This window comes from Lepisma saccharinum, chromosome 20 (assembly GCF_977018435.1).
Source record: "Lepisma saccharinum chromosome 20, izLepSacc3.1, whole genome shotgun sequence".
In the NCBI taxonomy this organism is placed as follows: Eukaryota; Metazoa; Arthropoda; class Insecta; order Zygentoma; family Lepismatidae; genus Lepisma; species Lepisma saccharinum.
This window is the reverse complement of record NC_139248.1, coordinates 1,811,884-2,100,241: the sequence shown is the minus strand read 5'-3', so window position 1 is coordinate 2,100,241 and position 288,358 is coordinate 1,811,884. Positions and strand designations below refer to the sequence as shown.

The 288,358-nt window shown below is 38.7% G+C and overlaps 3 protein-coding genes across 4 annotated transcripts; all 3 read left to right on the top strand.

Moving 5' to 3' along the window:
* The first annotated feature begins 10,453 nt into the window (after positions 1–10,453).
* Positions 10,454–45,266, top strand: LOC146003628 (uncharacterized). The gene is made up of 4 exons (XM_083141950.1): positions 10,454–10,643; positions 25,720–25,893; positions 30,792–31,321; positions 39,555–45,266. Exons 1-4 carry the CDS (start codon positions 10,497–10,499, stop codon positions 40,534–40,536), a joined length of 1,833 nt encoding a protein of 610 aa, XP_082998076.1. The 5' UTR covers positions 10,454–10,496; the 3' UTR covers positions 40,537–45,266.
* A 37,259-nt stretch (positions 45,267–82,525) lies between these two features.
* On the top strand, positions 82,526–206,324 carry LOC146003667 (uncharacterized). 2 transcript variants are annotated; one of them, XM_083142024.1, is made up of 9 exons: positions 82,526–82,622; positions 179,303–179,415; positions 180,314–180,415; positions 185,533–185,623; positions 192,313–192,438; positions 195,760–195,902; positions 196,277–196,488; positions 199,955–200,069; positions 206,160–206,324. In XM_083142024.1, the coding sequence occupies exons 2-9, from the start codon at positions 179,305–179,307 to the stop codon at positions 206,175–206,177; spliced, it is 918 nt and encodes a 305-aa protein (XP_082998150.1). In that variant the 5' UTR covers positions 82,526–82,622; positions 179,303–179,304; the 3' UTR covers positions 206,178–206,324. The 2 variants fall into 2 exon arrangements, with proteins under 2 accessions (XP_082998150.1, XP_082998149.1); XM_083142023.1 differs by lacking the exon at positions 82,526–82,622 and adding an exon at positions 173,324–173,461.
* LOC146003775 (uncharacterized) lies at positions 87,684–88,520 on the top strand. Its single transcript, XM_083142187.1, has one exon. It carries the CDS (start codon positions 87,684–87,686, stop codon positions 88,518–88,520), a length of 837 nt encoding a protein of 278 aa, XP_082998313.1.
* Positions 206,325–288,358: the final 82,034 nt, after the last annotated feature.

The window sequence follows — 288,358 nt, the reverse complement described above, 5'->3', positions numbered from 1 at the left end:
TCCTCGATGAGGTACGTGTCGGGGTGTTTTGTTTTAGAGAGTTCCTCTTCGTAAAATCTTCCTTTCAAAATCTCGTCGCTACTATCTTTTATTATATACGTGTGTCGGTTTCCGGGTAAAACTCGAACCACCGTAAAAAGTTCCGTGCTCCAATTTTTTGTGAACCCCTTCTCGAAGGTGCGTTTGAATTTGCTGATCCTCACCTGGTCTCCAATTTTGAATTTTGATTTCTTGGTAGTCGTGTGAGTGTACTTTGGACAGTAAACTGTAGAAATTAAACGCTGCTCGTCAGATTTCGTAACGTCAGCCGGCTTCATGCCTATCGTTCTGTGTACTGTATTATTATAGGTGTCGACGAGTTCCGGCAGTATGTCGACCCATTTGTAATTTCCTCGAAGCGTGAATCGTTTCCACATGTGTGTTTTCAAGGTTCGATTAAATCTTTCCACGATGCTGGCTTTGATGTGACTGAAGGTTGAATAATGTCGAATGTTATGTTTTTGAATAAACTTTTGGAATACGGCATTGTAAAATTCCTTCCCCTTGTCCGTTTGCAAAAACCGAGGTCGTCTGTCGCTTTCGCGAAAAATTGTCTTGAATGCTTCCGTGACGCACGTTCCTGTTTTGGCTTTCAAAGGTAGAGCCCATGCGAATTTCGAAAACGTGTCTATGACGGTGAGGAGGTACTTGTTGCCCTTGTTCAATTTATGCACATTTTTTAGATTGCCGCTACTCATCTCCACGAGGTCACTTTGCCAGAGGTCATCGATTCCCTTGGTTACCACAGCTAAACGTTTGTAGTTGCGGCGTGCAGGTTTATGCAATTCTTCGACGATGGCTTGCCTAGACATTTTTAGAGATTACGTTTGAAGAGAAGCACCAGCGTGATTGGATTCAAAGAGGGTGGCACTTCGCTCGTGTTTTGAATGATCAGCTTATCGCCGGCACTCACGTCAAAAACGGTGAGATCTTCGTCTTCGTGTATTTCATATATGTTGCGCGTTTCGTTCCAACGTGCCAAAGGAATGTTTCCTGCTTTCTGGACACCGCGATTCGATATCAAGGTCATGGTGGGAACGCTAGCTTTTCTACCGTGAGACCAGTACGAAAATTCGTTTATCTGAATTGTGCCATCGAGGAGAAACTTGTAGTACGGATGATAAGGATGTAACATGTACAGTTTGTTACCTTCGACGAACGTGGAGATTCTCTGTTGATTGGGTACGCTGTTGATTTCGATGGCTTGCAGAGAATGCAGTTTAGCGAATTTAGTATCGACGCTAACGAGGTTGCTGTGAAGCTGTCCCAGCGTATTTTGTACGGGCAACAAATGTTCGACGATGGTATCCGTTACTGTAGAAAATGACGGTTTGATTTTCACTTCCACGTTCAACTGCTTGAAGTTTTCGTTGAGTTCTTGTAATTTGGCACCGAAAGAGGCCAGCGTCGATTCCTGCGTGGATTCCAGCACTCCAACTTGATCTCTGATGTTGACGACGATACTCTGAAGGTTCTCGACTTGATTCAATTTCGAACTTTTCTCGGTAAGATCGTTCACGATGCTTCGCATCTCGGTAAACTGCGTGTGAAGGTCGGCGACGCTCTGCGAAGTGGGCAGCGTCGACACCAGCGAAGCAAGTTCGTCTCGAATCTGTTCCACGTTCGCCGTTTCCGTTTCCAGTCGTTTCAGCATACGTGATATGCTCCTTTTCAAAGCGTGCAATTCTTTGGAGGTGGGGAGATTGGCAACCCTACTCTCGAGATCGCTCAACGAACTTTTGATGTCGCTCGAATCGGATAGCGCCGTCACCGCCGTTTTCAATTTTTCCAAATCTTCGCTCGAAGGTACGCTCGTCCGTAACGATTCCAAGTCACCCTGTATGTTGTCCAGTACGTGATGAAAATGAGCAAGGTTCGATTCGACGTTCAAATTTTCTAAATATTCGATCTTCTGCTGAACCGTGCTCAACGTGTCTTGTATGCTCGTCAACGCACTTGCTTCAGCGTGAATATTTTTAATTTCTTCGTTGATCAACTCCAGAGACGCCTGAAGCGTAGCGATGGTGGTTTGAATGTGTTCGAAATCTTGATAAGCCTCCAATTGAATTTTTATGTTCGCGACGCTTTTGCCGATGACCTGCAGCTCGTCTGACGATGGTAGGTTCGTCATGGTATCTTCCAAAGTCTGTAACTTGGATTTAATTTCTTCCAACGTGCTGGCGAATTCTTCTTGTAATTTGGAAACAACAACATGCAAGCGTTCTACATCAATATCCTTCACGACGGTTTGAAGTTCAGAGAAATTTTTTTCGATTGCGGAAGTTCGTTCTTCGATTTCGAGTTTCAATTTTTCCAAATCTTCATTTTTCGATTGAAATTGTTGTAATTTGGCCAAATCATTTTGAAGCTTATCCACGCTCAACTGTATATTTTGAACGTTGTCGTAAGAAGGTACGTCGACATAATTTTTTATGAGCGTTTTCAGTTCGGAATCGATTTTCAGAATGGGGTCCAGACATTGCGTTTGGAGCGTAGCAATCTCCGACTCTAAACTTTTGTTTAAGGTCTCCTGCAAAGCGATCAAATCGCTCCTCAACTTTTTAATTCTGACGTCCAACATGAGAATCTCTTCTGCGTGGTCTACACGTTTGGTGTGGCCGAAAATATCGTTAGGCATTTTGGTTAACGGTTATTTATAATAGGATAGACGATTCGTAATTCTACGAAGAGAGGAATGAGTTTGTCGTAATCTCCTAGGAGTTCAACGTATAAACAATCTCCTGCAGAAACATCGTACGTAATGTTAGAAAGCATCTTGTCGTGCTTGATTCGAAAAATGTTCTTGCCGGTAGATATTTTGATTTCGCCTACGTTTTCCGGATTCACGGTGATTTGAAGTTTTCCATCGATCGGAATTTTGTAAAAATGTAAATTGTTGTTGAAGACGTAAAACATCTTGCCCACATCGTCATCCAATTTCGTCCAAATGCTGTTAAGGTGAACAATCAGTAGACCGTTGAGTTTAGTTAACATGGAAGGTAGAAATTCATGATCTGTCGTCGCGCGGTGTACAGTCTCCATGTTGGTTTGTTTTCGGAAACCAAAAAGATTCATATTATGCTGGTTATTTAAAATACGGTCAAAGTTTTTTTTTGTAATAACAGTCAGTGTTGTTTTTTTTTTGTAATGACTAACAAAATGATTTTTTTTTGTTTTTTTTGTTTTGTTTTATGAATCTTCTGTTGAAGATGGGCATATGTTGCAGGTTTTGCTTTCTGCTAAGCGATAGTGCCCCCACGGCAGTGTGTGGATTCCACATTGAAGAACGCACCTCTTGTCGTCGTTGGGATCCAGAGCAATCTTCCTCACTTTGTTGGTGGTCAACACATGGTCGACGCTCTGGATGCGCTGTTCTGCTCTTAGAACCGACGACCTGGTCTTGAGGCAATCCACAAAGTCCTCGAATGCGAGATGCTCCCGAACCACCTGTCTGCCGACACCCTTGGCCTTCTTGGTAACGCTACCCTCGGCTTTGATGGTATAGGCCTTGGCGCGAAGGCCTGCAAACTCAAGAATCACGTCTCCGTCCTTCTCGTCTTTGAGTTTGCCAGGCACCTTCTTGTTGCGAGCCAGGATGTCGTACTGGTTCGGCTGGGGATAGCCCGAGGTGTCGAAGAGCTCAACCAAAGATGGAACTGTGGCTATATCCCCGTATGCGTCGGCTGTGCGAACGTGGTACACCAAGCTGTCCGTGTCCGTATAGAGAAGCGAGATGTTGTGGCCGTAGTGTGGACGTAATATGTCGTAGTATGTCTCGAACATGTGGAGCTTGCTCAGATCCAGAACAGTGGCTCCAACGTAGATGGGCTTGGTGAGTTTCACCACACCTTGCCTCATGTGAATCAGAGCCAGCTGCTCGTTATAGATTGTTCGAGACTTGAACAATGGACTCGCGACAAGCTGACGACATTGCTCTTTCCTCGTCACCAATTTTATGTCCACGCGATTCCGTACATTCTCCATGGTCTTGCCAAACACCGCATTATTCATGAGCTTGAAGAAATCCTTATCAAGCTCGGACGTGGCTGCGGTGCGGTGTTTAGTGTTGACTTTGATATATGGACGCAACCATGAAGAATGCTCGAACTTGAGGATGCGGTGAACTACGTGGACTGTGACCCCTCGCTGCATCAACCACCGGAGATTCCGGTAGTGAAGGACGTAATTCTTCTTGGGTTCGAAATCCATGACGAGCTTCTTCTGGTTGGAATCGGGTGGACACTTGAACTCGGGTGCAGGGGGAAGATCGCAGAACAAATCCTGCAGCTTCTCGGAGAACTCAAGGTCCACCTCGGCGAAGAACCCATGTTCCGAATCGTCGAAACCTTCAACGTCGAAGTTGGAAGGGTCAACCCACTCGAACCCTCTAAAGGGGAGTGGCTGCATCATGGAGTGCCCATACAAGTTATTCACGTCCGTGTGCATGATGTAGCTGGACGGTTGTGAGGGGTCGTAGCCGGTGGCCATGTGATGGTTGTTGGCGCACGCGTGCCGTTGCGACACCTGGACCATTCCACCCCGCTTGGCATGTTCCACAAATAGCATCATGTCCACGTCCGAAAGAAGCTCCAGCTTGATTTTCGTCACCAGAAACATGGCTGACCATGCCAATCCGGGGAGACTATAGAAGTAGGCGGGGTCCAGGTGGTAGATGTTCATTGCGGTCGCCCGGAACGTCTGGAACACGTCGGCGAGGAGCGTCACATCAAGTCTGAGGTACGCATCGTGGTAGTCCCCGAGATTTTGGCAATCCAGCTCGCGCCACATGGACTGAGCATGGTTATAGTCATCCTCAGAGATGCCCGAGCCTCGCAGCTTGCTATAGAAGTTTGCTCGAGGAGGAAGCGACGTCTCCGCAAACTTGGTAGAGTCGGTGACGTATTCGTAGGGGTAGACCCCCTTACGCCTGAAGAGACTGGCGTCCAAGTTTGGAAAATTCGCAGAGGTAATGAGCATTTGCCCGTCACGGAGCTTTTTCGCCAGGGCATCGAGGCTAGCCGAGAGGAACCTCAGGGAGTCGAGGAAGCGAAGCTCGATGCTCCTGCTTTTTGAGTTGGGGATCGGCACCCACTTGCTGACGCTAATATAACGCTCCTCGTTTTGTGCCAGGACATTGATTCTTGCATTGTCGTATCCAAGATGCTTGATCAGGTGGTGAAAGTCGTACCCCGAGCCATTGTGAAAAAACACAGGGATGAAGCGCGGGTCCCGGGCCAAGCGATTGCAGTCGTTGCACCAAGGGCCAACGTACCTACCGTTAAAGTGATCGTGGTGTCGGACTTTATAGTTGTTGGCGGTGTACTCCTCAACGCAGACAGGGCAAGTGATGGCCTCGTCGTGTCTACGTTGATCATCGGGGGACAGTGGGAGCATAGACTTGGGGGTCAACAATACCTTCCCTATCTCGTTGGCTTCCACAACCATCCTCTCGAGGAAGTGTTTGGCAGCGTCGGGACCGCGGTACACGTAGGGCTCGGGGGCGATGTGTTTATCTCGTCGCACCACAACATATACAAAACTGGATGCCTCGTGGAGTTGGTAAGGGGTGGTGGAAGAAACTTCAGGATCGGGATCGCAAGTGGACAGGGGTTTGAGGAAGGCCTCAAAATCCGCGATGATGATAACAGGGTGCTCCACCATAGCACCGTGCATGTGGAAACGCTCCACGGTACCAGGTTTGGGCAAGTCTGCCACCCCCGGTTCGTTGGCTTTGCAGTAGAGCTTGTGGTTAGCGAGCTTCTCGGCAGCAATGTTGGGACCTCTGATGCGCTGGTAATCCTGCTGTTTTTGATTACGAAATTTAGACAAGCACCTGGGACAAACTTCTATGTGGGTTTTGTCTTTGCTCAGCTGGCTCGAAACAAGCCGAGAGAGGGAGCGAATGAGGGTGTAATGGTGATGGGTTTCGTCCTTGATAAGCAGAAGGTGAATTTTCTGCGCACCGTCGTCGTCTACGTCGCTCACCCGGATAGGGAAAACCACATTTTTGTTTTCGGTGAGGCCATAAACGTTGATGGCCAACCGAGGGTTGTGTGTACGGGCCTCGAACTTGCGAATATCCGAGACCTCCACCGGGTAGTTGATCCCAGCAATGGCATCTTCCAGCTCTGGCTCGTAGGGTAGGTAGTGGTTAACTCGGTGTGGATGGTTTTTCCAGTCGACAGGGTGCAACGCCGCAAGCACCGACCAGAGAAAGCACTTGGCGTCACTGTTCTGAATGTTCAGGACGGCCTTCTTATCCACAATGGCAGATGGTAAGGGTACGTAGCTGGAGGCAGAGAGAGGTACAAACTTTGAAAGTTTGACGCGCAGTTCGTGACGCTCACCACACAGCGAACCCCCCGAGCCCTTAGCTTCATGTTCTTCTTGCTTTGCCAGCAGCTCCTCGACAAACTTGTTGTAGATGTCCTCGAGGTTGTTGACATCCGCCAGATGCAGCGTCTTCGCCTTGGTGTTGTGGCAGAAGCTGTAAATTTCATCAGACGGCCTTTTGTACCAGCAACGAAGCGATGCGTAGAATTTAGTGGAGGAGTGCGTAGCCAGTGCATTACTAAGAATAGAAACTATCTCTGCTCGCTTCTCCTCTAAAAAGCTACGAACATCGCAAGAGTCATCCGACAATCGGACGTAATCTCCTAATATTCCTCCGAAAGCAGACCGGTCTGCTTTTATCGCAGGCTTGACGCGTTTGGCGAGTGGTGCATTGATGGAGGCTGCTTCTGCCTTCCTCTTGGTTGAGCTGGTCGACGGTTGAGCCCCAGATGTATTTTTGCTTAAACAAGTAAGCTTATGTTTTTTTGCATACGCAATTGTGATGTGTTTATTGCATCCAGAACATAATTCGGTGGCAGCCAAATGCTTGCCTGGCGCGCAGGTGCGACAATGTCTTGCAAAATGTTCGCTTGATATAGTTTTTTCGCACACAGGGCAACTTTTCATGGAGCGCATTTTTTCGGGGTATGTTTATTTATATATGATCTGTTGGTGGTAGAGTGTTTACAAAACAAAAATGCCTTATGAGAAAAATTTTGTAAGATAATTCTAATTAGTGTTAATTCGAGGGGTTTATTTATATATGGGTGGCGTTGTCCTCCTCAAATATGTGCTTTAATCAACTCTATAAAAAAAATTAAAAAAATATATAAGAAAAATATGATTGTAGATAGAAAAAACACAATAAATATTGTATGCAATACGAAAATAATAAAGGCGCCAACGCGCGCGTGTGTGGCACATCGTTCCCCCGAGAGAGGTTTACAAAAGTCACGATATACAAATATTTGGTGTCCCCGGGACTTGGAAGATTACGATAAGGTGTATTCGTACTTCAATGAGAAAGTGCATTATTTACTCATCACGCTGTGTCAGCACAACAAATAAATGCACGGAACGTGATCTACCGATAGATAGGCGCGCGCGTATGCATGTGCAGCACATCGTTCCCGAGAGAGGTTTACAAAAGCCGTGTCCGGATTGGCAAGCGCTCCATCCTGTTCTCTCCCGTTGCTCTCGCGTGCACTCGAAGTCACGTCCAAGTCGTCCGAATCTGCATGTCCCCTTGTAGTACGCCTGTCACCTTTCCCGCCAGGTGTCAGCCCCGAACTTCACCCACCGCGTGGGGCGCAAACAAACATGACAATGATTTCCACCTAACTACTCACATTAAAAATATAACACGCTATTTCATCATTTACAATTTTTCTGCATTCATTATCGATAAAATATTAAAATATAACTGAGTTTTACATCCTCTAATCAGTAAATGTTGCCTGTACAAAATAAAAATTAGAATATGGCTGCCAAGCGCAGCATCACAGCAAGTTCAAGCGTGCATCTGTCGCGCCTCTCTGCTCTTCCCTCCGACTCCACGTCTACCGCAAATTCGGACAACAGAGATTGGCTGAGTCCCGGATAGAACAGCGCTCTAGGTGACATCTGCTGCTGATTCGGACGCAGCCCTGGCCACTTCTATTAGTCAGTGTTGCCAACTCCCATTTGTAGGTTAGCTTCGCCTGTAAAATATCACATGATGAAATATTCTTCAGGTAAGTTGGCAACATTGAACCGCAATTGATGTTACCAGTGTTGTCAACTTCTATTTGTAGGTTAGCTTCGCCTGTAAAATATCACATGGTGAAATATTCTTCAGGTGAGTTGGCAACATTGAACCGCAATTGATGTTACCAGTGTTGTCAACTTCTATTTGTAGGTTAGCTTCGCCTGTAAAATATCACATGGTGAAATATTCTTGAGGTGAGTTGGCAACACTGAACCGCAATTGATGTTGCCAGTGTTGCCAACTCCCATTCGTAGGTTAGCTTCGCCTGTAAAATAACATGTGGTGAAATATTCTTGGGGTGAGTTGGCAACACTGAATCGCAAATAATAGCTCAGAACCCGTGCACCTCCACTAGTCAGTGTTGCCAACTCCCATTTGTAGGTTAGCTTCGCCTGTGAAATATCACATGGTGAAATTTTCTTGGGGTGAGTTGGCCACACTGCGAGAAAAGCCTCAAGCAGTGTTGCCAGCTCCTTGCTTGAGGTTAGGTTAGACCCAAAAACAAAAACCTTGGTGATTTTTTCAAGTGAGGAGCTGGCAACACTGCGAGCCCCACGGAGCCCCATTTTCGGGCGTGGAACCCGTGCCACTGCTCTACTCTCATTGTAGGTTAGTTTAGTGCATAAAACATCGTAAAATAAAAAATAGGTCAAGAACAAGTTGGCAACACTGTTTGAGGCTTGCTTTGCAGTGTTGCCAACTCTTTGCCTTAGGTTAGGTTAGACCCAAAAACCTTGGTGATTTTTTCAAGTGAGGAGTTGGTAACACTGCGAGCGCCACCGAGCGCCATTTTCGGGCGTTGAACCCGTGCACCTACTCTACTGTTATTCACAAAGCACTTCTTCAACATTATTTAATGATGCATAACTTGGGAGTTCACAAGGGGATGTGAAATCAGTACTGGGAAGAACGTTTGCAATAAGGTCGGCACACTGCGACGAAGCAAGGAATTTTTACAATTCTCGCGAGAGTCACTGCGCGACTTTGCAAAAAAATTGCAAAATTGAACTTTGCGTCCGATTAGATTGTGTTTCGAATATTGTGTTTTTCTTCATGCTGCATGGGAATAATAATTCAAATTATTATTATTATTATTACTGTCGCAGATCTTTGACTGTGATAAATTAGCCATTTTTAATTTTTTTCTACAACATTTTCCATAATATTTCAAAAGCTCAAGGGGGGTTTAAACCCGGTAACCCCCCTTGCGTACGCCACTGGTCTGAGAGATGTTTCACCAGCAGTCAGCTTCCTCAGGACGTCACGTTCCTGTCGGGGCGTCAATTTCCGCAACCTTACCGGTGCTTTCTTCTTCCATACCTGTCTCCAAGTTTTAGGAAATTTTTCACCACACAGGCGCTGCGACAAATTCGGCGTGCAATCTCATTCGAAGACACTTCCTCTTCCTTATATACCAATATCTGCACCTTTCCACGTTCCGACAATCCTGCTCGACGGCCCATTCTGCACCTTCATCAATGCTGTCGTACTCCTCGACAGGGCATGAATACCTCGCGATCTGCACGCTAGCTGCAACAGCGCCCTCTGTAGCCACTGGCAACGACATCTACTGGGATAACCGCACTCAGTTCTTATCATTTTGCAACGTTCTTTTGACTTCGACCTTGCCTGCTGTTACACATATACACGTCTCCCCGAACAGTACCACGTTTCTCATAACATGCTTTCCTCTCTCTCTCAGTTTGCATCACTTTTGTTTCCTGTTTCCTTTTCGTTCCCACGATTTGTTCTTATCATTTTGCAACGCACCTTACGATATACATATTTATAATGTTATTAAGAGTACAAATAAATTACTAAATTAAAAATATATTATTATTATTATTATTAATTACACAAGTAGCAAACTACTTCCTTTCTGGTTAAAGATGTTAATTATGAAATATTTGAATGCTTTATTATGTGCAAGTTTTTATTTAGTTTGTGCTTTATGTTAATATAAATCAATTAGATTTAATAGTTATTTCTTTTTTTCATTCTTGTTGCACATTTATTGTGCGTATTGATGTTGTTAATGATCTCTTGAGAGAAAAAGCATTGAACCCTCACAGCTGTAATTTGTGTATGTTGTCGATATTATTCTTAGTACAGTATATTTGAAATTAAGAGTAATTGCTTATCTTTTGTTTGTTGTAACAAAAACTCTCCCCCCTGAAATTTTGGGTGGCGGGATTTTTGAGGCCTAGTTTGTTGGTGAGGAAAATCCCCCCAGGATTTCGCACCCTGTGCACAACTACAGAGCTCTCTGGCACAGCTGGCATGCAAAAGACTTTTCTGCATTCTATTTGACGTTTCTTAAAAGTCTGTTGGCAACACTGACTATGGTAGTGATCTGTGATGAGTGAAGGTGAAACCTATGATGTGGGGAGAAGCAGAATCAACTTTTGCACCAAATGTGTGTCGTTTGTGTGCTAATGTCGGCGACTTCGTTATTCCTATGTTTGGAAAAGAAGGTGAAAGAGTCAGATTGGATCTGAAGATTAACAAGTGCTTACCGATAGTGGTAAGTGTAATTTTTTTTTTGTCGTATGCAAAAGACTGTCTACCATTTTTCTGACAGTATATGCGGTGCGTCTTCGTATTTGGCCGTAGTAGAGGGAGAAAGAAATTCCAAGACGTCACAGTTATTTAATTTTATTGTTGTCATTTATTAGTATATAATGATTTGTTGTAAAATGTTAATCAATTAGTTCTTTCAAGAAGGCTGCGTGTTGCTATACTCCACCACTCGTTTCTGTGCTAATGCAAATACTCGATGCAATTCTTCCGAACATCAGCTTTTCTGTAAATGTGCATTCGAACTAGACTGCTGTTTTTGTAGAAGGGTGAGGATAAAACAAATGTTTCAGTAACCTAACGCAATTATACACTACAGTAAAAACAAAAAAAGGTAAATGTCTGTTATATCGGAGACACATTAAAATCGGATATCTTGTGTTTCGGATGGTTCGTACGTACCAATTGTGTATTGCGGAACATAGTTGAAGGTGCCATTATGCTTTTTACACGAAAATAACTTCGATTTTTCGCATTACAAGTAATTCTTTTGGTTCCTTTCCTCCGTTGCGGAACATACAATATGGCGCGCACAGCTGTGGATCATCGCGCGTCGTGCTTGTGTTTTGTCGATTTGGAGTGGGTGTGCAGTGTTTCCAACTTTCTTAACCGAAAAATACATACTTTTGTGTTCATTATGTCATCACAAACCATTCATGGATAGCCCCAAAAAGCATTCACAATAGCCCCACGAACCATTGTCAGATAGCCCCAAAAACCATTCACAATAGCCCCACGAACCATTGTCTGATAGCCCCAAAAACCATTCATGATAGCCACACAGACCATTTCTGGCAAGGTTAGGTTAGGTAAGCATAGTTAAAACAAGGCATGTTTGGAAACACTGGCGAGACCGCATGACTTTCAACGCTCGCGCCATTTGCAGGTACTTAATTGAAACAATGGCATTGCACAAAATGTAAGTTTATTATATCAAAAGTGCTTATTTCTTGTTGTGCGCATTCTACGGTGAGAAAATACCTCCACGAACTTTCAAAATTCTACAGAAACTCATATCGGTTAGTAAATTCTTCTGTAAAAATGAAGAAATGTGTCTCCGATATAACAGACAGTTACCAAAAAAAGAAATGCTGTTATGGAATCATTACACCATGCTGTAAAATTCCCACAATTTATACCCCCTAAGTATCTACGATGGAGCTTGGGATTTTGATGTTAATACATAAATGCATAGTGGTACTGAGACATCACAAAGAGGGACAACTCTGGTATTTGCCCTCATGTTAATGCCTGACACCAGTTATGTATGAATTACCTACTTATTATAGGATGCATACATGGGAAACAGATCGTTAATGGTCCCGATTGTTTTATGATTTTTTTTTTTCAATTTCTCCTATCAGAAAGACTAATATCATAGAATTTTGGCAATCCTTGAACCTTCCTTAACCATAACCTTCCGGTATGCACGTTTATTTCATGTTGTGCTTTTGCAACATATTCAAATTAGCTGCTTTTACATGTTTAATATATAATGTATTTCTTGACTTTTTTGTTTTTACATAAATATTATATTTTTTTATTATTAATTTTTTTAATTAATTTTGCTGGGTGAGATTATTTTATTAATTTTAGAGGCACAGTACACAGTGGTTCTGATCCCACTTTAAACTATTGGTTCAGTCCCGATCAGCCTATGTGTGCATAAAGTGGACTTAAGGTGATCTCCTACCCCGGCGAAGGTTTGAGCAATTTTCCATGTAAGCTTATGGGCGTAACTTTAGTCACGATTATCTCGAGAACCAGTAGACAGATAATTTTCAAATTTTAACTGAACGCTGAGAAAGGATGTTTCTAGAGAACCACTGATCGATATTTTCATTTTCTGCATCAACGTCCCCATAATTAATTAATTCATTTTATTTGTGAAATATCAGACTTTTTTTTCACTTTTCTTGACAGGGCAACCCTGTTGCCGGCCGGCAGGTTCACTGCATCTGCTCGCGGTCGCCTAATGACCTTGTAGAAAGAGGGTTTGGAACACGGCGGGTGGTTTCGCCCCAACACACAACAGGTTTAGAAGATGAAAAGAAAGCAACATGTATTTTGGCTTTTAACTGGGTAGCTTTTAAATTATGGACTGGAAGTGGTGGCATGAAATTGGTGAAGTGTGTTCAGGACCAAGAAAAATATGAAGTTGGAATTTGGTCCGAGAGTTTGAGTCTGAGAGACAAATATGTTTCTAAAGCAGTGGCGTTTCCGTAACAGGGCTGGTTACTACATTATTTTTATTATTGTAAAACACACTATTCTTCCATTATAAATGTAGATAACGGACCATACTATATATGCATAAATAAATGTAGAGTTTGTTTTTAAATTTGTTTTATGCACAGAAAGGCTAGCCAGGGCTGGACCTACAGTTTAAAGTGGAGTCCGAACCACAATGTGCCTGCACCGGGTATCGACCTCGGGATTCCTTGATTACAAGACGACAACGTAACCACTACGGCATCGGGAAGATCCGCGTATAAATAATACATGATTACATACGTATATACTAGAGATGGCAAACAATATAAAGTTCGGATTAACCGGAACCGGGTACCTGGATCTGATCCTAGAACCGAGTGTCCGTTGATTGACTGATTAATTTTGTTATTATTCGTCGCTTTCTGATACTTGGATAATTGCAACAATAATGAAGAATGCGTATTAGATGAAATTGTTGAACGGCAACTCACAAAAAAAACTTCTACGCCGTGGCCGGGATTCGAACCCAGGACACCCGGCGTTTTAGCATGCTATGCTAATCACTTCGCACGCAGGTCGGCCCGACTGTCCGGATTTCGGGTTGTGGATGTATGAATTTTACATAATGGCTACATTAGAACCAATTAACTATTAAATCAATCATTTTGAAAGCTCTTATCACTAATGCAATGAAACATTTCATGCACAAAATACAAGTAGCCTATTTATGCCAGTATAATATTTTAATATTTCAATTCCATTGCAAACACTATAAAAAGATAAAGTTACCTGTGCGTACCACTGTGGCATGAAGGCACATTTAGAGGATGTGGGGATAGGACCCCACACATTCTCGGACTGGACCATTTTGGAGGTGGTGATCAGCCCCATACTACTGCAGCTTTTAGCCCCCCCCCCCCCAGGTACCCATTGATTTGAGGCTGGGGCAGCCCCAGAGCCGCTTTATATGGGTACAAGGCCGGAAAAACTCCAACCTTAGATCACCTACCCGGAAATCAAACCCGGGTCTTTCGCATGGCAGTCAGATCCTTTTTTATTTTATTTTTATTAAAGTGAAGCCCCTAAGGGGCAGCTTTCCTCACACAAAACTCATCTCAATTGATGTCAAATCTTGACTTGTTCATTGAGGACAAACAATCACAAACATCCATGTCCGAACTGGGATTTGAACCCGGGACTCTGGCGTCACAGCACGCTGCATTCACAGGTTCGCGACGGGGGTAGACAAAATAGACCACGTCGGCTCTTGCAAGCCTGTAAAACATCAGAAATCCTTTTTCTCAACCTCGATCTGTTTTCTGCAGCTATTATTGTTTACTTCTGGCATTTTCCCTCCTACCACCAGATCGCCGGTTTCCAGCGGTGGAGAAACTGGAAGGGCCTGCCAGCTGGGGTCAAATTCTGAGAATCACCACCGAAGTATCATGTTTCTCCCGTCGAGTGCTTTCCAAAGGTTTGGAAGATGAATAAACATAATCCGACACACACACAGAAACTAAAACTACAGGCATATGTAAACTCGATGGTGCGACAGCTATGGGCCAGGGCCTGCCACATTGCCTTTTTAATTGGGTGACGCATGATCAGCCAGACCATCAAATTCATTGCCTCTGTTTTCTGGTTCCGACACCCATAAATATGTGTGTGTGTCACAGCCTACATGACATAGTTCGGTTGGAATTGAACAGTTTGTGTAATCTATAAAATTCATTTTCAATTATTTACTTCATATAAATGTTCGTAAAATGGCAAAGGACAGTTTCATGGCTCTTTCCATACAATTCATTACACACTATAATACACAAATAAACACAAACAAACACAATATACATATTGCAGACTACATGTCATAGTTCTGAGGGAACGAGTTTGTGTAGTCTATAGAATTAATTTAATTCAGATAAAGGTTCGTAAAATGGCAAGAGTCAGTTTCATGGCTCTATTTGAATAATTCATTACATACTATAACACAAATAAACACAAGCAAACACAAATATACATATTGCAGACTACATGTCATAGTTCTGATGGAATTTAACAGTTTGTGTAAACTATAAAATTCATTTTAAATTATTTACTTCATATAGCTAAATGTTCGTAAAATGGCAATAGGCAGTTTCATGGCCCTTTCCGAACAATTCATTACACACTATAACACACAAATAATCACAAATATACATATTGAAGACTATATGTCCTAGTTCTGATGGAATTTAACACTTTGTGTAGTCTATAAAATTCATTTTAAATTATTTACTTCATATAAATGTTCGTGAAATGGCAATAGGCAGTTCCGTGGCTCTTTCCGAATAATTCATTACACACTATAAAACACAAACAAACACAAATATACATATTGAAGACTACATGTCATAGTTCTGATGAAATTTAACAGTTTGTGTAGTCTATAGAATTCATTTAATTCATATAAATATTCGTAAAATGGAAAAGAGGGAGTTTCATGGCTCTTTTTGAACAATTCAGTACACACTATAACACACAAATAAACACAAATATACATATTGCAGACTACATGTCATAGTTCTGATGGAATTTAACAGTTTGTGTAGTCTATAAAATTCATTTAAATTATTTACTTCATATAAATATTCGTAAAATGGCAAGGGGCACTTTAATGGCTCTTTCCGAACAATTCATTACACACTATAACATGAAATAAACACAAATATACATATTGAAGACTAGATGTCATAGTTCTGATGGAATTTAACAGTTTGTGTAGTCTATAAAATTCATTTTGAATTATTCACTTGACATAAAGGTTCCTAAAATAGGAAGAACTGAAAACTTGCAAGGTTCAGCTATTTTCTTGTCTCTTCTCAGTTTGTACTACATTCGTTTTTAGTTCGCGGATTTGTAATCCTCATTCTACACGAGAATCTACAATTTCCGGCAGCAAGCATTCATTGTAGAATCTTTGCAACTTGTCCATAATCTGTCGCATGAAATCTCTATCTCTAGTTATGGTCAGAACTTTCAAATCACTAGGGATATACATCACTAAATCACATCTTTCCATGTTGCAACACTGTAACTGTGTTTGAATTTGGTAAAAATATTGATGGTTTCTGGGAAGATATAAATCACCACTGTTGCTAACAGATAGTGGAAAACTCTTGATGTTTTGGGTGGCCTCAGCAATGGTCTTACAATAACGGGCTGCATATGGACATTTTATTTCTATGAGATAGGAATTTTGATTGCATGTGACTACTCCATCGGGGGATGCTGCAAGAAATGGATGGAATTCGTCGATGCATAGGCCACAATTTTTTATGGAGACTGAAAACTTTTGTTCATATTGCTCTTTGGCAATTGGTTCGTTGGCTTTACCCCAAGCTATAGCGTTACCAGGGAGGAATGGTGGATATAATAAATTTCTGACGAGTGGCGATGTTGAAGTGCCTGCTCGTCTACAAGCTATTTTCTTTACGTTTGAGGCAGTTACTCTGATCCGTCTTTCTGCTTTCCATTGTTTGCAAGTTGATTGTTCTCTGGTAAGTCGTTCAATATCCGTAATCTTGTCCTTTCCAATGTCAACCTTATTATTGTAATATTCTTCGCAAAGATTCCGTAACTGTTGTTCTGTAATGTCCGAGGCACCGTAATCTAAATCTCTCTCTGTGTTCTTTTTTTGCAAATTTTGTCTTGCACTAAAGTTACTGACAATGTCACTGGTGCCCTTCTGAAATAATGATCTTCTTGATGTGAAATGTTCCTTATTTCTCAAGAGCTTTTTGCTTCTTTTAATAATAAGTCTCGCCATTGGAGATGAAGGGTTTTTCTTGTGCATTCTCTTGTACTGTTTTCTTTGCCATTCATTGCCCGGTGAACTGTGGGATAAGACAGCTGCCGATACTCTTCTGGTGTAGCTTTGACCTCGAGAAAAGTCAATTCTCTTTCCCCCGGTAAATTTTATAACTGTTGACATGAAGTTTTCGGCCGCATTGTTTGTGTTGTTATATATTAGCGAATCACTTAATGCAATAAGTCAGATTATTGCTTCTTCAATTATTGTAAACATCCCAGCCTTCTCCAAAACTGGCACTGTGTTATCGTCGGATGAAGACGGGCAATTTTCAGGGCATTCACAGAATTATTGAAATTTTGCTGAATTTCATCCTCAGTCTTTTCTCCTTTCAGAACTTCTGAACCGGACTCGGTGATGATTTGACGTGCCTGAGATGATAAGTGTTCTATTTTTGATTTCAGTAACTTCCTTCCCTTCAAGCCCTCTTTCCCCGGAAACATTTTCGTGTTGTCTGCAAATGCGTGCAACTTCCTTCGAAAATTTCTAATAGCATGATTTGAACACTCTATTTTCCTCAAATTTTCCAGTCTGGCGTATGGAACATTTTCTTGTATTTTAGTCATTACAGACGAATCTCCGTCTCCAATGATTCTATCGCATATTATGCCATGCTCCTTATGCAACCACGTCAAGCCTTCAACAATAATATCAGCTTCCATTGCTGACGAGGAAGAACTCCAATTAGCATTGCATGCGTGTTCCCTTGGCGACTCATTTTTCATTTTTGCCAATTGGCAAATAACACAGTATTTGTTCCGTACGCTGGCAAAGAGCACTTTCTTCGTCTTCGCTCCAATCACCACAGCTACACCGCTCCGAGCATCGAATCCATGACCATAAGATCGTTTAGACCAACCACCATCAACAATAACGCTAATTTTTGGTTCACCTAACTCTGTGATGTCTTGACTCATTTTTGCTGCATTCTTTTCATGTTCAATGTTTTTTATTATAGTTTCTAGTTTTAAATCACATATGAAATCACCTACTCGTTTTTCATATTTTTGATATGTTGCATTGGACATGTAGGGTGACTGCAGTACGGCGAAAAATTCTTCTGTTTGAGAAAATCCCATTCCCACACTAAGGCCTGCCCACACGGCGTCCATATTTACATCTATTGGTTGTGCTGTAAAAATGATCGTACTTGCGGGACACTCTTTCTTTTTACAAACAAATTTGAGCTCACTTGCCAGCCCCAAACTTTTCGTTGCACCCTGGCCATAACGGTTAGATACGTTACGTACATCGCTGTTATATATGTATTTCATGTGCAATAGGACATTCTGCTTGTCTTGGCAGGACAGAAAGCGCAATAAAAACAAATGGTACGACTTTTGGCGAGTAAAAATCATGTTGTACGACAGTTTGTTCGGACATAGTGAGATGTGTAAGAAGATTTAAATGTACGTACTCCAGATTAGCTACTCGATGGAAGAACAGTGCTTCACGGAAAAACAACAACATGAAAACCCAATTTTACATCTTCTGAGAGAAGAAAATCTCGTAAATAATGATATTTCCTTGGGGTATATTGTATAATGCCTTACGTAATAAATAGAATTGTCGTATTCGTAGATAAACGTATTCTTGCATAGACATGGACTAGGGCAAAAAAACTTCCAGGGGGTGAAAAATGAAGGTTACCAGTACGTCCTGAAGCATGAAACATATTTACGGATCATTTTGATTTCTTGTTATTTCGCGTCGCTTTTAATCCAGTTTTGGCTAATCGCGAAAATGAGGATGAGTGATGATATTGTGAAATTGATGAAGGCACAATCACAAAGAACATCCATGCTCAGGCAGGGATTCGAACCTAGGACCCATGGCGTCGTAGAGCGCTGTGCCAACCACTCCACCACGGTTGCAGGCCAATAACAGAAATATAAGTTAACACAGACATGCAGATACATAATACATAACACACTTATGGAGGTGCATGTATGTATGTGGAGTTAAAATAAATACAATTTTCGTATTTTATTTTCCACTTTACTGCTATTGTGTGATTATGCATACACGCGTATGTAATATTATTGTTAGTACGATATTTGGGGCATGAAAATCTGCTTTTAAACAAATTTTTCAGTGTTCCTCTTTTGAGAGTAATTTTTTTTAATTTAGTAAAACTATTTAGGTTTTGGCCTAAAGTTGGAATGTGTAACGAAACCATGCATATGCCATTTCTATTTAAATGCTTTGAGAAGGTAACATTGTTAATTCAAGCTAAATGTTATATTTTATGTGACTCAGATGTTTTACACTCTTGCGACCATGAAACATTGATTTAATTGCATTTTATGCATAGTAAAGCTAATCGGGACTGGGCCTACAGCTTAAAGTGGGATCCGAACTACTATGTGTCTCCACCGGTTATTAAACCAGGGACGCCTTGATTACAAGGCGATGAAGCTAACAATGTGCCATCGGGGAGAATCCTCCACCACGGTACAAAACAATATATTGGTCGTTGTTGAAATATTTTTGAAATTGAAATTGATTTAGCGCAATTGATCTGTATTCTTGGGAATATGCCGCCGCCCGCAGCCCCTCCTTGCCGGAAGCACTGTTTGCAGCACAGTAATTTCATATTCCACACTAAACGAATATACACTATCTGCGATTATTCTGTTTCTATTCATCAAACGTTTGCTCCGAAACTTCCCGTCCACAATTTAGAAAAAGAAATACCAAGATTGATCTTGAGGGGTCTTTCCCCTGTTACATATACCCGAAACCGGTTGCATGCAGGTCGAGTGCATCTGGGTTTTATTCTCTTGGGTCTCCCCCTCCTCCCGGATTATTAGGCGCTTCGCGCGTGAGGGGATAATGACGCAGACCGCCCCATCTAAATTCTTGGCGAGGAATATTTTTCCTTTCACTATCATAAAATTCAATATATTTTTCTAAAATATATGTATAAAAAGGACATCGTTGTGCAATGTGTGCGATGAGGCGGAGAGGAACATACTTGATTAGTAATTAATTCAACTCACTATAATTGGTTCCAAGATGAAGAAAAGGAATAATTTGGAGAAGGGGCAGATCAAGTAAATTATTCAGTAAATCTTAAAAAATGACTTTCAGTAATAGGAGAGTGTCGCAATAAAATACTTTATGGGAATTATGGCATGATCTATGGGGGGGACGCGCTATTGGTCATGGATGGGGTGGGAGACTGATCTATACAATTGTTAGAAGTTCATTATCCAGATATTCATGAACTACTTAACCTGCGCTTTATTTTTGCCGAAATATTCTTGAAATGGACATTGTGTAATTTATTTCTCTTCTTGACATCTGAGATACTGGGGAATATGCTGCCCTCAACCCCTCCTTGAGAACAGCAATGCTTTACAGCATACTTTCGCCATCCCGGTACTTCGAGAAATTTCATACTCAGGACTAAGTGAATATATATCTGTGCTGATTCTATTCGCATTCCTGAACACTTTCTTTTGTCCATTTTCAAGTTAGCCCTATAATTTCAAAAATACTCAGTTAAATCTTCCGAGAGCTTTCCTCCCTGGATATTTATACCTGAAGCAGATTTCTACAGCTCGAAAATATCTGGTGAGTTATCCTCGGGCCTCCCTCCCTTCTCCTCCCAGCTCATTAGTCAGGAACGAGGGTCCGTGAGGAACCAGCCGACTGGGCTCTGCAGGGTTGCTGTGTCAAGAAAAGTGGAAATAGAGTAAAATGAATTAATTAATTTTCAGGACGTTGATGCAAAAAATGAAAATATTAATCAGTGGGTCTCTAGAAACATCCTTTCTCAGTGTTCAATCAAAATTTGGAAAATTTTTGTTGACTGGTTCTCGAGATAATCGTGACCAAAATACCGAAAACATCCCATAAGCTTACATTGAAAATGCTCAGACCTTCACCGGGGTAGGAGATCGCCTTAAAACACCAATTCTACTATTATATTTTTTTATGTTTGTTGGCGACAATGTTTTTTAAAGAATACAAGAGAATTTACCATCCACACACTCTTAACAAATGTTTTATTTCTGGGCAGGCTGCTTCTTGAGAATGTTACACCCAGTATTTTCTTCACTCAGGACACTTTCAACTTCATCTAAGTCACTAATTAAACCTACACCGTTCTCCTCGTTCGAAGATTCTTGAAGAAATCGATCAATTTCACTTGTATCTAATCCATGTGACATGTAGAATAAAACAAATTCGCTCGCAAAAAGTACAACCACCAAATATTAAATACTACACGAGAAGGTGCATGTTGTAAAGGTACAACATTCACTGACATTCATTGTTCGAAACCTTTGCCACTGACAAACCTTTAGTGGAATTACTTGAACTTATGGTGGTGGAGGAGAGTCAAAGCAAGGAATAGACATTGGCACCACATTGCATCAATAACAAATGCCATCCCGAAAGGTTAAAGTAATGAGCACTGTTTGGTTTTCCAAAGAAAGTTATTTGTGCTGAAAAGAAAACAACTTAAAAATCACCTTACCATGTCCAAGGCATTCTCCGTTGATAGAAGCGACAGCAAATATCTTAGCATAGTGGGAATGAACGTAGAAGGTATTTGGAACCTTCCTGAAGCTAAACAACATAGTTTAAATTTCGAAAAAGTCCAATTTATGGGTAAAATAAGATGACCGGACTCCTCTCAGATTTTCTTCATATTTGGCATACTCACTAATTGAGGCTTCCTAATCACGAATCTGAAGTTAAAAGTTGTCGGAAACGTCTAGAAATTGCAAAATAAACTAAAATAAGCCGTCAGTTTTTGGAATGGAAACTGTCGATTTTCGCGAAATTTTTTGTTTCACAAGCAAATATATATATTCCTGATACTACCATGACACGAAATTTTAACTATGTTTGCCTAACCTAACCACACGTCAATGGTTCATGGGTTTAGCGTCAATGGTTCACAATTATTTTGCAATTTCTAGATCCTGATACTACCACGACACAAAATTTTAACTATGTTTGCCTAACCTAACCACACGTCAATGGTTTGCAATTATTTTGCAATTTCTGGACGTTTCCGACAAATTTTAACTTCAGATTCGTCATTAGCAGGCCTCAATTAAATAATTTTGGGGGTCATCAACCCACTGTCTGTACTCCATCAGGAATTATGTTGATTTTTTCTTTTAATTGACAGATTTTGATGTTTGCGTAAAAAAAATTGATTTCAGCACATGGAAAACACAAATGACTGAGATAATTGATCCAAAAATATGGCATGTGTAAGTGAAAACCTACCATCTTGGAGTACTTTTGCCGTTTTACATTGTTGTGGAAAAGATTCCAAGCTTTCGAGAGCTGGGATGAGAAGTGGTGTTAGCTCTCGAAAGCTTGGAATCTTTTCATCATTCATTGCCAGGAAAGCTTCAAGACTTACTTAAATCATCGTGTTTGCAAATTAATTTGCATAATGAAGTAGTAACTCATTGCTTAAATTTTTATATTGCGGTTATGAACCAAGAACAAGGCAAATATGTGCAACTTGAGATGTACAGTCACTGACACTTGTGGGTTGTAACAATTCCATTAACTTTCAGTGCACTCATTACAACCCAAGAGTGTCCATGACTGTACAACAAGGCAGATTGCCTCATTCATGAAATGAGCTAAGTGTTACCATCCCTCGGAAAGGAAAGGTAAAGATACGAAAAGTGATCAAAATGCGAGAAAAACATTGCACAGATGCTCAGACATGTCAATTCTTCTAATTATTGAGCAATCCAGTGGGATGGGAAAGTGGTCAAGTCCTTCATAATTAGTTATATTACAATCAGTGGCGTAGCGTTATAGTATGCCCGGCGTTCCCAGATTTAAAATTTCAAAAATGCTTAAATGCTGCGATTATAAAGTAAAACGTGACTAATTTCATATATGTTTGACCTTCATGGCATTATAATGGCTATTTTTCGCGATCCGCTTGCAACGCTCCACTCTCAACACTCGTTCTAGCATCTCTTTTCAATGCCTTTCCCGGCCGGATGCCAAGCAGGTTCGGCGTACAGGACTCCTATATTCCTTGCTGCCTTTATGGAGGGAAAGCTTCCATTTCTACAGCACGCCCGTAAATATGCTCTCTTACGCCGGCGTACGAGAGGTCTACCGTGATTGGTTCATGTGACCCTTCCTGCCTTCTGAAGCAGACCACAGCGGCAGAATTCCTACCCGGTTCTTCGCGCTCATGCAACTCGTGCTGTGTGATGCTACAATACCCAATATTGACTGACGTAACTTTACCAATCTCAAATATACTGCTTCTTAATGGCCCCTGCATTGTATAATTTATCGCACGAACAGCGATGTGTATTAGAAACTAAAAGATCGACACAGTTTTTGTCAAATAAGTTGGTGAAGTCGTCGTGATAGAAATTCAGCCTGTGGCTGCTCTACCACTTAACCCACAAAACTATTATTTTTTTATTGTATTTTTTTGTTATTATCTAACTACTTAATATTGTATGAATGGAAATGTTTAGCATTCATTTGAAAACTCTTAACATCGAATGGTCTCTGGAGAAAATTATTTTAAAATGTTTATCAGCATTCTCAAGATGTAATAAACAGTGGTCTGAATTTCCAATCGGCACTGTTACGTCAGTAGAGTGTACAATATTTGGATCATCCACTCTGCTTTCACAGTGCGCCAAGACTACAGAGGTCCCTGGTTCGAATCCCGGCGTGAGCACGGGTCTTCTTTGTCAGTGTCCCTTCATCAATATCATCACTCATATTCATATTCGCAATTAACCAAAAGTGGTAGAAAAGTGAAGTAAAATAAACCAAATCAATCAGTAGTTGGATCACCCACAACAATGACGTCTACTGTTGTGCAGAGGCGCTTGTGATTCAGGTAGGTTTTTAATGACTTGCGTCATGCAGAAAGATATAAAAAAAGGTATAGAACACCAGAGTTTAAAACATCTGTGGCATAGTGAGGCATCTAATTTTCTAGCTAAAACATGCAATGATGATGTTTTATTGAAAACCCAGCTTACTTCAGGCAAATAATACCTGTGGTGACTAATACCATAAGTAAATTATTAAGCAAGAAAGGGCCGACTCTTCCTTCGGACTTGGCGTTCCCACCCGAAATGTCCATGCTACGCCACTGATTACAATCAGAATCATACACATTGATCATACTTTATTCTCATGAAAATAACGTAATTGAGCCAAGTATTGTCCTTTGCAATGTGATTTCTGGTGAACAATTGTGGCAAACCGTGTTGGTAGCCTGCAGTACTAAAGAGGGCGCTGGAGTTTGGCGAAGGTTGCCATGAAAAGCGCTTAAATTTAACATGGGCTTTTTTGCTTGTTGTTGAATATAACGTATTAGGACAAAAATTTGTCAGAAAACATGATGTGAACTTGCTTTGTGAAACTTTGAGTACATGGCATATTTATGCAATTGCAGTTTGACAAATGTGCACAAAATTGCATATATTTTTTTCAATTTCCCATAAGGAAATGCGTAAATAACCAGAGACTGGTTTTGCGATTTGTGGGTAGCACAAACGAAAATGGCCATTATAATGCATACTAACGTAATGTTCAATTCTTTTATGACCAATCTACGAGGCTTGTCAGGAAAGTAAAGATACAAACTAAATATATACTAAGATATACAAGAAATGTATTGCACGCAACTGAAGCTACACTGGATACACTGGTACAGAGGTTATTTCTCCACATAAGTGCCACCATTGTCCAAACATTTGTTCAAACGCGGAACAGGATTTTGTATCCCAGAATCGTAACAATCCGTCGCCTTCATCTGGAACCAAGATGTTTCTTTAGGTACAGGAACAGATGGGTGTGAGGTCGGGGCTGTATGGCGGATGTTCAAGGATGTCCCATTGAAAGTGTGCAAGCAGATCCTAGGTGACATTCACTGAATGGGGTCGGGCGTTGTCATGAATAAAGTGGATTCCATGTGACAACATGTCCCTCCATTTCTTTTGAATTGCACGTCGAAGATGTTTCAAAGTCTGGCAGTAGGTTTCAGCATTAATCGTTATTCCTGGAGGCATGAATTGCACCAGTAGGATGCAAAAACCTGATGCATCTGCATGAATTACATTGAAACAGCTGCCTTAGACTGCAGGTGCAGTCTCACTGTTTCAGCGGAAACATGGAACCTTTCTGCAAGTTCATCACACTTTAGACCACTGTCCTCCTCGATGGCTGCTTTCAGGCCCTCGTCATCCAACAAATGTGGTCGTCCACTGCGAGGTTCATCCGAAAGGCTCACATCTCACGAACGGAACTACCTGGCAGTGTGTTCGTTCACGGCATTCTCCCCAAATGCCTGGCAAATGCGGCAGCTGACAGGCCCAATTTAAAGTCATACAACAAACACATGCGAACAAGCTGCTTCGATACCTCCATTTCTCTTCGACACTGGATGAGCTATGACTGCTGTGTGTGCGCAACGTGCCTGTAGTACTGACTGTCAATGGTCAGACTAACTCCCGATCACTTGCAGGCACGTGCATCATTTCGTTTCATGTCTGTGAGCGCATGATTATTGGGACGTCAAAAACAGCAAGGACTTTTTTGGTTACCTTGTACATAAGGCTTAAGGTGCTCTTGGTTAAATATTACACGTAATGATTTTTTTTATTGTTCTTTTAAGCCGGTCATGCTGTATTTTAAATGTGGGTCAAGTTTGTTGTAAGTGTTCATGAACCACACTGATTTAGTCTAGAAACTTGGAGAAGCCATGGCATTCTGTTTTTACAAAATTGTAGACACCAGAAACTGTAGGTCCAGCATGAAGTGGACTAGAGTTAACTTTTGTGGTAATGCTGTTGTGCTTTTACATGAAATAAGCTTAATAATTATGCCTTTACCAGCACACGTAGATTTTTTTTTTTATCTGTTGTAATTCATGAAGTAGCAAAATTGTGGTAAGAGTTAAAGGAGAGAGAAATGTTTCGTTTTCTGACAGGTCCGCAAGGAGGACGAGAAACCTAAACAGCTGTGCCTGCCGTGCGTATCCAAACTGGAGGTGTGCAACGAACTGCTGGAGCTGTGCCTAGCAGCGGAGTTCAAGTTTGAGAGCATTCTCCAAGGGAGGTTCCCCACTGACAAGGGCATGGGCACAGATGCAACAGAAGTGCAGGTACTGAAAGTTAGATTGATTCATCTGCTTTATTTTACTTCGCTTTTTGTGCCACTTTTGCGTAACTTGCGAAGATTGAGATGAGTGACGATATGATGAATGGACTCTCAAAAACATCCATGGCCAGGCCTAGATTTGAACCCAGGACCCTGAAGTTTCCCTGTCGCAACAGTCCACCACTGTTCCACCCCTTTTGCTAGTTGTCAGGGAGTACTGTTTGTAATTATTATGATGGGTCTGATTTACAACTCTGCACTGTAATTCAATTCAATTCAATTCAATTCAATGGTCTTTATTCTTGGGCGAGGTTCAGCAAATGCTGATCTACCACCTAACCCGACAAAGAAAAATGTAGCAAAGTACCTAGCTACATTATTATACATTAAGATTATAAGACACTACATAAGTAAAATAACATAAAAGAAACTATAAAGAAAAACTACTACTACACAAAGAAAATCACAAAAAGAAAACAGATGACAAAATATATACAGTGCGTGTGTTCTAATAAATGAAAAGATAATAATATACATGTATTAACTTAGTTTCGGTCCAGTTTTTTCAATAATTCACAGGAAACAGTTTTTAATCATATGTAGTCTTACTTTGCTTCTGATCATCAATCAGTGAATCATATACGGCCCTACGAAAGTGTTTGTAGTTCAGTTGCTTTATTTCGTTCGGGAGTGCATTCCAGATTTTAGGTGCCATGTAACTGAATGAAGATTGCGAAAGAGAAGTTCTGCAGCGAGGTATATGGAGGTTAGCGGCGTTTCTGGTGGAGTATGAGTGCGTTTCACTCCTGGCTTTAAGCTTTACACTCAGATAATCCGGGATGTTTTTATTTATAACATTGCAAGTAGTGCATGCCATGTGCATGCACTACTTGCATGTGCAAGACATGGCAAGAAATAGCAATATAAGGCCATGGATGTTCCCAAGGTAAAATATTCCGGAGGTAAAATCGTCCCCCCATTCAGATCTCCGGGTGGGGACTACTTTGGGAGGTCCCTGGACTAAGGATAAGATCTACGTTAGGAATAAGGATATTAAATTAGGCACCTGGAATGTTCTGAGCCTTTACCGGCCTGGGGCATTTCAGTGTACAGTTAATGAGATAGTTAAATATAAATTAGATGTAGTAGCTGTCCAGGAAGTTAGGTGGCCAGGAGAAGGGAATTGTAAAACTAAAAATATACTTTTTTCTATGGTGGTATTGAAAATCATAATTTTGGAACAGGCTTTTTCATAAATAATAGAATTATCTCGGCTCTTAAAACAGTAGAATTTATTAATGATAGGATATCATATGCAGTTTTACAGGGTAGGTGGTGTAAAATTATTTTAATAAACATACATTCTCCAACGGAAGATAAAGATGATTTTTATGCAGAGTTAGAACAAGTCTTTGATAAATTTTCTCAGTATGATATGAAAATTCTGTTAGGTGACTAATGCACAGATTGGCAAAGAAGAGACATTTAAACCCACGATTGGTAAAGAAAGACTTCACGAATTAAGTAATGATAATGGTATAAGATTGATTACTTTTGCAACCTCAAAGAATTTAATTGTGAAAAGTACCACTTTTAAACATAAAGATCTCCATAAATATACCTGGTCTTCTCCAGATGGTAAAACTCATAATCAGATAGATCATATTCGCATTGATAAGAGAAGGCATACTAGTATAATTGACGTTTGTACACATAGAGGTGCTGACTGTGCCAGTGACCATTATTTAGTAATTGCTAAATTAAGAGAAAGACTCGCAGTGATAAATCATTAGCAAAAAAATCTAAAAGTTCTAAAATTTAATACAGGAAAATTTGCTGATGAAAGAATTCAGAAAGATTACCAAATTAAACTGTCAAATAGATTTGATGTTTTGCAGGATTTAAATGATGATGAAAATATAAATGAAACAGATGTAAATAAGAATTGGGAGCACATACGTAATGCAATAGAATCAGCAGCTAAAGAAAGTATAGGATACCATAAACCAAGAAAAAGTAAGCCATGGTTTAATAATGAATGTCATAACCTAATAGAAATAAGGAATCAGGCTAGACTTAGGTGGTTAAATAACTCTGATGATACAAATCTAAGCAATTATAATAGAATAAAGCGAGAAGTTAACAGCACGTTTAGAAGTAAAAAAAGAGATGACTTGAAAAGTAAAATTACCGAAATTGAAACAAACAGCATAAATAAAAATATCAAGAGATTTATAGAAAGGTGTAGATGAGTTTAGAAAGGGGTGGCAACCTAAAGTAAACTTCATAAAAGATAAAGACGGCGATTTTCTAGCTGACCCAAGCGATATTCTAAATAGATGGAAGAACTACTTTAATGACCTTTTAAATGTTCATGTAGGATATAAATCAGAAGTAAATGAAGTACACACAGCAGAACCTTTAGTTCCAGAACCTAACTTGACTGAAGTTAAAGATGCTGTTAAAAGGCTAAAGAATAACAAAGCACCTGGCATTGATTTAATACCAGCTGAGTTAATTAAATATGGTGGAAATTTGTTAATATGTCAAATTCATAAATTAATTTGTTTAATATGGAATAAAGAAGAAATCCCTCAACAGTGGAAAGAATCCATAATTGTTCCTGTGTTTAAAAAAGGTGATAAAATGAACTGCAATAATTGCCGTGGAATTTCTCTACTCTCAACAACATATAAAATATTATCTAACATTATTTTAACAAGATTAACCCCATATGCTAATGAAATTATAGGTGATTATCAATGTGGATTTAAACGTAACAGATCAACTACAGATCAAATTTTTCACATCAGACAGACACTTGAAAAAAAGTGGGAATATAATCAAAATGTCCATCAGCTATTCATTGATTTCAAAAAAGCATATGATTCGGTCAAAAGAGATAAATTATATAATATATTAGTAGAGTTTGGAATACCTAAGAAGCTTGTTAGTATGATAAAAGTATGCACCAGTGAGTGAAACAGAAAGCAAAATTCGTGTGGGTATTAATATGTCTGACAAATTTTCAATTCATGATGGGTTAAAACAAAGAAGATTCATTATCTCCATTGCTCTTTAATTTTGCCTTAGAATATGCTGTTAGGAAGGTAAAAGAAACTAAAGAAGGACTAAAATTAAATGGTATGACTCAGTTGTTAGCATATGCAGATGATGTAGACTTACTGGGGGATGATATAAATACAATTAAGAATAATGCTAAAATATTTTTCAAAACTGCTAAAGAGATAGGTTTGGAAGTTAACAAGGAGAAAACTAAATATATGCTTACAGGCCGAAACCAATTGTTAGGTAATAATCAAAATCTAATTATTGATAACAACTCGTTTGAACCAGTTTCGAAATTCAAATACTTAGGAGTAATATTAACAAATGAAAATTATATTAAAGAGGAAATAAAAAGTAGGCTTAATTCAGGAAATGCATGTTACTTCTCTTTTCATAAACTTTTGTCTTCTCATTTAATATCTAAGAAATTAAAAGTTAAAATATACAAAACAGTAATTGTGCCTGTAGTATTATATGGATGTGAAACTTGGTCCCTTACATTGAAAGAGGAACATAAATTGAGAGTATTTGAAAACAAGATTCTTAGGAAAATCTTTGAACCTAAAAGGGATGAGGAGACAGGTGAGTGGAGAAGGTTACATAATTTAGAACTACATAATTTGTATTCATGTCCAGATATTATTAGAATAATTAAATCAAGACGACTTAGGTGGGCAGGCCATGTGGCACGAATGGGAGAGGAAAGAGGAGTTCACAGGATTCTTGTTGGGAAACCTGATGGTAAGAGACCTATAGGAAGGCCAAGACGAAGATGGAGGGACAACGTGGAGATGGACCTAAAGGAAATCGGTAGAGATGGAAAAGAGTATATAGATCTTGCTCAAGATAGGGACAGATGGAAGGCCTGTGTTGCTGCAGCCATGAACCTTCGGGTTTAAGAAGGCTAGAGAGTTAGTTAGTTATGATGGGTCTGTTTGAGTGAGAGCAAGATCTTGAAGGGAAGTATGTGTTTATTGATCCACCAACATATTTTAAGCTATGCCATGGAAGCAGTGGAATCCTTTATGGACGAGTGAGAGGCGTAGCCCATCATGCAATATTTGTCCAGTAAGGTGGTAACAGGAATCCTATCGTTCCCTATAAAATTCTAATGTGAATTAACAACTGGCTATAATTGGACTTCATTTCATGTGCATGTGTGTTGTAGCCACTTCTTTCAAATTCCAACTACTAGATGCCATGTTTTCTTCGTTCCTAAATATTACCTGAACTCTTGTCGAATTAGGTAACACTTTGTTTATGCTCTTGAAAATAGCATTCAGTAATTTATGTGCACATTATGTAATATATATTTTTTTTTACAAACATTCCACTTCATATTTCACATTTAGTGACAATTTCAATACCATGAAGTTTTATGATAATTTTTCATTAAATATTTTTGTAGCATGTATTGAAAATCTGTTTTCAGGAACTTTTAATTTTTAATTTTTTTTTTTACTTTAAAAAATTATTTCAGAAAAATGTTCATAAATGCGAGAAAAAATTTCTAAAATGTTACCTATTATATATCTGTGGAAAGAGCAGATGATTTAAATTACAGGAAAGATATGTTAAATAACATACTTTCTTTGATTGTTTTAAAAACAGCAAGAATTAAATTTAAACTCCTGGGAAAAACTGTATCTTCAGGCTCGCCCAGAAAGAGTTAACCAATAACAGCAGGAGGGGTGAACACGGGGAGGAGGAAGCCTGTAGTTTCCTATTTTCTGAGGTACAATTACTTTGTGGCTTCACCATATTGCGATAATACAGTAGTCTACATAACTCAAATTTTAATTTTCTTACACAGTAAACTTCTCTTCTTTACAGACACAAGCACCACCTGATGACCAAACAGATAAAACTGGTCTTACGGTAGATGATCCATTAACAGTCGTTCCCATGTTAGGACCCAGGCCGACACGTGTGTGGCCGACGGAGGATCCAGATAAACCAGAACAAGGGATTGTTCAAACTCGTGAGCTCACCCAGGTCCCTACCACGGTGACCGTCGAGCACAGCACGCTGGCCGTTCACACAGGCCAGCTGGCAGGGGAGGGGGTGATAGTCCTTGGGAAGGCCGATCCCAGACGACGTGTGATCGACACTGGCCAGGAGAGGCTCACCGAATTTGGCGGAAGAGCCGAAATCCACACCACAAACGGAGCAGAAGTACAGTGCGATGATGATTGCCAAGATATATTGCTGATGGTGGAATTGAAGTACAAGGATGACCTCATACAGCCTGATGGAACTCCTAAAGCCACGGCAGTTGCTTATACAACTCAAGCTGAGCCTGCACCGGCCACCTTAGACACCAGATTGGCTGCACAGAGTACTGTTGTGTTGGATCCAACCAAGTAAGCATCATTTTCTACATCATTGAACTTTAAGATAAGTGTAAATACAGTATTGGACAAATTATTGGACTCATTGTAAAAAAGAAGCACATTTCCTTGTTTTGAAAGTGTTCTAATTAAATATATTTGACGATTGTTATAACTTTTGATGGGATTAAACTGTTTGTCTGCTTCGATATAATCTTGTTTCCCACAATCCTTTCTTTTACTACAAGATAGGTGGCAACGCGATTCTTTGCATGTTTGCAAAAATGCCTAAAACAATACGTACATTGTTTACCATGTTACTTATGCTATTTTTTGGTTATAGCAAAGGAAATAATATTAATTCTGGTTGTCGTAAGGGTATTCTTTATTTGTATCTTTGGAGCAACATGTAATTTCATAAACCACGTGGTTTAAAGTTTAGAAAGAAGAGTGAAAAGGAATTGTACACAAACAATGATTAAAATGGGCTCAAAAAGAGCCAAAGGTGGTCATATGAAGTACTGACAGCTTGTGGAGTGTGTAACAATTAGGGTGACCATAATATTTTGACCCAAAATTCTCAAGGAAGTCCATTTACCCCCACCTGAAAAATTGCAATCAATAAACTATTATTATTATTAGATAAAGTATGGATCACATAAATGATACATTATAAACAACAAATAAAATATGATCTCCCATTATCAAAATAATAAAATGTGAGCTCACTGATCAGCCTTTGATGTTAGGCCTAGGCTAAAATTGAAGAATGAGAGAAATGTTCATAATCTGCCTTCCTCCCCCTTCTCCAACTCACGCTCAACGGGATTGGATACAGTCACGGACACTTCTGGATTGTAAGGATGCAATTGGCTTTCAGTTGAATCGTTACAACCCAGAAGTGTTCATAACTATACTAGGCAAGCACAACACAATTCCCATCACATTCAGAAGGACGTCATACTTTGCGATCCACTTCTAACTTACCAAATAATCTACCCATTTATTGGACAAGCACACCTTATTTTTATTTTCTTTCCAGACTTTTTGAAGTTGCATCACGACTCCTCTTGCAAGTTGCCACTGATCGAACGGTTTTGTTTTGTCTTCTTCTGAATTAGAAAATATATTAGAATTCACGCATTCATTAGGAATTGTCTTCGATTTTCTGTCGAGACGCAGGAATTTAAATTCTTCGTGCAGGCCCGCATTGAAACTACATGTACGCTTCTTCTTCCATCGACTTCTTTTCAGCATGAAATGTTACAAATTTAGATTTAATTTTCGAGCTAACTTTTAGATTTTTATAAAACAGGACATATTGAGGATTTTTAAAATATGGACACTTCTCCTAAATGGGACTGTCCCAGTCAAAATGGGACATATGGTCACCCTAGTAACAATGCAATGTGTATCACAAAACATTAAATCTGTCAAATTTCTCTACATAAAGTGAGTTAATCTGTGTTTCATTTTTTCAACTAATGAGTCCAATAATATGGCGAATATTGTATGCATGCATATTTCATTAAAAATGCCACAAACAATTGTCCTTGGTCTCTGCTGCCAGTGGTTAAAAAAGTCAGGTTTTTCATGTATAGGCATAACCCTGATTTACCTGCTATTAGTTCCAAATTTGAAGGTGGTTTGCAAGTGAAAGTACAAAGTTTTGTGTACTTCCACTGCTATTTATCAAAATGTCTTGTATAAAGTAGACAAATATACAAATTTACTTACTCATGTAACGAGCAGAATTTTTAAATACCATGTAGCCCTGTGCCTAATCCTCCCCCCCCTCTCTCTCTCTCTCTCCCTATTTCAGTTTTCTCTCTTTTCCGATAGAGAACGAGCAAGTTATCAGTCATAAGATTATTTTATATTTATAATGCAATAGTATTCAGGTGTTATGTGTATGACATTCACACATAAAATGTAAGGTTCTAGACATGTGATTTGTTTAAAATATTCATAATGAACTGATTTCATAGATGTAGCAGTGTCTGCTAACAAATGAAGAAGAAGAAACCCTCGAGTATGATGACATAGCCTGAATGCATGAAATGAATTAACAAAAGTCTGTTGTGTGTCTGACACTTTAACCCTTAGTACGCCGCACGGTCTGACGAAAGTAAGCCCAGTGTCGCCGAGGCTTTGAGCGGGAAATTTGAATTCGTATACATAATGGAGAAAAATCGTAATAACTCTGGCACTATGGGACCAATCTACTTCGGATAACTTTTGTTTTGCAGGCAATACATCGGTGCATGCAACCATGTAAAATTTGGATGCCCCAACCGCGGGGGGGTTACGAGCGAGGGCTGCATCCCCCCAATTTCAATGAAAAAAAAAATAAAAATGTGGAGTTTGCCCCCTCTTCTCCAGCTACTTTGGGGAGAAAACCGGAACTTTTGCTTTTTTTTCAAAGAATGGACCTTCAGCAACAGAATGAAACTTGATTCATGTTCGTGGGTGCAATACAATTTGAATAATAAGGCAAAACGTAAAACTCTAGCGAATTTTAGCCAATTTGCACATTATTCATAAAATTGTTATAACTGACACTATGGGACCAATCTACTTCGGATAACTTTTGTTTTGCAGGCAGAACATCAGTGCATGCAACCATGTAAAATTTGGATGCCCCAACCGCAGGGGGCTTACGGGCCGGGGCTGCATCCCCCCAATTTCAATGAAAAAAATCATAAAAATATGGAGTTTGCCCCCTCTTCTCCAGCTATTTTGGGGAGAAAACCGAAACTTTTGCTTTTTTTTCAAAGAATGGACCTTCAGCAACAGAATGAAACTTGATTCATGTTCGTGGGTGCAATACAATTTGAATAATAAGGCAAAACGTAATACTCTAGCGAATTTTAGCCAATTTGCATATTATTCATAAAATTGTTATAACTGACACTATGGGACCAATCTACTTCGGATAACTTTTGTTTTGCAGGCAGAACATCAGTGCATGCAACCATGTAAAATTTGGATGCCCCAACCGCGGGGGGTTACGGGCGGGGGCTGCATCCCCCGAATTTCAATGAAAAAATCATAATAATTTGGAGTTTGCCCCCTCTTCTCCAGCTACTTTGGGGAGAAAACCCGAACTTTTGCTTTTTTCGTTCGCACTTGCATATTGTGTAGCTACTGTGAATCTATTTCTCCCTTTTGACATGGCTCTTTGTGGAAATATGTCCGGAAGGAAACGTTTGTGCGTTAGGGAAATCGATGAGATGTTATATGATACGAAGTGTTTATGGTGAGGCCTTTGTTAGTCCTAACAGAGGAGGGAGGGAGCCTTTGCAATCCTTTCTTTTGTCTATACTTGTGGATAGACACACGCTTTAGACTCATGCTTTTGGCCTCTGGCTATCGTCAAGCTTCATTGCATTTCTAACATAGAGCCGACAGAAAGCTGACACTGCCAAACCTCATCCAATCCCCTCTCTCCTTGCCCTACCCCCCCACCCCTGCCACTACTTCAGCTCGATCACCAGGTCTAAACACAAAGAAGAATGTGTGCCTTATCAGTACTAAATCACAGCGTTGGAAGCTTGGAGGGAAACAGCATCGTAAATACCAAGCATTTATTGTGTCTGTCAACTGAAGAGCGAACGCGTGTTTGGGTGAGCCCAAACACGTGACATATTCCGAGAAAGGAGGGGGTGGGGGGATTTGGAATTTTCGAAACACGATTGCAAATTATGTTCCCGAACGAACTGTCAGTGTTTCAACTTCAATATACAAATATAAGTGTGGCAAACCCTCGATAATTGTATCTAAAGCTGTTTGTAACATATGTGTTACAGCGGCTACAAGGGACATACTTTTTTTGTAACATATGTGTTACGGCGGCGAACTAAGGGTTAAAAATTGTAATGTATTAGGTGGGCAATTTCATTTAGCAAAGGAAAAGACTTGCAAAGAGGCTGTGGACAAAATGTACCTTATCCTAATCTCAAGTTTCTTTTTTTGGGAAGCACTTGACACATTTTTTGTGTGTCGCTTCAGTCTTGCAAGACAACCCTACCCAGGAGGAAACCCCCAAGTCAAAATTGTGCACGTACGCTGTCAATTAGCAAAGAACAATCAATATCTTAAAAGGCACCAAACACATCACTTAATCAAATATGCCCAAATCCTCAGTCGAAAAATGCTGCAAGAAAACATTACCCTAGGATCATTCTTCTTCCTCTATAACAAGAAGTCCTAATTAACACCGTGATATTGAGTCCTATTCCAAAATTACATTAATATTAGTTTAGGCGTTCAAAATGCTTGCAGGGTAAAATGAACAACAACAATTCTCAGATAATTTTTACCAACAGGTTTATTATAATAACTCTCGCAAGGTAGTGAAGATTCTTTTCAACAATACAATAATTGGGCTAACAATAACTTGACGATCCAGTGTCAATTTTCATGTTTACAAAAGGAGCATCCAAGTAATAAATTAATTATATGAATACAAATCCTAACAGCAGACAACATGCGTTCAAATAGAACTTGATTAATCACGCCTTAATTTTTTGCAACAGCAAATATTCATGTTACCTGTAAACCGCCTTCAATTTAATCAACTGGTGCTCTTAAAATTCATCAAAGTATGTTTTTAGACATATAAGGGAGGTTTTGGGTTTTATTGTTTTTTCTCTTGTTACACGCAAACGTAACACTTCCTCCTTCTAACGTTTTATACAGGAGAAATACAACTTTGTGGTAAGGTAAAGTGTTCCCCTGTGCTTAGCACCACGCCATGAAGGCGTATAGGGGGTGTGGGGGTAACGCCCCACACTTTCTTGATCCGGTCGTGACTGGGGGTGATGTGATCAGCATCACGCCCCTGACCGCCTTTACCCCCCAGGGTTTCCCCCTCAGGTACCCATGTTATTCGACGCTGGGTGGGCGCCGGGGCTGCTTCCATCGTTAGAAAAGTTCCCGGATTTGAACCGGCCGGGGATCGAACCCGGGACCTTTAGCATGGTAGTCAGACGCGTTACCGACTGAGCCACCGCGGCCACTTTGTGATATTAGTTTAAAACACTAGATGTCATCATGCAAATTTGAAAAGGCCAAAGAAACCTCCACTGTTTGTTCATTTCTGTAGTTTCTTACACGACTATCGCCTTACAAACCTGAAAACTACAACAAGCTACATTGGCCATTCATTCCCTTTTTATAACCAAGCAATTAAACATTTGTTCACGGTGCCAATTCGTCGTCATCCTCTAAAGTCGTATTATGTACAACACTATGGGTTCACTAGTTGAAAACTTACATACCTCGGTCACATTAAGACCCACTGACAAAAACTCTTGGAGAGCGTGAACAGTTTTCTGAGATTCTTGTCTGGTGACGTCTTCTTAACTTCATTGTACTTGATTCCATAGTTGAATGTTCCCGTACTTCTTGGAAGATCAGGGTGAACAAATTTGACGATCCAATCCAAGCTTGAGTAGACTCTTCCGTTCTGTCGAAAGTTGGATTCTTCAAACGGCGTAATAACCAAACCACGGCGATGGTTCTTTTTAGAAATGAAAATTATTCCTAACATTTTCTTCTCGTAACTAGCAATTCAAGTAGATGAACAAACATGCCAAAACAGTTCCAAACTTGCCTATGTATCCCTTCCACTCTTCAATCTGGTACATGCAGTATTCCTTGAGACGCAGCGCAACTAAAACTCCAAACAGTCTGAAACACACACGACAAAATCGTAATATTGCACTTCTGTCAGAAACATCCAAGCATGCATCGTTTCCTCGATTCCGCTATCACTGCAGTAGTCTCTTTGTAACTTGCGTGACTATATTCGTAGAGGCAACGTGTCTCGACCACTTGTTTATCACGAAACATAGTCTTGTGGCTTCTCTTCTAAGCACCAGCGAAAAGGTAGCGAGTGCTTCTTTCTGTTGCGTCAGAGAGAAGGGAGAATGCATTGCCTGTTAGTACACGAGTGTGTTTTGTTTCAAGAGGCGAAGTGGAGAACTCGAATCACACACTGCCTCCCTCTAGGGAACAATTCTACAAACAATACCAAAAACAAAATAAGGACGCAAGGCATACCGAATTGAGATGAGAGGACTTGTGGGATATTTCCCACGGTAATAAAATGATAGTTTATACATTCTTTAAAGGCCACGGAGAAATATGTTACAAAATGTAGCAAATTTTGACTTCATTTGTCTGTGAAGAATATGGGCTACACATGCTAATAATTTTTTTTGTATGTACACATTGCTTGCATTGTAGAATTATTTTTGCTGTTAAAATATGCATTCACAAACATTTAAACTTTAATTCAATTAAAAATAATAATAATTTTCAGATTGATTAATTTTTGTTATTTACAAGGAGTAGGACCACTTTCTGTGAAATGCCCCAATAAAATAAACCTAGCCTGGTGTAAAGCAATTCTCGTGTTCAGACATTGATGGAACCACAATTTTCACACCCTTGTTATAAATCTTCATAAAGCGATGTCAGCATAAATGAAAGTTATAATCCTAATCCCCGCGTCAGGTTAAGTTTGCAGCAGGTTTTATGTATCAATCCGCATGAGGTCTGAGCTCAGACTCTTCTGTGCCAGTCTTGACTCAACTGCTGAGCTGTTTATATCGCAGACACTGAGAAAATCCGCAGTATTGCCAAGCACACAACATATCAAAACCCTCGCATGCATGTAAAGCAGAATGTATTTTTCCTCTTTTTGTCTCCTGAACCATACAGTTTTAAAAGTACTTTCTGCGCATAGATTATGCAATAAATGTGTCCTTACTTAATGTAAATCGTGAAATATCTTCGAAACACGAGGGCATGTGTGTATATTTCGAGCATGCAGAAAAGAAAAACACAAAGGTAAAAGTAAACGACAGACCCCTTTTGAATTTAATGACGAGTTATTGTTCTTGGTTTTCGAAAGAAATAAATCTATCAAAAACTTAGTTGCTTGTTTCGCAATAGATCTGTTTTTATAAGACACACACACTTCAAGTTTATACCATCAAAAAGAGCATGATTTGTTATGATGGAGTCTACTACTATTACTCTGTTTGGTTTCAATTTATGAATCACTTCACTAAACCAGGATTCAAATCTTGGTCTGTCCATTTCTTGGTGATAATCTAATCACCCTTCCCTTTCTTTGCATGGAGCAGTAAACATGCGTCTTCAACAAAGCCGCCAGTGGGTGAAACAATAAGCCTCCCCCTCCCCCTTTCCAGTCGGTTGCTTTCAGCCCTGGCGGTGGTTTGCAAGGTGGTATCATCTCATGCTTGATTTCTTCTCACGGCGATATCTTTGATTACCATGGAAATCCTTTGTCGTCAAACAACAAACAATCGTTTCCTCCTCCTAAACTCACACTGCAAATCAATCAACACCCGAGACACAGTTCGTGTGCACATTGGCGGCAAATCACCTCACGCCCTGTTTTATTTTAGTCTTGTTGCCATAAGGAGGAATATGCATTTAAAACAACTTGCTTGACTTTGAAGAGCTTTTGCCTTCGGATGATGCCCAAAATAACACTCGGGCAAAACCGTGTCCTGAACAGGAGACCTCGATTCAGCCATTCACGCCGCTAGCAATGAATCACGGTAAAAGGGTTAAAATAGTGGGATGTGCAACACTGGTATCACCGATTCAACGCATTCAGTCTTGCTAGACTCGCTCTGGAGTTTCCGTGTCTTTTCAACGCAATAGACATCCCAGTTGGCAGATCTGCGGTTCCAAATTTGTCTGCACAGTGATTGCAACCCATCAAGTTCATACCTGGTAATGGATGTATTATTTTGTTTCTTGCAAGTATGCAGTCGTGTTGGAATAGAACCCGTCTCAGTGGAACTATATTCTGCGCGAACGTTTGGATCTACATGTGCGAAAACTTGCTGCAAAGTTAACTTGACGCATAGCTTACATTGTATCACATTAACTTCAATCAAGAGATTCAGGGCAGATCTATTTGCACTCTGGTCTGACAGTTGCGACTCAAATCCATTTACAGTACTTATAATTTGCTCATTGCTTGTCTCAGGACTCTAGAGTATGCCTCCCTAATGGCTTAGTAGTAATACTTTTGCCTTGTAATACAGATGCCCCAGTTTAGATTCTCAGTGAATGGGTTGGTTAGTACTTTGCACTCAGGGCAGGGATATCTGTATGAAATTATGAAAATAACAATAAGAAATATTTAGTTAATATGATATATTTATGAAAATGAAAATTACAGTGCATTGTGGTTTACATGTACCGATATTTGTTTCAGGTACAAACGTGTACGAGAAGATGTGATCCAGCCACCACAAGAGACTGCAGTGCCGAGAATTGAGAAGCCGTTCTCCTGTGAGGTGTGCGGAAAGTCTTTCATGAGGCGAACAAACCTGAATGCTCACATTGGTGTTCACACCCAAGTCAAACCTTACAGCTGCGACTTGTGTGGGAAACGGTTTTGTGTGAGGTGGGACCTTACGTTGCACCAGCGCATTCACAGCGGGCTGTTCACGTGCGAGTTCTGTGGGAAAGCTTTCAGTGTGAAGGGAAAGCTCGAACGACACCGGCGCGTTCACACAGGTGAAAAGCCTTTCGCTTGTGATATTTGTGCAAAAGCGTTCAGCGACAAGCGTAACTTGGAAGCACACCGCCGTTGTCACACTGGCGAAAAACCTTACAGCTGTAAAATTTGCGGGCGGAGTTTCCGTGTCAAATCGCACCTGTCGGACCATCGTCGCGTGCACAGCCAAGAGAAGCCATACACCTGCCACATCTGTGGAAAGAGCTTCAAGTGGAAGACCAACTTGAATATCCACCTGAAGCTGCATAGAGGGGAGCACTTCACTTGCGATCTTTGCGGGCGACGGTTTGCTCGGAAGGGCGACTTGGTCAAGCACCACCAGGGACACAGTGGCGAAAAGCCTTATGCTTGTGAGGAGTGCGAAAAGAGATTCGCCGACCGAGCGACGCTTCAGAAACACTTGAAGTGCCACAGTGACGACAAGCCGTACAGTTGTGATCTCTGCGGAAAGAATTTCCACTTCCACTGGTACTTGAACACCCACAAAAAGATCCACAGCGAGGAGAAGCCGTATACTTGTGACCTGTGCGGGAAGACTTTCAACAAGAAAGGCAACCTCTTGAGTCACAAGAAATTTCACAATGGAGACAAGCCGTATCCTTGTGAAATTTGTAATAAAACCTTCTTCGATATTCAGACTTTAACAAAACATAAGGAACTCCATATTGCTACGTGAGCGGAATTAATGTGAATGTATATAATGGAATACATAGTGACATGATATTTCTACCAATTTCAGGTTCATTGTCACCCACCATTCTGCAAGGTGCATTTGAGCCACCTCAATTGCATAATGGCTAACACTGTCACCTTGTAATCAAGGGGTCTCTTTGCTCCTGAATAACTGTACCATAACTATGGTAAGGTATGTTCCCATGCTCATTCACCATGCCAGGGGAGATGTGGGAGTATGGCCCCACACTTTATTAACGATCTGTTTTTTTTTTTTGAGGTTGTGTGATATGCACCTTGCTCTGGCTGCTTTTATCCCTCAGGTACCTATTTATTCGAGACTTCATGCAGGGACAACATTGTGGAAATTCTGATCTTAGATCACCCACACCAGGAATCGAACCTATATCTCTCGAGTGGCAGTTAAGGTGGAATGACACGAAACTGGATTTCCAGTTTGCACTAGACTGGCTACCTGAGCAGAAATGATGGCTGCCTGCTTGACTAGTTTTGATGACTACACCGTGTTCTAATTGCAACTGGCTTTCTCGACTGGATTCTGTGCAACAGCCAATCAGAGCAAAGTGTGTCCATGTGAAGATTATCTCTGAGTTTGCCAAAGGAAAGTTTTTTTGTCTGTGGGTTCCGAGTGTTGGTTGTTTTTGTTCGCTTCTTGATAAAAGAGAAAGTAACATAGATGACATGCATTCGTGTTTAGTTCATTAATATTTAGGTATTTATGCAAAGCGATGAGATTCGTACGTGACAAATATGATTAGCCGATAATAGGAAAATCCCTGTTACAAGTGTATTAAATGTTTGACATATTTAGTTGAACAAGATATTTTTTTTGTGAATGAATCCTGCAAATCTCATGTATGAATATGCATACCAGAGTTCATTAAAAAGCTTGTTCAGTATGCAGTGATTACCATATTTTCTTTCGAGCCAATTTCTAGTCCATACTTTTCTTTAATTTTTAATAACAGGAGTAATTCTCCTACGACGTTCTTCAAATTGCTTGTCCATCTTTTTAGATTGTTAGCTCTGCACAATGTCTTATGGGAATAAAAGTATACAGAAACTAGCAGATGGGTAGCCAGACCAGTGCCAAATAAGGCATTCCTACTGGAAATCCAGTTCCATGTGATTCGGCCTTTAGACACCCTACTGACTATTCCAAACAACCCGTAGTCTGGACTTAGAAACTAACTTTGAGTGCATGTAGTATCTTAAGTAAATTATTTGATTGTTCTTCAAAATACGAAACTCCTGTTCACTTATTTTAATTTTATTCTGAGTGGTTAGAAAAGTAGGAAAATTTATGCAACAGATTGTCAGTAAGCTGGTTTTGTCCATACTCAAGCACTCAAGATGTCTTGTATGGTTAAATTTTTTTTAAATTTGCATATTTACTCCCAATTTCTTCTTTAAAGTCGCACACTCTGTTTTTCTTTTTTGCCCTAAAATATCACACTAATTGCGGTCATTTTTGAAAATCATGTTACTTAACTGTTTTTACTTCCATTTAGAACTGAAGTTTATCATTTCTAATAATTATTCAGTGTATACAGATGAGTGAATCTTACTATTGAAAGAGAGAATTTCAGGTTTATATCTTTTATCAGTAATAAAGTATTGTTAGGTAGTATATACCTATATCTGTCCTTGTATCTATTACAAACAAAATATTTCGTATGTGACATGATGGCAAAGGAATCTTCTGTGCACACTCAAAATAGTTCTGGTCATTTCATGAAATGGATTTGTACTTTTACTTTGTCTATTGTGCCACTTTCTGCTAATCATGATGAAGAGATGAAAATGATGAGGGACAAGGGAATAACCATCCCTACTATCGAATTAAAAATTGTGGAGACTTGAGTTTGTACTCCCAATTAAAAATTAACCAGTTGACCTACATAAAAACGAGTTATATCAAAATTTAGCTTATTCAATTCTGCATTAAACTATTGTATATACAGCGGTTCTTCAACTGCGGTCCACGGGACCCTGTCAGGGGGTCCGCAAAGGTTCGGAAAAATACTAAGACAAGAGTATTTACTCTTTAATGATGCAAATTCCGGGCTTAAATCTTTGAGTTAATTCTTATGGGTCCACGAGGGCGAGTGATCTCTGAAGGGGGTCCGCGGTCTAGGAAAGTTCAGGAACCGCTGTTTTTTTTAGTTTTTTTTTTTAAGTATGCCTTCGAATTTTAATCGTTGTGAGAACAAAAAAAAGTTCTTGTTGTTTGGTGTTTTTCAAATGACCACTCTCTTTGAAATTCTATAAACAGAAAACTTCTGGCTTGATCACGATGAAATTTAAATACAGTGCAGGTAGAATGGTTTTCAATAGGATTCTTAATTTTCAGTTTTTTTTAATGACCCAAAAAGAAAAGGTTTTTGTCAATTTTGTGAAAACTTAGTATTGGGTGGGTAGTTCTACAAATACGATCTTGGTCTTGTTTTTAAGCTCTCTGCAGCTGTTTTAAAAAAAACATTCTTGTCAATTCACATTGCAAAATTTCTACAGCTATATAAAGATGTCAGTAATTATGATAGAGGTAGGCAACCTCCGTTATCGCAAATAATAGTTATTTCGCAGTAAATAGTGGACCTCTTAGGGCCAAATGCCTGTTTTGTTCAGTTTTGTACCACACAGGCTGTATTGAAGGCCCTATATGGCTTTTTAAGTGGGTCCCCTATTGTCATAATGACTCAACATCAAAACTTAGCTACTTTATTAGCCAATGGAATTACAATCTCGCCAGACCTGAACTGTGACTCTTTCATCAATTTCATCTAATCTACATCATAATTAGCCTATAGAGGCAGAAAAGCAATCGAAAGGACAAAAGTATTAAGCACTAGGCTATGCTACGATGACACACAACTAGCTTAATGGTTAACCAAGATTCTTTGAAATTTAAGATTCACTGATTGAGAGTTGGTGGGAATAATGATATGAAAAATTTGATGAGAATCTGCTCTTGTCTCGATATGAGTAAAAATGAGTGTGCTCTCCATAAACAGTGTAGCTGTTAAGAATTTTATTATTCTTTTCAAAACAGTTTAATGTTGTTAGGTGGCAAAACCAGCTAGTAAACACAAATTACCGTATTCGCCATAAAGATGCATTTTTTTCTCTTTAATGAAAGACAGGGTCTGTCTTGTATGCCGATACTTAGTTTTTTATTACCTCCATTTCTGGAAATTTTCTCTTCTGAGTTAGACTATTTCTTTCTTGCTTCCTTGCAGTGTATACGATTAAAATATATTATTTCGTGGTTAGATAAGGGGAGTTATTTGTTCAGAGTATACCTATATATTACTTTATATTTGAAATATTGTAAAGTAATTATAAAATCAATGCAGAAGCTTGTTCCACAAAAATGTGTACAAAAAAGGGTATATACGTTGGTGTCTCTTATGAGCCAGCAAATACGGTATATTAAATTGCCAATGAACAGATCTGCTTCCCACTGAGTGCCAAATGTTAATGGTTGAATTTCATGAATTTCCATGGTGGGGTGGTTTGTAAAATGTGTTATGAAATCACGGGTTCTGATGTGTGAATGGGGTAAAGCATGGATGTTTTTTTTTTTGTGTGCTTGTTCAACTGACCATTCATCCACACTGTCATAACAATTCTAGGGTGTTCAAGAAAAGACACACAAACTGCAATTTTCTGTTTGTCATCTAAGTCACACTGAATCAATTAAAGAAAATGGAAGTATAATTTTACATTGGACATGTGTGAAGATTCTAAACAGTACATCATGTCTATATGGTTTGCTATTAAAATAATATGTCTGCTGTAAAATTGCATGTTTTGATTTCGTTCTTTTTCCTGAACAGCCTAGAATTATGGACGTAGAATCTAGAGCTAAAATAAACATAAAGGAATTATAAAAATATGGTGAATTAAATGAAATCCCGAAATTTGCAAAATATAGGAAAATCATGTGTGTATGTATTTTGAACTCTTGGTTGTCTCATGAAATCTCATACTATTGTTAAAAAGAGGAATATATTCCTTCCTTCCTTGGATATTCTCAGACCAAGCTGAGTTATTGTTCATATATCTGTGCTAGTTTCAGCAAGACATTAATTATGATTTAATGTTCTATCATAATTTCTGAAAATAATGTCTTTAAATTTTTCTACTGTACAGAAGCAGCTATATATTCGAGATGTTATTGTAATGCTTTTAATAATGTGTGGCATAGATGCATTCACTGCGTTGTAGTTAAAATTTTGTAAATACTTCATTCTTTAGAGTATTTCTTCTTTCTCTGCAATAGTTCTCTTGCTTAGGTGTGTTCAAAATCAGTATTATATTACTTCTCAGCCATCTGAAAACAGTTACATGCTCACCTGTGATAATATGGATACGTATACCAAGTGATGTGTGAAGATCTTACTGGAGCAGAAGCCATAATTTTAATTATTACTGTTTCTTACATTGCAGTTAGTGCATTGAACATTTCTGTGTGAAGACATTTAATTATATGTAAATAATGATTTCATTTTAAATTGTGTAAATCCTGCTGTTGGTTAGTGTTAGCTTTATTTTACTCCAAAACATTTTCCCAGTTTGTATGAAATATATGCACTAGGGAAGTGTACGTGTGGAATAACAAGAAAATATTTTATGTAGGAAATGATTTCTCTCACATCTGTATAAAATTGACCTATAGTGTACATTGTGCAAAAATAAATATAAATTGAGAAACAGTCCACACAGATATTGCAAGGTTAATTCAATTAATTAATTAATTTTTTCTTGCATGTATGCATTGTAGAATTATTTATTTTGTAGTCTACGGTTATTACATGCATAAAAACAGTTTTTCATTGTGACGTTTCAGGAGAACATATGCTCCCTTCAACAGACATTTATTTGTAGTTTGATCAAAAAAATTTAACCATTCTTATAACTGTATCTTTAATCAAACTAAAAATAAATGTCTGATGAAGGGAGTGTGTGTTCTCTTGAAACGTCACAACGAAAAACTGTTTTTATCCTTGTAATAACTGTAGACTACAAGAGAAATAATTCGAAGTTAGTCTTGAAGCTTTGCTGATGACGAATGATAAACAGATTCTCTGGTTATCGACCAGGGAGTTTTGGAAAGGTATCAGAGCTTTCAAGAGCTAACCATACTCCCATCTTCAGAATAGAAATGCAGTGCTGACGTCAACCTGGTTGTGTGTGTTTGGAAATGGAGGGTTCTGGTGAAGATGGCAGAACAGTTGGGAGCCATGTCTACTGGGTCCGCACTGCTAGTTGAGTATTGCTAGCAGGCCAGATCTAGTTCGAGCCCCGTGGATCCGGTGTGCAACTGACTTTAGGCTTCTTGAAAATTGCACAGATTTATTACAGGCAGAATCCTTGCACCAACTTTAAGACATTTGTCATACTGGCATATAAGCACTGGCATCTCGTTGGCTGAACACTGTTTTGTTGTATCTGTACTTTTCATTGGGAGTGAGTTGATGACATTACTGTGTTCCGTACATGTTAATGTGTCACGTTCCAAACCATCTAGCCCTCAAGTAGTGTGAATTATCACCATTAATAAAATGTTTGTGCAAATCATAATGTATTCAAGATTCATATAAATCCAAATTTAGTCAGCTCTCCTGAAGAGTTATTGCAGATGGACATATCAACAAAACTGTATTCAGCAGAAGATCTCTTGCCTGGCATATCATATATCTCTTGAAGATCCTCGCAGGTTGATGATGAACTGAAAAGAAGAAGTACTGAAGGTGCTTTACATCCATGTCAGATGTCTTCAGTGGGGTTTACAAAACCTTGTGTTCCTGTAAGAAAAGTGCCTCAACAATGTTGGAGACTATGAAGGTGGTACAAGGAATGTGCCAATACTTAGCCTTGCATCCATAGCTGATGTAGTGTGTGAGAGACTTTGTCACCTCAAATTTCTGTGTAAGTAGGTGCATTCCAATTGACAGGTCACGGAATATGTTTTTCATCAGGAAGCAATTTTGTATCCACATCGCTAGCCATTTATAATGTGAAGGTAAACTTCATACATGCAGTGAGCAGAGGCGTGTCTGGTCATCAGGAGATGCCGTGATTACAAAGCAAAATAATAAAAATGTTGCTTGTTATGTATTTTAGAGAAGAGGTAAAACAAATGTCAGAATATTTGCGTATTTGAGCGAAATTATTCAAGAGAGACCATGAAAGAGCTAGAAATATGAAAGAGATTCGTTAAGATCATGCACTCCTTACGAAAAAAAAAATGATTTGGCCATCTCTACTTCACACGTCATGTAGGAACACTGTTATCATTATCAATGTAGGAATTTTTTGTCAAGTCTTGCGATGACTAAAAAATGTCACACACTGCCACGGGCACTGAGGTATATTTTCAGTATAACTATGGAAAATAATGGTTTCCGAACACCTTCTATGAATAACTGCTTTTCCAGGTTTATCTTGAATATTCATTGAATTGTAATTAGAGTATTTTTAGTATAGTGATCTAACCATTTGGAGGAGGATCCCATTGTGGGGCTGCAATACTAAGAATGCAATTGTTTATGAAAGATAACATTGGAAGATCAACACTTTACACATTAAAAATGACTTCACATGTAAGGTTGGACCATTGAAGACATGACTGTGAATTGGAGATTATAGACAAGATCGAAGAAAATACTTGATAAGCCCACTAAACGTATCCTTCCTAACCTACTCTGAGACAATATTACCGCTGGAAAATTATGAATGCAAGTAGTTAAATCTAGTGAGGTTTGGTTTTCTTAGCTTAAAAGGTGTGGCTGCTGGTCATTCAAAAAAGAAGGAAATTCGCCAAACGTGGGTAAAATTAGAAAACTTTGCAAGTCAAATATAAATTGATTCAATATGTCTTTTTTTTCTTTCAAAAGGAGAATAAAGTGCATTGCAATATGTCCAGCTGCTATTTATGGCAATTATTCCAATATGGCTGCTCCTTCAGTTTGCAAAGAAGGATAAAATCCACCATGTTTTTTATTTTATTCTCATGGACAAGGGGAGATGGTGCACCCGGCCATCTTCACTCAAACCGACACTTAACAAAGTGCTGGATAATGACAGGCGGAGGAAAGACGAAGATGGTTGAGAAGTGTTTTGAAATCTTATGTGATGGCTGCTTTACTGGTTTGGAGGAATAGGACATGTTGTAATTGCTACTAGCTTTCCTCGACTTGATTCTGTGGAACAGCCAATCGGAGCAAAGTTTGGCCATGTGAAGATAATCAGAGTTTGCAAAGGAGAGTTTTTGTCTGTGGTTTCCTAGTGTTGGCTCTTTAACTCGATGCAGTGCATTCGTGTTCAGTTCCTTTAATATTTAGGTATTTATGCAAAATGATGAGATGTGTATGTGACAAATATGATTAGTTAAAAATGAATATCCTTATGATTTTTTTTTTAAATCCTGCGAATCTCATGTATGAATATCAGAGTTCATAAAAAAGCTTGTTAGGTATGCATTGATTACCATATTTTTCGAGCTATTTTCTAGTTTATACTTTTCTCTCTTAATTTTTAATAAAAGCACGAAGCAGTACTTCTCCTTTCAACATTCTTCAAATTGCTAGTCTCTCTTTGCAGATTGTGTGCTCAGTGCAATATTTTGTGGGAACAAAAGTCTCAAGGTTATTTAAAAGTCTATCGACAAGTACGGTAAGAAGCATCGTGCGAGATGAAAACTAGGAAATGGGTAGCCAGTCCAGCGCAAATTAGGGCATTCCTACTGGAAATTCAGTTTCATGTGATTAAGCTTTAACCTCAGAAATTATGTCTGAACATGATGGATCAATTATCAATGCTGTGAAACTAAGGATTTTAATAAGACGATCGTCGAGAAGAAAAAAACAAAACAAAAAAGATATCGGAACAGAAAAAAGCCTAAAATTTGCACAGCACTTGTTTAAGTCACTTGCAATTTTCACAATTTAAGTGCTTTATTCTTGTGAATCTGGTAAATAATACGTGTATATTTGAGATAGTTTAGAGATAATGTGGTTCCTTGGAGAAGTATGCTTAAATAAACAGTGCACGGTTGCCAGGCACGTATCCAGAGGGGGGGCTTAGGGGGCTCGAGCCCCCCCCCCCGAAAGTTTTAGGTTTACACTAGATAAAATGAGGTTTTTGGTTTCTTGTGGTGTGAAATAAAATAATGTGACAATAATTTAAGGAGAGAAATAATTATCGAGGCAAGACGGAGCATGTTTTATTCGCCTGTTATTGTTAATAGCACGTATCCAAGGTGGGGATGAGGTGGCTCGAGCCCCCCCCCCCTCAGGAAATTTTTCAATTTACACTAGATAAAATTAAATTTCTGGCATCTTGAATAATGTGAAGATAATAAATATATAAATCTGAGAGAGATAATTATCGAGACAAGACTGAGAGTGTTCTATAACCTTATTATTGTCAATAGCACGTATCCAAGGTGGGAATCAGGAGGCTCGAGCCCCCCTTCAGGATTTTTTTCTGTTTACACTAGATAAAATTAGGATTTTGGCTTCTTGAATAATGTGATGATAATTTGGGAGAAATAATTATTGAGACAAGACGGAGAATGTTCTATAACCCTGTTATTGTTAATAGCACGTATCCAAGGTGGGTTTGAGGTGGCTCGAGCCCCCCCCCCCCCCCAGGAAATATTTTATTTTACACTAGATAGAATTAGGTTTTTGGCTTTTTGAATAATGTGACGATGATTTAAGGAGATAGACATTATCGAGGAAAGATGGAGAGTGTTCTTATAACCCTGTTGTTGTTAATATTGCACGTAAACTTTTCTTGCGCTTTCGGTGTTGTCGCAGCGCACTTGAGCTCTATGTAGAGACTTGTCAGCATTTGGAAGCTGCACAACAAAGGTAGCGCCACACGTAGGGCGATCGTTGTAATTTCTAATCTCTGGAAGGCGGGAGAGGGTACGTTCTTGAATGAGAGAGGGAGTCAACTACTGGCAATATTAACGAATCGTTTTATCTGCGGAACGTTCTAAAATATAATGAGGATATAAATACGTGGATTAAATTTTTCGGTTGATCTGTACAAAGAATCGGTTAATGAGATTTCAGAAGTAAGTGTCACAATTCATACAGTCGATTGGTGATCAGATAGTCAGCATCCTCTGGTTGCTTCATAAGATATAGTAATTTCGAAAATGTAGACATTGACGACAGCAGAACTTCCAGTTCCTCAGTGTAGTACTAGTTCGGTTCAAGGGCCGAAGAGATTAATGCCTGCCTCCCTCTCTCTCTCTCTCCATCTCTCTCGTGAATATTTCAGCAGTACCGGATATTGGAGTGGTTTATTAAAACAGAAATAAGCTGCATGGATCAACTGAAAATCAAAGTTTTGAGTGATGATTTGCCAGAACTAAATTTCGTATATGCAGTCCGAGAATTTCATGGTATAAAAAATGCTTTTGTTTAAGCCTACTGGGTTCGAAACACATTCAAACACTTAACTAACATAAAGAGACAGCCGAAAATTTTATGAATGTCGAGTAGAGAAAGCAAGAAGATGTTGCATATGTAGACATTTTAGGCGGAAATTGCAGGCTCTACCAGGATCCGAATCAGGGCTCTACCAACTGAGCCACCTAGCCATCCTTGACTTAACCGATTTTTCGTTAAAATGTCTACATAGTACATACATATATCAAATCGTAAGGTGTTGCCTGTATAGTGAACAAGCACGAAAATATAGGAGAGAGAAGAAAACTGAGGAGCATTCCCACCGGTTGAGGAGAATTTTATTCTTCTGTGGTCAACAAGATTAGGTTTGTGCGGCCTTTTGTGTCGCTACGGTGTGAAACGTTGCTGTTGATTGGCCCATTCCAATCGACATGTATCGCATGCCCCTTCGGTCTGAAACCTTCCTAAGCCTTGAAAATCCAAGTCACAAGGATGGAAAATTAGGGGTTTGTAAAGGTTAAGTTTGAAGGCAGGCAGACGACAGCACCCTAAAGGATCATATCCAAACCTGCAGGAAGAACGCATCTTACTTCAATCTCCAATACGGAATGATAAAAACTTCTGGTGAGTTGATTTTAAAAAAAATATGTCCGAGATAAAGAGAGGCGTGCCCACGATTTTCGGAAGGGAGAGGGGTTACGCATACTATTTTTGGTGGTCAGTCCTGATTTTGCAATTTTTTCCCTGTCTTTGACGTTCCTCTTTTTTTCTTTCTTCTTTTTTTTTTATAAAAGGAATACTGGGTCAAATGGGGTTATCACCTCACCAACCCTCGCTTGGGCTCGTCACTGGAGATAAATGAGTAAGCATTTGATCATACTGGGAGACGAAACATTAGATGTGTTGGGAACGGAAGGGTTTTCACTGTGCATTAATTCCACCTGTTTTCGAGAAGACTTCCTTTGTTTCGTGCCGATATATGACAAGACAGCGGAAACTGTGACAGGCATTTTTGAATACTTGTGAGTGCTAAGGCCTGAATCTGAACAATTTGATGGGTTTCGGCTTTTATAAGAGCTGCAAACATGGGAGGACAAGACACGTTAGTGGTGTTCAGGCTCGAATCAGAGAGAAATATTCGAGAGCTGTCTGCGTCCAGTTCGCAGCACACAATTTGAATCTCGCGTTGTCGAGTGAATTGTCCATCCCGTGTATGTGTAACAGCTTCGAAAAAACACTCAAAGACACCATAGATGTTTTTATGCCTGATGAGAAGAAATGGACAAACACACATACTGAGATCGTTCCGGCACACAATGTTAATGCATGGAAACAGAGGAGTCGAGTCACGTTCTTATTAAAATGACAGCCTTACAGTGGCGACGATAGTTGCTCCCCATTTTTTATTTTCTTGCCTCAACATTATGGCCTCTTAATGTTAAGCCTTGCTTACCAAGAGAAAGTAAACTTGCAACGCCCTCCACCCCCCCCCCCCTCATTTTGGAACCTGATTGAATTCCTGGATACGTGCCTGACGGTTGCTACTGAATGTTCAGAAAAACAATTACAATCCCAGCTCAGAAATTACTTCCCGATTTTCTAGATCCGGAAATGTCAGGATATATGTATAAAAATGCTTGCCTTGTGAAGTTTTATCGATACTATAAGTGTCGGTAATTTGTTCGAAGTAAAGTTTAATTCCAGAAATTACATAAACAGTCCTTATTGCAGAAATTCGCGATTAAAGTTAACAGACATGCCATCTGGTGGGATTTCCAGGAAGTACTCTAAGTAGGATACGTTGTGTTGAAGTCGTTTAAAACATGGTGAATATGCGAGAAAGTAAGGTCTACTGTTCAGGGTTTTTTTTTTTTTTGCTCTAAATCGTTTTATGGGTCAGAACAAATTAAAAGTTTTCACGTGTTTCCACCCCGTTGGAATCAACAAAATGAAATTTGTTAATAAATCAGGGAAAACGTAATTGACAGAAGATTGGTGTGGGGATATATATTCGGCAAGGAAATTACGAAGAATGCACAAGTCTGCTTACTTTCTTTTTCGAGAGATAAATATGTATTACCATGAAAGTAAAGTTTTAAAGTGCACTTTATAAATAAAGCTTTTTTTTTTTTTTCGAAAAATCATGAAGCGTCTTACCCAATACGTCCATGTATTACCGGTGTTACGTATGTGTGAAATTTGGAACAGGTGCTAGTCGATTAAGAGAGAAGATGAAAATAGTTTGAGAATGAATTAATGTCAAATGTAAAGGGTGGACATGCTAATGTTACGGTTTCATTAAGTACGATGTCCTTTTTCAGTGAGTATAGCCTGGTCATGAAATCGTGAATATTTTTATTAAACCATCCTTTCTCTTTCGAGAAAGAACTGCAACGATATGTTTGCAATTTTCTCCTGTCCCAGATTTTCAAGTACAGGCCAATTTCAATTCCTTTCCAGTTACAACATGACGTGCAGATGATACAGCACTGCTTTGGACAACCAGTGCGTATACATAGTTTCGTCTGCATTTTCCGTGTTATTTTTGCCTATCATAATTAAATGCTTCGCTCTCAGTAGTAGAGGCGGCGAATGTGGAATGGTCGGCAAAAGTGGAATACCATGATATTTACAACTACATACGTCTACCATCTAACGGGGTAGTTTAGAACGATTAGACGGTATGTACAGATGGCAGCACTGAAGCAACGCCCGCCATCCACTGTGAATGTTTGCTGACAGAGCACATAAAGCTGTTTTGGAGGGAGCGGACTTTTTTTCGTTACCGTCGTTTTGTACACACAAAGCAAACACAAGGTAAGATTTCTGCAAGTGTTCTATGTGACATTGTTCACCAATGTTGTAGCTAAATAAGCATTGTTAATTAGGTGTCCTGGAAGTTTCCGTTATTATCTAATTTAAGATTAAAAAAGAAAAGTAGTTAGCGGGTAATGTGGAATACGTGAGGGTGGTTAATGTGGAATACTATTCCACATTACCCTCTCTTTTTCAGGCCTTGATACAATTTGTTAAAATCAGATTTTTATAGTTTTATGACTTCCTGCATGCAGTTATAAGGTACAGCTAAATGGCAGAGAATGTTTATCATGTTGTAGGGGGTTCAAGACACCCTCAAAATTTCTGCAACTTGTTAATGAGAACATTTTTGGCAAATATTCCCTCGACATTGATCTTATTATGCGGCAGCCATTCCTTCTTCAGCCCTTATTACTGCTCTTATTACGAAATTAGATTTTCCTAAACCCTTGCAGAAAAAAAAAAAATGTGCCCATGTTAAGATAGAATAATTACCGTAAATGTATTATGACAAAAAATACTATATTTAATCTGCATATTTAATGTTCAAAATGGTCTCTTTATATTTTGTAGATTCACAGACCCTCCCAGAATGCCGAAAGGAGGAGTACAGCAGAAGAAGTGCAACCCAGAGAAAATGACGCAGGCAGTGACAGCAGTCAGGCAAAAAGAAATGGGATTTCTGCGTGCCAGCAAAACATATGATGTTCCACAGACCACATTATTTCGATTAGTTAGAGAACATTCTGACAAATCTGCGGATGACGCTGCAAGAATACGTGTAGGTCGAAAGCCAATCTTCTTCTCTCCAGCCATGAAAAATGATCTTGTCAGTTATGTCTTAGAAATGGAATCTCATTACTATGGACTCACAAACGTGACATTTGTTCAGTTGCTTATCAATTAGCTGTTCGAAATAATGTGAAGCACCCATTCTCTATGGTAAGAGAATGTGCTGGTAAAGACTGGTTTAGATTGTTTATGCAAAGACATAAAGATGTAGTGACTCTTCGAAATCCCACTGGAACCTCATTTGCGAGAGTAAATGGCTTCAGTCACAAAAACGTGGCTAAATTTTTCAACAAATTGAAAGATGCCTACAAGAAGTTCAATTTCCCCCCTGACCGTGTGTATAACGTAGATGAGAGTGGACTTACTGTGGTGCAAACCAACAGGACAAAATCATTGCATTAAAGGGGAAAAGACATGTGGGTACTCTGACATCCGCTGAGCGAGGATCACTAATAACTGTAGTAACATGTATGAGTGCGGGTGGTTCATTTGTCCCTCCCATGTTAATTTTTCCAAGGAAAAATGAAAATGTTCAACTGATGAAATATGCACCTCCAGGTTCCATCGCAGCGTACCATCCCTCAGGCTGGATTCAACTCTCAATATTCACTAACTGGTTTCGTCACTTCATCAGTAAAGTGAAGCCAAGCAAAGATGACCCAGTACTCCTCATACTTGATGGCTACTACAGCCACACCAGGAATATTGAGCTTATTGACCTAGTTCGGTCAATGTTATAATTTCTTTGCCACCACACTCGACACATAAGCTACAACCTCTTGATAGAACATTCTTGGGCCCTCTGAAGAGATATTACAACGAGGAGTTGAGTTTGTCTCTCCGCAACCATGGGAGAAGGGCAACTCATTTTGACGTAGGAGAACTCTTTTCCAGAGCTTACCTACGTGCTCAGTCGGGCGAGATTTCTGTTAATGGATTCAAATGCACAGGGATTCATCCCCTGAATCCAAACGTTTTTAGGAATAGTGATTTCATTGGAGCTACCAACACAGCCAGTAATGACGTCTCTCTACCTCCTGATAGTGTTAATCCACAACCATCCACATCTTCGCCAACTGAAAATCTCACACCGCCTGTACAGGAAACAACTTCACCAAGTGAAAACTCTACAAATGCTGTCTACACTCGCCGATCAACTCAACCCAACCATGCAGTAACACCATGGGATATATCTCCAGTTACAACTACAAGTAATGCACAATCCAAGAGGGGAAGCAGAACCACTTCCGTCAACTGTACTCACAGGAACACCTTATAAACATTCTCTACAACACTCTCTTCATGAATTAGAAGAGAAGAAGTCAAAGAAAAGCAACTCGTGCAAGAGATGTATCTTCAAAGAATCAAATCAGTGTGAAGGGAAAGGAAAAGATGAAATGGCAAAATCCAGAACGCAGCGTGGCAAGAAGCAGGAAGACATTGCAAGTACAACAAGTGAATCGACCATTGAAAGTGATGGAATCACCTCTGATCATTGTAGTGTGATGGTGAAAGTGTAGGTCCGAGGAACCCAGACACTGAGTGCTTGTTCTGTGGAGAGAATTGGTCGACTGATGTTCCAGGCAGTAAGTGGATCCAGTGTTTATTGTGTGAATTGTGGGCTCATGAGCTCTGTAGTGCATCAGAGGGAGATGTGTTTATTTGCGATTTTTGCAAGTAAATTTGTAGTTTTTCATTTAACTGCATAACTAATGTCGAATTAACATAAATGAACAGAACAATAAGGCTAAGTGTCAAAGTTGTGTAATCTCTAATTATGAGGGTAATGTGGAATACTGTATTCCACATTAGCCCCCACTTTCATTTTGTTGACATTTCGCACTTTATTCACTAATGTTTTTTCTTCAAAAGCACATTAATTATTTCAAATATGCTGAGTGTTTTTTTGAAAAAGGAATGTGTTTTGTATTTTTTTGTTGAATTTTCATATCAAAATGTGCACAAATAAAGTAATTATAGTTCAAAACAAAAACGGTATTCCACATTTGCCGCCTCTACTCTACAGCTTCACGTTTGTTAGAGTACCTGGAATTCACATCCCATTCGTAATATTTAAAAATAATGCGTAATTTAAACGTTTTCTACCATACCAGTCATGACAACACGCTGCTATTTTGTACTACTGCTGAATGTTAAGCCCCTATCACACGGAACTGGATTTCTATTTGGAATGCTCTAGTTGACGCTGGACTAGCTACCCATTTGCTAGTTTTCGCCTCACACGGTACTTGTTATACCGTACTTGTCGATAGTCTTTCGTTCCCATAATGGCGGCCGCGCGAGATGTAAACAACGTATCACTTCACACTTTTAAAATACGATAACTATTCAACCGAGAGGAATATCGCATCGCATTAAATGGTTTTAGGTAGAGAAGAACGGCGCTGATAAAATACATACTTTACAACGTTTACTATACACGTATGGAAGTATATTTTAGCTTTTTCAATTGTAAACATGCCTTTCGTGCTGTATGCACTCGGAAACCACAGACAAAAAAGGCTACTTTGCAAACTCACAGATTAGCTTCACATGGCCAAACTTTGTTCTGATTGGCTGTTCCACAGAATCTAGTCGAAGAAGTTAGTAGCAATTAGAACATGTCCTATTCCTCAAAACCAGTCAAGCAGTCAGCCAGGCGGCCATAATTACTACCTAGAAAGTCAGTTCATCGCCAACTAGGGCATTCCAGCTAGAAATCCAGTTCCGTGTGATAGGGGCTTTAAACAAAGATTTATCCTACTAGGAGCGGCCATATTGGAAGCGACACTAGCGCTCAGGTGGAAATTTTAATCGCGAATAAGGCACTCAATTCTGTTTTTTTCCCAGTGTAGAGTAGTCTTTTACATTTCAATAAACAAGAACTTCCAGACTTTGTTTACGAAATTGTGAACTTTTTTCTTCCCGAATTCATGGATTGTTTTCCCTTCCTGGCCCCGTCTCGACGATAAACGTTGTCTTGCATGCACAAGTTGAAATCACATACGGCCATGCTATTAATTAGCAGTTGAGGAATTTTGAACTCAACCGTTCACTTCAACTTTCATTTTTGAGCTGAAGATGTGTCATATTCTCGTTATATGCTAAGATGTCCTAGTAACCTATTATATTTACTGCTAATGCGTTCGTGTCCAACGTTTTGAGACAATTTGTCCTACTTTCCGCCAAAGAGTGATCTGATAGTCATATGTGTGATGAAAACTGTTTTTACTCAAATTCTAATATAATTTATTCCAGCATTTCCTACAACTTCTATTACCTTGTTATTACCTCCAATGCTTACACGACTTTCCTTCGTGCTCGATCTTTGGATTCAGAAATGTTTACAACAACCCCATCTCCCACGTGCAAATAGCAGGCAACAATACTCTGGAAGATGATAATGTATACAACTTGTTTACTACATATTTTACGAAAATATTAGAATGTTAGCTTTATATAACTGTAGATTGTAACGAACGAAATAAAATACCTGTTTTATACGCACACTGGAACGAGGGCATGATTGCTGTGTGTCACTCTGGCAGTGAAGGTCACTGATCGAAGCAGTTGGTGCTTGCTTGCTACAAGCAGGCGCCTTATCTCTGCTCAAGGAAACATGGAACTCTTCGTTACTTTTTTTTCGCCAGACTAATGGTGAACACTTACAGGAACGTAAGTAGTAGTAGCGTATTTTATTGGAATTAGATTTCGTGACGTTTAAAAGATATCATAACAATATGTAAATCTCTTTTGTGACCTACACTGAACTTATGTTAAAATTTCATTGACATGTGAAAGCGGAAATTTAGAGATCCTTCTTCCTTACGATTTCTAAACAGTGGAAGAGTGTGGTGAACGTGAAACTACTTATTGTTCACAAGAACGATATGTTTTATACAAATGGACTCGAATCAAAAACCCTATTAGACCACAAGAAGTGATTTTTAAGACAATTCTACCACGTATCTAACGTAACCAATATTCAGATTGATTCCAAGCTTCTGTTTGGGTTATTTTGTGTCGCATTTTTACTTCTTGCGATAATCGCGACGATAAAGATGATGGGTAATGATACGAATGCAATGCTACATCTAAGCTTCAATAGGTTTAGAACCTGGATCCTCTGGCTTTGTAGAGAGTTACGGTGATTTTTAGTTTCATTTGGTATTTTAAGTCCACTTTATGCACAGTAAGGCTAATCGGGACTGCATCTACAGTTTAAAGTGGGATCCGAACCACTATATGTCTCCACCGGGTATCGAACCCGGGACTCCTTGATTAAAAGCGACGCCGCTACTACTGCGCCATCGAGAAGGCTAAGAGAAGAAGATACGGTGACTACGCTAATGAAGAATTGAAAGTAGCAGAACAACTAAGATATTCTTTAGTCAATATTTTGATTGTTAATGAATATTATGAATGTCAGTTCAAATAGGAAAAAAACTACGAAATTTCCAGAGTGCAGTTACAAATCGTTAATTTTTCTCTTTCCGCACATTACTTTGCATGCTAAGATGTAGAAAGTGCTACATTTTCAGTGTGTGGAATTGACATTTATTTCTGATTTGATTTTAATTTGATTTGATGTTTTAAGTTCACTTTATGCACAGTAAGGCTAATCGGGACTGGACCTACAGTTTAAAGTGGGATCCGAACCACTTGTGCCTCCACCGGGTATCTAACCCGGAACCAAGACGAAGACCACTGCGCCATCGGGGAGGCCCAGATTTATTTCTGAGAATGGAGGAGTGGGAAAAGGATCAGCACACATGTTTGGATTATACCCCCCCCCCCACCCCACACACACACACAAAGGACATCGGCTCTTGTTCTTATAACGAAATATAAACATGCATGAATTGTGTCATGTGTCAAGAAAAATTGGAGCCTATTCACATCCCTATGGAACTTGGAAGAAATCCCACGTAGCGATTGGGAAGTTCTGTTCCGACAAAATCGGGATGTGTATAGTAAATTAAAAGGCAAAGTGTTACTTTGTGCTTTGCACCAAGCGATGGAGGCGTGTAGGGGGTGTGGAGATAAGGATCCAAGCTTTCTTGATCAGGTCTAAGGTGGGGATGATATGATCAGCACCACGCCCCTGGCCGCCTTACCCCGCTCCCCCAGAGTTTCCTCCAGGTACCCACTTTATACGACATTGGGTGGACACCGGACCGCTTGAACACGTGGACAAGATCCCGATTCTCCGCCGTCGGTGATCGAACCCAGATCTATCGCATGGTAATAAAACGCCCTAACGACTGAGCTACTGCCGCACATATAGTATAGTAGCCTATGTAATTAAGGCTAGAATTGTTTCAGCGTTTCGTTCAACGTTTTTAGGCGAATCATTTTCGGGGATATAACGTGTAGCTCTTGTCGGTTCTGCGACCTGCCTTGAGAACAGGCGATTTTCTGACTAACAACATTCCTCCACCTGACAAGTCGAGTGACTTTCCTACATTTCCTGTGCCTGTTCGCTATTGCATGAAAGACGAGTTGCTCTTGAGACAGACAGAATCACCAGATCACCTAAACGTGCAATGTGTGTTGCCTACCCTTCCGGCATTATTTACTGCCAATAAAGTCTTACAGGGAGGAACTTTTTTCCACCACTGGACACCAGAATGCGAGACTGCTAAACAGAATCGTAAACATGATGAGGAAACCTTTGCTAGCAGACCCACAATTACCCACAAAATTGCCTGGAAGAGAAGTCAGGCTCTTGCCAAAAAAGCTTTCAAAAAAGCCCCCCCCCAAAAAAAAGCCTGGATAAATTATTGTAACTCTCTAGGAAATGCTGAACCTATAAAACTCGTTTGGAAGGAATTTAATTCCTTAAGACACCCGAAACTAAGCAGGAAACAGACAATTGATGTAACCTGGCAAAATGAATTTCTCTCCATGATTGCGCCTCCTTCAGTAAATATAGAATATCAACCTCCTCTGGTTCCACAACAAACTTTTACAAGAGAGTTTCCAGCTGTGACTGTCATAGAATTACATAATATACTACATAGAGTTAAAAATTCAGCACCAGGAATGGATGGAATTCCATACCAAGCTATAAAGAGCTTGTCTAAAAGGGGATTTGATATTTTAGTCGCTATATACAATAAAACATATACCGGGGGTAGTATACCTTCAGAATGGAAAACACATGTAGTAATTCCTATATTAAAGTCGAATAAACCACCATCAAATGTCTGTTCCTACAGACCAATAGTCCTAATTTCAGTATTGGAAAAAAATATTCGAACGCATGCTACAAAAACGTCTTAAGTGGACTTTAGAAAAACAACGATTCTTTCCCCCTGCACAAATTGGTTTCAGACTACAACATAGTAGTCAAGATGCCATTGCAATTCTCAACGCTGTAATTCAAAATAACATTGTTAAGAATTCCTATTGTTATCGATGTGGAAAAAGCCTATGATGCTGTACCACTGATGCAACTTTGTCAATTACTAGAAAGAATAGATATATCTCCTATGATTCCCAGATTAATTTGGAATTTATATGCTGATCGAAATTTTTTTGTCTGGTTTCAAAATTCTATCCAGGGGCCTAGATTCACAACTACAGGAATTCCACAAGGAGCTCCACTCAGCCCTATATTATTTAATATATATTGTGGAACGATTCAAGGGAGACTCTGTAAAAAAGGTAAAATCTCTCGCCAGACATCAGTGCTCGGTCAAGCGACAATTTACAACACAACATAGCATTCCACAAATAGCGGAAACACATGACGTCAGGAGACACGGCATTATTCGATACTACCGGGTTCAAGCCCGCCATCGGCTGGCAAATACGGAAGTGCTGTCCAAGCAGCTAGGAAGTATTTGCCAGCAGCTTAAAAGACCTAAGCACCAGAATTCGACTCTCAGTGGGCTCAGTCGTCTCAGTCAAGTCTCAGAATTCAAGGACCTCCAGAAGAAGCCCAGGCGAAGACCTCGACACCTTCCAGGTCTCAGCCCGGCTCGGGAAACCGAGACGAAGCTTTCGCCTAAGGCAACCGCAGTACATTCGCGAGTTGACTATCTTCGGCACCATGGCCTGCAACTTGTAGCCGTCGGTCAGACCATCGTCCCGGCGCCTTTTCTAGGGCCGATACTCCAAGACCAGCGTGTGCTTCGTCGCCAGCCACGGGCAAGAAGACCGTGGGCCGCCGAACTCGGGACTCCGTGCTCTGTCCCCTGACGTCCTCACTCAACCACTTGGCCGAGAGGTAAGATGTACGTCGTCTACATCCCTTGACATCATTCCACTCCCTGCCAGAAGCCTGTCAGTGAGATTGGGGACCATAAACGTAACCTAGCTCTACCATCTGACCCCTAAAGCGTTCACAGTAACGATCCCCGTAGTTTTAGTAATTGAAACCAGTGAACGCATCAATATACACACAGTCTCCACACGATGAACAATTGGAGGATTTTGAACTTATTCAGTATGCAGATGATTTCTGTTTTTACAGAATTACTCCTTAAGCAACACAAGGACTAATAGACATGACACGTTTAATATACAGAGTGTCCGAAAAGTCACGGAACCCGGTGTTTACGACCGTATAACGGAATAGCGTAACGGAATGAGAAAAAACGTTTTCTGCCAAGAGAATGCCCTGTATATTGGGAAAATTTAGAGACAAACATATGTAAGAACATGCATGTTTTAATAACAAATAAGCCCAGTGTTGCCAAAGGCGATTTTTTTGTTGCAAATCGTGTGTATTGATGCACAGAACTCACTGAGGTAAATTATTGCAACATTTCACAATTCCAAAGAACAATTTGGATGGCCATCTATTGAATTTGACAGAAAAAGAACTTTGACGAAGTTTCAAAAACATTGCACAAGGGAATAAATGGACTGTTCCAAAAATCGATGTTCTCACAATATTACGAGGGACACTGGCAACACTGTTGCTGTCACGTGTCACTAACAGACGTGTTTCACCAAGAGGTGGTCACCCTCCGGAGGGCGACCCTCATGAGGGCAGACCTCACCCTGAACCTCCGAAGACTTGTGAGGGTGTGTGAGGGTGAGGGCGAGATCGATCCGTGAGGGTGAGGGCGAAGCCGAGCCGTGAGGGTGCGGGCGTGTGAGGGTGAGGGCGACTGGTGAGTCGTGAGGGTGAGGGCGTGTGAGGGTGAGGGCGAAAGACAAATCGTGAGGGCGTGTGAGGGTGAAGGCGAAGCCGAGCCGTGAGGGTGTGTAAGGGTGAGGGCGACCTGTGAGTCGTGAGGGTGAGGGCGTGTGAGGGTGACGGCGAAAGGCGAGTCGTGAGGGTCGAGGGCGTGTGAGGGTGAGGGTTATGTCAATCCGTGAGGGTGAGGGCGTGTGAGGGTGAGGGCGAAAAGCAAATCGTGAGGGTGAGGGCGTGTGAGGGTGAGGGCGAAAGGCGAGTCGTGAGGGTGAGGGCGTGTGAGGATGAGGGCCATGTCAATCCATGAGGGCGAGGGCGTTTGAGGGTGAGGATGAAGTCGAGTCGTGAGGGTGAGGGTGTGTGAGGGCGGAAGGCGAGTCAGGGCGTGTGAGAGTGAGGGCGAGGGCAAGGAAAATCCGTGAGGGTGAAAGGCGAGTCGTGAGGGCATGTGAGGGTGAGGGCGAGGCATGAAGGTGAGGGAGATTGAACGAAAATGACCACCTCTTGTTTAAAGTTGGATCCGAACTACAATGTGCCTCCACCGGGTCTAGTAAGAAATAGGCTTTAATATTTTTAATTCGTTTCATGGTGTTTCTAGTCCAAAAACGCATTTTTATATTGCCTATAAATGCCTATTAGGTGAGTGCCTATTTTGCTTAATCGTCCCTAAAATGCCTATTTTGCAATTTTTGCTTACTTTATCTTTGTTATGCGCCTTTGGCTTTCCCTATGTTGAATGTAAGCCTTCGTTGACGTTGAACTGACTGAAAGCCTCAATCGGGGTAAGCAAACTGGACAACCTGTTAGTGACTCATCATATATGTGGACGTAACGACGCCAGCTCTCCCCTTCTTTTTTTCCCCCTGAAAGATTTGTGGGAATCAATCAGTACTCATTTGCTTTGTTGTACCTGTGAAAAAATGTGGTTGTATGAGGAGGTATCATGTGTTTCAAAATGACAAGGGATATGACAGCCAGAAATGTATTAATCAGTGGCGTGCCAAGAGGGGATCCGTGGGGTTCATAACCCCTCCCTTTTGCTCCAGTATTATTTTAAAAAAGTGAAAGGCAGTAAATGATAGAAATTACTGCGAAAATCCTGGACACGCCACTGGTATTAATTAATAATTCATCTTCGCAGGAAATTGTGAATTAAAGTAATTCTGATATAAAGAACTTGCACTAACCATTTGGCCAATTTGAACAAATACCCTTCAACCGTTTAGTAAAATACCTCAAACTCCAGACCTGATATATACATTTCAAATTTCTTTATGCAAAATAACACTGCTAGACATTCTAATTCAGTAATGCTGTAATTTTGTTCAGCTCTAGTCAATTTTCTACTTACATAGTGTATCACCTTCTTACATTCACCCTCCATTTGAAACAAATAACCACCAATAGCGACTGAAGATGCATCACAACTAATATAGAATTTTTTGTTAAAGTTAGGGTGACATAACATGGTTTCATTAGCAATCACCTCTTTCATTTTATCGAAACTTGCTTGTTCTATGGCTCCCCATTGCCATTTCTTATTTTTATGCAGCAAATCAGCTATAGGAGCTATAATATTGGAAAAATTAGGTACAAATCTCTTCAACCATGTGAAACTTCCCAGTAACTTCTGTATCTCCTTTTTATTTCTAGGTTCTTGCAATTCTAAAATGCTTTTTACTTTTTCAGGATTGGCCCTCACACCAGAACCAGATATAAGGTGTCCTAAGAACATAACTTCCTTCTTACAAAATTCTGTTTTTCTTAACTTAACTGTCATTCCAGCTTCGTGCAATTTTTTCAATACAATTTGCAAATGTTTTACATGATCTTCAAAAGTACTATCAAAAATTAATAAATCGTCAACATATATTATACAAAATTCTGACACATTTCCCAAAACATGATTCAAAGCACTAGTAAAGGCAGAAACGCCTGTCGTAATTCCAAAAGGTAATTTCCTAAATTTGTACATTTTCCCCTCAAAAATAAATGCCGTACATGCCTTACTATTTTCTGTAAGTGGTATCTGAAAATAATCTGCCGACAGATCAAGAGAGGTAAAATACGTCTTTCCATTGAAATTTAACAAAATCTCATCTAATTTAACTACTCTGTTTTGTTCTAGTCTTATCTTTTGATTGGTTGCACGAAAATCTACCACAACTCTTTTTTCATCACTTCGAGGCTTAGGCACTACCAAAGTGGATTTAAATATGGTGAGTGACCCAATTCTATAATATCATCTTTCTGCCACTGCTCAATTTGTCCTCTCACTTCATTTTTCAATGCAAAAGGTACAGAACAGAATTTTCCCACAACTGGTTCATCGTCTATTAACTTGATGTCATATGTAAACTTATTACAAATTCTCTCATTGCTAGTTCATTCCAATGCACTAAGTCTTGTCGATAATTATAACCATTTCCCATCGTCTTCTCATATTTATCTAAGTTAATTTCTCCGTTATCCTTCAAAAACAAACTATCTAGCTGAGCACTTGAACCTTTTCTCTTTTTCCCCAACTCTTTAATCACTCTGTTAAAGAATGTAAGTTTTTTCCAATGATCATAACTGCTATCATCCGCCACTGCAGGCACAGGAGGAACCGTACACAAAACAATCTCTTCACTCTTATTCTCCAATAAGTCTACTAACTCTACGTAGGATTTCTTAAAATCTTCCTTTTTTCCTCTTTTTAAGACATCATTTGTACCTATTAAAACTAACACTTTATCGAACTTGATGCTATGTTCTATTTTCCTTAATTTTTGTAACAAGTCACCAACTTTACACCCACTCTCACAGAAACCGACATATCTTCTTCCTTCTCCGTTACATTTCACTGACCTGTTTAACACAACGTTCGCAAATCTCACTAATTGACTGTCTCCCATCCATTCATAATCTTCAAGTACACAATTTTTCTCAACTTTCTCCACTGCTGTTCTTTGTATACTATCCTTGCACTGATTAGCACTAAAACCCACTTTATTATCTTCTTCTTGAAACTTATTCAGCGTTTCATCTTCCACTGATTTATTTGATTCGAAGTCAACTATAGTTGGTGAGGTGCATTCCATTTTCCAGTTTATTTAGTAAAATACGAAGACTATTCCCGACTTTCTCAAAATTAGGAACACATTCACTACACAAATCACTAGGAGACAATTCCTTATTGTTAACTTTCTCCAAAAATGTTTTCAACTCGCCTATTTTAGTTACTAACTTCTCGTTTTGTTTTTCAAATTTCGCATCCATTTTCTCGGAGTTCACTAACAACCGTCGGAGCATTTCCATCACATTTGCATTACTCATATCATCCCTTTTCTGATCTTCCGACACTACATCCTCCCCCACGGATTCATTTTCCTCCTCGCCATTGCACTTTGCACATCTAAACACTTTTTCCTTCTCATTCACAAAAGACTCGAACTCAACATCAGTCATACTTTCACATGATTTGTGCTTCCTAAGTTTACACTCGCTACATTCTATGCTTCCATCTTCACTCAGCATCTTGCCACAACACTCTTAAAGTAATGTCCCAGTTAACTTCAGGGGCGTCGTCTCTTAATTTAGGGGCAACAGACTTTCTTCTAGCCATTTCTTTTTAATTGAAACCCAGCACCACAACACGCAGGACAAAAAACATATCGCTCTCCTAGCTAGTCGATGCACAACGTCACGTTTCCTCCAGCTGTGATCGAGCACAACAAGGTCAACAGATATAAACAATCAAAACTATTTGCCTCCTCTCAAACACTACACAGTTTATCCAACTCGCTAGGAAATGTAAGGCTCTTACCCGATAAATTTAGAAAATTTAGAAGTAAATTTAGGATAATTTAGAATTTAGAAATTTAGTGAGATTAAAACTAACTATCCCGGGTTTAAAACGCACCAATTTCAACCGTTTTTCACTTTTGTGATTGCTTACTTGCTTTCTGATTTTACTCTTGCTTTGACTGTAGTAGTACCCTGATTCGGCTTGTGAGCTCTGGGTTTATGGCACCAGACCGACCAGTCACTCGCAAGTCTTAAGTTAGCTAATTTGTGTACTATAAAAAGATTAACACAAAAGGAAATAAACCACTAATATCTAATTTTTACCTTGTATTTGAAAATAAACCTTAAACTCCAATATTCACTACATTTTACACTATAAACAGTGGTATCACCTTTTCTTCTTATGCTGTTCTTATGCCAGAGAATGTGATGTGGGATTATAAAAGTATTTTCGCGACGCCCGGATAAAGTTTGATCAATCGCGGGGAACTTGCAACGCGACGTCCGAATGCACTACTCCTAACCGAGGAAATTTTTCTACGCCGAGAAAGTTGATGTTACGCCTTTTCTGTTCCCAAACGCACTGTTCTCGTTCATTTTGCATCACTCACCCCATTGCAACTCTAAGGCTGTGATTAGTCTTTGCATAATCACACCATGCAATGTTAACCAATAGCATTCAAGCTCTTAACTGCCTAGCGACAGCTTCTATTGCGCCACTATGCAAAACACGTTCACTGTAATCCAACACTCTTCCTACGCACTATTTCTGTTCCTTGAAATCACCCTTTCGTCCTACGTGTGCGTTATTTTACGTGACCCAAAGTAATCGGTCACAACCCCAATTTCGGATGTCATCCCATTTCGCCTAACCGCCTAAACCGGCCGGAAGGGGGAATGAGGGAAATTTTGATCCAAGTAAACACCAAACAATTCCCAACATGTGCCCATGCCAAATAGTCAGGTGTTGCTCCGAAAAAGGAGCATTGTCACACAATCCAGCAGCCGGGGGTGTTTGTTATATTTTCTATAAGATAAAGGAAAATAGGACTCTATTTCTTGGTCGATCTTTTAGTAGGCAAAAGCAATCCTCCTTCAATCTCTGACTTTAGTCGGATTAGAAACTCTAAGCTGCTTCACTGATGCTTAATGTTCTGCTTGTTCTTGTTTTATCTAACCTAACCAGGTGTGTGATATGAAGGATAACTAAGAATGACTTTCATAACTTGCACCGGAGTTCGGGCATTTATTTTGGTTAGAATAGGCAGAAAAAAAGGCATTTATAATGTGGAAAATAGGCACCAAATTAAAAAATAGGCACAATAAACAAAAATAAAGTGGGAAAGTTCCAAATAATTTATCTCTATAATTTCATTTTAAAATCAACATGTAAACAACATATTTACTTTCATTTGTTGCCTTGATTACACACAACCACTAGTTTTGTTTTTGTTTTTTGCTTTCTTGAACATTCATTGATAGCCGTCTGTCAGAAAGAATGATTTTCATAACGAGAATGATCTCATTTGACCACCCATGAAATAGGCTATTGTAAGAACTGGATTCATATCGTGAATAAAATATTTTTTCTCGTTTAAGAATTTCACAAATCGTTTTCAAGTTTTCCAGTTCTACATTTTTACTCATTAAACCTTTGCACTTTTCTGCAACAGCTAACTTTTTCTCCTGACACTTCAATTAGTAGCTGCACCGATTCCTCCAAGACTTTAATGGATAAGAGTTACCATGCTAAAGGTCCCGGGTTCGATCCCCGGCCGGTTCAAATCCGGGAACTTTTCTAACGGTGGAAGCGGCCCCGGCGCCTACCCAGCGTCGAATAACATGGGTACCTGGGGGAAACCCTGGAGGGTAAAGGCGGTCAGGGGGGTGATGCTGATCACATCACCCCCACTCACGACCGGATCAAGAAAGTGTGGGGCTTTACTCCCACACCCCCTATACGCCTTCATGGCGTGGTGCTATGCACAGGGGAACACTTTACCTTTTTTTACCTTTTTTACCTCTTTTTCATAGCTTCGTAATTGTTTCTGGCAACTGGCAACATCGTAATGTGCTAATAAATAATATTTTTGAAAGAAAACTAAGCTATGTACAATTTTTTAAAAACACATTCTAAAAATGTCATTGAAAATTAAAAAAACAGGCGTAAAAAGTAAAGATATAGGCAGTAGGGTATAAAGTATGTAAAACGAGCAGGTTAACCGAATGGGCATAAAGGTGTAACATTTCTCAAATAGGGCAAGTAAAATATGCTGCAAAATTCCCTTCTGGTGGAACTGTATATTGTTTGTAAAAGAATAAATACAAATGACGTATTAAGTACAAAAATGTGTTGAATTTAATTGTACAGGGTGGCTCAAAAAGTCGCTTAACACCCCCGGTACAAGGCCACTGCAGCGCGCAACATGGAAATGGTGATGACCAATCGTTATCAGGCCAAGGGGGAACCACATTGACGCCACCCGCGTGGTCGACGGCCATCTTCAATTCAACTTCAGAATTTTAAATGGGAAGGGGGTGATATGATATATCAAATCAGGCTAGAATTTCACGAGAAATGCAATGGTGAAGGTTTTTTCGATGTATCTTTAACCAGTAAAAAGTTATGACTGAATTCTTGTACCAATTTGCTCCTTTTCGAGGTGTTAGAAAAATGTATTAAAATTTGTTTAACGCATCGAGATCAATGTGATGTCTAGGGAGAGAAGTTCGCATGCCATTGCACACGATTTTAAAAAGAGATGCGCATTATGAATGGTTGTTGCGAACAATTTACAGTGTGACGCTTCCATTGAATTAGAAGTCCTTCACAGTGACAAGGTCGTTTCGTTTGTACCTGGAACTGGTGATGGTGAGTGGCGAGGCGGTGGAAAAACGTATGTCAAGTGGAAATCGCCACATATTAATAAATTATGAAATTATATTTATTTATTTATTTATTCAAAGTTTCAGCACTTTTAAGGCCATTTTACACTGAAAACTCTAACAAATAACAAGAACAAGTCAAGATGGTTTAAGGTAGAAACAAGAAAAGTTAAATATAAACATAAGGCATAAACAAGGAAACAAACAAAGATTTACATATTCATTTTTAGGGAAGATCGGAAAATGCTTTCAGGGGCAAAAATGTCTATGTTTGTGGGTAGATTATTGTAGAACTGGGGCAGCCTGTGGAATAGAGCGCGCTGTATAAGGGAAAACCTTGCTGTGGAGGTGTGGAACAATTCAGTGTTTCGGGTCGATCGAGAGGGAACTCTGAAGTTGAATTCTGTAAGAAGAAATTCAGATCTTAATTTCCCATTGATGATTTTATAGAAAAAATTCATATCGGCCATATCGCGTCGGGTCTGCAGTAACTGAATGTTCAAAGTAGTCATTATGTCAGGTTTCTGAAGATGCCGCAAAGAAGGAATTCTATGACGAACAATGGCGGTAAAGAAGCTGAGGACGGAATCCATGCTAGAAAGATTTGTATTGGAAGCCATGGCCCAGACTGGAGAACAGTATTCGAGAATCGGAGAAATGAATGACTTGAAAAACAGGCTAAGAGAAGTTGGAGTATCAATTTCAGTGAATCTGTATAGGAGGCCTAAGAGGCGCATTGCACTTTTATTTGTAGCTGCGATGTGTTCCTTAAAGTTCAGTTTTTCATCTATGATAACACCTAGATCTTTTTGGGTCGCAACTGTAGTAGTATAATTGTATTCAAGAACATAATGAGAATGTATTTTTTTCTTTTTTAAAGAGACTGTGAGGGAGGAACATTTCTGTGGGTTAAGTTGTAGATTCCACTGCTTACACCATGTGACAAGTTCGGAAAAGAGCATTCTGGAGAATCACAGCATCTTGCGTGGTTGAGATTTCTTTGAAAAGTTTACAGTCGTCAGCAAACATGAGTATCTTGACAGGAAGTGAGGAAAGTCTTTGAGGGAGATCGTCCATGTATAGGATGAACAAGAGAGGACCCAAGACGCTCCCTTGTGGTACCCCAGACAGGACAGGAAGAAAATCAGAAGAGGCGCCTGAAAGGGTGACACGCTGTGTCCGTGAGTGTAGATAATCCTGGATTAAGGAGAGAAATTTGCCATGTATGTTAAATCTAGTTCGTAATTTGTGAATAAGAAGAGCATGGTTTATTTTGTCAAAGGCTTTGAAATATCCAAGTATATCACATCTAGCTGGGAATTTTTGGAAATAGCCCTAGTGGCATGTGAAAGGAGAACTGAAAGATTAGTCAAGCAAGAGCTACCTGGAAGAAACCCGTGTTGGGCAGTACTGATATGCGGAGATGTAAATCTGAATAATCTGTCCTTAATGATTTTTTCACAGATTATAGAGAGAGGTGACAGGAGTGATATTGGTCTGTATGATGTAGCACTATTTTTGTCTCCAGATTTGTGAATGGGTACAACGTTGGCTTTCTTGAACATCTGAGGAAACACGCCTTCAGAAAAGCACCTATTTAGCAAGAGAGAGAGAGGATGAGCCAAGATGTCGGCAGTGTTACGGAGGAAAATTGTGGGAATTTCATCTGGTTCTAAAGAGCGGTGTATGGGTAATGAGGCAAGGAGAGATTTAACTTCATGAGAAGAGGTTTTGATAGTGGACAGAGAGTGTGAACAGACAGACTGCACGTCGGGGAGTGGGTTGGTTGAAGCATGCGAGGTGAAGTTTTCGTGAAAGAAACTGTTGAATAAGTGCACTCTTTTATCTCCACAGGCTGATTCCGATTTGTACTTGATTTCCATGGGGACGCGTGGTTTTTGCTTTCTTGAATGTAACAAAGTAAAGAATTTCTTTGGATTGGTAAGGCACTGTGCTGTTACGTTGTCTACGTAGTCCTTATATTTTTTCTTAAGTAAATACTTGGAGTGACGTCTAATACTACAGAAGGTTTGGTGTGTATGCACATTGGGGCATTGTTTCCACAGGTTCCAGGATTCTTTTTTATTTTTTAACACCAAACGTTTGCACATAGTTAGCACATGAATGCACACTATGTACTTTTATAAGCACACGAATATTAATCAAGATATTAATGAGTTTATTGTGGCGATTCTGGCTTGATATCATGATAAAATCGCCACAAATCAAAAAAATATTTTTCAGCAACAAAATTGTACTATCTTTTAGGCATTCGTGTAGCACACGGAAGCACACTATTCATTGCCAACTGATCTCACCGAGGAACGAGAAGCATGTGAAAGAAAAGTGTTGTATGTGAACTGTGGCTTCAACAGGACAATAAATATTGTGATTTGAAAATTAGATATGTGAGATTGATTAATCTATCTCTGCTAGACTAGCTACTCCTCAGTGCACGTCACTCCGTATTTTACTTGATCCGGAAAGAAGGTTCTACCTCACTCAAATATTATGAGATTTCAATCGAAGTTGTACCGATTACAACGGAATGTAGTCAGTTCAGTGCCATGAATCTAACCTTTAGTGATCAGAGTGAGATTAAATTTGGTCGGATCATAGAATGCATCACCGTAAATCAATTTCGGTGCAGTGGCGGCGATTGGATTCCAAAACCGGCAGGGGCAATGTGCCAAAACTAGGGGGGGGGGGGGCAAAGGCGCAAAGGCAGTATATTTTCATTTGTAGATAAGGTTTAGCAAAGTACGAGGGCAAAAGTGGCGAAAAGTTGGGGGGCAATTGCCCCCTCGCCCTCTAATCGCCGCCACTGCCTCGCTGTTGTATTTCCTTTTTCATGACATAGGAGCTCCAATAATTATTTTAAACTTTCGTTTCAGAAGTAACTCAAAGAAAAAAATGGTTGCTGGAGGGTAATTTAAAGGGAAGTTTTCCCAACTTCTTTAGATTTTCTTATTGTCAAGAAATTTCGGGGAGGGGTTGTAGCCTCTTATCCCCCCCTCCTCCGCGTATGCCAGTGGGGTAAGCAAATTGTGTGTCTGCTAGTAGTGGATTCCCGAGATCCATGGATTTCAAAGCGACAGCGTGGGCAATACATTATATGGGAGATAACCAAAGGGAACCCCACGATACAATTAACCATAGAAAATAAATGTAGAAATTGACTGACATATTTAAAATTATAACACAGTACTATTGCACTTGTACTTTGATTGTTGTTCTGTCTCATTCATTTTCTCTTGTCAAAAACTTCCACCCAGTACATTATATTTCCATGTCCACTCTGTCTTCAAAACTCTTCATTCACCAAGCTATAGTAAATGCTCCTGTTCCTTCTGTGAGATTACCATCATGGTTTCCAAGAATGAATGTCTTTCTTCAAATCGAATCTGTCCCTCTTACAACAAAGGATGGGGTGGAGGTAGGGGTTTGAACACCTGCGGGGCAAGTCTTCCTTTTCCATGGAATTCTAGTAATTGTCAAGTAGTGAGATCAAGTTCAACATATTTGTGCAGAGGATGAAGTGATCCCACAACTTAGATGTTTACATATTATCAATAGCTTGCAGATTTTTTGCGTATTTGCCTTTTTCATTTTTTCGTAGTAAAACATAAGCTTTAATATTTTTAATTCGTTTCATGGTGTTTCTTGTCCAAAAACGAATTTTTATATTGCCTATAAATGCCTATTAGGTGAGTGCCTATTTTTCTTAATCGTGCTTAAAATGCCTATTCTGCCCTTTTTGCTTATTTCAGCTTTGTTATGCGCCTTTGGCTTTCCCTATGTTGAATGTAAGCCTTCGTTGACGTTGAACTGACAAAGCCTCAATCGGGGTAAGCAAACTGGACAACCTGTTGGTGACTCATCAGTCATCACCGTGGACATAACGACACCTACCGCCTAACTACCCTTTCTTTTTTCCACCTGAAAACTTGTAGCAGTCAATCCGTACCCATTTGCTTTGTTGTGTGTGTGTGTGAAAGGAAGTAGACAGCTATCTGTGGAGATATCATGTTCATATTTTTAAAAATGCCAAAAGCACAAGACTGCCAGATGTGTATTGATTTAAAAATGGATTTCTGCAAAAGTTTGTTTAACCACCGACGGAAAATTTGATTTTTGTTATTCAGCATCGCTTTTCTTCCACTTTTGGCTAATCGCGAGGATTCGGATGAGGGATGACATGATGACATTTATGAAGGAACACTCGCAAAGAACATCCATGCCCAGGCCAGGATTCGAACCTGGAACCCCTGCTGTGCTATCCACTTCCCCACGGATATCGGCCCCACTGACAGAAAAGTAATTTTCTGTCAAGCTTGTGTTAAATTACTATACAAATAAATATTCTATCCCACATACACATACCTATATAGTTTTACAAAATATCCTTGTTCAAAACTCAGGTTCTCTGTACGTGATTTTAGGCTCCTCTGAAAATGTTTTTCTACCTATCGCGTTATTAGGAAACAAGAATGAATGGTGAACAATGCACACCGAGATGAACCCTCTTACATTGCCTCAGTTCTGAATGAAACAATGCTAAGTTATGTGAAAAACTTAGTGTAGTGCCTTTGTGTTGCATAAGTCAAACGATGCTATTTATTCTAAAATGTAATGCCGTACAAATTAACAGCTCACGTATTGGTGTAATGTGCGCAATCAGCGCAATGAGTAACGCAAGTTCATTTCTTCAGATACATTTTATTGGGAACATCCACAATTTATTTTAAGGGTGCAATTTTTTTTTCATAACTTGCAAACATTTAGGCATTAAACTGGGGTAATTTACGTAAAAATGGCAAAGGCAATAGTGGCAACGGAAAAAGTGGCAAATTGAAAATGGCAAGCGGATAAAATGGCAACGATAAAAATGGTGAGAATAAAAGTGGCAAATACAATTATTATGATTTTACTTGAAAATTGAGAAATTTCTCGCATTTCACAGTTTGAAATTAAAATTTAATATAATGGTATCTTTTTGCAGATATATTTACAAGAAGTATAACTTGCACATGTAGCTCAATATCGGACACACTGGACGGAGCAGAACTAAGCCTGAAATCTTCTTCATTAAGTTTTAGCCGAATGTACGAATTTCCATTGATTGATTTGTTTATTTTACTTAAATTTTCTTGGGTGATCGCGAAGATGAGGATGTGTGATGATTAGGGTGCGGATTTATAGGCACTAAAACCCTCTGAAATAGGCAGGCAATAGGCACCAAAATGATGCAAATAGGCACTTAAAAAGGGGCTCTAAAATAGGCAACCAAAATAAAAATACATTAAAATAGGCATTTTTTACTTCCAATGCACATGCATACTGTATTAGCATTCCAGTTTACATATAAAAGTGGACTAACAATTCACAAATTTCAGAGAATCGTCAGTTCAAGTAATTCTCGCAGAAATAACTTGAGCTAACGATTGTTACGTGAATAATTGTTCTGAAGTGATGAAAAAACGATTTGCACCATTTTAACAAAAAAATATTTTAAAGGATGTTCCGATTAAAATTTCTCCGGAGAAATGAATTTCTGTTACCCACTGTACTAATTGCGCACATATGTTTCACAAACAATTGACAATAGTTTGAATGAAATGATCATTTGCAGGGAAGCTAGGATAACACAACCTGGTTAATTTATTTATTTGAATGTATTTTACTTGCACTTTTGCACGAGTAGATGAGCTGTTAATCTGTGTATGCGCAAAACATTTTAGAATAAATAATATCGTTTGACTTAGTGTCAGTGCTCGAAGTGAGTCGGCATGCGAGCGGATAGTATCCTCGTAACTAGCGCCAAGACACGCTATTAGTGTAATTCTCCATATTCAACACAAAGCCACTAAACGAAGTTTGTCACATAACATAGCATTGTTACATTTAGAACTGAGGTAATGTAAGCTGAAGGCTCGCCACAGTGTGCATTGTTCACCATTTATCCTTGTTCCCAAACAACGCGAGAGGTAGAAAAATATTTTCTGAGGAGTGGGAATTTATACGTGAGCAGCTCAGAGTTCTGAACAAGTGCAATACATAAAACTATACATATGTAGTACCTAGGTACATGTGATATTTCCCATGTGAAAGAAAATGTTTATTTGGAAGTAATTTAACAGTTAAAGATGTCTGCTTCATACAAGCTTGACAGAAAATTACTTTTCCGTGTGGGGACGACCTCCGTGGCGGAGTTGTTAGTACAACAAGGCTACAACTCAGGGGTCCCGGGTTGGAATCCCGGCCTGTGCATGGGTGTTCCTTGTGAGCAGTGTCGTGCCCAGGATTTTCGAAAGGGAGAAGTTATGTATATTTTTTCTTGGTATTCAGCCCTCATTTTGTCATATTTTCCTACCTTTGACGTTCTTTTTTTTAGGAATACTGGGCGAAAGAGGGTTATAACCCCCATCAAGTCCACCTTGTGCACGCCACTGCTTCTGAGTGTCTCTTCATCAGTTTCATCATATCACTCATCCTCCTCGATGCGATTAGCCAAACTTGGAGAAAAGCGGCGCTAAATAACAAAAATCAAGTTTTCAACCGTAAAACAACCTTCTGCATCAATCCATTTTTGATTAATATACTTCTGGCTGCCTTGTGCTTAGGCATTTTTAAACATATGAACACGATATCTCCACACATAACTGCCTATCTCCTATCACACGCTCAACAAAGCAGATGAGTACTGGTTGACACTAGAGGATTTCAGGTGAAAAAAAAGAAGTAGTGGGTTCAAATTTGGCGAATACCATATTTCAGTTAGTTCAATGTAACCAATGGCTTACCTTCTTCAATGTAGGGAAAGCCAAAGACGCATAAAAAAGCTGAAGTTATCAAAAAAGGCAGAATAGGCATGTTTAGGCACGATTAAGCAAAATAGACACTAACCCTCAAAATAGGCATTTATACGCACTAAATGCGTTTTCGGACTATAAACACCATGAAACGAACATTAAAAATTAAAGCCTATGTTTTTCTGCAAAGGAATAAAGAAGGCAAATAAGCAAAAATCCGCACCCTAGTGATGATACTTTAAAACTGAAGAAGGGACACTCACAAAGAACACCTATCCAGGCCAGGATTCCAACCCAAGACCTGTGCCATCGTAGCGCGCAGTACTAACTACTCCGCCGCGGAGCAGTTATCTTAGAAGAAGAAGATGAAAAACGGTTGTAGCAGCAATACCGACCTAGTTTAACTTTAATGTGGTGACATAATAACAGTGTGGCAGCGGGGGGATGATCTGTGAAAATGTTGCTAACTCGGGGAAACCATGCCCCTCACTTCGAGCACTGCTTATCCTCTTTTTTTTAAAGTGATAGGTAGAAAAACAAACCCTTTCCTGGATACGTTTTCGGAGTAGCCGAAAATCACGTAACCAGCTGATAGTTTTAAACAAGGCCATTACATAAAATTACATATTTTTCCCATGTGGGAAATAAATATTAATCTGTCTTTTGATTTTAGGGTGTTTTTTGAAGTGCTTATTATTTTTATTTTTGTGCCCATTTGTCTGCCTATTTGAGGGCTTTTTAGTGCTTTTAAATTTGCACCCTCAGTGTTAGACATTATACACGTACACATTAATATCTACTGTTTTCCGGGCTCGGTTTAAAAACTGAAAAGTGGAGTTTGATCTTTCCAATTTCCCTTCAATTATGTCCATGGAATGATAACTACCAATTTTATTGTATTGTCTTCACACATGCATATTTCTCAACATTTATCCCTTAATAATCAAGTAATGTAATTTTATCATAAATCGATTGTGTTTTAAATAAAAATGAGAACTTAGCAATATTCCAGTGGTTTCGAGGCCAAATATCTGACGCATACATAAAACATAAAAACTTTCACTGTCAAACGGGAGGAAAGCAAAGTAACAAGAGGATAAAAAATAACGGATCCTAGTGTGTCTTACAGTACCAAGTTTAGTTTTAAAGAACATATGTATCCACTTGATGTGATGAATAAAGATAGAACTCTAAAAGTAGTCTGCCAATGTTTTCGACATTGTGAAACGAAACATCGCAGTGTCTGCATGCCAATCGTATATTTCTTTAATTTTCCTATTGTTTTTTTGGCACTTGACAATTAATTAATTAAATATTTCCTCAATTATAGTATCAGTTACATTTCATATATATATATATATATATATATATATATATATATATATATATATATATATATATATATGTGTGTGTGTGTGTGTGTGTGTGTGTGTGTGTGTGTGTGTGTGTGTGTGTGTGTGTGTATTTGCATGCATTTTTAACAACATACTTGTTTCTCTTAACATATTGCCCTCTCACCCCACATCAGTCCTTTTTATTCCTCTTCTTATCTATGTTCCTCGTTTTTTAATTTACTTGTTGTTGCTATCCCCTCATACTACCCAGGTCTTGTGAAATATATGCCGTCAAATATTTCTCAGTGTTCACATTATGTATAGATATGTAGACAGAGGCAAAAGAATTGAGAATGGGAAAGAAATAATTTAATAATTCCCATTCAGTATCGATGCCTCATATGCAACCAGGTAGGAGCAAGCGAGTACTCGACTGTTTCCCCTATTGAGAATGACGTTACTGTAACCACATTCGTTAAAAGAACAGCATTCATATCATGACGATCAGATTTCCATTTACCTGGTAGAGGTTAAATCAACAAATTTTCTTGACGGAAAATAAACTAAACTAAATGTTTGGTAATTGCAACGTTCTCTTCAAATCAAGACGAATTACATGGGGTGTAGGCAGCAGTAGCATATGATATTCGTAGTATCTTTGCCATAACCCACTCTGTTAAACGCATGTGATTATTATGTAATTATTTATTAATCGAAACACTGACCGTGTATTATGACGGATTTCTTCCGAAAAAAAATGAAGTGAAATAGTTTTTTGGGGAGAGAAAATGAAATGAAAAGTTTCATGTGCCCAGATATGGGTTTTTCTTTGTGTTCCCTCGCCTATTTCTTATTCATGTATCTTTATCGTTGCTATTCTAGAGAAGTATAATTGGAACGTGAAGAAACCAAAATACGATTTGATTGATTGATTGATTTGCTTTATTGTACTCCGCTTTTGTGCCAATTTTGGCTAATTGCGAAGATGGGATGCGTGATGAGATGATATGATGAAATTAATGAATGGTGACTCACCAACATACATGCACAAGCCGACAGTCGAACCCAGGACCCCTTGCGTCGTAACGCGATGTGCTAACCACTCCGCATCAGGGGCCGGTTCAAAATAAGAAGAGAAAGAAACAATGTACAGTGGGATCCTTGAGTATTACAGTGCAAATTGTCCATCACCATATTCGTGCACTTTATTTGACCCAGTAAGAGCTCCAAGAAGTAAAAGAAAGCTCAAAACAAACTGTTGACAATTTCTGCACCAGCATACATAAAAATCCACCCCTTAAAAACACATAGGATGTAAGAGAAAAATTAATGAAAATAGTCATGGACAATTTGCACGGTAATACTCATGGATCCCACTGTACAATGCCCATCAACAAGGTAGTAATATTTTATATTCGTTATCAAGGGATGTAGTTTGTTAGACGTAAACTTTATGCTCAAATAAGCTAATATCTACTGCACCTACAATTACAATGGGAGAAGTACTAAATTGTACACCAGCTAGAAGTGGAATCCTTGGATTCCAAAACGCAGAGGTGCAACAACGAATTTTTGTCGGGGGGGGGGGAAGTACCAGGGTAAAAGTACCAATAGTAGTAGTAGTAGTAGTAGTAAAAATGACATTATTATTATTATTATTATTATTATTAGTAGTAGTAGTAGTAGTAGTAGTAGTAGTAGTAGCAGCAGCATCAAAAACGTTATTATCCTGTTAAATTACGCAAAAGGGGGTAGACGTCGGTGCTAAAGTATTTGTTTGGTCAAACGATTTGAAATATCTTTTCAACACGTTCAATTTCACATTAGCTAATAATGGAAAACAATCACACAAACTGTATTTTTGAATGGCAGAAAATGCACGATAAATGCATTCTGATTATAATTCTTTTCGTACACATGACATGTATAACTTTCATCTACATCATATGTTGAACACATATGCAACATGGAGCGACATAAAATAAGAAAATACATATGCAACATGCTGACACTAAATTGTGTACAAATTCAAAATTTATTCAATACATATATGTACAACAGATGTATATTGCCTAAATATATTACATTACGGAAAACAATTGTATGGCGAGCAAAGCGTATATGAAAATTTTTAGATCCAATTTTTCCGAACTGAAAAGAATATTGATTTAATATGACGCAAATAATTTCACGGGGTGCCATGGCATTCTTTCTTTTATAGCTTTTTTTAAAATTTCGATCGCTCAGCGTCCATGGTCGACTCCCGCCGCCCCCTAACTACGGCTCTGAACTTGACGAGATTGAGAAAACCAGACAGTGCGAGCGAAGCGTGCAAGAAAATTTTACGAAATGTATTTTTATTTGCACAAAATTTGAAATCAAGGGGGGGGGGCAATTGCTCCTATGTGCCCCCTGGAAATGCCCTTGGCCGTCAACGTTTGCCCCTTTAGAATTGACTTCCGTCGAAGCTTTGGGGGGCAATGCCTCCCTGCTCCCCTGTAGTTGCGCCACTGTCAAAACGACAGCGTGGGCACTAGTCTGTTTGACAAAGGAAAGTTTATTACAACCACGACACGATACATCAGCGATTCACGAATCAATGAAAAATATTTTTTGAAATTGACTTACATATTCAAAATTGTAGCACAGTACTATTGTACTTTGTTCTGTCTTCATAATCACGAAATTTATGCCTCGTCAATATATTTCCCCCTTTTAAAAGCTTCTACCTTCTATTTAGTGAACATATTTCCATTTCCAAGCTGACTTCAAGCTACTCTAAATATTCCTGTTCGCGGTGCAGATTTCCATCACGGTTTCCAAGAAGATCAGTGAATGGAATGTAGTTTTCCAAATCCAAACTGTCCTTGCAGACAAGAGGGTGGGGTAGGGGCTTTGAACGCCTGCGGGGCAAGTCTTTCTCATCTATGGAATTCCGGTAATTGTGACGTAGTGAGATCGAGTCCAACATCTCTGGGCAGAGAATGAATTGATACAACTCAGATGCTTGTTTTATCATTGTTATAGTGTGATAAACAACAATAAATAAAGACGGAGCAGTTGCATCTTCCATTGATAAGGTGTTTATAAAGTGAACGCTACTGTCAGTGGCCCACCCACAATACTGTATATGACACGATTTTTGTGACAACGTATAGTTAAAAATAATAAATATATTAAAAATAATAATTATATTTGATGTAAATTAATTATCCAATATATAACTCAAATAATCTTAGTCCAAAATGATACTCATTGTTAAACCTTATTGCTTAATAAAGAAAATTTATTATTATTATCATTATTATTAACTTCCATCACATGAATGAGTTAACAATTTCGTGTCATTTCAATGTATGAAATGCACGTGGTAAAGGAACCAGTTATTTCTTCAAACATCGCTAACTCTCTACGGAGGGCAACCCTCATGAGGGCAGACCTCACCCTCACCCTCACCCTCCGAAGACTTGTGAGGGTGAGGGTGTGTGAGGGTGAGGGCGAGATCGATCCGTGAGGGTGAGGGCGTGTGAGGGTGAGGGCGAAAGGAGAGTTGTGAGGGTGAGGGCGTGTGAGGACGAGGGCGAAAGGCAAATCGTGAGGGTGAGGGCGACTTGTGAGCCGTGAGGGCGTGTGAGGGTGAGGGCGAGAGGCAAGTCGTGAGGGTGAGGGCGAAGGGCGAGTCGTGAGGGTGAGGGCGTGTGAGGGTGAGGGCGAAAGGCAAATCGTGAGGGTGAGGGTGTGTGAGGGTGAGGGCGACTTGTGAGCCGTGAGGGTGAGGGCGTGTGAGGGTGAGGGCGAGAGGCAAGTCGTGAGGGTGAGGGCGTGTGAGGGTAAGGGAGAAAGGCGAGTCGTGAGGGTGAGGGCGTGTGAGGGTGAGGGCGAAAGGCAAATCGTGAGGGTGAGGGCGTGTGAGGGTGAGGGCGAAAGGAGAGTTGTGAGGGTGAGGGCGTGTGAGGGTGAGGGCGACTGGTGAGTCGTGAGGGTGAGGGCGTGTGAGGGTGAGGGCGAAACGCAAATCGTGAGGGTGAGGGCGTGTGAGGGTGAGGGCGAAACCGAGCCGTGAGGGTGAGGGTGAGGGAGGTTGAACGAAAATGACCACCTCTGGTATGCACAAGGTAGCAAAACTGTTGTGCGACAAGATAGACCCGTGCTTTACCGTAGAAATCGAAACTTCCCAGTTCTTTGTTTCCTACCGTCCTGGAAGTTTGAGACTGGCGGAAGCTGGAAACTAACTAATATCTGAATACACAATGCGTGATTTTTATTTCTCTTGCGATACTTTTGGTAACATAATTTTGTACTTGGAAAGATAAATTGATCTGGAGAATCTATTATGACACTGCAGTTTGTTTTCTGCTATATAAACTGTTCAGGCAGCAGGAAATATTTCACCTTGATTTTTCCAGGACGAGGATAGTAATTCTATAATATTTAGTTTCTTGAAATTTAGATGAATATGAATCCTAACCTACTTCAGCAGTGACGGAAAAAGGGGGGCTATTACCCCCAACCTTTGTCCCTGCAGTAGAGGTGTGCGGGATCCCGAAAAGTGGGGACCGGGATCGGGAAAAAAATTCCCGTTCCGATCGCGACTTCGGGAAATGAATTCCCGACTTTTCGGGATCCCAATCAGTCGGGAAATACCAAATGGTCATTTAAAAAAGTCGTCAATTCTCGACATTTCCTGCATTGTAAATGTCTGGCACTTACCGGAAATTGTTAGTTTTTGTATCAGAAGTGCATAAACAAGCACTTAAGATGGAAATTACGTGTAGAATTCGAGATTTCAAGAGCTTTGGGAAATTTCGAACATATCCCGTCCCGAAAATTTCCCGACTTTGTCGGAAAATTGAGAATTTTCCCCGTCCCGAATGTCGGGATTTAAATATTCCCCGTCCCGACCCAAGAAATTTTGTCCCGCACACCCCTACCCTGGAGTATGGTAAATCTTATCTCCAAAGGTAAATAAACTGTCCTTGCCGTTACTGTACTCATAAAAATGGTATTTTTTCTTTAACGACTTTAACTATAATTTACTGGGAAAAGGTTAACTTTCTTTTGTTTAAAACACGTTTTTTTAACTCATGTTTAAAACTGTGTTTAAAACAAAGAAAACATGTTTTCAACAAAAAGAACAGTTTGTTTTGTTCTTTTTTAAAAAAAACACAAATTTTGCCAACCCTGTTTACATGCATGTAATCGATAAATATCTGTTGAGAAAATAGACATCGAACGTTATTATTGACTTGAATCATCAACTCAAATGAGATAGTCATCATTTTTGGACATTTAGAGATAAAAAGAAAATGACTTAGTGAAAGATGACAACTTAACGAGCATCAATATTTTTTTTAACGTGAGAAAAAAACATGAATTTACTATGTAATATTTGTATACACGAATTGCAAATGGTCTAAGTATAATATTACTGGCAGATGCATCTGAGAACAACAGGCCTATAGTGTTACACTACAATTATAGCATTTGGTTTAAGACGAAGTGGTAATGGTCAAGATTATAAATTTTTGTTTAGAATGAGAGTGCACTGAATTCTCACCACAAAATCACTACGTCGTGTGCTACCAATTGTGTGACCAAGCAGATTGAACTCGCATAGTGGGCGAGATTCTTTTGCGGGTAAAGTTACTTTTTGTAACGGCCTTGTCAATAATCCTGACAGTATGACGCATTTCTGAACATTTGTGGTTGACGACCAACCTTTATGTTAACCTCTAAGAAAAAGTTCTTCATAATGAAGATATTGGTTTATTGAAAAAAAAAGTAATATTGAATGTAACAATTTATAAGTTACATACTAAGTATTTTTCAGTGCTTTTATGCGATTAACTTTGATAAATCTTAATATTTGTGGAAGTGTGTAGGTTTCTTAAGATCGAGGAAGATAAGAATTGAAACATATCTGGATTTTGTTATTTGTGCGTACAGGTTAGTGTAATCCAAGCAGTTGTGGTGCCTCCTTGCCGTGTTAAGCAAAGCATGAGAAGTCCTATGGTGGGAAATTAGCTAACTTAGGACATTTACACTCAAGTCTAAAGGTGCGTGTCAATTTTCTATATTTTAAAAGTAGTTCTCTTCAGTAAGCTAGTACGTCTCAGTACACTTCTCCAAATGTTGCCTGACCGCCCTGAAATGTTTCTAAGTTCAGAAATTGTTCGGCTCCGGTATCCCTTTCTACACCCTCGATTTCAGGCACATTTCAAAAAATTTCGTGAAAATATTTAGTTCCTCATAACAAACAGTGTTTGCAAATAGCGCGGAAGTAGAATGGGATACCGGATGAGCACCAGCAGAGAGTAGCCAACTTTACACAGGTCGCTTTACTAGTCGAGAAACAAAGAGGCGAATGATTTACCTTCATGCGTATAACATGAAGCCACGAACATTTTATTGGAGGACAAAACTGAAAACTCAAGAATGAGGAATAATGGTATAGAGAATATTTGCACATCTTCATGTTGAATTGAATAACAGAAAAACTTTTGTGAGGTTGGAAACACTGTACTCGGTAGTGGCAATCTCTGCTAAGCCCGAACGCGGAGAGTCAATATTCCGATTAGGTAACAGTAGTATAAGCCGGAGACACATTAAACTCGTTTGTTTTCAAATAAAAATCATTGCTACTTACCTCATATGCATAGCGGAAGATTTTTCAAGCTGGGGATCACTTTTTTCCCCATGAAAAAAGCGTTATTTTTAACATTATAATCATTTATTGGTCGTTGCTAATTCGGCGCGCAAATTTTGACTCACGTTGTCTATCGTCAGCTGATGTACAGTGTTTCCAAACTTATGAACCGATAAATGCCACACAAACTATTCACGAAAGGTTTTTAAGCGAAAATTGAGGCTAGACTCTACATCCTTATCTGCATGGTGATTGCTTCTTTGTGTTCGCGGTGCGCGATCGTGGTGCGGCACCCGGCATCTCTTCGGGTAAGTACCTGTTGGAGATTTATCTATAAAAGTAACCATGTTTATTCTTTCTTTATATATTTTATATTGCATATAGCTTCAATTGTTTATTTGTGTATTTTAAATGCCTTAAGTAACCTGCACTCCCATTGGCTAATTCAATCTTAGCGCGGTGTCTAGTTGCCGCCATTTTAGCGCGGTAGTTACTTCCAGCCAGTGTGCGTAGAGAGGCCACTCGGGACACAGCCAGAAACCGTCGCGGACAATTATGGATACCGTAAGCCCAACGTGGCTACGTTTCATTAGTGGCGCGTTGTTGTAACACCAGATGCAACTTCATGTAAACAGTTTTCCCTAGACAGGAGTGCATGGGAAGTGTAATCAAGTGTTATGTGCATATACCTTATAATACATATAGTTATCAGTGTGTGTGCCTGTGTTTTCTTTACAACTACCAAGAGGATCGCGGTGAACTTTGCCCTGTAGCGACACAATCCATACCAGAGAGATGTAAGTGGTACCTACAATTTCACTTACATTTAGATCCTACCGGTTTGGATCATCATTCATTTCTGGTCCTTCACAGCCGGACAGGTTCTACATTCAGTTTTGGTCCTGTACGGTCCGGAACGCAAACATTTTTGGTCCTCCGCAGGCCGCGATCTCCTTTGTATTGAGCATGAGGTACGTTATCATCAGTGATTTTAGTGACATTGTGTTGTGCAAACTTTATTTTCAAGTACAGTAACTACAAGTTATTGAAAGCATTACGTCATTCGTTGTAGCGCGCGAGATATTTTCCACGTGGCTGAAGGACACGCCCGGGACTTCCCCGACCGAGAGCGCTCTCGTTGTTCGCTTGTCAGTGACGTTTCACACTCCGCTCCCTTCTCCCCTCCTGCTGTGTGAGGAACAGTCGGCGACCAGTGACATGACGTCATACACCGGTGGTGTGTCCCTGAGTTATTTTTAGACTGCAGTTTTCTGTTCCTTCACGGGACTGGCTTTTCGTTTGTTTTCGTGCGGGAGCGAGGAGAAACGTATCGCGGAGAGTTGCACCAAGCAGCCCACGCGTGCAGACGTGACATCACCATGGCGACCGTGCATCAGCTGTTCCAGTACTCGTCAGTGTCAACGACTACCTGCAGTGTTGCAGCCTAACCAGGATTTCAGATGCCCAGATGGTCCAGTGAATGCCAGATCGGTGAGTACAACAGTGTTTGGTTCAATATTTCCTCATTTTTTTCCTTTCATTTCAATACGCATTGCTTGTCCCTCCCACCTTGAGGCATGGCAGACTTAGCACATCTTCTAAAGCAACGTGCCGCCTACAGGGGGCAAATAACGAGATTGCAGTCGTACATTAGCAGTGTTGATCCAGAGGCGCCGAACGTTCAACAGATCAAGGTTCGGCTGGAGCAACTGAACACATTATGGCCCAAGATAGAAGAAATTCAGGATTGCATTGAATTTGAAGCCACAGACGATGAACACACGGCAGTTCGAGAGACAATCGAACTTTCATATTTCGATCTCAAGTCGCAGATGCTAACATTAATTGAGGGAAATCATTCAAATACAGACGGCGCGGAAAATGAACACAGGGCTTCGTGCAAGTCTCAAGTCAAGTTGCCATTAATAGAGCTTCCGCATTTCAGTGGAAATTACACTCAGTGGGTATCGTTCAAAGACACATTTTCTTCGCTCATACATGATAATTCGGATATTTCAGATATTCAGAAATTCCAGTATTTACGTGTCGCATTGAAGGGTGAGGCATTGCAAATCATTGAAAGCATACCAATTACAGCATCCAACTACGGTGTAGCGTGGAAACAACTCCAAGAGCGTTTTGACAACAAGCGTCTCATAGCTGCTTCACACGTCAATGATATTTTGCATATAAAACCAGTGTCGAGAGAAAACGCAGAAGAGTTGCGAGCGTTCACAAACACAGCTATCAGTTCCATCTCAGCGTTAAAATTATTAGCAGGAGATAGTTCACTATCAGATATAGTGTTAGTTCAACATCTTACCTCTCAGCTTGATGCCACCACACGAAAAGCTTTTGAATTAGAAGTTAATGATTCTGAATTCACCACTCTTGACAGTTTGTTTCAATTTCTAGAGCACAGAACCAAGGCTTTAGAGAAATTCAAACCAATTTCCAATGAAAAATTAACATTCAAACCACAGTTTAGTGGCAACACCAAACAACAAAGTTACAAACCTGCGCATCCTTCTCCTTCAAGATCGTATGTTTCTACTGTATCTCCTTCATGCCTGTGTTGCAAGGATACTATGAAGAATAATAAGCATCCGCTGTTTGCGTGCAGTTTTTTCAAAGCAGCTACTATAGCTCAGAAGTACAAATTTCTTCGAGAAAACCAGATCTGTTTCAATTGTCTTGGACAGTCAGATCACCAGGGATTTAGGTCAGGATGCAAGGCAGGATCTTGCAAGTATTGCGGCGAGAAACATAATTCCCTTCTTCATGAAGATAAGAACAGCAGAGAACGTCAAACACAGAAGCAGCCCAGTAAATCCAGAAGTAAATCGGCAGTAGGCGATGATACTCGTTTTCAGGATAATGATGTCCAGACTAAAGCAACATATTGTTCTGTCAAGAACAGAGAAACTTCGCAAGTTCTCCTAGCCACAGCAGTCATAAAAATCAAGAACGCATACGGCGAGTGGCTCCCATGTCGTGCACTTTTGGAGCCTCGCAGAGTAACATTATGACAGAGCATCTTGCTCAGCAGCTACGTATCAAGAAACAAAAACGCCGAATTCCAATCCAAGGGATAAATGAAGCTACAGTGCAAGCCTTTCACACCATGGAGACGCAGATTAAATCCAGCATAAGTGGATTCACCATGGATATATCTTGTTCCATCTTGCCAAACATCACAGGTTCGATGCCAGCGCAGAGGCTCGAAACTTCCACATGGGGAATTCCGAGTGACATACATTTAGCAGATCCTAGCTTCCATACACCTGGCAACATTGACCTACTTCTGTCTGCAGATGTGTTCTACACGATTCTCAAGCCAGAAAAACTTTCAAGAACAGGAAACTATCCAGCGTTGCAAAACACTGAATTTGGGTGGATTGTAGCAGGAAGGATTCCCAATGCACCATCTACGAACGGACCTTCGAAGTCATTCTTTGTTCGCACAGAAGATACAGTCAATTTCCATTTACAGAGATTTTGGGATTTGGAGGAATTCCATGATAAGTTGCCTTCGCCAGAAGAAATCGCCTGTGAAAAACATTTCCAGGAAACTACATCTCGTGATCGAGAAGGTCGATACACAGTCAAACTACCCTTGAAGAAGGACAGATCCGTTCTTGGGGATTCTCTGCAAACAGCGATTTCACGATTTAACCAATTAGAAAGAAGACTTGATCGGAACATGGAATTGAAAAGAGAGTACACAGAATTCATGGTCGAGTACCAACAACTCAAACACATGCAACCAATTGGGACATTGGAAGATGTATCCAGAGACAAGGAGACAAGGTACTACATTCCACATCACTGTGTGATCAAGGAATCAAGCAAACCTACACGTTTAAGAGTGGTTTTTGATGGAAGCTCGCCCACAACTACGGGGGAATCGTTGAACAGTATACAAATGATTGGTCCCACGATACAAGAAGAATTGTTTTCAATCCTGCTCAGATTTCGTAGTCACAAAATCGCACTGACTGCAGACACGGCTAAAATGTATAGGCAAATTAACATGCATTCAGAAGACAGACCACTTCAATGCATCTTATGGAGAGCATCACGTGACGAACCAATCCATGTTTACAGTTTGAACACAGTCACTTATGGATTAACTTCAAGTTCATTCTTGGCCACAAGATGCCTCAAGCAGTTGGCAGAAGATGAATCATCAAATTTCACAGTAGCCACTCATGTCTTGACACATGACTTCTACGTTGACGATTTTCTGGGAGGAAATCATTGCATTGAAGGTGCAATAAAGCTGCGTGAAAGTCTCACAGAATTACTCCAGAAGGGAGGATTCAATCTACGTAAATGGTGCTCCAATAGCAAGGCAGTGTTGCAATCTATTCCAGAAGAATTGAAGGCAGTACAGGATCTAGTGCAATTCGACACAGAAGGCACAAAAACATTGGGAATTTCATGGCGCCCATCCACGGACGAATTTCTTATGGACAGCAAGGTCGCCACAACAGTGGATGTAGGCTCGTTGAAGATCTTCTCAAAGCGCCAAGTTGCCAGCATAATTGCACAAGTGTTCGATCCAATCGGACTAATATCGCCAGTGGTGATAACATACAAGTCATTCCTGCAGCAGTTATGGCTCCACAATGTAGGATGGGATGATCCGCTTCCTATAGATTTGCAGAAAACATGGCTTCGTCTTCATTCGCAGCTCACATGTATTAACGAAGTAAAAGTACCACGCTTCGTTTTGGCTCCAGGAGACATCCATAAAGTTCAAATTCACGGTTTCTCTGATGCATCAGAGAGAAACTATGGCAGTGTTCTCTTCGTAAGATCAATTGATTCAGAGGGTCACATAAGTGTGAACTTATTGTGTTCAAAGTCCAAGGTGGCTCCGGTGAAGAGAACCACTCTTCCACGTTTGGAATTATGTGCGGCAGTTCTACTAGCCAAACTGGTACACAAAGCATTGTCCATACTGCGTCTATGTATAGACACCATTCACCTATGGACCGACTCAAAAATCGTCCTAGCTTGGCTGGCGTCACCAGCCAGTAAATGGAAACCTTTTGTTGCCAACCGGGTTGCTATGGTACAGGAACTCACACAAGTCAGTGATTGGAAGCACGTTCCGTCAAAAGACAATCCTGCAGATCTGATCTCACGAGGAGTCGATGCAAAAACTATCAGATCACTTCAGCTTTGGTGGCACGGACCCACCTGGCTCCAACAAGACGAGACACAGTGGCCATCCTCGATTTTAGCATTCAGTCCAGACGACAACACTATTCCAGAGCAGCGTAAGGTAGCAGCTACCTAATTGGTCACTCATGTAACAACTGAAGAAGAAATTATATGTAGATATTCAAGTTTATCCAAGCTACTGAGAGTAGTGTCACTCTGCAAAAGGTTCATCAGCAATTGCAGAAACTCAAGAGAGAAAAGGAGTGAAGAGCTTACCACCTTTGAAATTCAAGGCGCCACACTTGCCTGCATCAAGATAACACAACGTGCATTCTTCTCTCAGGAAATCAAGGATTTGTCTGACAAGCAGCAAGTACACAACAAAAGCATTTTGAGGAACCTTCATCCATTTCTCGACAATGAAAAAGTAATTCGTGTCGGAGGAAGATTGGAAAACAGTGAATTGGAGTTTCAAAGCAAACATCAAATTATTCTTCATCCGAAGAGTCATTTCGCGAAAATTCTGATAGCATCAGAACACAAGAGACTTATACATGCTGGTCCACAGCTTCTCATATCATCACTTCGTGAGAAATACTGGATACCTCGCATACGACAGGTGGTCAAACAGATCATTCACCAGTGCAACATATGCTATCGTTTGAAGGCTTCAGCCGCCCAGCAGCTGATGGGGCAGTTACCCTCCAGTAGAGTGAGACCCAGCAAGGCATTCCATCACGTAGGCGTTGATTACGCAGGGCCATACCACATCAAGACCGGAGCCGCAAGAAGCAGATCCACAAGAAAATGCTACATTGCAGTTTCACTTGTCTTGCCACAAGGGCAATTCATCTAGAGATTGTCTCAGACTCGACATCACAAGCCTTCATCGCAGCTCTACTACGCTTCACCGCGAGAAGAGGAAAGTGTGCAAGTATTTTTAGCGACAATGCTACGACGTTCCATGGTGCTAAAAATGAATTGCAGGAATTACGTAAACTCTTTCAATCACAAGAGTTCAGCAAGGACATCAACAGATTTGCAGCAGAAGAGAATTTCCAATGGAAGTATTCTCCACCACGCAGTCCATCATTCGGCGGGATTTTTGAAAGTGCAGTGAAGTCTATGAAATACCATCTTCGCAGAGTAGCAGGAAACGCCGTGCTAACATACGAAGAACTAGTAACTCTGCTATGCCAAATAGAGGCCTGCCTCAACTCCCGTCCTCTTTCCACACTCCCTGATTCTCATGATGAATTCAGCTACATTACCCCTGGTCATTTTCTTATTGGAGGTCCTCTAACCTCATTTCCTGAACCAAACATTACAGATCTGGCTGCCAACAGATTATCCAGATGGCAGCGCATACAGCAGTTCCAGCAGCGAGTATGGAGGAAGTGGTCTCAGGACTACCTGCATAGTCTGCAGCAGCGACAGAAATGGACAGCCGTTCAGTCGAATTTGAAGCCTGGCACACCAGTGCTATTGAAGGAGGACAATATTCCACCACTCTCGTGGAGAGTCGGCGTCGTCCAAGAAGTGTTTCCGGGAAGGGATAACCTAGTGCGCGTAGTCACCGTTCGTACTAGAGACGGAGTCTACAAGAGAGCATTAAACAAAATTGTGCCTTTACCACATTGGGAAGAAGACGCTCCATGAGCTAAAACATTGACAATGTATCCCCTAGTGTTAGGTTGGATGTGAACATTCCAACGGGGGGGAGTATGTTGGAGATTTATCTATAAAAGTAACCATGTTTATTCTTTCTTTATATATTTTATATTGCATATAGCTTCAATTGTTTATTTGTGTATTTTAAATGCCTTAAGTAACCTGCACTCCCATTGGCTAATTCAATCTTAGCGCGGTGTCTAGTTGCCGCCATTTTAGCGCGGTAGTTACTTCCAGCCAGTGTGCGTAGAGAGGCCACTCGGGACACAGCCAGAAACCGTCGCGGACAATTATGGATACCGTAAGCCCAACGTGGCTACGTTTCATTAGTGGCGCGTTGTTGTAACACCAGATGCAACTTCGTGTAAACAGTTTTCCCTAGACAGGAGTGCATGGGAAGTGTAATCAAGTGTTATGTGCATATACCTTATAATACATATAGTTATCAGTGTGTGTGCCTGTGTTTTCTTTACAACTACCAAGAGGATCGCGGTGAACTTTGCCCTGTAGCGACACAATCCATACCAGAGAGATGTAAGTGGTACCTACAATTTCACTTACATTTAGATCCTACCGGTTTGAATCATCATTCATTTCTGGTCCTTCACAGCCGGACAGGTTCTACATTCAGTTTTGGTCCTGTACGGTCCGGAACGCAAACAGTACCTTTTTCTTTTTACACTTTCTGTTCACGATAGCCCCACTATCCATTCACGGGGTCGAGGTATGCCTACGATGTTAGGTTAGGCCTGTTAGGTTAGGTTCCATTAGTACTCATTTCACCCCTAAATATGTGCTTCATCATCTAAAAAATCCTCAGTACGTTCAATTGCGCATATCCGGACAACATCGGTTTTTCGCGAGTTACTCCTTCAGGAAATTTTTGCTCGCTTTGGGATTTACTTTGTTGAATTCCTTATAAAATACACTTTCCAACGATATATGACACGTATTCCTTAGGAAAAGGACGTAAACTAGAGTCTTACCTTACATTGGAAAAAAACCCGCTCACACGTCATCTTGTCAAACTTCCGCGTGGTTGCTACACTGTGAGGGGGTTACATAACCGAACGCACGGAACATTTGATTCACGTAGTCGACGGTAATGGCGGCACGAGCTATCGTACAACGGAGATGCATGATTGACGAAAAATACCTTATTTACAGGCAAAATACGTTGCACGATTCTAAAAAACAATTTCCCCGGCTTCAGAACGTCCTCAAGAACGCAATTCCGTAAGTACTTTCTCGTCTTTTCTCCTGTAAATTTTAAGAAATCCGTCTCCGGCTTATACTATCGTTACTTTACGATTAGTTTAGGCTAAATATATTTAATAAAACTTTGTAATGAACTGTGCAATGGGCAAAAATTAATATTTCCCAGAATCTGCAGCGAAAATCTGATCGTAACGCAAGAAAGGGGGAAGCTTGCACAATCATCTACCTACATGATTCAAGAGATTTGCTCCCAGCGACGTTGTAGAGCAGTTGGTAGTTAAAATGCTCATGAATTAACTTCTTTTTTACCCCTAAAGAATAGGACGTCGCGGGTACGAATCCAACTCCTTACAGTTTCTTTTTAGTGTGGCAATTATATTAGTAACATGAACTGTAGTAATTAAATGAAATAATTTTGTTTCAAAATCATTGTAAAATAAATTAAATGTGAAGTTCGATTAATGTTCTTATCTGCTCAGCTGTTCAACTTTTCCTTTCACGCTGGCGTTTCAAGGTATGCGATTAAAATATGAGATTTATTTCACAGCCTACTATGACTGATTAACAATTTAAAGTACGAATGTTCCACTCAAGTCAGTAAGTAGCCTACTCTCTGCTTGTGCTCAAGAGCAATGTTATCACATTAACGACTTATGGACTTAGAGAATCTTTTCAGGGCGGTCAGGTAATATGTGGAGAAGTGTACAAAACTCCATCGGAGCCTGTATTGTCTTTCTGCAAGTCAGCATAGCATTAAGAACCTTACAAAATACACGAGTGATAAAAGAAATGAAATTAACAGATTCCATGTGTCAAAACTCTAATAAGGAACTTTTTATTGGCTTCATTTAAGATATAACAGAACAGTATCCTCTTCTCAAACCATGCTTTAAAGCAACGATTCTAGCATACTACAAACGTGACAGCTTTTCCTTCCATGTTTCAAATTTCACCTGGAGCACGTCTTTCTTCTACTAATCTAACACTACGCTTCTGCTGAACCAGCAACCCTACAGTAAGATCCAAAATGCATGCAAAAGAAGTCACTACACAAATTGAGCACTCGAATATACACCGTGCATCTGAAGCTTGATTCACATCTACGCTCAAGTAACGCTCAGATCACCCTCCCCTCACGGTGCGGTCAAATATTGTTGAATGATTTTTAAATAGAAGCATTCACATCTGACAGTCCGGTCAAGATTCGCTTCGATCATGCTCAGCTCGCACTTCGGTCACGATCAGGTGGAATGAATATTTGACTGGAGCGTGAAGAGGCGCAGCTTGACTTTCCGAAGCTTCATCGTTCATGTGAACGTGTGTAACGCTCAACCCATCGTTAAGTAGCAGTCTTCAAGCCGTTGCAGAGGATACGTAACCCAGTTTTGTGCATAGAAGATGATCGGGCTGAAGTCAAAGACCTATTGAAACACAGAGAAAGGCGAGTATTGATTAAATTGATTGACGCAAAAAAATCCCAAAATATTTTCCTCTCAATTCTGTTTGTAAAACATCGGTCAAAATATGTGCGTAACAACCGGGTCCTTGAAATTAGGCTTAGAACCTGATGTTTATCTGTCACATGTTGTATCGGAAATTTTCTGATAAAATAAATGGTCAACAATGTCGATATGAAACAATGAGGCCGAAAATGTTCATGTCAAACCTAGACCGACAAAGTAGTGTTTACCACTGTTGACATTTACAGTTTTGCACATTGTAGCTACAAATAAACGTTTGCCGATTTCAAACCGAGAGTATATCAATAAACAGTATTATATTTTAATAGCCGACCTCCGTGGCTGAATGGTCCCGGGTTCGAATCCCGGATTGGGCACGAGTGTTTGTGAGTATCCATTCATCAATTTCATGATATCATTACTCATCCCCATCTTCGCAAATTAGCCAAAAGTGGAACAAAAAGAGAGTAAAATAAACTAAATCCGTGGCCGAGTGGTTAGCACAACGCGCTACGACGCCAGGTGCTCCGAATTCGAATCCCGGCCTGGGCATGGCTGATCTCTGAGATGTCCCTTCATCCATTTCGTCATATCTCAACGCATCCTCAACCTCGCAATTAGTCAAAACTGACAGAAAAGCGAAGTAAATCAACCAAATCAATCAATTCCCATTTTCGCAATTTTTTTCTTGTTTATTTTCTTCGAATTAATGGCAGTGCTGTTACAGAAAAGCTCGTCGTTGAAAATCCCTGTAAACAATGTAGTTAGCACAATCGGCAGGCTTTGTATACAGACCAGACTCACGTTGATCCTACCTTGACCGCAGTGAAGCTTGACCGCTAGTGTGGATACCCTTTGAACGTGTGCGGAGCTTGAGGGGGCAGTAACCTGAGCGTTGCTTGAGCGTAACCAATCTGCTTCCATTCTCGTACGTTCCTTTTTTTTTTTTTTTTTTTTTGCAACTGGGATGCATATTCCACTTCATCTTGGCGTTGGATTTATCCGTGGCAATGTTAAGAAAATGAATTAACATAAATCTGTAATTTGGTCGAGGACTAAGAAATAACAGAGATTTTTTAGTGGAAACGAATGTTCCGTTGCGATGATTCTGTACGCGTACTAATTGCTGCTTACGTCCCGCAAGCAGCAGCAAAAGCTCCGCAACCTGGAAAAAACGGCCTTTCCTTTTGGGTCTCCAGCCTCTGGGATCGCAGGAAGCACATACGTACAAGAATCGGCAAGGAAATGTCTCCTGCAGGGAGGGAGAAATCAAGTGGTTGAATGGATTGCAGGTTGTTCGAGATCCAAGGAATACACATTGAAGAGCTCTGATCTCAGCGAGCCGGTTCTCTGTTGATGATAACTACATCTGTAGGGATTGGTGGGAACTGCGCGCAGATATTGAATATACAACGTACCATGTCGAGCACCGAGTCCATTGGAACTTCTGGGATGTGCGTTGGATGTTACCTTTTTATGTCGGTGACAACAATCACGCTGGATGAGGTGGTGGATTCCGTGTCCTCGGTAGCGTTCTTCAAAGCAGGAACCTTCTGCTCCTTGCGCTGGTGCAGCTTGGGGAGGTTGTCTGTCTCCTTCCGTCGTTGGTTCCAGAGGCGTTAATGGGAACCTCTAAGATTTTAAGGCTACAGCACTTACTGTGACTTACCTTATGGACTGCAAATCGACTTCCCGCGTTTCGTACTGAACTGGTAACCTCGGTATCCCCAGCATCTCGGGATGGATACGTGGGAGCCGCTGATATCTGTCCGTATTATTACGGTTGTTGACCTGTTCCATTGCAAGCATGGCCAGCTGGAAGAAAGCATAAGTTTTAAAGCTAACCTTCAACATTATACACACGCAAATTAATATTCAAATATAGTGTGTTTTCACTCTGTGAACAGTGGTGGCGACTGGGTTCCAAAATTGGGGGGGGGGGGGGCAAAGACAGTACATTTCCCTTTGTACATAAGATTTAGCATAGTGCGGGGGCAAAAGTGGCGAAAAGTGGGGGGCAACTGCCCCCACTCGCCCCACCGCCTAATCGCCGCCATTGTCTGTGAATGTTAATAACAGATAAACTATTAAAGATAACTTGACTGGACGTTTAGTATTTCAAGCTGCATTTGTGCGTGTGTAGACATTCTGTTGATTTTAGTTCCATTACAGTCCACCAGGTGGTAGGCATTACTTGGGTTAGTGTTTATGTTATAAATGTTGTAGTATCAGGGATTAGCAACCGCGAATGCAATAATGATGCAGCCAGTAGCGTACGCAGGATTTCATCAAGGGGGGTGTTATTTCGAAAACTTTCTACAAATTCACATTACCATTGTTTTATTATACTTTAATTAATAATATTAATAATAATAATAAATTAATATTTTTATAATTAATTAATTAATTAGTTTAATTACTACTAATAATTAATACTAATGCAGCTGCTATTTATGAAAGAAATAGAACAAAATTACATTTCTTTTGTTTCAAAATAATTGTCTAGTCAACGTTATTTGTATATGATAAGTGAGACATTTTAAGTGTGAAGAAAATCCATAAAAACAAGCAAATATATTAAATTTATTGAAATAATCGAAATATGAAACTCATTCAAGGAGCCGCGGTGGTCTAATCTGACAACCTCGTGGGAGATCCGGGTTCGATTCCCGGAATTGGTTGCAATTTATCCAGCCTTGTCTCCGCACCCAGCCTCATAGCAATGGGTACCTGAGAGCAACCTTGGGGGATGAAGGCTGCCGGAGCATGGTGCTGATCACATCACCTGCAAAATAGTTCGAGATCGAGGATCTTTGGGACCCACCACACCACTATGTGTGCCTTCATGGCACGGTGCTATATGCACGGGGGAATTTACATTACCTTTACCTATGGAACTCGCCCAGGATGATGATGAAGTGCGATAATACATGTTGCTAAATTCCACTGAGTCTATGTTTTCGTTGAAAAGTAAGTTTATAGACATTCCAACACATTTATCACTTCTAGGTGATTCACAAAGCACTTCTTCAACATTATTTAATGATGTGGATGTAGACTCAGCATCACTTGAGAGTTCACAAGGGGATGTGAAATCAGTACCGGGAAGAACGTTTGCAATAAGGACGAAGCAAGGAATTTTCACAATTCTCGCGAGAGTCACTGCGCGACTTTTTGCAAAAAAAAAATAAAAAAATATGCAAAATTGAACTTTGCGGCCGCTTAGATTGTGTTTGGAATGTTGTGTTTTTCTTCATTCTGCATGGGAATAATAATTCAAATTACTATTATTATTATTATTACTGTCGCAGATCTTTGACTGTGATAAATTAGCCATTTAAAATTTTTTTCTACAGCATTTTCCATAATATTCCAAAAGCTCAAGGGGGGGGGGGTTAAACCCGGTAACCCCCCCCTTGCGTACGCCACTGGATGCAGCACAATGATTGGAGGAAAAGGTGATAATGGAACCCCTCAAAATCAATAACCGCGTGGGGAGGATAAACCACGTCCTTACCTTCGTTCGCAGCGTATCTTCAGGAGGTCGAACCGAACAACTGCACCCGCCGTTGCAATGGCCATTTCGTGCACAATGGAATGAGACCGTGGGAAAGAGTGGACAATGAGATTGTCTTGCTCTAAGCTCTCGTCAAGCAGTTGCCTTGTCCTTTGGGTAATTTCGTCTTCTCCGTAAAGAACAAGCATGTATCTTGCCCTCTTTCTCTCCGTGGTGAACGTCTTGCGGACGATTTTGTACATGGCTTTGATTCTGCGGAGTATCTGATAACGCGTTATGTGGCCCAGATACTTGCTGATATATATTCTCTGGCGCCGCCAGGTACTTTTGGAGTGCTACGGAGTATTTGTAGAGATGCCCCTGTGAAAGGTGGAAAAGACGACTCTTAGATATCGGTCTATGTTGTATACCAAAAAATATCGCTATACCCAGGGAGGTTGTTTAACCGGCACTGGTCCCATGGAACTCCCCCTTGCTCCCTTGTCGTTTGGAGGATATTGTAACAATTAAAATTTGTTCAAAATACTGATTAATAGAGACCGGATGTTAGGCAAAATGCCTATTCTTTCCTGTTAGAGATTTGATGAAAACGAATGTTGCGAAGGCCAGGGGGGAGGGATTATCTTCATTTAAAGGCAATTTAATTTTGCCTATTTTGCCTATTTCATACGATATTGCCTATATTATTTCATAAATGCCAGATATTGCCTATTTTAGGCATTTTCTTTAAAATTGGGACGTGACTGAACTCGGTGCATACAATTTCCGGATGGTGTTAAGCATGAAGATGTGCTTTTGTTTGTAACAGATGCAGCGCCATATAGAACAAAGCAGCAACGGCCCTTAAAGTTATTTTCCCCGCTATGCTGCACATAACATGTCTCGCGCATGCTCTCCATCGAGTTGCAGAGGATATTCGTGTTTCATTTCCCGAAGTTGACTCTTTTATTTCCAATGCTAAGAAAACATTCCTTAAAGCACCATCCCGGGTTCTTTTGTTTAATGAAACAGCTCCTGAACTTGCTTTGCCTCCACAGCCAATACTAACTAGATGGGGTACTTGGATATGTGCTGCAGTACATTACGCGACCAACTATCAGAATGTGGCTGAAGTAATTAATTCCCTATCTGAAGATGATGCAACATCAATTGGCGTCTTTTGAACAATTCTGTTGTGCGAAACGACTTAGGATTCACCACCACCCATTATTCAAATTTGCCAAACACAGTAACATTACTGGAAGAGAGAAGTGAAACACTGATAAATTCTATGGACCGTTTTCATTCTCCAGTTGACCAAATTTGTGCTGTATCAGGTGCTAAAGGTCAGGCTGTTCGTGAGAAATGTCAGCGAGTTATGCAGCTAATAAGGATTTAGACATATTAAGGGCAATTCAACAAGTTCTGAAAGGTGAATACATACAAACTGAGTTAGATCCACATGTTCTCGCGTGCTTTAAGTATGCTCCGGTAACATCTGTGGAGGTTGAAAGATCTTTTTAAATTCTAAAAAATGTGTTGTCCGATCGCAGACATAACTTGTCAGTTGATCACCTGAAGAAATACGTTTTTGTGATGTGCAACCGTGCTTCTTATTCAGAGACTGCCAAACCATACAATACAAACGTGAAATGCATTTAAACAGTTTCTTAATTCGAACTGCTGTGTGGAATATAGTGTAAATTTTTTAACTGAAATAATAATAAAGTGTATATTTAAATAATTTGCGTACTGTTTGGAAGTAGCCAACAATTTATTTTGTCAGAATATTGTGTGTAGCCATTATTCAATGAAAAATTTTGGCCTTGCGTGACTCCTGTTTGCAGTGATTTATTAAGTACAATATTGAACTGCTGTCTCTAATGATGAGCTCCTGGTTTATTTTAAGCAACTATAAAGAATGTACAGGTATGTCTCTATATTTTTAAACACCTATTCTTTTTGTATGTCGATCTTCATTATTTTGAGTTAAATTTCATTGCCTTTTTTATTGCCTATTTGTATTTTAATGCCTATTTTACTGCCTATTTTGAAAATTATAAGTGCTTATTTGCCTGCCTATTTTATATGTTTTGAGTGCCTAAACATCCGGTCTCTACTGATTAATATTAGTGTGTAAGAATCCCACTCCAATTATATTAATCAATTTAGCAACATTTTGTTTGAAAATATTCACGAATTAGATCGGAATATTAAATTACATGTTATCGCAAAATTCACTGTTTTCCCACAAAACTGGTGCAAAATATGAAGACACTTGGAAGTTTGCATAATTTCCAGGATATGTCCAGGTGTCGCGCGGCATTTTCGTGGACGACGTAAAAAAAACAAAATACCGGGAAACTAACGGCCGGGTATCGGTAAATAAATTCCAATCGATACTTTCCGATAGCGATACATCGACATCGGTATCGGCTCAGCCTTGCTACATATTCATGAAAATTTAATTTTGATTTGATTTATTTTACTTCGCTTTTTGTGCCACTTTTGGCTAATTTGCGAAGATGGGGATGAGTGATGATATGATGAAATTGATGAACAGACATAACAAACGTTCATGTCCATGCCAGGATTCGAACCCGGGACCCCTGGCGTCGCAGCGCGTTGTGCTAACCACTCCGCCACGGGGGCCGGCATGAAAATTTAATGACACAGTAATTGAACACACATGTGTATGTGGTTAATGTAGGCTATTATACAATGAATATTATTAATATGCTGGAAACTGTATATATAGCTTACAAATCATTTTAATTTTTGTAACACACACACATGCACAAAGTTGGAGCCCCCAGCAGGAGTCGACATATTTAAAACATCACATTTTAAACTTTTAGAACACACTTTTTTCTTACATGTGTTTAAAACACTTCTACAACTGCATAATATACAGATGGAACAAGTTTGTTCCGTTCTTAAGGTACATTGTTGTATGTTAATTTTGATTACAGGCCCCATGTATATTGCAGGCCCTGATTGCAATGAAAAAGTCACCTCACAATATTAGTGTCGAGGTATGCCAAATGGAAAGGGAAGTAGATATGGGAAGGCACTAACCAGACTGAAGCCCCTGAGGATTGGTGGACTAAGATTCCTTGTTGGTAGCTGAGGTGGTGATGTGGGTCTACGTGATGATGCTGCCACGAGGTCTGGAATCTTGGGAAATTCCATCTTCCCTGCAAATCACAAAAAGTGCTCCGTAAATGTTTCGGAAGGCTCTTTTATAACACACTGACATGTTCATTTCACTAGTTCTACATTGCGAACAATATAAGGATCGTATTTGCAAATAAACTACGTCACCACCCTGCAAATTCCCTGATGGTTCTCTAGCATAAAGATTTTCTACGATTACGTATTTTGTTCGAAACCAGAATGGGTTTCTTCGGCTACTTACTTTCTCACTTTCCCACGAACTTTTATTGGGTCACTTGTCACTATTTTCACTAGGTCCCGTATTTAATACAAAAAATAATAGAATCATTAAAAATTAGGCTAGAAACAAGAGTAGAATATCTTGATAAGCATGAAAATTCACCAGATTTCCTGGAATCAAAGCTGTTATTCTGAAACTTTCGTACCGGATAGAAACAAATGAGTTGCTTTTAAAGAAAACAAAGAAAAACATTGAGAAATGTCCATTCTCCAGTAAAAACATAAAAAGTAAGATAATGTTCTTAAAAATATTTGAAATGCACTAAAATGCTATGAAACCCTCCCAAAAATGCAATACCCAGCAAAATCGACAACAAATGCCCTTCAAAGGTGCTTCCTTTGACTTCTTTTGAACATCTAATTGATCACAGATGGTTTTGATTGATTGATTGATTGATTTGGTGTTTTAAGTTCACTTTATGCACAGTAAGGCTAATCGGGACTGTTCCTACAGTTTAAAGTGGGATCCGAACCACTATGCGCCTCCACCAGGAATCGAACCCGGGACCCCTTCATTACAAGGCGACGACGAAGAGCACAGATGAAAATGCATCCAAAACCTAGCCTTAATTGGGATTTAAGCAATGTGCCTAAGCCTTAATTCAAAAGATAAGTGCTAAGTATCTCTAAGTAATCTCTGGCCTCAATGCAGACAGAGGCCGTGTCCGAAAGGTGCAAGACCGTGTTGCTGGCTTTCTACCTCCGCGATTTGAAACAAACGAACAACGAGTGTGGAAATCACGTGAGCGAGTCAGCTTCCATCTGCACTGCGAGATATGCACTTGCGTACTCCTTTCGAACTGTGCTAGGTGACGTCACTTCCGCCAAAAGCATGCTTCAAGTACATACTTCGTACCTTTCGGACAGAGCCTCAGTCTGAATGCCTCTCTCTCTGTTTGTGTCACTGTCACTCAAGAGATCCTTAACAGATCTACACCAAGAAAAATACATTCAGAATGAAAGTAAAATTAATGTGTATATATGAAATGTGAATGTGAATAAAAAGTAAACAGAATTTTTATACATAGTAAAGTAACCTCAACTACAACGTATCTTGTAATTTACTAACATTTTGAACCAATTGCTAAAGGAGTTAGTTTGGTAATTTAGAAGTGTCTGACCAGTGGCGGCGATTGAGAACCAAAACTAAGGAGCAAGGGAAGGTGACTTAGTAGACAAGGTTTAGCATTAAGACGCCTTGTGTGGGGGCAACTGCTCCTTTCTCCCCTAATCCTTGCCACTGTGTCTGATGCATACAAAAGCAACAAATTAATTCCTTTTATTATTTAATTTATTTATAAAATAGCCTGTATATTTTTAAATGTTCAGAATTAATAACGTAATAATGCATGGGGGAAGAGAGAAAGAGAGAGAGAGAGAGAGAGAGAGAGAGAGAGAGAGAGAGAGAGAGAGAGAGAGAGAGAGAGAGAATTAAGATCTTTCTCCCCCAAGAGTGTTCAATGATTTCGCACCCAGGCTTACTTTACATGGAGAATAGTTAACTTACACGGCAGGCCCCTTCGGGACAGGGATGGGTTACGAACATAAAACCACGACGAGGCATCACTCTCCATTTTTCTCTGCAGCTTCAAGGTTTCTACTTTCCACGTGAAGTAACAGGGCTCTCACGTTGCGTGACGTTGCGATTCTGTGAAACAGAAGAGAATGCCAATCAAGAAATAAGAAGGAAACATACAACGGTTACGTTTACAGCGATAGTCCGAATTCTAATTTGCATAATTTCAAACAAATGAACAACAACGGTCGGTTTTCCCCCTCCACGCAATCCCGTTCCCTCGCACGTGTTCATTGGTGGAGCCCTCTCGAGTCACCCTTTGCTCAGAGACTTGTTTTGCTTCGCTCGCTCCAGAGATTCCCGGGACAGAGTATACTTGGATATATTTGTCACCTACAGCCACACAACAGACCTGACGTCAATTTCTTTGATTACATTATAAGTTTCTAAAAAGTGTGCTTTTAGGTTCCTAAAATAGGCTCCAAAAATCCTAAAATAGGCTCTAAAAATCCTAAAATAGGCTCTAAAAATCCTAAAATAGGCTCCAAAAATCCTAAAATAGGCTCTAAAAATCCTAAAATAGGCTCCAAAAATCCTAAAATAGGCTCCAAAAATCCTAAAATAGGCTCTAAAAATCCTAAAATAGGCTCTAAAAATCCTAAAATATGCTCTAAAAATCCTAAAATAGGCTCTAAAAATCCTAAAATAGGCTCTAAAAATCCTAAAATAGGCTCTAAAAATCCTAAAATAGGCTCCAAAAATCCTAAAATATGCTCTAAAAATCCTAAAATAGGCTCTAAAAATCCTAAAATAGGCTCCAAAAATCCTAAAATAGGCTCTAAAAATCCTAAAATAGGCTCCAAAAATCCTAAAATATGCTCTAAAAATCCTAAAATAGGCTCCAAAAATCCTAAAATAGGCTCTAAAAATCCTAAAATAGGCTCTAAAAATCCTAAAATAGGCTCCAAAAATCCTAAAATAGGCTCCAAAAATCCTAAAATAGGCTCTAAAAATCTTAAAATAGATTCAAAAAATCTTAAAATTAGGCTCGAAAATCTTAAAGTTTAGGTCCCAAAATGCTTAAAATGATTCAAAATTCCGAAAAATACTGATTAGGCACAATCGTTAAAGAACAAAGTTTCAAAACAACCATTAGAAATTTTAATAACATCCAAATATTAATTTGCTAACCAGATTTTCACTGGAAAACAACATTTTCAAAATTATGCCCAAATTATTGTAATACTATACTTGTGCTGTGAGCAAAAGTTACTTATTGATTTGAAGATTGAATTACTTTTGTGAAATTTGCTGCACAAACAACCTTTTTCATGTTTTTCACAGTAAAATCTCCATCTTTTGTCTGTGAGGATGATCTTATACGCCGAAAATGATATTTCAACAGAAACAGTCGGTGGTGCAAATTTGAATGCAGGAACGTTACTTCGCAAGGAGTGAATGCCACGAAGCACCGAACTGACGAGAAATTGAAGAAGACCGCACGGATCAGAAGTTTGTACTTCGGACTGTGCGGATAACATTGCCGTCAGGCATTTTGCTTTGTTTAGAGCTTCAAAGAAAATCATAGACTTTGGGGGAGGGTAATAGACAGAGAGTAGGTTTCAAACACAAAAATAATGCGTAATTTAAACGTTTTCTACCATACCAGTCATGACAACACGCTGCTCTTTTGTACTACTGCTGAATGTAAACAAAGATCTATCCTACTTAGAGCGACCATATTGGAAGCGACACTAGCGCTCAGGTGGTAATTTTAATCGCGAATAGTGTGTGTTCCGTGTGTTCTTTTATTTTAAATAATGTCACTCTCAAAACCTAGCACCAGTAGTACAGGCCCCAAGAGTTCAAAATCTAAAGAGTGACTCGGAAATGAGTGAAATCAGTGACACGGAGACCGAGGAATACGACGAGAGCGGTGATGAATAAATACCTTCAAGCTTCTTTCAGGTATGGGTTTCTCGTATATGCTACACTACAGTGATATATTATAATCCTGTGTAGAAATATTCACTATATTATTTCACTGTACTCATATATACTGTGCATGCATTATCAAAATAATGGACACATCGAGAATTTTCTGTCCTTCCCTTGCGCTAGCAGTTAGTTTGGCAGCAGCGCAGTAGCACTGGCTGGACCGAACTCATGTTCCTTCTAAAAGCGTGCGCCGTATAGACAGGGCCATTGGACTCTCAAGAAGGCAAGAATTGTATGGGAAGTGATTCTCAAAACTAAGCGAATAAAAGGACAGTATATTTTATCATTTACAAGGGCCCTCATCCGCTTACAATTTTGAAAATTACTTTCAGTAATTCTTGTCTTCTTGGACAGGAGGTTCATTAAACTTTTTGGTGTAGAAACAGACAGAGCGTCCACCTACCACGTTTGAAAGAAGAGCATAGGCAGACATGAAAGTAATTTTCAAGTACGTAAGGACGACAGTCGATGTGAACATTGAGCAACGTGTGACTGAGAAATACAATCGTAACAAAGGACAGGATTCTTCAGGAAACAGTAATTTTATAAAACTTCCTATCATTAACTCAGTTCATCCTTTTATCCTCTTTTGTTTGTTATACTTTTGTATTATTCTTGTTTTATATCGCTTTTCTGCCACTTGTAGATAATTGCGACGATGAAGATGAATGATGATCATATTAAATCTATGAAGGGATGCTTACAAAAAAAAACAGCCATGCCCAGGTGTCTACTCGAACTTGAAATGTTTGGTACCGAGTGTATGAGTGGACCACTCAACGACTTCGGTCTTCGAGGCTACGGTTTCAGTTGCAACATGCAGTATAATTACGTTTCTACTACTACTACTTAAAAAGCCCCCTTGATACATGAGATACTACAAATAATTTCAGGCATACCCTCGAATTTTGATTGCCTGGCACTTTTTTAAACTAAGTAATGAAGTGACGTTTATATTCATATTAGGCCTACGACTAGCTCGAACTAAAAACTCTTGTGAAATACTGTGTATATGTTATCCTTGTGAAGTGAGAAACTTCATATTTTGCTAAGAAAATATGCATGAAAAATTATATTTGTAGCTACTACTTGAAGAATTCAAATTATTATGATGGAATTTCAACTTACGTATACTCTGCATATAACGTGGTATATAGTTATCGCAGAGGAGTTTTTGTCTCGCAGTCAATTTATTTTTAGTTGAGGAACTCGAGAGTAAGTTGGAAATATTTAATGACCCACGTTGTGGTGTGCTGTTCGATTAATCAGAATTGGAGTGAGAGAAATCTGTAGTTAAGGTCATTCAACACGTCAATTTGTAACTGTGAATGCAAGTTTTCTTTGATTTAGCGGGAAATCAGTCGGCTATTGTTGTAAGTAATAAATTGAAACATATATATTTTCTGCTCGAGTAGGAATCCACAGCCCTTATCCGATCAATCAGTTTCTGTGTTTGAAACTTCTGTCTAGGAAAGCTACATACAATTTGCTTTTAATAACAGCAGCTTCAAAATAACCTTTCCATTCTTGTCTGGCAAAGTAATGTTTGATTTTGATTTGTTATATTTAACTTTGGTTTTCTGCCACTTTTGGCTAATCGCGAATACGAGGATGGGTGATGCAATGACAAAATTGATGAAAGGACATCACGAAGAAAATAATGAAAACAATACACAGGCTGGGATCTGAACTCGGGACCTTGTAACGAGTGCACTCACGGTCCCCGAAATGACGTGTCAATCATACCCCAGCACGGGGCCAAACGTCGTTATGTGTACGGGAAACCGGTCGTGACTCACGGTCCAGTTATCAAGTTCGGTACTGAGACGGTCGTTTATTGTCATACTATTGCGAGGCGGAGATTAATACCTTGAAATGTTACACTGTTTTGTTTACCTTTGATATGTAGATTCGAACAATCATAAAACACTAATAGCATAGTATCTGGTACCTGAAAAACGTCAAATAACAACACTTGACTTACTTGACTTAATTCCTTTCGTTCCTATTGGAACATAGGGCATCCACGAAGTGTCTCCATCTCACTCTATTGCATGCGATCTTCTTCATTTCTTTCCAACTTTTCCCCTGTTGTTTTCCTTCTTCTTCAACAGTACGTCTCCATGAGCTTTTGGGTCTTCCCCTTTTTCTAGCACCTTGAGGGTTCCAGTAAAGTGCTTGCTTTTCAATTGTGTTGTCTGCTTTCCTTAGTGTGTGCCCTATCCAGTTCCATTTTCTTCTTTTAATTTGGTTTTTAATCTGGTCTTCTGATGCTCGTATCCAAAGTTCTTGATTTGTGATTACTTCTGGCCAATGTACATTTAATATTCTCCTGAGACATCTGTTAATGAAAACTTGTAGTCTATTTGTGATTTCAGTTGTGACTTTCCAGGATTCTGCTCCATACAGCAATACTGATTTAACATTGCTTCTAAAAATCTTTAACTTTGTTTCTGTAGTTATAATCCCACTTTTCCATATTGGGTAGAGTTGTACAAAGGCCCCATTTGCTTTCTTGATGCGAAAAATAACAACACTGACGAACGGTAAAAAAGTGAATATATATTGTAACAAAAAAAAAAAAAAAAAAAAAAAAAAAAATAGCAATCAACAACTGTTTACAAAGGCTCCTCACTCTCACAACATTCACGCTATCTCTCTTTCACACACATGAGGTATTTTTACATGTGAAGTATGGGTACAAATCATGGATATCATTAACATATCATTCCTTTTAATTTTTAAACCTTTATGTGAATTTAGGGCATGTGTCTGCCAGCTCCTGTGCTCTTTTAAATTAACTTAAGTGCCAGCCCTCGGAAAGCGGTTAACTAAGACAATTGGGTCGGCGTGGTTAAATCTTTCGTTCGAATGAACGTATGCATCGAGTCGTAAGCACGACATATTACAAGTTTCTCGGACGGGGGTATTACACACAAGCCTCTCTCGTCCAATGAGAACAACTACACAATTACATAGGGATGCAAAAACTTATTGGTCTCCAGCTGCCGGAAATACACAGATCAATCGTCGGCGCGAGCAAAAATTACATAAAAAACCACTATGCAACAAATAATACTACTTCATGCGCACGACCTTGCAATAAAAATTACACTTTCCACAATTAAAAAGGACTCATCAGTCAAGTATTGACAAATTAAATGGCGCGACGGGGCGGTCGGTTACACAAAAAATGGAGCACACTTTGACAATTTACACTAAATATTAAAGAAATGAAATGGAGCTTCTAACGCTGAACGCAGACAATTAAATTAGAACATCTGAACATGAAATAACCCTTTTTTACAACAATACCAAAAATTGTCAGAGACGGAAATTAGGTTCGGGGTTTCCTGAGTTTCTGAAGTATACTGTACCAGACTCTGCTACATGGCGTGGTCCTTCATCTTTCCTGGACGCGGGACTTTCACACGGTTCCTTTGTGGCGAAATTGTCCTCCGAGGTCGATCGCGACGAAGAATAATTGCGACGATATGGTGTACTTGCACCTCCTCAGAACTTCGGGCGTTCCTCTTGTCACTAGCGTCGGGTGTACGTGGTCACGCGCCGGTTCGGAATCTCTCTGGTGACGGGCTTCGATTCGGCGTCGTTCTGGAAGCGTCGTTCTGGAGTCGTCCTTCAATCTCTCCCTCTGGCTTCGATCGGCGTCGTCCTGGAGTCGTCCTTCAATCTCTCTCTCTGGTGACGGGCTTCGATCGGCGTCGTTCTGAAAACGTCCTTTGGGCTTTGGGCAGTGTTTGGCTTTGGTGTCGTCTTTGGCGTTGGCTGACTGGCTTCATCGTCGTTGCAGGCGTCAGGGGGAGCGACGGCCCCCTTCTCTATCTTTTTTAGCCCTCCATCATTATGTAGTCCACGCTTGGCAAAAACAAATCACCGCGTAATCTTCACCAAAATAAGGCGCACACTGGTAACGCTCTATCTGCGATTCGCTCACGGTACGTAAGGAAACAAAGTTCACGGACACAAAACAATAATCACGCGAGAGTGTAGCGCGGAGATGCTCTCTCTATGAAATCCGGGTAAAAACTGTCTCCGGGGTGGTAGCACCGCATATATATATGAGGTTCAAATTCGTCCGTTGAAACCCACGCTACGGTGGCTTCGCTTCGCTTTTGGAGGAGATGCGAATGACCTGTGTCCATTGTCTTGAAACTCGGTCACCGAGGCGTCTTCGATCCTTGCAGGCTCGGGCTCCAGCTGGTGTTCCTGGTCATCCGTGAACATGGGTTCGACCGCCCGCTGACTTGAAGCCCGGTCTCGACGAAAATATTCCTTTCGTATCTCCGTGTCGGTGCAAATATGTCATGTCCTAAGCCGAAAAGACACTTCCGCTGTCACTCAAGAAAAACCCGTCCCCAACTCCCGACGTCTGCCTCGGATACAAATTTATCCACAAAATAAAGAACCTCACACTTTTATATTTGAACATAAATGAATCAATAAACAAAAATAATTTATCTCGAACTGCGTTTCACATGTCACTAGATACCGTGACATCTCGCCCTCCTTCCGATCAAAAAATTCTGTAGGCGAATAAAATTTTTCACTACTCAGGGGCATGAAATTTTGACTACAAATTTTTTAACACCCTGTACAAAGAAAATTAACCAGTTCGATAACACAAAGCACATGATATAAATGATAGCTCCAATTTACATAATAGATCAACATATTATACACTCAATAATTTACACAAAAATAGGAAAAATGTACCTCACATCCTAATCAGAATTCAATCCAAAGACTCGCTCGTGCTTTTATATCGCTAACCACTCTTGGCGCTTTTCGTCGGAGCAGTTCCACCTTTTGCAGTTCTCTGTATGTTGCGGCGCTAGCGTCTTTCCGGTTGTGCAATCTACCAGTTCAAGTATGTTAGTGGCTAGCTTGCTCTTACAGAAATACGGCCCGTCGTACATAAAGAACAGCTTCTTTATCTTTCCCTCAATTTGCGAGCTGAGTCCGTGATTTTTCACGAACGCGAGGTCACCTGCCTTAACCCCTGCGCCGTCTCGTGCCCTCTTCTCGTTTGCTGTTTGTCTTGCCTTCCTCGTCCTTTCCACGGCCATTAAGACCTTTTGGTCGGCCGTTAGGTCGTGGTTACCCTCCTTGAGACCGAAGTGGCGGATTACGTCTCTTCGCTGCGTGCTGCCCCACTGAAGCTCTGCGGGCGCGAAACCTAGGGTGTCTGACTCCGTGTTATTGAGAAGGAGCACAATAGATGGGATATGCTTGCTCCATTCGTTATGTTGCTTGTGGCAAAATACTCGCAACAGACGATTCATTTCGCAATGCATGCGCTCTACTTTATTCGCCTGCGGTCGGTAGCTTGGTGTCCATATGGGCTTGACAGCATACTCTTCCAACGTCTTCTTCCATAGGCTACTCGTAAACTGGCCTCCTCGGTCGGTGAGCACGTAGCGTGGGGTCCCCATGTGTGCGAAGTAGGTGCCGGTCAATTTCTGTAGTAGTACTTTCGTCGTGGTTGTCCGGACAGGGTACGCCATGAGGAAACGGCTGCATCCATCCATAACGGTGAAAATGTACCTCATTCCGTCACTGCTCTTCGGCAGCGGTCCCACGCAGTCTGCGAAGACAATCTCCCGCGGCTTTTCCGCCACTAGCGACGTCGGGTTCTTGGCCGCCTTCGCACGGTTAGGTTTCGTCTGCATGCAGATTACGCAGTCTCGCGCCCATCTCTTCGCATCCCTCTCCAGAAATAGAAGTGATCGAGATGCCTCCACATCTTCTTCCCGCCGAAATGCCCCGACTTGTCGTGCGCCTCTTCTAAGATTTTCTCCCTCGCTTCAGTTGGAACACACAGCCTCAGGCGTTCGGGGTTGTGAACGTCTACTTTGCATAGGATCCCGTTCGAGATAACGAAATGTTCCTTTACGCGTCGCTGGCGGCGGGCTTCGGCGGGTTGCTGACCCTCCAGGATACGGTAGTACTCCCCGGTCTCGGCATCTTCACGCTGCATTTCGGCGAATCGCTCACGACTGAAGATGGTTAAGTATGGGGAATCAAATTGCATAAGATTCACGCGCACCTTGGTTAGTCCCTTTCCTTCGACGTATCTTGACAAGGCGTCTGGAACTACGTTGTCGCGCCCCTTCACATATTCCACATCAAACGAGTATTTCTGCAAGTGATGACTCCATCTCGTGAGGCGTCCGCTCCAGTTCTTCGCGCGGTGCAGCCACTGTAGGTTACGGTGGTCTTTCCTTACGACGAAGTGCCCTCCGGCCAGGTAAACATGAAAAATTTCTAGTGCCCAAACTACCGCCAGACACTCGAGCTCGCCGACGGAGTAGTTCCTTTCCGCCCCTCTCAGGGAGCGGCTGGCGTACTGGATGATCCGTTTTTCCCCCTCTTTTTCTTGATACAAGACCGCCCCTAAAGTTGATGTCAGGGTAGCATCCGAGCACTTCGAGTTTTGTCGGTCGCGGGGCTTGTCGAGTCAGTTGTGAACAGAGTGCCAATCAGAGCTCCTTCCTGCCAAGGTCATTCCTGGCTGTAAGTGTTGCAACCTATGAATCGGAACTTTGTCCACGTCATCAGTCTCTTCAGCCTGAGTGGCAACAGACATGTTGCACCGGAAAATTACCATTTTAAATACGATGAAACCTGTAAAACATCCACAGATATTTCATCGGTTGTGGTCCCTTTGATAAAACATACAATATTCTCAAAATTCTTCCAACAAATTGTGTAAAGCATTGTTATACTGTAAAAATTGAACAAGAAAATTGCCTCATTAAGCAATCAATGTGCCTTTGTTAAGTGGTTAAGTTCAGCATGGCACAATATTTTCAATAATGCTTATAGAATAAATCAATAAAGTTCGTTAAATGACAACGACTCCTTACCACAAGAATATAATTATTCTTTAGATGCTTAAATATATGTATAACCACACGCATGTCTTTCCAGTGACTCATTGTAAGAGTTGGGTATTGCGCTTGGTTCAATAAAATAAACTTATTGAGCGAGGCAGATTCATAATAATAATAAAATAATAATAATAACCCGTGGCTCGACAGCCCTTGAGGCCGTAAGGCCCTTGGCCTATCTCCCGACTATCAGTCTCCCTCCTACAATCCTACCCAGAGGTGTGGAGATATTCAACCGGTAATGGGGTGACGTGGGGTCAGTACGTCGAATCCCCCCGTCGTTATAGCAGATTTTTATGACCGGTTAACGTTACTCAATTGTAGCTCCCCAATTTCCTCAAGATCATGGGTTGCCACCGGCCCATATAGAGGCCGAGCAAGGACGTATTTAGGGAGTTCGACCCCCCCCCGAAACACTTATCAAGTACTAAAATTAAATAATAATAAATGTATTCGTTTGTTTGCCTTTGTCGTATAATTTTCTCTGAACTTATTGGAAGACAAGGGTTATATTGGGATCATACTGCTTTGAAGGACAGGAAGGACGTATTTAGTGGAGGGCAGGGGTTCGGACTACCCGAAAGACTTACCAAGTACTACAATTAAGTAATGAAAATATTAACATTTGTTGCATAATCGATGGTTATGAATTTCCTCTGAACTTTTAGAAGACAAGTATTATATTGGAATCATACGGCTTTGAGTGACATTACAAATATGATTTATGTACACTACTACTCAAAATAATATACATAAAATATTAAATAGAAATTACTTTCTCTAACTACATGTAACGTCATTTTTTGTTATTCTATAAACATTCAATTATTCATTTATTTGATATTAATTTCATTGCCACGCATTTGTTTTTATGTAAATTATTCTGATCTTAACCACAGGTAAGCTATGTATTGAATATGCGCTGTTATATATCTATTCTTATACAGTCTTTTTACCTATTCATGTAATAATTTAATATTAATTTATGTATTTTAATTAGTATTAATTTGATTTAATATAATTATTTTAATTAAATTATTATTATTCCTGAGACACTTGGTTCGGACCCGCCCCCCAAACATATTTCTAGATACGTGCCTGAGGCCGAGAACCCAGAGTCAACTCAGGTGGACTCTAACTCATGCCGTCCCGCAGTCGGAGCCCAAAGCACAGCACCTTAGACCGGACGGCCACGGAGGAGGACGAGGCAGATTCATATGAACCAAAAATAGCCAAAAATGATAATTTTCCTCAAAATGACAAAAATGTATTTACCTGTTTAAATTCTTGATTCTTCGAAAGGTTTGTTAAGGAGTTGAGACAAGATTTAAGTCCACTTTATGCACAGTAATGCTAATCGGGACTAGATCTACGGTTTAAAGTGGGATCCGAATCACTATGTGCCTTCACCGGTATCGAACCCACCATCGCAGAGGCATCGTTTGCTAAGGAGGATTCTCAAAATCGCACTTCAAGAAATCGAGAGAAATAATGTGCTACTCAAGAAATCGCACAGTTTGTGAAGATTTTTAACACGTTCCGTGTTTTAGGCTCTTTCAATAGTAGAATAGTTACCTATTTGGTGCGAATACTACTACTACTACTATGATAACATACATAGGCATCCTGCCACCATTATACTTATTTTAGCGTGTGTTGCCCTCTGATTCGAGACCACTTGTAACTGTTTGCATATATGCGGTTTACCGCCATACAAGCGGTCATTCTTCATTCTGGTCACAAACTACTCGAGCTGGAAACATTGTTTGGACGCAACGGCGATACCCAACCCTGCCGGTTGATGGCCTGCGAGGGGTGGAAAGGTCGCTCCCTTAAAATTCCGAGAAACATCGAAGTGCTCGGATCCTACACTGACACCCAGTTTAGTGCCGAAATCGAGGCGTCGCTCTGCACATAAAACGTGTCCGAGAGGTCGGCGTGATAAAGGTAAAGCTGCTCACAGACGGCGTCCTTCAGCTTATCCAAGGCTCCTTGGTGTTCGGCTGTCCACTTCCATTTTTTCCCTTGCTTCAGAAGTTCGAAGAGTGGGCTCGCAATGTCACTGAAGTTCGGAACGAAGCGGCGGTGCCACGTGAATATTCCCAGCAGGCGCTGCACTCCTTTTCTGGTCGTGGGGGCTTCTAGTTTCCGGATCGTCTCGAACTTCGCTGGATCTTGCCTCACACCTTTTTCATCTATCACGTGTCCCAAAAACTTCACCTCTGATTGGAAAAAGGCCGACTTTTCGAGCTTGATCGTCATTCCCGCTTCTCGCAACTTGGTGAAGATGATGCTCAGATGTTCAATATGTTCCGCCACGTCCCTCGAAAAGCACAATATATCGTCCACGTACCACAGGCAAAAATCTTTGACTTCGTCCCCTAGTACCTCCGCCATGGCGTGCGTGAAGGCCTGTACCCCGTTTGATATGCCAAAAGGAACAACAGTAAATTCATACAGGTTATCCTCAACCCGAAGGCGGTGTATGGCATGCTTTTTTCCGTTAGAGAAATTTTCCAAAATCCAGACAGCATGTCTATCTTAGAGAATACCTTTTTGTCGTGGAACAACTGCAGGGTGTCTTGTAACTTTAATGTCCGGACGCGCTCTAACTTGCACCTTTGGTTTAATCCGCGGAAGTCGCCACAAATTCTAAGGCTACCGTCACTTTTTTTCACAACTAGGAGGGGATTGACATGCACCGCACGTGACTTTCTTATGACGCACCATTCCAACATCTGCTGCAACTGCCGACGCACTTCCGGGCGGTGCGTAAAAGCGATGGGGTAAGGTTTGCTGACTACCGGTTTTTCTCCCTCAACGACGATTTCGTGCACGTATTTGTTACACCTCCCTGGTAGCTCGGCGAGAACGACGGCATTTTCCTCCAATAGTTCGGCGAAGACTCTCTTCTCCCCTATGGTGAGGCTTCCGCAGGAGGCTACCGTTGAATCCACTTTCTCTTTAAGCTTCTCGTGGTGGTTGACCTCGGTGCACAATGCGACGTTTGGCTGGAACCCGCTCTCTTCTCCTTCCCCGGGCTTCATGAACTCGACGTCAAACTCTTCGTCGCGATTAGCCAGAGTTACGAAATGCTTGCCGATGTTCAGGACCGAGGCATATCGACTGAGGAAATCCATCCCGATTAACAAGTCGACAGACAAAGACTGGACCACCAAAACTTCAACTTCTACAGGGTGATCGTTCATGGACGCATGCAGAACTGTGTGTCCAAGCGGCTTCTCTCTCGCTTTCCCGGAGAAATCTACGAGTCTGAAATCTCGTAGGTGGCGAAGTTGTGGCCGGCGTACCCCTTCTGTTACTCGCCGCCATGTTGCCTCGGAACAAAGGCTTGCCTCGCATCCCGTATCCAGAAGTCCAGTTACCACCTCGTTTCCAACTCGCAGCTCCACTAACGGTGATCTCGTAGGCCAATGGTCCTCGCGTTTCTCCTCCGCATCCTCATCGCTGTGCATATCTTCGCCCAACCAGGCAGCTCGAATCCGGATTGGCGTGGTTTTTTCTCCTGGGTGGTTTGGCTCGAATTTAGGTGGGTTGGGTGCAGTCTGTCCCGCATCTGAGCCCTGACGCGAGACTCCTAACGGTTTCCCGTGTGGTGGTAATTCGACGGCCCCGCCTGCGGTGATCCATGTCTCGAACCCGGGCCGTTCGCATTCCTAGTCGGGCTCCTCTGGACCCCCATCTGGCCGCGCATCGTGTTCTCGTTGTCAGAACGCGGGCTCCCCGGTCTACTGTCCGGATGACGTTGGTAATAGCCGTTGCTTACCCGCCCGTTGAAGAAGTTGTTGTTGTCGCTGTTGCCATGGTGACCCGGCGACCTACGGCTCGGTCCACCTCGACGTCTCCTTCCTCGGCACTGGCGTCTGCGTCGCGGTGAAGGCGGATTGTCTTGAAAACGGCTTACTTCGGCTCCTGGAGCGTGTTGCTGCCCACCGTATCTTTGCTGGACCAGATGAACGCGTGGATTCTTATTTCCTCGGCTTCCTTCGTCCTCCGGTCGTCTCCTTTTGTTCCATCTGTCACTCCGCGTCCTCTCGCGTTCCTCTTCGCACTGGTTCAGGTTCTCTAGCGTGAGCGACATGGCTTCTGCATCGAAAACGCACGCCCCGTTGAGATGCCGTCTTATCTCTTGCGGGTAATGATAAATTAGGGCCGCAATTATCTCCGACGTGGTCATCTGTGGCTGGAGAGCCTGGAACTCATTGAACTTACGCCAGAAATATTGTGCAAAAGTGAGTCCCCCGTTCCTGTCGTACCTCTCGTTCCTCAGTTGGATAAGCATCCTTTCCACTTGCATGGGGCGCTGAAAATGTGTCAAGAACGCTTCCCTAAACGCCGAGTATGAATGAAAATGTCTTTCATTCCGATCCAGCCAGTTCTTTGCCCGATCTTGCATTAGGCCTTTCAGCACGAGTAATCGCTCCCCATCCGCAAGTCCTAACTCCCGCGCTGTTGCTTCGAATTCCTCGACGAAAGCAGACGGCAATATCCTGTCGGCCCCGGAGAACTTCTTGAAATGTTTCTTATATTCCGGCGGGAACAGAGCCCTCCTCGCCGGTGCTGGTTCAGGCCGTATATCTTCCCTGTTTGAAGTTTGGGCTTCGAACGGTCGCGGCGATGGAAGATGTAGTCCAGGTTCCACTTCGCTTCCCCCGTTGACAGGCGTAGTCGGTCTTGCGTCACTCGCGCGCCTTGAAGACGAGGGGACCGCAGCTGGCTTCGATGACGTCATGGCTGCCGGCTCTCGCGATGATCCGGGAACGTCGGCTACGCTTAGTCGTTCCAGTTTGTCCTCTATTTCCTTTATTTTTTCGGAATTCCCTTCCGCTAGACTCGCTGCTCGCCGTACCTGTCGCTCGAGGGCATCGTTGCTCCGATTACAGGCTGACTCCAGCTGTGCACATTGTTGGCCGATGTGCTGCAAAGCTCCTTCCTGCTCACTTACGCTCTGCGCCAGTGTTGCCACCTTGGCTTCCTGTTCATCGATGCGAGCGTCGGTCCTGGCGATCCTGGATTCGATTCGAGCCTCGGATTCTTGGATCGTCTGAAGGAGCCGTTGCGTCACTTCTTCTCCGGAGGCGCGAACCGTCCCTTGTAGGCGTTCTTCCATCCCTCGCACGTCGGTCTGCATCCCTTGCACCTCAGCCTGCAATCCCTGGATGTTGGTCCGCATCTCGGTCTGCATTCCCTGGATGTTGGTCCGCATCTCGGTCTGCATTCCCTGGAGCATCTCGAGAACCAGCTGAAATTGGTTGGCACCACTGCCACTTCCTACGTCATCTTCTTCCTTGCTGTGGTCATCGTCCGCACGTGATGTACCCCCTTGGGCACTTGGTATCTCCCTTTCCATTTCTAACGGGCTCTTGCACTGGAGACAAACCGGTTCGGCTCCCTCGCTGTCGATTTCGAAATCAGCAAATTCTTTTCCACAAGCCTCGCAAACCATCATGACGTCACTCTTGTTCAAACAGTCTATACGGCGATTTCTTAATCTCATGTAGGCCTTTCGCAAAATATCTGCTCGATTTCCAGTCGCACTTTGGAACAGTTACGCAAACTTACGCGAGCTCACACAAAATGTGAATTTCAAATCGATACATAAAAAGAAAAGGAGGTCCGTCGGGAATCCCTTATCCCGCAACTCAGCCTGATGCCATAAATTACGCCAACAACCAAAAAAAAAAATGCACAAAAAGTACATAAAAATGCCCTATGCAGCTGCCCTTGCTGCTTTCGCCGAAAAAAATATCTGCCCTATTGTTACCAATTACGCCCAATAACGTGTTCTTACACGTGAACCTACGACAAATACATGAAAATAACCCTCGAAATTACAAAACGAAAAACACACACCATCAGGAACCTAACACAAGAATTTTATGCATGACGTATACAAGAATGAAATTTCTACCGCTCTCCCAACCTGGTTTTCCTGGAAAGGAATGACAAAAGTTGCCGTCCCATGTTCGCGGCGCCAAATGTAACGAGTGCACTCACGGTCCCCGAAATGACGTGTCAATCATACCCCAGCACGGGGCCAAACGTCGTTATGTGTACGGGAAACCGGTCGTGACTCACGGTCCAGTTATCAAGTTCGGTACTGAGACGGTCGTTTATTGTCATACTATTGCGAGGCGGAGATTAATACCTTGAAATGTTACACTGTTTTGTTTACCTTTGATATGTAGATTCGAACAATCATAAAACACTAATAGCATAGTATCTGGTACCTGAAAAACGTCAAATAACAACACTGACGAACGGTAAAAAAGTGAATATATATTGTAACAACAAAAAAATATATAGCAATCAACAACTGTTTACAAAGGCTCCTCACTCTCACAACATTCACGCTATCTCTCTTTCACACACATGAGGTATTTTTACATGTGAAGTATGGGTACAAACCATGGATATCATTAACATATCATTCCTTTTAATTTTTAAACCTTTATGTGAATTTAGGGCATGTTTCTGCCAGCTCCTGTGCTCTTTTAAATTAACTTAAGTGCCAGCCCTCGGAAAGCGGTTAACTAAGACAATTGGGTCGGCGTGGTTAAATCTTTCGTTCGAATGAACGTATGCATCGAGTCGTAAGCACGACAAATTACAAGTTTCTCGGACGGGGGTATTACACACAAGCCTCTCTCGTCCAATGAGAACAACTACACAATTACATAGGGATGCAAAAACTTATTGGTCTCCAGCTGCCGGAAATACACAGATCAATCGTCGGCGCGAGCAAAAATTACATAAAAAACCACTATGCAACAAATAATACTACTTCATGCGCACGACCTTGCAATAAAAATTACACTTTCCACAATTAAAAAGGACTCATCAGTCAAGTATTGACAAATTAAATGGCGCGACGGGGCGGTCGGTTACACAAAAAATGGAGCACACTTTGACAATTTACACTAAATATTAAAGAAATGAAATGGAGCTTCTAACGCTGAACGCAGACAATTAAATTAGAACATCTGAACATGAAATAACCCTTTTTTACAACAATACCAAAAATTGTCAGAGACGGAAATTAGGTTCGGGGTTTCCTGAGTATCTTTGCAAATAAGTGAGGCTTCGGCGTTAACTGTACGGTGTTGATACTAACGACGCACGTTTACATGGACATGAGACCCTCTGAAGTATACTGTACCAGACTCTGCTACATGGCGTGGTCCTTCATCTCTCCTGGACGCGGGACTTTCACACGGTTCCTTTGTGGCGAAATTGTCCTCCGAGGTCGATCGCGACGAAGAATAATTGCGACGATATGGTGTACTTGCACCTCCTCAGAACTTCGGGCGTTCCTCTTGTCACTAGCGTCGGGTGTACGTGGTCACGCGCCGGTTCGGAATCTCTCTGGTGACGGGCTTCGATTCGGCGTCGTTCTGGAAGCGTCGTTCTGGAGTCGTCCTTCAATCTCTCCCTCTGGCTTCGATCGGCGTCGTCCTGGAGTCGTCCTTCAATCTCTCTCTCTGGTGACGGGCTTCGATCGGCGTCGTTCTGAAAACGTCCTTTGGGCTTTGGGCAGTGTTTGGCTTTGGTGTCGTCTTTGGCGTTGGCTGACTGGCTTCATCGTCGTTGCAGGCGTCAGGGGGAGCGACGGCCCCCTTCTCTATCTTTTTTAGCCCTCCATCATTATGTAGTCCACGCTTGGCAAAAACAAATCACCGCGTAATCTTCACCAAAATAAGGCGCACACTGGTAACGCTCTATCTGCGATTCGCTCACGGTACGTAAGGAAACAAAGTTCACGGACACAAAACAATAATCACGCGAGAGTGTAGCGCGGAGATGCTCTCTCTATGAAATCCGGGTAAAAACTGTCTCCGGGGTGGTAGCACCGCATATATATATGAGGTTCAAATTCGTCCGTTGAAACCCACGCTACGGTGGCTTCGCTTCGCTTTTGGAGGAGATGCGAATGACCTGTGTCCATTGTCTTGAAACTCGGTCACCGAGGCGTCTTCGATCCTTGCAGGCTCGGGCTCCAGCTGGTGTTCCTGGTCATCCGTGAACATGGGTTCGACCGCCCGCTGACTTGAAGCCCGGTCTCGACGAAAATATTCCTTTCGTATCTCCGTGTCGGTGCAAATATGTCATGTCCTAAGCCGAAAAGACACTTCCGCTGTCACTCAAGAAAAACCCGTCCCCAACTCCCGACGTCTGCCTCGGATACAAATTTATCCACAAAATAAAGAACCTCACACTTTTATATTTGAACATAAATGAATCAATAAACAAAAATAATTTATCTCGAACTGCGTTTCACATGTCACTAGATACCGTGACAACCTGTGGTGTCGCATTGTTCATGAAATAAAAACATAACATGTACAGTGGCTCACATTAGTAATCGAATATGTAGCATTTTGCTGCATTTCTTCACAATATTTCAAAATTAACAACATGTACATAAATATAAACGATAGTGAAATATTTATAGGCATTTATTAAAGCTATATTCCCTGTTACATTTTTTTCTTTTTTAATTTTGGGTGCGTCAGCACTTAGGCTATTTTGCAACCGCCACGTTCTACAGGGTCCAGCCCCTTAGCATAACAAATAACGTAACTGTAATATCGAATAACTGAAATATTAAAATATTCTGACTTAGGTTAAAAGCTGAGGCTCTAAAGGGGCACTCAGCACACATGACAAAAAACAGAACACACAGAATTATACTGGCCATAGGGTCAGTCGCCAGAGCCTCGTTAGTCTGCAAAGAGCAGTCCAGGGTGTACTACGTGGAATGAAGTTGACGATTAGGTGTACTACGTGGAAGGTCACCCCTTACACCCCTGTTACGATTTCAAATCTGAAAATAGTTATTTATGTTTGGGTGTGAAAGAAGAGATCACTTAATATTCAGACAAATCGTGAAAGCCTTCTGTTTCTGTTAAGCTACGTTTCCATTCAGACAAGTTCCAGACTCATGACGTGCAACATGTGCCGGCGCATGTTGCGCGTCATTTAGTGTACTCGTACTGCTTCCAATTCAAAACTACTTCTTCAAAATACGTCCGCAACAACACTGGAGTGCAGGATCGCAGTGTAGCGTTGTGCAGTGCTTTAGAGTAGTCAGTGTTTCTTCTCTTGTAATAATTTGGTGGTGATTTAACTTGGGTAAAGATGAGCAATAAAGCTATGGCGGGTTTTGTGGTCATGGCAGGCGCGTATCATGAATTTCAAAAAAAAAAAAAAAAAAGGCGAAAACAACCTAGATGGTGGATTAGAAGTTTGCTAGCAAAAAATTAACTCGTTGATGAGAGACTTACGTCTTCAAAGTGGATACGAAAACTTTGTAAGAATGACTGCAAGTGATTTTGCATTGTTATTAAATCTTGTTGGACCACAGATTGTAGTCGCGTCGTCTGTTTCTACTCTAGTTCGTATGCCCGTGCCCCAGGAACTTGCTGTAGGCTGTTTCCATTGTCCGCCGCGCACGTTGTGCGTCTTAATCGTTTGGGGCAATTTTGTCCCCGGCACTTCCGCCGCGGCATGTTGCAGACAGTTTCCATTTCAACAAATGTTGGCACATGCAGCGTCGCATGCCGCGTGTCATGTTGCGCGGTAAAATTTGTGGTAATAGAAACGAGACTTTACATAGTTCTTTTATCGGTCAACTACAGTGCGGGGAAGAAACAATTCATGCTATTTCCTAACTACGTCTGTTACCAGTAGCTCCATTGCCCCTGACTGAAGTACGAGAAAAATGGGTAACAAAAACAAAAATACAACATTTAGTCATTTATTTTTACCTAACCAAAGGGTGCAGGTACAGGGAAATTGAAAATGTTAAGTACATGTAAGAGTACCGTGGGTGACGCAATACAACGTAATGAAAAGGAAAATGAGGTAGATTCCGTATCTCAGAAAATTCAACCAAGAGAAATACGAGAACGAAATGAACGAGCTTCAGTATGAAAAATCAAGACCCTTTCCTCACCCCGACCCCCTTCCCAAACCAAGGGCTCCGAAAGCAGCTGTGCAACTTGGAGCAGGCACTGGGACTGCTGTACGGTTCAGTAGCGTTTCGTCCGAAAGCGAAATTCCTAGAAAAATGCTACAGTTCGTCCGCGACGGTTTAATGAGTTGCATTTCGCCCGAGCCTGGCTGATGATGAGTCACACCTTGACTAACCGGTGGCAGCGGTGGAATTGGTGACTAGGATACCTCAGTTAAAACTACATTGCATAGACAGCGGAGTGTGGCGCAGGGAGTGCAGACTCAGTCAAATCGTCGAGAGAGGGGTCCCGGGTTCGATACCCGGTGGAGGCACAAGTGGTTCGGATCCCACTTTAAATTGTAGGTCCAGTCCCGATTAGCCTTACTGTGCATAAAGGGGACTTAAAACAACAAATAAAATCGTTGAGAGGAAGTGAACTTGGATCCAGAAATTTTAGTCATGGCAGTCAACACTACTACTTCTAAGCAGCTCCCATAAGTGACTGAGGTTAGAATGAAAGTTTGTCTTGTTTTAAGTTCACTTGTATGCACAGATAGGCTAATTGGGAGTGGGCCTACAGTTTAAAGTGGAATTCGAATCACTGTGCCTCCACCAGGAATCGAACTCGGCTAGAATGCAAGTGGTTTCTCATACTCAGATGGGAAGTTGTTTATGTTATTGTTTCACATAATTTGTAGGTAGTCACACGTGGTCTGAGAAACAGAAAAGTCACACATAGCCTACGCATAATTCTCTCGAGGCAGTTTGTTGCAAGAACTTTGCTTGCAGGCCACGGACAATAACTTTCATGGGTAAAAAAGTGTAGCTTTCCTGACGAAGTGTTCTCGACTTGCGAGCCAGCTTAAATCGGCGTTAGCGTCCAATGTTTCGTGCGCATACATTGCTCCCATCATAAGGTAGAGAGCATCCTGCTTAGAGCAATGTATGCGCTCCAAACGTTGGACGCTAACGCCGATTTAAGCTGGCTCGCAAGCCGAGAACACTGTTCGAATCTCCACAGGCATATAATAAGAATGTATCATACCCAAATGACACATCTGGCGTAATACCTAACGTGCCAAATTTTGGAAAATAGGGGCTGATAGCGTGTGTGAGAACCAGAGCGACTTAACTCTAATTTATCAAATTAATAGGAGAGGAAATAATGTATTCTTAGGAATATGACTCTTAAACGTGACTCCGCATTACAGATAAGCATTAGAAGTGGAAAATGTCGATTTACTCCAAATACTCTTCAGAGGATTTTTTTAACGAAACTGAAAACTATATTTTTGTAGTTACGTTCCTCTGATTCCCGTAGGACGATAGGTGAAATACATTTCATGAGCGATGTTTGAAAGAAGTTGTGTTAAGATGTCAAACATGTAGCCGACAGCCATGCTGTATGAAGAAAGCATATAGGATAAGCTCCAATCACACTTAATCTAGGCTCACAACAAATATAGCTGCTGAGTGACCTAGCGTAATGAAAGGCAAAGAAACCAGTTAATCATTGGAAGAAACAATTAGTTTCATGTTTAAGATCATTCTATCAATTAATGCAGTTGCTTATAAAAATAAAAATGGTCCAAAATGCTTCAAAGTAATTGAAAATATGAGGCATTGCGGATACGAAGGGCGAACTCAACAAAGTGCATTGTGATGGAAATGCGTTTCAAGTTGCCAGGCACAGTGCAAACTCCATAAAATCTTTGAAAATCACGCATGAAACATTCCGATCTACTGTTACCAAGTCTTTGTGTATCCGCAATGCTTCATATCGTCTCTAGGAAAAACCTAGAAAATTAATACGCCCATTCAAATTTAAAACCTTTATTTGCATACTAAATAGAAAGCATTTTCACCAGATACTTGAAAATAGTTTGAGAAAATTTAAAATAAGAGGAATTCCTATCCCTGTTCTCGTGTTGATATTTCCTGGTAAATACTCTGTAAGAGGCTGTCGCGGTCTATTGCCGCGCTATACATTGACGAAACAATGCTTTATACTCCGAAGTCGATACTAAAGGTTCATGGACGTCTGCAGGATTTTTTCCAAAGAGGGGCAAGCAAGGTAGTTTTTCCGGGGGGGGGGGGGGGGAAAGGTGCATAACAGTGTTGTCTCCTCAAAAAACATTGCTTTAATTTGAAGTTATCATATTCATCTTATTTGAAAATAAGATCCTTAGGAAAATATTTGGACCTAAAAGGGACGAGGAGACAATTAGAATAATTAAATCAAGAAGACTTAGGTGGGCACGCCATGTGGCATGAATGGGAGGGGAAAGAGGAGTTTACAGGATTCTTGTTGGGAAACCTGATGGTAAGAGACCTTTAGGAAGGTTAAGACGAAGATGGAGGGACAACGTTGAGATAGACCTAAAGGAAATCGGTAGGGATGGAAAATAGTATATAGATCTTGCTCAGGATAGGGACAGATGGAAGGCCTGTGTTGCTGCAGCCATGAACCTTCGGGTTTAAGAAGGTTAGAGAGGTAGTTAGTTAGCTAGTTATGTTCATGCAATAATTAACATATATTATTGCAGCTGAAATGGAATTGTGTGATATATATATAATTTTTGGTTGACTTTCATTTTCCAGGTGGGTCGTGCACCCCCCCCCCCCTTTCCTCTCTTTCGGACTTCCATGCAAAGGTTCTATTTTTATTTCGCGTCTACCACTTTCGGTTAATCGCGATGATAAAGGATGTGATAGGTGATGGAAGTGGTATAAAGACAATGACCCAACCCATCCATATTTTCTAGTCCAGGCTCTAATCCGACATTAGACTTCGCAGTTTATTACGCTAACCAATTTGCCACGGGATCGGCTTCTTCGTGTTTGTCTGCTCATCAAATGATTAATTAGTTATTCAAACTATATAGGTAGGAAAGCTATATAAAATAACGAAACAGAAAAATAAATCCACTTGACGTCTTGTAGTACTATCATTAACCTACAATTTCATGCTCGCAAATCCACACAGAAAACTTCTTGTGGCATTAGTTTTACGGAATGGCCTTGGGGAATAAACATCGCCCATTTCCTGGTTCAGCTCGAAACAATTCAGGTGCCTTATCAAGCTTTGAGTTGCTGTTTTAAGTCCACTTTATGCACAGTAAGGCTAATCGGGACTGGACCTACAGTTTAAAGTGGGATCCGAACCACTTGTGCCTCCACCGGGTATCGAACCCAGGACCCCTTGATTACAAGGCAATGACGCTACCACTGCGCCATGGGGGAAGCCCAGGTGCCTTATCGAAGCTGCTCTTGAGCACGCAGGGTTTCTAACCTACTTCGCCGTAATTCAGTTGTTGTATCTTGATTAATATGCTGTATTGTAGAGTCAACCGCAGATTAAATAGGAGAAAAAAGATTTTCCCGACGGAAAATAAGTTGGTAATGCTGCAAACACCGAGGCATTCTTGATAAGACGCTTGAGGAACGTCGAGCAAACTTTCCTGAAAAAGCACAACTCCGGTATCGAAGGTCATGCTACACGTGGATTGGCAACTTTCGGGAGCATGCTGTCTGTCTACACAATTCTACCCAAATACCTGTTTGAAAATGAATCTTCTGTTCGCATTTTATTTTTCAAATGTAGTTCTCACATTGTAATCATTTTGCAATTATTTTTATTTGTTCTTATTTTGCTTCGCTTTTATGTCACTTTTATAATTAATCGAAACTATGAAGATGGATGATAATTAGATTAAATTAATGAAGAGACACCTAAAAAAGATATTTACAGACCAGGACTCGAACCCGGAACCTAAAGCGGATAGGTTGTGGGGAAAACCGTCAATAACTCCCGCCACGAACTTACTTATAATTTTTGTAATTTCTCACGAGTATTTTTTGTTCTGTTCATGCATAATACCTGCTTTCGGAAACTTAATTTATAAGTGACACACTTCGTTCGGTAGGGACAAGCCACGTATTGTTTGAATGGAGGGACACATCTCGTTCATAAACTACTAGATACAATCATGGACTATACTTGAAATGGCCTCCCCGATGGCGCAGTGGTAGCGTCATCGCCTTGTAATGAAGAGGTCCCGGGTTCGATACCCGGTGGAGGCACAAGTGATTGGGATTTCACTTTAAACTGTAGGTCCAGTCCCGATTAGCCTAACTGTGCATAAAGTGGACTCAAATCAATCAATCATATATGATAGAAGTTAAGAAAAAGATAAAAGATAAAAATTTTAGAAGAGATACTGTGAACAAGTCGAGTTGGAGAGAGATTGTCTTTTGTCTTAGGGCCTCCCCGATGGCGCAGTGGGTAGCGTCGTCGCCTTGTAATCAAGGGGTCCCGGGTTCGATTCCCGGTGGAGGCACATGGTGGATCGGATCTTACTTTAAACTGTAGGTCCAGTCCCGATTATCCTTACTGTGCATAAATTGGACTTAAAAGAACAAATCAATCCAATCAAATCAATCAATCCTACTTACGGAAACAAGAAGGGGGTCCGGCTTAGGGAGTGGGGTCCAGGTTTGGTTATTTTCCTCTACTTGTAACGTGGAGCTCCAGAGATGCTAAGAAAATCAGAAGTGATTGTATCTGTGAGATATGCCATGAAATATGCTATGGCATAAAAATGGTATAAAATTTATCTACCCGGAAGAATTCCATCGTAGCAGAAATGATAAGTAGAGCTCACCCGGCCTCAAATCAATGGGTACCTGGGGGGTAAAGACGGCCGGAGCGTGGTGCAGATCACATCACCTCCAAAATGGTCGAGATCGGAAATGTGTGGGGCCCTATCTCTACATAACCTAAATGTGCCTTCACGGCATGGTACTATATACACGGGGAACTTTACCTTGCAGTCTGCCTGCAGCTTGTGCAGGAAGCAGTTCGTAGCGAGCTCCGCTCTTAGCATGAGAAGGCTTAGTGATCGAACTGTCCGAGTTAGCTAGGGCCGTATACGGTTGCTAGTGTTGTGTTAGTTATTTTTTTTCCTTTGAAGTGCAAGCGAGGTTTTGACTACAATTACCGTGAGCCAGTGAAGATACGATGAAATAGTGCACGATGAATACACAAAGAGCAAACACCTTGAAATTTGTTTTCATTGATGTCAAAACGCGACCTACGTCATTGGATTTTCATCGATGGTTTCATGATATCTACCAAGTGCCTACGAACCAAGTGCTCAGTTTTGAAATAGATTACTTTCGAAAGTGTTTGTACGTGAAATTTGCGTCAAAAGTGGTAGGAGAACGGTTACTAAATGATTTTGGTGCTGAGGTAATTTATAGTGACGTAGATGGTGACCATAAGGTTGAAGTAGAATGGGCCCACCAGCGACATGTAATTGTTAGAATCCATGTAGTCCCAACTGAATTAAGTGCAGAAGTGATAAGTCGTGTCATGAGGTCTTATGGGGAAGTGTTGAAAATCGAAGACGAGACATACTCTGCAGATCACATTTACCCCACTCGAACTGGACGTGTCTTGATCAAAATGGTACTACGTAAACCCATACCCTCATATGTAAACATGAATGGAGACTCCTATTGGGTAACATACCCTGGGCAGGTTCGTACCTGCATAGCGTGCTCCGAAGAGGGTCACGTAGTCGCACAGTGTCCTAAGCGTCGATCCTCTGGAAACCAGCCCCGCCGGGGGCCGGTTAATATACCCGCTGACAATGTCCCAATGGTATATGAACCAACTGTGCTACCCGTACGGACTAAACCAAGAGATTCAGCTCCACCAGTTGCAGACGCCCCTGCGTCAGGAGAAAACAATGGAGGGAACACGGATAGCCCCAGAATCACCGACGAGGAGACAGGTACCAGACAGGAAGTTAGTGTGAAGAATGCACCAACAGGAAGGGAAGAGATGGAGCAGCCAACATTGACCACTTCTGAGGAGATGCATCACATAACCCCGCCCCCACCCCCAAGTGCTTTGTTCGCGGAGGCAGAATTCCCCGTAGTTACCTCTCCTAGGAAATCACGGTCAAGATCTGTATCAAGGTTACGGTCAGTGGCGGAAGAGTCCATGGTGCTACGTAGAAAGAAGAAGAAAAATAATGAATGCGTAAGTTCCACAATAGTTCATAACGAATTTAGAGTAGAACCAAACTAATTGCTCTCAATGACTTTCTCATTAAATCGGCTATTGATGTGGCCCTCTTACAAGAGGTAGCCATAGACGATTTTTCTGTACTGAGCATGTTTAAAGTATACAACAATTTTACTCCTTTTGCACAAGGGACTGCCATAGCATGTAGGCGACACTTGGATTTACGTAATGTAGTGCCCCATCCCACGGGCAGACAAATAAGTGCCAAATTAGGCTCAGTGTTTCTCTGTAATGTGTATGCTCCGTCAGGAAGCCAAAACAGACGGGAAAGAGAAGATTTTTTTTCAACAGTTGTAGGGCCCGAGTTGACATCCCACACACTAGACACTATACTAGTGGGAGATTTTAACTGCGTAATTCGTTCACAAGATCAAAATCCAGGATACAACTTCTCACGTGCGCTCTATGAATTAACGCAGGGGTTACAACTGCGTGACGCTTGGATACACACCAATGGCGAAAGTCAAGGTTACACACATATCACCTCCAATAGTGCGTCAAGGATTGATAGGTTTTATGTCGCACCCAGATTTCAGGAATATATAATTAGTGTTCAAAATTTTCCAGTATGCTTTAGTGACCATAGTGTTCCAATTCTCAAAATAAATTTAGATTTGATCAAACCCCGACAAGGTAGCGGATACTGGCTTTTAAATAGCACATTATTACGCAATGGCAGTTATGTCCAGCTAATCAGGGAAACGTGGAACGAACTCAAGGCCTCTCGGCCAGTGCAAAAGACCCTAATCGAGTGGTGGGAAACTCGAGTTAAGCCTAAATTTCGTCAGGCCAGTAAATTCTTTAGTGCAGAGGTTAGTAGAGATCAAAGAAACAAATATAATTTTTTGTATGCAGTCTTGAATGATCTCCATCGTTTAGCCCTGCAAGGTAATTTCGATCGTCGCTATGCAAATGAAATAAAAGCGCAATTACTTGCTATACATAGGAAACGAAAATCTGCAGCAATAATAAAGAGCAAGATTCTTCCTATAGACCCAGACGAGCAAGCCACAATAAGTCACATTCTTCAAGAACATAAACACGCCAGGAGTCACGTTATTCATAAATTAACTTTAGATTCCGGTGAAGTTGTCACCAGCCCTCATAGTATACACGACAGGTTTTTGCAATACTATAAAAATCTTCTTGGTCAAGCCTTTAATCCAACAGAAACGCAATGTAATTTTTTGAACTACCTCCCTGCGCCACTGACAGAAAATGAAAGAACTGAGCTCACACAACCGTTTAGTAAAAAGGAGGTTCATGATGCAGTATTCAAAGCTCCGAGGAATAAAACTCCAGCCGAAGATGGATTACCATCAGAATTCTATCAATGTTTCTGGGATCTAATAGGAGACGAATTAACGGAATGGGTCAACGAAGTGTTGACAACAGGGACAATAGGGAAGACCAGTAGCACGGGAGTTATAGTGTTAGTTCCCAAAAAGTCAAATCCAAATTTCGTCACAGATTTTAGGCCAATTTCCATATTGAGCAGTGACATCAAACTTATAAGTAGGTGCATAAATCAGCGTTTAAAAAAATATATGGTTAAACTTATTGGCAATTTACAGTTCGCTTGTAATACGTCTCAAAGTATACATCACTTGCTACAAACGATAAGAGACGTAATTATTACCAAACAAAATAAGAATGCATCAGAGGCAATTCTATCTTTAGACTTTTCACAAGCATATGACAGAGTGAGCCACGAATATCTGTACAATGTCTTAGAAGCATAATGCTTCGGAGACACTTTTCTTAATTGGATAAAAACATTATATAATCATATGCTGCTAAAACTCAAAATAAATGGTTTCTTGACAAGAAGTTTTAAAATGCGACGGGGTGTACTACAAGGTAGTCCCTTGAGTAGCACATTGTACGTTCTCACAATAGCCCCCTTTTTGTTTAGTATCCAGCATCATTTACAGGGCATTTCTATGGCTTCCACCACAATACAAGTTGGCAGTTTCATGGACGACGTCACGATTTTTCTCAAGGATGAAAGAGATCTGTACAGTGTTAAAAGCCAAATACATACTTTTGAGCTCACATCAGGAGCAAAGCTAAACAATCGAAAGTCATTCCTGATGCCCCTTGGCAAGGAGAATCCTTTCACAAACAATACGGCGATCCCTGTAGACAAGAAAATAAAAGTTTTAGTTATAAACTTCTATGCAAATATCGATGAAACGATCGAAGTCAATAGTAAGCTTACGTGCGAGAGGGCAATCTACGTCCTCAGAGTGAACAAGATGCGCTCTCTGAGTTTAAAAGCACGAGTAAGATTTATCAACGTTTTTGCTCTCTCTAAACTTTGGTATGTAGCAAAAATCCTGCCCTTCAAAACACAGCACTTAGCCAAGGTCAACAAAGCTGTTGGCTGCTTTTTGTGGCACGATACAATTTTCCGGGTGGCAATAAATGAGGTCACGTTATCAGAGAAGACAGGTGGGTTGGCACTAATACACGTGAACACACAGGCAAGAGCATTGTTTGTACAGACTGGCCTTCAAACAGCGTTCTCACTGCACGAGTCAACAACCCAAGCATGTATACAGACGATAATACAAAACATTCCATTAGAAGCTCCCATCGATATCCAAAGTATCCCCAAAAGGTTTTTGTTTTATAAGGACATCGCTTTACAGGTATGCTACCAGTTATTACGACATGAGACAATTACACCATCTGTTAAAAAGTTATATAGTGAAATCAATAGTTTCAAGCACACAGTACCACGAATAGTCAAGGATTTCAATACACATAATTGGCCACAAATATGGGAAAATGTCTCCGCCAAACACCTTTCAAAAGCTGGCCAATCCATATGGTACAAAGTGGTTCATCGTGTTATAGTGACAAGAGATAGGACATACCAATATGGAATCAGTGACTCTCCTCACTGTATATCATGCAACGTGCCTGACTCTTTAGCCCACAGGATAACAAAGTGTCGCAACTCCTCCACGGCGTGGAACAAATTGCGAACAATGCTCAGTCGTATATGCCGCACCTCAGTAACAAAGTTTACGGATACAGATATAGTTTTTCCTGACTTCAATTTTTTTCCACCAGTGGTAGCGTCATCGCCTTGTAATGAAGAGGTCCCGGGTTCGATACCCGGTGGAGGCACAAGTGATTGGGATTTCACTTTAAACTGTAGGTCCAGTCCCGATTAGCCTAACTGTGCATAAAGTGGACTCAAATCAATCAATCATATATGATAGAAGTTAAGAAAAAGATAAAAGATAAAAATTTTAGAAGAGATACTGTGAACAAGTCGAGTTGGAGAGAGATTGTCTTTTGTCTTTGTTAAATGTATTTCATGTAGTTTATATAACATGAAGTTATAAGTTAAATAAATGTTGTTTTGTTCGTTAACGTTTGGCCTAATTGAAGATTATTACAATATACTTGAAATGTGACGTACTAAACACTACTTTCGGAGATCAGTTGGACATGGCAATTTTGATATACAAGTTGCATTTTCTCTAATTAGATTCATTATGTCCATATTTTATCCTAATTGATAATCTCCCAACAACGCAAAATGTTTTAATTGACTCGAATTCACAATGACTCATATACAGCGTGTTTATAAATGAACAGTGGGGTTTCAAAAATTAATAATACATCTATATATTACCTTACACGGGCAAAACGTACACCGTAAGCAGCAGCAACTGTCCAAGTTTATATAACTTTATTTATATTTATATAAAGATAGAAATCAAGAGGGGGCAATTGCCCCTCTGTGCCTCCTTGAAGGTGCTCTTGACCGTCTGGAAGAAATAGTGCACGACAGACGTGAAAACTAAATCCATCTTGAGTATCCTTTTGTCTTGCTACTCTTAGATTCTGCAACCTTTCTTTCTATAGTTCAATGTTTGCCCCCTAACCCCCTAGAATTGATTTCCGTACAAGTTTGAGGGCTAATCTCCCCTGCACCCTGTGGTTGCGCCACTGCACCATCTTCCGCCGTTGTTGCTTTGTGAACTTTCATCGGCTTGAAAATACTTAATTTTCTTCAAGAGCATAATATCGTTTAATAACCGGCGATAAGATTCCTCAACCCTAAATTTCTGGATTAAAGTATAATAATATAGGAGCATGGAAATCTGAAAGGGGGCGAGGATGGCCACATCTCCTCTTTAGAAAACGAATGTCAGCTAAAAGTATATATTTCACGCGTATAATTTGATCCCAGTCATAGTAATGTACATTAATTATTATAATGGGAATGCAGGAATGCGATAATTTCGAATTCAAGTGGTGTTTCTTGAGGGGGCAATATGGCCCATGGAAAAATACCTTGCTTGTCCCTGCGTCGAAAATATCGGCAGACGTCAATGATGTGCCCCCCCCACCCCTCCCCTTTGCACCTCGTGCGCACGTCTATGACTACTCATTTCTACACTAGTTGGAAGCTGTATTCAATTTCGAGCCAAAAATGTAATTTTCAAATCAGGATTGTTAAACGTCCACGAACCCATAAATTCTAATGGGTTCTATTGGGTTCCGCAACAAGACCGGAACCTTCTTTATCGCACAGTTTTAATTCGGTCCAAGTTGCGTATTCTTTCATTTCAATATGGAACTTAGTCTTTAAATTGATCCGGAAAGAGGTCCATGTGCCGTATTTCAATTGATCCGGAGAAAAGGTTCTTGGAACGAATTGAAATATTTTAAACATAAAAAGGCTCTTTACGGTCCAGATCTATTTACGCTTGCTAATATTCCCTGCTGAACCGGAATTGAATTGATTTAAAATTCCTGACCCTTTAACAACCCTGGTTGAAATTCATTTTTTACAAACAACCATATTTTTAACGGCTATTTCACATTAATCCCATACGATATTATACTGAGTTATTTTTCGCAATGTTCAAAAGAAAGTTAAGAGATTTGGGCTATTCCTTTTTCTTCCTTGATGTTTAATAGATTATATTTGTCACGCGCCTATAACGTTACTAGCTAACATTGCTGAATTGTTCTTTCCTCGTAACGTTAACATCTACCATACTGAATTTATTTACGTTCCTTATGCAGATGGTATGTACCCAACTGCATTTTGTTCCGTTCCGCTACAATGGTTTACATTTTGTTACATTCCTATGTAACGTTAATTAACCATATTGCCTTTCACTTCATTCCGTTACGGAGGATTGCATTCATTACGTTCCTATGTACCGTTATTTACTACCATGTTGCATTTCGTTACGTTTTTGTAACGCTAGTATATACCATATTGCATTTCGTTACTGCGCTCCTTGTAACGGTAGTATATACCGTATTGCATATTACGTTATGTTCCAATGTGCTCATTTCGTTCCGTTCCATTATAACGTTAATATCTACCATAATACATCTTGTTACGTTCTCTGTAACATATTGCATTTCGTTACGTTACATGGGTACCAGCAGCTGAACCATACTCTTCCTCCTACAAAATGTTGAGTTGAGTTGATGTTTTAAGTCCAGTTTATGCACAGTAAGGCTAATCGGGACTGGACCTATAGTTTAAAGTGGGATCCGAACCACTTGTGCCTCCACCGGGTATCGAACCCGGGACCCCTCGATTACAAGGCAGTGACGCTACCACTGCGCCATGGGGGAGGCCTAGGGGAAGGAGTCGACTCTTTGAACGAAGGAAAGAGTCGACTCGCGAGCTCGCGAGTGTTGTTTGCAGAGAGAGAGAGAGCTCGCAACCCCAAGCCATGACGGGCAACGAAGTACAGCATACAAATTTGTCCTGTAGTTTCAAATTCGGCCAAACCATTGCGTTTCTTCGCCGGAAGTCAAGCCCCTGGAAGCCTATACCCAGTTATGATGTCCAGACAAAATTAGCGCTAAAATTACAAGAAATTAAGTGTTAGTAAAAAATATTAGGGGAGTCTTGTGAAACTTTTGGGAAGGTGTTAGGCAGAGACCTCTTGATTACAATATTCCGATTAGCCTATTTTGAGTTGTTATTGTTTAAGTCCACTTTATGTGCAGATAGGATAGTCGGGACTGGACCTACAGTTTAAAGTGGGATCCGAACCTCCACTTTGTATTGAACACGGTACCCCTTGATTACTGGCGACGTTATCACTACGCCATCGGGGAGACCCGATTAGCCTATTGGAGCATAAAAGTGGACTTATAACATTTTTTATTTTGCCACGCAAACCATTTTAATATATGACAGCGTTAACCAATATGCTATTAGGGTGAATCAGAAAACAATTGTTGAAGTGACACTCAATTCCGGGATTCCTCTTAGCGCACTGTTCTAACCACTCCTTCACAGAGGCGACTGAAATTCTGGGAAGTGAATCAGTTTCACAAGTAGCAGGACATTACAAAATCACAATGAAAACAGGGCCAACCCTTCCAAAGTTGGTGAGATGATGAGAGACACTCTGTGTAAAATCTACTGTCCGAGAATCTCGTCTCATTGGAGTAACGATACCGATTTATGCTTTAGAAATCGATAAGCGAACAAGACCAGACAGGTGTTTTTAACTTGAAATCAAATCGCGAACAAGATATGCATTCTCATTCACGAGTTGAAACGATGTGCCAAGTCATCTTATCTCACCACGATACCCGATCGAGTTGCTCTTCCGCTTCGTGCACATGTAAACCTTTTAATTTACACGTTCAATTTTATTTATCCAAGAAAACAAATCTGTTAACATGAGAATGAACAGAAGAAATAAGCTACTAGTTATTTTCCCATTAAGGAACAAACATTTTTCAAAATGCTATAATTTTTTTTAAATTAGCATGCAGTAATTATGTTTTATAATTTATTAATTAAATTTTAATATTTTAACTGCCTAACACGCTTTGTTGTATTTTATGCATCTTTTATACCTAATTACGTAGTATTGACAGCGAGGATGAATTAATTTTACGTACAGATAGGCTAATCTACAGTTTAAAGTTGGATCCACCAGGTATCGTTACAAGGCAACGACGGAGGATTAGAGTAATTGACAAGAGGTTAAATACAGATTACCACTCATCTCTGGGCAGGGGTTCGAATCCGGAACTTTCGGTGTCAATAGGCTTACTTTGAGGAGGGCGACACCACTTATCTGTCACTCCAAGATTATTTCAAGCTGGCCAACATAGAAACCAAGAAACAAAGAACATGCACCATGGAGTTTGTTTTATTTATGTTATTCAGCCATCCTTTCATTCCTTGTTAAATCCTGGTAAGGAAATCGCTTCCTGTCTCGGATTCGATCCTCGGTGGAGGCACCTTGCCCAGTGATTTAGACCCCATTTTAAAATGTAGCTTCAATCCCGATTAGACTGTCTGAGCATAAAGTGAACTTTAAACATTGTCTGACAATGTAAACGTGTAAATATTTTACTAATGAAAACAGCATTAAAAATAAACATAGAAGTTTAATCATAAATTTCATCGTACATGATACTGCAAAAAGCTTTTATTGAATGATTGCAGAATTAGGAACAACTACGTAAGATGGACATGGGTCATGTTCACGAGTGATATAAACAGCTGTTGGCCATCTGCGGTGAGCCTACGTGTTAAGGTGTTTTACTAGTAGAAAGCAACATTAAAAAAAAAAAATGCATACGTATATTTTGGCCCGCTTTATAGAAATTCGATCATACATTATGATATTGGCAGAAACTTATATTGAATGACTGTAGAACAACAAACAGCTATCTGGGATGCAGGGGCGGCGCCAGAAATTTTCGACCGGGTGGGCAGAAGCTCCATATTGATAGATTAGGGTGGGCAGTATAAATGTAAGACCATATATAGTATATATGTGCATGTAAGACGTATTTATCCCCCTCTCTCTTACACTCCCGATTTTCTTCTTGCTTCTTTTCCCTTTCCTTCTCTTGTTTTCCTCTTTATTCTTTTCTAATCTATTCTAGCATCTTGTTCCATTTCCTTTCGCGTTGTCTCTGATGGACACAATTATTTCAACAAAGTGTTTATCCATGCGCAGCCATACATTCACAGTCACATTCTTTCATGCATGTTAATATAATTAAATAAATGTGAATTAGGTTTAAGCTTGTGTTGCATCACATTTTGCCCTTCGAGAAAAGAAATACAAGGCACACACTTGATTTTATGTATTAGGCGACAGTGATAGAAAGTGCGATGGTAGACAATCGTGATGTTTCTCGTAATTTACATAAATGCATGTTCCTGAGCATAATATTTTCATCGTATGAGTTTTTCACTGGAAGAGTTCTCTTACTCCTTGGGGGTCACTTGTCTTAGCTTACAAGGTTTGTACAACTGACAAATATATCTGAATGTTTGCGGTAGGGGCGATTGGGTGCCAACATTTGAGGGGCAAGGGCAATTTACTTTATTTTGGTAGAAAAGGCTTAGCATAAGGAGGTCATAGTGCTAGGCAAAAAGTGGCAAAATGTGCAGGGAGGGACTGCATCCCCGACCTCCCGCTCCCCCTAATCGCCGCCACTGAATGTTTGGATTAAAATGAACGTCTTATTAGGAAAGGTTTAAAACACACATGGAAACGAATTCTTTGTTCATTGACCATGAAGTATTCATAGGCTAATGAAAGGCTATTTTGGCAAAATATCACTCATAAGTAATAAACAAGCAAGATTGAAAAATCTGTTCAGAATTGAAGAGATTATTAGCTAAGTTGATACTCGTTTTCTGATCTAAGTCATGTTACTCATGCGGGAGAAGCAAGACACGTATGGTTACATGAACGTATTTTTTGAGGTAACAAAATTATTAAGGACACAAGGAATTCATCGGAGTTGATCACCGTATCAGGAATAATTCATCTATTTTTCATAGATGACTTGGGTTGTATGCCATGACCATTTCGAACACACTAGAATGTCAACCTCTGTCCTGTACAGCATACCCTGCAAACTTTATTCTTGCAGGGCAACGAGTCCTTGGCGCCTGGAACCACAGTCGAAGTAATTATTTATGGGGGTTTGTATCTTGAGTTGAGTGTCCGCGTGTGTTTGTTTTCGCCCCTTCGTCACTTTCATCTAATCACCATTGAACCTTATTGTCGTCTATATCAAAATTATCCACAACTTACTCTTCCAAAAATGGAGTTTCATTAGTACATACCACTTCGAAAGTTGAGGTGGTAGTTTCTACTAATGAAACACATTGCACAGTGTTAATTGGTAGATCAAGGCAGTGAATTACGTGAACAATGACGTTATTTTCCAAAAGTCTCAAATATTTGTCTCAGGCAATACACCCTCCTAAAATGGACGCATCTTCTGTGGTGGTAAAATGACACGTTTGTTGCGAGTTCTTTTTGTATATTTTTTCTCCAGTGGCATAACGCTGTCGCATTATAATGAAGGGGTCCTGTGTACGACTCCCCCCTCCTCTGGTGGAAGCACAATGCACACTGGTTCGGACTACACATTAAACTGTAGGTTTAGTCCCGATTAGCCTATCTGAGCATGAAAGTGGGCTTAAAAACAAACTCACAAAAACGTCTTAGAACTTTTTTCTTTACTTCAGCTGCGTCTACAGAGTGTCGACATTTTCGGTTGATTCATGTGGCAAAATTTGTGTTGAACGAGGATTTCTAAATATGATAAGCCAGTCATTAGCAATTGAAAAATTCTGTAGCTTACATAACTGGTTTATCAAAATTTATTCAGTTCGGTATTGTAGTGATTATTGTGATTCCTTCTTATTAGTAGAACGAATATAAAGTCGATATTTCACATACCATATTGGTATTTGAAGATGACAAAAAATTGTAATGAAATAAAGAAAGGGACACTTCTGGAATTTCAATGCAGAACTAATTAAATCTATACCACACTCTCTAGCATACTTAAACCCAAAGGTTTATGGCTGCAGCAACAAAAACCTTCTATCTGTCCCTATCCTGGGATAGATCAATCAAATCTTTCCCATCCTTACCGATTTCCTTTAGGTCCATCTCAACGTTATCCCTCCCTCTTCGTCGTGGCCTTCCTACTGGTCTCATATCATCAGGTTTCCCAACAAGAATCCTGTAAACTATTCTTTCCTCTGCCATTCGTGTCACATGGCCTTCCCATCTAATTCTTCTTGATGAAATTATTCTAATAATAATTAAAAAGGCGAAATAATTTATTGTGTTGTTGGAGGAAGTAACGCTAAGATGATGTTTCTATTTGTTTATTTGGAGATTAATTTAACCAAACTCAGGCCGTGATTTATACGTATACGTATGTGGAGGCCCGGAGCTTATAGCACCAAGACTTCACTCCAATCCCCTCTACACAGTTTCAGTTGTAACTTCTCGCCAAGTTACATGGTGTGGTTTGTTATTATATTTTTACCACATCCGAAGTGCATACTTTTTAATTATGTGGTACTTTTCAAAGCAGTCTTTCCCAGTGAAGGCTCGGAGCTGCAGTCCTCAAGTTCAACCTAAATTCTGATCTAATCTTGATCATACCCTGCATAATTTTGAGCCTCCTAAGCCTACTAGCTGCTTTTAATCATAGAAGTATTAATTTGATCACAGTTTTTTGTTTCAATAGCTCTACTAATTACTTTCACTTTCTAATACCAAAATTGGCTTTTTACGGTTTGATAATATGTGAACATTTCTAGCATAGATAATATTCACAAGTAAAATATACATGTTATGAACACCAGAATACACTTATTTATTGAGTCATTTACATAGCCCCAAGTATATGTACTTATTGAATTTGATTGGGTAGGCAATCGGGTGGGTACAGGAATTTTTGGGTGGGCGCTTGCCCACCCGTGCCCACCCCTGTCGCCGTCCCTGCTGGGATGGACATGGACAATGTTCAAGAGCGATATAAATTTCTTAAACACAGCTGTTATGCTCGACCACAAGGAAAAAGACCTTCCCTCAAAAGCGGTCGCGCATCTTCCCTGCCGTTATCGGTGCTCGGGGCAGTGTTGCCAGGTCAGACTTGAAAAAATCGGGAGATTGTTCCTTGGGAAACCAGAAGATCTGCTACAAAATCCGATGATGTAATAGTAGCGGATGAACGACCTTCTCGGGGGCGGCATAGGCGTGCGCACTGGGGGCAAGGGGATGTCCGCAGATTTCTTCCAGCGAGGGGGAAACAATGTATTTTTATCAGGCGGGTAAACGAGGCATATTACCCCGTAATAATGTTGTCCTCTCAGAAAACACCACTTGAGTTTGAAATTATCACGTTCCTACATCCCTATTATAAAAATGGATGTAAATTACTGTAACTGAAATCAACTCATACGTCTGAAATAATAAGTACTTTTATGTCAACATTCATTTTCCAGAAGGGGAGGGGGTGGCGACCATCCTTGCACTTCCTTCTGGACGTCAATGCCGCTATATAATTTTGTAGAAAATTAAGTATTTAAGTATAGAATAGTATATTAAGGATAGAAAATTAAGTATTTTCAAACCGATGAAAGTTCCAAACAACTACGGGCGAGGGGGTGCATTATTTCCTTTGTAATTTAACTATGCCGCTTCGTTCTCTAGCAAATTTCTTGTTATTAACACTCACTTGCTTTATTCGTCAGTTATGCTGCCTCTATGTTGCTGCATTTAATATATAATAGACACACACACATACATGTATAAAATAATTTGCCCACGCTACGAAGTCAGTGTTTCTACTTACTAAGGCAAGGACGTTTCACTGTGTTTGCGTCACTTCATTCATTTCATCAGTTTTTCATTCATCCATATTGTCGTACTTACCCGTAGAGACACAAAAGCGACGTAAAATAACTAAAATAGAAATAGATTTTCGGGTGGGATAAAATACAACCATCTAAAAATAGTAATGTACATGGACGTCTGCAGCAGGATTTTTTCCAGGCAGGGGCAAGAAAGGTATTTTTCCAGTGGGGGCAAAGAAGGCCCATTTTCTCCAATAATATTGTTGTTCCCTCAAAAAACATTGCTTAAATTTCAATGTATCATATTCATGCAATAATTAACACACATTATTGCAGCTGAAAGGAAATTATATGTGAAAAATATATAATTTTTGGTTGACTTTCATTGTCCAGGGGGGGCCATGCCCCCCTTCCGAACGCCCATGGTAATGTAGTAATAGTAATAAAATAATAATAATGTCCTAGCACATCGTTTGGCATAATTTCACAGTTCAAACAGCACTTTTCATGGCTGAGTGGAGTTCCACTCCACCTGTCCCCTCCATGTTCAAGTAAGATGAGCAGAAAACGTGTTTTTGAGCAGGCCGTCGGAGGTGCCATAGCAATAGTTTATTATGGAATCCTACCGAGAAATCAATAGGTCTGGCAACACTGTCGTTGGCCGCTCTGAAGGCTCCTTCCCCCTGTATTTTTCCCCCACCCGCCAGCGCGATGGGGTCTGCGCAGGTTTCTTTCCTTGTGGTTCCACTAGCCATCCGCGGAGAGCGAGCGGGTGGATCCCACTTTAAACTGTAGACCCAGTCTGCTGGCGAGACTGCCTCCGCCGCGCCTTGTGTAAGAGAGCTCGCGACTCGTGAACGAACGACGAGTGAGCAGAAGAGTCGCTAAGGCGAGCGAGTCGTTAAGGTGCTCCACGACTCTTCGTGCCGACTCGCGAGTCGTGAACGGTGAGGGAGGAGAAGAGTCGCTAAGGCGAGCGAGTCGTTAAGGTGCTCCATGACTCTTCGTGCCGACTCGCGAGTCGTGAACGAACGGCGGGAGAAGAGTCGTGGCGCTGTGCTGTGACTCTTCGAGCTGGCAGGAGAGTCGTGAACGAATGATGGGGAAAGAGTCGTGGGACTGTGCCGTGACTCTTCGTGCTGTTTAAAGAGTCGGCAAGCATGTGTCGCAGCGCAGATCTGGAGTGCATTTTGTTGACTTGCTTTCTCACATTTGTTGCGATATTAAAACCAGTGATCGAATGCAAAAAAGGAAGAATATGTAAATGCACGTTATTACTAATAAAAGGTTGATATAATTATATAGCATTTCTGTGCATGCTATCGTACTGCATAATTTGCATTATCCGCAGCATGAAATGCAAACTGAAACAAGATACAAATATAGAAAATCTCACTCATGAGGCAGAGTAATGAAAACAAGTATGTGCAATAAATTTTGTTTGTGTGTGTGTGTTTACTGTTTACACATACACATATACGTATATCCACACACACACAGACTCGTATTTGTATTTTTCTTATTTTATGCCGCTTTTCTTCAAATTTTAAGTAATCGCGACGATGAGGATGATGCATGATGATATAGATGAAGGGACACTCGTAAAGAATATCCTTGCCCAGACCGGAACTAGAACCCGGGAACTTCTGTGGCAAGATCAAATGTCGATTACTTCAGAATCTTGGCCATCTAGTCGGCTACACGCACACAAAAATGCAATACAATTCATCAATCTTGAAGGACAGAGGCTGATACGTTCCGTTGTGTTCGTTTATTTAAATACAATCATCTGCTTCAACACCTGGCCTCCCAGATGGCGCAGTGGTAGCGTTGTCGCCTTGTAATCAAGGGGTCCCGGGTTCGATACCCGGTGGAGGCACAAGTGGTTCGGATCCCACTTTAAACTGTAGGTCCAGTCCCGATTAGCCATACTGTGCATAAAGTGGACTTGAAACAGCAAATCAATCAATCAATCAAAGCTTCAACACCTTCTATCCCCCTTCCCCCTCTTCAGGCATGTGTTTCGAGAAAAAGAAGCTTGACGACTCTTTTGAACGACTCATTTGAACGACTCTTCTCAGTGAGCGAGCGCTCATGAGTCGACTCACACAAATGAACGGCTTGAACCCATCACTATAAATAGCAACACACCTTCCCCCGAAATTCACTAGCGCTTACTTCCTTTTGTGTACCGGACTCAGTCTATTATTTCAAAAAGGGGTGTTTCGATTCCTTTTGCTTGTTTCATCCCGGAACGTTCTGTAAACAATCTGTTACAAAATCTGTCCGGAAATCTTACTAATTCAAACATTAATAGAATTTTCAAGAAAACGTGTACATTACCCAGGACGATGTTCGAACCTGGAATCTTCGGCTGTGAGATTTTGAGTCGATAACTCAAATCATTTGGCCACTGAGGCTGTCCATTAAATGTAGAAAATATAGGTACGTGAATAAAATTATCTTCTCTGTGGTACGTGTATCAGTTTGTACTTAATCACTCCGGATAAATTCTAAGATGGTACCATAATGGAGGCTCTTCCTCCCAGTTTCATATTTTTATTCCTCCATCTCGTCTTTTTTAATCTAATGATATAAATGCAATATATTTAAGATTATTACACTTATATCCACCTCACCGTTAGATCAACTTTGATGGGAAAAAGTTTCAAGATAAAGTAAATTGAAAGAAAGCATACGAGGTCTTTATGGAAAACACAGTCCTATAATTCACATAAACTGACTGTATTTTTATTACTTTCGTTGCTTTTATAACTCTTAGTTTAATCGCGACGATGAGGATGATGAAGCGTATACAATACAATTTCTCTCTCCCTGTAAACAATAATTATAATTATAACCCATGGAGCAAAGGTCCATGCAGTTCAAGATACTGCCGGCATCACTCCCACATGCCTCAGCAGAGGGAGATCTTGCAACAGTGGCGCAACTACAGACGGCCAAGTGTATCTGCAAGGGGCAATTCTAGTGTTGCCCACGAGACGAGACGAGACGAGACGAGACTTTGGTCTGCATCGTCCCGTCTCGTCTCGTGTCTCGTCTCGAAAATATAAGTTTGTCTCGTCCCATGTATCGTCTCGAAGGGTTCTGTCCAGTGCTGTGCGTCTACGCGTAAACAACGAGTGTCTACATTCTACGTGTAGACAATGTAGACTATGTAAACTATGTAATCTACGTAATGAACGTAGACAACATGGCTCTCGGCGTTCTCCGTGCAAGGCACGCACATCGTTCTAGAAGCAGCAACCAGCATCAACAGGTGGACATAGAGAGCGTCGAGTATCCCACTGTCCAGAAATAAGTGTTTTAGTATTTATTTACATTCAACCAATTCACTAATAAGTACTAATTGAACTGCAAAATGAAGTTGTTGCGAAAAAAAAAATGCGATGTCCGTAGACATGACAAGATTTGTTTTACTTCTATTTCCATCCTTTCACACGTGGAAAAATCTGCTTTAGAGTCACATGCAGTAATAAGACAAAAAAATATTTTTAGCCTTGCCTTTTGTCAGTGTAAAAAATAATGTCAGTTTTCACTGTGGCTGTCATTTGTTTTTCTTCCGGTAGTCGCTTTTCCCCTCGTTAGTGAAAATTCCATAACTTTGATTACGTCGGATGGCCTTAAGTTGGTTATAGGCCCAGACTATCGACATGTTTGAAGAAAACAATACTTTCTCTTTGAAAGACCACTGGGATTTATTTCTTCCCTGTTGTTTGCATTGTCTACAGTAGACTATGTAAACTATAAGCCAATGTAATCTTCGTGTAGATTACGCGTAGACAACGCATGTAGACGTAAACTTATAGTTTACGGCACATCACTGGTTCTGTCCCGTCCCGTCTCGTTTTGTCTCGTCTCGTCTCGTAAAAGTAATGGAGGATATTATGCCAACCAAAGTTAAAACTGGAAGACATCACAAAATATTATTCCCGAAAGTGGGTAGAACCTTAAAATATTTTGTTCACTGTATACTGAGAGTAAATAAGGTTCGTTAACCATAAGGACATTAATGTAATATATAAAAATGGATGTATGCGTGTGTGTGTGTGTGTGTGTGTGTGTATGTTTGTTCCGGCATAACTCCATAGTTTCCGGGGTCGATAAGATGAATAGGGACACTCCCAATGCCGTTCGACTCTAAGACACCCCTGGCACCCATAGGGGAGGGGGTGGCAAGGGGGTGACATGTAAAAATAATCGAAAACGACCGATATTAGTGTGGAATCCATAGTTTCCGGGGTCGCTAAGATGAATAGTGACACTCCCAGTGCTGTTCAACTCCAAGACACCCCTGGCACCCCTAGGGGTGGCGTGGGAAGGGGGTGGCATGTAAAAATAATAAAAAAGACAGATATTAGTGTGCAGGCACGTACCCAGGAATTCCTTTCGGGAGGGGCTCAACACCATTTTTTTAAGGGGTATAGTAAGAACCTCACAATTGTATGTTTTAGACCAGTGGTGGCATTTGGGTTCCAAAACGAGGGGGGGGGGGCGGAGGGCTGTGCAAGGAAAGTTTACTTTCTCTTGGTAGACAAGGCTTAACATTAAGAGGCCATAATGTTGAGGCAAAAAAATGGGGAGCAACTATCCCTTAAATCGTCGTTACTGTAAGGCTGTGATTTTAATCAGAACCTGAAATCGGAACATTTTTTACCACTCGACGACTCTGTTTCCATGCATTAACATTGTGTGCCGGAATCATCTCAGTATGTGTGTTTGTCCATTTCTTCTCATGAGGCATAAAAACATCTATGGTGTCTTTGAGTGTTTTTACGAAGCTGTTACACATGCACGGGATGGACAATCCACTCGAAAACGCGAGATTCAAATTGTGGGCTGCGAACTGGACGCAGACAGCAATCGAATATTTATATCTGATTCGAGCCTGAACACCACTAACGTGCCTTGTCCTCCCATGTTTGTAGCTCTTATAAAAGCCGAAACCCACCAAATTGTTCAGATTCAGGCCTTAGCACTCACAAGTGTTCAAAAATGCCTGTCACAGCTTCCGCTGTCTTGTCATATATCGGCACGAAACAAAGGAAGTATTCTCGAATGCAGCTGGATCACGAAACAATTAATGCACAGTGAAAACCCTTCTGTTCCCAACACATCTAATATTTCGTCTCCCAGTATGATCAAATGCTTGCTCATTTATCTCCAGTGACGTGCCCAAGGGAGGGTTGGTGAGGTCATAAACCTATTTGACCAATATTATTTTTTTTTTTTTAAAAAAAAAAAACGTCAAAGACAGGGACGTTTCACACCGTAGCGACACAAAAGGCCTCACAAACCTAATTTCGACTTGTGAAATCCTCAGGCGACAAGGTGTGAAATCTTCCTTATTAGGCCACTGTCATTGTCACCTCGAAGTAGTAGCTCTTATTGACCACGGAAGAAAAAAAATATCCTCAATCGGTGGGAATGCTCTTCAGTTTTCTTCTCTCTACTATATTTTCTGTGCTTGTTCACTATACAGGCAACACCTTACGATTTGTACTATGTAGAATACATTTAACGAAAAATCGGTTGAAGTCAAGGATGGCTAGGTGGCTCAGTTGGTAGAGCCTTGATTCGGGTTCTGGTAGAGCCTGCAATTTCTGCCTAAAATGTCTACATATGCAACATCTTCTTGCTTTCTCTTCTCGACATTCATAAAATTTTCGGTTGTCTCTTCATGGTAGTTAAGTGTTTGAATGTGTTTCGAACCCAGTAGACTTAATCAAAAGTATTTTTCTATACCATGAAATTCTCGGACTGCATATATTAAATTTAGTTCTGGCAAAACTAAATCACCACTCAAAACTTTGATTTTCAGTTGATCTGTGCAGCTTATTTCTGTTTTAATAAACCACTCCAATATCCGGCTCTGTTGAAATATTCACTTTTGAGAGAGAGAGGGGGGGGGGGGAGGCCTTGATCTCTTCGGCCCTCGACCCGAACTACCCGGAAGTTTTGCTGTTGTCAATGTCTTCATTTTCGAATCACTATATCTTATAAAGCAACCAGAGGACGCTGACTGATCACTAATCGACTGTATGAATTGTCACACTTACCTCTGAAATCTCATTAACCGATTCTTTTTACAGATCAAGCGAAAAATTGAATCCGCGTATTTATATCCTCATTATATTCTAGAACGTTCCGCAGATAAAACGATTCGTTAATATTGCCACTAGTTGACTACTTCTCTCATTCAAGAACGTACCCTCTCCCGCCTTCCAGATTTTAGAAATTGAATCGCCCTACATGTGGTGCTATCTTTCTTGTGTAGCTTCCAAATGGTGACAAGTCTCTACATAGTGCTCAAGTGCGCTCCGACAACACCGAAAGCGCAAGAAAAGTTTACGTGCAATATTATCAACAACAGGGTTATAGAACATTCTCCGTCTTGTCTCGATAATTATTTCTCCCAAATTATCATCACTTTATTCAAGAAGACAAAATCCTAATTTTATCTAGTGTAAACAGAAAAATTTCCTGAAGGGGGGCTTGCGCCTCCTGATTGCAACCTTGGATACGTGCTATTGACAATAATAGGGTTATAGAACACTCTCCGTCTTGTCTCGATAATTATTTCTATCAGATTTATAAATTTATTATCTTCACATTATTCAAGACTAGTGTTGCCCACGGGACGAGACGGGACAGGCTTTTAAAAATTCGAGACGAGACGAGATTGACCATGTGTCATGAGACAAACGAATATTTTCGAGACGAGACAGCATTTCCACGAGACGAGACAGGCCAAAGTCTCGTCTCGTGGGCAACACTATTCAAGACGCCAAAAATCTAATTTTATCTAGTGTAAATTGAAAAATTTCCTGGGGGGGGGGGCTCGAGCCACCTCATCCCCACCTTGGATACGTGCTATTAACAATAACAGGGGTATGAAACATTCTCCTTCTTGCTTCGATAATTATTTCTCCCCTTAAATTAGTTTCACATTATTCAAGAAGCCAAAAACCTAATTTTGTCTAACGTTAGCTGAAAAATTTCCTGGGGAGAGTGTCGAGCCCCCTGTGCTCCATCTTAGATACGTGCTATTATCAATAACAGGGTAACGGAATATTCTCCGTCTTGCCTCGATAATTATTTCTCTCCTTAAATTATTGTCACATTATTTTATTTCACATCATAAGAAACAAAAAACCTCATTTTATCTAGTATAAACCTAAAACTTTCGGGGGGGGGGGGCCTCGAGCCCCCTAAGCCTCCCCTCTGGATACGTGCCTGTTAGTGTGGAATCAATAGTTTTCGAGGTCGCTAAGATGAATTGTTACACTCCCAACGCCGTTCAACTCCAATACATCTCTGGCACCCCTAGGGGTTGGGGCGGGGAGGGCGTAAAATGTAAAACGACGGATATTAGTGTGGAATCCAGATCGGAACTTTTTCTCTCGCAGAATTGAGGGGGTCTGTGCAACAGTGGTCTAACCCTCTCCAACAGGCAAAATGAGATAATGCTGCCATCTGTTGGCAATCGAGGTGAACTATTTTCCTACCATCTGGATTAGACCGATTCACCACGTATATCCTGGTTAGAAGCCACTTATTTTTGTCCCCGAACAAAATTCCGTGTTGTTTGAGTGCAAAATTGGTCCAACCTCAAACTGCCAATGAGAGGTCAGTGTAATAACATCAAAGATGGCTGACGTTCAGGGTGAAAGTGATGTCTCGAGTAATGAAAAGGAAGAAAATAATGTTGTGTCAAGTATTGTTTTTCAGATGCTATAGAGCAAGGTAATTACATATGTGAATATTGTTAAAGGACAAAAGAGTAGGGATAAACACACGCTTGAACTACAACATGTTCAGCTATTACCAAAATATTCCAATCCAAGACCAATAAACCCAAAGAAATTTAAAGATATTCATGACCTTTTGAAATATGTTCCACCCATTCAGCATTCATTTTACAATAGTCTGGACTCTCAAAATAGAACTGAGGAAGATGAAAATATAGAACATATGATGGAGGATGATAGTGAAGACATTTTTGACATTCCTGATTATGTGTAGTACTGTGTAATCATGCACAAAACATACTGGAACAGTATGCAAAACTGTTAGACCCTACGTATGCTTTTGCTCGAAATGATACAGTGTATACTCTAAACACTTTATTAATAGAACCAAATTGTGTACTATGTAATCACTTTAAATAATATTAAAACCTATAAACAAAATATTAGGATGGAAATATGTTTCTTTGTACTACATTTCTTCAAATATATATTTTCTTTTTTTTCTCACGTACACTGGCGAACTTTTAAAAAAGGTCTCCCTCCTCTTAGTTAGATTGGAAGGTAGTTGGAAACACTTCATTACTCCTGTATTGGATAAGAAACTGGGTGAAGGCAGTTGCAGACAAGGCCATCACTACCCTATGCGCACCTAAACTTGTTTCCGGAAAGCTTTCTGTTGGAGTCTTGTCAGGCATGATCTGGGGAGTTTGTGGAAGAATTCTGTGTTCCTAACCCCCTCTTCTGTGTGTGTGTGTGTGTGTGTGTGCGCGCGCACACCGACACCTGTTTCTTTTTAAGTTTGGCGTATTTTTATTGCATCGACTAATTGCTGTTATGGCTGGGAATGAACCAGGTTAGCAATGGGCAAATTAAAAAGTATAAAAAATATCAAAATTCCTGGCATGAGTAGTTAGTAGTAGTAAAGGTTAGGTAAAGTTCCTCGTGCGTATAGCAACGTGCCATGAAGGCACATTTAGGAGATGTGGTAGTAGGGCACCGCATATTCTCGAGCTCGTCCATTTTACAGGGGATACGATCAGCACCATGCTCCAGCCGCCTTTTTTTTCGCCAGGGTTGTAGTAGAAATGAGAAAGTAGAAATGTTTTGCATTCTGCGTATGTGACAGTATTCTTTGGACATTGTCCCTGAAGTATCTGTTAACATCCCAACCAGCAGTTTTTTCAGGATAAATTAGTTGAAGGCAGCGAGTGGTTCCTGAGAAGTAATGAACATATTACAGAATGCGCAATAGTTTAGCTCACGTTTCTGGGGGGGGGAGGAGAATGATATACAAATTTATTCTACGAATGCTTACGTTATTGTGACCATGGAGTGTATGTTGCAGACTAACGAGGATCTGGCGTCTAGACACAAGGCCAGTATAATGGTCTGTGGAGTTTGGGCTGTGTTCTACGTTTGTGATTGCCTTTCACAAATTTCATCTTAACACATCTTTCATCCTTATCTATGTGATTACTCAAAATGGAAGAAAAGCGAAGTAAAATAAATAAATCAATTGGTCATTGTGTCCCTGCGTTTTTCAATATTTCTTCCTGATCGAAAATTAATGTTTCACCGATGTAATTCATCACTATAGTCATGTGAATTATTATTTTACGTCACTATAGTGTGCTTAATCATTCCTTAAAGCATAGACTTTAACGCTGTTGTCCTTAGTGTAAACGATCTTAACTGTGTGGAAAGTAGTAGTTGACCCCGCCAGTGGATGTTGCTATTTAATATTCGCAATTAATTTGCACGTACTTAGAACTAATTTGCACGTACTTAGAACTAATTTGCATGTACTTAGAATACTTTACATTTATGTATTTGCATGTTTATAACTTTTATGAATATATAATTATTTATTTTATGAAAAAATATGTATATAGAAGGTAATTAGAGGTATTAAACGCTATGCATATGGTTTTATATTCATTACTGCAAAGTATGTAATGTATCAATCGATAATATTAATGTTTATAATATTGAAAATAAGTTTTTATGGTTTATGAACCGCTATGAAAGGTGTTAATGGTACGAAAGAAGACGGTCCCGGTACTCGAACCCGTGATATGTAACTGTAATAAATGGTTAGGCCTATAGTGTACAATGTATGTAATAATGTATGTTATTATTGTATTAAAGATGCTAGACAGAATACGGTCTCCGAATCTCAACTCTGCGGTGAGGGTAGACGAGAAAGGAATTTGAGGGATGTGCGGTCAAGGTCAAATGACGTCAGAACGCCAGAACAAAGAAAGAACCCGATTGACCAATGAGAGATCGCGTCGGTAGGTTTTCAGAACCGGTTTTTCCAAGGTTAACTAGAACGCAAGAACAGGAGAAAGGTATGCAATATTGTAGGGCAGAGGAGGGATTGATCCAGACAACAAAGGATGTCTGGGAATGCGCAGCAAGGGTCAATTTTTTGAAACTGTGCGTCGCTTGCATGCTAGAACATGTTTCTGTCTAAGTAGGCCAAGGTTTTCTAGAACACTAGAACAAAGGATGTCTGAGAATGTGCGATGTAGGTCAAATTTTTGAAGCTATGCGTCGCTTGTAGAACCGGTTTCCGCCGCCAATTAATATTCCGCTCAGGGTTGCCCCAAGGCACAGGACGCTTTAGCGCGGGTTTTGGGCTAGAACTCTTGCATGTCGGAACAGGTTTCTGTCTAAGTAGGCCAAGGTTACCGAGAACACAAGAAAAAAGGATTTTGGGATACCCAATTAGATTGGAGCGAGAATTTTAATTTGAACAAGGAGAACGAAGCGTAAGGGTTTTATATTTGTACTAGGAAGAAGGGAGAGCTCTCAGGGACTGGGCGTACAGTTTTCACTATTTGCTTTTATCACGGGGTATCGAACCTAGGACCTTTTGATTATTGATTTAGGTAGTAAATTTATGTTACTGTGTGCTATTTAACATATTATTGAGTTTATTTTTTACCAAACTTTGACTTTATGTCAAACATTTTCACAGCTTATTCTTATTTTTACCAAAATAACACAATTCAATCTGTTCAGGAAAGACTTTTAGTTACATTTTCGACACACAAAGCGTGTGTTCTCAACTTTTATCTGTTTATTTCACAAATTTATACCTACTTTTACCAAAATAACACTATTTATACTATTCAGGAAAGACTTTTAGTTACATTTTCGACACACAAAGTGTGTGTTCTCAATTTTTATTTGTTTATTTCACAAGTTTAGCCTAATATTTACTCAAATAACACGATTTGAACGTGTTTTTTTTATTACATTTTAGACTCACAAAGATATTTTTACAACTTTTTAACTTATTCTTTTACAATTTTATACCTATTTTTACCAAAATAACACTATTTATAGTATTCAGGCACCATTTTTTATTAAATTTTGGACTCACAAAGACATTTTTTCAACTTTGAACTTATTATTTTAAAAGTTTATTTCAATGTTTTTTACTCAAATAACACAATTTAAGCTATTCAGACAGAAGTGTTTATTTCATTGTGCATTTACAAAGAGAGATTTTCAACTTTTAACTTATTATTTACAAGTTCAGGCTTATTTTTTATTCTAATAACACAATTTCATCTATTCAGGCACCATTTTTTATTAAATTTTGGACTCACAAAGACATTTTTTCAACTTTGAACTTATTATTTTAAAAGTTTATTTCAATGTTTTTTACTCAAATAACACAATTTAAGCTATTCAGACAGAAGTGTTTATTTCATTGTGCATTTACAAAGAGAGATTTTCAACTTTTAACTTATTATTTACAAGTTCAGGCTTATTTTTTATTCTAATAACACAATTTCATCTATTCAGACAACATTTTTTATTAAATTTTGGACTAGCAGACACTTCTTTTATTTGTAACTTATTATTTTACAACTTTATGTTAATTTTTTACCAAAATAACACTATTTATACTTTGCAGGCAAAATGTTTTATTACATTTTAGACTCGCAAAGACACACACATACACACACACACACACACACACACACTCACACACAGAGAGATTTTTTTCCAAGTTTACAGGATTATTCTCTAGTTTACTCAAATAACACAATTTAGATGTGGTTTGAATTAAATTTTGTACACACGAAGTGTGTTTCGTCAAGTTTTACCCTTTTATTTTACAAGTTTAGGCTTAATATTACTCAAATAACACAATTTAATCCAGTCAGGAAGGATTTGTTAATATATTTTGGATGCACAAAGAGATGTTTTCAACTTTTTTACTAATTTTTTGCAGGGTATGTATTAATTTTTATTTATTTTGTTTTGTATCCGACATTTACAAATTTTTAACTTAGAGTTTAGTATTTAATTAAATCTTTTCAAAAACACTAAAGAAAAAGTACTTTTAGCTAAAATGTAAGCCACAGAATATATTATTATTATTATTAGGGTTTATTGATTTCCACTAAGCTAATTTTGGTTCTGTATTTCTATATGTATTTATTTAGGTCAGGTTACGCCTGCTACGTAGGAAAGTTTGTTCATTTTAGAGTTTGCTGAGTATTTTATTACTTTTATACTAGGTAAAGTTTCCTAAATATATCAGGTAGGGCTCCATCCATATACTTTTGTTGTTGCTGTTTGGAGATGATGTGATCAGCATCACTCTCCATCTGCTTTTTATTTTATGTACCCAATATTATTTTGAGGCTTAGTGAATTCTAGAGCCTATTTATGCAGGAGAGAGGGCTTGAAAATTTTGATTTCAGATAACCCACAACTATTACAGCCATGAACATTCCGGTTTAAAAAGGCTAGAGAGTTAGTTAGTTATACATTAAATAAGCATAATATTTGGATTGTAAGTAGAGAATATAACAAATATACAATGCATTGTGCGAAAACTGTCAACAAATGGTTATATTTTTTTTTTAAAAAAGGAACAATGTTGGTAAGCGTCCAGTTATGGACCCATCGGTAAAGGAATTTCAGTCTTTATAGACACACAATAATTTTCGTTACACTAAAAATTTGGCCTCGTATAAAGGTAAATAGTCGAAATGATAAACATTTCGTGTACTTTATCCAGTAAGCCTTAGCTAGAAATACAATAACAGCGTTACAGACATAAAAATTAAGCAAGCTTTGATATTCTAGTGGCACATAATAAATATAAAATATCCTTTAAAATAATAGTTGTGGGTTATCTGAAATCAAAATTTTCAAGCCCTCTCTCCTGCATAAATAGGCTCTAGAATTCACTAAGCCTCAAAATAATATTGGGTACATAAAATAAAAAGCAGATGGAGAGTGATGCTGATCACATCATCTCCAAACAGCAAAAACAAAAGTATATGGATGGAGCCCTACCTGATATATTTAGGAAACTTTACCTAGTATAAAAGTAATAAAATACTCAGCAAACTCTAAAATGAACAAACTTTCCTACGTAGCAGGCGTAACCTGACCTAAATAAATACATATAGAAATACAGAACCAAAATTAGCTTAGTGGAAATCAATAAACCCTAATAATAATAATAATATATTCTGTGGCTTACATTTTAGCTAAAAGTACTTTTTCTTTAGTGTTTTTGAAAAGATTTAATTAAATACTAAACTCTAAGTTAAAAATTTGTAAATGTCGGATACAAAACAAAATAAATAAAAATTAATACATACCCTGCAAAAAATTAGTAAAAAAGTTGAAAACATCTCTTTGTGCATCCAAAATATATTAACAAATCCTTCCTGACTGGATTAAATTGTGTTATTTGAGTAATATTAAGCCTAAACTTGTAAAATAAAAGGGTAAAACTTGATTAAACACACTTCATGTGTACAAAATTTAATTCAAACCACATCTAAATTGAGTTATTTGAGTAAACTAGAGAATAATCCTGTAAACTTGGAAAAAAATCTCTCTGTGTGTGAGTGTGTGTGTGTGTGTGTGTGTGTATGTGTGTGTCTTTGCGAGTCTAAAATGTAATAAAACATTTTGCCTGCATAGTATAAATAGTGTTATTTTGGTAAAAAATTAACATAAAGTTGTAAAATAATAAGTTACAAATAAAAGAAGTGTCTGCTAGTCCAAAATTTAATAAAAAATGTTGTCTGAATAGATGAAATTGTGTTATTAGAATAAAAAATAAGCCTGAACTTGTAAATAATAAGTTAAAAGTTGAAAATCTCTCTTTGTAAATGCACAATGAAATAAACACTTCTGTCTGAATAGCTTAAATTGTGTTATTTGAGTAAAAAACATTGAAATAAACTTTTAAAATAATAAGTTCAAAGTTGAAAAAATGTCTTTGTGAGTCCAAAATTTAATAAAAAATGGTGCCTGAATAGATGAAATTGTGTTATTAGAATAAAAAATAAGCCTGAACTTGTAAATAATAAGTTAAAAGTTGAAAATCTCTCTTTGTAAATGCACAATGAAATAAACACTTCTGTCTGAATAGCTTAAATTGTGTTATTTGAGTAAAAAACATTGAAATAAACTTTTAAAATAATAAGTTCAAAGTTGAAAAAATGTCTTTGTGAGTCCAAAATTTAATAAAAAATGGTGCCTGAATACTATAAATAGTGTTATTTTGGTAAAAATAGGTATAAAATTGTAAAAGAATAAGTTAAAAAGTTGTAAAAATATCTTTGTGAGTCTAAAATGTAATAAAAAAAACACGTTCAAATCGTGTTATTTGAGTAAATATTAGGCTAAACTTGTGAAATAAACAAATAAAAATTGAGAACACACACTTTGTGTGTCGAAAATGTAACTAAAAGTCTTTCCTGAATAGTATAAATAGTGTTATTTTGGTAAAAGTAGGTATAAATTTGTGAAATAAACAGATAAAAGTTGAGAACACACGCTTTGTGTGTCGAAAATGTAACTAAAAGTCTTTCCTGAACAGATTGAATTGTGTTATTTTGGTAAAAATAAGAATAAGCTGTGAAAATGTTTGACATAAAGTCAAAGTTTGGTAAAAAATAAACTCAATAATATGTTAAATAGCACACAGTAACATAAATTTACTACCTAAATCAATAATCAAAAGGTCCTAGGTTCGATACCCCGTGATAAAAGCAAATAGTGAAAACTGTACGCCCAGTCCCTGAGAGCTCTCCCTTCTTCCTAGTACAAATATAAAACCCTTACGCTTCGTTCTCCTTGTTCAAATTAAAATTCTCGCTCCAATCTAATTGGGTATCCCAAAATCCTTTTTTCTTGTGTTCTCGGTAACCTTGGCCTACTTAGACAGAAACCTGTTCCGACATGCAAGAGTTCTAGCCCAAAACCCGCGCTAAAGCGTCCTGTGCCTTGGGGCAACCCTGAGCGGAATATTAATTGGCGGCGGAAACCGGTTCTACAAGCGACGCATAGCTTCAAAAATTTGACCTACATCGCACATTCTCAGACATCCTTTGTTCTAGTGTTCTAGAAAACCTTGGCCTACTTAGACAGAAACATGTTCTAGCATGCAAGCGACGCACAGTTTCAAAAAATTGACCCTTGCTGCGCATTCCCAGACATCCTTTGTTGTCTGGATCAATCCCTCCTCTGCCCTACAATATTGCATACCTTTCTCCTGTTCTTGCGTTCTAGTTAACCTTGGAAAAACCGGTTCTGAAAACCTACCGACGCGATCTCTCATTGGTCAATCGGGTTCTTTCTTTGTTCTGGCGTTCTGACGTCATTTGACCTTGACCGCACATCCCTCAAATTCCTTTCTCGTCTACCCTCACCGCAGAGTTGAGATTCGGAGACCGTATTCTGTCTAGCATCTTTAATACAATAATAACATACATTATTACATACATTGTACACTATAGGCCTAACCATTTATTACAGTTACATATCACGGGTTCGAGTACCGGGACCGTCTTCTTTCGTACCATTAACACCTTTCATAGCGGTTCATAAACCATAAAAACTTATTTTCAATATTATAAACATTAATATTATCGATTGATACATTACATACTTTGCAGTAATGAATATAAAACCATATGCATAGCGTTTAATACCTCTAATTACCTTCTATATACATATTTTTTCATAAAATAAATAATTATATATTCATAAAAGTTATAAACATGCAAATACATAAATGTAAAGTATTCTAAGTACATGCAAATTAGTTCTAAGTACGTGCAAATTAGTTCTAAGTACGTGCAAATTAATTGCGAATATTAAATAGCAACATCCACTGGCGGGGTCAACTACTACTGTGGAAGTTTTTATGTAGGCAAAAAAATGGTTAAGAGTAAATCCCAATTGATTGTTAGAAATTTAAAATATTATAGCTCTGACGTGACGCATATTAACTGTTCTTAGTTCGCTGTCAAGGAACGAATTTCTCCTAACTAAAAAGGATTCCGGCCTCCGTGGTGGAGTGGTTAACACAGCTTGCTTAAACACCGCCTTTGCATTGTGTTCGTTCGGTGTTCATTGTGAGTGTCCCTTCATCAATTTAATCATTTCATCGCTCATCCTCATCGTCGCGTTTAGCCAAAAGTGGCAGAAAAGCGAAGTAAAATAAACCAAATCAAACATAAATAAGAAGCTGAAGGGAAAAATATTCCATTACCAAAAATAAAATATATAAAATACAGTAATTACTTTGTTGACTGCAGTTTTTTTTGGCAGTGTGTAGCTGACCTCAAAATATACGAAGAGTGAACGATTAATGGAAATGGGGATGCACATTTCTATTTCTTTAGTAAGCGTTCAGTCGCAAATCCTGTGGACACAGTGTGATTTTCGTGCAAGGAGGGTTCCTGGGACATCAACTAGGTCGACGTTTACTAATAACGTTACAAGCGTATGGATTTCTCCCAACAAGTGCAACAAACAGGGTGGCGACAGACCTGGAAAACCTGGAAAACCGGGAAAAGTCAGGGAATTTGAGGTGTCAAAAAAAGTCAGGGAAATGTCAGGGAATTTCATCTTCATTGACTTTTTTCTTATTATTATTATTTATTTGAAGATATCGTTATGGAACTCTGCATGGGAACAGGAAATCTCGTTCGTACGTTTCGGCCTCAACTTTTAGGCCCCATTTATACGCAACACAACCACGGCGCCAGAAACCAGTGATGGCAGGAGAAGGGAGGGAGGGAGGGAGGGAGGGAGAGAGAGAGAGAGAGAGAGAGAGAGAGAGAGAGAGAGAGAGAGAGAGAGAGAGAGAGAGAGAAATTTCTCTCGCCTGGGCTTCTCGGCGGGAATTTTAAATTCGAACACTCTTTGGAAGAAAATTGTTATAACTCGGGCACTATGGGAGCAATCTACTTCGGATAACTTTTGTTTTGCAGCTAAAACATCAGCGCATGCAACCGTGTACAATTCAGAACACCGGACCGAGGAAGGGAGCTTGGGGGGGGGGGCAATCACCCGAATTTCAATGGAAGTAACACAAATCTGTAGTTTGCCCCCTCTTCTCCCACTATTTTGGGGGAGAAGGCCCAAACTTTAGTATTATTTTCAAAGAATGGACATTTCTCAAGAGAATGAAACATGTGGTGGGTGCCATATAAGTTGATTAATAAACCAAAATGTGATATTTTTTTTTTATGAAAAATAGGTAATTTGCATTTTTGGAGGAAAATTGTTATAACTCTGGCACTATGGGAGTAATCTACTTCGGATAAGTTTTGTTTTGCATTTAGAACACCAGAGCATGCAACTTTGTACAATTCAGAACGCCGGACCGAGGAAAGGGGGTTTGGGGGGCGCGAAACCCGAATTTCAATGAAAAGACATAAAAACCTGGAGCTTGCCCCCTCTTCTCCCGCTATTTTTGGGAGAAGGCGCAAACCTTAGTATTCTCTTCAAAGAATGGACGTTTCCAAAGAGAGTGAAACATGTTTCATGTTCTTGGGTGCCATACAAGTTGAATATTAAGTCAAAATGTGAAACTCTGTTTTTTACGAAAAAGGAAATTTGCATATTGCTCAGAAATTTGTTATAACTCGGGCACTATGGCAGCAATCTACTTCAGGTAAGTTTTGTATTGCAGATAATACATGAGAGCATGCAACCGTGTACAATTCAGAACGCCGAACCGAAGAAGGGGGTTTGGGGGGCGCGACCCCCGAATTTCAATGAAAAAAAAACACAAACATCTGGAGTTTGCCCACTCTTCTCGCGCTATTTTGGAGGAAGTTGCAAACTTTAGTATTATTTTCAAATAATGGACATTTCTCAAGAGAATCAAACATGTTTAATGTTCTTGGGTGCTATACAAGTTGAATAATAAGCCAAAATGTGATTTTTGTTCCTTTACGAAAAATAGGTAATTTGCATTTTTGGAGGAAAATTGTTATAAATCGGGCACTATGGGAGTAATCTACTTCGGATAAGTTTGTTTTGCAGATAAAACATGAGAGCATGCAACCGTGTACAATTCAGAACGCCGAACCGAGGAAGGGGGGTTTGTTGGCGCGACCACCGAATTTCAATGGAATAAACAACATAAAAATCTGGAGTTTTCCCCCTCTACTCCTGCACTTTTGTGGAGAAGGTGCAAACCTTAGTATTCTATTCAAAGAATAGACATTTCCAAAGAGATTGAACCATATTTCATGTTCCTGGGTGCCATACAAGTTGAATAATGAGCCACAATGTGAAACTCTGTTCGGAAATGTGCCAAGGATATGTTGCGGAGAGGGGGGAGGTTGGTCATCAATATGAATTTCCCAGGCTTGATCCAGACCTGTGTCAGAGTTTCCACTCAAACATAAGAGTATGAAGGTCCAAAAAGCACATTCATTTCGTAATCAGCACCATGATACCATATGGTATCATCGGGGGAGCCGATAGTTGTCGGACGTCGTAGTAAGGCATTTTGTTGAGCAAACTGAAGGGACATGGAAACAAATAGGTTCCATTGATACATACGATTTTTGTCGAATATCGCCACCCGACAAAGTATCTCACTAAAACATGCGACAGAAATTGCATGGACTGCAACATCCAACAAAAATCACATGCATAAACAAGAAGAGCTTTAGACTGCAAATACGCTATGCTGCTGGAATTTTATTACTCTTCTGGGTCACTTCACCTTATTTAATGAAGCAGTGCTTACGAAGGTTTTCTTTCATCATCCTGGCGTAGTACTGGTTTCGCACAAGTTAACATACGTTTACAATGACATTGCAATATTCTTAGATATCAAGAAGAATCCAACCAAATGGGATATATATTGAATACTATCACGAAAAAGTGAAACATAAACCTGCATTGGTAAACGTTATAAAAATTGGCAAGTCCATGCTCCCAACCTCAAATTTACTGCAACACTAGTATTGCAATGAAATTAACACCATCTCTGTCCTGTCTGTTTAATCTTGTAAGAGATGGTCATTAATCTCTCAGTGAGTAAGGTTAATGTCCAATATTATGAAATAAATTACTAATAATAAATACGTAAATATTTTAATATATTTATTCGAATCATTCAATCATAAAAGCACATCAATTTCTTCAAGATTTCTCTGCCAGTCCTGCTTAATTTTCAATTTCAGTCTACTGATTTATACGAGGGGTGACCAGAAAGTAATTTCCAATTAGTAGGGACATTGATTTTTTGCAAACGCTGAAACTGTGAAAGATTGTAATTTGCTGCGAAGTTATGTTTAGGAATGTGCAGTGATGTCTGGACACATTTTTGCCCCTTCGAAATATCGAAATAATGCGAATTTGACATATAATGCGAATTGTTGGCGTTTTTAGCAAGTTTTTTTTTAAAGAAATGTCCTAAAACAACGAAAAATTCCATGAAATCCTACGTTCTTTTCTTTTCTAGGCCATGTTTGTGTACATAGAACATGCAAGTTTTCCAACATTTTACTCAGGAGTAAACTATAGAGTTATACGTACATGTAATAATTCCGACAGCCACATTAAATCATGTATTTCCCACGATTTTTTCAACTTCTATCAAAACAATTTGCATCACAGAGCAAAGTGGCAGGGTTCTAACAGGAGATTGAGTGCGTATCTACCGTCACACGGGAGCCACATCTTCGTATTTGTCGCACGAGATATGTTTTGAATTACCAAGCTAAGTGCACACCATCGGCATTTGTCGAACGAATAATAATGGAGCTCAGTCGTTAGGGCGTCTGACTACTATGCGAGAGACCCGGGGTCGATCCCCTGCGGGAGAGCCAGGATGTTTTCCACCTATTCAAACTGCTCCGGCGTCCACCCAGCATCATATGAAGCTAGTACCTTGAGAAAATTTTGAGGGATAAATTTAGCCAGGAGTGTGGTGCTGATCACATCACCCCTCCTTCAGCCGTGATCAAGAAAGTGTTATTATAGTATAGTATAACCACACCCCTATACATCTTCATGGAAAAGTGCAGGGGAGCACTTTACTTTTACTTCCTCAAAAATCTGTTCCAATATATCAAACTGTCACGAAAATACGTAGACCATGTGATCTACAATTTAAACTAATAGTTTAAAAGCATAATGGAGTATTAAGTTTCGGTATATTTGACAGATAAATGTTCTAAGACAAAAACGCGAATTTTGGGAAACGTAACACTAACAAGTCAAGAAAAGATAATGCTAATTTTTGGTGCCATAATCTAAACGACCGGGGTTTGACGCTTAGTCCGGAGACCGAAGTCCCCTTCCTAGGTGCCAAGCTAAACGGTTTGATTCCAGGGTACGTGTGACCGGATCGGTTTTTACCCCCGACGCATAGCCGACTCGTGCATAAAGTGACGTTGAAGAATTAATAATAATAATAATAATGACGTAGATAATAATAATAATTGATGTTAGCCATAAAGTCCAGCGGAAATGCTTTTCTGACTTAACGTTGTACGAAATATAAATACCAATAGTTATGAGGATTAGTATACGATATGTATAAACACAAATCATAGATAACGATAATGTATATTATATAACACACAAAAAATAGACACATTACACAACCCCTCGCTATCACTCAGCATTCACACTCTCATTCAAACTTCAGGGGAAAAATTACATACAGATAAATACATTGGCCCTTTTTTTTAGACACCATGCAATATTTGGTTTTTCTTATGAATCTTAAACTGCTCCCGCAGACGTTAATTTGCTTAGAATTAAAGATACTTAGCTTTCATCTGCGCACGCTCATTACATTCTGCCAACGGGCATAATACTTAATCTTTTATATTTCGCAATTTATTAAAACATTAAATAATTATTGTAGAATTATCACAAATGCGCCTTGGAACTTCAATAACATTAGGCAGGGCACGCAACTCGTGCAACATAGATATCAAATGCAAGGCACATACATGTTTACAGAATGAAAAATGAAGACACTCATGTATGAATATATTAACAATAGCACGAAGTTAATTTACTTCCTCATTTAACAAACGTGAGAGGTGATCTCTGCAAGAGATACACGATTTATGCAGTTTTAGTCAAATATTTACCGAGTAAAGCATATAAGGTGACATAAATAAAAATTATTACTCAACAGCTCGGCGCAGAGCGTGGAAAAACAACAATATGGTGTGAATCGATCTTCCGAATTATAAATTGTCGTGAAATTTAGATTATGTTGGCAAGAAGTTTAATCAATACCTTCGCGACTTCTAATTTAAATACTGGTATCTTTTCGTCCGACGGCCGATCTTTGGAGTCTTGGGTCGATGATCACTCACACATATAAAAAATTAACAGTAGTATACTGTACCATCTCGGCGTTCTAGACGTTCCAGCGACGTTTACCGAAGTCCTCTAAACGGCGGCGTGACGTCAATCCGCGGTCCTCCTCGCGACACTAACACTTCTCCACGTTACTTCTTTGTAGCGGCGTTTCGCAAACTTCTTGGACACACCTTCCTTCTACGCTTTGACGTCCCGGCGATCATAGATGAGGGAAAACTGCCTCTCTGCCATCTTGTCTGTCTCGTGATGGAGCGATTAATTCCTTCGCATCGTCTCCCTCTCTCTACTCGGGGGACGGCGAAAAACGGGCAAAGTTGCTTTACCGGGGGTATTCGTGGATTCTCACTGCTAATCTTACGCGGGACGTCGGCGTCGTCTCAAGACGCAGTAGGTGTCGCTTCGTCTCTCAATCTTCTCTTCTAGACGGTAGGTATAGGTGAGGGCTGGTGTCGCTTCATCTTCCCATTTCTCTCTCCTTCTCACTCTGTAGAACTTTTGTCGGGCGTCGGCGTCGAAGTACTCAAGGATGCTGATTCGGCTGGCGGCTTTCGGCGGTATCATTACATGACTTCAAATTGGGTTGCGGACGTCATTTGTGGCGATGTGGCTTTCGTGGCGCTTGTGTCGGCGTTTTAGTGGTGTGGCACCGCGACGCTGAGCGGCGATGATCTGCGGCGTTGGCTTCATGCAGAATAGGAAGACCCATGGCCCTCCTTCTCTTGATTTAACCCGCCATAGTTGTATTAATGTTCCTCGTCACAAAAAGAATAACACGAATCCTGTGCACAGGTCACTAATTAACACTGCGTATTTATACAACTAATCACTGTCACTCACTCACGCAGAGTAAAACACACAGCGCGGTAGAAAAAGGACAAAGTCCCGAATCTTTACTCCGACTGTCGCAGAGGTGTTGTCGGATCGAAAACTGGCGCTAGACTGTATGTGTTACCCTTTCTGCCACTATTTAAAGACAACTTGAAATTTCGAATTCAACAGACTGACTTTTAGGCGCGGAAATCTGAAGTTGCGTTGTTGGTGGTCAAGCGTACCTTTTTTGCTTGATCCAGCTTCTTCAAGCACACGTATGGCGTTAAAATGGGGTGAAAAGAATAGTTCTACCCTCATCCGGTACGAAACATGTTCCTCCACTAATTGGCCTCCCAAGTGGAACTTCCCGTCGCCAAGTGCACAAAAGTCGCTCAAAACAGTGAAAGATTTATCACAGCACATTGTGGTAGTTCCCAGCTCCTCTGACCGAACGGGGGAAAAGTCGACAAAAGCAGAGAAACACAAAAGGTTCAGAAACGTGGCGTTTTTCTACCGAAGCTTCAAGAGGATACGAAGTTACAGAAAAATATAAAATAATGAAAACCTAGGATATAGAATAATAAAAAAATAGGTGACAAAAACTGATTGTCATAATAATATATCGGTATCTGTCACCTGAGATTGATTGATTTTAATTTTTTGGATGCGTCGCCACTTATGTTCATTATGCACCCTTCAGTATATACGGGGAAAATTCCATTATCTAAAATCCTTACCTTAAAATTAAAAAAGGGGTATGGAAAATAACTTTCCCAAAATAACTTTCAAGATATCAAACTCACACGAAGAGACGTAAGCCATGTGACTTACAATTTGAAGCAGTAGTTTAAAAACACCATGAAGGTATAATTTAATATATTTGTCAGAAAATGCGCTAAAATGAAAATGTGAATTTTGGGAAAAATAACACAGTATAGTAAAAAATAAAAAAATACACCAATTTGAAAAGAAAAATATCAAGGTGCCTACCGATTCGGCATAAATAAAACAAGAATATCAGTTGAATTTATTGCATTAGTAACAGTGAGTCCTAACCTAATTTTCGGCATAATCACCACCATTGTTCTGGCATTTGTCGTATCGTGGCACTAAATTTTGTATCGTTTATGTGTCTGACAGCAAAGACTGGAACTATCTCTACCGCAGTGTAGCTTTCAAATCCTTGCCCTGCCAGAAACCTCTTCAGTTAGACAAAGAGATGAAAGTCGGTACATTGAAGGCCAGGGCTGTACAGTGGTGGAAAAAAGTTCTTCCCCATAAGACTTTAATGGCAGTAAATAATGCCGGAAAGGTAGGCAACACACATTGCACCTTTAGGTGATCGGGTGATTCTGTCTGTCTCAAGGAGCAACTCGTCTTTCATGCAATAGCCAACAGACACAGGAAATGTAGGAAAGTCACGTGACATCAGGTGGAATGTTGTTCGTCATAAAATCGCCTTTTCTCAAGCCAGGTCGCAGAACCGACAAGAGTTATAGCCTATGTCCGAAAATGATTCCCCTAAAACCGTTGAACGAAACGCTAAAATAATTCTTGCCTTAATTACAGAGTCTGCTATACTATATGTGCCGCCGCTGCGACGCCAAGGGTCCCGGGTTCGAATCCCGGTCGGGCTTGGTTGTTTGTGAATGTCCATTCATCAATTTCATCATTTCATCACTCATCCCCATCTTCGCAAATTAGCCAAGAGGCACAAAACGCGAAGTAAAATAAACTAAATCAAATAAAAAAAAAATCAAACTATATGTGCCGCGGTAGCTCGGTTGTTAGGGAGTTTGATTACCATGCGAGAGATCTGAGTTCGATCTCCGACTGGGGAGAATTGTAATATTGTCCACCGGTTCAAGTGGCTCCGGCGCCTACCCAGCATCGTATAAAGTGGGTACCTCTAGGAAACTTGGGGGAGGGGTAAAGGCGGCCAGGGGCGTGGTGTTGATCATATTGTCCCCACCTTCGGCCGTAACAAGAAAGTGTGGGACCCTAACTCCGCACCCCCTACACGCCTTCATGGCTTGGTGCATAGTACAAGGTAGCACTTTGCTTTTTCATTTACTATACGTCCCGATTTTGGCGGAACAGAACTTTCTAATTTCTACGTGGACATTCTTCCAAGTTCCGTAGGGATGTGAATAGGCTCCAGTTTTTCTTGACACAATTCGTCCATGTTATATTTCGTTATAAAAACCACGGCCGATATCCTGTGTGTGGGGGGGTGGGGGCTATAATTCAAACATGTGAGATGATACTTTTCTCACTACTCCATTCTCCGATTCTTCGTATCAAAAATAAATCTTAATTCCACACACTGAAAATGTAGCTCTTCCTACATCTTAGCATGCAAATATCTAGCAGCAAAGTAATGTGTAGGCACATAGTGGTTCGGATACCACTTTAAACTATAGGTGCATTCCCGATTAGTCTTATGTGCATAAAGTGGACTTAAGACACCAAATCAACCAACCAACACAATCCCATTATCGTCCAGATTATCGAAACCAGAAGCTTCGTCGCGAATAACATAAGCAGGAAGACAATGTGAAATTACCGAACAGAAACAGAACCTAGAACGGCTAGATTAGATTAAATCGACGATACAGCACGCGTTCTGAAATGAAGAAGAATACGAAAGTTGAAGGACCTCGATACACAAACACACACTTTTCCTCCCCTCAATGGTAAGATATCTTTCTTGCAGAGAAACCTTTACGTAGGCCTTCAAGGCCACGACGAGAAAGTGTTTTACATTCAATGACGGGACCAAAACACAGGTCTAGTTTGATATGAAAGCTGTGTTCCTCCTTATTTCGTACGTCATTGATAACAGGAACACGGGCCTCGTCTGCTAACCCTAGTTTCATAGAGCAGACGCCTGTTTGCCAACCTTTGGTTCCGTGACCTTCGCTCGTAGTTAGCAAGAGTGAATGACTCACCAGATACCTGTTGCCTGTGAGCTTATAAAGAATAGATATTTCGTTAGCGTCTGCAAGTATTGTTTCATCTGCAGTTATATCAGTTAACGTTCGAATTGTTTCCTAATGGTTACGTTATTTATAAATTAGTTCTCGAGAGTGAGCTTTCTATCTAATTTGAATGGGGGGGGGGGGGGGTATACAGCCTGATTGTATTATTTTTTCCTGAAAGAAGAAGAAATTCCAAGACAAAAAAAGAGTCGTAGAAGAGTAGTTAACAAAAAAGAAAGAAGATAACGAAAATGTAAATGTTTAAATAAATTATTGTATAGATCGAGTGAATAATATTTTCTCACGGGGCCTCCTCGATGGCGTAATGATAACGTCGTCACCTTATAATCAAGGGATTCCGGGTTCGATACACGGTGGATGCACGTAGTAGTTCGTATGTCATTTTAAACTGAAGGTCCAGTCGAGATTAGCTTATCTGTGCAGAAAAACTAAAAAAGAAATTGTCACAGTGTAAGAAAATTTCATGTTCAACCACATACAAAAGGGAATAATTTATTCCATGTTGGGGTTCACATTTATAGCATCTAACCAACACAATTATGGATCTCAACGTATTTTCTCAGACCCATTTTAATTATACATGCATGATAAAATAACAGAAGTTGAGGAAAGAGAAAGCCAAGCGAAAAACAGATGCCTTCTCCAGAATTTCAAATCTCGTTACGTAAGGTTCTGGGTTGAAGTCCCGGGCAGGCATGACTCTCTTGTTCTTGCCCTTTTATATGCTCTACTGTATTTCATCATAAATCGTCGTTATGGTTTACCTACAGGGGAGGAATAATGACAATAATTGCCAATACAAAGCCAATAACGAACAGAACAACAACTCAATTAGGTAGATGTCAAGAAAGAAACAAGACTTTACAGTGTCTCCGTCTCTCGGTTTCTCGAATTGAAAATTGCTCTCCCGTTCTCGGTCTCGGCTAGTTAAATATAGAAATCGAAAAAGTATGTGAAGATACATATATTTCATATATATATCCCGGTTTTATAGGAGATTTCGTGAGAGATGAAATAAGTACTCTTCGATCATGTTTATTTTTATTAGTTTTGTTACGTAACATCACTTTTCTTCCTAGTCGCGGACGATTGACCATTACATGAAATTAATGACGAAATACTCAAACATCTGTGACAAGGACGGTACTCAAACCCGGGAACTTTGGTGACGAGATCGAAGATTGACCACTTAATGAGCTTGCTCACCGAGTCTGCTTAATGTTGCATGTGTCAGGTAATTCGAAATAACTGTCAATATCCCACATTCATTATCATTTGTTTCATAATTTCTCTTATTGATGTTATTAACCTGAAGTCGAAGAAATAGTTGAAAGGCAATAATGCAAGATTGAATGTCTATGATGTTGCTTCGTGCCGAATAATATGACGTGATATTATGATATGAATATATTAATAATATATTATGCCTAGTCATTCCATTGATTGATCCCAATTGCGCACACAAAATATGGTATAATGTCCATTCCTAACCAACCTCCGTGGCGGAGTGGTTAGCACAGCGCGCTACGACAGCATGGGCCCCTGGTTCGAATCTCGGCTTGGCCATGGGTGTTCTTGGTGAGTGTCCGTTAATCAATGTCATCATATCATCACTCATAACTCATCTTCATCGTCGCTATTTGCCAAAAGTGAAAGAATAGCGACACTAAATAACAAAAATCAAATCAAATGGAACATCTTTACCGATTTAATTCTATACCGTACCAAATTCCCAGCTTATTACTGCTTCTTGCTTCATTTTACTGCATCTCAATTGTTTTCCGATTAAAAAAAATGGAATGTTGAGCAGTTGATTGTGCATTGTTTCGTTGTTTGGATTGTTTAATTAACGTCGCATTAATTAGTTTTAAACCAATCGTGACAGAGGGAATCGAGGCACAAAGGAAGGGGAAAAGACAAGTTAGAGACCACGGCTCTCTTCAAAGGTAGCATTCTTGAACACGGCTGAAGTGACTGCAGAATATTATGGATAAAATTTGTTTCGCTTTTTCCTTTTATTTCTGTTTCAGTTATTTTACTTCGCTTATCTTCTACCACTCGTGTTAATCGTGTCGGTGAGGAAGAATTATAAACTCGTGAAATGGACGATGGGACAAAAAAATATATATGCCTTTCCCACGGTTCGAAACTGTGACCACAAAATATTGTCTTATTTTTAAAATTTACGTCAAATATGGTTTCATTCGTCTCTTTCTCAAGGCGTTCCATTGCCTCTCCGATGGCGTAGTGGTAACGTCTTCGACATGTAATCAAAGGCTTCCGAATTCAATACCAGATAGAGGAACATTTAGTTTCCCACTTTAATATGTAGGTCCAGTGCATAAACTGGACTTAAACAATTAGCGTGTGGCATGTGGCCTGTGATGAGAACTATCATTTCAGTGAACCTTCTTGACAATGACTAGTATCACTCGAAAGAATATTTCCTTACGAGTAGATCTTGTCAAGAAACCAGTTGCTGAAATGTTCGTGAGGCCACGTAGCACCCAGCTGTTGTTTGTTGTTGCTGGGGCATGAGTCATGTGACTCATGCTATCAATGCTCAATCCTTCCCGAGAACTCAGATCCACCAGCCAAACTTAAGCGAACAATTTGTTATTTGGGTTGCATAAACAACAGGCTTTAAAACGTTACGAAATTCTAGGTCCCGTGGCCCAGGTAATTCTTTCTCCGACTGTACAGGGAGTGGTCCAAGATATCTCACCTGAAGTGATGCAAAGGGCCCGTTTGTACTCAGCTGTATGGGGTTGTACATTCGATTGGCCTTTCGTGAATTGCCTGCACCATCGTCTGACTACACTATCACTCACTACGTCCGGTCTGCACACCTCACACGATTGCTGGTGACTCCGTGCCAAATTCTGAGCGTGCAATGTAGGCTACATCGCGGTCGGTGGGAGACTGTATGAGAGCTGCAATTTTTAACCTAGAACTGTCCTAAAACTGCTGCATTGCAACTGGACCAGATTACAGCTACATGCCACTTCTTCCTACCTGCATGTGTGTGTGTCTATCTCTGTCTGACCACTAGTGCTGCGTATAGGCACCATTGGAGCTTTTTTCAGGATGCCTCGCGTATATGAATTTTCAGAAGGTTTTATTATTAAGCCAAGCGTCAAGTCAACCTTGCAGCAGGTTTTCGCATATGTAGATCCAAACGTGCGCGCAAGAATATAGTTCCACTGAGACGGGTTCTATTCCGACCCAACTGCATACTTGCAATAAAACAGTTATTTAATTTGTAATATACAGACAAAATATTACATCCATTAGCAGGTATGGACTTAATTGGTTGCAATCACTGTGCAGACGAACTTAGAACCGCAGATTCGCCAACTGCAATGTGTATTGCGTTGAAGAGACACTGAAACTTTAGAGCGAGTCGAGCGAGACTGAATACGTTGCAGAACGCGTGGAATCGGTGATTCCAGTGTTGCACATCCCACTCTTTTAACCCTAGGTTTATTGTAGAGCGGCGAGAATGGCTGAATCTCCTGTTCAGCGCGCGGTTTTACCCGAATGTTATTTTGGGCTTCATCCGAAGGGAAATGCTCTTCAAAGTCAAGCAAGTTGTTTTAAATGCATAATCCTCCTTGCGGCAACAAGATCAAAGTAAAACAGGGCGTGAGGTGAATGTGCGCACGAATTGTATCACGGGTGTTGAATGATTTGCGGTTTGAGTTTAGGAAGAGGAAACGATTGTTTGTTGTTTGACGACAAAAGAATCTGCGCGGTATTAAAAGATGTTGCAGTGAGAAGAAACATGTTTATTATTTGGACGAGACGTCCTTCAACTCGGTGGGTGGGGGAAGGGGGAATAAAACATGGAAGGATACCACCATGCAAAACCACCGCCAGGGCTGAAGAAACCGACGATGAGGGGAACGGGGAGGCTTATTGTTTCACCCACTGGCGGCAATGAAAGCTTTGTTGAAGGCGCATATTTATTGTTCCGCGCAAAGAAAGAGTGATTATGAGCAAGAAATGGACAGACCAAGATTTGAATCCTGGTTTAGAGAAGTGATTCATAAATTGAAACCAGAGTAATAGCAGCAGACAATGCACCTGATTGTACATATCACCAATAACAAATCATGCTTTTTTGGTGGTATAACTTGAATTGCGTGTGTCTTACAGGGACGGATGTATTGCGGACGAAGCAACCACGTTTTTCATAAATGTATTTCTTTCTAAACCAAGAACAATAATTTGTCATTAAATTCAAGAGGGGCCTATTGTTGTTTACTTTTATCTCCGTTTATTTTTCGTTTTGCGTGCTCGAAATATACACACATGCTCTCATGTTTACAAGTTATTTCGCTCTTATATTAATGACACATTTATTAAATAATATATGCGCAGAAAGTACTTTTAAAATTTTATGTTTCAGGAGACAAAGAGAAGCAAAAATACATTCCACTTGACATGCATGCGGGTTTTGATGTGTTGTGCGGTTGGCAATACTGTGGACTTTCTCAGTGTCTGCGATATAAGTAGCTCGGCGGTTGAGGCAAGACTGGCACGGAAGATTCTGAGCTCAGTTCTCGCGCGGATTGATACATAAAACCTGCTGCAAACTTAGCCTGACGTGCGGCTTAGTGTGTTCCTGTTTTAATGTGTGGTTAGCTAAATCAGGTACCTATACAATGGAATTCTATAAATTCCTTGCGTTAAATTTCTAATACCTACATACCCTTTTTGTCAGCATTAATGGTATAACTGCATGTTGTCAGTTTCACAGTACTTCACTTGGATATACTGTACTGAAGCAGAAATCCCGTTGATAATGTAAGGAAATATGACACTTTATTTTGTTCGATTCAGTTGTTTCACTTATATGCAAGAGTTAAGTAGTTTGCTTTACAGAGAAGAGAGAAGTAGCTGTATGCATGGTTCTTACAAGCAGAGGGTTCCAAACCTCAGTGGAAATATCAACATATAATACCGAGAATGTATAAGGAGATTGATAAATTACAAATTGTATTTCTTGATCAATCACTCTTCACTCTTATCTCATTTAGTCGTAACTTTAAAAATAATCAAGTATTTTATTTTAAACTTACTTATTTCATAGAAGATAATATTGGTACTTAACAAAACCATACGTGGATCTGTATGAGTTTATTATTTCCATTTGCAAAAACATCGATTTAGTTTAGTTTGTAATTGTCAGGGAAAAATGTAAATTTTGTCCTGGAAAACCTGGAAAAGTCAGGGAATTTCATTTCTGCTTGTTTGTAGCCACCCTGAACAAATGTTTATGGTCATGGAAATTATTTATACAATTTGTTTGAGTAACGTCGTTTTCTACCTCTTGAAATTAATGGTGACTGGAGATGAAAAGACACACGTAGCAGATTGTAACGTGCTTTGAAGACAGAGGTGTTAAGTTCGAACCATGATTAAGGCATGTTTGCCCCATCACATCCATGTTATCAATTGGCCAATCATTTTCATCGCCACGGATTAACCAAGAGGCAAAAAGGCAACGTAATATATCCAAAATAGAAAAAATACAGAAAAGTGACAAGGAAATGCACATATCGTGTCGAGTCGAGGTTGTGTGATGCAAGACGGAAATGTGTAACTATTATCTCAAGAGCACGTTCAATTATATTAGGGTAGAACCATATATCACACAATACAGGTGAAATTGTTGTAGGTTGACGTGAATTGTTAATCTGCCTAAACTCTTAAAATACTCTAATATCAGGTTGGTTTTTTGTTCCACTTATTATTTCAGTTTTGAGGGTCTTCATGACCGAGTGCTTTGCATACTGCTCTATGAAACCGGAGACCCTATGTTCGATTGATTGATTTGCTTTAGTTTACTTCGCTTCTTGTGCAACTTTTGGCTAAGTTGCAAATATGGGGGAGGCCTCCCCGATGGCGCAGTGGTAGCATCGTCGCCTTGTGATCAAGAGTTCCCGGGTTCGATACCCGGTTGAGGCGCATAGTGGTTCGGATCCCACTTTAAACTGTAGGTCCAGTCCCGATTACCTTACTGTGCATAAAGTGGACTTCAAAAACAAACTCAATCAATCAAACTCAATCAAATATGGGGATGAGTGACGATATGATGAAATTGATGAATGGACACTCACAAAGCCATGCCCAGGCCAGGATTCGAACGCGGGACCCCTGGCGTCGTAGCGCGATGCCACTGGGGCCGGCATCTATTTTCGAAGCTTGGGTAATATTTAAGAGCTTATTGTGTTCGTTCATTTTTTCTGGTCACTCCAACATTCGTCCTTGTTGAAAGTAAACAAGAGGTATATAATATGGTCGTAAAAATAGCAAAGACACCACTTTTTATATTTGTTTTAGAGCTAATGACAAAAGAGAGAAAAGAAACGAAAAAATGAGCAGGTTCCTCATAAAAATTACAATATATCTAAAACTACTTAACAAAACACTATATATCATTGTAGTTAAGTTAACCAAGCATCATGGGACACACCACTACCAAGAAAATTGGGATTTCCAAATTCCAAGAAAAACCACAATTGTCTAACTTTAACTTGCAGTTTCTCTATTTTTTAAAAATGTGGCTTAGACCACTGTTGCGCAGACCCCCTCAATATAAGTTCGATACCGGTAATGTTTCATTGAAAAAAGGTACTTTAGTATTATACGGACTACCTCATTTCAGACAATTTGTTTTCTGGGAAAGCAAAAGAAACACTTATGGCCATAATAGGAACACTGTAACGAGTGGACTATAATTTAACGTAGACAAATGAGGTAGTCCACAGTGGCGGCGATTAGGGAAGGCTGCCCCCACCACTTTTCGCCACTTTTGCCCTTGCACTATGCTAAATCTTATGGTAAAAAGGGAAATATACTACTGTCGTTGCCCCTTCTTAGTTTTGGAATCTTGCCCATCCGTTTTGGGACCCATTCGCCGCCACTGAGTCCGTATAATACTAAAGTACCGAGAAAAGTTCCTGGACCGTATTTAAATTGATCCGGTAAAAAGGTTCCTGGACCGAAATGAAATACTTGAAACATACAAATGTTCTTTACGTCTAGAACCGTACGGGAATTGAATTTTTTTTCCAATTCCTGTACCTTTAATCCCAGTCCTGGGATTGTTAAAGATCCAGAAATCCATACATTCTAATGAGTTCTATTAGGTCCCGTAACAGGACCGAAACCTTTTTTCTCGCACAATTTAAATTCGGTACAAGTTGCGTATTGTTTCATTTTAATACAGAACTTTGACCGTTTAAACTGATCCGGAAAAAAGGTTCCTGGCCCGTATTTAAATTGATCCGAAACAAAAGTTGCTGCGGCAACTGGACCGAATTGAAACACTTTTACAGATAAAAATATTCTGTCCAGAACCCACCTACGCTTGCTGATTTTCTCTCGTGGACCGAAACTGAATTTATTTAAAATTCTTGGACCTTGAACAACCCTGATTTAAACGAGTATCTGATTTTGATGGTAACTTAGAGAATACTCTCTCACTGTTTCATATGAACGAAAAACACAATGCATATTCAGCACGTCAAAAAAAATTGTATATGTTTCAGTCGAGGTAGTATCAGAATCACTGAACCACTCAAGCCATTCCTCAGGAAGTCGATTTTTACTTGCAGAAGTGTTTAGAAGAGGCGCCACACCACCAGCAGCCACTGTGATGGACTTATTCCTTATTCTGTGTTACAAGAATTCCAACTTCCGTGGCAACAATGTTCTCTGCCCCCTTTATTTCCCGAACATGTAAAACATGATTTATTATATCACATTCAAATAATTCCACATAATTTGTTCATTTCCAATGCATAGACAGTTTATTCTGTAGCCACGTAGAAATAAACATACAATTAATGAATAAAGTATGTTGGAGTGTTAGAAACAAGAAATTTGAAGGAAAACGAAGTGGGATAGGTATAACTGGCGAGGGCAAGAGGCATTTGCCCATCCAAAATTTTCAGGTTTCTTAAAATTAACCTGGAACCTGAGAGGCAAAGTAATGAGGGGTAACTTTTATGATTCTCCAAATGTAACAATTACAAAGCAAAATAGTTTTGGATGCTATATTTATGGGATGGAAAACTTTTCGATTCTGCTACACACAAATCATATCCCCCCCACCAAGTCAGGCTCCAAGTTACGTCCATGGTTAATTTGTTTATTGATTTCTTTTCTTTTACTTCGCTTCTTGTGCCACTTTTGGCTAATTTGCGAAGATGGGAATGTGTGATGGATGGACACTCACAAATATCCATGCCCAGGCCATGATTCGAACCCGTGACCCCTGACATCGTAGCACGGTGCTAACCACTCCGCCACGGTGGTCGGCAGGTTACGCCCATGGGATAGACCAACTACATAGGCTATAATGCACTCCCGCAGTTGCTTGAAACGTACATTCATTTTTATTGAAGATTATAATATTCCTCTACATTAATTTATAAGTGAAAGTTAGGGGGAACTGCCCCTATTGCTCCCTTGCGCACGCCTATAAACGTATTAGAGTCCAGCGCAGATAATTCTGCCGTGCAATGCGCGAAACAACTAAAGAAGCAGTGTTGCTAATGGAGCAGATAGAAAAATCGCTGCAGTGCGCCGATGCACAGCTGTTACGTACAACGAGAAAATTAGAGAATTCAGGTCTATCTAACGTTGAGTTTTAAACGTCATGCATTATACCAGGACTAGGATTAATATGTACTAACAAGTGGCTTTGTATGTAGCTACATACATATGGACTAAAAATTCGCAAAATATGAACTAACACATAAGTAAAATTACCAAAAATGCTGCAAAGAAGACTTCTTCATACGATTCCTTATTTGAGTGATTTCAAACAAAATTAAAAAATATATATATTATTTTTCATTGCATTAATGCACTGGTGGCGTTCTAACTTTTCACTCCCAAAACCCGTATACACTGGTATGGAACTGCAACGGCAGATAATAACATGCCAACGTGTTAAACCGCTACAATTGCACCATAACACTCCTCCTGAAGCAGTATTATTATTTCCTCTCTGAGATCGGCGACAGTCGGTTGCCTTTGTTGTACATTTACAAAGGATGCCGGCTTCCACAACAATAACAAGTACATATACTGCCACTAGACGATAAGCTGCGCGGCTTTTTCTTTTGTTATGAACCAGGCCGGCGCTAGTCATTTTGCCTCCCTGGGAGCTGGCGGCAGATGCCGCTCTATTTCGACCCCCCCCCCCCCGGTCATTACGCAGCAACGGAAAATTGAAAATCAATATATTCCTAACTAAAACATCAAAATATAAAATAAATAATGAGACTTCTTATGCTATTTCAATACTATTCAGCGCAAAAGAATATCTCGCTCGATCACAGTTTTCAATAGGCTTATTTTTTTCTTCTCTTCAAATTTTTCCGCTCTGGGCAATGGGACGGTTCGCCCTCCCCTTCCGCCGGCCCTGCTATGAACTTGGTCACCCATCAAAGCATGGCAATTTTAACACAGAAAACAATATGTATCGCATTAAGCAGCAAAAATGACAGCCTCCTCTATGCAATTTCTACAAGAACACGTGCCGGAGCCAGAGTTGAAATGATGTTGGAGCCACATAATTTATTTATTTTGAATAATTCCAAAATTATGAAATATGAACAATTTGTTGCTGCTGTTCGCTGCTCTCTTGCCAAAATGCTTTATTGGGATGCTACCACCATGACTGGCTTCCTCCTTCATGAACTCGTGCACGTTGCTTAGAATTTCCCGAGCTTGGCTATGCAAGGTTTTTGATTTCAACTTCGACAGAACTGGAGGCATTATGGAATTTAACGTTCATTAGCAAACACACACTTTTACATACACACACGCAATACACGCACACAACGTCAAACCGGTCAAATACTTAGTATAAAATAAAAATATGGTGCTTCCAATCCAACAAAACTCACCGCCACTTTACCTGCCTTTTCCCCTTCCGTGACAGAAATAGTGCTTCATTATTACAGTTGGCAACACTAGTTACTAGCTAGCCAATGAACATGCACTGCATAAAAGAAGCAAGCACTACGCCGTGCTATATTGCCACATTAGCGTCCCTACCGAACGGTGGGAACCGCGAGCTGGATCGCTATTCAATTGTTTTCAATGATGTTTGCGCGAGTGTGTCCAGGAATGGAATGACAATGTGGCAACAATAGCGAAGGTTTTCGAGCAGGGTAGAACACATGATGCTAAGAGAGAGGGAGACGAAACGAAAATTCGTTTCTACGCAACGGCAAATTTACGTGTGTGGCACTCTAACAAGAAATCCTACGTCACGATACAACTCGTGGTCGCGTTTCCCGAGCACGACCTGGTGATATCGTGAAAGCAACTGCAATTTTTGTTCTAGTACTACTTGGAGAAAAGAGGGAGAACAAGTGGGTGGAAAATAAAACCGTTACTCAGCAATGAAAAAAAAAACTCACACTGAACTATGGGCAAACACAAACAGACCGCTTCAGAACCAAAAGAAGAAAGAATTCTTAACAAAATGCTGACAAAAGCTGTTGAACTTTGTAGAAACTACCGCCAGTACAGGAAAATATATGCGGTTTCTCTTTCAGAGTAGAAACAATGTTTGCCTGTTGTTAGTAGCGTAACTAACACGCTCTATGCCTCCCGCCCCCCCGGCCCAAACTTTTAGTTGTGCGCTCCTACTTGCTTAAAAAAATATGATTTCTATCCTGGAATCATAAAGGTAAAAAGTTAATAGTACGTGGCTGCTTTCAATAGGGAAACGGTACACACAATATTACGTAAATTTATAACTTTCTACTCTCTAAAATAAATGGCAATAGGGAGTCATTTTTAAGGATGTTTACATTTACTACTAGGTTTTTCCCGAATTCTTCGCTGATTTTATTTCAAAAGTCCGATTTTTCTCATAATTTTGGGGCGGGGGCTGTAGCCCCATCAGCCCCCTTCTGCGTACGCCAATGACATGACACTGTAAGTTAGAGTTTTCGGTTCAACTTAGGTGTTGAAATAGGAGGGTTGAAGGGGGTGCGCAAGCACCCCTTCGTACACCCTAGCCTCGATTATCCAGACTGACAGGCGGACAGCATGTGCCTCTCCCTAGCATCAAATACGGGGCTTCTTATTTACAAGGCAACGGCTATATCATTACGCCATCGAGGAGGCCTTCTGAAATTACATTTAGAATTTTCTTCTGAATATGTTATTTATAACGATGCAATGTTTATACATAAGACTGTATTTTCAACTAAAATTATGTGTACGTGCGCAGAATTGAAAAGTTTCCATCCCATATAAAAAGCGTCCAGGAAATAGCACTTATGTAAAAAGCTATAATTTTATTACAACATACATATTGGATCATCACTGTTTAGAATCTTTACACACCCTCAATATTAAATTATTCTTGTAATATTTTCTTTAATTGACGCAGTGCAACTTAAATGGAAAGCAGCAGAAAAATATGTTTGTAACTTGTGTGCCTTTTCCCGAACACCTAGAAAGAACGGTTATATTTGCGAAATCACAAATATTACTGTTCATTACTTTGCTAGTCACGTCCCAGGAGGTTAACAAAAGTAGCTACCCTTAAATTGAAAATTTTAATAAATATGAAAATTTGGGAGGGCTAGTGCCCCCTACACGTTTCGAAATTTTTTTTTATTTTTTTATAGGAGGCACATAGCGGTTCGGATTCAACGTTAAATTGTACATCCAGTCCCGACTAACCTTCCTGTGTAAAGAATGAACTTCAAACAACAAATCAAAACCAAACCTTGAGATAATATAGGACACATACCTACCTATTGATAATTTCCTTCCGAAATAATGCACAATAAACTTCAATATTCAAGTAAAATTAGATATCAAAGAGAGATGATGAGAGTAATTCCCAACACATTTTGTGATTATTTCTTAAACTTTATTCAAATTTAAATTTCAGATGCTAATGCGACGATGTATTTGCACAATTTACTATTTTCTTCATCCGGCAAGAAATATTAAATTCTTTTGACACAAAGAGAAAAAACTATGACGTCATACCGCCAAACGTAGGGAACAACACATTATAATTTATGATAATTTTAAACTATGGGTAGGAAATAAATAATAATGCTCCAGTCCCAATGTAGGCCTATCTTAGGTTGCTTGCCTTAAGATAAGGAAACTTTTTAAAATTAATTAGGAAGAGAGTAAGTACTTTTTAATATTAAGACTTGTTTTCCTTAAAAATGTGTTACATTGAACTAATTAATTGCGAGTAATTACTTTTTTTAAATTTTTAGTCGTAGATTTTGATAATGTCGTGGAATGTCGTTTCAAGATAGAAACTCATAATCATCTCCTTACCCGATTTATCTTTCAAAATGTGGCAATTTTCATTTTTCATCTTCGTTATATGTATAGGTACCTTATCACACCTTCCTTGTACAAGTACTTTTCTTACACAGTAATTTTTATTTTTTTGTGTCGATCTGTGTGAAGTGTAAACGAACCATACACCTTCCATGATGAATTTATATAATTATTTTCGAGACATGTAAAAAGTAGAGTTTGTAAGTTGCACGTTTATTTTCAACTACATAATGCGCCTCTTATCCTATGATAAATCGATTGATTATTTTGTATATTTTACTTCGCTTTTCTGCTACTTTTGGCTAATCGCAAAGATGGGAATGAGTGATGATATGATAAAGGGACACTCACAAATAATATCCTTGCCCGGCCGGGATTCGAACCCAGCCCAGGAAATCTGACGTAGTAGCGCAGTGCTAACCACTCTGCCATAGCTGTCACTCACCATCAGACGTTAGGAGAATAGCTCGAGGGGAGGGGTTCCTTTCTGCCACCACATTGATGTATTGGGGGGGGGTGAGATGAGAGAATTACATAATTGGCTTTTCAATTGTTTTTTTTCCTGGTGTAATTTTTTTTTATCAGGAGTGGAAATTTTACACTGCTTACTTGTATCGGACTGGACCTACAGTTTAAAATAGAATCTAAGTCAGTGTGCCTCCAGTTGGGATTGAATCTGGGACCCCTAGATTATTGTAAGGCAACAGTATTATTTATGTCACTCTGGAGGCCTATTTGCATTTATGAAAACATCTAGAACTATTTGGGCTCTGGGCTCTACAGGCCAAATTAAATCTTAATATCCCCTGGAGTAGCAAACAGATTTTATGTAGCTACGTATTTTAGTAATGAAAGTCCTGTGCACTAGAAACATTTGTTTCATATTTTGATTAGACATGAGAGACATGTAAAGTTTGTTTAAAGTCCATTTGATGCTCAGATATGCTAATCAGGACTGGACTTAGTTTTAGAATGGAATATGAACCACTGCAATATGTTTCACCAGGGATCGAACCGGCTACCCTTAGACTGAAAGACAACTGCATTAGATTAGATTAGATAATAATTCCAGTGTCATGGTGCCCCAGTCCCAATGTAGGCCTATCTTAGGTTGCTTGCCTTAAGATAAAGAATAAACACATATTTCTAATTCAGAAACATTTTACATGTAAAAAGTCCTAAACAAACACCTGTTTCAAACAATCGTATCATTGATAAATTTTACAATTGTAATTAGTGGGACAGGTGAGGCTGATGTTCACTGCATATCTTCTCAAATCTAGGTATCAAAGAGGACATCAATCACACATTTCCTGTTCCACGTTGATTTTTGCACTGTACTTGCTATCACAGCAACAGCCAAAAATTCAGTTTTGCATAAATATGATGTCCCAAATGAAATTAAGATTCACAGAGCTTTACTGCCTGCCAGTGTATATTCTCATCTTTTACTGATATCAAAACTGAGTTAGTTCCATGTTGTCAAACTTGGTTTGTAGAACAAACTCTTGCTGTGCGTATGGCCGCATGACAAACTAACTGCCTTCTATAATCTGTTAAAATTCTTAACTCAAACGGCATCGAGAATTCATATCAAAAAGCTAAATGCTGATTTCAAAGGTATCCGTTAGGTGTTCTTCCAATCATGGAATGGTCAGATTCTAAAACCACGTGTAGACTAACAAGTAAGTGTTATTTCAGTGAAATTATTGTAACATTTTGCGGCAGTCTTGTAAGCCAGCCACAGCGGGCAAGATGATGGCTTTGGGAACCACTGGTTTAGAATATAGACATTTACATGTGTATTGTATGTTACTTTGACATTGATTGAAATAACATTTTACATAAATGATAACTTCTGGCATTTCATAGTAGTTGCAATGATGATAATATCCTCATTTGGCACCACTTTTAAAATATCACTCACAGGATGGAATAAAGGTAGACATTAACCACTCATGAGCCATACATGAATGTAGTAGGTTTTCAATTATTCTTATGACACTCATTGTGCGTTTAAACGTTAGCGCTTTGATCAAAATTACAGACTCTGTAAATCATCTCGCACAGCATTCCTATTGGAAATCCAGTTCCGTGTGATTCTGGCTTTAGTATGATTCGGTAACTAGCCTTTTTTATTTTATACTGGAGTTATACAAGTATCAATATCGGTAGGAATTGATCATGGTATCGGGATTGGCAAATTGTTGTATCGGCTCAGCTCTAATATATATATTGATGAAGGAATTGGGAGCATAAAGGTAGAAACATCAATTTTCCTCAAACATTGCTCGAAGCTCGCAAGTTGAACGCTCATTCACCCCACATTCCACCGGATGCAGAGCCGAGCAACAAGAATTTTTCACTCGGCTCTGCACAGTCAGCAAGGCAACGGCCCTCACCAGTGGTGAGTGCACCTCCACTGTAAATTTCCATCTGCATCCTGGGATACCCCAGGTGCACGGCTGGAGGTGCAAAGTCCACCAAATCATGACTCAAATCCAAAGTATAAAACCCCTGGAGACGGTAAATCGATCTCTCACTTTGCTCCAATATCACCACCAAACTGATCAACGAGAAGACGACAACGGCCTCCTGAGAGATCGCGACATTACGAGGCGGCAACAAGCGAGAAGTCCATAAGCAGTCCGGATTAAGCCAGCCGAAGAATCTGCAATCCACAAAATCAAGTCGCCGAATTGCCTGCCGTCTCTTATTGCCATCTTCGATCTCTCCAGCGGGCACCTGTCACCGCACAACCGTCGCTGACGCCAGAAGTCGAGGGGCCAGACCTACAGCAAGGGGTGAGTAGCATTCAACACCACAGGCTCCCAACAATCCTTCATCAGCTTCCTTAAGGGTAGAGGTGGTTAGCTAAGTCAAACTTAAGACCTATCGTATTTATCTGAGCTTCGTCCCGGCATGACTCGATCCCGTACCTTACCCGACGTCACGCTACAATATGTACAGGGTGATTCAGAATTCCTATTACACACTTCTAGGGGTTGTAGATCAAGTTTTGATAAGGAACCCATGACCGGAAACGTGTCGTTTTGGTACTATACAGATGACAAGATCACTACCACACCTACAACACCAGGGGAAAGAATGACTTACATATGGAATTACACAATACCACATTCTACCAAAAAGGGGTAACATATAATGCTATACGCTTATTTAACATGCTACCAAATGCATTCAAAAACATAAAGTCATTGCCAGTATACAAGTTACATCTAAAAAGATTCCTAAAGGTAAATTGTTTTTACACAGTGCAAGAGTACATTGACATCGTAAGTAGCAGGAATAACAACAATAATGTAACAAAGTAGAATCTCCTATATAAGGGATCCGATTGAGTAATGGCAGTTGGCATTCTTCCTTTTTTTTGGGCTAGAGGGGAGAGCTTTGGAAGTTTCTTCGGTGCCAGTAAAGTGGCTGCGCTAGTCAAATGGCTAGCTGTCACGGATCAACCATTTGCTTACATAGAAATTCATAGATAAGTCCACGCAATTTTTACTTGAATCGTTTGGTGACAAGCCAATGTTAGTTTTCGGTGGACGTTTGTATTATTCTTAGAGAAACGGCATATCTGAGGGAATTAAGGGACACATTTAATTGCAAGGATATGTCTATCCGTTTTATTTGTTTACTGGAAATATTTGATTTTTGTTTCTTTATGGCTTTCTTGAATAGTTTTTTTTACATTTTTGTACTTTTCCTGGTGCTTAGTGTCTTTTGTAATTCTAAAATTTTAAAATTCTATTTTCATATCACTTTTCAAAAGTATAATTTCTTCTGTTAGTGGCACTTTCTTCTTATTAGGGTATATTTCTTCACACCTGAAAGGCACAGTAAACTGAAAAGTTTTTGTTTACTTACAGAAATGGCATGTTCTATTTGTACTGAGGATGCTGCAGTAATGATTGCAGTAAGTGGTAACCAAGGAATGGAAGCAAATTTAAAAGTAAAGATCGAGAAACTTTTACCGATAAAAGTAAGTATTATTTGTTTAATGTGCTCATTTTTAAATCCCTGAGGTGTATCCAATTAATTTTATAATACCTATTTTTATTATTGGTTGGTTGATTTGTTGTTTTAAGTCCACTTTATGTACAGTAAGGCTAATTGGGACTGGACCTACAGTTTAAAGTGGGATCCGAACCACTTGTGCCTCCACCGGGTATCGAACCCGGGACCCCTTGATTACAAGGCGACGACGCTATTTTTATTTTTATTATTGTATTTACATTTCTCTATATAATTGTTTTATTTATAAGTATGTGTTAATTCTTTTGTATTCAAAATTAGGCACATCATAGTGCAACATTGACAAGGAAACTTCTAAAGTAATTGAATATGTATTAAAACACCGTAAATTAGATAAAAACTTGACTGCCCATCAACACAACACACGTCAAAAAGGGAACTTCTACTTGCAAGCACTCAGACTTGCTCTTTCAGACAAATCACTTCATGTTGCAGGAATAAAATTCCATAACAAACTTCCCACACACATCAAACAAATTACAGAAACTCACAAGAAACTGAAAGCAATTAAACAGATATACCTCTATATAATCTCAATGAATTTAAATAGGTAAACTTGATTAGTAAATTGAAGCATTGAAATTATTTTGACATTGTCTGTGTCTTATATTTGGAGTTTCTATTTTACTAGTTTAGTATGTGATACTTATAACTGTTTAACCCATATGATTTATTATTGCATTTCTTCTTTTCATTGTAATCCTACTCCATTTGTAATATTTAGTATTGTATGACGTTTTCCACACCCATGGACATGGGTTTACGGAAATAAATAATTTATTATTATTATTATTATTATTATTATGCAATATAACTCGTCTTTTGAGGCAGTATATATCTTTCAGGTGAATGCTGAAACTGACATAATTTGCGAGAGATGTTTCTTAGCAATTAATGAATTTGACAAGATGTACGTGACGTGCTTAACTAAAAATCAGAGTTTGCAGGTTGGTGCACTTAAGTAGTATATTAGTTATGAGGGCAAGTCAAATGAAGCACTTGTAAGTCCAACAACAATTACAAGACACACTGTACAAAGTTCAAATTTACATACACTATCAGCCAGGTGCAGATCCACGGGGAGGGTTATAGGGGCGATTGCCCCTCCCAGTAATTTTATATATTATTATGCCTGATATTTTTCAAGAATGTTCTATCTGATCACCATTTTCAACAGGATCGAGAATGTTTTTTAAAGTTTGATATAAGTCACTTGAAGCTCACGACAGGCTATCGGAAGTGGACCTACAGTATAAATTTGGACCCGAGCCACTGTGCAATATACTTCAAAAGGGGATCGAACCTTGAGATAATAGGTTTTGTTTTCTTTGTTTATTTACTTACTCCTCATATTTGATCGTTCAGTTTACCGTAGCAATGGGAGAATGCACTAATAACCATGTATTCCAGCTTTGGGCCCTATTTTTGCAAAATAATAACGTAATCTCTAAAACATGGAAACCTGCTTGATTCCTGTTCACAGTACTGCATATTGTTTATGTAAAACAGTGCAAGTGTAGTGTAGAAATTATTTTCAGTGAGGTCACGTACCGACTGAAATTCACCCCTCCCAACTGTAGCTTCTGGATCCGCCACTGCTATCAGCAGCCATTTCATAATGTCCTCAAGGCCACTGCACTGGTCATATCAGCTTCAAAACACCATTTTCAAGATGGTGACTGTTTGAGAACAACATTTACCAACCTGTAGAATTCTTTGGAGAATAGATGTACAATACTGCAGTAATGCATGACTGCCACTGCAGCAAAGTTTACGAATAGGATTTGACACTGACGGTGGAGAGATTTTTGGACAGCAAGAGATGTTGCATGTACAGCTGTCATACATTTTCTTACAGGCATCCTTTTACCTACCTCGTCAATGAAAAATATGCATAGATAAACAAGGATTCCAGTTGAAAATTGGCATATTTGTGCAATCATTTGACTCATTCTCAATCTCTGATTTTTTTTCTTTATGTGCTTGGTAAGAAGCATGGACAAATAGTCAGTTTGGCCAGGTGCACCTTCCTTTTAGGTTTTGGATGTTGAAAATTTAGGTGCACCTTGGATTCGATTGCATCTTGAATTTCAATATGTATAAGTGGGGACCCAAAAGAAACTGGAATGGACATATCCACTATTTTCTTAAACAGTTTTTAAAATGTACACCATCAACAAATAACCCCTGCAGTTTTCCACGTTCATGAGCATTCTTTTTTAGGTAAAAAATTGAGTTTCTAATTTTCGAGACGAGCGTTGCACGCAAAACACTCCTGTGTGACATGTGGTTCAGCTCGTCCGGTCATCTGCACTTTGTGTTGGCTGCATCAAGGAGAATCCTTTTGCTTTTGGGGCTGCATTTGGTATTAGGACGACATGTCTTTGCCTGCTATGAGATAATGGATTGGAAAAGATATGGAATGACTAGAATAGTAAACTAAGAATATATTTTTTCAGCGCTGAACTACAGTTTTCTCTGTCGAGTTAACGTTACAGATACAATTTTATTGTTGCCTTGTACAGAAACAACACATTTCCATCTTGCGAGTTACAAGAGCAGAGCAGCCCCAATTTTGTAGTTGGTCAGTGTTGTTAATATCACAATGGAAAATAAAGATTTTACCATTATACACAAACAAGTACCAGATATTTCTCAATGTACCCACAAATGAAAAAAAATATGACTTGCCTGGATGCGATTTGCATGGCTAGGCCACATGAATGATAAGCTACAAGAACAATGAAATTGGTTTGTGAAAGCTATGTAAAAGTGGCAGTTACTAAAAACACTGTTCTATTGGATTACATTGTCGTGCATTACCATGGGCGTATCCAGGAATTTTTGTACAGGGGAAGGTGTTCAGGCTCTGATAAAAGTTAAAACAGTAGAAATAATAATAATAATAATGGTTTTAATTGTTATTGTACACCAGTAACTACTATAAACGAATAAAATAAAGCAGTTTTTTATTCCTATAATACATCCTTCCTTGGGGAGGCTGTTCTATTCGATCCACCAGATGAGCGAATATGAAGCACAACTGTCTTTTCTTAATTTTATTATTATTATTAATATTATTATTATTTCACATTTCGAATACAGTTAGTGTACTGAAATGCATACTACTATATTTTGTTATTTACATTCACACGCCTTGTTCAAGAAAATAATTTAACTTAGGGGTAAATTGTGGTCAAAAGTTTATGTTGTGCAACCTCTCACTTAAAATATCTAATTTTTGGAATTTGGAAAACTGTAGAATCATTTTTTCTGTGGATTAAATGGTAAAATATGGTTTGTGTATTTTACACTCAACTTTTTTGATCTTGTGCATTTTTACTTTGGTTCTTCAGTTGGAATCATGGGAGTCAGAAGGAGGGGAAGGGGGTGTCAAAAGAGGAATGTTGCCACCCCATGGAAATTGGCATCGTTCATTTGAAATTACAAAAAAGCAGAAAGCTTGTTATTTTATTATGTTAATAAATTTCATTTAGTTAATATTCGAACAGAACAGTGACGGTAGAAAGTGTGTTAGAAACAAAAAATAAAGGAGAAAACAGGAACCGGGTTTTATTTCCATGATCTACAATTTAATCCAAGAAATGAATGGTTTCACAGTTTTCAAAATTGAAAAAAAAAAAGTTTTAGGGGAGAGGTCACAACATAAACCTTATGAGTAAAATTTTCCTTTAACGTTTACAGCCTTTTGTAAATTATGTATTCAAAAGTTCAAAACAAAATACAATAACTGTGAATTTCAGTATACTAACAGTGAAATTTGTGCAAAAAATATATGAAATAACATTTGTACTAGATATTCACTCATCTGTTTAATTGAGCAGTAAAGTCTGCCCGTTTATATAAAAAAGAAAAATAAAGGTAAAGAGCACCATGCCATGAAGGCATATAGGGGGTGTGGGGGTAACACCCCACACTTTCTTGATCCGGTCGTGAGTGGGGATGATGTGATCAGCATCACACCCCTGACCGCCTTTACCCCCCAGGGTTTCCCCCAGGTACCCATGTTATTCAACGCTGGGTGGGCACGCGGGCCGCTTCCATCGTTAGAAAAGTTCCCGGATTTGAACCGACCGGGTATATATATAATAATAGTTTATTTATTTAAAGTACAAGAGAACAGTTTAAAAAAACCTTATACAGCACTATCTCACAAAGAGTAATATCAAAGGATTAAATCATAATGGTTTTCACAGTACAACTTCTGAAACATTTGCATAACACATGAGACGATAATGCCAAGAGTTGTAGCAAAGTGGGGAGTGGTGGCTTCAGCACGACAACGTGCCAGTGCACAAATCCTTGAGTGTGAAACAATTTTTAACCAAAAACAGCACGATCCAGGTAATCCACCTGACATATTCACCCAATCTCGCTCCAGCTGACTTCTTTTTATTCCTCAGAATGAAGAAAGTACTCAGAGGAAAACATTTTGTGGACATGGATGAGGTGAAGAAAAAAAATATGGATGCATTAAAAGGCATCACTTTGCAAGAGTTTCAAGACTGCTGGAAAACACATTTAGACCAGTGGGTTGCATCAAATGGACAGTACTTTGAAGAAGATTAAATTTGTAACACCTAAAAAATAAATACACAAGTTTCTTCTGCAAAGTTCCAGTTTCTCTTGGGTCCCCCTCATATGTACCTAGTTTTTATTTGACATTTTGCAGAAATATCAGTATTGATAAAATATCACCTGACCTTAATCTTTCTTACCTTATTTTAGTACTGTTAGTACTAAATGTAACAATGTAATAACAATGTAAACCCATTATAATACACTCCTCACAATAAGTTTAGAATATTGTTACATTAGGAACAACAAGTTTGGAATATTATTATTATTAGAGAATAGGTGGGCATGGTGGCATATGTCGGCAAAAATATGAGAACGTCCACCAGACAGATACCATGTGTTGTTGCATTCCAAGGCTGTGTCTATCACCTATTGTCTGACGTATCAATATTGCAAACTTTTTGTGAAGAGTGTAATATACAATATTGTTCCAATAAAGTACTGGTATTACTGGAATGTGCATCTGTTCAATTTAAATTAGAAGCATTTTTTTTTCTTAAAAGCTAAAGCAATATTTAAGATATGTCTTTCATTGAATGGCATCTTGATTTCGAAGAAAGTTAGTAAATTTTTAAAGAAAATCTCATTGATTTATATCGTAGTAGTATTTGATAGAGATTTTATGATACAAAATTCCATTTTTGTTTTTATTCTAGCTTCCAAAATAGTTCCGAAATGGTTCCTGAAATATGCGGGTCACATCCTTAGTTTTTCCAAAATAAGTTTGCCAAAGTTGATTTAACAATTGTATACAAATGTTCTGAATGTTGTAACTTGGGCAATATTTCAAGGTGTCTACCAATATAACAAATCCAAAATTATTGACTTAATCTTAACCTTTCTTTCATTTTTCTTGACCTATTGTCCTTTTTCTAACATTAATTTAATCGCCCCCTACTTAGCTATAGTTGGAAATTAAGAAAATATATATTTTTATGCAATGAAAAATCCCTCCTACAAGGTCGGTTAAGATGAAAACTGAAGCTGTACTTTAACAAGAGACTTAGACTTGCTTTAATTATTAATGCATGTAAACATTAATGTTTCAAACTTAATGCTTGAGGGGGAGTGGTCACATTACTTTATTTAATATTTTTACAAAATATCATGCATACAAGAATGTAATTCTTTAGTAACAAAGTGAACAAATCTTAAGCACAACTCAATACAATTTTAGATTTCCAAAAATTCAGTTTTATGAAATCCCAGTGCAGGTATACAACAATGTAATTTACTATTCTGTAAAAACAGCAAAAATTCTTGACCACAAGTATAATTTCTTGGCCTTTTCTCGACTTTCTTGACCTACCTGTTGATTCCTTGACTTTCTCGACTGGTAGACACCCTGTATTTACATTGCTCAATTCATTTGTGTTTTTGTCAATAAATATGTACTTACAGTGGAATCTTGATTTCACATTTTGCAAGGGACTAATGTGAAAAAATTAAAATGATGCCTTTGCAGGATCAGCCAGACCCAGATAAAAAAAAGAGAAAGTTGGATTCCAGCAATGCAGGCAAAATTATGAAGTTGGGTGAAGAGAAGACTCTCAGAGGTATTATTTCTTTTTTCTTAACACTCTTACATTATACACTTCTTACACACATTTCGATGTAATTTACATGACATTTCCCACAGTACATCTCATATCCACATGACATTAAATTTTGGGTTTCAAATATGCATACTTCAGGGATACTTGTCCCTATAGTGCACTAGAGCAGTGATCCCCCAGTAATGTATGATATTCTCTTCGAAATGCCTTAACTTTTTCACTACAATTTCTGCACCTTAAGTAATGTATTTGTGGCTGTAACATGCCAAATTCTATTGCTAAGAAAAGAATCTGCAAGTCACTTTGCGCTGTTGCAGTTTCTCATTTGATCACCCCCACAGGACAACTCCCACCATAGTGAAAGCAACGAGTGGCACAGTGACAGGCAGAAGCTTGAGGTGGGTGAATGGCAAAATACATGGAAGCAGATACAGCCGAACCTTAATATCCAAAAAAACTGATATGCGCAGTTTATACTCTCACAGAACCTGCATTGTTGCCTGGTGGGCTTCAAGTTTCAAGCGAATACGTTATATATTCACTCTTACCTTTGCATCAGTTTTGTGCCAAACTTCTCAGAATAAAGATTGTGGCAGATATGGGTGAGTAGCAATGAATGAAAGTTGGAATTTGAGATAAGTTAAACATAAATACTAGCACTAGCAAAATAACTCATACAGGCATTCAGGTATTTTCTTTTGAAGGCGGAAACATTTCAAGTATGTGGGAGTAAAAAAAAATGACTCGATCTTGGACAACGTGACTAACGCTGGCAAGTGTCAATGTCTTTAGCTTCTTAATTTTGAAGTGCTTGCTTTGACAGAGAAAGTCTATTTGTGGAAACTGAATATGTGCCATGACTGGTGAATCCTCAGGAAAACAACTTATGACACGTGCCTGGTTTACTTATAGTACATGTTAGTGTGGTACACCAACAAACCATTCAGGGAAATAATAAAGAAAACAAATTTTGTACATTGCCATGTTGCATCACTGTTTTTCTGGATCTCCTTTGCTGGGCTGCTGGGTTTTCCTTCTAAGAAGCTGTGATATGCATGGGAAAATATGCCCAGTTCTTTGTCTGACGGCCTTCCTCTTGCGAACAATGGGAGGGGGAGGGGGAGGGGGACTAACTGGTTTGTCGACCATTTTTGCATCCTTCATTTCAAGTTACAAAAAATCAGAAGGCTTGTTATTTTTTTGTTACTAACAGAAATAAAGTTCAGTTAGTTGGTATTCAAACAGAATAACGAAGCCAAATGTGCTAAATTGAAAAAAAAAATAGTGTAATATTCAGGAACCAGTATATATTTTCATGTTCTTCCACTAACTAAATCAAAGAATAAATGGTTTTACAGTCTTCAAAATTACAAAAAAATACGTGATTTATATAAGAGGCCACACAGCAACTAAAATTTCTTCCTAATGTATGAAACATTTCTTTGAGCAAGGTATGTAAGGTTGCAGAAATTTTGTGTTTTGTGTTTGCAGGTACTATATCCACAAACTGGTTGTTTCCAAAGTATTTGATATTGGCTCACTGTTTGGGCCTACAAAAAGGTCCATAAGATTCATTCATTCATTCATACTTTATTGGTTTTAGCCATATACCAGCTCTACACCAAGTGTCCGAAACATACTGTTACATCAAATTACAATTTCAAATAATTTATATACAGTTTTCATATACATCATATATCTATCTACATCAATATCATGCAAAATCTAAAATTGATAATAAATACAATTGTTACATCTGGTGACTATATCAAGTTACATATTTTAAATATTTACAATTTTCATGAATTAATATTATGAAAAAATCTAAAAATGATAAATACAATTGTTACATCTGGTGACGATATTAAACACGATAAAGAAGTTGGGAGAGATATTCCTTTTTTTATTAAATTCTTGAACAAGATCTCCCTTTGAGTGGTATAAAGTGGACATTGAAATATGTCATGGTGAGCATCTGATCTAGATTGCACTTGCACATAGGTGAATGAACTAAATTAATTTTATATAAATGATTATTTAAATGTATGTGACATGATCTCAATCTTAGTATTAAAACTAAAAACTTTCTGGGTATATTAAATGTATAATTGTTATAAATTTAGTACATTTTTATATGAATGACCCATATATGTAAATTTTTGTTTAACCCATATCTCCCAATCTTGTTGAATTTTGTTTTTAACTCTTGGTAACATATCTGTATATGATAATAATATATTTGTTCTGTGATCCATAATTCTTGCTTCTTTAGCATTTTTATCTGCCAGTTCATTATAATTAGGGTTACCAGATCACTATAAGGGAAATGTAGGATATTGAGTCAAAATGTAGGACACAAAACATTTGTAATAAATAGTACATATTTCTATAAAATACGTTAGAGAGTAATTTAAAACTGACACTTCTCAGTTAAAAAAAACATTTCTTAATTAATTCTTTAATGCAAAGCTTCCAAACTTGTAATCATACTAAACAATGCACCTCTTACTAGATGATTTAACTGGTAACAGGAGCCAATTTTTCTCAAAATATCAGGTTGAGTCAAAATATATTTATGAGAGATTGGACAGTCAAACTCTAAAATTATGTGGACCAGTACCAAACTTTCTTTTTACAGACTTTTGAAAAAAAAATCTCTCGTGAGTACATTGTGCTGATGGTAATGAAAGTCAGGGGTGGTGCCAGGTGGTGCTTGCACACCTCTTAATTTTCTTCCACACCCCCTATTCAAAGCCTACTTTCAATCGAAAACAAAGTTCCGTGCCCCTTTTAACTCTTGCACTGGTAAATTCCACTGCTACATTACCTGCGGTTTGTTTTTATTTTTCTGTACATGTAGTTTCATTTTCAAATAGAATAATATTAGATTACCTAGCATACTTTGATCTCAATGGACACAAATTCTAGGTCCCTGGCATGGACTCAGAAACTGTTTTCTTTTAGTTGTCACATGTATAACATATTTTACATTTGATTAATAACTGAATTTTGTAACTCCGTTAGTCGCATTGCAAAGGTTCAACAAGTGTGTATTTTTAAAACAAGGATGGGGTGGAAGGTGTGACCCTTACCAAAAATACACACATGCCAATCTCTCTTCCACATAGTGCACTCTGGACTTTGCAAGTTTGTGAATGTCCCTTCATCATTTTCATCTTATTGCCATTCATTCTCATCCTTGTGATTAGCCAAGAGAGGCAGAAAAGAATAAAAAAAAAAAAAATAAGATTGGTTTTGGTATTTCGCCACATAGTTTAATACTGTAACTTTATCACCACTTTCTTGGAGTGTAAGACACAATATATACCATTGGCCTACCTTAAACAAGCTTTGTTCGTTTCAAATATCCAAAATGTGGTTATCATGCAAAAATCGAGCAAAAATGAAACAACCTTGGCATAATGTCATTAACGCCTACTAAATGTTGGTTCACACATGCAAGTTTATGCTATGTTTGTTTTCAACTTAACACCCTCTAAATTTCATTTCACGGCCCCTCAGCACCCTATATGATTAATCCTGGCCTCACCACTGGTGAAAGTAGTCTCTCAACATTTGTATTATGTCCTGTAATGGCAAACAAATATTCAGGAATTACCTTAATTAAAATGGTTCCAGAAGTTTCATCTTGCGTAGCTTTTAGTTGAATAACAAATAATGTTGAGTTTTTCAGGCCTTCTTTACTTTTTTTCTTAACCTTTATTTATTCGACACCTACTTAGATAAAGTTGGAAATTAGCAATTAAGGAAATAAATATCTATTTAATTAAAGAAAAACACCAAAAGGCGAGTTAAAATTAAAACTGAAGCTGTATAAGAGATTTTGACCTATTGTATCTATTAATAAATACTAGACTGCATTTGGCAGACTAGCGAGGCTCTGGCGTCTGGACTCACAGCCAGTATAATCTTATGTGGGGGCTCGTGTTGTAGTACCTACATGTTTGTGATTGTCCCTTCATCCATCTTATCTTACCACCATCCACCCTCATCTTCACGATTAGCCAAAGGTGCAGAAAAGTTAAGTAAAATAAACTAAATCAACTATCAGTCATTCTGATAGAAAAAATTCTTGACCACAAGTACAATTTCTTGACTATTTATTTACATCTGGACCTACTTGTTGATTTATTTACTTTTTCTTGACTTTCATAACATTCTTGACTGGTAGACACCCTAAATAACTTTGTTCACTATACCCCTGCTTTACAATACAAATAATGAATAAAAATGGGAAACATCTTGTTCCATCAGTATCAACCTCAAGGCAAAAAATTACCCTCGTGCATTGAACAGTTACATCATCAATATGTGGCCTCAAAACTTTGTTCATTAATTTATTCCGTTGTTCTTCTAGCATAAACTTATATTCTCTTTTTGGGCAATGATTGAATCAAAATATCTTCCACTATTAAGCTTGAGTGTGCAGTCCATGGGCTCGTAACTTGCATGATTTCTTTTTGTTCAACTGAAACACGTATTGTCCTAATTAATATTATGTGATGCTCAAAATGTAGGACATTTATGATATTTTTCAAATTCCTCCCGGATGCCGGACATAAGGCTAAAATGTAGGCGGGAAAAACCGGACGTCTGGTAACCGTAATTATAATGGAACCCTGAATGTGCTGGTATATATGCAAAATGAATTGTTCTTCCCTCTGTAGTTAACTTACCATATAATCTTATTATGTAAAGTACCAATGCTGATGCCTTATATAACTTTTTATATGAAGATTGCACACTGTACAACACACTTTTAGCATCTGTTAATATTAATATCCTTTTTTCTGGAATATTATTAATGTACATCAATGCACGATATATTCCATATGCTTCTGACAAAAAATAAGACACTCTCCAGGTAGTCTAAACTTCTTAATATTTCCATTAGAAGAGTCAATAAAAGCACATCCTCTTCTTTACTTTTTGATGCATCTGTGTATATGAATCTATAATTCTTCCAATTTTGTAAATATGATTGAATATTTGTATAACTTGTTAATGAAACATTCCTTACCGGTATTTGATCATATGAAATTTCATAAATTGGATGTTTCCTATGCGTTATTATTGTTGAGAATAATTCTTAAAATTCTATTTTACATTGTAGGAAAGTTGAATATTGTCCCTTTATTTTGTTATCTTGATATAAAATCCATTGGTCATGCATAAGTTTATTTACTGGATGTTCTTGTGTTTTTTTTTGTAATCCATTCACATCTATACTTAAAAGGTTTCTTAATGGATTCTAAATAAACTCATACATTGGGAGCTGAATTCATGAGTCCCAATGATCTCCTCAAGACTTTTCTTTCTAAACAATCTATCTTACATAGAATTCTTTCTGTTGCATTTCCATATATGCTGCATTCATATTCTAGCTTAGGCAGGTCCATAAAAAAAAACCTTTTTTCATGTCCTTAGCAACCTGTTTGCACGGGCATATTTTTTTTTTTGCCCACATTGTTTGATTCATGTCTTCATTGTCTAGCTACATTATTTCTCACAGATGAGTCAACTTCTGGTTAGAAAAGGTGCTTCAAACAAAAGTGACATCTACATAAGGAGATTCATTCCAGATATAATTTAATATTTGGTATACTCAGTGCAAAAATATCTACATCGTGCTTTTTTCAACTAAATGTTTAGAGGTATAACAAACGAGCTTGTTGTTGACCATGGAAACTGATGTTGATAGGGACTTAAAGAAAGTTTATTTTCACCCTGAAAACTACTGTAAGTGAATTATGCTAGATTTTTGGAGGAGAATAATGGAAAGCAATTAATTTTCAATTACTTTTCTTAAAAATGTGAAAATGACAAAAGATGTAAATATTGCTTTTCCATTTTAGTGTTGCTATTGAATTTGTTTACATAAAACATCTAACTATTGTTTACATAAAACATCTAATTATCTTGAAACTGTTTTTACTTACCCAGTTTATTATTAATAAAATAGACAATAATAATTTGAATATTAGTACCATATTAGAGCCCGTAAAAACACAACATCATTACATCATATATATATATATATATATATAGACACACATGTTTGTGGTAAGCGTTTACTGTATCCTACCTGTCAATTTTTGTATGTACACCATGTATCAAAAAACTGCGAACGATTCAACCCATTATATTTTATTCATAAATTGTCATAATAAGATACAACTGCACACATATGTAACATAACTGTCCAATTTTAAGTGGAAATGGTTATCGCAAAGTTAGCTTACAAATGCTCAATGTGACTCTGCACATGTCAATATGATAATCTAACTCCATCCAGGCTCATTTCACCATGATTCAGAATGTTTTCATGAGTAATTTGCACCGCTGCACTAATGCAGTGGATCTAATAGAGTTATTTGCTGGTGGATCTTTGTGAAATCATGTACAAAACTGACATTACATGGTCACGACCAACCTACTCTCGCAAAATGCTTTTTCCTCACCACTGCCAGCCATTTTACAATTGGTCAGTCTGGCACCTGGTGGCATAATTTAGAAACTGTGTGTTTGCATGTATTTTAAGGGATATTCAATGGGTGATTATGTTATATTGCTCATGGAATGTATTTTTATTGTTCAAATCATTTTGAAACACCCTGTGTGTGTGTATGAAAATACATGCTGTGAAACATACTGATTTTATGTTGTAGGTGCACCTTATGCCTATGAACCGGAAGATCTGGTAAACATGTCGATGAATGAGACAGAGAGCGAAAGTGAAAGCGAAGGAGAAGGTCCTAGGAAAGAAAGTGGCCTAGAAACAGATTTTGACCCTGGTAAGAAATTACACTGTCGTCCATGTGTTCATAAGTGTATTTTAAGCTAGGATGTGCTTCATTAATAAATAGCATCCATTTAATGAATATAAAATGAGAAAAACAGTGCCAGATGGGGAAATCACAGGCATATGTAATTTGTTTTTGTTCAAAAGACTATGTAGGGCAAACATCAATAAAATTGCCAATAAGATGACATTAACATGATTTAGATATTATATTGAAGTGTGGTGTGTGTGTTTGATCACCGTAATAATGTTCACGTGCTAGGAACAGTGAGTATTCATAGTTTCACGTTGTATATGGACAAAACATATTCAAAATTTACAAGGGATTGCAGGAGGGTTGTGGTGACTCAGCTCTTCTATACTGCACATGGGTAAGGTCATTTTGAGATGGTCTTGAATCAGCTATGAAAAAACATGGTGGAGAGTTGTTTCAAAATCCAACAGATCAATAGATGCACTTCACACTAACTAACTAACTAACTAACTAACTCTCTAGCCTTCTTAAACCCGAAGGTTTATGGCTGCAACAACACAGGCCTTCCATCTGTCCCTATCTTGAGCAAGATCTATATGCTCTTTTCCATCCCTAACAATTTCCTTTAGGTCTATCTCAACGTTGTCCCTCCATCTTCGTCTTGGTCTTCCTACAGGTCTCTTACCATCAGGTTTCCCAACAAGAATCCTGTAAACTCCTCTTTCCTCTCCCATTCATGCCACATGGCCTGACAACCTAAGTCTTCTTGATTTAATTATTCTAATAATATCTGGACATGAATACAAATTATGTAGTTCTAAATTATGTAACCTTCTCCACTCACCTGTCTCCTTATCCCTTTTAGGTCCAAAGATTTTCCTAAGGATCTTATTTTCAAATACCCTCAATTTATGTTCCTCTTTCAATGTAAGAGACCACGTTTCACACCCATACAATACTAAAGGCAATATTACTGTTTTGTATATTTTAACTTTTAGTTTCTTAGATATTAAACGAGAAGACAAAAGTTTATGAAGAGAGAAGTAACATGCACTTCCTGAATTAAGCCTACTTTTATTTCCTCTTTATTATAATTTTCACTTGTTAATATTAGTCCTAAGTATTTGAATTTCGAAACTGGTTCAAACGAGTTGTTATCAATAATTAGATTTTGATTATTACCTAACACTTGGTTTTGGCCTGTAAGCATATATTAAGTTTTCTCTTTGTTAACTTCCAAACCTATCTATTGAGCAGTTTTGAAAAATATTTTGTATTTATATCATCCCCTAATAAGTCTACAACGTCTGCATATGCTAACAACTGAGTCAAACCATTTAATTTTAGTCCTTCGTTAGTTTCTTTTACCTTCCTAACAACATATTCTAAGGCAAAATTAAAGAGCAATGGAGATAATGCATCTCCTTGTTTTAACCCATCATGAATTGTAAATTTGTCAGACACTTTAATACCCACCCAAATTTTACTTTCTGTTTCACTGGTGCATACTTTTATCATACTAACAAGCTTCTTAGGTATTCCAAACTCTACTAATATATTATATAATTTATCTCTTTTGACCGAATCATATGCTTTTTTTGAAATCAATGAATAGCTGATGGACATTTTGATTATATTCCCACTTTTTTCAAGTGTCCGTCTAATGTGAAAAATTTGATCTGTAGTTGATCTGTTACGTTTAAATCCACATTGATAATCACCTATAATTTCATTAGCATATGGTGTTAGTCTTGTCAAAAGAATGTTAGATAATATTTTATATGTTGTTGAGAGTAGAGAAATTACACGGTAATTATTGCAGTTCATTTTATGACCTTTTTTTAAACACAGGAACAATTATGGATTCTTTCCACTGTTGAGGGCTTTCTTTTTTTTTTTTCATATTAAACAAATTAATTTATGAAATTGACATATTAATGAATTTCCACCATATTTAATTAACTCAGCTGGTATTTAATCAATGCCAGGTGCCTTGCTATTCTTTAGCCTTTTAATAGCATGTTTAACTTCAGTCAAGTTAGGTTCTGGAACTAAAGGTTCTGCTGTATGGACTTCATTTACTTCTGATTTATCTTCTACATGGACATTTAAAAGGTCATTAAAGTAGTTCTTCCATCTATTTAGAATATTGCTTGGGTCAGCTAGAAAATAGCAAATAGCAAAACTGAAAGTGGAATTCCAAGGAGAAGCAGAGTGCCAACTTCAGGGAAAAATCACTAAATTTGCCAGATTTACAATGCTTGTATGTGATGAAATTCATGAACTGGAAGAGACGAGCAGTGCTCGAAGGGATGAGAGGGGAGGGAGTGATGTAATTTTCATGAAACATCAACCTAGCTTGTATAATTTGCATTGGCACCCCTGTCTACATGTTGATTTGCACAAGCATTCCCTGGCCTACCCCTAAACTTGACCAAGTATTCCCCCCACTAGGAATTTATACTCCAAACAATGGAGACCAACTAATTTTCTGGCTATTTGAGCATATGTTAGCAACCTATCTGTCGAATTTGAGATGTATATCTTTTACATGGGATAGTGAAGGATACAGCTTGTCGTCATCCACATAATTTCGTTACGTAGCAAATTCTTTCCCTATGCAAACGTTTATGCGGATTCTTTTGCCAAAATGGAAAATACGATCTGCCATCAATTAAATACATTTTACACTTTTACACATATTTCTTTCCACGATTTAGCAAATTTCATATTTCTATTATTGGCAACACTTAGGGCCTACCTCCAGGATGAAATGAAGCTTTCACTGGCCAGCGCTTGGGGCTGGAAGCCACTACAAATACATTATGGATTGAAAGAATCTTCAGAAGAAGAAGCCTGGTGATACGTTAAGTAAAAATAATCATACACTAGCAATTTTCCCCACGGTCATTATGTGAGAGTGAAGCTTTGATTGATTTGTTGTTTTAAGTCCACTTTATGCACAGGAAGGCTAATCAGGACTGGACCTAGTTTAAAGTGGGATCCGAACCACAGTGCCATTTGCAACCACCGGGTATCAAACCTGAGACCCTTAATTACAAGGCGACAACGTTACCACTACACCATCGGGGAGGCCCTATGTGAGAGTGAAGCATCAGTCACATTTGTTAGTCGATTATTTCCAGTATTTTAATATGGGCTTCGGAGATAGACTAGCTAGCATACAATATACACGCCTGAGCACACAGTTTTGTGGTTGTCCAAGGATATATTGGTCACTTGGGAATAGGGACACGGATGGGAGTGAGAGGGAGACATGTATGTTTGTGTGTTTATAATGTGTATATATTCAGTAAATACTTTTTTTTCTTTTTTAAGACTTTCAGTTAACCAGTTTGCTGAACCATCACAGAATTAAATATGGAGACACGGGAGTTGATATGAAAAATTTGCTGAATGATGCAGCAGAAAATGTGGAAAAGATGATAATTACGGATCCATTTGTATATAATGAAGATCAGGTAAATTAATTACTAGAATATTTTAGATCATAATTTATGAGCATATTCATTTAGAGACTTTGGATCAAGTGTACCCAACCCCTTATGGTTATTTAAAATTGAAATATGTTGCGTTAAATGTCATTCCTTGAAGTTTCTGAGCACACCTCATATGTTAACCTTCAACTTGATTGTGCCAAAAAAAAAATTAAACTGTTCTTGGGAATTCCCTGTGGAGAATGAGAAGGCTTTAAACCCTGACTAAGCTGTGTTTTTGACTTAGGGGTTGTTTTATGACTTAGGGGTCATACAAGTACTTTTTATGTAGCTTTGTTTCTATTGGAACCTTTGCACTTTTTGTACACTTTCACTCTTAACGTCTTTTCACTTTATAGCTCGAGGAATTCAATGAGTTCCTGAACATAATGCAAAACAAAAGTCCAATGATCAGAGACATACACCTTCGGACTGCAAGAGCTTCAGGAATGTTTGCAGGTGTTAAAGTGAAAAATAGCAGAAAGTTGGAATATATCAAAATAAGCTTGGAAAAGAAAGGCATACAGTTCAGCTACTCCTTTAATCAGAATATTCATGATCGGTACGCCATGTGAGTATGTTTTTATCATTCTTGTAAATAATATCATATTTGTCAGTCTTTAGAAAATGTTCATCGACATATTTTGAATGTTCTGAATTCAAATCTGTCTTTAGTTTTACTCTAATGTACTGCAGTGGTGACTCGTGGATTATTTTGGGTGTAGGAAGTTATGATAAACAGACCGACGAAATTTTTCGAAGGCTCTGCCTGTCTGCCCTGTGTGAAATGAGTACAATTTTGCCAATTCCAACCTCCTAATAAGAAAAAAAGTACTGTTTCAACTCTTAAATTACACTAAAATTATGCTAGTGTCTATTATTATTATACAATTATTATTATTATCATTTTCTGATAACTGTAGTAGCTTTAAGTTCAATTTATACAGCTATTTTGGAGTTGTGAACTGTGTTATTGATTATTTAATATAGTTAAGCAATATTAGGAATTTCAACCCTTTAATAAAATGGGTATATTTAGATGAGAATGATATGTTTAAGGAATATGAGAGAGGAAACAATAATGAAATGGTGGAAGAGGCTGCAAGAGGGAACATGGATTTGGATAGACATGAAGCAGCAGAGTAAAGCATGTTAAGGAGAAGTCAGAGGCAAACAAAACCACCCGACAGATTAGATTTGAGTGATTATCATAAAAAGAAGTAGATAAAAGACGTAACCAAAATTTTGTGAATGGTAAATTTTATCGACGTGGCTAATGTCATGTGTGACGCTACATATCTAAATAGACTGTATAGGTTATAAGACCTTTGAAATTGTCAGTATGTTGTAGAAACAGATTGTGTTTTGTGTTTATACATGGAGTTCATTATAAGTTGTTAAGTACCAATTTCATGTTAAATAAATAATGTTGGATTATGCAGTGCATATCTTTCTAAATCAACTCGACAGCTTGAGTGCAATCTGTGTGTGTTTGAATACACAACACTGCAGAGGCGTGGCATGCATGTAGCCGCTGTTACCACAGGTAACACCAAAATATAAAGAATTGAAGAACCTGTCTTAAAATATTATTACGTACATAAACTGGTAATATTGTCATAAAGTAAACATTGCAGACTGACTTTTTTCTGACACCGGCAAAAGCGAAGAGGAGGACTGATCCGGTACCCTCCTCAGGCAACATGAGGAAAGGGCCCTGAGCCCACCCAAGGAAGACTTTCCGTCGCGGCAAAGACTGTTATGGAGGGAGGAGGAGGCGGGTTATTGGCATGACTGTTTAGCTGCCGCAGTTGCCGGTGATCCTTACTGGATACAGATCAGTGTTGCCATATTCAATTGACAGAAAAGAGCTAAGTCGCCTAATCGGATCTATCTTACTCTGAAGGTGTCCAGCCACACTGGGGAACGATGGCGCAGTGGTAGCGTCGCCACCTTGTAATCAAGGGATCCCAAGTTCGATACCCGGTGGAGGCACAAGTGGTTCGGATCCCACTTTAAACTGTCCCGATTAACATTACTGTGCATGAGTGGACTTAAATTGCCAAATCAAGATTTAAAAAATCAAATCACACTGGGGGAAAAGCAAACTACCAAGTGATATTTTGTATTTACTCTAAATATCAGCGATTACGAAAGTCCTCTTTGTCCTTCTTCGACATCATGGGCGAGAAGGAGAGGAGAGGGATGGTTATTATCAAGGGGTTCGCTGTCCTTCTAAAAATGTCAACCTAAAATTCTATATTTCACACATATAATATTATTTCGGTTACAGGAATTTGTGATAATTGTTGAAAGGGCCGATTAAGATCAACATACGTTGTGGCAGGAATGCGATAATTTTGGATTGAAGCAATGTTTTTGAGGTGGTAGAACTGTTTTTGGGTGAAAACATTACTTGCAAGCATAATTTCCCGATTGTTATCTAGCACGCTCTGAAGTGTCAGGTGTCGCAGGTTCGAATCCTCAGCAAGAAATGGTTATTTCAATGTTTGTTGTTATTATTTTACTTACATAATTATAAAAATTAATAATTACACACACACAAAGAAATAATAATTTTATTTCAATAATTCACCATGCATCGTCATTGTCACGATTATCCTATAAAGCGCAAGCCTTAAAGGTAGCAAGGGACGTAAAATATACGAAATAGTAGTGGTGTCAGAAATGAGATTTCTGTGGATTTAGTGAAACATGGGAGAGTGGATTAGTTAGGAAACAGATGAAGACTACATCTACTCTACATACGTCTTATTTGAAACGAAAAGTTTCGCCATTTGGGCAAATCTGGTTTCAAAAGAACTAAGATGGCAACAGTAGTAGAACTGGACTTCTTGCAGGTTCCGAAGGAAATATTGGGGAAGCGCCGATGCTGAGAGGGGAGGGGGCAAGGAGGGTGCTTCACGTGTTACAAAAGTAAACAACGGTTTGCGGGAGGGACTGCGCAGTGCGACTTTTGTGAGTGGTGTCTTTCGTCTTTATGTTGTTTTTGGGCATTGTCAATTAATTAACAAGCAGAATGGAGCTTGCTCCGAGTTCTGAGGTGGCGGGTTCATCCTTTCTGAACAGTGTGTCTAATCGTGCGATAGAAGATATTTTGAAGCAATCTTTTGGTTCGTTCTTTTGCAGAAAAAAGCGAAATTGTGGCAAAAGGGAGGCCAAAGCCTATTTTGAACGATTTAAAAACCAAGTCGTCTGCTGGATATGACCGACATTTCAATGTTTCTTGATATAACGACTATCCGTGGTTATGTGGATGTGCGGAGTTGTCAAAACTCTTTTGTTGATCATGTACTCTATTTTCGGGTGAAAAAAAAGTGTGGAATTCAGGTGTGGATAACATGGACCATGACCATGACTCACCCAAAAAAACAAATTCAAATGAAAAACTTCACTTTATGACAGCATCATAGAACTTTTTTTGATTTGATTTGATTGATTTTGCTTCGCTTGTGCCACTTTTGGCTAATTTGCGAAGATGGGGATGAGTGATGATATGATGAAATTGATGAATAGACATCACAAACGCCCATGCCCAAGCCAGGATTCGAACCCGGGACCACAGCATCACATAACTATTTTCAAAGAAGAGTCGTCGGATTGATCTGCTCTATAAGTAGGCTTTGATGTTTCTGTAAGTATCAAATTACATATTATTGTGCCAACAACCAATGTTTACGATTTCACTTCAGCCCTTATGTCAACATTTTTTTTCCTGATTAATAACTTTACCAAAATCTAGTATTGAATTGCAGACGTACCAGATTAATATTTTTTTTGTACTTGAAAGACATTGGGGGGGGGGGGAGGATGAGCTGGGGAGGTGCCCAAGTCTTACTGCTCTTCCCTTAAATGTCCTAGTGATAACCGGTAACACTTTTAAAAATCCCACACCATGCCACTGCAACACAGTGAAATGTTTCTTTGCCACTTGAACATTTTTTTTATTCATATTTTGTATTTTAGAGCATACTGAATATATTTTTTGTGTGTAGCATAATATTTCTTGATTTCAGTCTTTCTAATGGCAGAATTATATTTTTTGGAAGAGGCTTGGACTTCTATAAGGTCGTGCCCAAAAAAAAATTCACCGAGTTTGTGTGCAGAGACTGCAACATTTTCATATTTGAAGTATGTATTTGTTAGAAATAAGTATAGTATTCTTCTTCGTAGCTAATCAGTGGTGATTTATTCATTTTAGTTTTTGGACTTTTAACCACTGTTATTTTTTAAAGAGATTTACCTACATTTCGGAGGCTGAATCTGCCTCCGTCTTCAGGGTAGTGTGTAGTCATATAATGGTTGCCTTATATGACTACACTCTACCCTGAAGACAGAGGCAGATTCAGCCTCTGAAACGTATGTAAATCTCTTTAAAAAATAACAATGGTTAAAACTCCAAAAAACTAGAAGGTATAGTATTGTTTTATTAGTAGGTTCTGATTTAGAAAAAATGTTTTACAAGAGGAAAGTTAGATATCCACTACACTATGGTAAATTTTGATGCATACACATTATTTATTAATTTAAAAAATTGATGAACAACCAATTAGCACCAATATTTTTTATGTAAGACCAAACCTCCATGGTGAAAATTTGCATTAGACAAGCAACTGAATAGGATTCAATTTCACACAAATATGTAATAATAATAATTAAAGTTTTAAAAATCCTTATAAGTGTGTAGTCCTTATTCTTGTTGTATTGTTTAATAATTGGTTTCTTTAAGTTTAAAAATTTCATTTTTAATAGGGATGATACTGATTAATTGGTACTCTATTGGTATTGGCCAATATAGGTATATCGATGTATCTGTTTATGTGTAAAATTACTGATTATTTTACCAATCCGATATATTTATAAATATTATAATTTAGTGCAAAATTCTGCCATTTCTTATAATTTTTATGGATTATCTCCATGCCCTGCTTTTTGAAAAAGCAAATGTCTAAATATGCAACTTCTTTGCAGTGCAGTCACCTGGAAACAAACATTATTAACGAGGTCAATGAAGCATTTGGAATTTTATATCGGATCTGTAGAATATAAGTTATCAGTAAATTTTTATCAGTACTTCATTGGTATCCACCAAAAATTCATACCAGCTGATTAAATATACAGGGTGTCCATAAATTAAGTATATTTTTGTTGAAAAAGTGATTTTACTCACAATGGTTTTCATGGCATATGTTTGTTATACATTACTTTCAACATGTTCACCATCCACATCACAACACACTTCCCATCTGTCAGCAGTGGCGTGAAATACATTCTGGAGCATTGCTGGTGTTATGGCAGCACCTTAGCAAGACGGGGCACCATGTTATTTTGCATTAGACAAGCAACTGAATATGATTCAATTTCACACAAATATGTAATAACGTGTCAGCACATTTCTGAATGCTCACTTTCCTGGAAAATGGATTGGGTGCAAGGGACCCCTGATATGGGCAGCAGGTTCCCCTGACCTTATGCCCATGGACTTCTCTGTGCAGGGATTTATCAAAGGATACCCATTACCACACTGGAGGAGCTCTGAAACTGCATTACACAAACTGCTGCCACCATAACACTGACAATGCTCCAGAACGTCTTTCGTGCCACTGCCGACAGATGGGAAGTGTGCCGTGATGTGGATGATGCACATGTTGAAAGTAATGTGTAACGAACATATACCAGGAAAAACATTGTGAGTAAAACCATTATTTCAACAAAATATATACTTAATTTATGGACACCCTGTACATGTAGAATATAACAGTAGGAATTGTAGTTTTCCTGGCAACATGATTTGAATAAGTGTTCTCAGCTTACCAATCAGGTTTATATAGCATTAGCATTCGATGTTTGGAGTGTATACTTTGCTCTTATCATCAGGGAATCTTGATTGGAGACCAAGTATAAGATTCGATATGTATGTATCAAGTGGTGAAGCTTGGACTCTATTCTGTGATTGGTTTGCTCTGGATCCTGGTGTTCTATTGGGGTTGTCATGATTTTATGGAGATGTGGGTTCCAGATGTGAGCTGAGCTAGTGTTCCATGTCTCTGTTGAGGGTTGTGCTTTCCTGAGTAATGGCTGGGACTTCCTTTATTCTTCTATCCTCTTAACCACACACATTTGACCATGATTTTGGTGTCTGAAAATATAATTCTTTGACCCTTGATGATGCTGTGATCTGCTAGTCCTGACTTTTCTTGTTGGAACAGTCTCTGATCTGCTAGTTCTGACTTTTCTGGTTGGAACAGACTGATGTAACTTTGATGTTCATTTTATCTCTGCACCCTGTTTGTCCTGCATATTATGTCCCACATTCACATGGTACATGGTATACCTACTTCTGGAATGTTCAGAGTTCAGATCATCTTTGGCTGAGCGAAATAGGGCCTTGGTATTAAGTGGCAGTCTATGCACAATCTTTAACCTGTGCCTGACAAGATTCTTGCTTAACTTTCCAGAGGTGTGTCCAATGAATGCTAAAACTGTTCTAATGGGATGTTCTGCTCCTGTGTTACTGCAAGCACAGGGGCTGTGTTGTCAAGAATCAGTACTTTTAAGGTCCACATCCACATGTTCAGCTGATCTGGGTTGTGAAGAATTGGTTCTTCTAAGGGCCACACTGTTGTCCATGGCTGGTCTCTGCTGAGGTGTAACTGCCTTTGTAAGCACACTGTTGTAGTGTGGTTCTAAGATGGGTGAATTCGGATTGTGAATTTCCCTGGTCTGAAATGGTTAGTGCCCTGTGAGCTAGTATTCAGAAAAGAGAGATGTACCTAAGGATGAAAAGTATGGGCACTGGGGTTCAGGTTCATGTGTGGAGGTTTTCTGTACACACTATGTCTGAGTGTGCCATCTGGTTTGCAGCAGCGAGAGTATGGAGTAATCGACACAGTCCAGCTGCTGATGTCTATAGTGGATACTTTTCATTACCAAGGAAAGGCTAGTGTCTTGTAGAATCAATCTTGTTGATGGCCGGTGCTAATGTAATTTTGTGAAATTAGGTGTTGAGCCTTGGGCTCTGCATGTCAATAGAAAGTCTGAATTGCTAATTTAGCATGTTTTCTTCTGTCACATGTCTTGAAAATGTGAAAGTTTCTTCTCCACATGCTTTTGATTTCTTTACAGACTGATGAGAAGACACATGCAGTAGGTGTGCATTATTTGTTGTGATTTGATGACAAACAAACCTGCACTTGCTAGACACACCCAAAAAATGTATCAGTTATAAGTAGTGGTATTTACGATATTATAAAGCCGAGAAAGTACGAGGTATTTTTGTCCTAAAATTAGGCTAAGTTGCCTATAAAAGCTTATTGCTCAAGTGTCCTCCTCTATCAAATTTAAGATTTTTGTCAAGAAAACTTTTGAGAAAGTATGACCCCCCCCCTCAGATTGATTTGGCTACACCTGAATTTGTCAGATTGTTGTCTATAAGTTTGTTTAAAATATGTCCCTCTCGACACTGTTTTGGTTTTAGTTAACTACACAGTAGTACACTGTAAAATATAATCTTAAAATACTTGTTTAAAATATTTTTGTACTAGTATGTTAATATGTTGATCTGGAATGTCTTGAATATTTTAATTTAGGACCAGGCTCAACTTGTTTATCTAATACTAAGATAATGTAATATGCAAAAGTCTTCTAGAATTGCTCTGTGACTCTCTCATTTCTTACATCATAAACATATGATTTTTCACCTATAAGAATAACACTACATATGGTGTCATCAGGGAGTGTATCATGGAATTCACAAATAATTTTAATGTTTGTCCTGTCATTAACCACAACCTGTTTCCTTTTTGAGGTGTTGATGACAAACATGGGTCTCTGTGCTTTGAATTCATCTGGTGAGTAATACATGTCAGTATTCCCAATTGTGACTCTTTTGAATGATGTAAATGCCTCACATAATTTAAGAAAATCATCCTTGGACATGTCTAAATTATAATTTTCTCTAGGAAATACCTCATTTCTGCCATTTTTAAGATATATGTTCTTGATGTTGCAGCTATCAAATTTACTTGAATTTTTTTCTTGGTTATTGTTTCTTCCAGTCTGAAACAGTACCACCACAAAATCTGGCATGTCATATTGTATACTGGAGAATGAGTTTGTAGCATCAAATTCATAATAGCTACCAGTCGCAGGCTTCTGGACACATTGATATGTATAAAATTGTAAAGGCATCTGTGGATTTTTTAGTATATTTGCTTTATATTTAAGAGCATAACTGGCTTCATATTCAACTACTGGAATTCTTAGCTCCATAGTCTGAATAAGACATTTGCCCTCATCAGGTAGGGTATTAGGCAGAGCTGCCCCAGTAGAGTTTAATGTACTGTACCTCATTAAAGCATTATTATGATTGGCAGCTCTTCTAAATGTAATTCTTAAACCACCCTTCCACATAATATCTTTGTAATCTGAGAAGAATCCTGGCAATAGGCGCATAGGAAACAGTACTGTGTGGCTTGGATAATATTTTATCACCAGCTTCAAATCCACCTATCTTGTAGTATGAGGCCTCGGTCTTGGATAATTTTAGTGTGGCCAAAGCAGTAGATGTAATACCAGGGTAGTCTACTCTGTTTATAACAACACCATGTTTTCTAATCTCGATTTCAGAGAACAGATGTGGCACAAAATTGTCTACCAGTCTTATATTTGAGTTAGCCGGATAATCTGTACCATCAAGTTTTACAACATCAAATTTAATATATAGGTCTGCTCTGTGAGGGTGTATAAAACCATCCCCTACATCAAGGTCAACCTCAATCTCTGTGTTAGCTTGATTTAAATTTGCAAAGGTCCTACGGTTTGGGGGGAATGATTGTAGCTCATAACTCTCAATATTTTCCATTTTATTTATTTATTTTATTTTTTTATATTTGTATGTATTTTTATTTAAATATTAATTTCTATGATAGCAGTTGTTGTGGCTCCAGCAAAATCAACTAATTCTTCTTTTTCATTAGTGACCATCAACTCAATATAGTCTATTCTATTATGGCACACAGAAAAATATAATGTTGGTGATGGAGTGTAAATAATTGCTTCCATGGATTCAGAGTTAGGTTTGAATGTTGCAATGATGCCAGTTTGTTTGTGAGTGCCTATGCCATTTGATTTGGTGATCATACCCTCGGCCACATTACAGTGAATATTTCGAGTCTCTATGGCTAAGAATTTAGGTATATTAATAGCAGTGTGTTTGATGGCTGGTTCAAGTTTTGTGTTATTTTGGAAGCCTAATAGCTCTCCTATAGTACCCAGATCCACTATCTCTGTAGCAGACACAATCTCCACTCTGTGAGTAACAGAATTTTGAGTTAACACTATATCTCTGGGTAACTGAGCATTTAGAGTAGACAGATTATACTGCCCTGGAGTGATGATTTGATAGAGGAGGACACTTGAGCAATAAGCTTTTACAGGCAACTTAGCCTAATTTTAGGACAAAAATACCTCGTACTTTCTCGGCTTTATAATATCGTAAATACCACTACTGTCATAAGACAAATGTTTCTATATAAATTTGTTCCAGATGTTCCTGAAAATGGTTGTGTTTTATGAATGACTGTTGTTACTATCTAGACAGTACATTTCATATGGTGGGTGCGTTTAAAGCTCAAACACATTGTACTATTTATTTATTGAGAAAAATTCAGATACAGCACAAATTGTCATTGATTCTTCTTGAGTGCACCATGCTCCCTTGTATATACCAAGTTGGAGTTTATTTTCACAAATAGATTAAAATGTTGCTATGTTGCAGAACAAGACAGATTGTTGGTACAATTTTTTTTGTGAGTATTTGAAGACTGTTGGTAACTGGTGATCAATTTTCAATTCCTTCTACTTCTTTTACACTTTAGCTGCCACAAGAGAGAAAACTGTAATGAAATCCATGTGGGAAGTGTTGCATCTGCTGAATTCGAAACCATCTTTTAAAACATGACAAAAGTGGCATTTGCACATGCACAGAGCATTCTGTCACAAGATGACTCAAGTTGAATGTTTGGCCAGGTGCACGGCTGCCAATAGGAGCCCATGATAAAATCTTCCTTCAGATTGTTTGTGACAAGACTAACTCATAAAATCGTATTTTGTTGGATTCAGTGCACTGTAGACCTAGTGTGTGTAAATTATTAATGCTTTTTTTGTCTTCTGTGTGAAACATAATGGATCTATTAAATTGACTGCTGGTTCTTATTTCAGGGACATATAGTGAAGTAACTCATTCAACAGATATCAAACAAACCACTGTCAGCAGAAACGAATGACTCCAAGTTGAATGTTTGGCCAGTTTCACGGCTGCCAATAGGAGGCCATTATAAAATCTTCCTTCAGATTGTTTCGACTCATAAAATCGTATTTATTGGATTCGGTGCAATGTAGGCATAGTGTGTCTTAACATAGAACATGTGTATGAGTGTGTAATTAAAGTTACTAGTTCCAGATATATGTTGATTTTTCTTGTTTCCTATATTATATACATGTATAAAAATTCAGTTTCTAAGAGAAACAAAATTGTGGTCACGCAAGTATTCATGACAATTTGAAATCATAGATATGTGAATCACTATAAGATAATATTCTGGGAACATACTTTTTCTTTTAAGGGGAACACACAGGAGAAAGTGAAGCTGTAAATGTTTAATGGCAGTTTTTATCATGCCTCAATAATTATCTTTCAGTCATAGACTATAAACATTTTCTTGTGTGCATACCTGTTAGTATAGTATAGAAAAAATTGCCAAGTTTGCTATGAATGCATATTTCAGTAATATTCATAATTTCAACAAGAAAAAATTGCTGTACAAATTTACATGGGATAAATAAATGTTCCAGCACATTTTTCATGCCTGACATATTATTCAAAACATGATGACAAAATTTCTAAAAGGAAATTGAAGTTCCCAATGACCTGGAAATATCTGTGGAAACTGAATTGTTTTGTGCCTGCAAGGTTTGGAGATTCAAAGAAAAGTACACTTTTCCTAAACAAGTTTCTTAACCAGATATTTCGAATAAAAATGGGCTTGTTTTCATTTAATTTATTTTCAATATTGTTCAGTAAACTTTATTCATGCAACTAGCATGCAAAGTTCAAGACTTAAAAACAAGTGTACGGAGCAGGGGGGGGGGGGGGCAGCCTAATTTTCCCCACTCGGCTTTTTTCAGAAAAACCTCGAAAAAGCCCACCAAAAAACCCAGTTAAAAAGGTTTTTTTTTTTAAAATGTATATTATTGATTTAAATACTTGTGAGCATCTATGATTGTCAAAAAGTTTTGAAAAACTATCAAAGAAAAGGCTTAGCAGAGCTTGATACTAAAAATAATGAATGTAGTACAAGTCATAGCGGGTGTTTCAGGCCATTTTCCTCAAATCATGCTAAAAATGGACTTCTAACAGAAATAAAAAGAATGTATATCCAAGAACAAAAAGGAAAAAGTATCAGACATTTTTAGATAAAAGATTTGCATTGATTGATATGATATGATTTATTTGCATCCAAGGACTACAATTTTGTATAAGTAGGTACATCTGTTATATAGGACATGTCAAATAGAAGTACATGATAATAAAGTTTGGTAATTTTAACATAAAATACACACATATGAAGGGCCAGGGGGAAAAACGGTGAATGTTCATTCGAGACGATTTGCCAGGAAATCAAAAACAAGTATTTCTCTTTCATAAATACATCAATATATGCCAAAATAATAATGCGTTTTTCAGGCACTTCTCACCGTTTCCCAACCAAGGCTGTTCTCATTCTTATAGTACAGCTTTTGAGCTATCAGATGGCCCTGCGATCTCAAAATGGGCAAAAAATCGACATTCATCGTTTTTCCCCCTGGGTCTTCATATATATTGGTGTATTATAACCCTTGCATATAAGGATATTATATTTGACAATTTCAGTTTGGATGTGCAACAGCAAGCTCTGCATGTATGGTAACTAATCATGCCTTTTACCATTATCATGATCCTATCATGGAAGCACCCGTGTAGTCGTTCGTTGGTGAGCTCAAAAAAAAAAACACACTCGTAAGGTAAGAAGGCTTAGAATATAACATTATCTCCTAAACAATAAGCAGATACCGGAAAGTTTTTACAATCTAAACAAAATTGTCTAAACCGTGGAAGTGATAGTGAAGGTGAAAAAAAATTGCCTGCCTGTCCGGAATGTGACAAAGTAAAAAGGAAGCTCGAGAACCTACAACTGGAACTTGCAACCAAAAATGAAATTATACAATTATGGTGAATTGGGGTAAGTGTGATCTCCAGTTACAAACTGAAGCTGCAGCTTGTTCTAAGTATTTGGAACTGATGATTAAGGAGAACTGATGATCATGCATATTTTGAATGACTCTGGATATGTGTTCTTTGCTGCAAGCATACATGAGGGACATGTGAAAATGCCATTACAAAATATTTCAAACTGAAATTTCTCATATGCGTAAAAAAAATTCTCTGTCTTAGGAAAATCAAAGGATTGTGAAAAAGGCAATGCTGGGTAAATTGTAGGACATACAAGTTACTTTTATTTATTTCTGTGCTCAAATGAGAGGTTCCTGCTGTTCTTATGAGTCATGATCACACTCGCGCGTAAATTCATTGTGTTTGGGAAAGTGTGATCAAGTTACCAAGGAAAGTGTGATCAGTGCTGTTGAATTTTAAAATTGCTACTTCTTGCTCTTTTCAGTGTGAATAATGCCACGTAACTACATCAGAAAATCAAACAGGGGTGTGTGAGGAAGTTACAGTGCAGAAGAGTTAGGCAATGACCCGAACAAGCTTGAAAATGGTGCAAGTGTTCGTGATGTTTCTAAGCGTTTTAAGATCCCATATTCAACTCTTGTGCTACATTGTAGAGGATGGAAGGGGGAGACAAAAAAAAAGTGTTACCTGCTTTAAAGTCAACTGATGGAGGAGGCAGAGAGACACTGAGATTCCTGCTAGAGAAGGGGAGGAATTAGCTTCACAAACTTATTGTGGAAAAAGTTTCCCACATGAAATACCGGTACACAAAAATCAGTTTTCAGTGTTACAAGACTTTGCGGAAGGGAAAACTTCCAACAACGACAAAGAATCTAGAGCAATAAAGAAATCCGTCACAAAGAGGGTATGCAGCTACAAAGTGAAAGTATGTAACAATGGATCAAAACCTGTGAAAGGCAATGATACTAACAACATAAGGAACATTGTCATATACGCAGACAGTCATGGGCGCAATTTAGCTCCACAAATACATGGACTTACACCAAACATGTGCTGCAGTGCTATTGTGAAACCTAGTGCAAGGATTGAAGAGGTCACAGAAACAGTAGTTGAAGATGCAAAAACACTGGGTGCAAAGGATAATGTGGTCATAATAAGTGGTACAAATGACGTCTCAAGAAACAACATAGATGCCATCATCCCAAATCTGTTAAATACTTTACGAAGGCTAAATCACACTAACATAATCATTGCAAATATTCCCCACCACCATGACTTAATGATAAGCTCGTGTGTAAATTCAGAAATTACCAAAGTAAACCGTAAATTAGAGAAAGTATGTAAAGCCTTCAAAAATATCAAACTTTTGGATCTAAACTCAATGGACAGGGCACTCCACACGCAGCACGGCTTGCACTTTAACAAAAGAGAAAAAAATCGCATTTGTCAAAGGATGATGGATATAGTTAATGAAGATCATACAGACTGTTCTACCATCCCTCTCCCTTGGAAACAAACCCCTTCTACAGTGAACGTGGAATAAAACACAGTGCTAATTACATGCAACAGTGGTCATAGTGATAGAGAAATGCTTCAAGAAATGCCAGATGCAGGCAGTGGTGTTAATGGTGGTAGTGATGTAGAAAAAATTCAGAGTTCAAAGATAAATACACCATGTACATTAAGATCCTCAGAAAGGGTAAAGCATGTGGCCCAAAAATAGAATGAAGATTTTTTATGGTAAGTCGTAACAAAAGTGAAAGAAAAACTACAAAAGAAAGCAAATGCTTCTTCAATCTAAAAGGTAAAATGACAAATCCAGAGTCACTAAAGCAGCCAAGTGGCAATTTTAGTGTTGCTCATTGTAATGTGCGGTCTCTTGTACCAAAAATTGATGAACTACAGTGTGTTACATTACTGCATGATTTTGATATTGTCGCAATCTCTGAAACCTGGACTGATGCCTACACGCCAATGGCATCTATCAACCTACCAGGGTATGAGATCGTGGAGCTGATAAAATAACAGTTAAAATGTTAGTTATTGCTTCCCTTTGTACTGCCTGCACTAACACAAATCATCAATTTCTCTATCTGCACCGGAGAATTTCCCTCCATATGGAAGGAAGCTCACTTAATCCCACTAGCAAAGAAGAAGAATATTCAAAGTCTTGATGACCTTAAACCAATAAGCTTGCTGCCTGTTGTCTCCAAAATTATTGAAAAAAGTAGCGTGACAGCAACTCACCAAATTTGTTGATGCGAACAATATATTACCAGAATTACAGTCAGGTTTTTGCAGTAAACATAGTACTGCCACTGCACTCACAAAAGTAGTAGATAACTTCCTTCATTTCATGGATGAACGGAGTGCAATCATACTAGTCCTCCTAGACCTCAGCAAAGCGTTCGACAGTGTAAGGCATGATCTACTTTTAGCTAAACTCAGATATTATAACTTCAGCCTATTAGCAATCAAGTGGTTCAACTCGTATCTTACAGAAAGACACCAGAAAGTACAAATGCCTGCCACTCCACTATCATTTTCAAAATCTGTGCAAATAAAAACTGGGGTGCCTCAGGGATTTAGAATTTTAGAATTTAGAATTTCTTTATTCAAGGGCGAAGTTCAGCCTGTGGCTGCTCTACCACTTAACCCGCAATCAATATCAATATTGGGGCCACTATTGTTTACTTTATACACAGCAAACTTATCGAGAGCAATACAAACATGTTCATATCATTTTGCTATGCTGATGTCACACAGATATACCTACCTACCACGCCAATTACAGTTAGACGTGATGTTATGGTCCTCAACAATGAATTAAAAAGAATTTCCACCTGGTGTGACTCCAATGCACTGTTATTAAATCCCAAAAAATTAACATACATGTTACTGGGGAACAGACAAACAATTATGAACAACAAGTATAACGACATAGTCTTGAAGATACGTGGGACGTGCATACCGCATAAAACAACATCTAAAAACCTGGGTTTGGTGGTTGATAGTTCTCTTACTTGGACAGAACACATCAATGGACTGTGTAGAAAATCATTCTACATTCTCAGAAATTTATGTAGGTCTGAAAATTATCTAACAGAAAAAGTTAAACTGAAGCTCGTTGAGCTCTTATTGTGGTCACTCTTTGATTACTGTGATGTAGTTTATGGCCCTGGGGTCTCAGTCAGAGATAAAAGGAAAATTCAGGTGATGCAAAATTCTTGTATATGATTTGCATTGAACATAAGAAAATATGAACATATCCTGCCCCATTTGAACACAAAGAAAATATTAACAATGGACAGAAGAAGGCATCTGCACTATATCACCTTCATAAACAAAATTTTGAAAGTAAGTAAACCAGATTATCAATTTAGAAAGCTTAAAATAGGCACTCAAATACACTCACACTTCACGCGAGGGCATAAGAAACTTTTTACATGTCATCACAGTACCGCCTCCTTCAAATCATCATTCTCGGTAAATGCAGTTTCAACCTGGAATAAATTGCCCATAACAATAACTAACCAATCAACACTGAATGCTCTTAAATCCACAGCAAAGGACTATCTACTATATAAACAGTTTGAATCTAGAAGCACACACAAATAAAAATACATCCCAGAATGAATTAATGTCAATGTAAGAATTTGATATTACTTCATGTCAAATATTTCTATTCTTGCACCATCAAACATTAACAAATATGCATTTACGTGTACATGTGTGTGTGCCTATATATATACTTAAAATTGTATTTGGAATTTAGTTTCATGTAGTTGTATGTAGTGATCAGAACGCTACATCTTAAAAGTAGCTTGGCTACAGTTACAGCTACTCTTCCAAAATGTAGCTTCGCTACAGCTACAGCTACATTTATCTAAAAGTAGTTCGCTACGCTACTCCTGTTTGCTACTCGCTACTTCGCTAATTTTTGCGCTACTTCTCCATAAAAAAATGAAAAATAACCATATGGATGTTAAAAAAAATCCCATACTATTGGTAAATAGATTCTGTTATTTATTATCATGATTCCAGTCATTCGATAATTTTGATAGCAGTGTTACTTCAGTTACTTATTTTTACTATAATTTTTGAGAATACCATACCTATGCAAGTGGCATATCAATTCAAATTTGATATATGAATATTGCAATTAGGGTGTTACCCAAATTAATTATTACAACTATACACAAATAAAATTTGGTAGGATTACGTATTTATGTTCACATCAACATATTTTTTCTTGAGAATAAATATTTCATTTTTTATAGACTGATATAAAGTCAGCATTTTGAATGAAAAGTACCTGGAGCCCTTTGACTACAAAAGGGCCCCAGGTTTGATACCCAGTGGAGGCACATAGTGGTTAGGATCCAGTCTCGATCAGCTTATCTATGCATAAAATGGACTCAAAACAAAAACTAGGAAAGACGCCAAGTTGGGAGGATGAAATCCTCCTGCTCCTCCATTCCCCACACTGCTCATCATTCATCATTCTTCTTCGTTCTCACAACTAGCCGAAAGAACAGAATAGATCAGGCACAGATGAGATGGTTTGGACACATGAAGAGGATGGATGCAGAAAGACTACCAGTAAGAGCTTACAATGCACATGGAGTGGGAATAAGGCCAAGAGGGAGACCAAGATGTCGGTGGAAAGAGCAGATAGTGGAGAGTGTTAGGAGACAAGATTGGAACACCTCGGAAAGAGAGGAGTTGTGAAAGACCAGGAAAAAATGGAGAGGCTTGACATCTATGCCGACCCAGCCAGAGGCAAAGGATGATGATGATGATGTCATGATTAGCAAAAGTAGGAGAAATACATAAATTTGAAAACTATGTATATTAACTAAAGAAAATTGTCATTTCTACAGGAAAGTCAATAACTCGTACATACTTTTTGCAATATGATAAAATTATTGAGGAAACTGTCATGTAAACCTGAGTGTTCTAAATGTATTGTAATTTTAAAATTTGTGAACAAATATTATCGCGAAAATAATTGTGATTCCAGAAACTCTATCATTCTTGTAACAATAATTTCTTGCTGGTGAGATCCTATATACTGACTATGATCAATGCTGTTAACCTACTGAGCCATTTATTGCTGGCACTAGTCCCTTGTCAGTGCAGTGGAAAATCCATCGCTCGTTTTTGCACTGCAAGTTGTGTCTTACACAGCAATTAATGACATTTTGGTGTCTCTTACACCATGAATATCCACAGGATTTGTTCCGGGGGTGATGCAAACGAGGCACTTTTTTCCAGTGGTGCAGCAAACGAGGCATGTTTCTCCCCAAAATAGTGATGCAGGTAAAAAAACGTAGCTGTTAGAAGGAATATATTCATATATGTCAGTTAGTTATCTGGATATCTGAATTCTTCAGATACTAATTAAATAAATTACGCAGATATCTATAATCTACAATCTAGATAATCTGTATGTCTATGTAATAGACACTACAAGTAGCTCGCTACTTCTGACCACTGGTTGTATGTGTATATATATACTCATTAATTGTATCTTTACAGTTTTTTTTATTTCAAATTGTTCATACATTTTTCTTTCATCTTTCTTACTTATTTACTATTATTATTATTATTATTATTATTATTATTATTATTTGTTTTCTTTTCTTTCTTTTTTTATTGGATATATATATATACCATTTGTAACTGTGGACTGTATTCTGACAAGGGTTAGGTGGGAGAAGAGCGTACGCTGAACCTCGCCCACTCAATAAAGATATATTATTATTATTATTATTGTCCAATTCTTGTGTATTATTATTGTCTTAGACTGTTGCGGAAATTCTGGTGTGGAGACTGAGAATTAATTTTTTGGAGGAGGCAATATCTACTCTTCAATATTAACAGTAAGTCTAAAATTGGCATGGAAATTTTGGTGGTATTATTGAGTATGAAATTTAAAGGAGGAGATACAAAGCTCTTCATAAAGTGTTAAATCTTAGATTGTGAAGGGATTTCTGTAGTGGAGAGAGAGTTCGAACATTACATTTTGGAGACTGTATTTAGCAATAAGGCATCCACACGTTTTCTACCCCGAATGTGCCAAAGGAAAAGACTAAATATCTCAGGATCTTAAATTAAATTAATATTCTTCAATGCCTGCAAAGAAATGGATGTTAAAATTTTCTTGCTCGCTTCGCTCACAATATTATGTTCTTGACGTTTTCATGAGATGAATATGAAGTTTTTATACTAAAGCTGCATTACAAGACAAGCGATATTCTTGATTGATTGATTTGGTTTTTTAAGTCCACTTTATGCACTCTAAGGCTAATCGGGACTGAACCTACAGTTTAAAGTGGGATCCACGCAATATTCTCGATTATGATAAATAATTTTAGGGGTGGTCTTGAGTGATGGCACCCCTGTTTAGGGAGGAGGGGCAGATCAACTATAATGTTCAGTAAAGCTAAGAAAAAAATACTTTCGGTAGACACGCTGTCGTAATTAAATATTTTCTGGGGATTACGATATGGTTTAAGGGTGTGAATGATATGATTTGGGGGAAACGTATGACATGATTTTGGGGAGGATGCGCCATTGGCCTTGGGGGGATGGGCACCCCCTGAATCCTGGAACATTAAGGTTAGTTTATTTTCTATCTTAAACCATTTGTCTATGACATCACCTGATCGTATTATGTGGTCAAATAGACACACGGGAAAGAATTTCCGTTTGTTGCTTTAATTTTGGACATTAGTATAGGCTGTAGGGAATGTTGCAAAGAGTTATTCAGGGAAAAAACAAATAATAACAATATACTCCCTTCACATATATAAGGCTATAACGTTTGTTCTAAATACTAGAAGCATGACTAAAAATAACCAAATACACAACCACAATACAAGAAGGAAAGATAATTATTACCAGAATCAACACAGACAAAATATCTCAAAACAATCACCAATGAATGTTGGAAAATATTCTACAACCAGCTGCCTCATAACATAAAAGTGATATCTCCAAAAAATAAACAAATACAAATAAAAATATTTGACAGAGAGAGCTCTCTACAATCTCACATAATTTATGGAACAAGACAGTTGAGCTTAGAAACATGCTCAATGTGTATACACTTCTCAAGCAAACCTCATGACAGTTGAACTAGACAGATCCCCCCCCCCCCTGCCTGATATTCCAGCATAATTATAATAAAGGTTTTCATTTTAAAAAAATCATCCTATTCTTATTTTGATTCAAAGCCAATGTACTGAACAATATGTACTTTATTTTTATTCTTATTTTAATGACACAAGGCCAATGTACTAAACAATATGTACTTTAATTGTATTCTTATTTCAATCATGTAACAATGATAATGTGTTTTTATTTTTATTGTAGTGTAATGAAGTGTATTTTTTCAAATTTTACTTTTGTGTAATGATGTAATGTACTACACAATGTTTGTTCTTTTTGTTATGATGTACTAAACTAAATATTATTTCATTATGTATCTTGACGTTTTCCATGCCCTTTTAATCAAGGGTCAATGGAAGAAAAGAAAATTCAAATTCAAATTCAAACAAGTTTGTGCATTGAAACGTATTTAATGTGCTAGTTAGTGCAGAACTCGACACCGTAACTTCCATACCTAAAAGCTCAACAAAATCACATTTGGAAAAGAATGGAAGGGAAAAGCCTGATGCGGTGAACAACAGACACAACACACGTAAATCCAGCATAAAGGATAATAGTAACATAAGATATAACCGTCCACAAAAGACTGATAAAGGAAACAAAGAACATGAAAACCAAAAGTACCAGGGCAAATTGTTGATTGTAGGGGATAGCCACATCCGTGGCATAGCAGGAAGGCTAGTAGAAAAATCTGTTGAGAATAAGTATCAAGTGTCTAGATTCACGAAACCAGGGTCCCTAATGAGGGAAGTGTTAAGTTCACTAGCATCCAAGTGCAAGGATTTTGGCAAGGAAGACTACATAATTATAATGGGGGGTCAAATGATGTGGCAAAAAATCAAACCAAAACTGCAATACAAACACTAAAAAAATCCCTTGACACAGTACAACATACAAACGTAATTGTCTGCTCTATCCCCAAAAGATACGACCTAATCCCATCATCATGTGTTAACCTTGAAGTAGACACTGCAAACAAAAAAGTTGCCAAAGTCTGCAGATCTTTCCCCTTAGTTCAGCTCTTAGATGTGAATGAAGTTGGAAGAGCTGGCCACACAAATCATGGCCAACACCTAAATGCCAAAGGCAAAAACATTATATGTGAAAAACTATATCTGCTGATAAACAATACAGTAACTCTCCATAAAAATGGGCATCCCATACCTTTACCGGTACCACTTCCAAATAATTCCAAGGAGAAACAACCAACCTTCACCATCAAGATCACACAAGGAACGAACCAGGAAAAGATACAACTCACTCAAGTGCATCATCCTCAAGTGAAAACGGTAGTGAAGTAGTGAATGATGGAAAAGGTAGTGATGTGGTGAAAGATGGGAAAGATAGTGAAGTCATGAAAGATGGGGAAAATAGTGAAGTGGTGATTGATGGAAAGGTAGTGAATTGTACATGAAAATCCAACGGAAAAAACTCCCCGAGTAGCAATCAGGAAGAAATGTATGCCCAAAAAGTACAGTGACAATTTTTTATGGTAAATAATATATGTGACGTAAATGAGAACAAAAATCCACCAATAAGAGATAGTTACTACGTAAAGGACAATAATTATATAAACTGTGTAAATGTATATCAGATAAAATGCTAAATTTGGATCTTCTCATAAAAAAAGAAACCGAAATGGTACATGTCCTATGCATTACGGAGCACTGGCTCTCAAAAGATGAAATCAAATTTGCACAAATTTACAATTATAAATTAATAAGTTTCTCCAGTATATCGATGATTAAGCACGGAGGTACCAGTATATTTGTTAAACAAGGTGTAAGAGTGAAAGAAATTATCTCAAAAAGAGTTATACCAATTGAAAAACACTTTGAATTCAGCGTCATATACATCTCCTTGACCTCAACATCTTAGTTATCTGTTGCTTTAGAACACCAGATGGAGATTATGTAACTTTTATATAAAAACTCACAATGCTTTTGGATGAACTACAAACTCTACAATCAGAAATTATAATATGTGGGGATCTGAACATTAACTTCCTAAAAGACACAGGGCATAACGTACACTTTGTGACAACACTAAACACATATGGCCTCAAACAAGTTATCAACTCACCTACACGAATAACACCAAACTCAGTTTCATTGATAGACCACATGATCATCCACAGAAAAGCAAAAAAGTTTCAGTGTAAAAATGTAAGTGTACATTATTCTGATCATGAAGCACAATTTCTTTCACTAGAGTGTAGAAACAAAAAAATAATTGAATCAAAATCAACAAAGAAAATACAAAAAAAAAAAACTATACACGAATTGATATATTCATGCAGAAATTAGGGAACGAAAGCGAAAGGTGGGATGCCATTTATCAACTACCCTGCACAAATAAAAAATCAAAATAAAATAAAATTTGCTTACTTCACAATAAATGCTTTCCTGTAAAAAAAGTAAATATAAGAAATTAAGAAAAATCCTGGATAACAAATGGAATAAAAATATCTAGCAGAAATATACAATTATTACATGCAGAAAGTAAAGTAAATAATGACCCAAATGTTATAGCCTGCTACAAAATGTATAAGAAAACATATCAATTAGTATTAAAACAGGCAAATATCAGACATAATGACATAAGGATACAAACATTGGATAACAAATGCAAAGCCATGTGGGATATAATCCGAAGTGTAACATGTCCACACTCAAACACAAGAAAAAACATAACATCAAATGTAAAAGGCAAAGAATTGGTAACTAGTCCATTTCATGTAGCAAATGTATTCAACACCTTCTTTATAAACTCCGTACCATGTGCTGGCAAAAATAAAAATAAAAAGATGACCAAGACAGGTGCAAAGGCTTTTACAGCTCTGAAAAATGAAAAATGAATCTTCATATCACCCATTTCTGAACTAGAATTATGGGAAATATTCAGGTCATTAAGAAACAAGCACTCATTTGGATTTGATGAAATACCAGATTTTCTGATTAAAGGTTGCTACAAACAGCTTTGTTAACCTCTACTATACATCATAAATCATTCCTTTGAAACAAGTATCTTTCCTGACAGACTAAAAATAGTAATTGTAAAACCAATAGACAAGAAAAATTATCCAAAAGATGTAGCCAATTACTGACCTATATCACAACTTTCTGTGTTCTCAAAAATTTTTGAACGTGCAATGCTAATAAAAGTTGAAAAATTCTGTGAAAAGTATTCAGTACTAAGGAAGACACAACATGGTTTCACAAAGCAAAAAAGCACAAATTCAGCCCTGATTGATCTCATTGAACAAGTTGGTGAATCACTTGATAACTGCAAAAACACACTTGGAATCTTCTGTGACCTGGCAAAAGCCTTTGACTCAGTGAATCATGAAATTCTCCTAAACAAACTAGAAAATTATGGCATACGAGCAGGCACGTATAAAAGGGTGGCTCGAGCCCCCCCCCCCCCCCCCCCCGCAAGTTTTCAGTTTACACTAGATAAAATGAGGTTTTTGGTTCCTTGTGGGGTGTAATAAAATGAAATGAGGATAATTTAAGGAGAGAAATAATTATCGAGGAGAATGTTCTGTAACCACGTATCCAAGTTGGGAATCAGGGGGATCGAGCTCCCTCCGCCAGGAAATTTTTCAGTTTACATGAGATAAAATTAGGTTTTTGGCTTCTTGCATAATGTGACAATTATTTAAGGAGAAAAATAATTATCGAGGCAAGACTGAGAATGTTCTATAAACTTGTTATTGTTAATAGCACATATCCAAGATGGAGATCAGGGGGCTCGAGCCCTCTTCAGGAAATTTTTCAGATTACGTTAGATAAAATTAGGTCATTGGTGATTGAATAATATTATGATATTTTGAGAGTAATAATTATAGAGGCAAGACGGAGAATGTTCTATAACCTTATTATTGTTAATAGCATGTATCCAAGGTGGGGATCAGAGGGCTTCAACCGCCCCTTCAGGAAATTTTTCAGTTTACACTGCATAAAATTATATTTTTGTCTTCTTGAATACTGTGACGATAATTTAAGGAAATTTGTAATTATAAAGAGGGAGAATGTTCTATATAACTCTGTTGTTGATAATATTGCACGTAAACTTTTCTTGCGCTTTCGGTGTTGTCGCAGCAAACTTTTTGGAATGTGCACAACAAAGTAGTGCCACAAGTAGGACGATTCGTTGTAATTTTTAATCTCTGGAAAGTGCAAAGAAGCCTCGATGAAGCTTTTTTCCGATGCGAGCCTCAGCAACTGGGCAGGTCGCAGGTGGTGGATAGCGAACGGCCACCAGAAAGGGTGGTTAGCTGTGAATAAGGCAATGCCAAATAAGCAGTCCCGGACCGAGGCGACAATGCTAACAGGGCCTGGGGAGGATGGTCGTTGGCAAGTCCATACTCAATAAAAACCCAGAAAAGCCCAATGACAGCATTGTGACATGGCGAGGAAGTGCCGCCATTAAATAAGCACTGCCCCTACTGCCTTGTAGGGAGGGGAGGGATCCCCAAAGGACTAATGGAAGGAACCCTAACAGAAAACCGGCCAACGGCTCTAGAGATGGAAAAGACTGTAGAGTCCCAACATCCTAAGAGGTGGAAGAGCTATAACCCCACTGCCTTGTGGTAAGGGTTTTGACCCGAAGGCTATGGGAGCAAACCCAGAAAGAAAACCAAGCAAGGGCAGAGGCTTAAAGGGAGCACTCCTCCCACTGCCCTAGCTTCATCGTAGGGCTAATAACCCACATGAAGTGAAATAATACATATTCAGAGAAACACAGGAATAGAAGCCGAACAGAGTAAACAACGACGACAATGCAAGGTAAAACGGACTATGAGATTTGGAACCTGGAACATCACCTCCCTCTCAGGAAAGGAAGTGGAGATTGTAAAGGAAATGGAGAAATACAAACTAGAAATATTAGGAATTAGTGAAGTCAAAAAGAAAGAATCAGGAGAGGTTGACATGGAAAAAGGATATGTTCTCAGATATTCAGGAGTAGAAAGAAGGAGTAGAGCAAAAGAAGGTGTGGGCATGGACGTCCGCAGGATTTTTTCCAGGGAGGGGCAAGGAAGGTATTTTTTTCCAGGGGGGCAAACGAAGGCAAAATTTCCCCCAAAATAGTGTTGTTCCCTAAAAAACATTGCTTAAATTTGAATTTATGGTGTTCATGCAATAATTAACACAAATTATTGTGGCTAAAATGAAATTATATGTGTGAAATACATATTTTTTGGTTGACTTTCATTTTCCAGGGGGGGGGCACGGCCCCCCTTGCCCCCCCCCTTCCAGACGTCCATGGGTGTGGGAATTATTATTAGCGAAAGACTGAACACTAGAGTAATTGACTGGAAAGCAGTTAACTCTAGGATAATAAGACTGAATTTAGAATTGGAATTAAACCGTAGGATTGCCATTATACAAGTATACGCTCCTACAGAGGATAAAGATGAACTAGAAAAATAACTATATTACAACTCCCTCCAACAAATATTAGATGAGGCTAGCAATGTAACGGAAAACGTTATTATAATGGGAGATTGGAATGCTAGAGTGGGAAATTAAATTAGACGAGGACATGGAAGTTTGGGAAGGTATGGTGCTGAAAAGACCCAAAACAGGCAATGGAGATAAAATGCTGGAGTTCTGTATTGATAACGAGCTCCGCATCGGAAACTCCTTCTCGCATAAAAGAATACATCAAATTACCTTTGAAGCAATTAGCAGAGGAGCACAGAGCACAATAGATTACTGCGTATATACAAAAAACACCCATTATGATGTAATGGATGTAAGAGTTTTTCGCAGCGCCGAACTCAGTACTCAAGATAGACTACTAGTAATGACGACCCGATTCAAACCACTACCTGCACCAATAAAGATAAACCTTACTAAACTTAAAATATCAACATTAGAAACCCAAAATAAAAGAAAGGAGTTTCAGAGGAAACTGAAAGAAAAACTTAAGAGAAAAAGAACAAAACCATGCACAAGAATGGAATGTGGAAAATAAATGGAAAGTAATGAAAGAAAGCCTCAATGAAGTTGCAACAGAAATATGTGGAATAGTAAAGATAACAAATAAAAAGAAGCAGACAAGATGGTGGAGCGATAATGTGAAAGAAAAAGTTGCAATTAAAAAGAAAGCATGGCTAAAGACCAAAAGAATGGAGGATAAAGAAGCTTATATACAGGCAAGAGATACAGCAAAAGAAGAACAGCGAAGAAGGAAACCTGGGAACAATTTGGAAAGGAAATAGAAGAAAATCATAAAAATAATCCAAGAAAATTTTGGCATGTGTTGAAAAATCTGAAAGGAAAACGAGGAAAGAAAATAAGGAATATCAAAAACAAGAATAACGAGGTGAAAACCAATATGAAGGAAATTTTAGATATGTGGAATGAATATTATGCGGAAACCTTTAGAGAAGAAGAAGAGGAATTGTATGAGGAAAGACCCATGAGGGAAAAATGAGAACGTGGAAGCTGAGGAAGAAATCCAACTAAAAGAAGTACAAGAGGCAATTAAATCCTTAAAAACTGGTAAAGCACCCGGTTGGGATAATATACATCCAGAATTTATAAAATATGGAGGAAAGGAAATAGAAAAATGGATATGGGACTTATACAGACTAATATGGGCAACAGAGAGAATACCAAAAGATTGGGAACAGAATGTAATAATTCCTATACATAAAAAAGGAAGTACCCTCGATTGCTCAAACTATAGAGCAATATGCTTAGCACCAGTGGCCCAGAAACTATATTCACACATTATAGAAAAAAGATTAAGGCAATAAGTGGAAGATAAATTGGAAGAAGAGCAAGCAGGTTTCAGGCCTCATCGTCAAACTCAAGATCTAATCTTCTCCCTGAGGAACGCAATAGAGAAGATACTAAGCAGAGGAGGGGAAATATTTACAGCTTTTATTGACTTAAAGTCTGCCTTCGACAGAGTACCAAGAGGACAAATATGGAAGGCCCTTCATCAGTTCCAAGTAACGTCAAAACTGACTAGAATAATTCAAAGTCTATATAAGAACGTCAAAGGAATGGTTAGAGTAAATGGACAATCCTCCAAGGAATTTAACATGGGAAAAGATGTAAAACAAGGTGATGGACTTAGTCCTCTTCTTTTCATATTATTCATGGATCACATTATAAAGCAATGCAAAAGAAGAACAAGAAAATGTAAAATTGGAAATTATAAGATGAAACCGGTATGGGTACAAACATTAGTATATGCTGATGATATTGTTCTCCTAGCAAAAGATAGCAACAGCCTACAAAATGCTGTCCTAGAGTGGGGCCGAGCATTCAAAGAACGAAAGATGGAAATCAATGTTAACAAGACGAAAGTCATGCACTTCACTAAACAAGAACCAGCAAGGATGTGCATTCATTGGATAATAAGACCTTAGAACAAGTAGAACAGTTTGAATATTTAGGAACCATACTAACTGCGGATGGGAAAATGGACTCTGAAATTAATCACAGAATACAGAAAGCAAATAATCTGTACTATAAAATTAATAACACCATTATAGGTAAAAAGGAGATTAGTAAAGAAACAAAAATGAAAATATATAAAACAGTCTATCTCCCTACGCTATTATATGGATCAGAAAGCTGGATAATGCAAACTAAATTGGAGAGCAGACTTACTGCTACTGAAATGAAATTCTTAAGAAAAACTGTAGGAAAGACAAGGAGAGATATGATACGAAACACAACAATAAGAAGAGAATGCTGAATCAGGAACCACTGATTGAAATCATCGAGAAGAGGGAATTAGGCTGGCTGGGACATCTTATTAGGATGGAGGAAGAGCGTAAACCGAAACAAATATTTGAGGCCCGACCAGAAGGAAAGAGAGGAAGGGGAAGACCCAGGTTGAACTGGAACCAGTACATTTATGGACTGGCACAGAAGAGAGGGAAGACACCGGAGGAAGTGAAAAGACTGGCACAGGATAGAACTTCTTTTAAGAAGTGGCTGAAAGGACCTGACGCCTAAGTGGGCATAAGGGAGAAGAAGAAGAAGAAGAAGAAGAAGGAAAGCGCGAGAGGAAACGTTCTTGAATAAGAGAAGGAGTCGAACTACTGGCAATATTAACGAATCGTTTTATCTGCGGAACGTTCTAGAATATAATGAGGATATAAATATGCTGCTTCAATTTACCGGATGATCTGTACAATAGAATCGGTTAATGAGACTTCAGAAATTTCAGAGTATGGCAATTCATACAGTCGATTAGTGATCTGTGAGTGTCCATTGCTTGCTTTGTAAGATCTAGTGATTCGAAAATAAAAAAAAGTAACGAAGTCTACTAGTTCGGGTTCAAAGAGCTGAAGACATTGATGACAGCGGAACTTCTGGAGCCTCAGTGCAGTGCAGCTAGTTCAGGTCGAGGGCCTAAGAGATCGAAGGTCTCTCTCTCTAAAGTGAATATTTCAGCGGTTTGTTAAAACAGAAATAAGCTTCACAGATCAACTGAAAATCAAAGTTTTGAGTGATGATTTAGTTGTGCCCGAACAAAATTTCATGTATGCAGTCCGATAATTTCATGGCATAAAAGAAATAATAAGCCTACTAGGTTCGCACACACACAAATACTTAACTACCATGAAGGGACAGCCGAAAATTTTATGAATGTCGAAAAGAGAAAGAAAGAAGATGTTGCATATGTAGTTCCTTTAATGGTTATTGCAGGCTCTACCAGGACACGAATCAGCACTCTGGCATACCATGCCATTGCTCTACCAACTGAGCCACCGAGCCACCATTGACTTCGACTGAGTTTGCGCTAAAATGTATAGGCTACATAGTACATGTTCTGTGTATGTCAAATTGTAATATGTTACCAGTTTTATTAACAAGCACAGAAAATAAAGGAGAAAGAAGAAATCTGAGGGGCATTCCCACCGGTTGAGGAGACATTTTTCTTCGGTGGTCAATACGAGCTACAGCTTTGAGGTGACGATGACAGTGGCCTACTAAGGGAGATTTCACACTATATTGCCTGAGGATTTCACAAGTTGAACGTTGGTTTGTGAGTCATTTGTGTTGCTACGATGTGAAAGGTTTTTATTGATTGGCTCATTCCATACGTCATGTATCGCGTATCCCTTCAGTCACAAGTCGCAAGGATGGAAAATTAGGGCTTTGTTAAGATTAGGTTGGAAGGCAGGCGAAAGCATCCTAAATGATAATATCCAAACCTGCAGGAAGAATGCACTTTACCTAAGTCTTGAATACGAAATGATAAAAACTTCTGGTGAGTTGATTTAAAAAAAATGTGTTCGAGATAAAGAATGGCATGCCCAGGATTATCGGTAGGGAGACGGGTTACGAATACTATTTTTGGTAGTCAGTCCTCATTTTGCCATTTTTTCCTGTCTTTGACGTTCCTTTTTTTTTAAGGAATACTGGATCAAATGGGGTTATGACCCCCACCAATACTCCCTTGGGCACATCACTAGAAATAAATAAGTAAGCATTTGATCATTTTGGAAGATGAAACATTAGATGTGTTGGGAATGGAAGGGTTTTCAGAGGCCTGAATATGAACAATTTAGTGGGTTTTGGCTTTTATAAGAGCTGCAAACATGGGAGGACAAGACACAGAAGTGGTGTGGTGTTCAGGCTCGAATCAGAGAAATATTCGAGATCTGTCTGCATCCACCTCGCAGCCCACAGTTTGAATCTTGCATTGTCGAGTGGATTGTCCATCCCGTGCATGTGTAACGACTTCATAAAAACACTACTCAGACATCATAGATGTGTTGATGCCTGATGAGAAGAAATGGACAAACACACACACTCTGATGGTTCTGGCACACAATGTTAATGCATGGAAACAGGGGTTAAGAGTTTTAAAAAACGTTCCGATTTCACGTTCTGATTAAAATGACAGCCTTAAACAGTGGCAACCATTTAGGGGATAGTTGTTCCCCATTTTTTGCCTCTTCATTATAGACCTTGTCTACCAAGAGAAAGTAAACTTTCCTTGCACCCCCCCCCCTCCCGTTTTGGAACCTAATCGCCACCACAGACCTTAAACATACAATTGTGAGGTTCTATCTATACCCTTTAAAAATATGATTTTCAGCCCCCACCGAAAGGAATTCCTGGATCCGTGCCTGCATACGAGGACTAGCACATAAATGGCTTAGATCATATCTTCATGAAAGAAAACAATTTGTAGAAATATGTTACTTAAATGCTGATGGAAATACAATATATAACACTGGTCGACATTTTTTCAAAAGTTGAACGATGTTTTGAAATGAATAGGTGACTCTGAGAGGATTTTTCATGCTGAATTCAAATTTGAAAACCGTTTTGCTCCATCATGTCACAATTTTTCACAAATCGTGAAAACTGAATAGCATATAGGGGTCTATTATGGTATTACTGGGATCATTTGGGGTTTATATAATCATATTACAGACATAGAATAAATAATTTTTGCAAATATAGTAATCAGCGGGACATATATTGAGATTGTAAAATCTATATTATATACTATATTCATGTACATTTTCATTTACACATGTCTAGAAAGAGATATAACATAGTGCATTTCGAATTACTGAGACTCAGGATCAAACTTAATTCTTTTTGACTTTCTGCCTTCCCCGACACCCGAAGTAGGAACATCACTTTTTAACATCCAACAAAAATCTGCCATCACGGAAACATTCCATCGTCCCTGGTATCTCCGTTCCATCTCTGCTATGTCCTTGTGAAATCTTTCCCCGTGCTCCTCGCTGAAGTGTCCGAGATTACTCGGAAAGAAATCTAGATGTGAGTTAAGGAAATGCAATTTGAGGCTCATTTTACAACCAAGTTTACATAAATTCGTTAGCAGATTTTTCACAAAATGTCAGTGACGTGCACTGAGGAGTAGCTAGTCTAGCAAAGATAGATCAATCAATCTCACATCTCGAATTATATTCAAATCAGCTCATATGCAACACCTTTTTCTCCACGCTCTTCTCGTCCATCGGTGTTCTCCGCGGGCAAAGCTGGCTGGATACCCTAGCTCGCTCTTCTTCCGCCTGACCAGTTTCCAGGTATAACCTTGGTGACAATGAAGTTCGACCAGAAAGGAATACGTGATTAAATGCACAGAGGCATAGGCGGTGGAATGGGTGACCCGCAGAAGTGACACATGTGTGTAAGAGGAGGCATGTGAGCAGGCAAGAATTGTAATCCCAGCATGTTGCACCCAAGGTCACGTAAAGAACGAAAACGGGGAACTATATGTGTGAAATTGAACTTCGACCAGGCACCAGACCCATACGGAAAATTCCAGATAGTGGCACATTCGACGGAAGCATGACGTCACGGACACAATAAGGGAGTCCGCCGTATATAAGTGCGTGCTGTGCACCGAGGAACCGCAGTGCATCATCAGCATGGCCAGGGGTAAACCTATTGACAACACCGTGAGGAGAAGAGTGGTGGAGTTGCAACGGGATGGACTCAGTGAACGGGAAATAGGGCGCTAACTGAACTTACCCAAGTCAACCGTCCACTGCATCATCAAACACCACCAAAATACGGGTACTACAGAGCCAGGTAAGGCCCCCGGTCGAAAACGCCTGCTGAGCGTGCGTGACCTACAGATATTTAGGCGCTATATCCAGACCAACAATCATGTTTCTGTGGCCGAATTACGACTGTGGACTCGAGAACGCTTTCACACTGAAGTGTCAACCAGAACCATTCGCCGTTACCTACAGCGATGCGGTTACCAAGTGTACAAGGCGAAACGTAAACCCTTCCTTTCCATGTTGAACAAAGGCAATCGACTACGGTGGGCACGAATGTACCGGGGATGGACATTTCGGCAGTGGAACAGGGTTTTGTGGACGGACGAATCCATTTTCAATGTTGTGTACGGGAAAATACGGAAAACAGTCATTTGTCGGAATGAGGAACAGAATGAAGCAAAATGTTATGCACGTCGGGTACAGAAACCTGCGTCAGTGATGGTATGGGGATGTATGACGGCATCTGGGGTTGGCCCACTACACGTGTGTGAGGGCATTGTGAATGCACACACTTATACACGCATACTGGAGCGGCATCTTCCCACAGTGCGAAGGCACCTGTTCCACAGGCGGCGTCTCATCTTTCAACACGACAATGCCAGGCCTCATACAGCGCAGCTGACAAGAGAATGGTTGACTCGCCATCACGTGCAAACTCTGCCATGGCCACCATCGAGTCCCGACCTCTCGCCCATTGAGAATGTGTGGTGTGTTCTTAAGCGACGTGTGCAACAGAGGGAACCCACGACAGTGGCAGCTCTTATCGCCTGCCTGCAGGAGGAATGGCACCGCATCGATGTGAAATACCTTGAACGACTCGTCCACAGCATGCCCCGACGCATTGCCACACTTATTCGCCGACGGGGCGGCGTCATACCATGGTAAACAGGATCCCCTCTAACAGTGGTCGAACTTCAATGTCACGTGTAGATGGACGAAAATGTTTTATTTTGTGTGGACACCATACATTGCTGCGTTGCAGCGGCAATTTATGTTTTCCTTTGTTCCATGTAGCCTGCTGAATAAAATATGTTCAGCATATGCATGTGTTCTCCTTCTTTCACAACACACTCCTATATTTGTGACTGGTCGAACTTCATTGTCACTAAGGTTGTAGAAGCGGCTGCCTGAAAGAATAGGAATATATCTACCTCTACCTGCCTTGCCCCCTCTCCCCGCTGCAATGGTTGAAAGCCCGTGCTTTCAGGTCCCCAAGTCTATCTCCTATAGGACAGATAGGGGATTGGTTTCTCATAGATTTTTTTTGTAAATCCTCTAAAGAACTCAGGGTAAAATTTTCTACAGTTCTCTGTATTTACACAACATTTTACACGTTGTACAATATGTATGTCTAATATGGGATGCAGTTTTATTATTTATGAAATGGGAACATGTTATATGGAGAAAATAATGTTATGCTTTTTTTTTTTTTTTTTTCAAGTATGGAATATATAATGATTAAATTACAAATATGTGCTCAGGCTCTCTCTCACTCTCGTTTTAGTAGGGTTTTATTTAAATATACTACTGTTGGCCTCTAACAGTCATAAATACGGATGTATTTATTTGGGCAAGAGAACGCGCGTTCATATTGTTGTTGGCTTGGTTTATTTTACTTCGCTTTTCTGCCACATTTGGTTATCGCGAAAATGAGAATGAGTGATGATGATATGATGAAATTGATGAAGGGAACTCATATGAACAATCCAGGCCAGGATTCGAACCCGTGATGAGTGCGTATTCTTGTCCTATGTGTTGTACTCTGCAGTGAATAATGAAATAATTTGGAATGAAAAATGTATCTTAGAACTCAAAAAGCCAAATGAATATTATTGAAGAAACTACAAAAAAGTGTGATTTGTTTCCTGTTTTGTTTCTGTGCATAAAGTGGACTTAAAACACCAATTTGACCAACCGTGGGAGAGTGGTTATCACAGCACGCTACGACACCAGGAGTTCCGAGTTTGAACCCCGTCCTGGGCATGTGTGTTCTTTGTGTTTGTCCCTTCATTAATTTTATCGTATCATCTTCGCAATTAACTAAATGTGACAAAAAAAGCGACGCTAAGTAACAAAAATGAAATCAAATCATTGATTGATTGATCGATTTGGTTTATTTTACTTCGTTTTTCCGCCACTTTTGGCTAATCGCGAAGATGATACGATAAAATTGATGAAGGGACACACACAAAGAATACCCATGGCCAAGCTGAGATTCTAACCCAGGATCTCTGGCTTAGTAGTCAAATCAAATCGTTTTTTATTTTCGAATGTGGGTGGGGTTTACGTGTACTTTTTTTTAGTACTCATTCATAATTTTGTAATCTTTTCTTGTTATTGACATTCTTTTTTTTAAGAATACTGGGCCCTAAAGGGGGGAGGGGTGTGACCCACCCCCTATCCCACCCCCCTTGAGCAGGCCACTGACTGCTACCCCAAGTGTCGACATCACCGCACGTCACTGCAAAATGTTCATAGTTAACGTGTTTTTTTCATTGCCCAGAAAATGGGCAACTACCATTTTGAAACTTACCCAAGCATCCCTTTCCGTAGCAGTCATTATTTCTTCAAAATATGCATCCAACATCAGTTTCCGTATCTGAGGGCCAACAAAAATACCCTCTTTGAGCTTACCCTCAGTGACGGATGGAAATTTCCTGGCAATGTATTTGAAGCGTTTGCCGTCTTTATCTAACGCTTTCACAAACTGTTTCATTATCCCTAACTTAATATGCAACGTAGGAAGCAGTATTTTAGATGACTGAATTAATTGCCGTTGTGTCACATTCTTCTTCCCTTGAGAGCGAGATTCTCTACTTGGCCACGTTTTCACTTTCCAATGATTCTCCCTGTCCCGACTGTCCCATTCGCACAAGAAGCAGGGGAATTTTGTGTTCCCAGCCTGGAGACCCAACAACAAAGCTATCACTTTGAAATCTCCACAGACAGACCAACCATGTTCTTCATATTTCACTTTCAGTAGCATGAACCTCAAAGTTTCATAAGTTTCCTTAAGCAACACAGAATATGCAACTGGAATCGATGGGAACACATTAGAGTTATTTAACAGAACACCCTTCAGACTAGTCTGTGATGCATCAATGAAAAGTCTCCATTCACTTACATTGTAAGAAATACCATAAAATTCTATGACTTTCCTTATGTTGTTACAATAAACAAGGTTTTAGTCTTCTAAAGTATGGGAGTAGCTCTGTCTCTCGATGCCTGTACCATGAGAAATGTGTTCATGGAGACAACAGGTTTTTCTTACTCAGTCGGGAACCAAGAAGTTGGGCACTCTCCTTTGGTAAATTTAGGTCTCTTACGAGATCATTCAGTTCATGTTGTGTGAAAGGTTGCGGAGTGCCTGTACTTGTACCAGGACAGAAATCGTCACTGTCATCATAGTGTGCACGTTCAACTTCAGTGTCACTTGAAGTGCTGCAATTATCACTACTCGTACGTGGTACAGTTACAGGTACATCTGGCCCATGAGGCACGGGCCTAATGGCCGATTGTATGTTGTTGGGATAGCTCACATTGCTCTTGTTCTTAGCACTGAAACCGCTAACATCTATAGCACAGAAATAGCAGTCATCAATGTGATTTTTTGGTTCCCGCCATACCATTGTTATTCCAAATGGCAATGCTTTCCTCTTGCCACACTGCCACAATCGCAAAGCTTCCACACATGTTTTGCAAACTTCATGCGGGGCTCAGTTTTTGTCCTGATCACCTACTTTAACACCAAAATATTCGTGGTAAGCAGACCTCACAAATGTGGTGATACGTTGTCTTTGCCTCTTCACTACATAGCTTCCTCAAATGTAACAGAATACGTGGGGCGAGTTCAAACACTTCCTGGACGACGACGACATTGTCTCTCGATACAACACAGCACAAACTATCAACAATGACAGAAACTTTATCAAATATTTTGCATTCCCTACTGCTATTTACATATATAATATCTACAATACACTTAACTAAGGTTTTCGGATCACGTAATCTTATACACGGTAAATAAATTAAAAACTGTACTATTTGCATTAGTTGGTATCGAATAACAAAACTTAGAAACAAATTTATTGAATCATTCATTGTTACTAGGCATCTTCAGGTAAAAGGTAAAGTGTTCCCCTGTGCATAGCACCACGCCATGAAGGCGTATAGGGGGTGTGGGGGTAACGCCCCACACTTTCTTGATCCGGTCGTGAGTGAGGGTGATGTGATCAGCATCATGCCCCTGACCGCCTTTACCCCCCAGGGTTTCCCCCAGGTACCCATGTTATTCGACGCTGGGTTGGCGCCGGGGCCGCTTCCACCGTTAGAAAAGTTCCCGGATTTGAACCGGCCGGGGATCGAACCCGGGACCTTGAGCATGGTAGTCAGATGCGTTACCGACTGAGCCACTGCGGCCACAAGCAATTTTGTTAATCATATAATGTAATAAGAAGTGCACTGCCATCTATCGGGAATATTATTAACTTAAAATTTCTGGGCATGAATTACGATTTATACAACAATGAAGATTTCTAAATAACTGAGGGTGATACAACAAAAACAAGGTCACTTCTGAAATCAGCATCAAATGTAGTTTCAGAAACCACAATTAGTTTCGAAACATCAGAACCCATGTCGACCAGTGTAATCAATCTCTAGTTCAAAAAATAAATTGTGGAGTTCCCCAAGGCACTATACTTGGACCTTTTCTATTCCTGCTCTATACAAATGAAATGCCAAAACTTGTGGATGAATACAGGCTATATTGTATGCAGATGACATAAACATTATATTAACAGATCGCTGTGAGCATGCCTTAAAAAATGAAGTAAACAACACATTGCTAAAGCTTGATAGCTGGTTTCAAGGAAATAATTTAATTCTAAATACATACAAAACAAATTATATAAATTTTACAGCCTCTCAAACAAAAAACAAAACACTTAAATATTAATGTTAAGTCCCAAAATACAGACTTACCAGGTGTAGAAGTATGAAACCGGAATTGGCCGATAGATGGTGCTAGCCGGCAGTGGAGGGCGCGGAAGATCGCGTAAGCAGCGCCAGCTGCTGCCCGCCACTCCCGAGGACGTTATATCGGAACACAGTAACCCGAGTGCCAGACAGAGGAAGGCGTTGCACACCCGGAACATGTCGAGTTTTGTGCCTATGAACTATGATTTGCGGACAGCATTGGTGTTCTGTTATCATTTGAAGAAAACCGCTGCAGAATCGCATCGAATGCTCGTCGAAGCTTACGGCGAAATTGCTCTTGGGAAAACACAGTGTTTCGAGTGGTTCAAGAAATTCAAAAGTGGCGATTTTGACTTGCGAAACGAGGAACGTGGGAAACCTCCGAAAAAGTTCGAAGACAACGAATTGCAAGCCTTATTGGATGAAGATGATACCCAAACGCAGCAGGAGCTCGCGGAACAATTGAATGTGATGCAGAAAGCTGTTTCTATTCGGTTGAAAGCTATGGGAAAGGTGCAGAAAGCGGGCAAATGGATTCCGCATGAACTGAATGAAAGACAGCAAGGATCCCGCAAGACCACTTGTCAAATGCTGCTCGCCAGATACAAAAGTAAGTTGTTTCTCCATCGCATAGTGACCGGCGGTGAGAAATGGATATATTTGGAGAATCCTAAGCGTCGTAAATCGTAGGTGAATTCAGGCGAACCATCGACATCCACTGCAAGACCAAATCGCTTTGGAAAAAGGACACTGCTCTGTGTTTGGTGGGATCAGCGGGGCGTCATCTATTATGAGCTGCTAAAACCCGGTGAAACCGTTAACGCAGATCGCTACCAACATCAAATGATCAATTTACATCGAGCATTACATGACAAACGGCCGGAATATGAATCAAGGGAACACAAGGTCATGCTGCTCCATGACAACGCCTCACCACACACAGCAAAACGGATCCGGGAAACGATCGAGGCGTTCAAATGGGAGATACTAGGGCATGCGGCGTATTCTCCCGACTTGGCTCCTTCAGATTATCATCTATTTGCCTCACTGGGACACGCTCTTGCAGAACAGCACTTCAATTCGTATGAAGATGTACGAACGTGGCTCGCGGACTGGTTCGCTTCAAAAGAAGAACGTTTTTTTTTGGCGTGGCATTCATAACCTGCCGGAAAGGTGGAAGAAATGTGTAACTAACAATGGAGCTTACTTTGAATAAAATATTGTTTCTCAGTTGCAAACAAATTCCGGTTTCATACTTCTACATCTGGTAATGCATGCAAAAGAAACTATATTTCTGGGTATTGTTTCAGATGAACACTTGAAATTCTCAAATCACATCGACATGCTTCAACAAAAATGAAGTAAAGTCTGTTTTGAACTGCGTGTAATGGTAAACATTACCAGCTTTTGGTCTGTCAGAAATCTCTATGTAGCAAACTTTGAATCAGTAATAAGATATGAAATCGTGAGCTGGGGAAACAAGCCACATAGCACCATACGGTTTAAATTACAAAAAAGAGCACTTCGAATTGTGGCAGGTGTCAATGGGAAATATTCGTGCAGAAATCTCTTCCGTAACTTCCGCTTGCTGACATTACCCTGTTTGTATATCTATGAATGTCTGGTATATATCAAGCAATATATTAGTACTTTTGAAACCAATGAAGATATCCATAGCCTGAACATGAGAAATAAAGATAAAATTCGAATGAAGACATGCCATCTTACTCTCCACAAGAAGGAACCTAAAAACTCAGCAGTTGACCTGTATAACAAGTTGCCCAGAGAGTTAAGACATGAACCGAAAGTGGAAAGGTTTAAAAATAAAATCAAAACCATGCTAATTAAACATTCATTTTAGAGCATACAAGAATATATAGAGGCAACACTCATCTTTTGAAGGTCTTGTGTATCTGTAACCAGAATAAATGTTAAAAGGTATGGTTAGGTTAGTTACGATACATGCAGAGCTTGGTGTTGCACATCAAACTGAATTTTTCAAGTATAATATACTCTATGTGATCAGAAGTATCCGGACACCCACCTGAAAATAAAGTACAAGTTTGGGCAACCCTCCATCGGGAACACTGGCAGTCAATACAGTGTTGGCCCATCCTTAGCCTTGATGACAGCGTTCACTCTCACAGGCATACTTTCAATCAGGTGCTGGAAGCTTTCCTGAGGATAGGCAGCCCATTCCTCGCAGAGTGCCAAAATGAGAAGAGGTATTGATGTGGATCGGTGTGGTCTAGCACGAAGTCGGCATTCCAAAACATCCCACAGATGTTCTATGGGATTCAAATCAGGACTCTGCGCAGGCTAGTCCATTAGTGGGATGTTGTTGCCATCAAACCACTCCCCCACAAGGCCTGCAGTATGTACGGATGCTCGGTCGTGTTGAAAGACACAATGGTCATTCCCGAACTGGTCTTCGATGGTAGGAGCATGAAAGCTGTTAAAATGTCAACGTAAGCTTGTGCCGTGACATTGCCATATAAAGCAACAAGGGGGTCTAGCCCCCTCCAGAAGAAACATAACCACACTGTAACCCCGCCACCTCCGAATTTCACTGTCGGCACTATAAAGGCTGGTAGATGTCGTTCACCAGGCATTCGCCACACCCACACCCTACCAAAGGATCGCCGCATTGAGTACTGTGATGCATCACTCCACACAAAGGTTTTCCACTGTTCTATGGTCCAGTTTCGACGCTCCTTGCACGACACGAGGTGGCGTTTTGCATTTGTCTGTGTGATGTTTGACTTATGGGCAGTTGCTCGGCCACGGAAACCAAGTTGCCGCACCTTGCACCAAACAGTAATGGTGCTTGGAGTAGATCCTGATGCAGTTCGGAATTCCTGCGTGATGGTGGCGATGGATGATTGACGATAATGCTGTATGACCCTCTTCAACACTCGATAGTCTCTGGAGGTCAACATGGGAGGTTGGCCTGCATGCTTTTGGGTTGTACAAATCCCTTCACTATAACATCGGAAACAGTGGACAGAGGGATGTTTAGGAGGGTGGAAATCTCACACACAGACTTCCTACACAAGTCGCACCCAACCAACTGACCACGTTGAAAGTCTGCGAGTTTCTCAGACCATCTCATACTGCTGTCTCACACTGTCTGCATACTACTGAGTTCGCTGACTATGTGTTCCACGAGGTAGATGGCAGTACTGTGTCGCCCTCTATGATAAATACACGTTTCGCGGTGTGTCCGGATACTTTTGATCACATAGAGTATTTATATGCAAGGGTTATAATACTTATGTTAAAATTATCAAACTTTATTATCATGTATTTCTATTTGACATGTCCTATAACACTATGTGTAACCAGAATAAATGTTAAAAGGTATGGTTAGTTACCATACATGCAGGGCTTGCTGTTTCACATCATACTCAAATTGTATAGTATTATATCTTGATATGCAAGGAAAGGGCGCCAACTTGTCAAAATTATTTGGGGGCTCTGATCACTGAAATAAGTGAATGAAGACGCACTCCCTCCCTTTTTTAAAAATAAAAATTATGTCTTCGTATAGCAGTTTTTAAGCAGCTATTATATTCCTCATGCAAATGAAATGTAACATGAAAAATATTTAGAAAATGTTTCAAAGTCTCTTTTTGTTTTTTGTATCTGCTCATTTGTTTTTTAGATAACAATTAACACTTTTATTAAAAAGTATGTATTTGCATTAAGAGACCAACCTAAGAGTTTTATGCTGGCCTCGGTAGCTGAGCATGTTGGGTGGTCGACTCAACTCGCTTTTATCTAGAGGTCTCAGGTTCGAGTCCGGGCGAGGGCATGGGTGTGTTTTTGAGTTAGTGTTTTTAAGTCCACTTTATGCACAGAAAGGCTAATCGGGACTAGACCTACAGTTTAAAGTGGGATCCGAACCACTTGTGCCTCCACCGGGTATCGAACATGGGTGTGTTTTAATGTCTGCAACAGACATGTGAAGGGTTACAAATAATCCATAAAATAACGAATATGTAACAGTTTTATTTAATTATTTACATAAATGCTAACACAAATCGCAGGAATTAGTTTTACTTTTTTGTTCTTGCTACAATATTTTACTTTTTTAATTTAATTTTGCAATAATAAAAAAAAATAGTATGTACACTAAGATATAAAGTGACATACACAACAAAAACATATGAACATGATTTAAAAATAAAGCAAAAGTTGCTCTACGCAGTGGGTTATTTTTTTATGAACTCATTAACAAGCGGTCTCAGGTACAAATTATCAAGCACAGTTTGATGTATGTGGAGTACCGCTAAGCTGTTCAGTCTTTTCTGCCTCATTGTAGATCTCAAATATGTATTTAGTCGGCTAATGACCTTTCAGCTGTGGCTGTCGTCACTGGCACAGTGTGGAGGACCATCATGAATTTGGCTCCTGGAGGGTGCTGTCTTCCAAAAGAAACTTCCTTATGTCACACATGGTAGTTAGAACCACTTTCTTCTGTTTGGCGATATCACCAAGCATGGACATGTGTAAGGAGAGCCTATCGGCATACAAATATTGGCGAAAGAATTCTCGCGTTTGCTGAAAGTTTGTTGTGCAACTGTTCACAGCTGAGATGCATTCTTTCTCTATGGCTGTTACTTTTTGTAGTCCTGTAGATTCATGTCCTTGTTTAGCACATGATTTTGCTGTGTCACACAAGTCAGTGTATATTAATTTATAATACTATTTTGGAGTGTGGAACTTGTGATGTTTGGCACCATCAGGATTTTCAAGTCTCTTAGGGACGTGATGTTGCAGGGGCAATTCTGGCTCATCAACGAGGCTCAGTTTGCCCTCTGTGCATTTCAGCCAGAACTGCTCAAAACCCATTCGCTTTTCTTGAAAGATGTCAGTCAAGTATTTTATTTTTGATTCCACTTCTGTAGCACCAATGCGTGGAGACTGAATCTTACAGTTTACCTCTTCTATTGAACCCATCACATGGCAGTAGAGGGAGAGAAAGAAAAATGTCTTGAAGTGAAGCATTGTCTCCAGGTATCCAGCACATTTTAATGCAGTGTATGTAGAATCTTCTTCAGAATTTCTCAAGAAAATTGGGAAGGTTTTCATAGTTCCTTAAGATCTGTTGCATACTGGAGGCTCTCAACGTCCAGCGACAAGGGCAAAGTGGTCGCAGTCTAGTATGGCCAGCCTTCTCATTCACATCAATAATATTCCTAAATATTTGCATTCTTTTAGGGGATTCCCAAACAGTGTTTGGCTAAATTCATTATGCCTCTGATTAATATATGTATAATAGTTAATCATAATTATATACTTAGTATATAGTAATAAGTCATGTGTTTTGCTGTCTCCGGTCATAGCCCCCCCCCCCCCAAAGTTGATGGTTTAGCAGTCTCAGCCCCCAAAGTTGATGGTCTAGAACATTTCAAATGTGTATTTAAAATTAAGTTCATGTGGCAAAATTCAGAGCAACCTTTAAAACAGAAGAAAAATAATACATTAGATCCTCTTAAGCAAAATTATTTGGGGGCTCTGCCCCCATATCATTAACATTGGGGTGGGGGACTCGAGCCCCCCTAAGTCCCATGGAGTCAGCGCCTATGATGCAAGAGTTATAATACACCAAGATATATGCATGTATCTTTTGTTAAAATTAAGAAACTTTATTATCATGTACTTCTACTTGACAGGTTCTATACTGCAGATGATACCTACTTGCACAAAATTATACTCCTTGGACAGGCACGTATCCAGAGGGGGGGCTTAGGGGGCTCGAGCCCCCCCGAAAGTTTTAGGTTTACACTAGATAAAATGAGGTTTTTGGTTTCTTGTGGTGTGAAATAAAATAATGTGACAATAATTTAAGGAGATAAATAATTATCGAGGCAAGACGGAGAATGTTTTATACCCCTGTTATTGTTAATAGCACGTTTCCAAGGTGGGGATGAGGTGGCTCGAGCCCCCCCCCCCCCAGGATTTTTTTCAATTTACACTAGATAAAATTAGATTTTTGGCATCTTGAATAATGTGAAGATAATAAATTTGTAAATCTGAGAGAAATAATTATCGAGACAAGACGGAGAGTGTTCTATAACCCTATTATTGTCAATAGCACGTATCCAAGGTGGGAATCAGGAGACTCGAGCCCCCTTCAGGAAATTTTTCTGTTTACACTAGATAAAATTAGGATTTTGGTTTCTTGAATAATGTGACGATAATTTGGGAGAAATAATTATCGAGACAAGACGGAAAATGTTCTATAACCCTGTTATTGTTAATGGCACGTATCCAAGGTGGGGTTGAGTTGGCTCGAGGCCCCTCCCCCAGGAAATGTTTTATTTTACACTAGATAAAATTAGGTTTTTGGCTTTTTGAATAATGTGACGATGATTTAAGGAGATAGACAATTATTGAGGCAAGACGGAGAATGTTCTATAACCCTGTTGTTGATAATATTGCACGTAAACTTTTCTTGCGCTTTCGGTGTTGTCGCAGCGCACTTGAACACTATGTAGAGACTTGTCAACATTTGGAAGCTGCACAACAAAGGTAGCGCCACATGTAGGGCGATTCGTTGTAATTTCTAATCTCTGGAAGGCTGGAGAGGGTACGTTCTTGAATAAGAGAAGAAGTCAACTACTTTTCAGCAGTACCGGATGTTGGAGTGGTTTATTAAAACAGAAATAAGCTGTATAGATCAACTGAAAATCAAAGTTTTAAGTGATGATTTAGTTTTGCCAGAACTAAATTTCGTATAAGCAATCCGAGAATTTCATGGTATAAAAAATATTTTTGTTTAAGCCTACTGGGTTCGAAACACATTCAAACACTTAACTACCATAAAGAGACAGCCGAAAATTTTATGAATGTCGAGAAGAGAAAGCAAGAAGATGTTGCATATGTAGACATTTTAGGCAGAAATTGCAGGCTCTACCAGAACCCGAATCAGAGCTCTACCAACTGAGCCACCTAGCCATCCTTGACTTCAACCGATTTTTCGTTAAAATGTCTACATAGTACATGTCCTGTGTATATCAAATCGTAAGGTGTTGCCTGTATAGTGAACAAGCACAGAAAATATAGGAGAGAGAAGAAAACTGAGGAGCATTCCCACTGGTTGAGAATTTTTTTCTTCTGTGAAAATGACAGTAGCTTAATAAGAGAGATTTCACACCTTGTCGCCTGAGAATTTCACAAGTCAAAATAAGGTTTGTGAGGCCTTTTGTGTCGCTACGGTGTGAAACGTTGCTGTTGATTGGCCCATTCCGATCGACAGGCAGGCAGACGACAGCACCCTAAAGGATCATATCCAAACCTGCAGGAAGAACGCATCTTACTTTAATCTTCAATATGTAATGATAAAACTTCTGGTGAGTTGATTTTAAAAAAATGTGTCCGAGATAAAGAGTGGCGTGCCCAGGAATTTCGGAAGGGAGAGGGGTTACGCATACTATTTTTGGTGGTCAGTCCTGATTTTGCCATTTTTTCCCTGTCTTTGATCTTCTTCTTCTTCTTTTTTTTTTTTTTTAAAAAAAAGGGAATACTGGGTCAAATGGGGTTATGACCTCACCAACCCTCCCTTGGGCACGTCACTGGAGATAAATGAGTAAGCATTTGATCATACTGGAAGACGAAACATTAGATGTGTTGGGAACGGAAGGGTTTTCACTCTATGGTTTTCACTGTGCATTAATTGTTTCGTGATCCAGCTGTATTTGAGAAGACTTCCTTTGTTTCGTGCAGATATATGACAAGACAGCGGAAGCTGTGACAGGCATTTTTGAACACTTGTGAGTGCTAAGGCCTGAATCTGAACAATTTGATGGGTTTCGGCTTTTATAAGAGCTGCAAACATGGGAGGACAAGACACGTTAGTGGTGTTCAGGCTCGAATCAGAGAGAAATATTCGAGAGCTGTCTGCGTCCAGTTCGCAGCCCACAATTTGAATCTCGCGTTGTCGAGTGGATTGTCCATCCCGTGCATGTGTAACAGCTTCGTAAAAACACTCAAAGACACCGTAGATGTTTTTATGCCTGATGAGAAAAAATGGACAAACACACATACTGAGATGGTTCCGGCACACAATGTTAATGCATGGAAACAAAGGAGTCGAATGGTAAAAAATGTTCCGATTTCATGTTCTAATTAAAATGACAGCCTTACAGTGGCGACAATTTAAGGGATAGTTGCTACCCATTTTTTTGCCTCAACACTATGCTCAACATTATGGCCTCTTAATGTTAAGCCTTGTCTACCAAGAGAAAGTAAACTTTCCTTGCACCGCCCTCCGCCCCCTCCCTTTTGGAACCAAATTGCCACCACTGGTCTTGAACATACAATTGTGAGGTTCTTACTATACCCCTTAAAAAATTGGTGTTGAGCCCCCTCCGAAAGGAATTCCTGGATACGTGCCTGTCCTTGGAAGCAAATAAATCATATCATATCATCATTTATTCTGATTACACATACATAAGACCTTGAATCCTTCACACTCTGTTCAATATATATGTCTGTATGCATTCAAAAGATGAGTGTTGTTGCCTCTGTATATTCTTGAATGCTGTAAAATGAATGTTTAATTAGCATGGTTTTGATTTTATTTTTAAACCTTTCCACTTTTGGTTTGTGTCTTAACTCTCTGGGCAACTTGTTTTACAGGTCAACTGCTGAGTCTCTTCTTGTAGAGAGTAAGATGGCATGTCTTCATTCGAATTATATCTTTATTTCTCGAGTTCAGGCTGTGGATATCTCAATTGGTTTCAAAAGTACTAATATTTTGTTTGGTGTATACCAGACATTCATAGATATACAAACAGGGTAATGTCAGCAAGCGGAAGTTACGGAAGAGATTTCTGCACGAATATTTCCCATTGACACCTGCCACAATTCGAAGTGCTCTTTTATGTAATTTAAACCGTATGGTGCTATGTGCCTTGTTTCCCCAGCTCACGATTCCATATCTTATTACTGATTCAAAGTTTGCTACATAGAGATTTCTGACAGACCAAAAGCTGGTAATGTTTACCATTACACGCAGTTCAAAACAGACTTTACTTCATTTTTGTTGAAGCATGTCGATGTGATTTGAGAATTTCAAGTGTTCATCTGAAACAATACCCAGAAATATAGTTTCTTTTGCATGCATTAAGTCTGTATTTTGGGACTTAAGATTAATATTTAAGTGTTTTGTTTTTTGTTTGAGAGGCTGTAAAATTTATATAATTTGTTTTGTATGTATTTAGAATTAAATTATTTCCTTGAAACCAGCTATCAAGCTTAGCAATGTGTAGTTTACTTTATTTTTTAAGGCATGCTCATAGTGATCTGTTAATATAATGTTTATGTCATCTGCATACAATATAGCTTGTTTACATAGAGCAGGAATAGAAAAGGTCCAAGTATAGTGCCTTGGGGAACCCCAAAATTTATTTTTTGAACTGTGATTGATTATATATTTTATTTCCATCAGCATTTAAGTAACATATTTCTACACTAGCCGTGGTGGTTCAGTCGGTAACGTGTCTGACTACCATGCTAAAGGTCCTGGGTTTGATCTCCGGTCGGTTCAAATCCGGGAACTTTTCTAACTTTGGAAGTGGCTCCAGCGCCCACCCAGCATCGAATGACTTGGGTACCTGGGGGAAACTCTGTGGGGTAAAGGCAATCAGGGGCGTGATGCTGATCACATCACCCCCACTCATGACTGGATCAAGAAAGTGTGGGGCATTACCCCCAAACCCCCTATACGCCTTCATGGCGTGGTGATAAGCACAGGGGAGCACTTTTTATTTCTACAAATTGTTTTCTTTCATGAAGATATGATCTAAACCATTTATGTGCTAGTCCTCGTATGCTGTAATTTTCTAGTTTTGTTTAGGAGAATTTTGTGATTGACTGAGTTAAAGGTTTTGTCAGGTCACAAAAAATCCCAAGTGTGTGTGTTTGCAGTTCAATGAGATCAATCAGAGCTAAATTTGTGCTTTTTTGCTTTGTGAAACCATGTTGTGTCTTGGTTAGTACTGAATACTTTTCACACAGTTCTTCAACTTTTATTAACATTGCACGTTCAAAAATTTTTGAGAACACAGGAAGTTGTGATATAGGTCTATAATTGGCTACATCATTTGGATAATTTTTTCTTATATATTGGTTTATACAGTTGATATTTTTAGTCTGTCAGGAAAGATACCTGTTTCAAGGGAATGATTTACGATGTGCAGTAGAGGTTTACAAAGCTGTTTGTAGCAACCTTTAATCAGAAAATCTGGTATTTCATCAAATCCAATTGAGTGCTTGTTTTTCAATGACCTGAATATTTCTCTTAACTCTAGTTCAGAAATAGGTGATATGTAGATTCATTTTTCATTTTTCAGAGCTGTTAAAGCCTTTGTGCCTGTCTTGGTCATCTTTTTATTTTTATTTTTGCCAGCACATGGTACCCACCCTGTTGGAAATTTCTACTGTTTTCAAACGTCTTCCACTGTGTACTGTGAAATGTACTGAAATCCTATTGTACAGCTACAGTAGGACTACTGTACTGTGCAGTAAAGCTACGGTACTGAAAAAACAATGTGTATAATAATGCATAATACTTCCTACCATATACAGGGTGGCTCAATAAGTCACTTAACGCCCTCAGTACAAGGCCACTGCAGCGCGCAACACGGAAATGGTGATGACCAATCGTTATCAGGTCAAGGGGGAACCACATTGACGCCACCCACACGGTCGGCGGCCATCTTGATGTCCGCCATCTTGAATTCAACTTCAGAATTTTAAATAGGAAGGGGGGTCGTGCGACATATCAAAATGGGCTAGAATTTCACGAGAAATGCAATGGTGAAGGTTTTTTTGACGTATCTTTAACCAGTAAAAAATTATGACTGAATTCTTGTACCAATTTGCTCCTTTTTGAGGTGTTAGAAAAATGCCTTAAAATTTGTTTAGTGCATCGGTAATGAATCGAGATCAAAGTGACGTCTATGGAGAGACGTTCGCATGCCATTGCACATTATTTTAATCGGATACATCCATGAAGAGCTGTGCATTATGAATGGTTGTCGCAAACAATTTACAGTGTGACGCTTCCATTGAATTAAAAGTCCTTCACAGTGACAAGGGTAATGTTTATGTTCATAAGGAAGTTTATAAACAGAATATTCGATGATTTTTATCTGATAACCCATTTTTGACAGATCAAAGCTGAATGGTTAGTGATGGTAAGTTAATGGTGTGGCGTGCTGTGTGGAACACGATTGGTTTGTCAATTTTCCATCAACGGAACCTTAAATGCTTAGGGCTACTTGGATTTGTTAAATAAACAGTTTTTTTCATCCTTGCTTATGGAAGAAGGTACTTTTTACAGAGTTTTTTCAATAGGGAAGAACACCAGAACACTTATGGGAACGTTATGAACCAGTTTTTGTCCAAAGTTAGTTATCAGATGACAAGGGTCACATATTCTGTTTATAAACTTCCTTATGAACATAAACATTAATTAGCCTTGTCACTGTGAAGGACTTTTAATTCAATGGAAGCGTCACACTGTAAATTGTTCGCGACAACCATTCATAATGCACAGCTCTTCATGGATGTATCCGATTAAAATAATGTGCAATGGCATGCGAACGTCTCTCCATAGACGTCACTTTGATCTCGATGCATTACCGATGCGCTAAACAAATTTTAAGGCATTTTTCTAACACCTCGAAAAGGAGCAAATTGATACAAGAATTCAGTCATAACTTTTTACTGGTTAAAGATACGTCGAAAAAAATTTCACCATTGCATTTCTCGTGAAATTCTAGTCCATTTTGATATTTTGCACGACCCCCTTCCCATTTAAAATTCTGAAGTTGAATTCAAGATGGCGGACATCAAGATGGCCGCCGATCGTGTGGGTGGCGTCAATGTCGTTCCCCCTTGGCCTGATAACGATTGGTCATCGCCAATTTCAAATTCCATGTCGCAGTGGCCTTGTACTGAGGGTGTTAAGTGACTTATTGAGCCACCCTGTATTATAAAATCATTTATTGACTCCAAGAATACACAAATTCAGTCTTGACACTATATTTTCAATGATTTTGAAGTGAATTGGAAAAACAGTACATGAACTGAGTTTCTACTGTTTTTCTAATGAATACTACTGAAGTCAGATATATCTTAATGAATACATTACTATAATTCTTTCTTAAAAAATAACTCAACCTTAAAGCAGCTAGCAGTTTGAATACATGATCATATTAGTTGATTTCTTTTTCAGCATGGAATTTAGATTTAGATTTATTTTTTATCCATGAATCACATTTGCATTTTCATGCTGTGATATTGGTTATTATTATATCTGTGTCATGTAATTGCAGAAAGGATCCATTTTTTGATCAACGTGGTCAACAGTGTTTGCTTGTTTTGATTTTTCAAGCATTGAGGATCAGGTCTTCATTTAAACTACATTTTTGGTGTTTTCATGTGAATATAGGAATAACAATATGTCAACTTATGTATAAGAGTGTATGTTTCTCAATTTTCTACAAGTGCATTAACCACACCCTACTGAAAATTCTGTCTACTGTTTTCAGTAGATCAACAGTAATGCTACTATCTTCTACTGTTTTTAGTAGGTTACTGTTTTCAGTAGCTGAACTGTACTCTTAATGTTTTCTACTGTTTTTAGTAGCCCAACTGTTTCTACCATTTTCAGTAGATGAACTGTATTGCTAATGTTTTATACTGTTTTTGGCAGTCCAACTGTTTCCTCTATCTTAAGAAGTTGAACTGTACTCTTAATGTTTTCAGTAACATTGAATTGAATTGAATTTTATTATCTTCCATTGACCTTTGATTAGAAGGGCATGGAAGACATCAAGATACATAATGATATGATATGATTTATTTCATTCCTTTGACTATTGTACACTGGTTGTTTTCCACACATGGTAATAATAATAATAATAATATATCTTTATTGAGCAGGTGAGGTTCAGCGTACGCTGTTCTCCCACCTAACATGTCAGTACATTACAGTTATTAATTATTTTCAAATAGGTACAAGTATGAAGATATTATACATAACATTTAAAAAACAATGATTACATTATAATTGATTCTCATTGTTCTTGCTAATATTTGTTGCAAGGTTTACATTAATTTACATACATATAATAGAAAAAATCAATGCAGGAGTTCATTTAGGATGACAGTTTGCAATTTGTTGTCAGGTACTCTTTGACAGAATAAAAACAATGATCTAGGGTGTTGTTTTACAAGATTTTTATATGTGGTAGGTGATTGTATTGTTTTTATGTTACTTGGAAGGTTATTGAAACTGTGAACAGCCATGTATTTTGGTCCTTTTTTAAATAATGTGGTGTTGTGTGATGGTATCGTGAGGTTACTGCCATTCCTTGTATAATATTTATGTGAGGAGTTGTTACATTTGAAGGAATCGTTTAAGTCAGTTTTTACATACATCAGCAGATGAAGTATATACAAGCAAGGTGAGGGTAATATGCCTAAGTTTTTAAACAGTCTTCTGCAGAATTGCCTTTCGCAAAAACAAAATTATGACTGTATACTTGCTCTATGTTTATAAATGTACTTAATGATAAAAAAGGTAAAGTGCTCCCCTGTGCTTAGCACCATGCAAAGAAGGCATATAGGGGGTGTGGGGGTAATGACCCACACTTTCTTGATCTGGTTGTGAGTGGGGGTGATGTGACCACCTTTCCCCTCCAGGGATCGAACCTGGGACCTTTAGCATGGTAGTCAGATGAGTTACCAACTGACAAGACACAATTAAGAAATGAAGAAATCCATGGTCATAATAAAAGACAAAGACAAAACTTCCATATCCAGACTAACAGATTTTAACTCTGACAGACAGATCACCACATTCTGCAGGTATAAAATTCCACAATCACCTTCCCTCTTGGCTAAAAGATATCACTCCTTTAAAGAAAACATTGCAGCTAATAAAAAAAAAAAAATTCACAGACAGAGCACTCTATGACATTAATGAACTATAATTTAGATTGGGTACAAATATCAAGTAGACAAGTAATAATGCCATAGAAACCATGTAACTATAATTTTTTTTAAATAAAAAGAAATAAAAAGTTATGCATGTACTTTACTTATATATATATATATATATATATATATATATAAGTATATATATATATATAAAACAATTATATATATATATATATATATATATATATATATATATATATATATAATTGTTTTTTTAATATTTTGAATGTAATGTACAATTTATTCTTTTACTTCTTATCCCATATGTGCAGCATGTAAAAATATTTTGTTCTTATACTGTAATTGCTTGTATAACATACCTCATATTTTCATGTACCTGACGAAATCCATACCCATGAAAAAATGGGTCAAAGGATGAATAAAGATTATTATTATTATTATATTATATATATCGTTACGTATATATATGTTATATATATGTACGAAATGTTTACAACAGCGTAGCGATGAAACGCCTGTGACGCCACGACCCGTTCCGGTGAATCGTGTAGCTGCTCGCGATAGTGCCAATGAAAACATGGACATAAATAGAGAAAATAATGAAGAAATGGCAATACATAGTGATAATAGTGATGAAGATGATATTGATCAAGAACATCAACTTGGAGGACAAAAGCCAGGTAATGTAAACTGTTTCAGTTGCTGCCATGTTAAAGACATTATGTCAACATTGATCTCGACAGTGCAGAATTTAAGTGATCAAATTCAATCTCTTAAAGCCGAAGTGATTGTATTGAAAGAACAGAATGAAGTACTAATGAAAACAGAAGAAAAAAAGATTCTACATAACACTTATGCACACGTAATTCAAACGAATCTTCCGAAAGAAAAACAAAACACAATCGGAATGCCCCGCAGTACTCCTTGTTTACATTTATCTACAGTAGCTCACAAAACTCACACAGATAAGGGATCTGATAAGTTTATGGGTCAATCAGTGCATTCGATAGAAAACAACCAGGTTTTAAATGCATCTGGTTCCAAAAACACTCATCAAGCTTCGACCTTGCAAAATGTAAACGAACAGGTGAACGACGTGAAGAAATCAGTGCAAGGTCAGAATCCATCTACTAGGTTAGCAGTGCAAAGCAAAGTTTTTCCTCAGAGAGCTCTATTTGTGACTCGACTTCATCCTGAAGTTTCAAATTCTGACCTTCAGCAATATATTGCTGAAACTTCTTCCGTAAAGAAAATGGTATGTACAAGGCTGAAAACTAAATATGATTCTTACTCTTCTTTTCATGTAGCTGTTTCCCAGGATGACTATGATGTACTATTCGATGAAAATATCTGGCCTAAAGGGGTATTAGTAACAAGGTTTTATGGCAAATTGAAAAATGACAATATAGTTGCCAACAAAAACAAAAGTGTATCTGATACAAATAGTAACAGTAAGTCTGGAGAAAACTCAACTTCAAAAAACTAAGTTTGTCTTTCCTTAGTAATAATATGATTAAATGTTTTTATCAGAATGTTAGAGGAATTAACACCAAATTTGAAACATTAGTAAGCAATATAAATATTGAAAATTATGACATAATTTTTCTTACAGAAAGTTGGTGTAAACAAGATAGAGATTATTTTATAGATTTTGATCCAATGTACAGGGTGATAAGAAAAGATAGAAACCTGGATTTAAACAAACAGAAATCTGGTGGTGGTGGTTGTCTTTTATTTATTAAAAACAAGGTTCAGTTTGTGATCTTGGAATCACCTTTTACAGAATTGGATGTAATTTGGGTAAAATTAATGTCAAATAATTCTGATCCAACCATAATAGGATTGCATTACTTGCCACCTGATTTAAACTGTGACTTGTTTGCAAACTACTTTGATTGGGTAGTTCAAGAGATGTTAATGAAACACAATAAAATAATTTTAGTTGGAGATTTTAATGCTGGTGGAATTGACTGGGCTACTGGAAATTTGTATTGCTCTAATTATTATGTTAAAAGAAAGGCTGAAAAAATTGTTGAAATCGCAACACTTTCAAATCTAATTCAGCACAATGTATCGTATGACCCTTCACTGCCTTTTAATGTTTTAGATCTTCTACTTTCTAACATTTCCACTTGTAACATTAGTTTTAATGAACATCCTTTATCTAAAATTGATAAGTTTCATCCACCGTTTTCATTTTATTTTGAATTGGATAGGTCTAAAAAAGACAATATAGATACAAGGGAAAATAATATTTATAGATGTCTTAATTTTGCCAGAGGTGATTATGTGAATGTTTATAATGAATTGTTGCATTTACCATATATGGTTGAAATATCTAATGATGTACAACAATCTGTTATGGAACTGACTAGAAATGTGTATGCAATATTAAAAAACAATATTCCTTCAAAAGTTAAAAGAACAAACAATCAACTGCCTTGGATGACAAGGAAACTAAAGAGAATGATCAATAAAAAGAGAACGTATCATGATAAATTTAAACTTACAAATAAGTGTGTATATTACACTACTTATTCCCAATTAAGGAAAGATGTTAAAAAGGAATATTCTAATGTAAAGGAGCATTACTACTCCTCCTTAGAAAACAATGTTAATGGTGACAAGAATGCTTTTTGGTTTCACTTTAATAGAAAGAAGAGAGAAAATACTATCACTGAAATTATTTATGATAATGATGTACTGTTCAATGAATATGATATTGCTAATGCTTTTAGTGAGCTTTTCACAAATCTTTCTCAAAAAGAAGTCATGTAAATTTTAAAAATATTATTCTTCATTCATACACCAACTTAATTGATGTACCTGTTATCTTGGAAAAGGATGTAAGTGATACAATTAACAAACTAAAAGGCAGGTCTTCAATAGGTCCTGATGGCATACCTAATTTTATTTTGAAAGCAAACAAAGATGTTTTTGTACCATTGTTAACTAAAATTTACAACATGTCACTTACTTCTGGAATATTTCCAGATATCTGTAAAAATGTGTTTATTGTACCTGTAACTAAAAACAAAGATGGGAAAGCCAATGATCTTAATAATTATAGACCAATTACTATATTAAATTCTTTGGCAAAGGTTTTTGAACACATAATTGCTGACTATTTGTCTTTTTCTTTTAAACAATATATTGATGGAAATCAGCATGGATTTTTTTAGAAAAAGGTCTACTATCACAAATTTATTGGTTTGAATAGACTCTTATTAGGAAGCAATCCCAGACCGATATTTTATTTATTGACTTGGCTAAAGCCTTTGATAGTGTCAGCCATCAGTTATTAATTTACAAACTCGACCAAATGGGATTATCACCACGATTTCTGAAATGGTTTTCCAACTTTTTAGTAAATAGAAGTTTCTCTGTTAAGATTGGTGAAACAAATTCTTCTAAAAAAGAAATACTTTGTGGAGTACCTCAAGGGTCGCCACTCGGCCCAATTCTGTTCGCTGTTTTTATCAATGATGTTACATTATGTTTTAAATCTAGCACATGTTTACTATATGCAGATGATATAAAAATTTTTAAGAGTATTTTAACAAATAATGATGTCGCTCAACTTCAGGCTGATCTCGATAGAATGATATATTGGTGCAAGATTAATGAAATGGAAATTAACTTGAAAAAGTGTAAAGTTTTAAGATGTACTAAGAAAGTTCATTATATAGTCTCCAACTATTTTATTTATGAAAATAAAATCCAAGTGTGCGACAGTCATAAAGACTTAGGAATAGTAATAGACTCCTCTCTCATATTTGATGAGCACATTTCAGAAATTTGCAAAAGAGCAAAGAGAATGCTTGGTTATATATTTTTCTCATGGAAAGTTTTTAAAAAGGAAGATACCTTAATATTCCTGTATAAAACGATAGTTCGTCCTATTCTTGAATATGCAAATGAATTATGGTTTCTGACTGCAACCAGTCACCTTCAAAAAGTTGAATCAGTTCAAAAACTTTTTATCAGGTTATTATGCACAAAGTTTAAAAAAAATTACTATGACCAACATTACTCTGAATGGTTATCACAGTTGAATATGTTTTCCTTAGAAGAAAGAAGAAAAATGAAAAGGTTAAATTTTGTAGAGAAGATATTAAATTTCCAAGTTGACAGTGAATACTTTTTGAAAAATATAGCTTATAAAATTCCCAGATATTCACATAGGTATATCTCAATTCTCACATGCCTAAACAAGGCAAGAGGTTTAGTAGCTGATCTTGTTGAAACCTACAATTTGAATTTATGTTGATGTATAAAATTGTAGGATCTACTGTTTTATTTTATAATTATGTATTCAATTTTTTAATTTTGTATAACATAGTGGTTGTTTAATCGTTATCATCACTTCGATAAATATGATCATTATTATTATTAGAACAATACACAGTTAATTGCACAATATTATATAACAATAAACAATTATTAGTATCAGAGATATAATAGATCTCATTGAAAACTGTAACTTGAAGTGTAAATGTGCTAACTTGTTATGTTATGTTATTCTGCAGCTTATGTATTTTATTCATGTAACTTTGTACTTTTGTATTTGACTTAGTGCTGTATTAGGTTTCATACTGTGCTCAACACTTAAAATAAACTATTATTATTATTATTATAGGGTGTATTTATCTTAGCTCCTGCTATTATCAGTGACGTGCGATGATGTCGTCACTTGGGGTAGCAGTCAGTGGTGTGCACAATGGTGGGTTGGTGTGGGTCACACCCCTCCCCCCTTTAGGGCCCAATATTACTAAAAAAAATGTCAAAGATTGCGAAATGATGAATGAGTACTAAAAGAAAGTACACGTAACCCCCAACCACATTCAAAAATAAAAAACGATTTGATTTGACTACTAAGCCAGAGATCCTGGGTTCGAATCTCGGTTTAGCCACGGGTTTTCTTTGTGTCTCTCTTCATCAATTTTATCGTATCATCTTCGCGATTAGCCAGAAGTAGTGGAAAATCTAAGTAAAATAAACCAAATCGAGCAATCAATCAATGATTTGATTTCATGTATGTTACTTAGCGTAGCTTTTTTGTCACATTTGGTTAATTGCGAAGATGATATGATAAAATTAATGAAGGGACAAACACAAAGAACACACATGTCAAGGTCGGGGTTCGAACCCGGAACTCCTGGTGTCGTAGCGCTGTGATAACCACTCCCCACAGTTGATTGATTTTGAGGTTTAAGTCCACTTTATGCACAGAAACAAAACAGGTAACAAAACACACTTTTTTGCAGTTTCTTCAATAATATTCATTTGGCTTTTTGAGTTCTGAGATACATTTTTCATTCCAAATTATTTCATTATTCACTGCAGAGTACAACACATATGATAAGAATGCGCACTCCTCACGGCTTCGAGTCCTGGCCTGGATTGTTCATATGAGGCCCCTTCATCAATTTCATAATATCATCACTCATCCTCATTTACACGATAATCAAATGTGGCAGAAAAGTGAAGTAAAATAAACCAAACCAACAACAATATGAATATGTGTTCTCTTGCCCAAATAAATGCATCTGTATTTATGACTGTTAGAGGCCAAGAGTAGTATATTTAAATAAAACACTACTAAAACGAGAGTGAGAGAGAGCCTGAGCACATATTTGTAATTTAATCATTATATATTCCATATTTAAAAAAAAAAGAAAAGAAAGAAAACATAACATTATTTTCTGCACATAACACGTTCCCATTTCATAAAGAATAAAACTACATCCATATTATACATACATATTGTACAACGTGTAAAAAGGTTGTGCTAATACAGAGAATATAAGTACTGTAGAAAATTTTACCCTGAGTTCTTTAGAGGATTTACAAAAAAATCTATGAGAAACCAATCCCCTATCTGTCCTATAGGAGATAGACTGGGGGACCTGAAAGCCTGGACTTTCAATCATTGCAGCGGGGGACGAGAGGGCAAGGGAGTTAGAGGTAGAAATCTTTCTTTTCCTTCGGGCGGCCGTTTCTACCTGGAAACTGGTCAGGCGGAGGAAGAGCGAGCTAGGGTTCCAGCCAGCTTTGCCCGCGGATCACACAGATGGACGAGAAGCGCATGGAAAAGAAAGTGTTGCATATGAACTGTGGCTTTAACAAGACAATAAATATTGTGATTTGAATATAATTCGAGATGTGAGATTGATTGATCTATCTCTGCTAGACTAGCTACTCCTCAGTGCACGTCACTGGCTATTATTCTGACAATTTTCTTTTGCAGCACAAAAGTTTTATTACTATTGGTGGAATTTCCCCAGAAGATTATACCGTATGCTAATAAAGATTGAAACATGGTGTAATATAGTATTTTCAATGTTTCCAAGTTTGATATTGATTTCAGTGTATTAATGGCAAATATAATTTTGCCTAATTTTGCAGAAAGGTGATCTATGTGTGGGTCCCATTTTAAGCTTTCGTGAATCCATATTCCCAGGAATTTGACTGTTTTTATGTGATTTACTGTCATATTACCTAATGTAATATTTGGTTCATTTATAATTTTATTCCTTTTGTGATGGAAAATGACAGCAACAGTTTTGCTGCTATTTCGTACTAAATTATTGTCAGAAAAACCATTCGCTGAGTTTGATTGTTACATGTTTGATATTAGAGTCAAGGGTTTGTTCCTTACCACCAGTGATGGCTACTCTTGTATCATCTGCATAAAGAGTGGTTTTCGCTGAATTTAAATGTATTGGCAAATCATTAATATATATTAAGAAGAGTAATGGTCCAATAATAGATCCTTGTGGAACTCCACTTGATATTGTGCAGAGTTTTGAAACAAAGCTAGATTGCACACTGTCAACCTTTCTGTGGATAATTTCAACTATTTGCATATGATTGCTAAGATAGGATGTGAGCCAATCATGTGCAACCTCGTATACCATAATGTTTTATTTTTTGTGATAGTTTTTCATGGGGTACTAGGTCGAAGCTTTTGTTAAATCTAGAAAGAGTCCCGTGCATTGTGCCGTTTTGTCTACTGTTTCTCTTATATATTCCAAATATTGGAAGATAGCAGATTCAGTTGCTTTCCCTTTGTGGAAGCCACACTGACTATTTTAAATAAGTTTTTTTTTTCTAAAAATGATACAATTCAATTGTTCATGGTAGCTTCTAAAATTTTCGAGAATGGGGAGAGGAGTGATATTGGTCTGTAGTTGGTTAAGTTATTTCTATCTCCTTTCTTGTAAATTGGAATTACTTTTGCTTCCTTCAGCTTTTGTAGAAAAACTCTTGCGGTGAAGGACAAATTGATTATGTGGCACAGGGAGATTGTAATATATTCTTTGCATTGTTTGACAACATAATGGGGATTTCAAGTAGGTCTGAGTTTCTGTAAGATTTTTTCAACCTCCATAGTAGTTGCTGGATGCAAGTTCCTAATTTCTTTAAGTTGTTTGTGTTGTGACTGGTACTAGTACTATACATTTGCATAGTATTCATTTAATAATGTTGCAATTTCGAGAGGTTCCTTTACAGTCTCAGAATTATGTTGTAGTGCAATATTTTCTTTTCTTTTGCTGCCTCCATGTAGCTCTGTGTTTACAATTTGCCACAGTGGAAATAATATTTAATTTAGTACATCATAACATAAAAGAAGAAACATTGTGTAGTACATTACATCACTACACCAAAGTAAAAATTGAAGAATACACTTCATTACACTACAATAAAAATAAAAACATATTATCATTGTTGCATGATTGAAATGAGAATACAATTAAAATAAATATTGTTTAGTACATTGGCCTTGTATCATTAAAATAAGAATAAAAATAAAATACATATTGTTCAGTACATTGGCTTTGCATCAAAATAAGAATAAGATGATTTTTTTAATGAAAATATTTATTATAATTATGCTGGAATATCAGGTGGGGGGCTGTTTAGTTCAACTGTCATGAGTTTTGCTTGAGAAGTGTATACACACTTAGCATGTCTCTAAGTTATATTGTCTTGTTCCATAAATTATGTGAGATTGTAGAGAGCTCTTTCTGTCAAATATTTTTTTATTGTTTGTATTTGTTTATTTTTTGGAGATATCAGTTTTATGATATGAGGTAGTTGGTTGTAGAATATTTTCCCGGCATTCATTGGTGATTGTTTTGAGATATTGAGTCTATGTTGATTCTGGTAATAATTATCTTTCCTTCTTGTATTGTGGTTCTGTATTTGGTTATTTTTAGTCATGTTTGTAGTATTTAGAACAAACGTTATAGCCTTGTAGATGCATAGGGAGCCATTATTTGTTTTTCCCTGAATAACTCTTTACAAGATTCCCTACAACCTAGTTTCTACATTATTCTAAGTGCTCTCTTTTAATTGTACAACCAACATCATTTATTTTGTTCAGTATATTGATGTATGAAAACATTACTATTATCAGAATTTTTTTTTTATCAAAACGGCTGAAAATGCAATTGAAAAATATTAGAAGCAACTAAAATAAGTGTATGGTAAAGAATGTGGAAATGCTACTTAGGAATGCATTCACAAACAAGCAAAAAATCAAGTGTAGTGAAAACGTTTTTAAGTGTGTAGCCTCAATGTGGTTAACACACTTGTAAAAAATTGTAAAACATACTGTTTTATGCATTAATTGACATAAAGTCAATTGGCATCCTATATTAACACGAAAACGGCAAAAAATTAGTTTAAATGAAGACCTGAACCTCAATGCTACAGTAGAAGACAGTTGCATTACAGTTTATCTACTGAAAACAGTAGATGTTTCAAAACACCCATTGATCTACTGAAAACAGTAGACAGAATTTTAATTAAAGAATTATAGTAACTTATTAATTAAGATATATCTGACTTCAGTAGTATTCATTAGAAAAACAGTAGAAATTCAGTTCATGTACTGTTTTTCCAATTCACTTCAAAATCAATGAAAATATGGTGTCAAGAATTAATTTGTCTATTCTTGGAGTCATTGATTGATCGATTGATTGTTTATTTTACTTCGCGTTTTGTGCCTCTTGGCTAATTTGCGAAGATGGGGATGAGTGATGAAATGACGAAATTGATGAATGGACATTCACAAACAACCAAGCCCGACTGGGATTCGAACCCGGGACCCTTGGCGTCGCAGCGCAATGTGCTAACCACTCGGCCACAGGGTCGGGCTATTCTTGGAGTCAATAAATTATTTTATAATATATGGTAGGAAGTATTATGCATTATTATTCACATTGTTTTTTCAGTACAGTAGCCTTACTGCACAGTACAGTAGTCCTACTGTAGAGCACAGTAACTGTACAGTAGATCTACAATAGGATTTCAGTACTTTTCATGGTACACAGTGGAAGACATTTGAAAACAGTAGAAATTTCCAGCAGGGCAATGAAGCTACACACTTAAAAACGTATTCACTTTATTTGATTTCTGTGTTGTGCGAATGCATTCCTAAGTAGCAAGTTCCACATGCTTTATCATACATTTATTTTAGTTGTTTATACAATTTTTCCATTGCATTTTCAGTTGTAAAGATAAGAAAATTTTCATTACTGATAATAGTTCTGTTTTCATACATCAATATACTGAACACAGAGTGGTACAGCATGGGCTGTAATGAGAGTAGCAGTATGAAACTTCGAAGATATGCTAATGAAGCAATGCCCTCGCGAATTATGAAAAAAAAAAAAATGTTCCAATTCTCGCCACCAGGGTAAAAAAAATTGCGCTGTAAGCAGTCAAAACGTGAAACTTTCCGTAACTCTGATGTCAAAGTCGGTGACATTGCCTAACCATTGTGTGAGCTCCTGGTTGTTGGTGGTGACACTTGTTGCTTTCTTTCCTGTAGTGATGTGAATGTTCGCCGAACATTAAAAGTTTGAATTTTTCCATGTAAAAAGCAATGGCTATTGCGAAGAAAGACCGTGCACTGCTAGTGAAGTTGTTTTACCAGAATGAGAGCAATAGCAACGCTGCAGTGTGGAAATATCGCCAACAGAAAGGACTGAGAAGAGGGCCCTTGGCAATTAATGGGCTGAAGAAGATGATGAAGAAATTTGAGGAAACAGGTGAATTGGGTGTTGTACCAGGGAGAGGAAGGCGGCCCATCCCGTGGAAGTTGTGGACAAAGTTGCTGTAGCTGTAGGTGACCATGCAGCACATGCCTCAACTTCTGCAGCCAGTGCTAGAGCTGTGGCACGTGAATTGTCACTCCCCTGGTCAACAGTTCACAAGGTTTTGCAGTGCATTTTACACTGGTATCCCTACAAGATTCAAACTGTGCACCAATTGAAACCCCAAGATATTCCACAATGCCGTGAGTTTGCCCATCGGTTTTTGGCACACATGGAAGTGGATGACATGTGGCCGGGGAATATTCTGGGGACTGACGAGGCACATTTTACTCTGGACGGTGCAGTGAATACTCAGAACTGTTGCATATGGGGTTCCACTCGTCCACATCAGTGTTGCCACATGAAGGGAAATTTCCCTTTTTGAACGGAAATTTGGAGCTAATTTTAAGTGAAAAGGGAAATTCGATGAAAATTAGCGAATTTTCAGGGATATTTTAAGACAGACTAAACATTAATTATATTAAACATTATAACAGATTCCAGTTGTGAAAATGAGAACTTATTATTATTATTATTTTTATTTTGTCGTATACTTTGTTCTGAGAGGAAGGGTGGAATTTGGGTTGAGCCACATCTGGCTACCGTTTGGGACCGGAGGTCTTTGGCCATTTACCCTTATGGGAGTGGGAGTCCGAGGGTATTGTTTATTTAAGCTTTCCCCGGTTCTCTGAATTTTGCCTCAAACACTACACGTGCAAACCATAAAGTTATCTTTGTCGCAAACCTATCTTTACTTCAGTCTTCATTGAACACTGGATGGGTTATTCGTCGTGTGCGAGTGTTCGGAAGAAGGCTGTGCCCGTCTTGGACGACGGGAGAACAAGGGAAGCAAAGGAAACTATCTGCAACTCCAGAATATATTAGAAAACGTTGTGGAGAATTATCGGAAGATGAAAAAACACCACGGAAAAAAAGTTAAAAAATTCCGTGCAGAGTGGCAAGAAGTGACCAGCAATGGATTAAATTTTAATAAAAAACTTGCTGTGTTTTAGAAGTTTCCACCTAATATGTGAAATTTACCAGAATAGAACCTTTGCTCAGGTATGTACTATATATATATCTTTTTTAATAAAACACGTATATCCATGCGCCGAACTTAACATTTTTATGGGGAGGCAAAAATGTGATTTTCCACGCAAACTCTTCATATGAGAGCCTTACTAGAACAGCATTTTGTGTAGAATATTTTTAATTTTCTTCTGATGGTGTGATGAAGACAAGGGGCATTGGCCTCCCTAAATCCAATCTCTGTTTGTGTGTTTTGCTTTTTACTGATGAAAATCTTCAGTTGCCAACTATAACATAGTTTTAGCTTTCATCTCAAAACAAAAAAAATTAGCTTGGTTAAGAAATAAAATCTAAATCTTCCAAAAAAACCATTTAAAAGTTATTGATTTTATTGTTTATTGATTTGGTTTATTTTACTTTGCTTTTCTGCCACTTTTGGCTAATTGCAAAGATGGGGATGAGTAATGATATTGTTGAACTTCAGCAAAGATATTTCCGTAACTTGGTACAAGAAGTAACAACACGTGCTAACAGTTAATTAACACTTTATTAGTGTCTAACGCGACCGACTGCAACGCGATGTACATTGCTGCATTCTTGGTACAATACAAACTTCTTGGAGAGCATTCTCCACAGACTACTCACTACAGAGCAAAAACAAATGATAAGTCAATTTACCATGTTGGGAAAGTGTGTCTTTTGTACAACGTTCAACACTTCCCCTCAAAAACAACTTTCACAAGCTTCCCTTTACAAAAAAACATTGTTACACTTTAACATAACAATAAGTACACTACTTTTAATTTCCCACTCCCATTTAAGTACACTACTTTTAATTTCCCACTCCCATTAAGCCACATAATTTAGCAAACCTAACTTTTGCTAATGGTTTCGTGAGAATGTCTGCTACCTGACTTTCAGCATCAATGTGTTCCACATTTAACATTTTTTTTATGAAACTTTTCTCTTACAAAATAATAACGCACTGCAATATGTTTTGAGCGTTTATGAAATTCAGGATTTTTTACTAACTTAATAGCACTAGCATTGTCCACCAGCAGTGTGGGCATTCCTGTCAGATGAGTGATCTCATCCAATAGTCTTGTTAGCCATATCACTTCCTTCGCTCCCTCGCTGGCTGCCACAAATTCAGCTTCTGTTGTTGATAGAGCTACCGACTACTGCTTCCGGCTCATCCAGGATATCGCTCCGCCTGCATACTTGCATAGAACTCCAGTTGTTGAGCGTCTTGTTGTTGGATCTCCACCATAATCTGCATCACTGAAGGCTTCCAGGATCCCAGGATTATGATTTGAATTGTAGCATATTCCATAAGCAGTGGTTCCTCGTAGATACTTGAAAATTCGTTTCACTGCTTGCCAATCAGATAGTCTTGGACTGTGCAATGCTTGCGACACTAATCCAACAGCATAGGAGATATCTGGCCTAGTGACTGTAGCCAGATACATCAAGCTGCCAACTGCTTCTCTGTAAGGCACACTAGTGTCTACTAACTGCTGTGTGTTTTCTTCCCCTGCATTTACACTTCCCTTTTCAGCAGGTATTGACACAGCATTTGCTTCACTCATGCGAAATTTCTCAAGAATTTTCTTTGTATAGTTTTCTTGACATACAAAAATAGAACCATCTTCCTTTTGTGTTATTTGTATGCCCAAGAAACAATCTAATGACTCAACCACAATTTCAAATTCTTCTTTTAGAGTTCCGAGAAAACTGTTGATATCTTCAATATTATTGCCAGCAACCAAACCATCATCCACATAGATGGCTACGATCATTTTCTTTCCATTTTTCTTACGAATGAACATACTGGGATCAGCTTTGCTGCATGTAAAACCATGCTTCGACATGAAATTCACAAATCGTCTATTCCAGCAACGAGGTGCTTGCTTCAGTCCATAAAGACTCCTTTTTAGCTTACACACACGACCAGTCCCGTCATCAAACCCTTCAGGTTGACACATATAGATTTCCTCATCAAGTTCACCATAAAGAAAAGCTGTTTTCACATCAAATTGAGCTAACTTCAACCCTTCACAAGCTGCAACACTCAGCACAGTTTGTACAGTATCAAATCGAGCCACTGGACTAAAGGTTTCATCGTAATCAATTCCACTCTTCTGTAGATAACCCTTTGCTACCAGTCTTGCTTTAAATCTGTAGATACTGCCATCTGCTTTGGTCTTTACTTTTAGAACCCACCGATTATCAATAACTTTCTTATTGCTTGGAGGTTCAATTAGTATCCAAGTATGGTTCTTAGCCAAAGACTGCATTTCATCTTCCATTGCTAATTTCCACTCTGCAGCATTTCTTGATGACATGGCATCTTTATATGAGCTCAGTTCTAAGCAATCTACCTGTAACACATAACCATCTTGCCACACTGGTTTCTGCACCCTTTGACGATCTCGCAATTCATAACGTGGTTCACTTCCACCAGTTACATCTCCGGTGATGCATCTGTTTCCTGTATCATCATAGTATGTAGACTCACTACCAGGGCTATCAGGTTCTTCCACAGTAGATTCAAACATTACTGATTTTTCTGGTGAAACAATTTCAAAAGACTCTTTTATTGGCAAAATTGTTTCTGTGCAAAAAACAACATCACGACTGAGCAACACTTTATCAGTTTTCTGATTCCAGATGCGGTAACCATCTTTTTCATCACAGTAACCAATCAGAAGACCCTTAATGCTCTTTTTGTCCCATTTCTGTCGCTTTTGCTTTGGTACATGAACAAAACACTCTGTTCCGAAAACTTTCAAATGATCTACACTTGGTAAGTCTTTTCCATACCAAAGTTCATATGGTGTCTTCTTCTCTACAGTTGTTGGTCCAGTTCTGTTCAGAACATACGTTGCAGTATTCACTGCTTCAGCCCAAAGTTTTACTGGAAGACCTTTTGAATGCAACATCGAGCGTCCAGATTCAACCAATGTTCTGTTCTCATGTTCTGCAGCTCCATTCTGTTCAGGTGTATAAGGCATGGTGGTTCTGAAATTGATCCCCTTTTCTATCAACAAAGCCTTCACTTCGCATTATCAAATTCCTTCCCACAGTCAGTGAGCAATTCTTTTACTACATGACCTGCAACACTGACTTCAGCTAAAAACTGTTTTAGTCTTGCAGCAACTTCAGATTTTTGTTTCAGAAAAAACACACGTCGGAATTTCGAAAAGTCATCCTTGAAACAAACAAAATACAGTGCACCACCCAATGATTTTGTTTGCATTGGTCCACACACGTCAGCATGGATTATTTCACCTGGTTTTTCTGCACGAGTAACCCGCTTTCCAAAACTTTTATGATGTTGCTTGCCAACCACACAGCCTTCACAAAACTGATCATCAGTTTTTACATCAATTCCGTGCTGCACTAGAAACTTCCGAACATGTTGCTTACCTTGGTGTACCAACCTTTCATGCCACAGCTGCAATGTATCGGAAGCTGACACTAAGCACACTTCAGCAGGATTTTTGGGGGGTAATGCACGCATGTGCATTTGGTACAAACCACTTAAAGTAACACTTCCCCATGCATGTACCTTACCATTCTTTTTTAGTAAACACTTCATGGCGTCTGCACAGAATAGAAAACCTCTTTTTGTAGTGGAGTTCACAGAAAATAAATTTCTACTGATATTTGGCACATACCACACATCACGAAGATGATTTTTCACCCACCTACCATTGACCAACATTTCCACATTCACTATACCACTGCCATGTGCTAATATGATGGCTTTATTTCCCACCTGTAATTCCTTTGGTGTTGGGAATTTTTGGTACTGTAGAAAGTAGTCCTTCCGGTTAGTCATATGTGCTGTGCTTCCAGTATCTGCAATCCAAACTTCCGAAACAGGACAGTTCGATTCAAAGCTTACAAATGCTCCTCCTTCTGGAACACGGTCACTTCCACTGGTTGAAGCTCTATTTAACACCAACTTGCATTGCTTGGCAAAATGGCCTACCTTGTGACATTTAAAACACTTTTTCGCTTTTTCTGGACGTTTCTTGTGTTTCTTCGGATCATCACTTTTCACCACAAAAGCTGTTGTGTCACTACTCTTGTTGGGAAGTCTCATTTCAATTAGCCTAAGTCGTTCAGTTAGCCTGTCTACAGTACGCTCTTCCACTGGAACTGATTCCCATACACTTTTGAATTCAAAATATTCACTAGGTAAGGTAGACATTATTCGACTCATTAGAAGCAGTTCTGGAACCTTGGACTTTGTGAGACGTTCCATTTCGTCATTCATTTCACGAAAATTTCTCTGTAATTTGGACACGTATGTTGCAATGTCTTCCGCTGCACCTTTGGATTGATTTGAAGAACTGCTCTGACAATCGATCCAAATGCTGTGCTGAACTTTGTTCATATACTGACATTAGTTTGTTCCAAATTTCCTTATACGTATCACACGTGCTGGTAAGTTCCGAATTTGCATCATCCATACTATTCACCAATATCATTTGTGCCATAATGTCCACCTTCTGGACCGTTTTACACTCTGCTTCGTACTTACGTTGATCTTCCGTAGTACACTCAGCACCAAGTTCCTGTGGAGAAGTACACGTGCCATCCACAACTTTTAGGACATCGTGGTGTCGTAAAAGCGGCTCCACTTGTCGTTTCCATCTCGGCCAGTTCTTTGCACCTTCCAGCTTGTCAACTGTTGTCTTGAACTCCATCTTCAGCAGCAAACGAAACACGCTTCTTCCGAAAGTGTAAAACTCTCACCAGTCCGGTTAGGAAGACAAACAACTTCCTGTTGTACTCCAAAGAACGACGACACTTACTGTTGCACTCCAGACAAACTACCAAATCTCACGGGCGCAGTGGGAACGTATCTGGGCCCATAACCTGTTGAACTTCAGCACAGATATTTCCGTAACTTGGTACAAGGAGTAACAACACGTGCTAACAGTTAATTAACACTTTATTAGTGTCTAACGCGACCGACCGCAACGCGATGTACCTTGCTGCATTCTTGGTACAATACAAACTTCTTCGAGAGCATTCTCCACAGACTACTCACTACAGAGCAAAAACAAATGATAAGTCAATTTGACCATGTTGGGAAAATGTGTCTTTTGTACAACGTTCAACAGATATGATGAAATTTATGAATGGACACTCACAAACAGCCATGCACAGGCAGGGATTCGAACCCGGTACCCCTGGCGTCGTAGCATTTAAAAGTTAAATTGATTAACATTTTATACATACATACGAACTTGGGTCAAAGATAATATTTAATTATTATTATTAATAATAATAATTCTTTAGATGAAGGGAAAAAATGGGCGAAAAAGGGAAATTTTACCCCTTGGAAAGGGAAATTATGTTTACAGATTGTGGCAACACTGGTCCACATATGGCGGATGGAACCAGTAATTAGTGAGTTGTGCTCCCGATTTTATTCATATTCTGAAAGGAAAATATGATCATAGAAGCAAATGAGTCTCCTGTAGTGTTTTCAGATACCAACCAGTGCCTATTGCAAGTAAATTGATCCCACTGTGAAAAGCAATTTGCCAAGAATCTCCGAAAACTGCACCACCTGAGACGCAGAGACAGCGATATGTTTTGATTCGTCCTGATTCACAAGAACGGGTCGTTAAGTGAACAGTGACAACGAGTCGCAGGACATACATGCATACGGAAGAACGGGTCCTTTAAGTGAACAGTGACAACGAATCTCAAGACATGTATGCATACGGAAGAACGGATCATTTAAGTGAACAGTGACAACGAGTCGCAAGACATACATGCATACGGAAGAACGGGTCCTTTAAGTGAACAGTGGAAAATAATAATAATAATTAGGCAGTAAGTAATTTGTTTACGAAGCACATTCATAAACCATATGAGGTATTCACACCATTGTCAGGCATGTTTCCCAACTCGGGAGTGAGGAAGTGCAGTGAAAACGAAAGTATAAGAAATTCAGTGTAGGTTCTATTTCTCGACCTTGACGTGAGTGTGGTGTATTGATCGAACCTGTGCAAAAAATTGTGGCAAACGAATCACAAAAGTCAAAAAACAGGATGCCGAATTGTGACAGCTGTAAATCATTACGCCTCGAGTGTGAGAGACTGAAACTGGAACTAGCGTCAAAGGAAAAAATTATTGACGTTCTGAAATCGGACTTTCGAGATGTAGAAGAAGAAAGAAGGATTGCCCAAAATCTGTGCGAGACAAACAAGCAAGATAGTTGGAGTGAAGTAGTGAAGCATGGGAGAGTTCTATTCAATCGGCACTATCCATCCACTAATGCCCCAAAAGTAAAGTGCTTGGATAATTCATTCGAGCATACCAACCCTTTTGCAGCACTGACCGATGAACCTGGTGAAATGGAAAGTGCACGCAATCAGTGTAGGGAGCTTAAATACCAAGAAAGAAGAAAGAGGCATACAACAGACCCAATCAATGCACTTCGAGATGGGAAAGTTCAAAGTACTACAAAACTGAAAATAGAGCCATGGGCGCTACCTGGCCACCAATATGAAAGATTTTCTACCAGCAATGAATATATATGGTTCAGTGAAACCCGGGGCAAAGTCAAAACATGTACTAGAAGCAGCAAGGAAGGAGTGTTCGAGGTTCAGCTCAAATGACTATGTTATTATAGTCACTGGCTCCAATGATATTGCGACAAATCAGGGCAGCAATGCAATAATGGCAGTACGTGACTCACTAGGTTCACTGACTCATACAAATGTAATTGTAACTACTATACCCCACAGATATGATCTCATCCCTCAGTCGTGTGTAAACATCGAAATACAAAAAATAAATAAACCGATGAACACTTGTAAACACTTCAAAAATGTAACCATAATCGACCTTGACACCATGAGCAGAGAATATCATACAAGACATGGACAGCACTTGAACCACAAAGGAAAACAGTATGTATATCAAATGATCCATGGTGTTATTAACAGAAAATCACAGGAAAATCAAATCATCCCACTCTGCTGGAAAAAGTGTACTGACACAAGGAAGTGGATAAGTGGAGCAGCGCTAGTTGAATCCGACAAGGGAAAAACACAGAACACTTTGACTGAGACAAACAACAAGAGCAGCAATGAAAATGATAGGGTGGGTGTAGAAGCTAGCGACATTGCTAAGAAAACTGTGAGTAATATTGGTTTCATGGGAAGAGAAAGGGCAGCATGTCGAACGCTCTCCCAGCAGAAGTGACGGAGCTCTAAGACTGTCAAGAAGGGAAAAACGTGTACCACAAAAATTTCATGAAGATTTTTTATTTTAGAACCAAGTGCCAAGACTGATGATAAAAAAACAAAAGAAGGGAAAGGTACTCATGTTAAGAAAGTAAGTGCAAAAGAAAACACATTAAATATATTTCATCAAAACATACAAGGCCTTTCCACAGCAAAAATGCTTAATTTAGAAATATTTATGCAAAATGAATTATGTAACATTCATGTAATTTGTCTGACAGAACACTGGCTCGAAAAGATGATCTTAACTACATAAACTTTCCAAATTTTACCCTAGCAACCAGTTTCTCCAGAGAACATAAAATCAGGTGTGGGTCATGCATATTAAAAAAAATAACATTAAGGCAAAAGGGAGCAAACAATTCAACTACCTGAATGAGGAAAAAGAATTTGAAAGTTCCATATTTGAATTTCCACCACTTAGGCTAGTATTAATTTGTGTATACAGAACACCCGACAGTAATATCAACAACTTTACTAGGAAACTAGATGTAATATTAGATGCTTATTCCAAAAGAAAAATCAAATCCATACTAATAGGAGATTTTAACATTGATTTCCTGAGTCAAAAAACAGAACATGAGGTAGACATATTCATGAAAGCTCACAATCTGACAGCAGTTGTGAGAGTACCAACACAAATCACATCAACTTCAAAAACAGCAATTGATCAAGTTTTCTTAAACACCAACTTATTTGTATACTGTGTCAATACAATTAGTACTGGCTTTTGAATTTGAATTTGAATTTTATTTTTCTTCCGTTGACCCTTGTTTAAAAGGGCATGGAAAATGTCAAGATACATAATGAAATAATAATTAGTTAAGTACATCATAACAAAAAAGAAGAAACATTGTGTAGTACATTACATCACTACACCAAAGTAAAAATGAAAAAATAAACTTCATTACACTACAATAAAAATAAAAAACACATTATCATTGTTGCATGATTGAAATAAGAATACAATTAAAATACATATTTTTTAGTACATTGGCCTTGTATTGTCTTGTTCCATGAATTCTCCGATACTGTAGAGAGCTCTATCTGTCAAATATTTATTTATTGTTTGTATTTGTTTATCTTTTGGAGATATCAGTTTTATGTCATGAGGCAGCTGGTTGTAGAATATTTTTCCGGCATTCATTGGTGATTGTTTTGAGATATTGAGTCTGCGTTGGTTCTGGTAATAATTATCTTTCCCCCTTGTATTGTGGTTTTGTAATTGGTTATTTTTAGTCATGCTTCCAGTATTTAGAACAAACGTTATAGGAGTATAGGGAGTATATTGTCATTATTTGTTTTTCCCTGAATAACTCTTTGCAAGATTCCCTACAGCCTAGTTTGTACATTATTCTAAGTGCTCTCTTTTGAAGTCTCAGTATTCTGACAGTATTATTATAAAATTATCCACCCCAAGCTATTATGCTATATTCAACATAGGGGTAAATTAGTCCATAATATATGCATTTGTTAATTTCTGTTAAATTATATTCAGCCATTTGTTTTAACAGGTATAGATTAGATGATAATTTACTGCAGATGTTGTTAATTTGTTCTTCCTACGTTAATTTTTGATCTAGTGTTATTCCCAAAAACTTTACTGAAGATACAGTTTCTATGAGCACATTGTCTATGCATAGTGTTTGTGTTGTGTTTTGTTTTATTGTTGTTTATTATTAATCCATGTGAAGTTAAGTATTGTGCCAGTTGGTTAATGGTGATAAAATTGTTTATTTCAAGCTTCCTAGGGTCGATACCTCTGGCAAGAACAGTTATGTCATCTGCATAGGTGACAATTTTTTTGTTTGGGTATTCTGGTACATTGTTTATGTACAAAATAAAGAGCAGGGGCCCCAGGATTGATCCTTGGGGTACCCCCATTAACACTTTCCTACTTTGTGATTTAAAGTTAGTGACTATACCATGCATGTTGTAGCTTATTTGAGTAATTTGCATTCTGTCCTGTAGATAAGATTGTATAAGTTCATAAGCTATCCCTCTTATTCCTATATTGCTTAGTTTGACCATAAGCAGGTCATGTTTTACCCTATCGAATGCCTTGGAAAGATCTAGATATATATATATAGTGTTTGCGGCTTCTTGTTTCTCTAATGTTTCGGTTACAAAATCGATCATGAGGCACAATGCATAAAAATTACTGCAGCACAAAACACAAACCAAACACACACACCTTATAGACACATAAATACCACAAAAAGAGAATTTAATGAAGCTAATTTTAGTTACTTTAACTACTTAATAAGTAGAGAATCATGGGATAGCCTATACTACCAAACTGATGTGAATGAAGCATACGAGACATTGCTGTCTGCCATTTCATACTCATTTAATTTAGCATTTCCCAAAATAACAAAAAAAAATATGCATTGAAACAAAATCAAATTGGATAACACCCGACATCAAAGAAAACTGGAAAGATTTCATCATAATGAATAAATGCAGACACCAATTCAAAAGTGAAACATTCAATTCATATCTAAAGGGAAAAAGAAAGGAGTTTGAAAGCTCAGTCAAGGAAGCAAAAAAATACTACAATAGCAATATGATCCTAGACTCAAATAACAAACAAAAAACCTTGTGGCATATTGCAAAAACCGAATTAGGTATGGTAGGGAAAGAAAAATACAAAGACAACATATCACTAAAACACAAAGGCAAAAGCGTGGTCAATCCCCAAGATGTAGAATCAACTTTCAATAAATACTTTACTGGGATAGTAGAAAAAATAACAAAAAACATCCAAAAACAAACTCATTAAACTAGTAATATAACTAAAGTAGATTCTAGTATATACTTACTCCCAGCAGACGAGAAGGAAATATTTAGCTTAATAAGTCACTTGAAAAACAATTATTCTGCCGGCATAGATGAGATACCTGACATTGTAATAAAAAAATGTGCCACACACATATGTGGCCCAATATGTCATGTACTTAATCTAAGTCTCCTTACCGGTAAATATCCAGAACAGCTAAAGATTCCCATAATAAAACCTCTGCACAAGAAAGGGTCAAAAAATGAAATGAGTAATTACAGACCAATCTCTCTTCTCCCAGTCATCTCAAAAATACTCGAAAGGGTTATGTACAATAGATTAACAACATTTTTTAACAAATTTTCCATCATTTCAGAACAACAACATGGTTTTTGCAAAGGAAAATCTACACAATCTGCTATACACACATTCACAGAAGCAATTATAGAAATTTTGGATAAAAAAGAACACTGTGTAGGGCTCTTTCTTGATCTAACAAAAGCATTTAACACTGTCAACCACAAACTCTTGGTAAAAAAAATGGACCAGTATGGGATCAGGGGAGTAGCAAAAGAATGGTTTAAATCATATTTAACGGACAGGAATCACATAGTAGAAATAACTCACATCGATGAGGATAATAACAAGGAAAATTATCGATCAAAGAAACAACGTATTACATATGGTGTACTCCAAGGATCCATTTTAGGACCCTTACTTTTTTTAATTTACATCAATGACCTTCCACAAAACTGTAAAGATGCAAACACAACTCTCTTTGCTGATGATACAACTGTTCTTATAGCAGGAACAAACACAGAACGGTTAAAACACAACGTAAAGAATACAATCACGCACATCTCGGAGTGGATAGAAAAAAATGGTCTTGTGGTAAACACTAAAAAAAAACAAATGCAATTAGATTTCAAATCAACAGCTGTAGCAGTGAAACTCCAGAAATTAACTTTCAAGATCAGGACATATAATATGTATCTAACATAAAATTTCTTGGCGTACAACTGTCTGAAAATTTAAAGTGGGATCTACACATTGAAGCTACAGCAAACAAGGTTAGAGGGTTTTGTTATGCGATAAGAACAGTAAGAAATGTAGTAAATCTAGAAGCAGCAAAAACACAGACTACAGAAGAGAGTTCTTAGAATTCTGGCAAATGCTCCAACAGATGCACCATGCAAACCATTATTTCAAGAATTACAGATATTGCCAGTTTCATGCATATACCTATAGGGGAAAGTGGGGGAATTGCGACCACCTAAGGGAGATTTTAAAAATCTCAGAAACTGTACGCAGTGAAACAAAAAGAAAATGTGGGCCTGAAAAAGCAATGTTTGTAGTACATCTCAGGGTATCATTTTGCTCCCTGTCGTTAGTTATATCTGTAAACGTCAAAAAGTAACAATGTGCGTGTGAGCGCAATTGCCCTATTGGTAGGGTAATGGCACTCAGTAATCATCCTAACAGTAAATCAATACAATTTTTGTACTATACAGAAACTATATCTTTAAGTACTTACATTTATTAATATGCAGATACAAATTAAATTGAGCACAATTTTGCACAAAAATGCACACATGGGACGCTTATTATGAGAAACGTGTTTGCACCCTTCATGTTCCCATCACAAACAGCGTAAGCATCATTACCCGATAGGCGCCATATTATGTTATTTGTTTATCGTCTCATGAAGAACCTCAAATGTTTACTTTATAATAATTAAGAAATAAACAGGAGATACTATTATTATATCTAAAATTTTCAAGGCTCTAGCTTAAACGTTCCGTCTACTTACCTTGCACTTTTTCCTTCCCAATTTTATAAGAAAATATGACGAATTCGTTTTTCGCACCCTGCTTCTTAAAAGTCAACTCCACATGTGCCGACTTTTGTTTGGTGCCTCGTAGTACTGGGTTCTAGATGTCAGCACAGGTTACTCTTCAATAACACCCTCCGTAACGACTACAGAGGGGTGAGCGCCATTGCCCGCTGAGTGCCATTCCCCCACCTTCCCCTATGAAATCCTAACAAGCATGAAAATTTGTCAAAATTCACACACAGCAAATAAGGACTACCACACCTACAACACCAGGGGAAAGAATGACTTACATATGGAATTACACAATACCACATTCTACCAAAAAGGGGTAACATATAATGGTATACGCTTATTTAACATGCTACCAAATGCATTTAAAAATATAAGGTCATTGCCAGTATACAAGTTACATCTAAAAAGATTCCTAAAGGCACATTGTTTTTACACAGTGCAAGAGTACATTGACACCGTAAGTGACAGGAATAACAACGATAATATAACAAAGTAGAACTGCCCTATCATCATTATCTTTTTATTTTTCCTTTGCTGTTCAATTTAATTTATCTAGATGTAAGTATAGATGACTATTTAATGCTCAATTTATGTTTGTGTGTGTATATATATACACGTGTGTACATAATGTCATAGCAAATGAAGCGAACATTGAATATAGAAAACATATTTTTAGCCAATTTGTTTCAAAGAAATAACATTGAGCATGCATTTATTCTCTTTATATGATATCTTATATCTCATACTATCTATTGTATTTTATATTATATTTTGCCTATAATTTTATAGATGTATTCTAAATGTACATGAACAATGTGACAATTCCAAACTTTTGTAAAGTTGAATGGATGCTAATAAATCAATCAATCAGTTTACGTGAATGCTTGGTGTGGGTTCACTAGCTCCTTCATTCTTGGTCCGTTGTTTTTGAGGAGATGACACCTCGAGGGCCTGTTAGGTGTACAGTGACATCTGCACGTTATAGGGACCTCCTTGTGCAACACGTGATTCCAGCTTTGCAAGAACGGAACTGTGAACACACCACCATTATCATGCAAGATGGGGCAACACCACATGTCACTCACCAAGTGAAAGATTTGCTGTAAGAAACCTTCACTAATGACCGCATCATCTCTAGGCAGTTTCCAGATGCATGGCCCTCCAGATCCCCCGACCTTAATCCATGTGACATCGTGTCCAGGATTTTCTTTATTTCTTATATTTACTTGTTTTACAGGAAAGCATTCATTGTGGAGTAGGCAATTTTTTATTTAGGACGACATTGAATTTTTTATTTGTGCAGGGTAGTTGATAAATGGCATCCCACCTTTCGCTTTCGTTCCCTAATTTCTGCATGAATATATCAATTCGTGTATAGTTTTTTTTTTTTTTTTGTATTTTCTTTGTTGATTTTGATTCAATTATTTTTTTGTTTCTACACTCTAGTGAAAGAAATTGTGCTTCATGATCAGAATAATGTACACTTACATTTTTACACTGAAACTTTTTTGCTTTTCTGTGGATGATCATGTGGTCTATCAATGAAACTGAGTTTGGTGTTATTCGTGTAGGTGAGTTGATAACTTGTTTGAGGCCATATGTGTTTAGTGTTGTCACAAAGTGTACGTTATGCCCTGTGTCTTTTAGGAAGTTAATGTTCAGATCCCCACATATTATAATTTCTGATTGTAGAGTTTGTAGTTCATCCAAAAGCATTGTGAGTTTTTATATAAAAGTTACATAATCTCCATCTGGTATTCTGTAGCAACAGATAACCAAGATTTTGAGGTCAAGGAGATACAGCATAGCTGAATAAAGCTTATAATTTTGAAATGTGGTAGCACTTTGGTTATCAGTCACTTCCTTATGTGGGGGGAAAACCATAGTGGCACATCATAGTTTCAACTGAGATGATCAATTGATACAATAATTTTTTTTTGCATGTTTAAGCATTACATGGGAGAATTGAGTACACTTTTTTAAAATATCGTTAATTATGGTAGGTTATAATTAAATCGGAACACTCTTCAAAATAATTTTGTCATCATAATGGGTTGCTGGCCTATTCGATTTAATGCTATTTATGTCTGGTTAGGAGTTCTATACCCATGTAGGTCATGCACGTTCATGATCTTCCACAATTTCAGGGTTATTTTTTGTTGTTGTTGTTGTTGTTGTTGTAGGGTACTTAACTAAATTCAGTGTACATGTATACTTTCATATACATGTTTCATACACTTTGTTCATTTTTGACATTTTCAAACCTTTGAATAGACAATTGTTTTGAGCTTTGTGTATAAAACTTAGAAGAGCATTATGTAATTGCACTATAAATTGGCAATAGAATGATCAAAATATGATGTATGAGTTAGGGTGGATGGCCAGGCAGGGATAAACCATCTATTTAGTGGTCATAATAACAGCTGCAAATTTAGAATCGTAAAATTATTTCTGCAGTAGAAAATGTGTTTCAAGATGTTGGATGAAAACTGATTTTCCCTATGTTGCAGGCTCTATACTATGCTCTACATTGTTTATCTTCCTTTCTTTCAAAACTGTCTAAGAATACAATATTTCATTGGTCCGCAATTTTGCAGTAAAGCTTTTAAAATAATATTTCATGGATTAGGAGAGGAGTGGTCATAAAATCATAAACATTGTATTTATGATAACCACCATAAATGCAAAGCTTTTGAGTTGCAATTTATATAATTGCAAGATGTCTTGATGGATTGGTCTCACATTTGAGAAAAATTGGTGACCATGTTTAAAGATAGTCGATGACAGAGTGGTTTAATATGTCATAGGCTATTTGACTAGGTTACATTTTCGTAGATTATAAGAGACACAGTTTCAGCAATGTTATGGCATCACTGGAGTTTTTAGTTTTTAATAAGAACTCTGTAATGTAGTGTGTTTTAGAAAGGGTGGGAGTAAGCCACCAATTTTGAGACCAGGATAACTGCAGAAAAATTTAGTTTTTTTTAGCTGAAAATTAGTTGAAATTAACCGCAACTAGATACACCTCAGGAGTAATTTTGCTTTGCATTTACATTTGTTCAAAACATTTCAAGATTGTATATGCTGAAGTAGATTCCAAATTCTGATGACACTTTCAAATACCTAAACTACATTTTTGGAGACCCCCTCTTTAACTTCCATGGAAAGTGCTTCCATTTTGCGAAAGCAACAGGAAAATCTTCAGAACCATTCGGTTGCGTACTGGCAGTGACCTAGTTGCTTTTCTCTGTTCATTCACGCTTTAAGTTTTCAAAAATAGTTTGTCTTAAAGCTTGCTACAGTGTGAAATCAACTTGAAACAGTTATATTGACGCCTCACGACAAATTTGTCATCATTTAGTGATTGATAATTATAGATTAGTACTTGAACATGGACGTCCCCAGGATTTTTTTCAGGAAGGGGCAAGGAAGGATTTTTTTCCAGGGGGGGCAACATGGCATATTTTCCCCAATAAAAGTGTTCATCCCTCAAAAAACATTGCTTAAATCTGAATTTATCATGTTCGTGCAATAATTAACACACATTATTGTGGCTGAAAATAACTTATATGTGTGAAATATGTAATTTTTCGTTGACTTTCGTTTTCCAGGGGGGCACGGCCCCCCTTCCGGACGCACATGCACTTGAATATTGCGTTCCAGTTGTCACAGCCATGTAGCTGTAGTCGGTTGGTCAGGAGCAGTTGCTATTGTTGTTATAACTGGAGTAGTCCTAAATCCGTCCCCTTTGACATTCTCAAATCCATCCCAGGGTGCTTAGTCTCGACTCTCAATACGTGAGCACGGTAACGACCATTTTGTTATCACCCCCAAACTCGTAATCGGAGAGAAAATCGTAGTCCTGACCGGTCGTTAACGAGTGCCGACTTCGATGGCTTACGATACAGCACCTTGAATAAGGCCCGTATTCATAGTTAAATCTCAAGACATTGTGTAAGAGATTCTTAGCCAAGACGATCTTGGGAAGGTAATCTCGTCTTGAGACAGTGTCGTTTCATAGTAGTATCTTGAGAAACCTTTTGGCTAAGATCCTCTCTTCCCAAGGAAGGAGACCTTCTCTTCGCCAAGATCTCGATCCTGAGATGCCATTGCCTGAAGTGCTACCAACTTAAAAGAAATGCAAGAGAAATTGTCAAAAGAAACAACAAAACACATTTTTAAATACATTAATATTTTACGTGAAGTTATGAACCGAGTAGTAAATACATTTATTTCGATAAGTGATGATTTTGTTACATAAGATGAATTACTTTCCTGGCTTTGTATGTTTTTCTTGGGTTAGCGATAGGGTTGTATGTTGGTAGTAAAACAAAAGAAAATCACGCAGCGGTGTGCAGTCAGGATGCAAATTCACAGCAGGGACTGTGCTGTAGCTTCAGGTTTTGTTGTTCATATATGTTGACGAAAGAGAAACAACAACAAAATAATTATCTACTCACGGATTAAAACTTATAGATACTTGAGTTTGGACTCAAATTAAAAATTAACCAGTAATTAGTCTACATAGAAACGAGTTACATCAAAACTCAGTGTACTCAATTCTGCGTTAATCTATGCTACGCTTTTTTTTTGTCGAGAAAAAAGTGTCCCCCCCTTTTTTTGGAAATACGATCACTCTCTTTGAAATTCTATAAAAAAGAAATGGGTGGTCCGATTCTAATGAAATTTTATTACGGTGCAACCAGGAAGGTTTTAGACAATTCTTAATTTTCAGATTTTTAAAATTTGTCAAAAAATTATTCTTATCAATTTTTGCGAAACTACTTATCTTATAGTATCGTAGTCCTACAAATACAATTTTGGTCTTGCTTTGAAGGTCTTTGCATCTGTTTTTCAAATCCATATCATTGTCAATTCACATTGCAAAACAGATTTTTAATCAACGGAGTACAGGGTGTCTACCAAAATAAGAAATCCAAAATTCTTGACCTTTCTTCCCTTTTTCTTAACCCTATTTAATCGCTCACTACTTAGGCATAGTTGCAAATTTAGATATTTTTATTCAACGAAAAACCTTTACCAGAAGGCCGGTGAAGATGAAAACTGAAGCTGTGCTTGACTTGATTGAATTATTAATGCATGTAAAAATTAATGCTCCAGATTTCATCTTAGATGGGGAATGGCCACATTACGTTATGTAATATTTTTACAAAACTTTATGCATACAAAAATGTAATTCTTAAGAACCAAAGTAAACAAATTTTAAACACAAGTCAATATAAATTTCTAAATATTCAATATTATCAAATCCCAGGACAGGTATATAACAATTTAACTCACTACACTGTAAAAAAAAATAACAAACATTCTTGACCACAAGCATGATTTTTTCACTTTCTTGACTGGTATACAGCCTGGATTATAATATGTGCATGGAACGTGTCCAACACTGTTAGCACTAAGAGACTGCAGTTTCTATCGTTCAACGGACATCGCTGCATTGATATGTGCGAGAACCATTTCAATTCCACTTTTTTGGGACACAAATTTGATACATTATATATTAGAAAAATCAATTCATTTGTGAATATATATCCATAAGCATAAGATAAAAAAAAGTTTTAGTTCAGCAAAATGGACATTTACAGCTGCAGGCATGCATTTGAGAATCTTATGAACTTGAAGGTTACCAACCTTACCACTCTTTCACTGTAGCATCAACCTGTTTGAACATAATTTCCTTACATCAGTCTAATACTGGGATGCTTCTCCATTTTCTACCCAAGTATCAAATTGCAACAAATGAGAAAGGGCTATCTAGTCCAAACTTACCTGCACATTGTCATGTTCTTTTCAGAAAACCAAAGAACAGATGCTGTTCACTTTGTTAATATTTACAATTTTTTCCTGAAATCTACTTATGTCTTCTTTCCACATATATAAAATAGAAGAAATCCTGAAAGAAACTATAAACTTCGGTAAATATCTGATATTCCCCAGACACCTATAACTTCTTCGTTTTGTCAATTTTTGACATTTGTATTTACCTATCTGCTTCGCGGAACATTCTTTAACGTGTATTCACATTTTTTTGATCAAAGTAATTGCAATTTTTTTTTTTAAAAAAGTGTTTTTGTAACTGAAGAACGTACGTTTCCGCAAATGGTTTGTGGGGCTATGCGAGAATGGTGTGTGGGGCTATGCGAGGATGGTGTGTGGGGCTACGCATATTTTTTTCAAAACCAATTTTTAACTATTGTAACCTATACGTGACCCTACCTAACCTAACCTTACTGGGAATCGTTCGTGGGGCTATGTGTCACTGGTTGAATTTCTGCTATGAAACATTCCCACCACACAAAACACCTTCCAGTTGTTAGACAATACTACAGGAACTTATTACCGTAAGTAGTTTCTTCTGTAAAAATGAAGAAATGTGTCCGGGGAATATCAGATTAGTACCAAAACTTCTTTTATGGATTCAAAATTCCAAGCGGAATACTCATAATGAATTTCCACAATGTGCATATAAATTGTTCACTCCTATTCTCAAGAGTATAAGCGAAATGCAATGACATAATTCGACACAAGTACAATTAAAATTCATCAACAAAGAAAGCGTAACATCTAGAAGTTGGAATTTGAAATGGGTGGTTACAATCAAGACTAGTAGAGGAGAAGGCTGGGGCCATACCTGATCACGTGCTCCTTGACGTCACGGGCAGACAGATCGCTCTACGCTCCGGTTTCGCAGCCGAATCAAAGCAGTAATTATGAACAAAAAAGAGCCGCAATTATGCCCAGAAGATAATTGGGAGTGAATACACAGACTTACTTAGGATCCGACATAACGTATGTCCTTACAGATGGATTACACAGCCATTTACGCACACATTTTATCGGTAGTTTATATGTCGTCACATTCCTCTGTGAAACATTAGGTTTCATGTAAAATTGGGTTAATTCACCTAGTAATGCGTTTTGTTAGGGCAGAAAGAAAAATATATGTTGAATGCGTAAAATAATTTTGTTAAATAAAGAAAGGCAGAAAGCCAAAATTATGGATAACTTGAATATGTAAAAGAAAACATCCTCATCTATTGCTCTCTTTTAGGAGTGAGAGAGGAGCTGTTTTCACTTAACTTCTTCAAATTTGGTAACTTTGCTTCAACTATTGATAATTATTTCTTCATTAATTTTCCTTATTCAGATTACAATTCTGAGTCTTATGAATCTTTGAACTACACAGGGAGGAATGTGAGGAAGTTCCGTGTGTATTATGTCACAAACACTTTAAACAACTTTTGACTGAACAAAAACTTGAGACATAGAACTGAAGAAAGTCGAGGCTCACTTTATATACGTATATATATATAATCAGTGGGATGTCGAACAGGGGTACCCACAGGCAGGTATGTGAAAGCTGGTTGAGTCCGCTTAACTTTGGGGGGGATTGTGATGAAAATTTGACTGAATAAATAATAGAACAATGGAGGACGGAAGTTGAACTACGTTGTCATTTAAGCATCACTCGTATATAAATAGCAAGTTGTGTATTTCCAAGGGAATTATAACAGTTACTATGTATTAGTAGTGTTGTTAACGAGACTAGACAGGAGAAGAGATGGAATTTTCACGCGACGAGACATACCAGTGTCGTCTCTCGGCAACACAGTATCTACTATTTGAGGTGCACAATATCCAGCCAGCTATTACATATTAAACCTTAAATTTTTATCGTGAATTCTGATGTGGAAGTTTCCAACTCTGTAGTAAGGAAATTGAGCACTATGATGGGAGATAGCCATGTCTTGAGTATTAATTACTGTTGCGCTTAGACTGTTGTGGGAATTTTGGTATGGCGATTGAGAATTAAATTATTTGGAGGAGGTCGAGATTCAACTCTTCAATACCAACAGTGAACCTAAAATTGACATAGGAATTTTGGTGGGGGACTGGATATTAAATTGGGAGGGATATGCTTGCAGTTTTTATCTTACTATACAGGTGAGAGCCTTTATTAAAAAATTACAATATTATTATTTTTTATTCTAATAATTATAACCCAATTGAAGTGTATGGTAGCCTGATGTTGTGTAATGAGACTACTGGTATCGCAATCCATTAACAAGTCTCGTTAGATGCGATGTGTTCAGTTTTATATTGTCACCCGCTGTTTTTATTTTTTCATCGGAGATCACGACACGTCGCAACACCTCACTGAAGGTATTGTGAACTGCAACACCTCACAACCCACCAGGGTGCGAAATCATTGAAAACTGGTGAGGGGGAGAAAGTTCTTAACCTACAACCCCCTCCCCACAAACATATGTGTGAATTATACGATGTACATATTTGTAATGCTATTAAAAGTAAAAATAAATTACTCAATTAAAAGTATTATTATGATTATTAATTAGAAATTAATTTGTTACTTTCATACATATCAGATAGTGTAAAGCAGCTAACTAATTCCATTACTAACCGGTTAAAGATGTTAATAAATTATGACATAGTTGAAGTGGTTTTATTATGTGTAAGTTTTTGTTTAGTTAGATTTCATAGTTATTATTGTTTTGGATTCTTGTTTTACTTTTACTGTGCGTATTGATGTAGATTTGTTAATGATCTCTTGGGGCAGAAAGCATTCAACACTCACAACCACACTAATTTGTGAGTGTTTTCGATATTATTCTTAGTAAAGTATATTTGAAATTAAAAGTAATTGCTTATCTTTTCATTGTTATAACAAAATCTCTTTCCCCCGGGAAATTTTTGGTGAGGGATTTTTGAGGCCAAGATTGTTGGTGGGGGGAATCCCCCTCGTCCCCTCCAGGATTTCGCACCCTGAACCCAACAATCCAGAAATACAAGAAAAAAGGAGCGAAAAGAACAAAACAGATCAGCCTTTCCACGTTTCTTTCCGTATGGGGTAAAGACTCAGCTGGGTTTTGTCCGCCCATGACGTCACACCCGCGGCAGTCGCGAAAAGAGGCGTGTCTGACCCCAGCCTTTCCTTCTAGTAGTCTTGGGTTACAATACACGTGAACAAGATATGTGGAGCGATTATAGCCTGGCATTTATGCACAAAATGAGTGTATAGCAAAGGACATCAAATATTCAGAATATGTTAAGGGCTAAACTTTTGACAGAAGACAAAAGAAATCTACTGTCATTTAATGAATATCTGAGATGTATCAAAATTTAATGCAAAAGTGTGTAACAATACACTGGGTGTGTTTTTTATTCCACACAGACGGTACAAGATTATGGGATTCTCACATATGAGATGCACAAACATTACCAAACTAATTTATCCCACTCCCCTAATCACAGCCTCTCTACCTTTGCTCATTTACGCTGTACCATAGGCTATAGAAACAAAGTGAGAGTCCATGGTCACAATAAAATGTCCCAGCGAGCTATGATCAATTGAAGGGCTTAGGTGGAAAACATGGTAAGTGACATTTTGGTATTTTTGAGTTACAAAGTAAAATGTACCATCCTTCAATTTTAGAGTGAAAGTGCCATGTCATACAATTTGATTGGACTCGGTGAAGCCTTCTGAAATTGGTAAACACAACACGAAAACAATTTATCTACAGTATAGCTTCTAATAACCTTTTTCATAATGAACTCAGAAATGACCAAGGTGTCACTTAACATGTTTTACACATCGAGCCCTTCAATTGCTTCTTATGAACATTTCTCTTGCATAAGTTACTCATTATTTTTCAAATCGTATAAAGAGTATATATTTTTTTACCCAGTCAATTAGAGTAACATTAGCTTGATGGTACATTATCATCAGGCCTTTTCCCATTAATGAATGATATCAAGAGAATTTGATGCACTTACTTACCTCAGTAACTCTCAACTGTACCAGGCTATACTGAAAAGTTGAAAGCATGCCATTCCTTTTGTAAATAATTTTTGGTGTGATACCACAGATTTTTATGTTACTTTTTTATTGATTGTCTGTGCATGTGCGCACATGGTGCATACGTACTCCCTCCCATGGCTTCCAAGAATATCCACATGTTACAAATTCATAAAATTGATTGATTGACTGATTTAGTTTACTTTACTTCGCGTTTTGTGCCTCTTGGCTAATTTGCAAAGATGGGGATGAGTGATGAAATTGATGAATGGACATTCACAAACAACCGAGCCCGAGCGGGATTCGAACCCGGGACATTTGGCATCGCAGCGCAATGTGCTAACCACTCGGCCACAGGGTCCGGCACAAATTCATAAAAGAACCAAAGGAATTAAGATAGTTAATTTTCCTAGACACATGGACATCACTGAGAAGTTAATTTTCCTAGACGCATGGACATTAAACTGTGTAATAAATAAAAATCAAAACTAATTTACAGGTAAAGCACTAATTTTTTTTTTTAGAATAATCTTGTTCACTGGTCATACATAAAGGAAGGTCACATTTCATTATTTTCTTTGACTCTAAAAAAAATGGGAAAGAACATAAGTTAAATGAAATTATGTTGTCCACGTATACAAAATACACATGTTTTTGGTGACATTAAAACCATGTAGTAAAATGAATGGTTTGAAGGAAAATCCAGTTTTGCAAGATAACTTTTTGATATTCTTAGTATCAATGCACACAGCACTTGGATGAATACGAATTTAACATCAAGGAAAATGCTAAAACAGCGTTCACAATAAAAATCACAAACGAAGAGATACCCAGGTGGCATCTCATAAAACTAGGATTCCTACCACTATAATTCACTGTCACACACACACATGCTGATGCAGAAAATTGTGTGAGAGAGAAAAAGAGAATCATTGAAAACTGTGAATATTCTTTGATCAAAGTTAAAGCTGACCACATTGTTATATTCATATGAACAGTCTATTCACAAGAAGCTCCTTTGCAGCTCATCATTGTTACGATGCACACGTGTAGGCTCTATTTCTACAGACATGGTATCTGAGGTTCCTTGAAAATTTCAACATCGCCACTGTATATGATACCAATATTGTGGAAAACTGCACATGCGATAACAATGTCTCGAACTGTTTCCAAGTCTTCTGGACAAGCGTGGAAAATGTCGCTTCCATATCCCAAAGGTACTCTCCACAACATTCCTCTGCTGAGCATGGGCATTGTTGTACCTCTTTCAGGATCAGTTGGTGGGTCTTGGAATGGACTGTAGAGGTAAGGTCGAGCTGAGCTGAATATCCCTTGCCATGAAGAAGTGCATCTTGTCCTTTGGAATATCGAATTACCATAAATACTTCCTGCCCATCTAGCCACGAAGTCAAGAACTCCCTTTTGGGACCTGCACTACCTGAAAAAATAACAACAAAATATCCTTAGGACTGATCCCACAATTTAAAATAATAAATTAATGCCTAACCACAAATTAACCCAATACACATACCTGATTATTAAAATGTCCATATCTCGTGCATTTTGAAATGCAGAAAATATTCATTTCTGAAGTTAATAACATGAAAATAACTGTGTTTGTAAAAGTGTTTCAGTATTATTCCAATCTAAACAATTGCTACATACTTAAATATACAATTAGTTAATGTTACTATAGCACCTATCCTTACCTGCATAAACTACTCGCATAAGTGCACACGAGCAGGATGGTAAAATTATTCTCATCAGAAAACCTGTTCAGTATTTGCTTATAGGCACATGTAGAATATGATTTATGTAAATGCATGTGTGTATTATGAGAATATCGAAATTACAAAAGCAGAGTTTGGACCTGTATTAATTAATGTCAAATAAAAATTATCTGATGGGATACAGCCTCTTCTGTGTACACCTTTGGAATGGAAAATAGAAGAGAAATATTCATGATTTCACAATTATGCTTGTTCAAATATGTTTATGTTAAATCATATATACTGTAGTAATGAAATAAAATCAGTGACTACCTTCATTCACCAGGTGATGAACCAAGCTTTGGGGCTATTTTCACCAGGTATCGTGATTTGTCACTGTGGAAATTTATTTTAAGACACAAACATTTTCTTGCATTCTTTTGCACTGCATGTTAAGGAGGGCAGTTAGGTATTCCATGTGTGTGTCTAAAAATAATCAGAAACTTATATAGTGCACAGGTTAGGTAGTTTGATTGGTAAATGTCTGTTATATCGGAGACACATTTCTAACACATATTTTCAGTTTCAAATGGTTCGTACTTACCAATTGTGTATTGCGGAACCTATTTCAAGGTGCCATTTAGCTTTTTACACGAAAATAACTTCGATTTTTCACATTACGAGTAATTCTTTTGGGTCCTTTCTTCCGTTGCGGAACATAGAATAGTTTGCGCACAGCTGTGGATAATCACGCGTCATGCTTGTGTTTTGTCGATTTGGAGTGGGCATGCAGTGTTGCAACCTTCTTAACCGAAAAATACCTACTTTCGTGTTCATTATGTCATCACAAACCATTGACGGTTAGCTCCAAAAACCATTCCCGATAGCCCCAAAAACCATTCACGATAGCCCCAAAAACTATTCACGTTAGCCCCACGAACCATTTCCGGCAAGGTTAGGTTAGGTAAGCATAGTTAAAAAATAAAAGTTCTGGTAAAAAAAAGGCATGTTTGGAAACACTTCTTCCTCTTGCGAGACTGCGTGACTTTCGACACTCGCGCCATCTGCAGGTTCATAATGGAAACAACGGCATAATGTTGTCGCTTCGCACAAAAGGCTACTTTATTACATCAAAAGTGCTTCTGTTGTGCAGCATTCCATAGTGACAAAATACCTCCACGAAGTTTGATAAATGCAACAGAAACTCATTTCCGTAAGTAGTTTCTCCTGTAAATTTGAAGAAAAGTGTCTCCGATATAACACACATTTACCGTTTGATTAACTGTTACTGTCTTGTTTATTTTCCCAAGTTAGTGTGAGTAATTTGACACACATACATTGAAAATGTGTGAAAGATATATCTGGTCTCACCACATTGTGCCAGTAGTTGCACCCAAAATAGAAATTCTAGGTACCCTTAACAATTTGTACTCCCTCAAGAAAGTAAATGCCTTGTATGGTTTATAAATATTATGTTAAATGTTGATGTTTTTCACTATTTTTAGCTCGCACAGATGTGTCATTGTGAAATAAAGTACATCTGTTACCTTACTGTGAAACAGCCTGAGGGCTTCGTGTAAGTGAATATAGCACCCAGCACGACATTCCACAACAGGAGCTAAAATTTTTCGTCGTTAAGTTAGGAGTTGACGTGTTCTTTCGCTCTTTTTGTGTGCACATGAACGGTTTTTGGTAACAGTAGTATAAGCCGGAGACACATTTCTTAAAATTTACAGGAGAAAAGACGAGAAAGTACTTACAGAATTGTGTTCTTGAGGACTTTCCGAAGCCGGAGATATTATTTTTTAGAATCGTGCTACGTATTTTGCCTGTAAATAAGGTATTTTTCGTCAATCATGCATCTCCGTTGTGCGATAGCTCATGCCGCCATTACCGTCGACTACGTGAATCAAATGTTCCGCGCGTTCGGTTATGTAACCCCCTCACAGTGTAGCAACCACGCGGTAGTTTTACAAGATGACGTGTGAGCGGGTTTTTTGTTCCAATTTAAGGTAACACTCTAGTTTACGTCCTTTTCCTAAGGAATACGTGTCATATATCGTTGGAAAGCTTATTTTATAAGGAATTGAACAACGTAAATCCCAAAGGTAGGAAAAATTTCCTGAAAGAGTAAATCGAGAAAAACCGATGTTGTCCGGATATGCGTAATTGAACATACTAAGGAATTTTTTTAGATAATGAAGCACATATTTAGGGGTGAAATGAGTGCTAATGGAACCTAACCTAACAGGCCTAACCTAACCTCGTAGGCATACCTCGACCCCGTGAATGGATAGTGGGGTTATCGTGAAAAGAAAGTGTAAAAAGAAAAAGGTACTTACCCGAAGAGATGCCGGGTGGCGCACCACCATCGCGCACCGCGAGCGCAAAGAAGCAATCACCATGCAGATAAGGACGTAAAGTAGAGTTTAGCCTCGATTTTCGCTTAAAAACCTTTTGTGAATAGTTTGTGCAGCATTTATCGGCGCACCGCGAACGCAAAGAAGCAATCACCATGCAGATAAGGACGTAAAGTACAGTTTAGCCTCAATCTTTGCTTAAAAACCTTTTGTGAATAGTTTGTGTGGCATTTATCGGTTCATAAGTTTGGAAACACTGCACATCAGCTGACGATACTGCATATCAGCTGACGATAAACAACGTGAGTCAAGATTTGCCCGCCGAATTAGCAACGACCAATAAATGATTATAATGTTAAAAGTAACGTGTTTTTCATTGAAAAAAAGTTATCGCCAGCTTGAAAAATCTTCCGCTATGCATATGAGGTAAGTAGCAATGATTTTTATTTGAAAACAAACGAGTTTAATGTGTCTCCGGCTTATACTACTGTTACCCGGTTTCGGTTTGGGTTTTTTACTAATAAAAGGAAGAGAAAGTAACCGTAGATGGACGGTTTTAACTTACGCCGGTCATACTTTGGGATCAAATACATCCGTTATTTGTGTTTTCCGCGAGTTGGAACCAATTTAATATTACGTAAAACATTGAAATCTGTCCATTAAAAAGAAAACAAAACACAATTCTCGAGGGAGTACATTGGGTTAACTGCCCCGAAATCCTATTTTATTTCATTATTTTGCTATATAACTCATTAACAAATCGATGCACTACTTCAGAATCAAATAATGTTCATGCAGAAGCAATATTATTATAATACAGGACTACTCTTTTCTTTATGAATCAATAAACAGAAGGAAGAGAGGCAGTACAAGCAATTAACAAGGTTTATGTTTCCTCAAACTAAGATAATTACGTAGAGAGTAGTTTAATTTACATACCTGAGAAAATCTTCAAAATATCCATCCTCTTCATCATAGTTTCTAACTGCAACGTACATTTTTATTTTCTCAAGCAGCGTTGCCAGGTCAGATTTTTAAAAATCGGGAGATCGTCCCCTGAAAAATCAGGAGATATGCTTAAAAAATCAGAACTAATAATAGCGGATTATCAACGTTCCGGGGGGGGGGGTAGAGTGGGAAAAGCTTTCCACTATCATCATTGAACGTTAATTATTAATTTTTGGAAGTCTAAAGATAAATTTATTACTGTTATGTTAATACAAATTTTATTATGAATTTGCACTTCAAGGGTACAATAAGCCCACCCCCTTAATTCACGTAAGGTAAAGGTACAGTTTCCCCAAACCAGTGGCGATGATCGGGTGCCAAAACTGAGAGATACAAGGATTGCCTCCCCTAATCGCCGGCACTGCCCCCACACATTGCAAAAAGCAGTGACATTACTGAAGAAAATCCGACCTCGATTTTCTGTTCATCTCTCACAAATGTTCTAAAATAAATTGTTGTGACGGTGCGTGGATTTATGTCCTTGGCGTTTAAATGTTTATGGAAACATTTCGTGATTTTTGTGTTACTAAATCTAGAGCTTCAGCCACTACGCATTCGAGGATATATTTTTAAAATGCTCTACCTGATAACACCTTAGATTGCTTTTATTTAAAAATAGCCAAAGTTACAGGATGTAAGAAAACCCAAACTTTTTTAACAACACATTCAAATCATACTCGCATTAATGGTAATGGAGAAGGGCTATAATGCCTTAACCCCCGAAATACCCTTGAATTAAAACTTTTCTTTCAATCACGGAAGGTAACAACCAGTATTAAGCCCCTATCACACGGAACTGGATTTCTAGTTGGAATGCCCTAGTTGGCGATGAACTGACTTTCTGGGTAGTAATCATGGCCGCCTGGCTGACTGCTTGACTGGTTTTGAGGAATAGGACATGTTCTAATTGCTACTAACTTCTTCGACTAGATTCTGTGGAACAGCCAATCAGAGCAAAGTTTGGGCATGTGAAGATATTCTGTGAGTTTGTGAAGTAGCCTTTTTTTGTCTGTGGCTTCCGAGTGCATACAACACGAAAGGCATGTTTACAATTGAAAAAACTAAAATATTCTTCCATAAGTGTATAGTAAACGTTGTAAAGTATGTATTTAAGCAGCGCCGTTCTTCTCTACCTAAAACCATTTAATGCGATGCGATATTCCTCTCGGTTGGATAGTTATCGTATTTTAAAAGTGTGAATTGATACGTTGTTTACATCTCGCGCGGCCGCCATTATGGGAACGAAAGACTATCGACAAGTACGGTGTAACAAGTACCGTGTGAGGCGAAAACTAGCAAATGGGTAGCCAGTCCAGCGTCAACTAGAGCAAATAGAAATCCAGTTCCGTGTGATAGGGGCTTTAGACAGATTTATTGATTGATTTGATTTATTTTACTTCGCATCTGCCATATTTGTCTAATCGTAAAGATGTGAAATTGACGAAGGGACACTCACAAAGAGCACCCAAGCCCAGTCTGGGATTCGAACTCGGGACCCAGTATCAGACGTCATGTCGCAGGTTTTTTCTTCAACTTTCTCCCCAGTCACTCCAGACAATGTAAATGTTAATTAAGTCAGCTTTTTGCATTCGAGGATTACCTGGTATAAAATCGGGAAAGAGAATTTCTACCGCCACAGTATTGATTGAGTAGAAAGGGACATAAGACCAATTGTAGTAGTAGTTACGCTCAGAAATAGCTTAAAAAAACAATGCTATAACAGCACGAACTATGATTTCTAAGTTAAGAGATGATTAAGAAAAAATAAAACTGCGAGGTAAAACTGTGGTATGTCTGCAACAGCAGTTTACTAAGCCGACCTCCGTGCCTGAGTGGTTAGCCCAGCGCTATGAGATCAGGGATCCCGTCTCGGGATCAAATCTCGGTCTGGGCATGGTTGTCCCTTCATCAATTTCATCATATCATCCTAGTCTTCGCGATTAGCCAAAAGTGGCAGAAATGCGAAGTAAAATAAACCAAATCAATCAATCGACAGTTTACTAAGAGCTTTTGTAACCATAACCTTTGGCTGCATTCGTAATGTGGACTCCCTGTTTTATCAGAGTTAAAAACCTGAACCTGTAGGCTATCTAGCATTTGCAATAAACATTACCTTAAAACTGAATACTTGTTCGTATGTGTGGGTGGCAACATTGGTGTTTAGTTGTAACTAGTGTTGCCCACGGGACGAGACGGGACAGGCTTTTAAAAAATCGAGACGAGACTGATCATGTGTCCCGAGACAAACGAATATTTTCGAGACGAGACAGCATTTCACAGCATTTCCACGAGACGAGACAGGCCAAAGTCTCGTCTCGTGGGCAACACTAGTTGTAACCAGTTTCCAGTTGCCTCCCCTTTGACAAAACCTCACCAGATGGGGAAAGTTAGGACACCCGCCTTGGAGTTCCCAATCACATTTCCCAATGCACAAAGGGCTCAAGAAGCCGCACGTCTATTCCAGTGTCATCAAACCTGGTATGACACTCCTCCCCACCCCCTCTATCTCTCTCTCTCTGCGGAATATTCATGGGTCTTTGCATTCCATCAGCTGAATATGTAAATTGTAAATCAACTTTCGATTTTTTAAAAATAATTGTTCATTATAAATATTTAAGGAAGAAAAAATCAGGAGATTTCCACATTCTCCTGAAACTTGTCAGGAGATCAGTAGATCGTGCTGAAAATCAGGAAATCTCCTGCGAAATCAGTAGACCTGGCAACACTGTTCTCAAGAGACCTGTTTCGTTCTCTTGGCGAATATATGGCCGCGTCCGAATCGGCAGCAGATGTCACCAGTGTTGCCACAATCTGTAAGCACAATTTCCCTTTTTCGCCCATTTTTTCCCTTCATGTAAAGGAATTATTATTATTAATAATAATAATAATTAAATATTATCGTTGACCCATGTTCGTATGTATAAAATGTTTAACTTTTAAATGCTACGACGGCAGGGGTCCCGGGTTCAAATCCCTGCCTGGGCATGGCTGTTTGTGAGTGTCCATTCATAAATTTCATCACTCATCCCCATCTTCGCAAATAGCCAAAAGTGGCAGAAAAGCGAAGTAAAATAAACCAAATCAATAAAAAATAAAATCAATAACTTTGAAATGTTTTTTCGGAAGATTTAGATTTTCATCAGTAAAAAGCAAAACACACAAACGTAGATTGAAATTAGGGAGGCCAATGCCCTTTATCACACCATCAGAAGAAAATGAAAAAATATTCTACACAAAATGCTGTTCTAATAGCATAGACAAATTTGTCTGTGGTTCTAGTAAGGCGCAGATATGAAAAGTTTTTTTTGTGTAGAAAATCACATTTTTGCCTCCCCATCAAAATTTTTAAGTTCGGCGCATGGGTATACACGTTTTATTTTCTTTTTAAAGAAAAGTGTATATATATAGTACATACCTGAGCAAATGTTCCATTCTGGTAAATTTCACATATTAGGTGGAAACTTCTAAAACACAGCAAGTTTTTTATTAAAATTTAATCCATTGAGTCTGAGAAGTATTGTCGGTTACTTCTTGCCACTCTGCACGGAATTTTTTAACTTGTTTCCGCGGTGCTTTTTCGTCTCCCGATAATTCTCCACGACGTTTTCTATTATATTCTAGAGTTGCAGACCGTTTCCTTTGCTTCCCTTGTTCTTCCATCGTCCAAGACGAGCACAGCCTTCCACGAAACACTCGCACATGATGAATAAACCCGTGTCCATTGAGGACAGAAGTAAAGATAATTTGCGACAAACAGAACTTTATGGTTTGCACGTGTAGTGTTTGAGGCAAAATTCAGAGAACCGCGGAAAGCTTTACATAAACAATACCCTCGGACTCCCACTCCCAAATGTGAATGGTCAATGACCTCCGGCCCCAAACGGTAGCCAGATGTGCATCGACCCAAATTCCACCCTTGCTCTCAGAACAAAGTATACGACAAAATAAAAAAAATAAGGTCTTTCAAAACTGGAATATCTTATAATGTTTAATATAACTAATGTTGAGTTTGTCTTAAAATTTCCCCGAAAATTCGCTATTTTTCATCGAATTTCTCTTTTCCCTTTTACCTTAAAATTAGCTCCAAATTTCCCTTCAAAAAGGGAAATTCCCCTTCATGTGGCAACACTGGATGTCACCTAGAGCACCGTTCCATCCGGGGACTCAGCCAACCTCCGTTGTCCGAATTCGCGACGGACGTGGAGTCGGAGGGGAGAGCAGAGAGGCGCGAAAGATGCACGCTTGAACTTGCTGTGGCCTTGCGCTTGGCAGCCATATTCTAACTTTCACTTTGTACAGACAACATTTACTGATTAGACGATGTAAAACTCAGTGATACTTTAACATTTTATCGATAATACTGAATGTAGAAAAATTGTAAATGATGAAATAGCATGTTACATTTTTAATATGAGTAGTGAATAGGTGGAAATCATTGTGATGTTTGTTTGGCGTCTGCCTTCTGCTTCCGTGCGGTGCGCATGCGCCCCAGAGCGCGGTCGGTGAAGTTCGGGCTGACACCTGGCGGGAAAAGTGACAACCGTACTACAAGGGGACATGTAGATTCGGA

Bases quoted from the DNA above. Each gene is read 5' to 3' on its own strand.
- LOC146003775 (XM_083142187.1), top strand. From the start codon at position 87,684: ATGGACAGCAAGGTCGCCACAACAGTGGATGTAGGCTCGTTGAAGATC.
- LOC146003667 (XM_083142024.1), top strand. From the start codon at position 179,305: ATGGCATGTTCTATTTGTACTGAGGATGCTGCAGTAATGATTGCAGTA. The intron at 185,624-192,312 runs GTATTATTTCTT...TTTATGTTGTAG, and splicing joins TGAAGAGAAGACTCTCAGAG to GTGCACCTTATGCCTATGAA. The intron at 192,439-195,759 runs GTAAGAAATTAC...TTCTTTTTTAAG, and splicing joins AGAAACAGATTTTGACCCTG to ACTTTCAGTTAACCAGTTTG.
- LOC146003628 (XM_083141950.1), top strand. From the start codon at position 10,497: ATGATGTGGGGAGAAGCAGAATCAACTTTTGCACCAAATGTGTGTCGT. The intron at 10,644-25,719 runs GTAAGTGTAATT...GTTTTCTGACAG, and splicing joins ACAAGTGCTTACCGATAGTG to GTCCGCAAGGAGGACGAGAA. The intron at 31,322-39,554 runs GTAAGCATCATT...TATTTGTTTCAG, and splicing joins GTTGTGTTGGATCCAACCAA to GTACAAACGTGTACGAGAAG.